Below are 226276 nucleotides of genomic sequence, written 5' to 3' on the forward strand. Positions count from 1 at the left end.
TTTGGAACACACATAATTTATCTAGACTTCATCTACCATGTGTTGTTTCATACTTCTTGTTTCCTCTAAAATATATAATTTTGTTTTTTATGCCTACATACTTAGTTTTGTGCTACGAGAAACATTTCATATTGCTTAAGTTTCATATTTCATTAATATTTGGAGCATAAAAACTCCAAAATTAAATATATCTGATTTATCATTATACTTACCTATAAAAATAAAAAAATATATATAATTAATTTTTATTTAATAATAATAAACAAATATTTAATAAATAAAAATAAGTCCCTTTACTCTCAACTGGTGGATTATGTGAATGTGAAGTAGTGATTAATATATCTTTTTCCAGCTTTATCGCCCCTCCAAGTCTATTATTTTCAATTGATTTTTCTGAAATTTACATATTAGTATACTTGATATATCTTAATGTGTAAGAAAATATTATCATTTTCAAATATCAGGCTTTAGATCACATACCACAATTCTTGAATTAACAATACTCTCCAATCCTATATTTTTGACTATTAGAATTTTGTCACACTATGTTGTATCTCTATTATACATGAGAAACTAATATATATGGATGAAGACTTTATTAGTTGCTTATGTATGATAAAATCCTAGTATCCATGTTTTAGTTTGGACGCAATAATCTAACTCTACCAATATATGCATTGCAATGTCAAACATCTTTAACTTAGTTAATATACCAAATCAAATCAACCCAAACCGAAACTGATTCTCAACTAGATGTAAATGATTGAACTAACCGAATTCTTATATATTCCTTTATATTTATATAGTTTATTTTAATATTTACTAGGTTATTATTAATTATTTTATTTTATAATTATTTATTTCAATATCCACACACCCAAAACAGAAACAAATATAATGTTTTAAATATTCCTTCATTGCAGATTTTAGGTTTCGTCTTCCTCCTGTTGTAGTGTGAGAGTGTTCTCATTCCTGTTTGATAGAAGGTTTAGAGTGATCTGAATGTATGTGTTAGTTCGAAGATCAACTTCTAATTTACATTTCTATACATTTTCTTCTATCAATTCGGTCTACTTTTACACAAGATCTGATGTTCATCATCTTTGTAGATGTTCTACATTTGAGTTCTACTTTTGATTTTTGATTTCTTTAGTTAGATTTGATTGTAATTGCATTGCGTGCAAGTTTTAGAAAATTTTAAACAAGATCTGATGTTCATCATCTTTGTAGATGTTCTACATTTGAGTTCTACTTTTGATTTTTGATTTCTTTAGTTAGATTTGATTGTAATTGCATTGCGTGCGAGTTTTAGAAAATTTTAAACAAGATCTGATGTTCATCATCTTTGTAGATGTTCTACATTTGAGTTCTATTTTTGATTTCTTTAGTTAGATTTGATTGTATACTTGAATTGCATTGGTTAAACTAATTAATTAATCTATTTTCATTAGTTCTACATTTGATTTGCACCCTGTCGCACGTTCTGTTCTACGAACATGTCTTCATTTAGATTTTAGTTCATTTATGAGATATGTTCTGTTGATAGAAGGTTTTATTTACTGTTTTCTGTTCTTCGACTTGACTCTTAGATCTGTTCAATTCATCTCTTATCACTAATTATTAATTTTTAGGTTTTCTGTTCTTCTCTGTCTTTTCAGTTTCATCTCCCTGTCTTTTCGGTTTCAACTTGACTTCACGCAGGTACGATCTCTTACCTTTAGGTAGATTTGATCCATGTTTTGGCTTCTTCAAGTTGATCCATGTTTTGGCTTCTTCAAGTATTAGGTTTAAGTTTCTCGTACAAATGTGTTTTAATTATGTTTTCTTCTTACTGTTCACAATGTTTTTGGCTTCTTCAAGTATTAGGTTTAAGATTCCCGCACAAATGTGTTTTAATTATGTTACTTCTTACTGTTCACCATGTTTTTGGCTTCTTCAATTATTAGGTTTAAGTTACCCGTACAAATGTGTTCCGATTATGTTTTCTTCTTACTGTTCACCATGTTTTTGGCTTCTTCATGTATTAGGTTTAAGATTCCCGTACAAATGTGTTTTAATTATGCTGTTCAGAGAATTCGATCGTAGTTTTCTTCTTCAATCCACTTCTAATACACATTATCTTGATATTTTTATGTATAGATTTAGAATTATAAACAGAATTAGTTACTTGACTATACAAGGAAATGAAACTTCCAAATCATATATAATGATATAATAACCAATCATTTATTTTGACATATTTTTTCCTCTCATTTAGAGATGAAGTGTTAAGTGACCAGCCTAAAATTTATATCTCACTTTTGGATTTACATTTATCATTAGCAAATGAGATTTAAAGTTGAATGTAATCACCATTGACTTTTATTAAATATTTATATATATCAATAATTTTATTGGTATTAATTATTTTAAATTATTATACTATATTATTTATATATATATATATATATATATATATATATATATATATATATATATATATATCGACTATTTTTTAAAATTATATTATATATAAATCTATTTAAAACTTAATTTGAGATATATTTAAATAAAATAAATTATTATTTTTAATTATTTGTCAACCATTTATATTGAGGGGTAACTAATATTTTCTAACTAAAAAATAGTTAAAAATAAATTAATATTTTTAATTATTTATTTATATTTTATATTTAACAAAAAAAAAATGATAAATAATAGTTTTATATTGAAAAAATTGTTTTAACTAATTAATAAAAATGTTCTAGTGTTAGTGTTGTTTGTGAATTTTATTTAAAAAAACAAAAAATCAAAATTTTATATGTATAAAAACAAAAAATGCATATACAAAATTATAAATAAACACATAAATCATAAGTGGTCTGATAATTAAAATGACATATTTCACAGTTGAGACAAGAGTTCGGATCTTTACAAATACAAATTTAAGTAAATTATATGTGTGGATAAGAGACCGGTAATAAATAAACGGTGGTTGATTTAACGCGGGATAAGAGAGTAACATTGGATTGTGAGGTCGATTGAGATTGATGTTTGGTTTGTCGAGAGATAAAATATCAGTAATAAATGATTGAGATTGATGTTTGGTTTGTCGAGAGATAAAATATCAGTAACAAATGATTGAGATTGGTGGTTGGATTGCTTTATATTATCGTATTATATATATTCATTTTTTAAAATTATATAATGTATAACCATCTATTTAATTTTTTTTTTAAAATTTGCACTAACTTGTATTATGTTCGCAACTATAATAACTTTTGAGCTATTGATATTCTCTTTAAGAACTCTCCCTACATCCATACTCTAGCTAAGTCATTATAGTGAAAACGATTTAAGTTGGTTGAGTTTCTAAGATGTGAGAAACAAAGTTGGAATTTCTTTGTCTTCTATGAAGAGATATAGAAGGATGTGATGTGTTTTTTTACTTCTTGTTGAGAATATAATATATTTTGATTGTTTGCCTTTTTATTTATTTATTAATATAGTGTGATTCTTAACTCTCTATCAAAATATAAAATATATTAGAATAATATCTTATAGCATAATCTAATATATAATATCTTATACTATAATATTAATATATATATATATATATATATATATATAATTAAAAAAGAATAATATTTGATCTATTTAATAATTATTATAATATTAAAAAAAAAAAAAGATAATTAGTATGGTTTGTAAATAATCTCAAACTAAGATACCGAATTAATTATAAAAAAAATGCATAACTAATTTATTGAAATTAAAGTATAAAATTAAATAATACATAGTTTTAGTTATTAAAAATAAATAATTTTTTTTTTATTATTTCTGGCTGAGCCCAGCCCAAGAGATTAGGCCAATACTGATTTCAACCCAGCTAGAGTTTGAGGGAAAAGAAAAAGGGTCAAATTATAACAAGGGAAAGAGATGGAAGAGTCCTCGGTAAAAATAAAATAGAAGGTTAAACTGTGTTGTTTCACAAAACGTTTTGGAAAATGTATCTCTCTAAAAGGTCGCAGCTTTTCCTCTCCCTCCACGCAACAACTCTACATCTTCTTCCCCTTCTACTACCGAATTGATTCATTCAAGGGCTCAACTTTTTTTTTCTCTCTCTCTGTATCCCCAATTGATCTGAGACGTTGATGAATACAAAGATCGGTGGATTGGGTGATGCAGATTCTAGGGTTCAGCTTTTTCCCTTTCTATATGCTCGTATCCCCATTTGATCTAATAATACTTTGATGAATACAAAGATCGGTGGATTGGGTGATGCAGATTCTAGGGATTCGATCTAATAAGACTCGTAAGTTCTTTAAGTTTTGTTTGTACCTTACTTAGTTCAAATATTTGTCAGATTCAATACCTTCTTTCCTGACCAAACCAAAATTATTGAATTGATACCCAACCTAACCTAATCTAAGCATGAATCTTATTAGTTTAGTTAGACCCACTTTTATACCTGGATAGAAACCCATTTAAAGCAGAAATTGTTTTTGAATATTAAGGAAAGTTTGTTTCTCATCATTCATTCAGATGTTTGCTCCATTCTTTTTTCAGCCAAATCAGTGCTACCTAATTAATTAAACTTCTTTTCCACACAAATCTTAAGTTTACAATATGTTTTGATTTACAAGTTCCTTCAAAACATTTGTTTTTAGTCCTGTCACAGTTCTTTGCCTCCAAAACTTAAAGGGCTTACACACTACTTTTTCATACAAATCTTGAGTTTTGAAAAGAATGTTTTGATTTACAAGTTGAAGTTCCTTCAAAACAGTTGTTGAAATTCATCTGAGTTGGAATCTTCATTCAATATATAATATCTAGCTATTTTTAATGTTTTTTTTTGTCAACCATGGTTTATTCTCTATACGAGGTTAGTAGTGCGTGGGGATTGAATTGGAGACAATAATGTTTTTAATTGTTTTAATATGCTAGATTTTAATATGTATTGGATATTGGTTTTGCTAATTGGGTGAAACCAACATCTTTGGCTGGCTCATGTAAGCTCTAATTCAAGATTGTTTTTTTTTTTTTATATATATCTTAATGCAACTGCTTTCTAGATTCATATGTAACCACACTGCCAATGGAAAGTCGTTATCTTTTTTCAATACAAACATTTTATTTTTCATGTGAACAGTTCTAAAATCGTGAATCACTCATGTTCCATAGTTACTGCAGGCTCAAACTTGGACTAATCCAATCCTGATTCGATCATCACGGTGTTATTCTCTATTTCAGGTACATGATTCTTGAAAGTATCCATTCCGTAAGTATTTAATTCAAGGATAATTGTTTTGAAACTTTCAGATCAAAATGGGGACCAGGGTTCGGGCCAATCGATTGAAGTCTCAACCATGGTAAATAATAAGGCGGTCATCTATGAGGAAATCATACACAATTGATCTGATCGGGTAATTCACTTACTAAGAGTATTTTTTATTATTAGGATAGTTCCTGAAATTTCATTAGTTTTTTGTTTATGAAATTCGATTATAAACTAGAATTTGCTTAAAAGAAATGTTGATCAAGTGTCTTGGAGTGCCTGCCTACTCTTGATAGTGTTTGCCTCCCTGCACCTCGAGGTTAATTTATTTGTTATAAAAACTAAATCCTAAATTTTGATTGATTCATCCATCCATCCTGTTTCTTTTGCTGAAAAATATAGTTGGAAAGTATTATACCGCCATACAAACATCCATCTATTATACAGGGGGAAAATTATGATTTTGACATGTTATGGAAGCCAATGCTACCTATATATGATTTTGACATATAAATATTTTATAAATACTGAAATTTTAGAGAAATAAAAAAAAAATGAACAAAAATTATAAAAATCCAAACTTTTAGGTTGATAATGACATTTTTTTTTTTTTATAAATTTTACCTAATGGTTGATATGTTTATTTTGTAATCTTGAAATTTATTAATTAAAATAAAAAATGAATTTAAAATTAAATTTTTATTTATATATAAAATATTATAATAATTAAAATTATTAAAAACTTAAATAATTTGGTCAAAGAAATAATTAAACCTAAAATGTTGCATTTTGAATTATCTTTTATCTATCAACATTAAATGGCTGTACATCTTTATTAATATTTAATTTTCCAATATGAACCTCGATTAGATTACAATTATGTAAGTGCTGTACAACTGGATATATATTTTATTTTATTTTTGCAATGCATTATCTCGGGCTCTATTATTATTATTATATAAAAAGCAGTTTATGATATATGGTGGTCAAACTCAAACTGCTCTTTTCTCTCTCTCTCTCTCTCTCTCTCTCTCTCTCTCTGATATTCATCTCTCATAACCCTAGATGGTTCTCTCCCAAAGTTCAAACCTTTTCTTTGAGGATTCATATATCCTATAGCCTGGATAATCTTATGTGTAAGTTTACTTCTTTCCTTCTTTCTTTTCTTTGAAGCTTCATACATATAATCATCATCAGATCTATTTCTTTAAGGATTCATTCATGTACTCGGATCTATATCTCCAATAGCCCGGAGAATAGTATGTGTAAGTTTCTTTCTTTCTTTCTTTGAAGCTTCATACATATAATCATCATCAGATCTATTTCTTTCAGGATTCACTCATGTACTCGGATCTATATATCTCCTATAGCCCAGAGAAACATATTTGTAAGTTTCTTTCTTTCTTTCTTTGAACCTTTATACATATAATCAGATCAATTAGCCAAGATAATATTGATCAATTAGCCAAGATAATATTGGTTGTAAGTTTCGTTCTTTGAACCTTTATACATATAATCAGATCTATTTCTTTCAGATCTATTTCTCCTATAGGCAAGATAATATTAGTTGAAAGTTTCGTTCTTTGAACCTTTATACATATAATCAGATCTATTTCTTTGAAAGTTTCGTTCTTTGAACCTTTATACATATAATCAGATCTATTAGCCAAGATAATATTGGTTGTAAGTTTTGTTTCTTTGAACCTTTAAACACATAATCAGATCTATTTCTCCTATAGCCAAGATTATATTAGTTGTAAGTTTCGTTCTTTGAACCATTATATATATATATATATATATATATATATATATATAATCAGATCTATTTCTCCTATAGCCAAGATTATATTAGTTGTAAGTTTCTTTCTTTGAACCATTATATCTATTTCTCCCATAATAGCCTAGTGAATCTTAGTTTAAAGTTTTGATCTTTCAACCTTTATTCATATATCAGATCTATTTCTCCTATAGCCCAGAGGATCTCAGTTGTGAGTTTCTTTCTTTGAACCTTTACACATATCCCCAGATCTATATCTACAATAGCAAGATCTATATCTACAATAGCAGATAAACATTGTTTCAACAGTAGTTTTTTTATATGAACTAGTATTTATGGAAAGTAGTATGTTTCTAAACATTACATTTCTTTGAATTCATTCAAAATCTCCATTATAGTCGGCCTGAATTTTACTATCGGATTCACACATCGTTTTGCAAGAATTGATATTTTTTTCGCTGCTTCTGTAGAACATCCATTATCCATCCATGCCTTGTTTACCACATGTTTTGTCGAATTTCTTGCTTCCACTGAAATGTGTTGATTTGATTTTTTGCTTACATGCTTAGTTGAGCTTTGTGGTGCGATACCGATTTCTTCGGTGTCGAACTTCATTAGAATTTGGAGCATCATTACTCCAAAGCTATATATGTCGGATTTATCTGTGGATTTTGCTGTAAAAATAATAAAATATATCATCAATTTCTATTTATTAAAAATAAATCAATATTTAATAAATGAAAGTAATTCAAACATACCTTCCCCTGGGCGATACTGGGACTTCCACTGGGCGATACTGGGACTTCCACTGGGCGATACTGGGATGTTGTTGTTCCTATTGGGTCTCCCATCTTGATAGCTCCTCTAAAGTCAATTAGTTTTACTTCATTTTTCTGCAATTTAGGTGTTAATATATATTTACTATATATCTTAATGTTTTAAAAAATCAAACTTTATCAAACATAACATTGTCAACATTGTCAGGCTTCAGATCACACATAACAAATCTCCAATTAACAAGGCATTGCAAACTTCTGCAATTCCTGTTAAAATTTCTTCTAATCTGTCCCATCCTTCATTATATAAATCTATAAATGAAAAATTATCATATTAATTTTCTATATTATTAATAAATCTGAAAATATAATTATATTTACTTTTTTATTTTTTAGATTTTCTCCTAAGCTTGAATTCAGCAATTCAAGAACTAAAACGTTATGGTTTTCGCCTCTGTAGAAACTTTCATAGACAAAACAATAACGTTCTAGTTATGATATTGTTAACTTTAAGCTTGGGAGAAAAGGTAAAAAAGTAATATAATTATATTTTTCAATTTATTAATAATATAGAAAATTAATATGATAATTTTTCATTTTTGTAGATTTACATAATGAAGGATGGGACAGATTAGTAGAAATTTTAACAGGGGAGTTTGCAATGCCTTATTAATTTGGGATTTGTTATGTGTGATCTGAAGCCTGAAAATGTTATGTTAGATTTTTTAAAACATTAAGATATTGTAAATATCCTAAATTTTAGACAAATCAAGTAAAATTGATAAATTTTGGAGGGGCCATCGTGATGGGAGACGACATAGTAAAAACTACTTCTTAGTATCGCCCAGTGGAAAAGTCCGACTTATTTTCATTTATTAAATGTTAATTTATTTTTAATAAATAAAAATTGATAATATATTTTATTATTCTTACAAGAAAGTCTACGGATAAGTCAGACATATACAATTTTTGAGTTCTAATGCTTCAAATTTTAATAAATTACGCACTGAAGAAATTGGAAACGCACATAAGAGCTAAGTATGTAGTTTAAAAATCAATTCAACACATATCAGAGGAAGCCATAAAATAAAATAAAAAAACATGGCGTAGACAAGGTATGGATGAATAATGGATGTTCAACTGAAGTTACGAAAATAATTTGTGTGAATTAAGCAAAAAATCTAAGACCCACAATTATGAAGATTTTGAATGAACTAAAAGAAATGTAAATTTGGATTTTTATACAATCTTAAAACATAACTAGTTCTATATTTTTTTTTTAAATGTTTAGTTCAATATTACTTGCTATAAAAAACTAATGTGGAAGTAATGTTTCTTGATTACGAGTATTTTGAAAGGGATGGTAGTGTATAATGATGATGATTAAAGATATTGAAAAATGTTGATACATAATGGTAAGGTGGTAAGGTGGACAAGTAAGGTAGAATAGAAAAATAAAAAAAATATATGTATAATATAAAACATGTTGGGGATAAACAGATCGGTAAACTTTGTCTATGAAAAAATATAAGATTGAAAAAAGTAGAAATTTAGCAATTTACCAAATTAAAAGAGAACTGGTATAGTAGATATAGATTTGGGGATACGATTAAAAGTTCAAAGAACGAAACTTACAACTAATATTCTCTTGGCTATGGGAGAAATAAATCTGAAAGAATTACATATGATTATGTTCTTTGAACCTTTATACATATAATCAGATCTATTTATTTCAGGATTCATTCATATTCCCATATCTATATTTATAGATATTTGAATTATTTCAGATATAAATTATTTCATGTAAGCAGTGGTAAATTAATTGTTTTGTGTTGGTGTTTTCATAAATCAGTTTTTGAATATAGAAATTTTTGGATCAATAGCTTTTGAGATTTGTGTACCTATACTTCACCAACTAGCGGAAAGTCCTAGTTAAACAACTGAAAATTGACATATAAACAAACTGTCCAGCTTCTTGATTCATAATTCAGCATTATGTTTGAATTATATTCATACAAGGAGAATTGCGGTAAAAAAACATTGAAATGATAGCTCTCAAGCAAAAGTAAAACGAAAAGTTAAAAAAACAATAGGAAGATGATTAGATTAGAAGAGATCCATTCAGCCGTGCGAAGAAGCAACCACTGCAGAATTCAAATATTCCGGAAGAAAAAGAAGAATAAAGAGAGATGAGTTTATTTTTAAGCGGCGCCGGAGGCAGTTTAAATAATGTTGTCGCTGTCGTTGTATCATTGGAATCAGTCTGATTCTCCATATCCACCGTCACTACAGCCATAACCGTCTGTTCCCTCGCTTGCGTATTACGTTTCAGTTGTTGAAGCAACAGTCGTGGATTTTAAAATCGGTTGACGTCAAAAACCTCCAACACCAGGCATTACTATAAATTGCCCTTTCTGTATATTAAATTAAAGAATATTTGGAATGATATATGAATTAGTGAAAGATCAAGTTTTTCACTGATAAAAATGATAGAGGTTAGGATTTTGAGATGATGATAGAACAATAAGATTTAAAACCGTTAGTAAGAGAATATTACGAAACAAACCTCCAACAAATCTGGTATCCCGTCGTTCTTCTTTTCCATAGTTTTGGAATCGAGAAGACAGACGATGGTTCCTTGACAACTAAAATAAACCCTCTGGAGTTACAAGAGAATACAAGAGATAGAATGAAACCTAAAATACTACTGTTCATAGACTTTACCTTGAAACCCTAAAGTATGGCGGCCAACCTTGAACTTAACTTAAGTGAATGAAAAACATAAGGGAAATGAAACATTAGAAGAGAGACAAATACAAGAGAGAAAACTAAGGGGTGCCGCGATTGGTATAAAAACCAATGGCTATTATTAAGGTAATAACTATTGGTTTTCAAACTAAAATAGCTATTGGTCTTTAACCCAATGGGTAAAACTCTTTTTTACTAGTGAGAGAAGTATGTTTATATGAAGTATATGTTAAAGTATATGTTAAACATAACTATAACTAGTGTTATATGGCTTCCGTTTATGATATGAGTATTAATAGATCTTATTGTTTGAGTTTGAGCAGTATGTTTACTCGTTTGAGTAGTACTTAAAATATATTAATAGGGATATGAAAATTGAAATACAATGTTTCTTTTATTGATGTTTCTTTTAAGGGATTAAACTTACATTTTTTACAAATTAGTTTCATATTTAAATTAAATTTTATTTGAAATTGAAATTTAATTCTTAAAACAATTAGTTAAATTCTCGTAACTCATTTTTGTCAATCAGAAAACAATTATTAATAATTTCTTTTAATTAAATTCGATTCCAATCGAATTTTGGAAAGTAAAAATTAATGAAATGTAATGAAATATACTGAAAAAAAACTCATAGTAAATGAATTACTGGATCAATTGTTTATATTGTTTCTAATATCTGAATGACCGCCTTATGATTTACCATCGCCTTACCATGGTTGAGACTTGGATTGATTGACCTATTCCGAACCCTAGTCCACATTTTGATATAAAAGTTTCAAATCAATCCTCCTTAAAATTAATGTTGAGATTTATAATAAAAGAACTTCCAATAAGGAATTCACTATTTCAAAGAATTTTAGAAAGAAGTGTACATGTGGAGGGCTACTGCCCAAGGGTCCATTCTTAATATTGTAAGTTAGGAATAACTTTAAGAAAGAAAAAAAAGAAAAAGTATTTTTCCGAGGAGTTATTAGAAGAGGGAATAAAGAGGTTATCACGTCCCTTGTTGAAAAAAATGATAAAGGTGAGGAGAGATAGAAGAGTAAAAAAATTGGTTGTTTTTAAAAAAATGTAGATTATTCAAGTCATTCACTACCTAATCAATTTTTTTTTTATTTATTTATAGCAGTTTTGTGGAGTGGAGAGTATTACTTAATTAATTTATTTTTCTAAACTTTTATAAAAGATAATCAACTAGAAGTAAATTAAAAACAATTCGGGTTCTTCTCTCTCTACTTTTGATCATTTGAGTTATTTCTTTCTAACTTCAAAAGACTAAGAACTTTGATATATGTGAAAAATAAAAATATATTAGTTAATTAAGTAATAAACACAATCTATACCAAATATAAAAAAAATTATGAAAAATTTGGTATGATTTAAAAATAATTATATTAAAATTTTACAAGAATTTATATATATATTAAAAAAAAATATTTACACAAATAATTAAATTTGTAATTATAACTTCTCTTAGTCTTAGGTCATGTTATGGAGTGAGTTTTTATAAAAAAATTTATAAAAAAAATGAATGATGTGTAATGATTTTGAAAAGATAATAATTATTTTTAATAAAATATCTTAAAGTATATATATATATATATTTAAAATATAAGGTATTTTAATATTTTAAGTAATTAATTTAATAATTTGATTTATAACATGGTGTGAGTTTTTTTTATAGAGTTTTTTAAAAACTCATACCGAATAAGATTTTTGTGTTTTTTTTTATTATTAATTTTATATTTAATCAAATATATATATATATATAGAGGAGTAATAGAGAGAGGGAATTTGATGAAGGAATGACTTGGCATCACCTTTATTGTTTTGAAAATGTAAAAGTGGGAGGAAAGAGAGAAAATAGAGAAATTATTTGATTTTTTCCGCGAAGATTATGCTAGTAATTCTTTAACCAAATTCTCTCACATAATCATTTCTTATATATATATAATAAAAATAATAATATAACAAATATTTTTTTAAATAATTTTCAAATAAAAAATAATAAAATATTTATTTCAAATTTTTAGTTAAACTAGAATGTAACCCGTGGAAATGCACGAGTAATGATATAGAAACTGTGAAAAAATATTACGGTAAAAATGTGATAGTATTTTTAATTTTATTTTTAACCGTTTTAAATTTATGGACGGGTTAACCAACAGTCCGACCTAAATACCCATTTAATCTCACATATATATCTAAATTAAATTAAGCACAACTCTCGACCCAGTAATCCGGTAAACTTATATTGTTAAGAATGTCCCGCGCTTATCAAATTTGGTGTTAAATTTAAAATATAAAGTCTTATTAGCCTAGTTATTTAAAGAGTTGTACTTATTTTTGTTAGGGTGTAAGTTCAAAACATACCTATAGAATTTTTAATTTTATTTTTAACTGTTTTAGACTAGACCGGATATGTGCTTTACTAGAGCCACTTTTATATTCAAAATTGGAACACGAACTCTATTCTTTCCCATCTTTTACTATTAACTTTTTCGCCAATATTTTATGCTTCCTTGGTGTTGTACAATCCTCTAATAGGGGCAAGGAACATAACAACAAATTAATTGAAATGTAAACTTTGATATATTAAATATATTACAACTACCACTACAAACATGCGAAAGATCTTCACATTCCAGTGAGGCAGGGCCCTTGGGCCTGCCTTCCGCATTGAGCAGACTTTGGGCCGGCTTCCGCATGGGCGGTTGTAAGGACCGCCAATAGTCACACGCCACAGACCAATTTTATGTTAACATTTGTTTAATCCAGCAAAAACAAATAAAAATAAGATTAATTATTTATTTTTTTCATCTAGTCTATTTAATTGTTTATTTATGTTATAATATAAAAATAATATATTTGTAATTATATCATATTAGTTTTCTTTATAAATCTAATTTAATATCTATATATATTAAACTTAACTTATATAACTCTATATAATATTCCATATATATTTACAAATTTTATCTTTATATTATAATAATTTATGTATACATTTAAGTTTATTTAAAAATAATTCGAAATTTAATTATTTTAAAATCCAATTTATACGACATTGTTTTCAAACTAATATTTATTTATGAGCAATGAGTCTGTATATCAAAATTTCTGTGTCTCCACTAAGTTATATATAATTATGATTTTAATGTTATAAGAATGTTTTAATTAAAAAATGATAATAATTATGGATGAACATTTAAATCGATTTGAAATGTCCAACTAAGGATCCAATTTTAATTGAAAAACATTTGATCCGTTTCTTATAAAACAAGATGGTAGATCATGAATATAATTATGTAATTGAGTAAATATTATTATATATATAATTAAATATAAAATTAATAATAAATAAATAATATTTAGAAAAAATATAATTACAATATTAATCTTCTGTATAAATAATATTTTCTTAATATGTAAATATAAATTCAGTTTATTGTGTGCAATTTTTTGTTAATATTATTTATTAAGAAAATAATTTATAAACTCCTAAATTTTCTGATAAAAAAATTAAAATCATAAAATGTATAAGTTAAAAGTTTATTTTATTTATTTAATTGTTTTTTTTTTTTTTTTTTTGTATGATTGTGCTCTTGTGAAGGCAAATTGTTGTGGGCTTGTGCCTACTGACTTAGAGTAGACAATTAATACTTATTATTGACCGAGTTTTTAGAGTAATGATAGGGGAGCGAAAAATTTATAGCGATTGGGGCAGCGAACGACGTGGAGTACTGATTAGACATGCTGACTCATTATTTATTTATTTCTCTTTTATATTTATTAATAATATTCTCTTTTTTCTTATTAATTACATTTTATTCCCCCTCTCTTAAATAAAACGCATTCAATAAAAATATTAATTTTTTATTATTAAAAAACACTTAATAATTTATCTCTTTAATTTTTATTATTATAAATATTCTTTTTTTAAAATTATTATAAATGTCACTATAAACACGCATTTTAATTATTTTTCTCTCTCAATAATTTGTTTTCTTTTATTTAATGAAAAATATAAATTTTATTTTCAATAATAAAAATGACTCAAATTAAAATAAATAATAATTAATTGTGTTAATTAAAATTTATATATAAGAGAATAAAAAAAAATATATTTTTTAATTCAATTAATTAATTCTATCATCTATCCATTTAATAATATATATTAATAATAAAAACAAAAATTATTAATCATTTAACTCAACGGATTGATTCTCTTTTTTAAACTCTTAAGTGTTATTTCTCTCTCTTTTCTCTCCTTAAAAATCTCTTTCTTTTCATGTCGGTTCATCTTCGGGATTTATTAGAAACTCAATCAACTATTGAAGCTCAATCAACTACATAAAGGTCAATCAACTACAAATGCTCAATCAACAACATTCAACTTGCACACCATGTTAGTTATTCTCTCTTAGTGGTATTTTATCTATGTTGAATATTAGTTGTTAGTGATTTGAGTTGTATTTATCTTGAATATTAGTAGTTTGTGGTTTAAGCTGAATCATGTTAGTAGTTAAGGGTTTGTCTCCTAGTGGTCCAATTTCAAATGAAGTGAAAGATAACAAAAATGATGCGCATCATGACCCATTTTCATATAGTTCAAATGAGATTAAACTTCCTGAGATTGGAATGATTTTTTCATCTGAAGACGAAGTTCGTAATTTTTATAAATCTAAATATTTTTTTTTTATTCTCTTATATATAAATTTTAATTAACACAATTAATTATCATTTATTTTAATTTGAGTCATTTTTATTATTGAAAATAAAATTTATATTTTTCATTAAATAAAAGAAAACAAATTATTGAGAGAGAAAAATAATTAAAATGCGTGTTTATAGTGACATTTACAATAATTTTAAAAAAAGAATATTTATAATAATAAAAATTAAAGAGATAAATTATTAAGTGTTTTTTAATAATAAAAAATTAATATTTTTATTGAATGCGTCTTATTTAAGAGAGGGGGGAGAAAATGTAATTAATAAGAAGAGAGAAAATATTATTAATAAATATAAAAGAGAAATAAATAAATAATGAGTCGTCTAATCAGCATTCCAAGTCGTTCGCTGCTCCATTCGCTACAAAATTTTCGCTCCCCCTGTCATTACTCTTATTGACCGATAACCGTTTGAATGCACACAAAAAAGAACAAACACAATTAATATATAGTCTTCAGTTTAACTTAAAATTTACTTTTGGTTATTTTAGGCTTTAATTTATTTATTTAATTCATTTCTTTTATATTTAGACTTTAATTTATTTTAAATAAATCCAAATTACAGTTTATAATATAGTTGGATTTTACAATTTATAGCAATTAAAAAAAATAGAGTGAATTTATGTTTATATATTAAAAAAAATACTAATTATGCAAATAAATAACTCATATAATTGATTTTGAAATTATAATTTTTTTTAATGTTATTTACTTACAATTGTTTTTTAATTAATTTTATATTTAATTATATATATAATAATAATAATATAACAAATAACTTTTTAAATCTCCAACAATTTTAAGTAAATTTTGATTTTAGTCTAATATTTTTTTATTTAAGTGGGACTCTATACTAATCTTGTATAGAGAATAAATTATGGTTGAAAAAAAAAACATTAATTCTTATTATATATATTAAAAACAAAAGTATTAAAAAAAAATCAACATTATATATATATATATATATATATATATATATATATATATATGATATTTATTTTTTAAAATATTTAATAAATATTTATTATTTTAATATATTTTAATTAAAATTTTATTTTAAAATTTATTAATTATTGTGATCGATTATACAAATAAGTTATTTTTATATTATTAATGATTATTTTGTAATATTTTATTTTAAATGAATTTTTAAATATTAATTTAATATATTTATATTTACTTTTAAGATTATTATAAATTTAATTTATTAGATAGAGACAAAGGAGAGAAAAATAAAAAAAATCTATCATTTTCTCATTCAAGGACTCTAATAATTTCCACTCAAGCCTTAACCCTCTTAGCTTTTCAAATTTTAAACTCTTCAAGAATCTCAACATCTATTAATTCACTCATCACTCATGAACAATATTTAAAAAAAAAATCTTATTTTATTATATTTATAAAATAATATATTTTTATAATATTATAATATATTATTATTATTTCATTGGAATAATATAATATTATACACATTGAAAAAAAAATATAGCTTCATCAATCCCAACCACTATTCACTCACGAATAATCTTTTTCAAAAAAAATAAATAAGATTCTTATTTTATTATATTTATAAAATAATATATTTATATAATATTATTATTATTTCATTGGGATAATATAATATTATACCTAGTGAAACAAAATATATTTAGCTTCATCAATCTCAACCACTATTTACTCATTGATTAATTCAACCAAAATTAAGATAGGTATGATGACAATGAACAAATGCCTCAAAGAGGAGGATCGAATCAGCAAGCTTCCAGACCACATCATCCATGACATTCTCAGTTTAGTACCCATTAGATCTGCTGCTCAAACTCTTATTCTTTCACACCGTTGGAAGAACGTTTATTCCTCCATCCCTTACCTCGATTTCACGACCATCGCCGCCGCTATGAAGATTCCACCTCATTTAGTGAGGGAACTTATCCCAATGGAACCACCATCCGATGTTAGAGACATCAATTTCCTCGACAAAACTTTCTCTCTATGCGACACCAACTTTACCATTAAAACCCTAAAATTGAAATACTCTCAATTAAGTCATAGGGCCTTCAATTTCTTAATGAAATACCCCAAAATCAACTATGTCCAAGAGCTATACGTGAAGGTGAAGAATCAACCTTACTTCGATATCCCGTAGAGCATCATCAATTGTGGGCGTTTGAGAGTTTTAAAATTAAATATCTTGTTCTATGGCTTTGATGACCCTATTAAATCATCATTGATGAAGAGACAATTCAAATTCCTCCATTAGATTAGATGACCCTAGATAAGCTATCTATCCACCTTGTTTTCAATGATAAGCACATATTCACCGATTCATCGTTTCTATGTTTAAAGAAGTTGATATTGAAACGGTGTTACAAAGTGAAAGAACTTATCTTGAGATGTAGTGGGCTCGAAGATTTGGTCATAGATTGTTGTCATGAACTTAATAAATTGGATATTTATGGACTAAAGTTAGAGAGATTGAAAGATTTGGTCATAGATTTGGTATTCATCCATTTCATACTCCTATTTTATTGGAAAAATCACATCTCTTGGAGAAGGCTGTCATTAGTTTAGTTTCAGACTACCACTTCTATGATAACATTTTAGAACCACAATATATACACAGAATGTCCAATATGTTGACTGCTTTATCTCATGCCAAATTTGTAAAGTTTAAAGGTGAATTTATTGAGGTAAATATACTATTTTAGAATTTTCTTAGTTGATGAATTTTAAAGGTATGTGTGACTTTTGAATTACTACTAATATATTTTATATTTTGAATGTTATTATTTTTGGTTGTTTGTTTTGACAGATTTTCTCAAAAACTGAAGTTGAAAGTATTTTAATAAATAAATTTGAAAATTTAAGAATTCTCGAAATTTCTCTTAAGTATATCATGTTCTCGAACATACCACAACTTTTCAGCGATTGCTACACTTTTCAAAAACTCTTCCAGCCTCGATACATTTGTCATCACAAGTTTTAAGAAAACTTATGAGGAATATAAGATGCTAGTAAGTATTGCTCTCACCCACTCAATTATCTATTTATTAACCTAAAATAGTGAAATGCTATTTATTTATTTATTTTTATTTTTTGAATGTGTGTTGCAATTAATTAGTTGAAATTATATCAACAGATTAAAGACTCAAGTGACGATAAATACTGGGAAGATCAAGTTCCGGAAATGGATTCTTTCCTTAATCATATAAGGGTGGTTAAGTTGGGCGGAATTTTAGAATATTACAAAAGTATTAGTCTGACAAAGTTCTTAATCAAGCACGGAAAAGTTCTTGAAGAAATGATTTTGTCCATCGGACTCGATACCAAAACATCTAATCGAAAAATTATCAAGTCTGCGTTAATGAAATGTTCTCGAGCATCTTCTAAAGCTAAAATTTTAATTCAATAAATTACAACTCATGTCGATTCTTTTTTTTTTACATCTTTAACATTTATATATACATAATAATACTTAATATGATATTTTCAAGGTTTACTACAGGCTCAACCATGATTATTTCTACTGTTACAAATTAGTAATTTCTAGTTTAATAATATTTAATATGAGATTTTAAGTTATTCATAATCTTTTCATATTATAATTATTAATTGATCTCTTTTATTATAATTATTATTTCTACTCTCCTAATTAATTTTTTTATTTTATTTTTCATATATATTTCTTTATTAATTTTATATAAATATATTTTTCTACAAAAATTCTATAAAATATATATTATCTCATTAATAATTTTATATTTATATATATAATATTACATATTTATTTATTTATTTTATATATAAATATTTATAATATACATAATAATAATAATAATTAACAGATTCTCTCACAATAATTCCTAATTTTTCTTTCTTATCATAATTTTTTTTTTCTAATTAGTTTTTATTTTATTATATATATATTTATATATAAATATATATTATTTTTTAATTTTAAATAAATATATTCTTTCTACATAAATTATATAAAATGTATATTATCTTATTAATAATTTTATACTTATATATTTTATATTATATATTTATTTAGTTTTATATAAAAATATTTATAATAATAATAATGACTAGCATGGATAGCATGTGTCCATGCGTTAAAGATTAATTTATTTTATAATTTTAAAAGAAATAGTTTTGATTTAAAATTAATGATAAAAAATATATATTTATAAAATTATTTAATAAATATTCAAGTAAATTAATAAATATTATATGATCAAATAAATTAATAAAATAAATAAAAAAACTAATTATTTATATAATATATATAATATATATATAACATATAAAAATTATATTAATTATATATAACTTTTTTTTTTTCTTCTTCTTTTTCTATCCCCTTTAATACTATCTAGTTGTTGTTGCTATGAATGGTGTTTATGTGAATGTTGTGGACAGAGTGAGGGGAGTAATTTCAGACTAGACTGCTCTCATGTAATCAAATTAAGGGTATATTATTCTTTTATAACATATTTTTCTTTAATAAAGGAAGAAAAAAAATATAAAACTTAATTTTGATTGTATTTTTTTCATAAGATAATTTAGTACACCGTTTGTTTCTCTATTATTGAAACAGATAATACTTTGATGTAGATCTAGATTGTACAACACACTCAAATCCTATGAGTCCGTTCTTATTTAACTTTTATTTATTTATTTATTAGACTAAAAATATAAATATTTTATAAATACTGAAATTTTAGAGAAATAAAAAAAATTAACAAAAATTATAAAATCCAAACTTTAGGTTGATATTGATTTTTTTATTTTATTTTTATAAATTTTACCTCATAGTTGATATGTTTATTTTATTGACAATAGCACGGATTTGAAGATAAAGAGCACCGATTTGTGCACATGGAATACCCGGAGTTCAATAAAAATAAATATTTAAAATATATTTATTATTTGAAAATATTTTAATTAATAAATTAAAAAAATAAGAATATCTGATACTGTCTATTATTTTTATTTAAATTTTCTGAAATTTACATGTTAGTATACTTAATAAATTATAACCTTTTAGCTTAAGATCACATATCACTAATCTTGAATTAATAATACTCCAATCCTTCAGCAATTCCTTTTAAGCTTAAGACAGGTTAGTTTGAATTTAAGAATTTCATAATTAGGAAGAACCAAATTGGATGGAGTGGGCTTAAAAAAAATTATAGTTTACTTAAATAAATAAGATTTTTTTTATTAATAAAACCAGTAAATAAATTTAAATTTTACCATTTTTTAAATAAAAAAATAAATAAAATAGTAAAAAAAAAATTATGACATTATCCATAATATATATATATATATATATATATATATATATATATATATATATATATATATATATATATATATATATATATATATATATATATATATATATATATATTAGGGAATACATGAACAACATTAAATGTTATAATTATATTTATTTTTCATAAAATCAGTTATATTTAGTTTTTCAATAAATTATTTCACTTACTACATAGTATTTTTTTTGTTATGACACGATGACACCATCCCCTCCCACGACACAAATTGTTTTTATAAGGTGCATTAACAAAATTTTAAATGTAGATTACAAATATGTATTAATATTACATTTAACTAATTATACAAGATTATTTTTAATAATGATAATATAAAATTATTGTATTTATTCAATATAACCTAAAATATGTATAGTGAAATAAAAAATAATAACACATTTATTTTATTTTTATTTAATATACTTATAGCTATCTTGACAACAAGAAATATATTTCTATGGAAATCGATCATCATTTGGTGCATCCTTAGGTTGAAAAGAAACATTTTTTTTTTTAAAATATGTGCAGATTAAATAGAATTGGTGATCGGGAGTTTTGCTCAGAGAAAAATTTTAAAAGCTTCTTGTTTATAGGGCCTGGCAAGCCCTAGGGCAACCCACTAGCCTATTTAATAAATAAAACATAAATGTTTTTAGTTATTAATTTTTTAACTTAAAAAGTGTGTAGTTGACTGATTTATGATAAAAAAAATTATAATTTTATTTGATTATAGGTTCTAATCTCTCTAAAAACAGTTTCTTTAACAAAATAAAAAACAATTAAAATTAGGGAAGACAAATATTTCTTAACACTTTCAGAATAAAATTTGGTTCTTAGTGTTTTCAAATGAAGCAAACATTTAACAATGTTAAATATTTGGTTGTTTATAAAATTTACATCTATTTAAAAACAGATCCATTAATTTTCCCCATCAAAATTCATGATCAGCCTTTTTTAGAAACAAACAGGCCCTTGTCATTATCTACCGACACATCACATCTTGATTCTTGAATCTTGATCCAGGATCTTTTTACTTATCTATATATATATAATGATGCTTAATTTTTAAAGTGTCCGGATTGCCGGGTCGAGAGCTGTGGTTAATAATGATGATGCTTAATTTTTAAAGTGTCCGGATTGCCGGGTCGAGAGCTGTGGTTAATTTGGATACTTGGGTCGGATTGTGGGTTGACCCGTTTTAAAATTTAAAACGGTTAAAAATAAAATTAAAAATGCTAGAGGTATGTTTCGAACTTGCAACCTAACAAAACAAGTACAACTCTTTAACCAACTAAGCTACAAAGACTTTATATTTTAAATTCAACACCAAATTTGATAAACGCGGGACGTTTTAATATTAATATAAGTTCAACTTTTTAACTAACTAATCTATATATATATAATGATGCTTAATTTTTAAAGTGTCCGGATTGCCGGGTCGAGAGCTGTGGTTAATTTGGATACTTGGGTCGAATTGTGGGTTGACCCGTTTTAAAATTTAAAACGGTTAAAAATAAAATTAAAAATGCTAGAGGTATGTTTCGAACTTGCAACCTAACAAAACAAGTACAACTCTTTAACCAACTAAACTACAAAGACTTTATATTTTAAATTCAACACCAAATTTGATAAACGCGGGACGTTTTAATATTAATATAAGTTCAACTTTTTAACTAACTAAAATATAATGATCTTGAGTAAATGGATACTTGGGTCGGATTGTGGGTAGACCCACCCATAAACTTAAAACGGTTAAAAATAAAATTAAAAATGTTATCCGTAATTTTTTCACGGTTTTTATATTATTACTCGTGCAAATGCACGGGCTAAATGCTAGTAATAAATAATAATACTATAAATCATCTTATAGGTCCATAAGTAATTAATATGATATACAAAATATATAAATTTTTATTAAAACTAATTTTCAATTAAAAAAATATTTTAAGAAGCTAGCCAATAATAGTCTCTCATTTCAATTTAGAGACTTTTAATCTTAATCTAATTTTATTTATTTATTTGAACTATCCTAATCACTTAAAATAACTTATATTTATTGTAAGTAAAAAGTCATGCATTAATTTAACACAATTTATAAACAAATTAAAAAATAACATAAAAATGTAAATAACTAAATAAAAATTAGTTATTAAATAATAAGGAGAATATATAAGAGTTCATTAAAAATTTAATAAAAGTACAATTTTACCCCCTTGGAGCAGATAAAAAAATGGGAAACAATTAATTAAACTTTTGAGGCATGGTTAGTTTATAAAATAAAATTTATTAGATTAAATATATATATATATATATATATATATAAATAAATGAGTTTCACATTTTTTTTATTTGATTTAACATTAGTTCTTTGTCTCGGTTATATTTTGATGAATCATTTTGCTCAAAAATAAATATAATACTGATTGAGATAAAAAAAAAAAAAAAAAAAAAGTCAATTACTCAATGTTAATCTGTTTGACCTATTGCATACTAGATCTCTTAAAAAATATTCTCTCTGGGGACAGCCACCGTGAAACCGGTCTATGAATTTATTGATTTTATTTTGAATATTTGAATTAGTAATTTTATTTTTATTTTATTGTATCATATATTTGAATTTTTTTAATCAATTATAATCAAAATTAATTATAATTCAGTCACGAAAATATTTTAATAAAACACTTGAGATTTATAATGCTATAGAGAGTTAACTAATATTAATTTTGACAAATAGTTGAAATTTCCGATACTATTTATACGTGAATCATACTTTATACTCGGCTCAATTATTTGTATAAGATTATTGACTGCTTACTGAACCAAAATAATATTGCATCAAACCCAAGTTTTCATTGAAATTTACTACTCTTTTAATATATTCTTAAGATACCAAAAACTCGACAAAGAATGTCATAACTACATATTATTGAGATTATTGAGTAGACTTATAACATGAGGATTTTGAGTATATACATTCTTGTTTTTGTTATAAGACTTCTAACTCTTATATTGGTAACTCACACTAACACACTCTCTCTATATATGCTATAACTTATATTAAATTATATAATTCACAATAATTTTTTTATCACCTTAAGTTTAAAGATAATTCATCATAGTCGTTACGAGACGTACATCGACACAAAATTATTAATTATCATGAAAGTTTTCGTGCGGGACACTTCAGTGTGTCGTTAACTCATTGATAGTCACTCACGTTTATTTAGATTATTAACTATAATATAGAGTTGTACGAAACATCCTTTAACATAACATATATGTACTAAATTTATAGGCTTATTGATATCATGTTTCATTGAACCTATTATTATGAATTATTTTCATATAAACGATATAAGCAACCAATTTTTATGATCACTACCATAAGCACTTTTATACTAATAAGATATAATGAACTCTGAATTATTTGGAGTATTTTCACAATTTATCTTAAAAAAAATATTATAAACAAAAAAAATCTTTTTTAATTTAAATAATAATATTCCATTATAATTAGTTGTGAAAATGAAATTCATTCAACACATTTATCTACAAATTTATGCAATATAAAAATCACTCAAACATAATATATACTTGTTAAGGATAATTTGGACTTCAGTTGCATTTTATTTCATGATCTATCTAATAATATAGTAAATGAACTAATAAAAACATAAATTCCAATGAAAATGATTTTAGGGAGACAACTAGATATATGGTGGTTATCATGTCCACTAGAACGAGCAAGACTCACCATCAACCCTTAAATGCTATAACTTATATAGTCTCCATTCGTTTCATGATTAATTGTTTGAAAGACATAATAATTTATGATTATGAAAATAAATACCTAAGTAAATTACATGAACTTGTTGCCAAAACATAAATGTTTAGGGAGCTTTTTTTAATTAAAAATGGGAAAACTGATTAAGTATTTAGTTCGCAAATACACTTAACTTTTAAACTAGACTTAGAACTTGTCGTCTGACGAGTTTAAATTCAGAACTTTAGGGTGAGGATCCACCTCTTACTGCCGTTAGGTTAGAAGAAGGGAGGTTTATGTAGCTTTTTACTTTGAATTGGACGATTTTATTTTTAATTTACTTAAAAATTATAATATTTTATTTAGGTGTTGATTTAGATGAAATAATGTTATGAAATATACTTTAATTATGTATATATTAATAAATTTAATAATATTTATTCGTTCAGTTCGATGTGTTTTCAAACAGGGTCATTATTATTATTTTTATTTTATTTAATTTTTTAAAAAATGTCCATGTATATTAAAAATAAAAAAGAGCCGTTTAAGCACAACGAAAAAACATGACATGAAAATAACAAATAAAAAAATAAAAAATAAGAAAAACAATACTTAAAAAATTGTCGAACTTGTAATCCTCGAGAAGAACGATTAACTCTCCAACAAACTCTACTGGTTTTCCTAGACAAATCGCAGAAAACATTATAATAATAATATTAAGAATGATACATATCAGACGACTACGATTATTGAAATTTCGACGATTTCTCTCAAATTAGATAATCCACCAAAGGATAATTGGGATGATAACTCAATTATGTAGGTATGTCGACTACGATCATTCAAAGTTCGACGATTTCTCTTAAACCAGATAATTCACCAAAAAATAATTGGGATGGTAACCCAATTATGTAGGCTTGTCATATCAGTCACATCAATTCAAACTTCACAACAACTATTTAAAGACTCGGGCATCACCTAAAACAAGGTTATTATTATTCAAGTAAGTTAGCACGATATCTCAAAGTCATAATTTTCATTTCAATTTAAAACGTTTTAAATCAAACTAAACATGTAATATTTGTGACGAAAATTGCTAATTGGACATACTTTAAAGTCGGTTATAATTCATTTTGAAATTTCTCTATATTTTTATCGCATCTTTATGAAAGAATCTTACTTTACTTTTTTTTTTTTTATAAAAAGAAATACAAGTTATAAGAGTAGGCCACATTACATGGTTATTGCTTGGGGGGAAAGGGTTATTATTCTATTAAAGAAAGCTCAACTAATTCAAAAGTAGGTTGGGACACTTGCTTCCAAAGAGATATAAGGATTTTGACTATCTTGACTAGGTTGTTTTGGAAATTTAGGTAATGTGGGTGGGCTAGATTTGCATTAGGTGAGTTAGAGTCCTTTTTTGCTTAATGAAAAATCAAGAAAGATTTAATTTTCTTTGTAGTAGACAAGTTAGAGAAGGGACTGACAAAACTCAAGGAGAGCTCTTAGCAAGATAGTGCAAATTGTGAAAATAAATATTCATACGGTCATCTAAGAAAAAAAATGTTCATAAAAGAATTGTGTGCCCTCTACTTCCACTCCATTTTTGTAATATGATGTTGATATATATATATATTTATAGTTGTTAAAGAATATATTTTAAAATAACTCGTTACTCAAACTTAAGTGATAAAAGATGGTGTTTAAACGATTAAAGTTTATGATTCAATTCTCATTTAAAACGTAACGGTTTGGATAACATTTTAAATTTTAAAAAATATACATATAGATTTCAAAGATTTGTTTTAGTTATAACATGATATCTTTAAAATAAATAATTGTATTAATATATTTTTTTTATAAACAAAAATTAATTTTTGATTATATCTATATAAATCTTCATCTGATGCACATATAAACACAAATTAAAATAAAATTTATAAAACAAAATTAAAATTGTTATATATATTTTTAATTGATATAGTTATATAATAAAATATAAAATGTGGTGCCTTTACAAAAAGCATATTAAAAGAATATTGTGATTTAAATTTACATTCTCCTATAGAAGAAATGGACCTAAGGCAATAGATTAGACAGCCAATAGATTAATCACAATAATTTGAGAATAATCTCTAATTATCCTTATCATTTTAATAAGTTGTTTGATAATCAAATCATAACCAACAAAAACAAGACCAATATCCATCATCAAACCATTGTTTTTTTCTAGGGATTTCTATCATACATCTTTTTCTTTCTTTTATTTCGATCAACACTTGAATACTTTGATTTATAAAATATATTTTAAAGAATAACACTATTTCATTCATTAACATATTTTTTAATATCATTAATTTATGGTGAAATTATAAAACAAAAGTGTTAGCACTCATTCACATATAATTAAAGTTGTAAAAAATACATAACCAAATTAAAACAAAAACAACCTATATTTAACATTTTATAATGGATTTATGTAGGGTTTATACTTAATCTCGACCTAACATTTTTTATAACTGGCCAAACTTTTGTATATTCTAATATTTCAATATTGTATTAGTAGACAAGGTGATTTATGAGTAATTAAGAGATGATAGTGTCAGGCTAAAAATATCATACAAATTTGGTAGAATTAAACCCAAATCTTATTAGAATAAATGAAATTCAATTCTATTTCTTCATATAATAATTCTATTATTTTATTAATCAATAAAAGACAAGAAAGAAAGTTGCTTACAGTCAACAAATATATATAATATTATGCAGGCCTTAAAGAAAATGGTTTGGTCTCATCTGAATGCGGATATTTAGGCGGATGAAATGCTGAAAAAGAAGATTAATAAAAAAAATAAAAAATAAAGTCTTACTTAGAAGATGAAAGAATGGAATTCACTTTATTAAAAGACCAATCTTTGATGAACCAAATAATATTCCAAAAAATCAGTATACAGTATCCAGGAAACATCAACCCGTAAATTAATCAATAAATTAATTGAGAAATTTAGGCATCAGCTGACACTACTCCATACCATACGCCCCAGCTTCTATTTAATCTTCCTCTGAATTATTCAAGATAGATAAGCTTTAATGGCGGCATGTTAGGTGAACCCTTTTCTTCAATTTGGTTATTAGTTTCCTCTAAAAACATATCAATCTCATTGCTATAAAAAGCTTCTATGCTCTGTACTTTACGTTTACTGATCTGGGTTATTGTTGTTTTCGTCTAAAGCGACTCCAATCTCCTGATCTAGAATCTGAATCTGAGAGTCGAATTTGTCGGTTCATCTTATGACGGCGCGTACAAGAGGAAATGGACTGGTTTACCCAGTTCTTGGATTTGTGTCAGTGATAGCATTCATCTACATGTCATTCGGTGAATTCATGATCAATGTCCAAAAGGGTACAACAAATCAGTGGAGTTTTGTGCAGAGAAATGGAACTCATCTGACGGAGAATGGTAAAGTGTTCTACATAAACGGATGGAATTCGTACTGGTTAATGGAACACGCGGTTGAGGATTACAGTAGACATAGAGTAAAAGAGATGTTACAAGTGGGTGCTAAGATGGGTTTAACTGTTTGTAGAACATGGGCTTTTAATGATGGCGGTGGTTACAACGCACTTCAGATCTCACCAGGTCGATTCGATGAACGTGTTTTCAAGGTGGGTTTTTCTGGATTTTGATTTTTATGTCTTTTTGTTTTCGAAATTTGACTCACTTGGAGATTTGGAAAAGGGATTGGATCATGTAATTGCAGAAGCGAGACAACAAGGAATCAGACTTCTACTTTCTTTGGTTAATAATTTGCCTGCTTATGGAGGAAAAACACAGTATGTGAAATGGGCATGGGAAGAAGGTGTCGGTTTGAGCTCTTCAAACGATTCATTCTTCTTCGATCCTTCTATACGCCATTATTTCAAAAACTATGTTAAGGTCAAAATAGCATCAATCAAAATTTTCATTTCAGTTTAGAGAATGAAATTGGTTTAGAGAATGAATTTGGTTTTGCTGCAGACTATACTCACTAGGAAGAACACTATAACTGGAATTGAATACAGGAATGATCCAACTATCTTTGCTTGGGAGTTGATTAATGAGCCACGCTGCTCAACTGATCCATCTGGAAACACTCTTCAGGTAATTGTTCAATTTTTTCTTCTCTTTTTCAACAAATCCAAAGTAAAAGTGTTGTTTTCTCTGCAATTTTCAGGATTGGATAGAGGAAATGTCGAAATTTGTGAAGTCAATTGACAAGAATCATCTGTTAACAGTAGGGCTCGAAGGATTCTACGGTCCTAAAAGCCCCAAAGCATCATCTTTCAATCCGGCTGATTGGGCAGGAAACCTAGGTTCGGATTTCATCAGAAACTCGGAGATCCCAACTATTGATTTCGCCTCTGTTCATATCTATCCAGACCAATGGTAAATTAACAACCTTTATAATATCTGAAAACATAAAACTTCTCAAAAGGAACAAAAAATGATGATTCCATTCATTTGATTTTGTTTTGGTAGGTTTCATTTTGGACAAGACATGGAAGAGAAACTTGAATATGTGTCAAAATGGATGATGTCTCATATAGAAGACGGCGACAAAGAGCTAAAGAAGCCAGTGATGTTCACTGAATTCGGTTTGTCAAATCTGAACCACGGGTACGACCCTTCTCAACGAGACAGGTTCTACAAGACTGTTCTCGATATCATGTACAGATCAGCGAGAAAGAAGGAATCGGGGGCAGGGACTTTCTTCTGGCAGTTCTTGGTTAAGGGAATAGACGAGTATAATGATGATTTCGGTATTGTTCCTTGGGAAAGGCCATTTACACATCAACTTATTACCAAACATTCATGTAGATTAGCAGCAGTAGTACAAGGAGCAATGCCTTCACAGATCAACAACATTAAACAACTGTGCTCTGTCTAAAGGTAATTGTTTCTGTTTTCACTACTAAAATTGGGAAATTCTTGTTTTTTTTTTTGTTTTTTTTGGGCCTGGGATGATAAAATTGCTTTTGGGGAAGGAGTTTAGATAGAACGAGTGTTACACAATATATATAATATATATAATAAGAAGAATAAGCTAAAGGAATTATTGTATAAATTTGATATTTGCAATGGAATGCAACTTCAGTTTTTTTATTCTTCTTGCTTGCTCTAACCAACATGTATTAATTAGGTTGGAATAACAGAACAACAGAAAAAAGGATATTTAGTGATTTAACCTAAATAATAATCCTTTTATCATAAAACAAGATTTATTTATTTATTTTCAAATAACTCTACATGGAACAAGCTCTAAGTTAGGATATTGTCGAACCATTTGAGGAAGGCGAGGGCGGCGTCTCTAGCCTTATCTGGGTGAGGAGTGGCTAGTGTAAGTGGTTCATATTCAGCCTTCCATTTAGCCATGCATTTCTCATTCTCATCACCTTCTATAGGAGTGAAAGAGAATGTGACCCTGTATGGATCATACATCTCCTTCAGCTCCCCTCCGATTACACTGTAAGTTACAGTTCGACGCCCCATCTCAACCTCCTCTATCTTCTGAATTGATTCTTTCACATAGCCGCTCACCTCTGCATCATCGCGATTCACATAAATAAAATGAATGAAAATTGCAATCTTATTCAAATGAACGAGAGAATAATAGAGACAAACCAGGTCCGAGCTTGAAGAGCCTGAGACTCCCGGGACTACCATCTCCCTCGAGATACTTGGCAGAGGCGAGCATTTCAGGATTGACAGTGTTGATAATCTCATCATCCCTGTATATCTGCCAAGCTCTCTCTGCTGGAATGTTCAGCACAATCTCTCCAGACAGGCTTCTCATCCCTAATGTTCTGGGCTAGTGTTCCTTAAAAAAAACATAAGGAAAACGGCTATAAATAGATGGCGAGCAAGAGAGAACCCTCTCCCCCCTCCATTATTATATAATTAGAAGATGCAAATCTGCTCCATATCTTCTGTAAAATAAAAAAGAGACTCAAAAGCAGATACGATCACATCATAGGCTGTGTACAAGGTCGGAGAAATCAATGGATAACTTTATATTTATGTAATGTAAAAAGAGAACAAATTTGATTCCCCATCCATGAAGAGACCAAAACACTAGCAATTTGAGCTAGAAAAACAATAAAATTGACTAATTAAAGATTGTGAAATAAAGATCCGATCCAGAAGAAGTATATATATATATATACACACACAGTAAACGCATCAACTTTCTACAGCAATTCTTTATCTCCTCTGTAAGTTGGATACCTGCAAACCAAGATTTAAGATTTATCAATAATTAAGAATTGCAGCTTTCAATAGTAAAGAAAGAAACCATTGAAGGCTTTACCACCTTCCATTTCTCTTGCCCGTGACAATCTGGAATATCTTAAGACCTTTCATTGAATAGAATCCTTGTCTAAATCCCAAGAAGAAGAACAATAATCAAGATTTAAGATTTACAAATAATTAAGAACTGCAACTTTCAATAGTAAAGAAAGAAAGAGTTGTGGAATTACCAGCTTTTCACAGATCGATTTTCGATTTCTTGCCTGTGACAATCTGGAATATTTGAAGACCTCTACTGAATGCTTCGTTGAATAGAATCCTCGTCTGCATTGACTGAAACCCGGGAGCCCATGATAATAAAGCCACGGGTGCCATTACAATTACTCCGAACATTATATCATAAAGTCTTGCAACAGAAACCACAATCTCCCAGACAATTGTATTATATATAAACGGGCGTAGCACTTGCGCAATCAAGATGATACCCCATCCGGTAGGAAGAAACGCCAACAAACTCGTGAAGAGATCACCGATTTTGAAATGGGTGAACTCCCACAAGGCGATGATAGCAAGAACACCAGAGATAATAAGAAGGAATTGCACCATCCGATAATAAACGTGATCTTTTGCTGCGTATTTGTCGCGGGCATATGCTATCACCAAAAAGAGAAAGACAGCAACAACAACGTAAATCCACGAGAGGAGATACACAACAACGCTTTTACTCTGAGCAGCAATGCCTAGCTGGTATACAATTCCATACTGGAAGAAGAAAAACCGAAGGTCTAATATGATTTCCAGCACCTTTCCCCATAGACCTGTTGTCCTAAGATGGTCTTGCTCTTCAAGCCACCATTTTTCCCAACTTTGCTCGGATTTCACAAATATACCTCCACTGTACCATATCCAGCCCATGAAATCCTCGAAGTCGTAAACAGTCTTCAGCCAATCGAACCCGGAAGGATTGAACACAAAAGGAGCCATTATCCACGATACAACCAAGAACCAACTCGAGATTGTCAAAACTATGTAGACAAAAGTTCCCTTGGCTATCGGGCTGTAAGAGGCATAAACAACAAGTATCAGTCCCAATTCAATCGCCTTCACAAAGTGACTTCGAGCATAAAGTCTATAATTCTCGGCAAAACATTTATGCTGCACCACGAACCCGCGTCCAGTTGCTCTGTATTTCGCACCGCCGTGAAGAATCGTCCTGCCAAAGTAATGAGCGCGAGTTCCCATTGAGAACGTATAGAAAACCGACGAGAGTTGAAGCATCATCGTCATGAAATCCCATATGGATCCAAGGAAACCGTGCTCGAGAGAATTTTCAACAATCATTGGCAAGGCTGTGAAGAAGCCGAGTTGAATGATGAACTGCTGGTTCAGGATAGCAGCGAGCGCTTTGTTGTTGTTGGCAATATCGCTCGCCGTAGAAGAATCTTCGACCCCGCTTAGAGACAAATAGAGTCTACCCCAAAGGAAAGCATAAACGGTCAGAATAACCATCTGGGTGTTTAAAAAGAATCCAACTGTTGTGTAGAAAAACGACAACATTCGGAAGAAGTCCAGCCTGTGTCCCAACCGATATACATCCCGGCTTAGCACTTGCTCACCATTTCCACTAGCAACCTTCGCCTCAAACATGGATATCTGATTCAATCCCACGTCCCTTCCCTTGCCAACTTGGATGTACTCGTGATGAGTAACGTTACCACCTCTTAACGTGCAGTTGAAGCCAGCAAAAATGTCCTCGCTTATATTGATCACTCTCGAAGCTTTACTAATCCCACCACGGGTAAGAAACCAGAACCGATCAAAGACATCAGGGTGGCCATAGTGCATACGAACCTTCAAAGGGTTAGCCAATACGCGCTGTCCTAAGGTGACGAAACTCATTTCCTGAGCAGACATAAACCATGCAAGCGATGAGACCGAACCGGTAAAAATGTGCTCACGAACACCCAAGAGAGTTGGCTTTCTGATACCATAAGAGATTTTGAACTCCTCCAACAAATTCCGCATCTTCAGAGCTTCCTCGAAATAGTTGTCTTGGTTCATATCGATAGTCTGAACTGCATCACCTCGAGTGAAGATAATAGCATGGTTTTGATTCTCGGGTTTACCCTCCCCAAGCTTCAACAGACCAGGCAACCTCACCCGGTAAATCTCCACCTCTTTTTGAACTTTTTGATCGTATTTGACAAGAACAGAGTAGTACTCTTTTTCATCTCGACCAGACAAGACCTCGTCAACATAGGCCACTCGAAGAGCTTCATTGGTCTTCATCAAGTATAAGATTTCGTCTGCACGCGGATCTTTTTTAGCCTTTTGATTCCCATATATCTGGCAGGCAACCACGTAAGTGTATTTCATTAGTACAGTCCCATACTCGTGGCCTTTAAACAACAAATTAACCGCACTGTCTTGTTTACTTGAACTCCTTGTCGATGGATGTCTAATGTCCATCTCCGATGCAGAATCGAGAAAAGCCAACATCTTGAGTGCCCTGTAGTAGTACATCATTCCCCTAACCGTACGAGACAGAGTCTGGCCTCTATACGATGCCCAAAGCCGAAGATCTCTCTGCTTTTCAGACCATATTTCCTTATCGTTTGTCATTCCCTCTCGACGCATTCGCTCCATAAAGTTCTGCCATTCGTCGGCATAGATTGTCTGAAGATAATATAACGTGGAAATCCCATCTTCGTTCTCGGTTCGAAGCTGTTCCTTGCTGTACAATACTTCTTCGTTGTAATAAGGAGTCAAGACACTAAATGCCATCATTTTCTCTACGTGAGGAGCATGCGGCATGTTCATGAAAAGAGAGTTACTGAAAAATGCAATCCTTCGCCTAGCCTCAAGATTTATTGGGATATTTCGCATTGAGTCATGAGACAACAGAACCGTGTGCAAACGTCTGACCTGGCGATAAAAAGCCTCGTCGTAACTATCGGGCAATTCGACTGCATTTTCGAAAAGCAGCCCGGTGCCCGAATCTCGCAGACGAGGGGCCAACCCTTCCTCCCTCAGCCGATCGATGTTTCCTTCGCCTTTATAAAAATCTCTTACGGCCACCTCATAGAGTGCTTGTAAGATATTTATGACCTTCCCCGCATCTTTCTGAGGCTTCATGAGGAGGTCAAGAAGAGTTTTCAACTTCCCATGAATTTGTGGTAGCTCCTTCATATTAAACATCTTGGTGAACTTCTCAATCTCAATTGCGCTTTCGATTGTTTGGAAAAAGACAGTGATAATCGAGTGCTCCTCTGTATCCCGTTTGACAATCGCAAGCAGCAAGTGTCTGATGCTGTCATAAGCTTCTATTACAGCGCAACGCCTGTACTCATTTTTGCATATCTTATACCAAATCCACTTGTCTGGTGCATCTATCAACTCTTTAGCTTGACCAAGAGCAAGTAATAGCTCATTGCAGAGAAGAGCACAAGGCCAACGGATTACTCTCACATTCCAAGTATTGGGAGGAAGTTCTAAAAGCTCAAGCTCGCGGTCACTAACAATGTCTTCCTCTCGGAATATCGTAATTATCTCATTCCATATCAAAGCAAACTTGTTAGCTTCTACTTGATTAGATTCAAGCTTCTTAAACGGGCTGCCCATCCCGTATCTCAACTTCAGTCTGTTGATAGCATCACTAAACTTACTCTTCAGAGTCCCCATTGTATTCAGTAGCTGTTCCTCAGGCATCAAATTAAACTGGATTGCACTTGCAAAGAACTGAAATCTCAATCTCAACTGTTGCATGTTTCGTATTTCGCCTATATGGTCAAACAATCCGATTGCTGCTCCAAGAAACGATGAATAAATTGAGTACCAAATCTGCAAATCCAATAGGTATATTAAAACAACAGGAATCCACAGTAGCACAACCGCAAACCTGTTGCTGCTACTGAAGAATTCGTGCCACTCGTACGTTACATTCTTAAGATTAAGAAGTGTTATTGTCGGAGTAATCATGGGCTTAATCTGTAAAAAATAACTGAATGCAAATTTGGTGATGAGAACCAAAATCCAAAACAGAGTGTATTTGATATTGTCTACGAGACCTTCTCTAAGACCACGGCCCACGAATATTCGAGTTTGAAACCACCACGACAACATATAAAAGATCCTCCAGTTCTTGTTCTCGACGAAATTCCTTATCCAGGGTGTAAGGAAGAGAGCAAGCGCGAGGAGTTCGGGTGCGAGGAAAACTAGCGCAACTTCGAGAAAGTTCAGAATACACTTTTTTGCCTCACCAGACCAACCTCTGTCAAGATTCTTTTGGTTCCAAATTCTGATATAGAAAACAATGAAAACCACAATCCAGCCTGCAGCAACAACGATCTTCAATACCAGCCTGACTCCACTTAAGAAAGACTGTCTTGAAACAAGACTGTACTGCAACCCAACATCAAGAAGGGATTGAAGAAATCTTAATCCACTCCAAGTTAAGAAGACAGTAAGAATTTGAACTTGAACATCAATTCTACGCAATGCCTGCCAAGGATACTCATCCCGGTCCCAGGCAACAATGATTGATGCTTGAAGAAACAAAATCAACATAATCCAAAGCTTATCAAAACTACGAAATAAGTTCCAGAACGACCTCTGTTCGACAAACCCCGTTTTACCAACTCGATTACCTTTTCTCGTGGTAACAAAGAAGTTACTACCCAAATCAAGTGGCCAATTCAACTTCTTAAAACAACTTCTACTCCAGAAGTACTCGTTTATATCATCATAGTTTCGCCATGCTGAATGAGGAGCAGTACCATTCCTACTGTTCTCTACCTCGGCTTTAATAGTATCGTAAATTGGCTTCACAACCATGTTAAGAAAAGCATTATCACCAGAAATAGATGGCTCAGCAGGCCGACCTGTATTCTGATCTATGTAATCCTCTAGAATTCTATTCAGTTCCATAGCCATATTATGAAATATATAGCAAATACATTCAGGAACAAAACGCAGATTAGCAGACTCACCCCAAATCAAAAGATACAAAGATACATAAAGCAATTCCCGACGTGAGTCCGAATCGCGTCGCGCGTTGTCGGAGATCCAGACATTGGATTTCCGTCCGAGGTATGAACACCAGGAAGTGTAATTCTTGAGTAACTTGCGGCGAAACCGTCGGAGAACACTGGCGTCAAGACAATCTATGTTCTCAGGCGGAGGTTGTAACCGCATCTGAGAGTTGGCTAAGTGAAGGACCAGATGCTCCCTCTGATTCCTAACGTTGTCGCGCTGAAAACCAAAGAAGGCGCCGAGCCAGTCAAGCAGATCCATGTCTTCGCGCCATTGCACGAAAAGCGGCTTCCTCAGTTCTCCAACGGCGCGTAGAGCGGCGGCGGCGGCACGTACCTCGGGATATCTGAGGGAAGGGTGATCAGCGAGTAGGTTATGAATGGGGATGATATTGTAGGTCTCTGAAGACTTATTGGTTTGAGAACGCTTAGGAGTCCGTGGCCTGTTGGATCCATAGGGAGGCGGACCGGCGCCCGGAGGCTGCACCGGACGCTGACGGAGACTCATGGAGTGATAGATCTGAAGTTGGTGAATGTGTTGATTAAGGAAATGGAAGTGGGAAGAGTAGGAGAACCACCATGTCAGTTATCAACCTAGCTAGCTAGTATCATCATCTTTTTTTTCTATTTTTTTTATTTTTTATTTAGAAATTGTTCTATGTTAAAGAGACTTTTGTTTTTTTTTTTTACGAGAAATAAGATATTGGTTCTATATATTAATTAAGAATACTAGTAATCAGGTAAAAGTAAAGTTCAATTAAAGATTATTATATAATATATAGACAATATTATTTTGCTTTTAACTCACTACTATTACTTTGACTTTTCTCTTTATTTAATTTCAATATTATAATTTATTAAAAAAAACGTACCTTCTAAGACTGTCTGTCCTACAGAGATTCTTTCTCTCTGAAAATATTATTCTTAACATCCAAAAATATGTTTTTTTATATAGTTCAGTCTTCTAGTTTCACTTGTGCGTTTGATTTTTGTTTTTTTTTTTTATTCTATCAGGGTTCTGTAATAAAAAAAAAAAAAAAAAAAAAAAAACAGTTCTTGATTGTTTATTGACGAAAATACCCTCATTTTTTTTTTCTCCTACGTATTAGTTTTTTTTATGTAGTTCAGTCTTTTAGTTTCACTTGTGCGTATTTATTTGATTTTTTGTTTTTTTTTTGGATGCTATCAAAAAAAATTGTTTGATAATTTTTTAAAAAAAAATCAGTTCTTTAGTGTTTATTGACAAAAAAATACCCTTAATTTTTATCCTCTACATTATAGTTTTGGGTAATTTTGGTATTTGAATATATAAAAAGGGTAATTAGATGGATAGAGTTATTGTTGTTTTAGACCCTTAAAAAAAAACCTAAATATCAAACAAGGCCTAATTCCTTTTACTTTGTACAGCTTTATAAAAAAAAATAGTCTTTAAACAATCAAAATTTAGTAAGAAGTAAAAAAGGTAGATAAATATTTTTTAAAACAGTCTTTTATTGAAATATGCATGTAATCTGAATGATGATTTAGATTATATAATATTTTAAAGTATAATTTAATTAAACATATTTTAATAAATTTATTTGTGTTTTTGTGTTTATACAATAATCTGAAATGGTCATAAATAAAGCTAGGTGAAAATATCTGAAAAACTTCATTTACCGGTCAAAGCTATTAATTTGGTCAATTTCATCCAAGTTTTAGATCCTTTTTTTGGTTGCTAAAAGTTACACTTTAAACTTTAACGTGACAGAATTTATTTTACAAATACAAATAGAGTAATTTTATAATTGCAAGTATCTCAATAAACATATCTCAAAATTGCCCATAAAATATAACCCCCTGCCCATATTTTACTATCAACTTTTATTCTGAAACTTATCACCTCGATATTTACTCATTTTGGACAGAAGTAATGTGTTAGATTTGCCTCTAAGAGAGATGAAAATCAGTATAGTCTCATATTCCACATTTTTTTCTGGTATTTTTTCTTTCAAATTAAGCATTGAATTTATTTATTTCATACAAAAGAAATGCGAAAAAACTTAATCACGAAAATAAAACAATGCATGGAAGATAATAAATAGTTAAATACTACCTTGATATGAAAACCAATGAAAGATACACTTTATAAATGAAAACTTACTCTAGTCTTAACAATATTTCAATAAACTATATATACAGGGCGGAGCCAGGATTTGAAACCTACCCGGGCTAATTTTTTATTAAAAAAATCTATTCGGGCTAGTTTTATAGTTTGCTGTCACCAATGCCTTTTAGCGACAAAAAATAACCAATAACGACGGTTATTTACCGTCGTTATTGATAAAATACATACATGTTGTTTGTTGTTTAAGGCTACTCGGGCTACACCTGGACCGGCTTTTACCTGGCTCCGTCCCTGTATGTATAGAAGTCTATGTCTTGTAATGATTAAGATGTGTGAAAATGACATGGATAACATTGAAGGACATAACCACCAATTTGACTTCATTCATTAAATGAAGATCAACCATGATGAAAATGAAGTTTATATTTAATTTTATATTTTGACTTCTTTTTTTTTTGGGTTGATTGTTTAATCTCATGTGGGAGGGTCACTCTTGTAATTTTGATTTTATACTTTTGTGGTCTTCTTTTATCTTGTTAATACATTTTTTCTTGCGGAAATTTGTTGAATTGGCCCTACTAATAGCCTTAATTTCAAAAAAAGGCCCGCGCCCGATAATGTTTGCAAAACGGACATTTTTGTCTTGCGAAAAAGTCTGTAATACCATTTGCGCGCCTGTTTTACCGCTCAATTACGAGAAATGTCATTCATGCATTTTTATCTAAAAAGCGTGAGTTGATTAATGTGTTTTAGATGAAAATGCGTGAATGATATATTTCTCGCATTTGATACATTTCTCGCATTTGATGTATTTCTCGAATTTAGTATATTTCTCGCAAATGCATATTAGAAATCTCGATCCCACCACCGTTAGCATCTCCTCCGGCATCCTGAAAATGAAAGATCCGGCTTCTGTTCCACACAAGCTGAAGATCGCCCGTGTTAACATGAAATTGCCTATCACCATATCTGACAGAGAGATGATTTCCTGTTTCATAAGTGTTTTATAACTCTCTCCTTCATATTTCAAGTAATGTGTTAAATAAGTTTCGTCCAAATCATTCAAATTCGTATTTATAACATTTCGATCGTAGATCAGGGTCAGATTCGCCAGTAACGTCGTCGTGTCTCCGCTGGATCTACAAAACCAAGCCCATGATTTCATGAACAATGTCGTGGTTTTGTCGTCGATCACGGCGTGATTTGAGGTGTAATCTATGCAGAAACCGTTGTTCGGAAACAGGGTGATCTGTAGGGACATCACGGCAGCCCGTTCGAGAGATACAAACAAGGTGGGAGGAAGGAGAAAAGGTTGTCTACTTGGCAGAGGTTCTCTTTGCTTGAGATGCGTTGGAAATCGACGGCGGTGGTGGCTTCGACAATGGTGACGGAGATTGCATCGCCAGGGAAAAAGTGAAGAGTTGGGATTTTTTCATCTTTGACCCAAGTGACGTTTCCGGCGAGGTGCGGATATGGGTTTAGGGCGGCGGAAAGAGATTGTTTGAGTGGAAGGACAATTTGAGAGAAGCAGTGGAGTGAATATGGGTATTGGAAGAAGAAAAGGCGACAGCTTGGAGGATTTTTGAGCCATAAGAGATAAAAACGTAAGAGGAAGAGAATCTTTATGAATTGAATTTGGATCTCGTGGTGGTATCTTACAAATCTCAAGCACCTTCAATGATTGGGTACGTTCATTCATTGACGCTTGAACAAATAAATATAAAAAAAGGAGGCTTATTAAGACCAAAAATCTCAAATGCGAGAATATCACATGCGAGAAATATATTATTCACGCATTTTCATCTAAAACGCGTTAATCAACTCACGCTTTTTAGATAAAAATACGTGAATGACATTTCTCGTAATTGAGTAGTAAAACAGGCGCGCAAGAGGTATTACAGACTTTTCGCGGGGCAAAAATGCCCATTTTGTAAACATTATTAAGCGCGGGCCTTTTTTGAAATTAAGACTATTAATAAAGCCATTTCGTCAAATTTCCCTTTTCTTGTGCTTTTTGTTTTGTGTGTTAAATGTTTTTTGTTTTTTTTATTTGCTTCAACTACTAATTTGATTAAAATAAAATTATTAAAAGAATATATATATTTTTTAATTTCTCACCACTCATCTAGAGTCTAGACCGTGCTATTTGTTCCCACTCCATCATACTTTCCCAAGTCGAAGATTAGTACTCCATAATTCCTATTGTCGTCAAACCAATAAATACTTCCTCGAGCCTCAACGCATTGTTATTGTCTATGTACATAAAGAATTCCAATAGAGAAGATGAAGCATAAGTCTTAAGTATAAGTAATGTTAAAGTCCGGTCTGATGTAAATGCACGAAATAAATAAGGTCATAATTATAAATTGAGACTTCTTATTGAATGTCAATTACAATTTCGGACCTCATATTTAAAACCTCATATATTGGGGCTTCGTATTATTAATTTGTACAAAATAAGGCCTCTACGAACATGGACGTCCGTCAAAAAATTAATTGTGACATTTATATTTAAAAATAAACAAATACACGTGATTATTTTTTTTTTAATAAATATTAAATGTCATTCATTAAAACAAAAAACACTAAATTCACTTTTCATTTAAGTATAGCCGTCTGACTCTTCATTCTTCCCTTCTTTCTCTACCTTCTTAAATATGCACGCAACGTCGGACTATTCTTCTTTCTTCCAGCATCCGCAAAAGTAAACTCTGGTCTCTTTATGTACTTCCTTTTTTCTATCTTATAATCGTGAAGAACATTGACGAATTCATGTTTAAACCCTAAATTGTGTACTAACATCTAGTATAATTCCTTATTGTTTAACTTCATAACTTTCTGAATACATATGAGTTTAATGACTTCATCTTAGATGATGTAAACATTATTAGCATCCTCCTTCTAATTTAAGCACACCATATTATATATAAAAAAAAAATGAGAGATCCATGAAGCACACCATATTTATTAAATATTAGCTAAACTGTCTAAAAGTTTAGATGAACCTAATTCTGTTTTGATAAGTTCTCTTCCAATTCTATGATTCAATTGTCTGTTATTTTTCAGATTTACAATGTCTTCTTTCCAAGGTTTTTTTCAAAGTTGTATATCGAATGTTTATTGTTATTGTGGCCTACAATGTCCGATTTGGACAACTACGAGAGAAACTTCAAACCTTGGAAAAAGATTTGTAAGATGTCCAGATCACAAGGTAATTTTTTATTATTTCAGTTATTCCTTTTTCATTTCAATCATTGCTACATTTTTGTCATTTATTTATAAAATGGATGTTCCCGCTTACTTGATTTTGTGGAACTTCAATTAAGTGGAAAGACTCTTAAATTTTTCAAGGATTTAAAAGATTTATAAAAGATAAATAAAATCTTCTTGCTTCTTTTAATGAAAAGTCTATCAAGATTCAACAATTGAAAAAAGAGATTGAAATAATGAGATCCAAATAAAGAAAAGAGAATAATTGGATCTCTCATTTCTCTTAAATAGTATTTTTAGCAAATATAATTTAATTTAAAAATACTTATATATTTTTTTATGTACTGCCTCACAAAATTAAAGTCCATGTTAGTTTAAATTTGCAGATAAAATACCATAATATAAAATAATGATACTTTGTGTTGTCAAAATTTACTAGCAAATCAAACCAATTTTTTTTAAGACATGATAAGATAGAGTTCATTCGTGAGTCAAAAACAAAATATGGTAACTGTCTCAAATGTGAAGATTTATTGTTCTACATTACAATTTTCTTAATCATTCAAATTTTATTAAGAGAAATGATTAGGTGAGGGAATTTGGTGAGAGAATTTGGTGAGGGAATGACGTGGCATAATCTTATTCGCTGAAAAAATCAAATAATTTCTCTCTTTTCTCTCTTTCCTCCCACTTTTACCTTTTCTAACCAATGAAGGTGATGCCACGTCATTCCCTCACCAAATTCCCTCACCAAATTCCCTCACTCTATCACTCCTCTTTTATTAATTATAAATAGTTTAATTTTAGTATAGTTTGTTTATTTGATGAATCATAACTTTTTATAAGTCTGTGTTCCGTTGTTTGGAAAATGAAGTTCGATAGAAAAATCGACGAATCCGGTTAGATATTTTGAAAGATTTTTGTATTCATTACTTTTTAATATATTTGATTGATTTTCCTTACAATTGTTAGGTTTTTGTTGGTGTGCTCACACGACTATCTATTTCATAATATTATTGGATTAATTATTTAATAATATATATATATATATATATATATATTTATTTATTTATTGTATATAGTATATATATACATATTATATATAACATTTGTAAGTTAAGTAAAGAAAAAGTGTTATGAGAATTTAAAAAAAATTAATTCATAAATTATGTTATATTGTATGTTCTTACTCAATAAAATTATATATAACAATCAAAAACAGAAGAAAAGCCCATTTAATTTTGTTTTATCTTTTCAACCCATTTAATTTCCACAGCTCATTCCCTAATTAAAAAACCTAAGTCTTAGATGATTATTTTACAATTTTATTTTAAATAAATAAAAAGTTTATGATTTTAAATTTACAGATTATAAAATTTTATAATTTTAATAATTACTTAAATATGACAATTGAGTGTGGGTGGACAAAATAAAGAAGTTAATGATAGTTAGATTTTTATATAAATGAATTTGTATGACAATCCATTACACAAATTACATATATATGATGATTTTATTGACCATAACTAAAAACTTTATTAATGAAATAATCACACTATAAATCTAAACATCTAACAAAAAAAAATAAAACAAAAAGAAAATGAGAGTAGTTCAAAACAAATAAATGTGTACATTATTATTTTTTTTTCAAAATAAAATTTTCTATTACATCATTTATTTTGAGTTTATAGAAAGATATAGTATACTTTTATAAACTTAAAATTATATGATTAATAATATAATTTTATTTTATAATTTATTTAAATTTTATAAATATATATATATTTTAAATATTTATAAACAATTTAATAAAAAATAATTTATAAAACATAAATAATTTTATATTTTTTTTATAAAAAATAATTTATAAAACATAAATAATTTTATATAAATAAATTGTTTTTTTATAAAAAATAATAATTATATATAATTAGATTATTAAAAAAATTATAAAAAAATTATTTTTTATGGTTATTTTAACTCTATAAAATAAATAGTTTAAAATTAATTTATTTTTTAATTATCTAAAATTAATATTTATAAATAAATAATTTTTTTTTTTAAAAGTCTCTTCTTTTATATTAGAAATATATGAGAGTGAAATTATGAAAAATTATGAAAAATTATTTAAACAATGATAAAAAAAAAAAAAAAGAAATCTATAAATTTCATTAATTATTACAAAAAAAATTAATCTAATTTTATTTTATAATTTATTTAAAATTTATAAATATAATAAATTAAATATTTATAAATAATTTAATTTTACTAATTATAAAAAATAATCAATTTATTAAATAAATTATAAAAAAGAAAAAAAAACATTATTATTATTATTATTATTACTCTATCTAAAAATAACTTTATCAATGTTTTAAAATTTTATAACAAAAGTTATAAAACAAATATTTATAAATAGTTGAAAATAAAATAATATTAATATTAATTAATATTAAATATATAACAATTTTAAATTTTATTTATTTTTTAATTATGTAAAATTAAATATATATATATATATATTAAATATTTATAAACAATTTAATAAAAAAATAATTATAAAAAATGATAATAAAAAATAATTAATTTATTAAATAAATTATAAAAATGAAAATAATATGTTATTTTATTACTTTATTTATATTAACTTTATCATGTTTCAAATCTTATATAGAAATTAAAAATATATATATATATATATATATATATATAAATAATTGAAAATAAAATAATATTAATATTAATTATATAAAAAATTTTAATTTTAATTATTTTTTAATTAGGTAAAATTAAATATATTATTTTATTAAATATTTATTAAAATAAATCAATAAAAAAATAATAATAATAAATAATTAGCTTATTAATAAATTATAAAAATAAAAAGTATTATTATTATACATTTATTATGTTTTAAATTTTGTATCAAAATTTATATATATATATATATATATTTATAATTGAAAATAAAATAATATTAATATTAACTGTATACAATTTTTATATTTTATTTATTTTTTAATTATGTAAAATTAATTTTGTTAATAAATATAAAAAAAAATTAATTTTAAAGAAGATAGTTAGTTATTTATTTATTTTTTATAATTGTGTTTTTTTTATGAAAATACTATTTTTTAATTAAATCTCATGTATTTTGAATGCATATTTTTAATTAGTTTATTAACCTTTTATCATAATAATAAAATGATTGTTGTTCTTACAAACAAATCGATAAATGTAGATTTTAATTAGGAGTTTTTTAAGGCAATTTCTTTGTTGCTGTTAATTTTGCATTGATTGGAAGATGAGGAATAATTATAAAATAATTATAAAAATCAAAAAAATATATTATTTTATTATTTTATCTATACTCACTTTATCATTTTTCAAATCTTGTTTAATTAAATATTAAAATTAATATTTTTTTAAATATATTAAACATTTATTTTTAAAAGTTTATAAACTTTTTAAAACATTTTTATATTAAAGTTTTATAATAAAATTTTTAAAAATAAAATAATTGAAACTAAAATATTAATTAAAATTTTTACTAAATAAATAAGTAAAAAAACAAATATTTTAATTTTTTTACTAATTATAATAATTTATTTCTAATAAAAAAATAATTAAAAACAAATATTATAAAAAATATTAAAGTAAAAAGAAAATGATCTAATATTATTAATACATAGTTTATATTTTCTATATTATTATATTATTAGTATTTCAAAGTTAATATTTAAATTTTATATATTATTTAAATTCTTAAAAATTTAATTTTTGTACATAATATATTTATTTAATATTTAGTAAATTTTCATATTTATTTTAATTAAATAAATTAATTAATTTGTTTTCTTATAATAATAAATTTATTAATATTTATTATATTAATATATATATTTTAATTATAATAAATATAAATATTTTATCTAATATATTATCTAAAAAATAACTAAATTTATTTTAGATGTTGAAATAATAAATAATTATTTTAAAAAATTATTTAATATTAATATTTATTTTATTTATTTTTATAAAAATTATTATAAATATTTATAAGTTTGTATATATATTGTATGAATATAGTTTAAAATATTTTTTATAAAATAAATAATTGATTTTTATAAGAAAATTAAAATAATTGTGTAATTAATATTTTTACAAATTTTATAATATAATATTATTTTTTTCATGTCTATCCTAAATAAAATTTAAATCCACCCCATTATAATTTTTTATTACTTACATAAATATTTACCCATATTTTTAATTATTATTATTATTTTTTTTATGTGAAATCATTTTTTTTTGTTAAGTTAGTTATTTAGGTAAGACTTATCAAAATACTTAACAATTCTCTAATTTCTTTTAACTATATCTCTTTAGATTTACATATAGTTATACACCATTTATTAAAAATGATAGGAATACTTTAAGCACAACGAAAAAATAAATGATAAGAATTGTTTAACGGTTTAACATTACTTAATATGTTATCGAGCTCGTACGTCTTAAAAAACAACGATTAACTCCCTCGACCGACTATTCAGAACAAATTCAAAAAAAATCACAATAATAACATTATGAATGATACGTAATAGACGACTACGATCATTGAAAGTTTAATGAACCAATCTAAAAATTATTAATTTAAATCATAACTAGATAGAGTGTACTAATGTTCTAAAAGTGATAAATTCAAGATTTACATGGATCATTTAAAAAAAAAATGAAATTGATCTAATTTGATTCAATTTATTTGTTAAACAAGTAATTAGGTTTAATAATTAAGATCTAAATGATTAACTATCATTTATGTGTTAAAATTAATATTATTATATTGGTTTATTAGCGCTATTATTACAATAAAATGAAAACAAAATTTAGTTTTAGAAACTCAAAAAAGGTATTATAGTTGAATGTTCCATTCAAAATTATTTTTTTTAAAACTTATTTTTTGAAACGGTTAAATCCATTTCATTAAAAATCTCAAAAGTGGGAATGGATTTTTAATGGAATGGATTTAACCGTTTCAAAAAATAAGTTTTAAAAAAAATAATTTTGAATAGAACATTCAACTATAATACCGTTTATTTGAGTTTCTAAAACTAAATTTTGTTTTCATTTTATTGTAATAATAGCGCTAATTCATCATCTTCTTCAATTCAAATCTCTAGACCATCTTTCTAACTTAATGTAGTTAGATCCAATATATGTATGTTCATTTTCTGAATTTCATCAATATTTGATTCCTTCTTGAATTTTAAAAAATAGATATCATGTATATTTGCTGAAATTTTCTCTAGTCCTTTTTCTCTCATTGCTTCATAAGTGCATCTTTAGTGACTAGGAAGAAAACTATATTCTTACTTATATAGTTTTTCACCACTATATTTTCCTATTTCTTAACACAATTTTCTTCTACTACAACAGTTATTTAAATTCAAAATGATAATTTAGTACCTCTACTTTTGTTTGTACATTGTCTAAGTATATTTTTCCTTTGTATAAATGATTTTCAGCATTTTTCCAATGTTGTTCTTCTAGACTTTATTGATTTTCCATGTAGAATTATTTCTAATAGTATAAGTCTTCGATTTAAGAGTCTTCATTAGCTCGCTCATTGTTGCAACATACAATTTTACTATCACTTCATATTCATTATTCTTGAGTAAATTCCAGTTGTGGAGATAGTGAATGTTAAGTTGGACGGTTGTGTTTTTTATTTTCTCATTGCTAAGTACAATCTCTCATTTCTTAGTATGTATCAAATATTTGGTGATTTTGTTTTTTAGTCCAAATAAATTGACCATTTCATTATACCCTATCTTTCAAACTCCTTCTTTCTTCATCTTGATCCCTACATTAATTTTAAAAAAAACTTTTGAGTATAAATTGAGTCTTTGCTATGCACTTTTTCATCAATTATTTTTTCAACTATTTTGTTAATTTCTTTCTCAGCAGTGTTTTTGATTCATTTAAGAACAAAGTCCTACACTTTTTTGCCTTGTTGTTTTTTCTTTTACCCATGTTTTAATAAGACTTCAGAACAAGGGATTAAAGTCAGAGAAACAATCTTAAACGATGACCTTGTTCAAACCCTAGCCAGTGTTTTTGATTTCGTAACTTATAATCCTATACGATTTTCCCGATGTGTCGAACGTGTTAGACGTATCGGTCGTGTCGTTCGTTCCAAACGTGTCAGACGTGCCAATGATCATAACTTCGACCACGTTTCTCGAATTCCGACTACCAAATCAACTGAATCACGCGACCGTGCTAACCATGTCAATTCTGCCGAACGTGCCAGACGTGCCGACAATCTTGATTTTGACTCGATTCTTATCGTATCTACTAGCATTAAAATATTATATTGTAATATACTACCATTGGTTTTACTTTTTAAATTAAAATATTCACATGATTAATAACGTGAAATATACTTTTTGTTTAAAAGTTTAATTCTCATTTAAAATTAAAAAAAAAATTATAAATTGGATTCTAACTTATTATATATTTACTTTCATATTAGAATTCAGTCAAGTAACTTATTGGATATTTTGGGAAATTTGATGAAATGGCCCTCATAGGAGGTCTAATTTCAAAAAAGGCCAACGGTTGATAAAGTTGGCAAAAAAGACCTTTTTGCCATGTGAAAAGTCTGTAATATCCCTCGCACGTCTGTTTTACCGCTCAATTACGAGAAATGTATTTCTCGCATTTAGTATTTCTCGCATTTGATATATTTCTCGCATTTGGTATATCTGAGTATATGTTGAGATTCAGACATTTGTAAAATATATAAAAACGGTTAGGGTTTCATATCGATCTACAATAGACTACGAAAGAAGACGATTGAATAATCTACTACGATTCTACAAAGAGTAGAAAGAGAGAAATGAAACTCATGGTGGGAATGGTGGTTTCAAACAAGATGCAAAATTCAGTAATTATGGTTGTCGACGGGCTCTTTCATCACAAACTCTACAATAGTTACATCAAGCGCAACTCCAAATTCATGGCTCACGACGAGAAGAATCAGTGTAACATATATGTTCTTCAGTTAAGAACTATATATTTATTCTTTTCTTTTATAGTTTTCCAAACTTGAAAATGCCAAGGCGGCTGTAACTTTGAATGGGCAGTGTTGATCCACTATGTTTAGGTTTAGGTTTAGGAAACTTTGGTAAATTTATTGTTTGACTTAAAACTGCAGAAATCTGAAAAATCTTTGTCTTAATGGAACACTTGCACCTGAGTTAGGAAAGCTAACTTACCTTAAATCCATGTGAGAATCCAAATATGCAATCTATATCTGATTGGATTTCATGTTTGCTGTTGAATATCCTTTTTCATATTTATGTGCTTTAACTTCCTGAAGCAATTTACGTAATAACTCTTTGTGGGGAAGAGTTTCAGAAGAGATTGGAAAACTTAAAGAGTTTGAAGTGTTGGATCTAGGCTACAATAATTTCAGTGGATCTTTGCCAATTAATCTTGGCAACAATTTGTATTTCTTTCACGGGTCCCAGTTGCACTAGTAGTTCTAGTTCATGGTAAATCTCGTCGATATAGAACTACAGCAAAAACCCGATACTTTTTTTCTCTCTTTTTATATGATCTGACTCTGATGAGTTGGTTTTCTTGTAGGATCTCAAAACGGAAACTACTGCAGACAAATGCTGACCACCATAAGAGGAAGCCCAAATTATCACCATCACCTTCACCATCTTTGCATTCGGCTTCACCCTCACCGTCTCCAATCCAATCACATATGTCTTTGTCACCAAGCCCATCACCATCACCATTATCGTCTTCTCCATCTAAATCATTTGTTCCATCACCTTCTCATGTATTAACACCAATTTCACGACTAGAAACTCATTTACCTCCACTAAGCCATCCTTCTTTGCCACCTTCCCCAAATATGATTCCCCACAATCACTCCAAACACATTTACCGTGCAATGATCTGGTTTGGAGTAGGAGGGTCTTTTTTCTTTGTGGCTTCCGCTCTTGGCATTTTCTTTTGTCGACGAAATAAGGTGGTAATGGTGGGACCTTGGGCTACTGGGTTGAGTGGTCAGCTAAGAAAAACATTTGTCATTAGTTAGTAATTCAAGATTTTATATCTTCTTGATACGTAAATTTAGCAATATTTTATCCCTTTCAATTACCGGACCTGCATTTCAGGTGTTCCAAAGCTGTAGAGATCGAAACTGGTAACTGCTTGCGAAGATTTCAGTAATATAATCGGTTCATTATCAGACGGAACAGTTTATAAAGGGACTCTTTCTAGTGGAGTAGAGATAGCAGTTATTTCTACAGCAATGAAGTCTGTTGAAGATTGGTCTAAATCATTAGAGGGTCAATTCAGAAAGAAGGTATGGAGAATAAGTTAAGGTCTTTCCTATTTTAGTGACTTTTTCATCATTGTGTTTACTTTTGATGTCGTCCAGATTGCGACACTTTCGCGGGTAAACCATAAGAACTTTGTGAATCTGATCGGTTTTTGGGAAGAAGAGCAGCCTTTCACAAGAATGATGGTCTTTGAATATGCTCCAAATGGAACACTTTTTGAGCACCTGCACAGTAAGTTTCATCAGTTACTAATGGTCTTCGAATAGGCAATGAATTATCTAAATATATATTCTGTTGTTTTCTGAACTAACATATCAGTATTTAGTCCAGGTTTCATCAGTTACTGATCATGTTAGGGTGCAAGACTCAGGTGCCAAAGCAGCTGATTTTGATGATGACGATGGTGGTGGTCTGGTGAGTTATGAAAGTGGTGGTAATTTATAAAAAAATTGATGTTACTATTACCAATAATTGTGTACAACTAGTGTTTTCATCTTGTTTAAGTAAACCGTTTTTTATACATGGGTTTTCCTTTTCACAAAAGAAAATGTAAACAATCATTTTAAAGTTTCTTCCTACCTTTTTGACTTTGGTGTAATTCACTACTCTCGTAAAAAGATGGGCTTAATGAAATGCTTAAGTTGCTTGGAATCATGTGTAGATAATGTAGAGGTTATAAGGGTGTTTGAAGCATGCACACTTGAATTTATTACGATGGTGTCTCTTTAATGTATAACTTTTAAAATCTCAGCCATTGAATGCACAATTAAGAGCATTGCTCATGCAGAAGCTTGATAGGAGTGACACCGCAACAAATTTGTCTCTGTTTTTGTTGTATTCTGAAACATATTGGACTGTCTTGTTAAAAGAAGTTAATGTTGATTTCTATTGTGAAAATCTACATTTGTTATGTTTGCAAAAAATTATAATGATCTTGAAAATATTATGATCACAATCTCTTCCAATTTTTTAATTAGATTATGGTTGTGATAGATGTTGCAAAATACTAATTTCTAAATAGGCTAATATTTTCATAGCATTAATGTATGATGTTTTTGTAGTATTACGGGGTCTTTTGGAGTACCAGCGCTAAATGGGGTAGCTTCAGGTCAACAGGTTGTTACCTTACCCTTACCCATGAATGGACAAGCTGCCATTCCTGCTGCACTTCTTCCAACAATTGTGGTGTCGGAGCCTATTGGAATCCCCAGTGAATGTCTCATCTTGAAGAATATGTTTGATCCGACCATGGAGGTATTTTTTTCTTTTTTTTTTCCAAATCACTTTTTTGTTTTGTTTTGAGATTTTTACAACTATGTTGCAGATGGACCCAGAGTATGATTTGGAAATAAAAGATGATGTTGAGTCAGAATGTTCCAAATATGGTCCAATTCTACATATCCATTTCAGGGCTGCTGCTTCCCAAAGGCCTGGTTTCTTTGTTTTTGTTGTATGTTTCTAGAAGACCTATGTGAAAACACTACTTGTTAGTTGTATTGTAAATTTCATACTTATCATTTAAGTCTTTCAGTGCCCTAAGTTGTTATCCAGTAATACTAAAAATGCATTGAAATTGTTCTAAGATATTATTTTTATTCTTGGCAAGTAGTGGGTTTTGCTTACAAACTTATTTTATTATTTCCAAAATCATACTAGTAAAGAAAACATATTGAATAGACAAATAGATTAAATGTAAAAAATACACAAAAATGCCTCTTAAATTCCATGTGGAAGTATTTATCAAATAATGAATGAAAATTTCTTTAAACGCCCTTTCTATGTTGGTCGGGGATGTTCTTAGTTATCTCCAAAGATAAATTAAAATTTATCATTAGTAAGCAAAATGAACAAAATTATTGTAAAATGTCCCAATATAGAAGAACAAAGTTAATGTAAAATGTCCCAATAGTTAAAATGTTTTGTTGTGATAGTCTTGAATATAAAAATTTGTAGGCATTCTATTTTTCTGCCAATGTTTGGTTGTGATATTCCATGAGTTAAAATTTGTGATAGGCTTGAATATTTGGTTGTGATACCCCATGAGACACATATGTCAAAATGCAGATGAGTTGAAAACATATGGCCAAAATTTGGTATATTCACTTTCTACAAAATGCGAGAAATACATCAAATGCGAGAAATATATCAAATGCGAGAAAATACCAAATGCGAGAAATACATTTCTCGTAATTGAGCACCAAATGCGAGAAATACTAAATACGAGAAATGCATTTTTCGTACTTGAGCGGTAAAACAGGTGCGCGATGGATGGGTATTACAGACTTTTCTCAAGGCAAAAAGGCCCTTTTTGCTAATTTTATCAACCGTGGGCCTTTTTTGTAATTAGACCTCTTACGAGGGATATTTCATCAAAAAAAAATTTATAATTTAGTTATAGTTGCTAATAAGATTTTTTTATTTAATTTTTGTTTTTTTATGTTTTTTTGAAAAGATTTAAAATGGTCTCAAATTTATATTATTTATAAACTTTTATTACTTGTTTTAGACTCCAACCTTATGAGATCCTAAATTTGAACTCATTAGACGTCTATTAACTTAATTAAGTATAATTTATGGTAATTTATTTTCCATTCAACTATACTTTTCTACCACAAATTTAATTATCTCATCATTAAATTATTGTATCCATTGTGATTGTTAAGTTGATTTTTTTTATCAAAACTTTTATCATTTCTAAAATATTATTATTTATATTAGCATATAAATGTAAAATAAATTATTTAAAAAATTATATTTCATTTTATGATTATGAAGGTGTAATATTAGTTTATTATAAAATACTTTTATGAAAATGAATGTGTTCAATAAATTTATAAATATATATTTCAATTTTAGGGAATTAAATGTCTATCTTTTTCTCCACATGAAGGGTTGGAAATACTTAACAAATAGTATTATTATATTTTTGGTTGAAATAGTATTTTTAAATGAAAGAGTTAATGATTTTCCATTTTATTTTTATGTATAATGATTTTTATTGCCATTTCTTCGATCTCCTTCTTCTCTAATATATATAGTGCATGGTTTTTATATTATTCTTAGTTGCTCTTAATATCGAAACCCTCCTGTCTGTCTCCTGTCGTTCTTCTTCTTCTACTCCTCTCAGTTGGACCGTTGAATCTCTATAAGCTTGTAGACGTGCCAATTGAAGAAGATCGAACAATTTCAGGTAATCTCTCTCAGATTTATCATGCTTTCATCTATTCTATTGTATGATATCGGATTCTGTTTATCAATCAACAAAGGTTTAATTGATTCCCGATAAGCTTAGTTCGATTAATATTATTTTCGAATAGATTTAATTGATTATCAGATATTCCTGCCGGTTTATTTGGCTTTTCCCTTTGATGGTTTTGGTACCTGCTTTTTTAATTTTTGTACTGAATGGATGGATGGATGGATTCTTTTCTTCATTCGAGATTATCGATTCTTCTTTACTTGTTGGAGAGTTAAGAATCTGATTTTTCAAGCTTAGGTATCATATCATACATACTGCGGTGTTGTTTGTGTGTTTCCATCTGTTTATAAATCATTTACGCCCGCAGTTTGTCTTCACCAGGCAGGGCCCCTTGTTTTTTACTTATTATTGAATATCCCAACTTATGATGATGATGATGATGATTGATGTGCTGATTTCTCCTTCTTTCTTCTCTGCCAATCTGATTGCATCTAGTTTCGTGACCTGGTTTTGAGTTTTTGTGCCCACAGAATCTGGATTTTGGCTGTTTTGATTTCAATTTGTTTCCTGCTGATTTGATTTTGATATCTTCTAGGAATTAAAACCTGAAATCTTTTGCATCTGATTTCCAGAAACTACACACTAGGGGCCATGGATCAATACTTTCAACAACCAGAGTATGGTGGTACTTCAATTGAGAAGTGCATATCAAATTACCCAGATGAAAATGAAGGAAATAATTGTTCATCTGGTGGATTTGAATGCAACATCTGTTTAGATCCTGTACATGATCCAGTGGTGACATTATGCGGTCACCTCTACTGCTGGCCATGTATCTACAAATGGATCCATTTCAAAACATCCAATTCAGAAGTAGAAGAAGAAGAAGAAGAAAAGGAGAAAATGAAACCACAATGCCCAGTATGCAAAACCAACATTTCAGAAAGAAAACTTATCCCTCTTTATGCCAAAGGCCAAACTTGTTCTAAACCCTCATCATCCTCCTCCAATGACAAAATCATAATCCCTAGAAGACCTTCAAGTCCTCCCTCTTCATCCTCCTGTGTATCTCCAAACTGTCAGCAACAACAATTTCATCACCACCAAACATTGTTACAGCCTGCGGCGGCGTTGGCTGGCCGAATGGTTTATGAGAGGATATTTGGGAATTTGTATAATGGAGAGTACTCTTATAGGCTAGCAGGAAGCAGTAGTCCTAGAATGAGAAGGCACTTGGTGGAAACAGACAGATCATTGGGAAGATTATGTTTCTTTCTCTTCTGTTGTTTAATGTTCTGTCTCCTGCTCTTCTGAGCCCTCCATTGCTCTTAGGTTAGTACTTAGTACAATACAAAAACTTTTTATATGTAAAAGTTATGATCTGGGCTATAGACCATTGGTTACTACAAGGTTGAATTGGGTTCTTTTTTATATACATTCAAGACTAGATCTTGTTCTTCTTTATTTCATTTAATGTATGTATGTAAATAAGTTAAATCAAACAAGACCCAATTCAATTTGGGTCAGGATGAGAATGGTCCATTCATGAAATGGACTTATTATTCATGTCATTATCAATACTTTCGTTTGCTTCCTTGCAAATTTCTTCCTGATAGAGTATTCTTGAATCTTTTAGGGAAAATTCCAAAATTGATAGGTTCACCCATTTTGCCCATAATATTGTCAATAATTTATATTTATAGCAACTTTTAAAAAATATAACAATCAATTTATTTATAGAAAAAAATTAGGTAATGATCTAGAAGACATGTAAATAGTGTTAAATCTTCAAATAAAAAAAAATTATAATACATTTAAGATCATTTGAATAAATAAGTGATTATTATTAAATCAATTGGTGAAGTCTTTCATTTTCATTGAATGAGATCGGTTATTCACAAAATTTATAACAAAAGTAGATAGTAAAGAAACAATCTTTTTTGTTTATAATCTTATTCTAAATATATGCAATCTTTTGATTCTAGATATTATGTAAGAAATTGAAAAAAATAAAATGGGTCTATGAACTCTGAGTACAAAAATATTATATAAATTTCAGTAAGTAAATTTCCATAAGAAACATTGAAGATTAAAACGAATAGAAGAAGAATAAGATGTAGAGGTAATTAAACATCAGAATCAATCCTTTTACTATGAAAATCAAAATCAAAATACTCTTTCTTAATCAACTTTTGATATTCTTGACCTTCTTCCATCCCTTCTTGCAAGAATTTCCCACAATCTTCACTCCTTTCTGGAACAGATTCTTCAGCTCCTTTGCTCTGTCCTTCACCTGTTCTTCAAACTTCCCCATTTTCTCTTTCTTTCTTTCTTTCTTTCAAGTTCTCGAAAAACTGCCCTACCTGATAATGAATAATGAAGAAGAAGAAGAAAACGAAATGGGTTTGGTTCAATTAATAATAAGAGGGTTTATATAAACTATAAAGTCAAGTTACATTATGCGGTCCAACTCATCAACCGACACGTGGAGGTGACAGGTTGGATCTCTTCTGTTTTTTTTTTGGTTTTTTTTAAAGATGAGCATCAAACTACGTGCCACATCTAACGGTAAATAAACATCTTATCTCTCTAGGGACCATAAAGTTGGATATTTTCTTAGCAACCGAAATATTCAAACTAGTCCTTTTAGTTTTGTTATATTTACAAAAACTTGCCCATATTCTTTAAAACATTTAAATTAAGCACCAAATTCACCAAATTATATCATTACTTTTGTAATTGACAGTTGGAATGAGAGCTGGATGTTTTAAAAACAAAGAAGATGCTTTTTTTCATAACAATAATGTTAATGATAATAAACTTTCCAGAAGAAACAGTTGTATATAAAGTAAACAAGTCCATGTGGAGAGAACAAAACTTAAGATTGATTCTTTCTTTCTCTCATCAAACAAGGGTTAAGTTTTAAGCAAGACAACTGTTGTTCTTGATGATGAAGATTTCAGAATTATAAGTATTGCTTCACAGTACAGTTAGATTGATAGCCCTTTTAAATTAAAAATAAATAAATAAAATTTCCAACACTTCTACTACCCATCTAACCAAATCCAACACTTAGGCAACAACAAAAACAAAATTTGGTGTATATTTATAAAAAAAAAAACTTTATGCTAAGAATGTATTGTACAAAAAGTGAACGAGAGGAGAACTCAATTTTCTCACCAACAATATAAGAACATCCAAGAATGCAACCAATTATAAATAGAGAAATGATAAAGCCAACGAATGACTAGCGAAAGCAAGGCCACGAATCCTACGTGGCCTTGCCAGCTAGGAGAGAGAAAGAAAAAAAAAATAAAAAAAAAATAAAACGTTTCTGCATATCCTCTTTCACCCAATAGGGTTTCATATTTCTGCATTTCTTTCTCTCTCTGAAACGCTTCATTTATTTCTCTTCTCCAGCTCCGGCAGCATTTATTTCTCTTCTCCGGCTGCATTTATTTTTTTCCACGGCTGCATTTACTTCTCAATGGTATCCTTTTAAGGATCTTTATTATTTTTTTAATAGATCCAGAGTTTAGATTTTATAGATCTAGGGTTTAGATTTTACAGATCTAGGGTTTTACATTTTACAGATGTATATATGGATTTAAACGGTTTGAATTTTCAGGATACAGAAGCACCAAACTTGAACAACCCAGTAGATGAAGAACTTAACCTGAACAGTTCCACCCCCGTTGAACCCCAAAGGTACCCTGAACAGATCTAGTGGTTTCGGGACAAGAAAGGGTCCTTCCTTGTCCCGAAATGGTTGGTTTCGGGACAAGAAATGGTCCTTCCTTGTCCCGAAATGTGTGGTGTCTTGTAAGAAAATGTTGTGTTTCGGGTAAAAAAATTTTGTGTTTCGGGACCCGAAATGAGTCGTTTCGGGACAAGAAAGGGTCAAAACCAACCATTTCGGGACAAACATTGTTTTGTTTCGGGACCCGAAATAGGTGGTTTCGGGACCTGAAAGGTGGTTTCGGGACCCGAAACGGGTGGTTTCGGGACCCGAAACTTGTTGTTTCGGGACCCGAAAGGTTGTTTGGTGACCCGAAAGGTGGTTTCGGGACTCGAAACGGGTTGTTTCGGGACCCGAAACTGGTTGTTTCGGGACCCGAAAGGTGGTTTCGGGACTCGAAACGGGTTGTTTCGGGACCCGAAACTGGTTGTTTCGGGACCCGAAAGGTGGTTTCGGGACTCGAAACGGGTTGTTTCGGGACCCGAAATGGTTGGATTCGGGACCCGAAATGGGTGTTTTATGGACTTTTTCTTACGGTTTCACATAATTTTTGCAGTCACATTCCTAGTGTTGGAATGACATTTTCCTCCGAAGAACAACTTCTTGAATTCTACACATCATATGCCCACTTAACGGGATTCGGCATTACCAAATTAGGGAGCAAAAATGTAGGTGGTAAGAGGAAATATTTCAGCGTTGGTTGTGCCAAGAGTTTTATGAAAGAATCGAAAGCAAAAAATAAGTTTCATCAGCCTAGACCAATAACGAAGACAGATTGTAAAGCAAAGATTAATGTTGTTGTTCGAAATGAAGGGGAATATGTGATAACAAGTATTTCTCTTGAGCACAACCATACATTAAGCCCAAAGAGAATACGTCATGTTAGATCCTACAAAGTGATTGACGGAAATGTAAAAGAAGATTGGATACAAACGATGAAGCTGGAATAACTGTGGCCAAAACATTTCAATCACTTGTAGTTGAAGCTGGAGGGTATGAAAACATGTCTTTCGATGAGAGGACATGTAGAAATTACGTTACAGAAGCACGACGGTTGAGGTTAGGGATTGGGGATGCTGAAGCACTCACTAATTATTTCTTAAGAATGCAAACCAGGAACTCAAACTTCTTCTACCTTATTGATTTGGACGAGGAATCCCGAATTAAAAACGTGTTTTGGGCAGATGGTAGGTGCAGGGCTGCCTTTGAAGATTTTCATGATGTTATCTCTTTCGATACAACCTATTTGACAAATCGCTATGACATGCCTTTCGCTCCGTTTGTTGGTGTTAATCATCATGGTCAATCCATTTTGCTTGGATGTGGATTATTGTCAAGTGAGGATTCAAATTCTTTCACTTGGTTGTTTAGAACTTGGTTGGAATGTATGCATGATAGACCTCCAAATGCCATAATCACAGACCAATGTCGATCCATGGCGATTGCAATTGAGAAGGTATTTCCTAAAACTCATCATCGATTTTGTTTGTGGCATATAATGAAGAAACTTCCTATAAAACTTGGAAGCCATACTGAATATCATCTAATAAAGAAGAGGCTGAAAAACATAGTATACAATTCCATAAATATTCAACAATGTGAAGATGATTGGAATAGATTAATTGAAGATTATCAGTTGGAAGATAATGTTTGGTTGAAATCTTTGTATTTGGAAAGATCTAAATGGATACCTGTTTATGTCAAAGGACAATTTTTGGGCCGGCATGTCAACATCTCAACGGAGTGAAAGTATGAACGCATTCTTGATGACTACGTGTAGTCCAAAACATCTCTCAAACAATTCGTCGAGCAATATGATAGGGCTCTGTTGCGAAATATCGAGAGAGAAAAGAAATTGGATTTCAAACCTTTTAATTCTTTGATACCAACTGTAAGTGGATTTGCCTTTGAAAGACAATACCAAACCTTCTACACTCCAGATATATTTAGATTGGTTCAAGAAGAAGTTAGAGGTTTGATGTTGTGCGACATCTCAGTCATTGAAGAGGAAGGGTCAGTTAGTATATTTAGAGTTGAGGAAATCATTCTGGGGGTTAATGGAGAACATGTAAGAGATGTTTCTTACAAAGTACATTACACAGAAAATGATTGCAATGTGAAATGTCAATGTCGATTGTTTGAGTTCAGAGGTGTTTTGTGTAGGCATATCATGGCTGTATTGAAAAAAATGAGGGTGAATGAGGTACCAATGCATTATATAATGGACCGGTGGCGTAAAGATATTAAGCGTGGGTATCAAAATATCACCAACATTTATGATTCAGATATGTCTGTTGAAGAAAAAAAACGTCACAATAGTCTAACTCGATTGATGCAAGAGGTTCAACAAGTTGGAGTAAAATCTGAAGTCAGCTGTTCTTTTTGGATGAACGGAATAAAAGGCTTGATGGAACAGTTTATGTCACTTAATCATGGAAGCCATACTGAAGCATCTAAAGACCAAAGCACAGAAGCATCTCCATCTCCATCTCCATTTCAATCTCCCGCTACATCCATTTTGATACACTCTCCTAACAAAGTTAGAAGTCGAGGACGACCACCAACAAAGAGGAAACAATCCTTAATTGAAAAAATCCCCAAGACTTCGAGATCAAAAAAGAAGAGAGATACGGCCACAACATCTACAGTTTTGGATTCAACACAACAACAACAGCAATGGAATGATCCACTTTCAACTCAATTTTCCTTTACATCACTTTTGTCCTCTCAAGTATATGTCGAAGATAATGCGTGTGGGGATAACATTCAACGAAGATAGTATTTATTTGATAATGAAGAGAGTACTTATTTGATAATGTTGTTGTCACTTTGAATATTTTTACTTTTTTATCATATCTTTAACGAAGATAGTATTTATTTGATATTGAAGAGAGTACTTATTTGATAATGTTGTTGTCACTTTGAATATTTTTACTTTTTTATCATATCTTTAACGAAGATAGTACTTATTTGATAATGTTCTTGTCCCGAAACCATCCAATTCGGGTCCCGAAACAACTTTTCGGGTCCCGAAACCACACGTTTCTTGTCCCGAAACAACTTTTCGGGTCCCGAAACCATCCATTTCGGGTCCCGAAACAACTTTTCGGGTCCCTAAACCATCCATTTCGGGTCCCGAAACCATCCATTTCGGGTCCCGAAACCATCCATTTCGGGTCCCGAAACCACACGTTTCTTGTCCCGAAACAACTTCTCGGGTCCCGAAACCACACGTTTCTTGTCCAGAAACAACTTCTCGGGTCCCGAAACCACACGTTTCTTGTCCCGAAACAACTTCTCGGGTCCCGAAACCACACGTTTCTTATCCCGAAACAACTTTTCGGGTCCCGAAACCATTCATTTCTTGTCCCGAAACCACACGTTTCTTGTCCCTAAACCAAACGTTTCTTGTCCCTAAACTACTTTGTTTTTGTCCCGAAATGGTATTTTCAACTCATATTATACTTGTTTTCTTGTCACGAAATGGCATTTTCAACTCATATTATACTTGTTTCTTGTTTTTTAACTCATACTATAATTGAAGACTAGAAAATAATTGAAGACAAAAAATTTATATACTTGGATTATTATACAGGTTAAATGTTTCAGGACAATCTTCTTTCAAAATTTCCAGATACTTCAATAGATGTTCCTTAGATTTCGGTTCAAACTTGAACGGATGATCATTGCGGTGTATTTGGCTCGCAAAGCTTCAATCATTCCCTTTGCCTAAGAAAATGATAATTCACCGGTTATTTATTAAAGATTTGTGAAACAAATAAAATGTGAAAATATTTAACTTACATTTTTTTGGCTTATAGCACATTCCCAATCTGCATTGCCATAGTAAGTATGAATATGTCTCATGCAGTATATTCCGCAATCCGTTTTATTTGAACTGTCTTGCCAATGTAAATTTAAAACATTGACCGGGAATTGGGCAATTTGGGTTGACATCTCTTGGTCGATAGTATTGAAGTACTCCACAACGTTTTCAACCTGTTTTACAAAAGAAGTTAATAAACATAAACACTTTAACATACATTATGTGTAAAAAACACTTCAACAATACCAGTTTCCGAATTGTAACATATTTATGTTCCCATTCTATATCTGGGTCCAGTGGTAGATTGTCGAGGACTTCAATTACTTTCTTCGCAATGTTGATGACAACAACATAATAATGACTTTCGTATAAATTGGGAAAAATATCTGCAAAATTATGACCATGAATCAGATGACATATATGAGCAAGAATAAGTATTTAATATAAGCATATTGAACTTACCAGATTAGTAGTTTTCATGTCTTCGGGTGTTATTTGGAAAATTCTCATTTCTTCAATCAGTCTTTCGATAAAAAGCTCTTTCGTTCTCCAAAAGTCCTGCAAATTAAGTCAACATGACAATAAGACAATTGGTTTATACAATAATGAAAGATATAGAGAATGGTTTATACAACATATTTGAGGATTATTTAACAATACAAATTTGTTGTCATGCAATTGAAAATACTAGAAATGAGATATACCTGGATAGGTTACCTAGGTGATCACACCAGAGAAAGCAACTGACAACAAATAATACGAAGTCTATCTTGAAATTGTTGTCAGCAGCTTTGTTCTCAATGATTTTGATCGGCATAGCAGTAGCTAAAGGAGCGCCATTAACGGGGTTACCCCATCGAGTCCTAAATGCCTTCAACTTGTCATCAATCTCGTTATTCTGATATTCTAAAATATCCAGCTCCCCTCTGGGAGACCCAATACCATATGAACGTCCTCTTCTTCGATTTTCACTTCCTCGCCATTCTCTAGGGTGAATGAACATTTATTGCAGTCAAACTTTCTGACTAGATAACGAGAGATCTCACCGGGGCATTTTGAAAGCGATAATGAAAGTAGAGCGCCAAAGCCTATTGACTTCACAGCATCTTTTTGTTCCTTAGACAGCATTTGAAGAAGATTGAAAAGGCCACTAGACGATTGTCCTAGTTAAAAATAAGTTGTGGGGGGCTGCTTTGGGAGCTGTGGCTCTAGGGGATTTTGGAACTGATTTGGGAGCTGCATTTGGAGCTGTTGCTCTAGGGGATTTGGGAAATGGTTTGGAAGCTGCTTTGGGAGCTGGATTGGGAGCTGATTCTTGGACAATACTTTTACGTTTATTTGCCCTACAACAACAAATGATAAACATTTAAAAGCCATGAAGCAAATAATCACTAAAATGAAGCAATTCGGGTCCCGAAACCATCCATTTCGGGTCCCGAAACCACCATTTCGGGTCCCGAAAACCATCCATTTCGGGTCCCGAAACCACCATTTCGGGTCCCGAACCATCTATTTCGGGTCCCGAAACCATCCATTTCGGGTCCCAAAACCATCCATTTCGGGTCCCGAAACACACTTTCGGGACCCTAAATTCAGCCAAACATTAAGTAATCCAACTTTCGGGTCCTGAAACCATCCATTTCGGGTCCCGAAACACACTTTCGGGACCCTAAATTCACCCAAACATTAAGTAATCCAACTTTCGGGTCCCGAAACCATCCATTTCGGGTCCCGAAACACACTTTCGGGACCCTAAATTCAGCCAAACATTAAGTAATCCAACTTTCGGGTCCCGAAACAGCCTATTTCGGGTCCCGAAACTACACTTTCGGGACCCTAAATTCAGCCAAACATGAAGTTATCCCACTTTCGGGACCCATAACAGCCTATTTCGGGTCCCGAAATCACACTTTCGGGACCCTAAATTCAGCCAAACATTAATTTTCCCACTTTCGGGCCCCATAACAGCCTATTTCGGGTCCCGAAATCACACTTTCGGGACCCTAAATTCAGCCAACATTAATTTTCCCACTTTCGGGACCATAACAGCCTATTTCGGGTCCCTAAATTCAGCAAATACCCAATAAATTTAGTTTTGGCTAACAATAATTCAACCATACACAATTAAATCAGACTTTCGGGTAACGCAAACTTTGTTTCGATAACCATAATGCAGTAATACCCTAACCATAACTCTGAAACCTAACCCTAACCGCAAAACGCTAACCCTACGATTCTAAATAGAAGATGTCTTATTTACCTTGTCCTTGGAGATCTTGGGGCCTTGCATGGAGATTTACCTGAAACACCAGCCTGAAAAGAAAATATTACGAAAATGAACACGAAGGCGGACGATTCTGAAACTGAAATATTAAAGAATGAGAAGTGTCTTACCATTTCGAGCGAAAGAAGAAAGTAGAAGTCGGGATGCCGGAGTGATAAATCGCCAGAGAAGACGCCGGTTCGTTCGCCGGATGTGATAATCGTCAGAGAAGAAAGAGAGGGAAGAAGAAAGACGAAAGAGGAAGCTGAAACGTTTTATTTTTTTTTTATTTATTTTTATTTTTTTTTCTTTCTCTCTCCTAGCTGGCAAGGCCACGTAGGATTCGTGGCCTTGCTTTCGCTAGTCATTCGTTGGTTTTATCATTTCTCTTATAAATAATATATAGAATCATAAACAGGGCTGGCCCAGAATAAGCCTACGTCCCTATCTATTATATTTTTAAATATACAATGGTGTAATTTATTATATTTTAAATATAAAAGGGTGTAATTGAGTGGAATAAGATAAAATTTATTGTTTTTGGACCGGCAAAACCCGGTGAACCGACAGTCAAATATGGTTGGGTTAATGAAAAAATCAGAATGGCAATAAACTCAAATAAATTCGGCTAATCCGTCGGTTGGGACCGAAATCCGATAACCCGGTTAAACCCAACGGGCTTATCCTTATTTTTATTAAAAAAAACACTTCTTTTCTTTCTCCCTTCTTACTCACTCATCTCCCTCCCCGTATATTTTGTTCCGGGTTTTATCTATTTCTAATTCTAATTGTAGTAGTTTATATTATTTTAATTGTTAATCTATAACTTAAGAGTTGCTTGTTAAAATTATTTTAATTGTGTTGTACTTATTCTCTACTAGAGGCAATTAATATATTGTAATTGTAAAATAATACTTTGAATTTTGATTTTACTTTGACTATTGTATAATAATTTTATATTATTTATTATTACGTGAAACTCATTAATTAGTTTGACCAGTTGACTCACCGATTGAACTAGTAACCCAATGACCTAGTCCCTTCACCAGATTGATGACCGGAGCGGGTTTCAAAACTATGGTAAAAAAACAAATATAATTTTGATTTGATTATAAATTCAAATCTCTTCAAAAAAACCATTTTTTCTATTAAATTTTTAATTTAGACTTAATTAACAAAAAAAAACAAATATTGAACTTTTTCCTATCAGGAGGACTGGCAGCCCATAACTAGGGCCAACTCTAATCCTAACCGATAAATGAGCAAAAACTAAATACAACCGAATTTACCTTGTGAGATAACCGATAATATATTTTACTGTCACCATGAATGAAGAGATATCCAGTAAAAGCTTAGCTTGAATAAAGAAAATCAAATTACAACCAAACTTGAAGGGACTGAAAAGAAAACGGATAATAGTAAGAACAAATTAAAAACTAAACAACATCATGTTTTGTTTTTTTTCAAGGACTTGCATCTGTCAGCATAGTTAATATTATTTATTATTTTTACATTATAATTCAATTAAAATTTGGTTCATTTCAATATGATAGCCTCTAGAATATTTCTAACTAGGTCCTTTTGGAGTCGAATTTGTTGATTCTCGTATAAGAAGATATCAAATTAATGGGCTACATCAAAATGGCGTGTAACTTGTTGTATATATGAAAACTTCTTATTACATGATATTCCAAAATTTCTAGGCAAAGAATATTTATTTGTTCAAGTTTTACTAATTATAGTGTTTAAGCTGAAAAAGACCTCTGAATATTCGAAGTTGTAGAAAACGAAAACTTAAAGTGGCAGAAGTGTGTAGAACAAATGTTCCGGGACAAATGTGTCCATAACTATTTTATTATCAATATTATATAATTATATCATTTATCTTGATAATACGTGACAAAATTAAAAGACATATTTCTCTACTATTTATTTTATTTTTTATTTTTTAAGTAATAAGGTCACGTGACATCATTTTCTCATTTAAATTCCTTCCCCAACGTTTCTCTTTTGATTACCTGAAAAAATCAAATAATTTTTCCCTTTTCTTTTTTCTCAAATTTTTATTTTTTTACCATCAATGATGTGATGTCACATTATTCTCGTTCCCTCTCCTCAAAATTACTTATAAGATAAATTATAATATTCAAATTCATGTGTCAAAGTTTTATTTAAATAACAGTATTAAGTTGAAGTGTGTTGTGGGGAGTTGAAATTGATAACATAATAAGTTAATAATTGTGGGATGTACTCAATTTGGAATTGAAACCGAAATGGATTATTATTTATTTTATTTTATAATTATTTTCTTTTAAAAATTGTGATTGTTTGATTTATTTAATTAGGTCTTGTGGCATAGTTTAAAAGAAAACAGTGTAAAAAATGATTGGGTCTCGATCCAGTCTTAATATATAAAAAAATAGAATGATTCCCAAATTTACAGAAAAACATAAATGGGCCTTAGTCCAGTTTATAACATTTCTTTTTAATTTGTATCATGAATTAAGTTTTCAAAAACCTAATCAGGTATAAGTAACATCAATAATTAGTCTCACAAGGCAATACATATGATCAATTCATTTAAAGCCTAAATCACAATCTTTATAACTATAAGGCTTCATTAATTAACTTTAACATAAATAATTCATTTTATAATGTTTTCTTGATCAAAACCTCATCCAGTTAAAAAGAAAAATAAGATTGAGATTAAGATTGTTTAGAGAATAAAATTATTCTTTTTTTTTCTCAAAAAAGAAAAATAATACAATACCTTGACATTTTTAATGATTTTGAACAAATTTGAAACTAGTTGTAATTGAATTTTTTGCACAAGATGATTAAATCTTAATTTAATAGGTAAAATAATAAAGAACCATTCAACCCATTTTATGAAAATGTTTTCTCTTTTCAATATTTTAAATAGCCAAGAGTGTTTTGTGGGTGGGTTTTGTTGGTGCATTCTAAATATTAAATGTGATTAATGTTGACACAAGTCAGACAAATTATATTGACTAAGTTAAAAACAGTTTCCACTAAACCCTACTAAATTAGTTTTTAAACCAATTATTTAGTTTTTAATTTATTGATTTTATTCTAATTAATCAATAATAAAATAACTTAATTCAAATAAATATTCAATATCTTAAAATTAAATAATAAGTTACATTATTAAATAATAACTTAAATTTATTGTTTCTTTTCCAAAAATAATTAAATATATGTCCTATAGTATATATAAACAGTCCTATGTATGTAATATATATATATTATATATATATATATATATATATATATATATATATATATATATATATATATATATATATATATATATATATATATATATATATATATATATATATTAAGTATATAAAAATCTTATTATTATTGAGGAAAAATAGTCAAGGAACAAATAAATGTGTAGGAAACAGTGAAGAATAAAAGAAACAATGACTGGAAAGTTTCAAGAAAATTAGAGTTGGTTTATTTGTGGTCTCCAATTTCAAATAACAGAAAAAAGAATTTACATGCTTAATTAAGAACTGATGAGAAAAAAATGTAGTTATATATATTTTTTTTTGAAAAAAACAAAGGCTATTATTAATAAGTTGAAAGAGTTAATATCAATCTGCCTATCAATCAATATAAACGGTATAATATACATTGAAATCTAAACTTTAAGCCCTAAATTCACCTGAATATATTGAAGAGACGGTGAAAAGTCGATAATATTGGACGAGGAACGATAATGTTGAACGAGGTTGATCGATGATGTTGAACGAAGTTGGAATGGAAAGTCGACAGTTGTGAAGACGTAGTTTTGAAAGTCGGGGTGGGAGGAAGAATCGGGGAGGTTTTGTTTTAAATTAGGGCCAAAAGTTTATATATACGATGAAATGACGAGAATCACTATTCACGCGTTTCATCTAAATGCGTGAGTTGATTAACGCGTTTTAGATGAAAAGTGTGAATGGTAATTCTCGTTAATTGAAAAACGAGAACTGTCATTCACGCGTTTTCATCTAAAACGCGTGAGTTGATTAACGCGTTTTAGATGAAAAGCGTGAATGACAGTTCTCGTAAATGAGCGTAAAATCAGGCGCCCAAGAAATATTTCTAACATTTCGCAGGGCAAAAGGGCTTCCTTTAAAAGGGGCTTTTTTTTAATTTCGCTATCAAATTTCCCTTTATAATATACTGAAATGCGATCACATCAAAAACATGGGAATCTTTTTCTTTATTTTTTTACTTATTTTATCAATATTTACGCCGTTAATATAGAAAATTAAAAACTTAAATAAATAAAAAGCTAGAATAAGATAACTGACAAATTTTATACATTATTTATTATCAAATACAATTCAATCTTATTACTTTGACAATAACTAGATCCCCAAATACAATATTAATCTTATTAAAATTATTACTTCAATTTTCTTATAAATCTTATTCTTCTTTATCTGTATTAATAAATTATAAGTAAAAAGTACACTTAAATAGTTTCTTACAAAGACATACAAAAAAAAAACTAATGAAAAATTACAAACTTATTTTTTACAATTTAAAAAACTAATCTTTTAAGCCTCATAATCATGTACTAACATCAATTGTAATTTAAAAATCATCTATAATTTGAAATATGTTTTTTTTGTACAACTATCAGCTGCAATTTAGACTTATGTTTTCTAAATAGAACATTTCTAATTTTCATTAAATTTTCATATAAAATTTATACAAAATTAATAAGTAAAAGATAATATATAAAATTCATACATGTTTCTTATCTCATTTACTTTTTGAAATTGAAACTTTATTAATATTTCTAAAATAAAGATTTCATTCTTCACTTTAGAGTTACTAAAAAATAACCATTTCTAAAATAAAGATTGCATTCTTTACTTTAGAGTTACTAAAAAATAACATTTTAAAAACTTTAATGTTATAATTTTATTTAGTATTTAATTTATCTTGTAAAGTTTTTAAGTTTATTTTTGAGTAATTTAAAAGTAAAGAATGAAATTCTTTATTTTAGAAATATTCATACAAATTTTAGAAATAAATGAGATAGGATAGTATGTATGAATTTTACCTATTTTTAATAAAAAATATATTATATTATATATATTAATTTTATATAAATTTTACATTCAAATAATTTAATGAAAAATTGGATATATTCCGCTTATAAAAAAGAATTTTTTTTAAAGAAAAACATAAGTCTAATTTAGTTTATAATTGTCAAATGAAAAACAATTTCAAATTGTAGATGATTTAAGTATATAATACACAAAGAATAAACTTTTTAAAAGATGTAAAAAAAACTGAAAATTAAGATGTTATGATAGAAATAGTATAGAAGAGAATGAAGAAAGTGAGTGAAAAATTAATTTAATTTTTCATTAGTTTTGTAAAAATAATATTTTAAATTGAAGTGAATAACAGTCACCAAAACAATATGAATTTAATTAACATGTTATTTTTATGTTCAAAATAATTTTATTATTATTTTTTCAGAAAAGTTGTATCATTCATATATAGAGTTTTTCAGAAAAGATTATCAAATTAATTTATCTGATACAGTTCAATAAAGGAAAGCATCTGTCAAATTTCCTAACAAGTAGTTCACAAATCAGATATTCATCATTAATAAAAAAAAAATCAGCAGCCTAGATAATAACTTTAATGCATTTTAACAACAATAAAAAAAAATTGGGATCAATATGTGACTTTCAATTTTAAAAACTAAATTATTAATTTCTTTTATTTTTTTATAAGAAAGTTTTATTTTTCAAGAGAAAAACCCGAAGAATTAGAACATCCTAATAAGATTAAAATACACTAAATTGCTGTTAATAAATAAAACATTATCAGGTCTAATATCAATGAAGAATAAAGATGACAAGAAATTGCAATAATTTAAACCAAATCTGGTGACAAGAAAACAAAGAATTTATAAATTGTATTTATTTGAATTTTTGTATTAATCAAAACTTATTAACCACACTAACTTCATTATTTGTTTAGCAATTTATCTTTACTCCACATTTTAAATTTTAAACACTATTTAGCAAAGTTTAAAATGAATTTTAATAATTTACTTCTTATACTAGTTTATTGCAAAAAATAAAACAATGCAATCAAATGAAAGATTGAAAAAAATAATAACTTCGAAAACTCACCAAAGAAAAAAGAAAATAACATATTAACAAATTTATTATTTTATTTTAAAAAGTTAACTTCAAAATTTTTTATTAACAATTTAATATTTATTTGTAAGATTATATAATATAGATGATGAAAAATGAATTCAAATATAACCAAAAAAATATTACATGGTCAATATCAGCATGAAGAATATGCACTTAAATATATAAAAAAAAGAAGAAGCTATAACTGATTTGAAAACTATACTTTCAGACCCTAATGAAATAATACTATGTGAATATCCATTTTAAAATACTTTTGTGTCGTGTTTGTTATGCAGTAATAAACTGTAGATATAAGATTTTTAGTAAATTTAGTTAGTTGTTTGATTTATTATTTTGTATAAACAGTATTTAAAAGTGATATAATTTATACTTTAAACTAGGTCCTATCGTGTACCAATTATAAACATATATAAAAAATATATTTACATATTTACCCTTAAATTTGATTATATATTTTTTTTCTTTAAAAGTCATATTTCCGTATTTATCTTTCTATTTTGATTATTTTTTCCTTAAACATTCATATTTGAGATGTTATCTTAATTATAATTTTGGTAATTATATTTGTCAGAATCTATATAATTATATTATTATTTTATTACTTATGTGAGCAGTGTAAATAGTTTGGTTTTGAATTATTTTCTTTAACAACTTGTATATTTTTAAATGAGGTAAAAAAATTACTTATTTTTAAAGTTATAATTTAATACCGTGATAAGAAATTTGTTTTCTAAATGAGATAAAAGAGTATAAAATTTCTCAATGAATATAGAAATACAAAAACTGGAAGTGAGAATCAAAGTCTTATTATTTAATATGAACAAATATCCTCTTTTGTTAACAACATTTTATAACATAAAAAAAATGTGTACAAATTACAAGTAATAATAAAAAAATACATGAATAAAGAGAAATAATAATAAAAAAAAAATATATATATTAATTTAATAATTAAATTAAATTTATATAAATATAAAGGGCAAAATCATCTTTTACATTTTATACAACATATACTACCCACCAAACACAAAATCATTAAATCCATACAATTTATAACTCTCTTATACTTTCAACCAAATGCAAATAACATATATAACTTATACCTCTTAATACCCTTTACAACTTATATCCTTACAATTAATACATATATAACTAATACAACATAACAAACGCTACCTTGGATTATCATATTCATAATTATATTTGTTATAATAATCTCTATCGATCATCATTTATTAATGTTAACTTTATTAGTTAACTTTAATTCTTTATTTATTAAATTATTTTGTTTATATGCTAAAACTAAAAATACAATGTCTAAATTAAAACATGCATTTAGATACTGAGAAAATGAGAAATTTGTGTGTGAACTTAGATAAAAAGTAAACAAAAAATATAAATAAAAATAAAAATACAAAATTGTGGTAAATGAATAGACACTCAAAATTACGATTATAAAATATTAATGCATATAAATCATTTTAGAATAATAAATAATATATCAATTTATTTATTTAAATACTGAACCAAATCAACTTAACTTTTCTTATTTATTATATTAATTAATATTTTTTTATAAATTTTTGAAATAGTTTAAAATTGAGAAATATAAAAAATTATTTTAACCTTATATTTATATAAATTATTATTTTAATCTTTATATTTTACCCTTTTTAAATCATTTCTATTATTAATTATATTCAAATTAATAAAATAATAAAATATAATTATTATATAAATGTAGTTTTATAAATACTATTATTACATTATTTACATATATAAAGGGTTTGATCACCTGATTTTGTGTAATAATTATTTTAATAAAATCATCTTTGAAATTATAATAAAATTATAATAGAATTAAAAAAAAGGTGAGACCATTTAGCTGAAAAGCCAATTGGACAAGGCTATGTATGTTAAATATATATATATATATATATAATATTTTAAAAGATTTACACTGGGCTACGACCCAACGCAGCCCGCAACGTAGCTCCGCCGTTGGTTTTGAGGTAAGTTCTCCACATCAATGAGTCTCCTTATCTTCCCAAAAAATTGACTGATATCAAGGAAATGACAATCATCAATACAAAGAGTAATGACTTTAGTTCAAATGTCTTCAAGTGTTTTTTTTTTCATACATTTATCATATTTGGATGGATTGTTTTGTCAGAATTCTAGGCTCTTATAATTATTTATTTTTTATCGTCTTTTTATTTAATAATATTATGTTGTTTTCTAAAAAAAATATAAAAATATATAAAGAGCATATAACAACATTAATGTGAAGCATGCTTCACATTAAAACGTTTCACTTATGCATCTTAGCACGCTACACGCTCTCAAAGCTTCACATGAGAGTGTTTCCCTCCGAATCTATAATAATAATAATAATTTTGTTTTTATTTTGTAAATAATAATAATAAATATTTTATAAACAATAAAAACATTTAACATAATATTTTATATAAAAAATTAATAAATTACTATAATTAATCATTTTCAAATAACAATGCTATAATAATTTACTTATTGTAGGCAATCTCTTGTTGGGTAACTTGAACAGCGGCGTAAGACTGAGCGCTTCATTTTGTTGGGTTCAATAGTTAATTCAAACTTTGCATTACTATGTCAAAACAAGTAATATGCATTCAAAAGAAAATTACTAAAACAAAAGAGAAAAATCACAAGATGGAATTTTTTTTTATTTTTGTTACCAAAGTGGATTCATGACCGCAGTATATGCTTGTCTCATCTGGAAGAGCCATTATCTTTTTGAGTTAAGAAAGCATCTGAACGCGTTTAGATATTTTGTCGATGATCTTTTCGAGTTTCCTCTTCAGGGCGTTGAACTCCTCGGATATTTGAATTCTTTAATGTTTCAAGCTCTCATCTTGTCTCCATTTATTAATTGAAATATTCAAATCTCTTTATTTTACTTTTATAAAATTTACTAGAATTTGTATTGTTATTACAAATATCAAACGAAAACATTCAACTAGTTCATTATAGAATCAAATCATCATGTTCAACTGGAAATTATTTTAAAATCTTTTATGCCCAGATACAGAAATTGCATTTAAAAATCTGTTATGGCCAGATACAGAAATTAGGGCAATTTGAGCCTCATGTCATGATGAATTCAAATGGATTTTCTCAAGAACATGAAAGTTATAATTTTTTAAAAGTTATTTTAATACTTTTATTATAAAAAAATAAAATAAATAATCACATCATAGTCAATTAATAAACTATAATTTTATTCTAACTTATTAAGTTAGTTCGAGTGGAAAAAAAAAATTGTCTTATAAGAGATCAAAGTTCACGATTTCTAATTTAAATTAAAATAAATTACATCTTTATTAAAAGTTTTTCCAAAATCAAACAAGCTCTTGAATTGTTCTTCCTTAATTACTTTTTCTTCTTCTTTGATTTATATTATAAAATGATTAGCGATTTAAACATGATAAAACTAATAAAAGTTGTTTAAGCTTTCTAGTTCTACATTCTGACAATATTTGCCTTAATGAACATTTGGATCAATAGTTTTTAACAATTGTGATAGATTATCAGATTAATGTTTTATTTACTTTAATGCATGAATCAATAATAATTGTGAAGACACTTTTGATGGATAATTGAAGTTGTGTAAACAAGTTAATTAGATGAAAATAATAGTATTTTATAATATTCTTTTAATATAAAGGGAAAAAATTTATGATTACTAATAATTTTGATTAGGTGAATTTTTTTTTTATAAAGACTTAAAATGTATTGATATATATAAATAAAATAAAAAATAGTAATTTTAAATAAAAAATATTTTAATATTTTGATTCATTAATTTAGTGATTTTTCGTGCCTATTTTCTAGTACATGGTCTTGTTGCAACCTACAAAACTAACAATATCTAGTCTAACACATTCATGATTTTATTGTCCATAAAAAACTAACATATTTAATCTAACACATTCATTTTCATTTGTTGTTTTATTTGTTTACTTTGTCACAAATACAACAAAAAGAAAATATATTTTAATAAATACACTTTATAAAAATAGTCCTTTCTTTTATAGACTTGTTTAGACATGAAAAAAAAACTAATAAAAAAATAGTTTTTTACAAACTTGTTTAGACATTAAAACAACTAATAAAAAACAATCTTCAAATAAAAAGTTAACTTCTTAATATATTTGAGAAGAAGGGTTTATATGCACTATAATATAAAAAGAAAATGCAATTTATTAACAGTTTAGAAATAATATTTCGCCTCTTGGTTGTCTCCGGCAATTTTGCATTCTTCATTATCATCTGAAGTATAATAACCCTAAGTTGAACTCTTGGTTGTCTCCGGCAATTTTGCATTCTTCATTATCATCTGAAGTATAATAACCCTAAGTTGAAGATATTAGATTATTGTCTTATAAATTTATATAAAAATAATAAATAAAATATATATTTTTATTAAATATTTATTCACACATAAACACAGAATACTATGAATATATACGAGTACAAACTTTCTAATCTCAATTATTCCTCCAAAATCAATTAGTTTAACATTATCATCCTTATTAATTATTTAAAAAAGATAATAATGTGAAACTAATTGACTTCAGAAGGGTAATTGAGATTGAAATATTTATACCTGTATATATTTCATCTCATTCTCCACCTGAATTCCATGTAAGTATTTATATGCTGATAAATATTTAATAAAATATATGATTTATTTATTATTTTTTATTATTTAATTATATATACGGGTACAAATTTTCTAATCTCAATTATTCCTCTGAAATCAATTAATTTAACATTATCCTCCTTATTAATTATTTGAAAAAGATAACAATGTGAAATTAATTGACTTTGGAGAAGTAACTGAGATTAAAATATTTATACCTGTAAATATTTTTCATACCATTCTTCACCTGAATTCCATGTAAGTATTTATGTGTTGAGAAGTATTTAATAAAATATATAATTTATTTATTACTTTTTATTATTAAATTTATCTATATTTTACGGACAAATTTAATGAAAAACTTGATAAATTTAAGAGTAATAATATTTCAGTAAGCTTGACCTCTATCCAAACAAAAATCCCAATCCCACAAAACCAAAATAAAGAAAAACATGTTTAAAATTGTATTTAATGTCAAATTGTCTCAATCCCTCAAAAACGAAAAAGAAAAACATGTTTAAAATTGCATTTAATGTCAAGTGGAAAATTAATTTCTAAACTTACAATAAATTACATTTCTATTTCTTTTTTATGTTTAGTAATATATAGGAGATATTTAAAAGTCTAGAAACTCTTCTTCTCAAAGACAATTAAGAAGTGAGTGTATTAACTTTTCATTAGTTTTTTTATATGTCTAAACAAGTTTGCAATAATATTATTTTTTACATTAATTTTTTTTAATGTCTAAACAAGTTTATAAGAGATTATTTTTTTCATTAGTTTCTTTTTAATGTTTAAACAAATTTATAAAAATACTATTTTTATAGTTTCTTTTTCATGTCTACAAGTTTATAAGAAATAGTATTATAGAGTATATTTTACTAAAAATATTATTTCATTCGGGTTGTACTTGTGTCAAATAAACAAATAAAAAAACCCTCAACAAATGAAAATAAATGTGCTTACATTAATTTTTTAGGTTGACAACAAAAACATGTATTAGAATTATGTAGGGTTTACTAAAAAAATCACCAAAACAAGAAACAAAAATGTTATAAACTGAAGAATGTCATACTTTCGAGTTCAATTCCAATTTTAGAAAAGTTGTACCATTTATACACCTATAGTTTTAAAGAAAAAGATGATGAAAACAGTTTACCTGAGTTGAGTTCAATAAGATATGCATCATTAACCAAAAGAATTCAGCAACCTAATAATAACCTTAATGCAAATATGTTTGAAGAAACATTGGAACATCCCAATAAAATTAAATAAACAGAAAATCATTAGGGGTGTGTTTGATAGCCTTGGAATTGGCATTGGAATTGGAATTGGAGGGTCCAATTCTAATTCTTATGTTTGTTAGACACTTTAATATTAAGAATTGGAATTGGAATTAGAATTCCAATGGAATTCAATATAGGGTGTGTTTGATGATGGGGAATTGGAATTGGAATTGGCATTGGAATTCTAATTCCAATTCCATGAGAATTGGCATTGAATTACAATTCAATTCCTATGTTTGGAAAATGATAGAATTGTAATTCAATTCCAATTCATATGTTTGGGAAAATGATAGAATTGTAATTCAATTCTAATCCAATGTTTGTAAAATAAAATATCGGTTCAAATGTTAACTTTTAAAATATGTTTTGACGTTTTGGAACGTTTAATACGTTTTGACATTTTTTCACATTTTCACACATTTTTCACGTTTTTCACACGTTTTTCAAGTTTTTCACACGTTTTTCACGTTTTTCAAACGTTTTTCACATGTTTTCACGTTTTTCACGTTTTCACACGGTTTTTACACGTTTTCAAGTTTTTTACTCGTTTAATACGTTTTCACGTTTTTCACACATTACAACACGTTTTTCACGTTTTTCACACGTTTTTCACGTTTTCACACATTTTAACACGTTTTTCACGTTTTTCACGTTTTACCACGTTTTTCACGTTTTACCACGTTTTTCACGTTTTCAAACGTTTTCACGTTTAACACGTTTTTCACGTTTTCAAACGTTTTCACGTTTTAACACGTTTTTCACACGTTTACACACGTTTTTCACATATTTTCCACACGTTTTTTATACGTTTTTCACGTTTTCACGTTTTCACACGTTTATTCACGTTTTTCACGTTTTTCACGTTTTTCACGTTTTTAAACGTTTTTCACGTTTTTCACATGTTTTTCACGTTTTTCACACGTTTCACACATTTTTTACACATTTTCACGTTTTTTACACGTTTTAATACATTTTCACGTTTTCACACATTACAACACGTTTTTCACACGTTTTTCACGTTTTTCACACGTTTTTCACGTTTTTCACACATTATTCACATGTTTTTCACGTTTTCACGTTTTCACGTTTTTCACACGTTTTAACACGTTTTACACGTTTTTCACGTCTTCACGTTTTTCACGTTTTTCACGTCTTCACGTTTTTCACGTTTTTCACACGTTTTCAAACGTTTTCACGTTTTCTACACGTTTTAACATGTTTTCACACGTTTTTCACACGTTTTTTCACACGTTTTTCACGTTTTTCACGTGTTAAACGTGTTAAATGTGTTAAAAATGTGTCAAACGTGTCAAAAACGTAAAAAACATGTGAAACGTGTCAATGTGTTAAAAACGTTTTAAACGTGTTAAAAACATGAAAACGTGTCAAAAACGTGTTAAACGTTCCAAACATGTGAAAATGTGTTAAACATGCCAAAACGTGAAAAACGTGTTAAACGTGTCAAAAACGTAAAAAAAAGTGTTAAATGTGTTAAAAACGTGAAAACATGTTAAACGTGTCAAAAACGTAAAAAAATGTGTTAAATGTGTCAAAACGTGAAAACGTGTTAAACGTGTCAAAAACGTGTTAAACATGTGAAAAACTTGTTAAACGTGCCAAAACGTGTCAAAAACGTAAAAAAATGTGTTAAATGTGTCAAAAACGTGAAAACATGTTAAACGTGTCAAAAACGTGTTAAATATGTGAAAAACTTGTTAAACGTGCCAAAACGTGTAAAACGTGTCAAAATTGTGGTAAACGTGTCAAAAACGTAAAAAAACGTGTTAAATGTGTCAAAAACGTGAAAACGCGTTAAACATGTCAAAACGTAAAAAAAAAGTGTTACATGTGTCAAAAATGTGAAAACGTGTTAAACGCGTCAAAAACGTGTTAAATATGTGAAAAACTTGTTAAACGTGCCAAAACGTGTAAAACGTGTCAAAATTGTGGTAAACGTGTGAAAAACGTAAAAAAAAAACGTGTTAAATGTGTCAAAAACGTGAAAACGCGTTAAACATGTCAAAAACGTAAAAAACGTGTTATATGTGTCAAAAACGTGAAAACGTGTTAAACGCATCAAAAACGTGTTAAATATGTTAAAAATTTGTTAAACGTGCCAAAACATGCAAAATATGCCAAAACATAAAAAACATGTCAAACGTGTCAAAAACGTGAAAATCATGTTAAACGTGTCAAGGACGTGAAAAACGTGTTAAATGTGTCAAAAACGTGTTAAACATGTCAAGGACGTGAAAAACGTGTTAAATGTGTCAAAACGTGTTAAACGTGACAAAAACGTGTTAAACGTGCCAAAAACGTGTTAAACGTGTTAAAAACGTGAAAACCATGTTAAACGTGTCAGAAACGTGTTAGACGTGTCAAGAACGTGAAAAACGTGTTAAATGTGTCGAAAACGTGTTAAACGTGCCAAAACGTATTAAACGTGCCAAAAACGTGTTAAACGTGCCAAAATATGAAAATATGTTAAACGTGTAAAAAACGTGTAAAACGTGTTTAATGTGAAAAACGTGTTAAACATGTCAAAAACATGAAAAACGTGTTAATTTGGAATTACAATTCCGACCTAAAAAGATAGGAATTGAGAACTATCAAATTACACTATATTGAATTCCATTGGAATTCTAATTCCAATTCCAATTCTTAATATTAAAGTGTCTAACAAACATAAGAATTAGAATTGGACCCTCCAATTCCAATTCCAATGCCAATTCCAAGGCTATCAAACACACCCATAGTGTAATTTGATAGTTCTCAATTCCTATCTTTTTAGGTCGGAATTGTAATTCCAAATTAACACGTTTTTCATGTTTTTGACATGTTTAACACGTTTTTCACATTAAACACGTTTTACACGTTTTTTACACGTTTAACATATTTTCATATTTTGGCACGTTTAACACGTTTTTGGCACGTTTAATACGTTTTGGCACGTTTAACACGTTTTCGACACATTTAACACGTTTTTCACGTTCTTGACACGTCTAACACGTTTCTGACACGTTTAACATGGTTTTCACGTTTTAACACGTTTAACACGTTTTTGGCACGTTTAACACGTTTTGTCACGTTTAACACGTTTTGACACATTTAACACGTTTTTCACGTCCTTGACATGTTTAACACGTTTTTGACACATTTAACACGTTTTTCACGTCCTTGACACGTTTAACATGATTTTCACGTTTTTGACACGTTTGACATGTTTTTTATGTTTTGGCATATTTTGCATGTTTTGGCACGTTTAACAAATTTTTAACATATTTAACACGTTTTTGATGCGTTTAACACGTTTTCACGTTTTTGACACATGTAACACGTTTTTTTACGTTTTTGACATGTTTAACGCGTTTTCACGTTTTTGACACATTTAACACGTTTTTTTTTTACGTTTTTGACACGTTTACCACAATTTTGACACGTTTTACACGTTTTGGCACGTTTAACAAGTTTTTCACATATTTAACACGTTTTTGACGCGTTTAACACGTTTTCACATTTTTGACACATGTAACACTTTTTTTTTACGTTTTTGACATGTTTAACGCGTTTTCACGTTTTTGACACATTTAACACGTTTTTTTTACGTTTTTGACACGTTTACCACAATTTTGACACGTTTTACACGTTTTGGCACGTTTAACAAGTTTTTCACATATTTAACACGTTTTTGACACGTTTAACATGTTTTCATGTTTTTGACACATTTAACACATTTTTTTACGTTTTTGACACGTTTTGGCACGTTTAACAAGTTTTTCACATGTTTAACATGTTTTTGACACGTTTAACACGTTTTCACGTTTTTGATACATTTAACACATTTTTTTACGTTTTTGACACGTTTAACATGTTTTCACGTTTTTAACACATTTAACACTTTTTTTACGTTTTTGACACGTTTAACACGTTTTTCACGTTTTGGCATGTTTAACACATTTTCACATGTTTGGAACGTTTAACACGTTTTTGACACGTTTTCATGTTTTTAACACGTTTAAAACGTTTTTAACACATTGACACGTTTCACATGTTTTTTACGTTTTTGACACGTTTGACACATTTTTAACACATTTAACACGTTTAACACGTGAAAAACGTGAAAAACGTGTGAAAAACGTGTGAAAAACGTGTGAAAACATGTTAAAACGTGTAGAAAACGTGAAACGTTTGAAAACGTGTGAAAAACGTGAAAAAACGTGAAGACGTGAAAAACGTGAAAAACGTGAAGACGTGAAAAACGTGTAAAACGTGTTAAAACGTGTGAAAAAACGTGAAAACGTGAAAACGTGAAAAACATGTGAATAATGTGTGAAAAACGTGAAAAACGTGTGAAAAACGTGAAAAACGTGTGAAAAACGTGTTGTAATGTGGTGAAAAACGTGAAAATGTATTAAAACGTGTAAAAAACGTGAAAATGTGTAAAAAATGTGTGAAAACGTGTGAAAAACGTGAAAAACATGTGAAAAACGTGAAAAACGTTTAAAAAACGTGAAAAACGTGAAAAACGTGAAAAACGTGAATAAACGTGTGAAAACGTGAAAACGTGAAAAACGTATAAAAAACGTGTGAAAATATGTGAAAAACGTGTGTAAACGTGTGAAAAAACGTGTTAAAACGTGAAAACGTTTGAAAACGTGAAAAACGTGTTAAAACGTGAAAACGTTTGAAAACGTGAAAAACGTGGTAAAACGTGAAAAACGTGGTAAAACGTGAAAAAACGTGAAAAACGTGTTAAAATGTGTGAAAACGTGAAAAACGTGTGAAAAACGTGAAAAACGTGTTGTAATGTGTGAAAAACGTGAAAACGTATTAAAACGAGTAAAAAACTTGAAAACGTGTAAAAACCGTGTGAAAACGTGAAAAACGTGAAAAACATGTGAAAAACGTTTGAAAAACGTGAAAAACGTGTGAAAAACTTGAAAAACGTGTGAAAAACGTGAAAAATGTGTGAAAATGTGAAAAAATGTCAAAAACGTATTAAACGTTCCAAAACGTCAAAACATATTTTAAAAGTTAACATTTTGAACCGATATTTTATTTTACAAACATTGGATTAGAATTGAATTACAATTCTATCATTTTCCCAAACATATGAATTGGAATTGAATTACAATTCTATCATTTTCCAAACATAGGAATTGAATTGTAATTCAATGCCAATTCTCATGGAATTGGAATTAGAATTCCAATGCCAATTCCAATTCCAATTCCCCATCATCAAACACACCCTATATTGAATTCCATTGGAATTCTAATTCCAATTCCAATTCTTAATATTAAAGTGTCTAACAAACATAAGAATTAGAATTGGACCCTCCAATTCCAATTCCAATGCCAATTCCAAGGCTATCAAACACACCCCTAATGATTTTCTGTTTATTTTAATTTTATTGGGATGTTCCAATGTTTCTTCAAACATATTTGCATTAAGGTTATTATTAGGTTGCTGAATTCTTTTGGTTAATGATGCATATCTTATTGAACTCAACTCAGGTAAACTGTTTTCATCATCTTTTTCTTTAAAACTATAGGTGTATAAATGGTACAACTTTTCTAAAATTGGAATTGAACTCGAAAGTATGACATTCTTCAGTTTATAACATTTTTGTTTCTTGTTTTGGTGATTTTTTTAGTAAACCCTACATAATTCTAATACATGTTTTTGTTGTCAACCTAAAAAATTAATGTAAGCACATTTATTTTCATTTGTTGAGGGTTTTTTTATTTGTTTATTTGACACAAGTACAACCCGAATGAAATAATATTTTTAGTAAAATATACTCTATAATACTATTTCTTATAAACTTGTAGACATGAAAAAGAAACTATAAAAATAGTATTTTATAAATTTGTTTAAACATTAAAAAGAAACTAATGAAAAAATAATCTCTTATAAACTTGTTTAGACATTAAAAAAATTAATGTAAAAAATAATATTATTGCAAACTTGTTTAGACATATAAAAAAACTAATGAAAAGTTAATACACTCACTTCTTAATTGTCTTTGAGAAGAAGAGTTTCTAGACTTTTAAATATCTCCTATATATTACTAAACATAAAAAAGAAATAGAAATGTAATTTATTGTAAGTTTAGAAATTAATTTTCCACTTGACATTAAATGCAATTTTAAACATGTTTTTCTTTTTCGTTTTTGAGGGATTGAGACAATTTGACATTAAATACAATTTTAAACATGTTTTTCTTTATTTTGGTTTTGTGGGATTGGGATTTTGTTTGGATAGAGGTCAAGCTTACTGAAATATTATTACTCTTAAATTTATCAAGTTTTTCATTAAATTTGTCCGTAAAATATAGATAAATTTAATAATAAAAAGTAATAAATAAATTATATATTTTATTAAATACTTCTCAACACATAAATACTTACATGGAATTCAGGTGAAGAATGGTATGAAAAATATTTACAGGTATAAATATTTTAATCTCAGTTACTTCTCCAAAGTCAATTAATTTCACATTGTTATCTTTTCAAATAATTAATAAGGAGGATAATGTTAAATTAATTGATTTCAGAGGAATAATTGAGATTAGAAAATTTGTACCCGTATATATAATTAAATAATAAAAATAATAAATAAAATATATATTTTATTAAATATTTATCAGCATATAAATACTTACATGGAATTCAGGTGGAGAATGAGATGAAATATATACAGGTATAAATATTTCAATCTCAATTACCCTTCTGAAGTCAATTAGTTTCACATTATTATCTTTTTTAAATAATTAATAAGGATGATAATGTTAAACTAATTGATTTTGGAGGAATAATTGAGATTAGAAAGTTTGTACTCGTATATATTCATAGTATTCTGTGTTTATGTGTGAATAAATATTTAATAAAAATATATATTTTATTTATTATTTTTATATAAATTTATAAGACAATAATCTAATATCTTCAACTTAGGGTTATTATACTTCAGATGATAATGAAGAATGCAAAATTGCCGGAGACAACCAAGAGTTCAACTTAGGGTTATTATACTTCAGATGATAATGAAGAATGCAAAATTGCCGGAGACAACCAAGAGGCGAAATATTATTTCTAAACTGTTAATAAATTGCATTTTCTTTTTTATATTATAGTGCATATAAACCCTTCTTCTCAAATATAATTAAGAAGTTAACTTTTTATTTGAAGATTGTTTTTTATTAGTTGTTTTAATGTCTAAACAAGTTTGTAAAAAACTATTTTTTTATTAGTTTTTTTTCATGTCTAAACAAGTCTATAAAAGAAAGGACTATTTTTATAAAGTGTATTTATTAAAATATATTTTCTTTTTGTTGTATTTGTGACAAAGTAAACAAATAAAACAACAAATGAAAATGAATGTGTTAGATTAAATATGTTAGTTTTTTATGGACAATAAAATCATGAATGTGTTAGACTAGATATTGTTAGTTTTGTAGGTTGCAACAAGACCATGTACTAGAAAATAGGCACGAAAAATCACTAAATTAATGAATCAAAATATTAAAATATTTTTTATTTAAAATTACTATTTTTTATTTATTTATATATATCAATACATTTTAAGTCTTTATAAAAAAAAATTCACCTAATCAAAATTATTAGTAATCATAAATTTTTTCCCTTTATATTAAAAGAATATTATAAAATACTATTATTTTCATCTAATTAACTTGTTTACACAACTTCAATTATCCATCAAAAGTGTCTTCACAATTATTATTGATTCATGCATTAAAGTAAATAAAACATTAATCTGATAATCTATCACAATTGTTAAAAACTATTGATCCAAATGTTCATTAAGGCAAATATTGTCAGAATGTAGAACTAGAAAGCTTAAACAACTTTTATTAGTTTTATCATGTTTAAATCGCTAATCATTTTATAATATAAATCAAAGAAGAAGAAAAAGTAATTAAGGAAGAACAATTCAAGAGCTTGTTTGATTTTGGAAAAACTTTTAATAAAGATGTAATTTATTTTAATTTAAATTAGAAATCGTGAACTTTGATCTCTTATAAGACAATTTTTTTTTTCCACTCGAACTAACTTAATAAGTTAGAATAAAATTATAGTTTATTAATTGACTATGATGTGATTATTTATTTTATTTTTTATAATAAAAGTATTAAAATAACTTTTAAAAAATTATAACTTTCATGTTCTTGAGAAAATCCATTTGAATTCATCATGACATGAGGCTCAAATTGCCCTAATTTCTGTATCTGGCCATAACAGATTTTTAAAATGCAATTTCTGTATCTGGGCATAAAAGATTTTAAAAATAATTTCCAGTTGAACATGATGATTTGATTCTATAATGAACTAGTTGAATGTTTTCGTTTGATATTTGTAATAACAATACAAATTCTAGTAAATTTTATAAAAGTAAAATAAAGAGATTTGAATATTTCAATTAATAAATGGAGACAAGATGAGAGCTTGAAACATTAAAGAATTCAAATATCCGAGGAGTTCAACGCCCTGAAGAGGAAACTCGAAAAGATCATCGACAAAATATCTAAACGCGTTCAGATGCTTTCTTAACTCAAAAAGATAATGGCTCTTCCAGATGAGACAAGCATATACTGCGGTCATGAATCCACTTTGGTAACAAAATAAAAAAAAATTCCATCTTGTGATTTTTCTCTTTTGTTTTAGTAATTTCTTTTGAATGCATATTACTTGTTTTGACATAGTAATGCAAAGTTTGAATTAACTATTGAACCCAACAAAATGAAGCGCTCAGTCTTACGCCGCTGTTCAAGTTACCCAACAAGAGATTGCCTACAATAAGTAAATTATTATAGCATTGTTATTTGAAAATGATTAATTATAGTAATTTATTAATTTTTTATATAAAATATTATGTTAAATGTTTTTATTGTTTATAAAATATTTATTATTATTATTTACAAAAATAAAAACAAAATTATTATTATTATTATAGATTCGGAGGGAAACACTCTCATGTGAAGCTTTGAGAGCGTGTAGCGTGCTAAGATGCATAAGTGAAACGTTTTAATGTGAAGCATGCTTCACATTAATGTTGTTATATGCTCTTTATATATTTTTATATTTTTTTTAGAAAACAACATAATATTATTAAATAAAAAGACGATAAAAAATAAATAATTATAAGAGCCTAGAATTCTGACAAAACAATCCATCCAAATATGATAAATGTATGAAAAAAAAACACTTGAAGACATTTGAACTAAAGTCATTACTCTTTGTATTGATGATTGTCATTTCCTTGATATCAGTCAATTTTTTGGGAAGATAAGGAGACTCATTGATGTGGAGAACTTACCTCAAAACCAACGGCGGAGCTACGTTGCGGGCTGCGTTGGGTCGTAGCCCAGTGTAAATCTTTTAAAATATTATATATATATATATATATATTTAACATACATAGCCTTGTCCAATTGGCTTTTCAGCTAAATGGTCTCACCTTTTTTTTAATTCTATTATAATTTTATTATAATTTCAAAGATGATTTTATTAAAATAATTATTACACAAAATCAGGTGATCAAACCCTTTATATATGTAAATAATGTAATAATAGTATTTATAAAACTACATTTATATAATAATTATATTTTATTATTTTTATTAATTTGAATATAATTAATAATAGAAATGATTTAAAAAGGGTAAAATATAAAGATTAAAATAATAATTTATATAAATATAAGGTTAAAATAATTTTTTATATTTCTCAATTTTAAACTATTTCAAAAATTTATAAAAAAATATTAATTAATATAATAAATAAGAAAGTTAAGTTGATTTGGTTCAGTATTTAAATAAATAAATTGATATATTATTTATTATTCTAAAATGATTTATATGCATTAATATTTTATAATCGTAATTTTGAGTGTCTATTCATTTACCACAATTTTGTATTTTTATTTTTATTTATATTTTTTGTTTACTTTTTATCTAAGTTCACACACAAATTTCTCATTTTCTCAGTATCTAAATGCATGTTTTAATTTAGACATTGTATTTTTAGTTTTAGCATATAAACAAAATAATTTAATAAATAAAGAATTAAAGTTAACTAATAAAGTTAACATTAATAAATGATGATCGATAGAGATTATTATAACAAATATAATTATGAATATGATAATCCAAGGTAGCGTTTGTTATGTTGTATTAGTTATATATGTATTAATTGTAAGGATATAAGTTGTAAAGGGTATTAAGAGGTATAAGTTATATATGTTATTTGCATTTGGTTGAAAGTATAAGAGAGTTATAAATTGTATGGATTTAATGATTTTGTGTTTGGTGGGTAGTATATGTTGTATAAAATGTAAAAGATGATTTTGCCCTTTATATTTATATAAATTTAATTTAATTATTAAATTAATATATATATTTTTTTTTTATTATTATTTCTCTTTATTCATGTATTTTTTTATTATTACTTGTAATTTGTACACATTTTTTTTATGTTATAAAATGTTGTTAACAAAAGAGGATATTTGTTCATATTAAATAATAAGACTTTGATTCTCACTTCCAGTTTTGTATTTCTATATTCATTGAGAAATTTTATACTCTTTTATCTCATTTAGAAAACAATTTCTTATCACGGTATTAAATTATAACTTAAAATAAGTAATTTTTTTACCTCATTTAAAAATATACAAGTTGTTAAAGAAAATAATTCAAAACCAAACTATTTACACTGCTCACATAAGTAATAAAATAATAATATAATTATATAGATTCTGACAAATATAATTACCAAAATTATAATTAAGATAACATCTCAAATATGAATGTTTAAGGAAAAAAATAATCAAAATAGAAAGATAAATACGGAATATGACTTTTAAAGAAAAAAAATATATAATCAAATTTAAGGGTAAATATGTAAATATATTTTTTATATATGTTTATAATTGGTACACGATAGGACCTAGTTTAAAGTATAAATTATATCACTTTTAAATACTGTTTATACAAAATAATAAATCAAACAACTAACTAAATTTACTAAAAATCTTATATCTACAGTTTATTACTGCATAACAAACACGACACAAAAGTATTTTAAAATGGATATTCACATAGTATTATTTCATTAGGGTCTGAAAGTATAGTTTTCAAATCAGTTATAGCTTCTTCTTTTTTTTATATATTTAAGTGCATATTCTTCATGCTGATATTGACCATGTAATATTTTTTTGGTTATATTTGAATTCATTTTTCATCATCTATATTATATAATCTTACAAATAAATATTAAATTGTTAATAAAAAATTTTGAAGTTAACTTTTTAAAATAAAATAATAAATTTGTTAATATGTTATTTTCTTTTTTCTTTGGTGAGTTTTCGAAGTTATTATTTTTTTCAATCTTTCATTTGATTGCATTGTTTTATTTTTTGCAATAAACTAGTATAAGAAGTAAATTATTAAAATTCATTTTAAACTTTGCTAAATAGTGTTTAAAATTTAAAATGTGGAGTAAAGATAAATTGCTAACAATAATGAAGTTAGTGTGGTTAATAAGTTTTGATTAATACAAAAATTCAATAAATACAATTTATAAATTCTTTGTTTTCTTGTCACCAGATTTGGTTTAAATTATTGCAATTTCTTGTCATCTTTATTCTTCATTGATATTAGACCTGATAATGTTTTATTTATTAACAGCAATTTAGTGTATTTTAATCTTATTAGGATGTTCTAATTCTTCGGGTTTTTCTCTTGAAAAATAAACTTTCTTATAAAAAAATAAAAGAAATTAATAATTTAGTTTTTAAAATTGAAAGTCACATATTGATCCCAATTTTTTTTTATTGTTGTTAAAATGCATTAAAGTTATTATCTAGGCTGCTGATTTTTTTTTTATTAATGATGAATATCTGATTTGTGAACTACTTGTTAGGAAATTTGACAGATGCTTTCCTTTATTGAACTGTATCAGATAAATTAATTTGATAATCTTTTCTGAAAAACTCTATATATGAATGATACAACTTTTCTGAAAAAATAATAATAAAATTATTTTGAACATAAAAATAACATGTTAATTAAATTCATATTGTTTTGGTGACTGTTATTCACTTCAATTTAAAATATTATTTTTACAAAACTAATGAAAAATTAAATTAATTTTTCACTCACTTTCTTCATTCTCTTCTATACTATTTCTATCATAACATCTTAATTTTCAGTTTTTTTTACATCTTTTAAAAAGTTTATTCTTTGTGTATTATATACTTAAATCATCTACAATTTGAAATATGTTTTTCATTTGACAATTATAAACTAAAATTAGACTTATGTTTTTCTTTAAAAAAAATTCTTTTTTATAAGCGGAATATATCCAATTTTTCATTAAATTATTTGAATGTAAAATTTATATAAAATTAATATATATAATATAATATATTTTTTATTAAAAATAGGTAAAATTCATACATACTATCCTATCTCATTTATTTCTAAAATTTGTATGAATATTTCTAAAATAAAGAATTTCATTCTTTACTTTTAAATTACTCAAAAATAAACTTAAAAACTTTACAAGATAAATTAAATACTAAATAAAATTATAACATTAAAGTTTTTAAAATGTTATTTTTTAGTAACTCTAAAGTAAAGAATGCAATCTTTATTTTAGAAATGGTTATTTTTTAGTAACTCTAAAGTGAAGAATGAAATCTTTATTTTAGAAATATTAATAAAGTTTCAATTTCAAAAAGTAAATGAGATAAGAAACATGTATGAATTTTATATATTATCTTTTACTTATTAATTTTGTATAAATTTTATATGAAAATTTAATGAAAATTAGAAATGTTCTATTTAGAAAACATAAGTCTAAATTGCAGCTGATAGTTGTACAAAAAAAACATATTTCAAATTATAGATGATTTTTAAATTACAATTGATGTTAGTACATGATTATGAGGCTTAAAAGATTTAGTTTTTAAATTGTAAAAAATAAGTTTGTAATTTTTCATTAGTTTTTTTTTGTATGTCTTTGTAAGAAACTATTTTAAGTGTACTTTTTACTTATAATTTATTAATACAGATAAAGAAGAATAAGATTTATAAGAAAATTGAAGTAATAATTTTAATAAGATTAATATTGTATTTGGGGATCTAGTTATTGTCAAAGTAATAAGATTGAATTGTATTTGATAATAAATAAATGTATAAAATTTGTCAGTTATCTTATTCTAGCTTTTTATTTATTTAAGTTTTTAATTTTCTATATTAACGGCGTAAATATTGATAAAATAAGTAAAAAAATAAAGAAAAAGATTCCCATGTTTTTGATGTGATCGCATTTCAGTATATTATAAAGGGAAATTTGATAGCGAAATTAAAAAAAAGCCCCTTTTAAAGGAAGCCCTTTTGCCCTGCGAAATGTTAGAAATATTTCTTGGGCGCCTGATTTTACGCTCATTTACGAGAATTGTCATTCACGCGTTTTCATCTAAAACGCGTGAGTTGATTAACGCGTTTTAGATGAAAAGCGTGAATGACAGTTCTCGTTTTTCAATTAACGAGAATTACCATTCACACTTTTCATCTAAAACGCGTTAATCAACTCACGCATTTAGATGAAACGCGTGAATAGTGATTCTCGTCATTTCATCGTATATATAAACTTTTGGCCCTAATTTAAAACAAAACCTCCCCGATTCTTCCTCCCACCCCGACTTTCAAAACTACGTCTTCACAACTGTCGACTTTCCATTCCAACTTCGTTCAACATCATCGATCAACCTCGTTCAACATTATCGTTCCTCGTCCAATATTATCGACTTTTCACCGTCTCTTCAATATATTCAGGTGAATTTAGGGCTTAAAGTTTAGATTTCAATGTATATTATACCGTTTATATTGATTGATAGGCAGATTGATATTAACTCTTTCAACTTATTAATAATAGCCTTTGTTTTTTCAAAAAAAAATATATATAACTACATTTTTTTCTCATCAGTTCTTAATTAAGCATGTAAATTCTTTTTTCTGTTATTTGAAATTGGAGACCACAAATAAACCAACTCTAATTTTCTTGAAACTTTCCAGTCATTGTTTCTTTTATTCTTCACTGTTTTCCTACACATTTATTTGTTCCTTGACTATTTTCCTCAATAATAATAAGATTTTTATATACTTAATATATATATATATATATATATATATATATATATATATATATATATATATATATATATATATATATATATATATATATATTACATACATAGGACTGTTTTATATATACTATAGGACATATATTTAATTATTTTTGGAAAAGAAACAATAAATTTAAGTTATTATTTAATAATGTAACTTATTATTTAATTTTAAGATATTGAATATTTATTTGAATTAAGTTATTTTATTATTGATTAATTAGAATAAAATCAATAAATTAAAAACTAAATAATTGGTTAAAAACTAATTTAGTAGGGTTTAGTGGAAACTGTTTTTAACTTAGTCAATATAATTTGTCTGACTTGTGTCAACATTAATCACATTTAATATTTAGAATGCACCAAACAAAACCCACCCACAAAACACTCTTGGCTATTTAAAATATTGAAAAGAGAAAACATTTTCATAAAATGGGTTGAATGGTTCTTTATTATTTTACCTATTAAATTAAGATTTAATCATCTTGTGCAAAAAATTCAATTACAACTAGTTTCAAATTTGTTCAAAATCATTAAAAATGTCAAGGTATTGTATTATTTTTCTTTTTTGAGAAAAAAAAAGAATAATTTTATTCTCTAAACAATCTTAATCTCAATCTTATTTTTCTTTTTAACTGGATGAGGTTTTGATCAAGAAAACATTATAAAATGAATTATTTATGTTAAAGTTAATTAATGAAGCTTATAGTTATAAAAGATTGTGATTTAGGCTTTAAATGAATTGATCATATGTATTGCCTTGTGAGACTAATTATTGATGTTACTTATACCTGATTTAGGTTTTTGAAAACTTAATTCATGATACAAATTAAAAAGAAATGTTATAAACTGGACTAAGGCCCATTTATGTTTTTCTGTAAATTTGGGAATCATTCTATTTTTTTATATATTAAGACTGGATCGAGACCCAATCATTTTTTACACTGTTTTCTTTTAAACTATGCCACAAGACCTAATTAAATAAATCAAACAATCACAATTTTTAAAAAGAAAATAATTATAAAATAAAATAAATAATAATCCATTTCGGTTTCAATTCCAAATTGAGTACATCCCACAATTATTAACTTATTATGTTATCAATTTCAACTCCCCACAACACACTTCAACTTAATACTGTTATTTAAATAAAACTTTGACACATGAATTTGAATATTATAATTTATCTTATAAGTAATTTTGAGGAGAGGGAACGAGAATAATGTGACATCACATCATTGATGGTAAAAAATAAAAATTTGAGAAAAAAGAAAAGGGAAAAATTATTTGATTTTTTCAGGTAATCAAAAGAGAAACGTTGGGGAAGGAATTTAAATGAGAAAATGATGTCACGTGACCTTATTACTTAAAAAATAAAAAATAAAATAAATAGTAGAGAAATATGTCTTTTAATTTTGTCACGTATTATCAAGATAAATGATATAATTATATAATATTGATAATAAAATAGTTATGGACACATTTGTCCCGGAACATTTGTTCTACACACTTCTGCCACTTTAAGTTTTCGTTTCTACAACTTCGAATATTCAGAGGTCTTTTTTCAGCTTAAACACTATAATTAGTAAAACTTGAACAAATAAATATTCTTTGCCTAGAAATTTTGGAATATCATGTAATAAGAAGTTTTCATATATAAACAAGTTTACACGCCATTTTGATGTAGCCCATTAATTTGATATCTTCTTATAACGAGAATCAACAAATTCGACTCCAAAAGGACCTATTTAGAAATATTCTAGAGGCTATCATATTGAAATGAACCAAATTTTAATTGAATTTATAATGTAAAAATAATAAATAATATTTAACTATGCTGACAGATGCAAGTCCTTGAAAAAAACAAAACATGATGTTGTTTAGTTTTTAATTTGTTCTTACTATTATCCGTTTTCTTTTCAGTCCCTTCAAGTTTGGTTGTAATTTGATTTTCTTTATTCAAGCTAAGCTTTTACTGGATATCTCTTCATTCATGGTGACAGTAAAATATATTATCGGTTATCTCACAAGGTAAATTCGGTTGTATTTAGTTTTTGCTCATTTATCGGTTAGGATTAGAGTTGGCCCTAGTTATGGGCTGCCCAGTCCTCCTGATAGGAAAAAGTTCAATATTTGTTTTTTTTGTTAATTAAGTCTAAATTAAAAATTTAATAGAAAAAATGGTTTTTTTGAAGAGATTTGAATTTATAATCAAATCAAAATTATATTTGTTTTTTTACCATAGTTTTGAAACCCGCTCCGGTCATCAATCTGGTGAAGGGACTAGGTCATTGGGTTACTAGTTCAATCGGTGAGTCAACTGGTCAAACTAATTAATGAGTTTCACGTAATAATAAAATAATATAAAATTATTTATACAATAGTCAAAGTAAAATCAAAATTCAAAGTATTATTTTACAATTACAATATATTAATTGCCTCTAGTAGAGAATAAGTACAACACAATTAAAATAATTTTAACAGCAACTCTTAAGTTATAGATTAAACAATTAAAATAAATATAAACTACTACAATTAGAATTAGAAATAGATAAACCCGGAACAAAATATACGGGGAGGGAGATGAGTGAGTAATAAGGGAGAAAGAAAAGAAGTGTTTTTTTTTAATAAAAATAGGATAAGCCCGTTGGGTTAACCGGGTTATCGGATTTCGGTCCAACCGACGGATTAGCCGAATTTATTTGAGTTTATTGCATTTCTGATTTTTTCATTAACCCAACCATATTTGACTGTCGGTTCACCGGGTTTGCCGGTCCAAAAACAATAAATTTTATCTTATTCCACTCAATTACACCCTTTTATATTTAAAATATAATAAATTACACCATTTTATATTTAAAAATATAATAGATAGGGACGTAGGCTTATTCTGGGCCAGCCCTGTTTATGATTCTATATATTATTTATAAGAGAAATGATAAAACCAACGAATGACTAGCGAAAGCAAGGCCACGAATCCTACGTGGCCTTGCCAGCTAGGAGAGAGAAAGAAAAAAAAATAAAAAATAAATAAAAAAAAAATAAAACGTTTCAGCTCCTCTTTCTTCTTTCTTCTTCCCTCTCTTTCTTCTCTGACGATTTATCACATCCGGCGAACGAACCGGCGTCTTCTCTGGCGATTTATCACTCCGGCATCCCGACTTCTACTTTCTTCTTTCGCTCGAAAATGGTAAGACACTTCTCATTCTTTAATATTTCAGTTTCAGAATCGTCCGCCTTCGTGTTCATTTCGTAATATTTTCTTTTCAGGCTGGTGTTTCAGGTAAATCTCCATGCAAGGCCCCAAGATCTCCAAGGACAAGGTAAATAAGACATCTTCTATTTTAGAATCGTAGGGTTAGCGTTTTGCGGTTAGGGTTAGGGTTTCAGAGTTATGGTTAGGGTATTACTGCATTATGGTTATCGAAACAAAGTTTTCGTTACCCGAAAGTCTGATTTAATTGTGTATGGTTGAATTATTGTTAGCCAAAACTAAATTTATTGGGTATTTGCTGAATTTAGGGACCCGAAATAGGCTGTTATGGGTCCCGAAAGTGGGAAAATTAATGTTTGGCTGAATTTAGGGTCCCGAAAGTGTGATTTCGGGACCCGAAATAGGCTGTTATGGGTCCCGAAAGTGGGAAAATTAATGTTTGGCTGAATTTAGGGTCCCGAAAGTGTGATTTCGGGACCCGAAATAGGCTGTTATGGGTCCCGAAAGTGGGATAACTTCATGTTTGGCTGAATTTAGGGTCCCGAAAGTGTAGTTTCGGGACCCGAAATAGGCTGTTTCGGGACCCGAAAGTTGGATTACTTAATGTTTGGCTGAATTTAGGGTCCCGAAAGTGTGTTTCGGGACCCGAAATGGATGGTTTCGGGACCCGAAAGTTGGATTACTTAATGTTTGGGTGAATTTAGGGTCCCGAAAGTGTGTTTCGGGACCCGAAATGGATGGTTTCAGGACCCGAAAGTTGGATTACTTAATGTTTGGCTGAATTTAGGGTCCCGAAAGTGTGTTTCGGGACCCGAAATGGATGGTTTTGGGACCCGAAATGGATGGTTTCGGGACCCGAAATAGATGGTTTCGGGACCCGAAATGGTGGTTTCGGGACCCGAAATGGATGGTTTCGGGACCCGAAATGGTGGTTTCGGGACCCGAAATGGATGGTTTCGGGACCCGAATTGCTTCATTTTAGTGATTATTTGCTTCATGGCTTTTAAATGTTTATCATTTGTTGTTGTAGGGCAAATAAACGTAAAAGTATTGTCCAAGAATCAGCTCCCAATCCAGCTCCCAAAGCAGCTTCCAAACCATTTCCCAAATCCCCTAGAGCAACAGCTCCAAATGCAGCTCCCAAATCAGTTCCAAAATCCCCTAGAGCCACAGCTCCCAAAGCAGCCCCCCACAACTTATTTTTAACTAGGACATCGTCTAGTGGCCTTTTCAATCTTCTTCAAATGCTGTCTAAGGAACAAAAAGATGCTGTGAAGTCAATAGGCTTTGGCGCTCTACTTTCATTATCGCTTTCAAAATGCCCCGGTGAGATCTCTCGTTATCTAGTCAGAAAGTTTGACTGCAATAAATGTTCATTCACCCTAGAGAATGGCGAGGAAGTGAAAATCGAAGAAGAGGACGTTCATATGGTATTGGGTCTCCCCAGAGGGGAGCTGGATATTTTAGAATATCAGAATAACGAGATTGATGACAAGTTGAAGGCATTTAGGACTCGATGGGGTAACCCCGTTAATGGCGCTCCTTTAGCTACTGCTATGCCGATCAAAATCATTGAGAACAAAGCTGCTGACAACAATTTCAAGATAGACTTCGTATTATTTGTTGTCAGTTGCTTTCTCTGGTGTGATCACCTAGGTAACCTATCCAGGTATATCTCATTTCTAGTATTTTCAATTGCATGACAACAAATTTGTATTGTTAAATAATCCTCAAATATGTTGTATAAACCATTCTCTATATCTTTCATTATTGTATAAACCAATTGTCTTATTGTCATGTTGACTTAATTTGCAGGACTTTTGGAGAACGAAAGAGCTTTTTATCGAAAGACTGATTGAAGAAATGAGAATTTTCCAAATAACACCCGAAGACATGAAAACTACTAATCTGGTAAGTTCAATATGCTTATATTAAATACTTATTCTTGCTCATATATGTCATCTGATTCATGGTCATAATTTTGCAGATATTTTTCCCAATTTTATACGAAAGTCATTATTATGTTGTTGTCATCAACATTGCGAAGAAAGTAATTGAAGTCCTCGACAATCTACCACTGGACCCAGATATAGAATGGGAACATAAATATGTTACAATTCGGAAACTGGTATTGTTGAAGTGTTTTTTACACATAATGTATGTTAAAGTGTTTATGTTTATTAACTTCTTTGTAAAACAGGTTGAAAACGTTGTGGAGTACTTCAATACTATCGACCAAGAGATGTCAACCCAAATTGCCCAATTCCCGGTCAATGTTTTAAATTTACATTGGCAAGACAGTTCAAATAAAACGGATTGCGGAATATACTGCATGAGACATATTCATACTTACTATGGCAATGCAGATTGGGAATGTGCTATAAGCCAAAAAAATGTAAGTTAAATATTTTCACATTTTATTTGTTTCACAAATCTTTAATAAATAACCGGTGAATTATCATTTTCTTAGGCAAAGGGAATGATTGAAGCTTTGCGAGCCAAATACACCGCAATGATCATCCGTTCAAGTTTGAACCGAAATCTAAGGAACATCTTATTGAAGTATCTGGAAATTTTGAAAGAAGATTGTCCTGAAACATTTAACCTGTATAATAATCCAAGTATATAAATTTTTTGTCTTCAATTATTTTCTAGTCTTCAATTATAGTATGAGTTAAAAAACAAGAAACAAGTATAATATGAGTTGAAAATGCCATTTCGTGACAAGAAAACAAGTATAATATGAGTTGAAAATACCATTTCGGGACAAAAACAAAGTAGTTTAGGGACAAGAAACGTTTGGTTTAGGGACAAGAAACGTGTGGTTTCGGGACAAGAAATGAATGGTTTCGGGACCCGAAAAGTTGTTTCGGGATAAGAAACGTGTGGTTTCGGGACCCGAGAAGTTGTTTCGGGACAAGAAACGTGTGGTTTCGGGACCCGAGAAGTTGTTTCTGGACAAGAAACGTGTGGTTTCGGGACCCGAGAAGTTGTTTCGGGACAAGAAACGTGTGGTTTCGGGACCCGAAATGGATGGTTTCGGGACCCGAAATGGATGGTTTCGGGACCCGAAATGGATGGTTTAGGGACCCGAAAAGTTGTTTCGGGACCCGAAATGGATGGTTTCGGGACCCGAAAAGTTGTTTCGGGACAAGAAACGTGTGGTTTCGGGACCCGAAAAGTTGTTTCGGGACCCGAATTGGATGGTTTCGGGACAAGAACATTATCAAATAAGTACTATCTTCGTTAAAGATATGATAAAAAAGTAAAAATATTCAAAGTGACAACAACATTATCAAATAAGTACTCTCTTCAATATCAAATAAATACTATCTTCGTTAAAGATATGATAAAAAAGTAAAAATATTCAAAGTGACAACAACATTATCAAATAAGTACTCTCTTCATTATCAAATAAATACTATCTTCGTTGAATGTTATCCCCACACGCATTATCTTCGACATATACTTGAGAGGACAAAAGTGATGTAAAGGAAAATTGAGTTGAAAGTGGATCATTCCATTGCTGTTGTTGTTGTGTTGAATCCAAAACTGTAGATGTTGTGGCCGTATCTCTCTTCTTTTTTGATCTCGAAGTCTTGGGGATTTTTTCAATTAAGGATTGTTTCCTCTTTGTTGGTGGTCGTCCTCGACTTCTAACTTTGTTAGGAGAGTGTATCAAAATGGATGTAGCGGGAGATTGAAATGGAGATGGAGATGGAGATGCTTCTGTGCTTTGGTCTTTAGATGCTTCAGTATGGCTTCCATGATTAAGTGACATAAACTGTTCCATCAAGCCTTTTATTCCGTTCATCCAAAAAGAACAGCTGACTTCAGATTTTACTCCAACTTGTTGAACCTCTTGCATCAATCGAGTTAGACTATTGTGACGTTTTTTTTCTTCAACAGACATATCTGAATCATAAATGTTGGTGATATTTTGATACCCACGCTTAATATCTTTACGCCACCGGTCCATTATATAATGCATTGGTACCTCATTCACCCTCATTTTTTTCAATACAGCCATGATATGCCTACACAAAACACCTCTGAACTCAAACAATCGACATTGACATTTCACATTGCAATCATTTTCTGTGTAATGTACTTTGTAAGAAACATCTCTTACATGTTCTCCATTAACCCCCAGAATGATTTCCTCAACTCTAAATATACTAACTGACCCTTCCTCTTCAATGACTGAGATGTCGCACAACATCAAACCTCTAACTTCTTCTTGAACCAATCTAAATATATCTGGAGTGTAGAAGGTTTGGTATTGTCTTTCAAAGGCAAATCCACTTACAGTTGGTATCAAAGAATTAAAAGGTTTGAAATCCAATTTCTTTTCTCTCTCGATATTTCGCAACAGAGCCCTATCATATTGCTCGACGAATTGTTTGAGAGATGTTTTGGACTACACGTAGTCATCAAAGAATGCGTTCATACTTTCACTCCGTTGAGATGTTGACATGCCGGCCCAAAATTGTCCTTTGACATAAACAGGTATCCATTTAGATCTTTCCAAATACAAAGATTTCAACCAAACATTATCTTCCAACTGATAATCTTCAATTAATCTATTCCAATCATCTTCACATTGTTGAATATTTATGGAATTGTATACTATGTTTTTCAGCCTCTTCTTTATTAGATGATATTCAGTATGGCTTCCAAGTTTTATAGGAAGTTTCTTCATTATATGCCACAAACAAAATCGATGATGAGTTTTAGGAAATACCTTCTCAATTGCAATCGCCATGGATCGACATTGGTCTGTGATTATGGCATTTGGAGGTCTATCATGCATACATTCCAACCAAGTTCTAAACAACCAAGTGAAAGAATTTGAATCCTCACTTGACAATAATCCACATCCAAGCAAAATGGATTGACCATGATGATTAACACCAACAAACGGAGCGAAAGGCATGTCATAGCGATTTGTCAAATAGGTTGTATCGAAAGAGATAACATCATGAAAATCTTCAAAGGCAGCCCTGCACCTACCATCTGCCCAAAACACGTTTTTAATTCGGGATTCCTCGTCCAAATCAATAAGGTAGAAGAAGTTTGAGTTCCTGGTTTGCATTCTTAAGAAATAATTAGTGAGTGCTTCAGCATCCCCAATCCCTAACCTCAACCGTCGTGCTTCTGTAACGTAATTTCTACATGTCCTCTCATCGAAAGACATGTTTTCATACCCTCCAGCTTCAACTACAAGTGATTGAAATGTTTTGGCCACAGTTATTCCAGCTTCATCGTTTGTATCCAATCTTCTTTTTACATTTCCGTCAATCACTTTGTAGGATCTAACATGACGTATTCTCTTTGGGCTTAATGTATGGTTGTGCTCAAGAGAAATACTTGTTATCACATATTCCCCTTCATTTCGAACAACAACATTAATCTTTGCTTTACAATCTGTCTTCGTTATTGGTCTAGGCTGATGAAACTTATTTTTTGCTTTCGATTCTTTCATAAAACTCTTGGCACAACCAACGCTGAAATATTTCCTCTTACCACCTACATTTTTGCTCCCTAATTTGGTAATGCCGAATCCCGTTAAGTGGGCATATGATGTGTAGAATTCAAGAAGTTGTTCTTCGGAGGAAAATGTCATTCCAACACTAGGAATGTGACTGCAAAAATTATGTGAAACCGTAAGAAAAAAGTCCATAAAACACCCATTTCGGGTCCCGAATCCAACCATTTCGGGTCCCGAAACAACCCGTTTCGAGTCCCGAAACCACCTTTCGGGTCCCGAAACAACCAGTTTCGGGTCCCGAAACAACCCGTTTCGAGTCCCGAAACCACCTTTCGGGTCCCGAAACAACCAGTTTCGGGTCCCGAAACAACCCGTTTCGAGTCCCGAAACCACCTTTCGGGTCACCAAACAACCTTTCGGGTCCCGAAACAACAAGTTTCGGGTCCCGAAACCACCCGTTTCGGGTCCCGAAACCACCTTTCAGGTCCCGAAACCACCTATTTCGGGTCCCGAAACAAAACAATGTTTGTCCCGAAATGGTTGGTTTTGACCCTTTCTTGTCCCGAAACGACTCATTTCGGGTCCCGAAACACAAAATTTTTTTACCCGAAACACAACATTTTCTTACAAGACACCACACATTTCGGGACAAGGAAGGACCATTTCTTGTCCCGAAACCAACCATTTCGGGACAAGGAAGGACCCTTTCTTGTCCCGAAACCACTAGATCTGTTCAGGGTACCTTTGGGGTTCAACGGGGGTGGAACTGTTCAGGTTAAGTTCTTCATCTACTGGGTTGTTCAAGTTTGGTGCTTCTGTATCCTGAAAATTCAAACCGTTTAAATCCATATATACATCTGTAAAATGTAAAACCCTAGATCTGTAAAATCTAAACCCTAGATCTATAAAATCTAAACTCTGGATCTATTAAAAAAATAATAAAGATCCTTAAAAAGGATACCATTGAGAAGTAAATGCAGCCGTGGAAAAAAATAAATGCAGCCGGAGAAGAGAAATAAATGCTGCCGGAGCTGGAGAAGAGAAATAAATGAAGCGTTTCAGAGAGAGAAAGAAATGCAGAAATATGAAACCCTATTGGGTGAAAGAGGATATGCAGAAACGTTTTATTTTTTTTTATTTTTTTTTTCTTTCTCTCTCCTAGCTGGCAAGGCCACGTAGGATTCGTGGCCTTGCTTTCGCTAGTCATTCGTTGGCTTTATCATTTCTCTATTTATAATTGGTTGCATTCTTGGATGTTCTTATATTGTTGGTGAGAAAATTGAGTTCTCCTCTCGTTCACTTTTTGTACAATACATTCTTAGCATAAAGTTTTTTTTTTTATAAATATACACCAAATTTTGTTTTTGTTGTTGCCTAAGTGTTGGATTTGGTTAGATGGGTAGTAGAAGTGTTGGAAATTTTATTTATTTATTTTTAATTTAAAAGGGCTATCAATCTAACTGTACTGTGAAGCAATACTTATAATTCTGAAATCTTCATCATCAAGAACAACAGTTGTCTTGCTTAAAACTTAACCCTTGTTTGATGAGAGAAAGAAAGAATCAATCTTAAGTTTTGTTCTCTCCACATGGACTTGTTTACTTTATATACAACTGTTTCTTCTGGAAAGTTTATTATCATTAACATTATTGTTATGAAAAAAAGCATCTTCTTTGTTTTTAAAACATCCAGCTCTCATTCCAACTGTCAATTACAAAAGTAATGATATAATTTGGTGAATTTGGTGCTTAATTTAAATGTTTTAAAGAATATGGGCAAGTTTTTGTAAATATAACAAAACTAAAAGGACTAGTTTGAATATTTCGGTTGCTAAGAAAATATCCAACTTTATGGTCCCTAGAGAGATAAGATGTTTATTTACCGTTAGATGTGGCACGTAGTTTGATGCTCATCTTTAAAAAAAACCAAAAAAAAAAACAGAAGAGATCCAACCTGTCACCTCCACGTGTCGGTTGATGAGTTGGACCGCATAATGTAACTTGACTTTATAGTTTATATAAACCCTCTTATTATTAATTGAACCAAACCCATTTCGTTTTCTTCTTCTTCTTCATTATTCATTATCAGGTAGGGCAGTTTTTCGAGAACTTGAAAGAAAGAAAGAAAGAAAGAGAAAATGGGGAAGTTTGAAGAACAGGTGAAGGACAGAGCAAAGGAGCTGAAGAATCTGTTCCAGAAAGGAGTGAAGATTGTGGGAAATTCTTGCAAGAAGGGATGGAAGAAGGTCAAGAATATCAAAAGTTGATTAAGAAAGAGTATTTTGATTTTGATTTTCATAGTAAAAGGATTGATTCTGATGTTTAATTACCTCTACATCTTATTCTTCTTCTATTCGTTTTAATCTTCAATGTTTCTTATGGAAATTTACTTACTGAAATTTATATAATATTTTTGTACTCAGAGTTCATAGACCCATTTTATTTTTTTCAATTTCTTACATAATATCTAGAATCAAAAGATTGCATATATTTAGAATAAGATTATAAACAAAAAAGATTGTTTCTTTACTATCTACTTTTGTTATAAATTTTGTGAATAACCGATCTCATTCAATGAAAATGAAAGACTTCACCAATTGATTTAATAATAATCACTTATTTATTCAAATGATCTTAAATGTATTATAATTTTTTTTTATTTGAAGATTTAACACTATTTACATGTCTTCTAGATCATTACCTAATTTTTTTCTATAAATAAATTGATTGTTATATTTTTTAAAAGTTGCTATAAATATAAATTATTGACAATATTATGGGCAAAATGGGTGAACCTATCAATTTTGGAATTTTCCCTAAAAGATTCAAGAATACTCTATCAGGAAGAAATTTGCAAGGAAGCAAACGAAAGTATTGATAATGACATGAATAATAAGTCCATTTCATGAATGGACCATTCTCATCCTGACCCAAATTGAATTGGGTCTTGTTTGATTTAACTTATTTACATACATACATTAAATGAAATAAAGAAGAACAAGATCTAGTCTTGAATGTATATAAAAAAGAACCCAATTCAACCTTGTAGTAACCAATGGTCTATAGCCCAGATCATAACTTTTACATATAAAAAGTTTTTGTATTGTACTAAGTACTAACCTAAGAGCAATGGAGGGCTCAGAAGAGCAGGAGACAGAACATTAAACAACAGAAGAGAAAGAAACATAATCTTCCCAATGATCTGTCTGTTTCCACCAAGTGCCTTCTCATTCTAGGACTACTGCTTCCTGCTAGCCTATAAGAGTACTCTCCATTATACAAATTCCCAAATATCCTCTCATAAACCATTCGGCCAGCCAACGCCGCCGCAGGCTGTAACAATGTTTGGTGGTGATGAAATTGTTGTTGCTGACAGTTTGGAGATACACAGGAGGATGAAGAGGGAGGACTTGAAGGTCTTCTAGGGATTATGATTTTGTCATTGGAGGAGGATGATGAGGGTTTAGAACAAGTTTGGCCTTTGGCATAAAGAGGGATAAGTTTTCTTTCTGAAATGTTGGTTTTGCATACTGGGCATTGTGGTTTCATTTTCTCCTTTTCTTCTTCTTCTTCTTCTACTTCTGAATTGGATGTTTTGAAATGGATCCATTTGTAGATACATGGCCAGCAGTAGAGGTGACCGCATAATGTCACCACTGGATCATGTACAGGATCTAAACAGATGTTGCATTCAAATCCACCAGATGAACAATTATTTCCTTCATTTTCATCTGGGTAATTTGATATGCACTTCTCAATTGAAGTACCACCATACTCTGGTTGTTGAAAGTATTGATCCATGGCCCCTAGTGTGTAGTTTCTGGAAATCAGATGCAAAAGATTTCAGGTTTTAATTCCTAGAAGATATCAAAATCAAATCAGCAGGAAACAAATTGAAATCAAAACAGCCAAAATCCAGATTCTGTGGGCACAAAAACTCAAAACCAGGTCACGAAACTAGATGCAATCAGATTGGCAGAGAAGAAAGAAGGAGAAATCAGCACATCAATCAGCACAAATTACACTATGGGTGTGTTTGATAGCCTTGGAATTGGCATTGGAATTGGAATTGGAGGGTCCAATTCTAATTCTTATGTTTGTTAGACACTTTAATATTAAGAATTGGAATTGGAATTAGAATTCCAATGGAATTCAATATAGTGTAATTTGATAGTTCTCAATTCCTATCTTTTTAGGTCGGAATTGTAATTCCAAATTAACACGTTTTTCATGTTTTTGACATGTTTAACACGTTTTTCACATTAAACACGTTTTACACGTTTTTTACACGTTTAACATATTTTCATATTTTGGCACGTTTAACACGTTTTTGGCACGTTTAATACGTTTTGGCACGTTTAACACGTTTTCGACACATTTAACACGTTTTTCACGTTCTTGACACGTCTAACACGTTTCTGACACGTTTAACATGGTTTTCACGTTTTTAACACGTTTAACACGTTTTTGGCACGTTTAACACGTTTTTGTCACGTTTAACACGTTTTGACACATTTAACACGTTTTTCACGTCCTTGACATGTTTAACACGTTTTTGACACATTTAACACGTTTTTCACGTCCTTGACACGTTTAACATGATTTTCACGTTTTTGACACGTTTGACATGTTTTTTATGTTTTGGCATATTTTGCATGTTTTGGCACGTTTAACAAATTTTTAACATATTTAACACGTTTTTGATGCGTTTAACACGTTTTCACGTTTTTGACACATGTAACACGTTTTTTTACGTTTTTGACATGTTTAACGCGTTTTCACGTTTTTGACACATTTAACACGTTTTTTTTTACGTTTTTGACACGTTTACCACAATTTTGACACGTTTTACACGTTTTGGCACGTTTAACAAGTTTTTCACATATTTAACACGTTTTTGACGCGTTTAACACGTTTTCACATTTTTGACACATGTAACACTTTTTTTTTACGTTTTTGACATGTTTAACGCGTTTTCACGTTTTTGACACATTTAACACGTTTTTTTACGTTTTTGACACGTTTACCACAATTTTGACACGTTTTACACGTTTTGGCACGTTTAACAAGTTTTTCACATATTTAACACGTTTTTGACACGTTTAACATGTTTTCATGTTTTTGACACATTTAACACATTTTTTTACGTTTTTGACACGTTTTGGCACGTTTAACAAGTTTTTCACATGTTTAACATGTTTTTGACACGTTTAACACGTTTTCACGTTTTTGATACATTTAACACATTTTTTTACGTTTTTGACACGTTTAACATGTTTTCACGTTTTTAACACATTTAACACTTTTTTTTACGTTTTTGACACGTTTAACACGTTTTTCACGTTTTGGCATGTTTAACACATTTTCACATGTTTGGAACGTTTAACACGTTTTTGACACGTTTTCATGTTTTTAACACGTTTAAAACGTTTTTAACACATTGACACGTTTCACATGTTTTTTACGTTTTTGACACGTTTGACACATTTTTAACACATTTAACACGTTTAACACGTGAAAAACGTGAAAAACGTGTGAAAAACGTGTGAAAAACGTGTGAAAACATGTTAAAACGTGTAGAAAACGTGAAAACGTTTGAAAACGTGTGAAAAACGTGAAAAACGTGAAGACGTGAAAAACGTGAAAAACGTGAAGACGTGAAAAACGTGTAAAACGTGTTAAAACGTGTGAAAAACGTGAAAACGTGAAAACGTGAAAAACATGTGAATAATGTGTGAAAAACGTGAAAAACGTGTGAAAAACGTGAAAAACGTGTGAAAAACGTGTTGTAATGTGTGAAAAACGTGAAAATGTATTAAAACGTGTAAAAAACGTGAAAATGTGTAAAAAATGTGTGAAAACGTGTGAAAAACGTGAAAAACATGTGAAAAACGTGAAAAACGTTTAAAAAACGTGAAAAACGTGAAAAACGTGAAAAACGTGAATAAACGTGTGAAAACGTGAAAACGTGAAAAACGTATAAAAAACGTGTGAAAATATGTGAAAAACGTGTGTAAACGTGTGAAAAACGTGTTAAAACGTGAAAACGTTTGAAAACGTGAAAAACGTGTTAAAACGTGAAAACGTTTGAAAACGTGAAAAACGTGGTAAAACGTGAAAAACGTGGTAAAACGTGAAAAACGTGAAAAACGTGTTAAAATGTGTGAAAACGTGAAAAACGTGTGAAAAACGTGAAAAACGTGTTGTAATGTGTGAAAAACGTGAAAACGTATTAAAACGAGTAAAAAACTTGAAAACGTGTAAAAACCGTGTGAAAACGTGAAAAACGTGAAAAACATGTGAAAAACGTTTGAAAAACGTGAAAAACGTGTGAAAAACTTGAAAAACGTGTGAAAAACGTGAAAAATGTGTGAAAATGTGAAAAAATGTCAAAAACGTATTAAACGTTCCAAAACGTCAAAACATATTTTAAAAGTTAACATTTTGAACCGATATTTTATTTTACAAACATTGGATTAGAATTGAATTACAATTCTATCATTTTCCCAAACATATGAATTGGAATTGAATTACAATTCTATCATTTTCCAAACATAGGAATTGAATTGTAATTCAATGCCAATTCTCATGGAATTGGAATTAGAATTCCAATGCCAATTCCAATTCCAATTCCCCATCATCAAACACACCCTAGGTCTAATTAGAAAATCTTATTTAAGAGAGTTAAAACTCTAGAGAGAGAGAGAGGTTAAAAGTAAAAAGTAAAAAAGAAAGATGAAAAGATACTGTTAAAAGGTGGAGAGCAGTATAAATAATGTGATCGTCTGCTATGACCAGTTTCATCCTTAGACCCGTAAAATATATTTCCATGATATTTTACTTTACTTCGTTTATTTTTTTTTATATATTTCATCCCAGCATTTATTGCCAATAGGATTGAATTTTTCTAACACAATGTCATCACGTCTGAGTTTATAAAATTTAAATATTATAACATTAACATTTCACGGTTTTATTTTCAACGTCAAGTTATTTAAGTTTTTTCATCTTTAGTTTGAAAAAAAAAATTATAATATTTTTATACTATATTTATAAAAATATTATCACAATATTTATATTAATTTTCATATATACTTAAATAAAACATAATATATGTATCTATATAACAATTCAATACAAATATTATGATATTACCCAGTACCATATCAGCATTAATTTCTTTTTAAGATAATTCATTGGAAAAATAAATAAATATTTATTAATTAATAAAAAAAAGTACAGCATGCATTTAAGGTTGTTCAATTCAAGTTCGTTTAAAAGATTTTCTGTTTTTTTAATTAATACAACAATTTAAAACAGATTAAATTCTTCTAAAGTCTTACAAGTGGATGTGTAAAATGTGACATTCTTAATGCATTTTAACATCAATAATAATAATAAAAAAACTTTGATCAAATCGTGACTTTCAATTTTAAAAGCTAAATTCAGTTGTTTGTTTAAAAAGAGAGTTTTATCTTTCAAAAGAAAACACGAAGGATTAAAACATTTAGGGATGAAAAAAATTACTGATATTATATTTATATCGAAAACACCGTACTGTAATATATTGAAAATGTCAATTTTTAAGGTATACCGAAAAAAATATAAGGTATGATACCGATATCGAAATTATTGTTACGGTGAAAGTATGAGATTTTTAAAATTTTGGTATAATATTTATAAATTAAAATATATATAATATATATATATATATAATACTAATATTTATTATTAATATTATTATATAACCTGAATTATATTATTAATTTATAAAACAAATTTGCAAATACAAATAAGATTAAAAATCGTTCTAAATTTACTCTTTCGCCTTCACTTTAGTCTAACTTGAAGACTATACTTGTATTTATATTTGTTAACTTCAATTTCTTAACTAACTTTAATTTTTAATATTTGCTAAGTTTTTACAAATATTGGATTTTGAAACGAATATTTTAATTTATGATATTGTTTTGTGTAACATTTATGTCGTAATTATATTAAATTGATTTTTTTTAAGTTAATATATTTTTAGGTATCAAAGGTATAACACCGATACCATACTGAAATTAAGGTATACCGAAATTAAGGTAAAATAAATGTATAAATTTTTTGTATACCGAAATTAAGTTATATCGAAATCAATGTAAGGTAAATGTATAAATTTTTTGTATACCAAATTTTTATAAGTATAAAAGTATGGATAAAACATTAAGATATAACGTACCAATCCATCCTTAAAAATATCTCAATAATATTAAAATACACCAAATTTGGTTAATAAATAGAACATTTTTAAAGAAAAAAACATCATAATTGAACACTTTAAAAATAGAAAAGGTTTATACCAACAAGAGGATTTTTCTCGTCCATTCTCAAGGAATTAATATTAAATAAAAGGATTAAAAATTAAAATTTAAAGAGAGAGAAGTGAGAGTACAAAAGATGTGAAAAGAAGATATGGACCACTTTGACCGAATATATTGATGATTGAAAAAATAAAATAAAATAAAATTATTGATCACGGTTTTTTTGTTTTTGTGTGTTTTTGTTGGATGATTTGTTAATTTTGGGGAAATGATTTTCTATCTCTATTTGGAATTTTGTGACCTAAACTAAAAACAAATGAATTACTCACGAAAAGGAGATGAATTTGTTGAACATATTGTGTGATATTGTGTGATGGTGTTGTTCGTTTAAAGAGGACTTAACCTTGAACAACTTATTTAAATTATCATTTAATATTTTATTATTAATATCGAGATTCACTTTATATATAAAATGTATGATAAAAAATAATCAACCAAATGAAGTGAATTTTTCTTTTATTATTTGTCTCAAAATGAAATTTTTCCGTGTTTTTACAAATAAAGTGTTTTTCTTTATAGAATAACTATTGAGATTCGCGGACCTAAAATTAAAGATGGCAAACATGGTTATGTTTCATCTAAAATTTCTTCAACTTCATTTCTCTATTTTATTCCTTCACATGGATTGTCACACCATCTCAAACTAATGTTACTAAATACTAATTTAAAAAATGTCTTATCATAAAGATTACAGTGCACAAAAGTTTGCTGGGGAAGATGCAACATATGACGATGATGATGAACTAGAAATTACAAGAGTTTTTAAGCAATGTGTGCATAGTAATGTTGCTTGTCGGCCTATCATGTTCGAAGTTGTAGAGGCTTTCGAGAAGCTTAAAGTGGCGGAGAGTCACTCAGAGGTCATGGGCATAGAACAAATGTTTAGGGACAGGTGTTCAATGAAGCCTAAGAATCCTTATGATAATATGCCTAAAAGACATTTTCTAACCAAGCCTAGTTAAGGATTTAATTTTGATCAATATTATGTAATTATTTCAAACACCACCACTATTTATCTCTAGAGGGCACATTTTAAGCTGCTATCTAACAGTCTAGTGAAGGCTTTAAAATGTCATTTTATAATATTACCAAGTTAGCATTTGTACGACTTGAATTGATATACCCATTTTAATAATCACTTGAATTACATAATTTTATTATTTGATCTCACTTTTCATCTAATCAAATCCAACACTTAGACAACAAAAAAAAGTGTATACTTATCAAAATTTTCCAAACAAGGAAACATCTTTTAGGCTAAGAATGTAACTATTAGAATGAATGAATTATACAATGAGTGAATGAGAAGAGGAGAGCTCAACTTTCCTGACCAACAATAAGAACATCCAAGAATGCAACCAATTATAAACAACTGTATAGTATACAATTATTTAAAATATTTTGTTTTAACAAAATGGAATATATATATTTATGTTAGGACCAGTTTGACTTGTTTTCTTTATTTTTCAATTTTCTTGTGTGCATAATTTATTTTTAAAATTCAAAAATATATGAATTTTTTTATTGATGCTTCTTAAATAAAATATAATAATTTAATGTGCTAATCTTGAATATTGGAATTATTTCAGGTTTTTGTCAATTTTGTTCTCTCGCCCTGCATGTTCGACCATTAACTTAGACACATGATTAGGAATAGATGGACTTGGAACTATGCTAGAAATATGTTCATACCTTACACATACTCTATATATTTTAACTTAATGACTTTTATTTAAATATATCTCAAATTAAGTTTTAAATAAATTATTATATATATAATATAAATAATTAATAAAAATAGAATTATATATAAATTAAAGTTACAGTTTTATAGTTAATTACACATCCATTATTTTTTTAATTCATTACTTTAATTTGTATTAAATGAAAAAGAAATAGTTAAAAAAAAAAATTGTATAACTTATACCCATATTCGTTAATTAACATTCGGATTTATGATGAATACATGACCCAAGTAACTATTTTGTCTCACATCAGAATCTTCAACTAATTAGTTAATCGGTTTACTGATTAAATTGTCCCGGTTAAGTTCGATTTTACCTCTTATTTTACAAACCGGTTAACCAATCAGTACTGGTATCGGTTTTATCGATTTTGGTTCTATTGGTTCCGGTTGATTAATCGGTTTAACCGTGAACCGATAATTTTTTAAGTTAAATATTAAACTTATTAAATGATATTTTTTAAAATCCTTATTTGTACTATATTTTAATAATATAATATATCTATGTTATAATATATTATATTATTGTTATAATATAATATATTATAATAATATTTCATAGATATATTTTAAAATAAGTTATAATATATTATATGATTATTCATGACTATATGGACTAAAGCTACGTGTGGAGTAACTTCCATCCTTAAGTTTCTCTATGATACAGACATGTATCCTTCTCAGGTATAGTTAGATGATATCAATTTTTTACATTGCTTTTTTCGGAGAATTTTTTTAATTTCAAATAATATATGATTAATTATTTTGGTTATGCAGCAACCCAATCCAAAACTGATTGATTTTTGGCATGATAACTGGGGGAATTTTTCCAAATCAGCAAAAGGATGACATAAGTGGTAATGCTATACCTTGTTTTTGAATAATCTAGTGATTTTTTTGTTATGCATTAGTGAATGTATAAATTATGTTAATTCTTTGATATAGTTAAGATTTTCCTTTTTGATTATGTGGCAATCTACAAGATTAAATGTTATGTGGTCGTAAGTTATATAGTGTGAATTTATTTAGGGAAATCTTAGTAATGCTGGATTTGCTAACTTGACTTGTGTGTTTCTTTTAGGAAGTTTTAATGGATTTACCAATTATTTGGTTCTTGTTGTTGACTGACTGACTGACGATTCTGTGTTCTTTGGTAGACATTTGGACTACAAGGAGCGACGTCTGTTCTTTTGGATTTCTTCTTCTCTCTTTGATATCTAAAAGAAATATAGAGGAGCCAATTAGGTTGTCCAATGAGCCACTGGTTTACAATGATGGATGGTTGACTACTTCAAATGACAGTGTAAAAATTACAGTACACAAAAGTTTGTAGGAAGATCCAACATATGACAAAGATGATGGACAAGTGATTACAAGACTTGTTGAGCAATGTGTTCAGAGTAATGTTGTTTGTCGTCCTACAATGTTCGAAGTTGTAGAGGCTTTCGAGAAGCTTAAAGTGGCGGAGAGCCACTCAGAGGTCATGGGCATAGAACAAATGTTTAGGGACAGGTGTTCAATGAAGCCTAAGAATCCTTATGATAATATGCCTAAAAGACATTTTCTAACCAAGCCTCGTTAAGGATTTAATTTTGATCAATATTATGTAACTATTTCAAACACCACCACTATTTATCTGGGCACATTTTAAACTGCTATCTATGTAATCTATGAGTCTAGTGAAGGCTTTAAAATGTCATTTTATAATATTACCCATTTGTACGACTTGAATTGATATACCCATTTTAATAATGACTTGAATTACATAATTTTATTATTTGAGAAGTCTTCTTCCATCTCACTTTTCATCTAATCAAATCCAACACTTAGACAACAAAAAAAGTGTATACTTATCAAAATTTTCCAAACAAGGAAACATCTTTTAGGCTAAGAATGTAACTATTAGAATGAATGAATTATACAATGAGTGAATGAGAAGAGGAGAGCTCAACTTTCCTGACCAACAATAAGAACATCCAAGAATGCAACCAATTATAAACAACTGTAATGAATCCTCAACCGAGAAATGAGCCAAACTAAACACGACCGAACTTACCACAACTGCTCCACGCCAACCAATTGCTGAAACCAGTGATCTCAATAGAAACCCTCTGTAAACAATTTCTTCCAGCAGAGGGGTGATGATGCAATAAACAAGAACGCAGGCGCCTTTAGATATGAAACCACTCGAAACGATCTCCTTTAGTATGTGATTGTTTACTTCCTGCATGTTCTTTTTTAGTTCAGACAACTTCAAAGTTCATGAAAATACCCTAAACAATCTATCTATATATCTATCTATGTACCTTTGAACTAGTCAATTGGTCTGCAAGGAATGATGTTGAGAACACAATTAACAATAGAAACCCAAATCCTACAATTGATGCAAATACCCAGTTCCTTTCTCCTGATAGATTGCTGTTGTTGTTGGGTTGGAAGATTCTAAGAAGGTCAAACAGTGGAGTCTTGTTCTTCATAAAGTAAGTCGAACCCCACAAGACAGCTTGCAGCTCTAATATCTGAATTCCAAGCAGACAAACAGCCTGCACTGATGATATTATCAAATAATGGGATGGCAATTGGCAAGAAAGAAGTATAATTACCTACCTCGGTTTGTGGGTCAAGACTGGATTGACCAAGAATGGAAGCGACCACAGATAGACCTCCAAAACTAAGAGGAATGTGCAGACTGAACATATACAAGGCCATGGTGCTCCAAAGGTTGCCATTGTCTATTCCGTTATCTGGTTTCAGAACAGAGAATTCCTACATACCCATAATACCATATATGGTCGATTGAATGAATCACCTAGTTAGGGTTTCTTATGAACAGTGAGAAAAGGATAGAGAGTGTTTGCACCTCAAGTGATGTAGTGGCAGTGTTTTCGTCCTTATTGTTGATGCAGCAGCGATGGGCAGATATAGTAGTAATAGGGAGAGAGACAGAGGATGAAGATTGAAGAATGGATACATTTTGCAGCCAAGAAGAACGATTAATTGAATTAGCGGCTGGAGGAGTACAGAGAAGAGGCCAATTGGCAAGTATCATCGTCATCTTCTTCACCCAATTGGCAATTCGTCTCCTTTGCTCTGTTTTGTAGTTCAAGAACCCTAAATCTCTTCTTCGAATTTAAAGCGTTTTAATTGAAAATCGAAAAAAAAATATAATTTCAAATGACCAGTGATTTAGTGGCTTATTTCTTAAGATAATTAATTTAAATTTTAAAAAAATGACAATTCTTTTCACTTTACAACTCAATTTGACATGAAAAACATAATTATTGATGATCATTCTTTATTTAAATGGTCAATTAGGTGTAAAGTACAAGTTTTTATTTATTTATAAATAACAATGTTTCAATATTTCACAATTTATGTGAAGATAATGTTTTTAATCATTATTCTATTTTCTATACATTTTTTTCAGAGAATATTAGCTTCTTGTTGATCTATAAAAAAATGAAATAATTTATGTATAAAAAATTGTTTAATTGAATCATATAGATAAAAATGAAACAATTGTTATATTATTTTATATTTCAATAAATAATAAAGTAATGAGAATTTTATATTTTATTTAATCACATTAAAATATTATGCTTAATAAATTAATATATATTTTTTAAATCTCAAATAAATGCATTTGGAGTTGGATACTTGTTTGATATGAATTATTTCAAAATGAACTCGATTAATATTATCAACTTTATTATATCTCTTAAATTAAAATATATATATTATTTTAAGTTGTGTATATAAAATCTTGTATAGATGATTACAAATCTGGTTGAGATTATAAAATACAAATAAAAATCAGCTCATAATATTTCTTTGTAAGTAAAGATAGAGTATTTTGAAATTAATGTAAAATTTAATGAAGAAGCTTCTCTTCTCAAGAGAAAGCGTAAAACAAACAGGTTGGATAAAGGGAAGAAGACGACGACCGAAGAACGAAACAGTAAATGTGACATTTTAAAGCGTGGCGGGCAGCTAAATTTCCGCTATTCCTTCCTTCTTTCCTTCACGGGATAAAGAGAACATTTTGAAATCGCGTGTACTGTTGCCCCTATTTTCATTTTTCTTTAGGGTTAGGGCATTCAACTCTGTAATCCAGATCAATAATACCAGTAGGGAACTCATCTGGGCCTGAATGGAACCTTCGGTGTCGGGAATGGCGAGGAGCTGCATACAGTCCCTTTTGAAGCTGGTGAATTCGTTGATTGGTATGGTGGGTATTGCGATGATTCTCTATGGGATATGGATGATTAGAGATTGGCAGAGGCATACGCATGGCGATCCATCTCCCTTTATCGGCCCCGATTCTCCACCTCCTTGGTTAATTCATCTATCTTTTCAAATTCTGCTTTTTTCTGTTTTTACTTTTTTGGGTAAAAATGCATTCTTTTCAGATATCTTTGACTTACCTTTTCTGGGCATCTTTTAATTTGGCTTCTGATAAAGGGAGTTTAATGGTTTTTATTGAAGTTTATGGCTTTTGCTTGATGAATCCAGAGGGGTTGCGTCTTGGCTCATTATACTTGTTCATAATCAATTGCAGGTTCATGTACACCTTTCTTGCCCTTGGGGTAACTTTATGTTTTATCACATGCTCAGGACATATTGCAGCTGAGACTGTTAATGGATGCTGCCTGTATTCTGTATCCTTTTTCTTTTATATTGGGCAGCTGATGTAGTGGTTTTGTGCTTTCTCGTGTTTATATTATTGTATGTTCCTTAACGCCTTTTAGTACATGTTGTTTATCTTTCTACTTTTTGTGCTTGAAGCGGCTGTAACAGCGGATGTGTTTCTAAATCATGACTGGGAGGAAGTATGTCTTGATTCAACATTTCAACCCAATATTCTTTTGGGATTTCACACATACATGATGTTAAGTTCTTTCTATTAGTCTATTGATGGTGGAGAATCTGAACCTTTTTTTTGTTGTGTTTGACATAATCAGGACTTCCCTGTGGACCCAACTGGTTATTTTATGGATTTCAAGAAATTTATCAAGAAAAACTTTGATATGTGCAAATTGATTGGCCTGTCTGTGGTCTCCGTGCAGGTGCTCTCATCCTCCTCCTCATTTGTTCATAGAAGCACTGCTATTGTATAGTTCAATACAAATATATGTCTATTTGTGAGGTTGTTGGGCTAAATTAGACTGATAAAATGCATCATACATATATAGCCCCATCAGAAAACACTTATGTTTTTGGAAGTCAGAGACATATTCAAGAATTTATGCAGATTGTTCTTTGGTCTTGTTCATAGTATGTTGAATGGGGCTGCTTGGTTTTGAAGTGCAGGGTCTGACTTTGTTGTTAGCCATGATATTGAAGGCTTTGGGCCCACATGTGGAAAGACACTACGATAGTGATGATGACTATTCTCCAGACAGGGTTCCCTTGCTGAGGAATTATGCTCCTCCACCTTCTTATTCTGTCGGCGATCCTAAATACAAATCCAGGAACGATTCGTGGAATTTAAGGATCAATGATAAGGTGATAATTCCATTTATCATTAAATATGATCTCACCTTCAACTCATAGACATGTGTTTTTGATTGTTTTTGTTCAATGGTATGTGTGATCTCTGGAATTGGATTATTCTCTCATTTTCATGTCTTTTATTTTGTTCCCAGATAAACAGGTGAATACTTTGATGATGAAGGGATGATGGATACGATGTTTGGGGAATACGTGCAACTACTTATGTTAATAGTTCCTAAGATCTGAAATATGGGCACAAAGTAGTACAGATTATTGATTGATTTTGTTATAATTGTGTGAAAAAAGAAAACCTGTCCAAATGTATGTGTACCCCAACTGAATGTTGTTATGGATTTACTACTATTTTCAATTTGATTCTCAATTCACATATGGCTTGGTTTGATTTGGTTTGTTCTGGTCTTTAACCGAAAAGACAAGTTATATCAAGCATGAATAACTGGAACAATCAGGGAACCTTTGTTTCGGTAGAGAACATAAGTTTCAGATGAACATATATATATATAATGATTGAAGCAAAATCCATGAAGCTTTCATTAAATATTGATTTTGACTGCAATTGAACAACAACAACAAATCATACATTCCTGTTCCTATTACAGCTCAAAGAGATAGAACAATTGGAAACTTTTCATAAAGAATTCCAGTAGACAGAATCATGTTCTATCCAAAGAACTATCGAATTTACACATAGTACAACAACAAATAATCGTAGGATTGTATCTTAACACTTAACAAACTCATAATGGTTTATGCATTAGATGTTCAACATCTCCAAGCTCAACCTGACTTTCTTTCCACATATTATCATTCTGAAAAAGAAGTTCAATTTCCTCCAAAGACTTCCCTTTTGTTTCAGGCACGCATGTATAAACAAACACCACCGAAATTGCAGACACCACTGAGAAAATAAAGAAAGTTCCCGCCACTGAAATAGCTCGAGCAAGAGACAAAAATGACATCGCGATCAATCCACTGCAAACCCGATTGCCAACTGCCCCAATCGCAGCTGCCTGTGCACGCACCCTCAAAGGGAAGATCTCCGAAGTTAAAACCCAACAAACCGGACCAATCCCAATTGAGAAGAAAGCCACATTTGTGCAAACAATCATCACTATCAATCCTACTCCCATTGATGTACCTTTCAAGAAAGCTAAACTAAGTCCCAAACTAAACAAACATACAGTCATCCCCATTGTACTGATATACAACAGAGGCTTTCTCCCCAGTTTGTCTATTAGAAGAATGGCAACTAAGATAAACACAGTTTTCGAAACTCCAACAGCTACGGTAGCTGCTAGAAGCTTCGATTCATCTTCAATTCCAGCATCTTTGAATATCGTTGGACTATAGTAAACCGTGGCATCAATCCCAGTGATCTGTTGGAAACACTGAATTCCAATCCCAGTAATCAGCATTCTAAGGAGTGAAGGAGAAGGACTTAGAAGCTCCTGCCAAACGGCTTTCTCCTCGACAACTTTACCGGTGTCAGAAAATCCTGCAGCTAATTTAATCTCGTCAAGCCTTTCCTCAACTTCCGGTTCACTAGCAATCGTCTTCAACAGAACAGATCTCGCTTCTTCAACTCGATTCTGCATTACTAACCATCTCGGCGATTCGGGTATTATTAAAAGCGCGAAACCGATGAAGACAGAAGGGATAATTCCGACGGCGAGCATTACCCTCCAATTGATATGAGGAGAAAGGCCGGAAAATACATAATTGGAGACATAGCCTAGAAGGATGCCCAGATTTATGAAGATTTCTGGGAATGAAGTAAGGGAGCCACGGGAAACTGTAGGTGAGATTTCGGCGATGTAAATTGGGGCAACCATTACTCCGAAGCCGATACCAACGCCGGCTAAGAGACGACCGATCATGAGTACATTAAAGGAAGGTGCGAGAGTCATGGTGACTGCACCGGTTTGGAAAACTATAGCGGCTAATGCCATAGTCCATTTTCTACCAATCGCATCTGATGTTTTCCCACCTCCTAAACTACCCAATAGGGATACTACACTAAGAATACCCACAAGAACTTCTTGTTGTACTTCTGTTATGTTCAAATCTTGTTTAATGAATAGGATTGCACCACTCATAACACCCACATCTGAAAATGGTAAATCAAATATGATCAAGTTCTGATTTTGGAGAATGAATGATTGAGAAGATGATAGATAGAGACTAACCATAACCAAGGAGGACGGAATTGAGAGATGCAAATATGGCACAAGCGAATACGTATCTTCTAGTAGTTTGATTTCTTTGGAGTTGGTGTTGATAGTTGAAATCGTCAATATCATCGCCAAACCCATCTTCTTCTTCGTCAAGCTGATCGTTCATCCTTGTGTATTTGTTATTGGTTCGCAGAGGAATTCCCTGAAAACCCATTTCTTCATGCCCAATTTCTTGGACGCCGTTCAAACCCATCTCTCTGTTTCTCTCCCTGATCTATCTTTGGATTGTTTCTTCTTAAACCCAGGAAAGAATGAAGAAATCGTAATGTAATGCGCTTGAAGGTCAAAGGGAGGAGGGGGAGAGGAATTGAATTGAATTGTTTTCTAGTCTTAGATCTATAAAATAGATGAATAATAGAATATTACAACTATTCAACTTGTGGACCGGTTTTTTATATTTTATTTTTTAATTGAGTTTAGTCAGTTTTTGTTTTAATACAATAATTTTTTTTTTTTTATATTACATTTTGTTTTCTTTGCTCCCTTTAATTACTTTTTAAGATACAAAATAACTTAATTTTAAATTATTATTTTTTAAACAGTGTAAGTTCATCTCCTGACTAAATATATACCTTCCTCGCCCATTCCCTTCCTATTCAGTATTGAGCCCCGGATATTATACTACATATCCTAGCCCAAAATCTCTCATTCCGGACGGGACTACTTGTTCACTTCCTCTACAATGGCAGAGGTTCCGAGAATCTAGTCTGAATTGACCGGACATCAGGGACATCACTTTTTTTAATGAAAATCAAGCTTTCAATAGTAAAGAAGGGGGGAGTCAAGGAAGAAATCCAATAGTTCCATTTTCCTTCTTGTTCCAAAATAGGAAATCAAGACAAACCGGGCACTACGGTGAGACGTGAAAACACCCGATCCCATTCCGACCTCGATATGTGGAATCGTCTTGCGCCATATGTACTGAGATTGTTCGGGAGACATGGTAAAAGCCCTCTTTGTCTTCCTATCCTTTTCAATGATTCGGGTTTGCATTGACTTCAGAGACCCGAATCATTCCCTAAGGACGAATTTCCTCTGCCGATCACGGAAATCATGATAAAAAATACCCGCGGATATGAACATCTTTCTTTCTTATAGAATTTATTTTAGCTTCAATTATAAAATGACAAATAAAAGAACATCAAAATAGTTTATTATTCTTTCTAACTTTCAAATATGATAGCAATGGTTATGTTGGATCCAAATATGTTCAACTTATTAATAGTTTTGATTGCTGATTATTATTCTCTATTTAATAAACTTTTTCTTATTATTTGTTGAACTGTATTTTTCTCTCTTAAAATTTCCTTTGTTGACCACTTTATAAAATTTTATCTTAATGATCATTGTAATATTACAATATGTATAATTATGTTACTATTTTATGAAAATAAAATATTTACATTTAAACGTCCCTAATTAAATTTCCACTATGTCTCAATTGATCTAGTTTAAGTATGTTAATTCTATTTATTTTATAAATAAAAATAAAATTATGTAATTTGAATTTTGTACACCACTTAAAAAAGAAAGCAATAATATTTGAGACCCTTGGAAATGTACTGAACTAATCAGAATAGATTAGATATCAATTAATTTGAGTGATTATTGTCATCCTAAATAATATGAATAATTAATGGTTTGTTAAATTAAATACCAAAAATAATAATTAAATTATATTATATTATTGGACATTGAATAGTTTTTTAAATATATTATTATTTTATTTAATTAGAAAATATGGAATATAGAATAAATAAATGAATAGTTAATTATTTACTAGTAAAATAAATATTTTGAATTGAGTATCTCATTATTTAATTTCTAAAATCAACATATTAGAACGGAAGACAATTTTATGACTATTATATTTTTATAAATATAATTAAAAATTATAATGTATTTAAGTAAAGTATTAAAAAAAAGACGTAAATATTACAATTAACACCAAAACGCGAGTTTGGATGTATTTGATCGCAGCTGCGATTTTGGGTCGTCGGTCAAGGCCTACCGCCAAATCGCCAAGCACCGCATAAACCTAATTGTAATGCTTGAGACGGCAGCGTAAAAACGAAGATGAGTTTTTGAGCTCAATCGGAGCATTTCTCTTCCTAGTTGATCGATTCACACTATCAGGTAACTTTTTGTGTTTTCAATTTTTCCAAATCATGGTTTTCCTCAAATCACCAGACAACAAAACCCTAGCCCTAGATTTAGACCCCAGAAAAACTTCCTTGAGCACGTTGAGGCTCGAAATCGAGTGTAAATTGGGTCTGCCGGCGTGTTTCCAGCGATTGTATATCTCTTCGAGGCGACTGTTCGATTCTGATGAAAGTATATCAATTTCCGCCCTCGGTGTCGGCCGTGATTCGACCTTAACTCTACATATTCCGTTATTTGGAGGGATGCAGGCTCCAGTTGCGCCTAAGAACAGGTTAGATTTCCTCAGTACTAAGCCTCCTCCTAACTATGTGGCGGGTCTGGGTCGTGGTGCGACGGGATTCACCACACGTTCGGATATTGGTCCTGCCCGTGCTGCTCCTGACCTTCCTGATCGATCAGCTGCGACGATTGGAGGAGGTACTGGAGCGCCTGGAGTTGGACGTGGGAGAGGGAAAGGGCCTGGCGAAGAGGAAGAAGAAGAAGAGGCTGATGAAAAGGGATACGATGAGAATCAGAAATTCGATGAGTTTGAGGGAAATGATGTTGGGTTGTTTGCTTCTTCTGAGTATGATGAAGATGATAAGGAGGCTGATGCAGTTTGGGAGGCAATTGATAAGAGAATGGATTCAAGAAGGAAAGATCGGAGGGAGGCCAGATTGAAGCAAGAGATTGAGAAGTACAGGGCTTCTAATCCCAAAATCACAGAGCAATTTGCTGATCTTAAGAGAAAGCTCCATACTATGTCAACTGATGAATGGGACAGTATCCCAGAAATTGGTGACTATTCGTTGAGGAATAAGAAGAAAAGATTTGAGAGTTTTGTTCCTGTCCCTGATACCCTTCTCGAGAAAGCTAGGCAAGAGAAGGAACATGTGACCGCTCTAGATCCAAAGAGTAGGGCGGCTGGTGGAACCGAAACACCTTGGGGTCAGACTCCAGTCACAGATTTGACAGCTGTTGGTGAGGGAAGAGGAACAGTTCTGTCTCTCAAGTTGGATAGACTTTCCGATTCTGTTTCAGGTTTGACTGTTGTTGATCCAAAGGGTTACTTAACTGATCTAAAGAGCATGAAGATTACCAGTGATGCTGAAATATCTGATATCAAGAAGGCTAGGTTGTTGTTAAAGTCAGTTATTCAAACAAATCCAAAGCACCCGCCTGGCTGGATTGCTGCTGCCAGATTGGAGGAAGTTGCAGGTAAGATTCAAGCTGCGAGGCAGTTGATAACAAAGGGCTGTGAGGAGTGCCCTAAGAACGAAGATGTCTGGGTCGAGGCATGTAGATTGGCAAATCCTGACGAAGCCAAGGCTGTAATTGCCAGGGGAGTGAAAGCTAACCCTACTTCAGTAAAGTTATGGATGCAGGCTGCGAAATTGGAGCACGATGATGCTAATAAAAGTAGGGTTTTGAGGAAAGGACTCGAAAACATTCCCGATTCCGTTAGAATCTGGAAGGCGGTTGTGGAGCTTGCTAACGAAGAAGATGCCAGGCTGTTGCTGCAGAGGGCAGTTGAATGTTGCCCACTTCATGTTGAATTATGGCTTGCTCTAGCGAGGCTGGAAACCTATGATAATGCTAAGAAAGTTCTTAATAAGGCAAGGGAAAAGCTTTCGAAGGAGCCGGCTATCTGGATTACTGCTGCAAAGTTGGAAGAAGCAAATGGGAATACCGCCATGGTTGGAAAGATCATAGAAAGGGGTATCAGAGTTCTGCAGAGGGAAAATGTGGTGATTGATAGAGAAGTTTGGATGAAAGAGGCTGAAGCTGCTGAAAGAGCAGGATCTGTTGCCACCTGTCAAGCGATTATTAACCATACGGTTGGGATTGGAGTTGAAGAGGAGGATCGGAAAAGGACTTGGGTTGCTGATGCTGAAGAGTGCAAGAAACGCGGTTCCATCGAAACAGCTAGGGCTATATATGCACACGCGCTTACGGTTTTCCTTACGAAGAAGAGTATCTGGCTCAAAGCGGCACAGCTCGAGAAGAGTCATGGGACTAGGGAAACTCTCGATATGCTTCTTCGTAGAGCGGTTAAGTATAGGCCAGACGCAGAAGTTTTATGGCTGATGGGCGCGAAAGAGAAATGGCTTGCAGGTGATGTGCCTTCTGCTAGAGCTATTCTCCAAGAGGCTTATTTAGCTATTCCGAATTCTGAAGAAATCTGGCTTGCCGCGTTCAAGCTTGAATTTGAGAACCACGAGCCTGAGAGAGCGCGAATGCTGCTTGCTAGAGCTCGAGAAAAGGAAGGAAGCACAGAAAGAGTCTGGATGAAATCAGCTATTGTGGAAAGAGAATTAGGCAATATGGAGGAGGAGAGGAGGATTTTGAAAGAAGGACTGAAACTTTTCCCTTCGTTTTACAAGCTTTGGCTTATGCTTGGCCAGCTTGAGGAACGTCTTGGCAATTTAGACAAGGCCAAGGATGTTTACGAGTCAGGTCTCAAACATTGCCCTAACTTTATTCCTCTTTGGCTTTCACTTGCTAAACTGGAGGAAACCACAAATGGTTTGAGCAAGGCTCGAGCTGTTCTCACCATGGGTAGGAAGAGGAATCCTCAGAATCCAGAGCTTTGGCTTGCTGCCATAAGGGCTGAATCCAGGCATGGGTTCAAGAAGGATTCAGACTCGTTGATGGCAAAGGCATTGCAGGAGTGTCCCACTAGTGGCATTCTGTGGGCAGCTTCAATTGAGATGGTTCCACGTCCTCAAAGGAAAGTTAAGAGTATGGACGCTCTGAAGAAGTGTGACCATGATCCTCACGTTATTGCTGCTGTTGCTAAATTGTTTTGGCACGATAGGAAGGTTGATAAAGCTAGATCTTGGCTGAACAGATCTGTGACTCTCGCTCCTGATATTGGAGATTTCTGGGCTTTGTACTACAAATTTGAACTCCAGCACGGGAATGAGGATAACCAGAAGGATGTTTTGAAAAGATGCATTGCAGCTGAACCCAAGCATGGAGAGAAATGGCAAGCGATATCAAAAGCTGTGGAGAACTCACACCAGCCAGTTGAAGCCATTTTGAAGAAAGCTGCAATTGCACTAGGGAAGGAAGAGAATAATCTTGCAGAGAATAACAAAAATATTAATTAGCTTGAGAATCGTGTGGACGTCACAATTAATCAGTTTTTTTGTCTCGTGTCTTTGCAATGAGCTTTGATGTTATCTCATGTCATGGTATGTCGTGTATGGCCAATTACAGAACGGATGGATAGGTACGCACTTCTATCTCAAACTCGTTTGTAGTTGCAAAAGAAATATGTTTGTGAACTTTTGCCAGGATTATGATCCAACTGCATTACACTAGATAGCTTAATTTGATGGCCTTTTGCCCTTTTCGATTTTGCAGCTAACTGGTCATAATTCGGAAGCTTCGATAGGGATTGATGAACTGATGAATGGATCTACATATGGGTAGAGAATCTTTTCCAAACACTGTCTTTAAACCTGAAAGGTGCACTCTTCTTTATTTACTTATACATTTTTGCTTGTTTATTTGTTGCTATTTGATCCATACTGTAGACAAGTTGTTGGATAAGTACTTGTTTTAGCTGGCTGACATTCCATGGGAAAATATTCTATATGTTCTGTTATTTCATCAACATTCCCCTTAGTTTCTATAAAAGATATTTGAGTTTGTTTTAAATATTCACCCACCCAGAGTTAAAGAAGTGGATTATTTGAGTCAATTGACTAAAATACCCTTTACATTGAAAATGTTATATAAAGTATGGGTATTTTGGACAGGGGGTTAGAACCAAGAGTGCTCTCTCTCTGTGAATACACAAAGAAGCTTCTTGTAAGTGGTTATTAAAAGTCTATATCATGTAATTCTATTCTGAAACAACAACCTCCTCTTGTAAAACTAAAATAAAATCAACTATTGGCCATGAAACTTGGATGGGTGAGTTAGTGGGATGATGAAAGATCATGGAGACAATGATATGGGGGGAGACAAAGACTTGTCTTACTAGTTAACATCATGGTTTGTCACATGCTCTTTACTTAATGGGACATCTGTCTCAATGCTTACACTCTTAGATAACCCACCAAAAAAACTACTCTTCTTTTATCTTTCATAATATTATTTAAATCAATCATTAATTATTTCCCATCATCTTAAAAGTTTTAATAAGGTAATGTTTAGCTTGGTTAATAATGACAATTTCATGCATATTTGCAATTTCATTAGTGGGTATTGTGGTCCAATTGATTATTGTTGAAGATGAAAAGTGATTTACTTGGAAGTAGTGGGAAAAGGGTTTACAAAAATGTCAATAAAAACATGCTATATGGTCGGGACCGGTGGGAAGTGTTTGTTTTGCATTATCCGGGGCCTCATTTAATGTATCTAACATCCATAATATCAATAAATGACCACAATATATTGTCAGTTTGTTATTATTAAGAATGACCTTTTTTCTCTATGGATTAGTCAGCGCAAAACTCGAAAATTAAAGTCATGAATCCATTTCAACTTAAGCGTTTTTCAGTAAACTTTTATATTTTTGTTGTAAATAAGTTTTTTAAATTAAAATATACTACATGGGAGTTGGAGAGTTTTAACTAATCGCATCAAATGGCCTTACCTTAATAAAATAAATAAATTGTTTGGAATGAAACAACCCCACACGGTTTGACCATTACATGTGACAATCACACAACCACTTTTTTCTTTATTTCATTATTTATTTATATTTAAGTGTGGGATAATATGAAATAAATAAAAATAATATCTTAAAGTGTATGAAATATATATAAGTTAAATATTGTAGCTTAAAATGTATGAAATATATATAAGTTAAATATTGTAGAAAGAATCTTAGGAAACCCTTGATTAATAATATTTTATTAATCAGTGGGTTACCTGCAGGACTGTACGGCTTTGAAATGGTTTTAAAATTAATTAATGCTATAATTTGGAAGTTGTTAGTTAAGTAAACAATTAATGAACCGGTCTCCCTTATATAACTGATTGCCAAACAAAATAATATGACTTCAAAATAGCACATCAAAAAGATTGATTATCAATAGATAAAAAAATCCTCTTTAATTTGTTTTCCTATTTCTGAACCAAAATCTAAAAAAATATAGAAAAAATCAATTCCCCAAGTAGTAATTGTAGTCATGGTGGTGCACCTTGAGCTGCTTTAGCCACGAATCAGCAACACTCCAATAAGAAAACAACCTTTCTCGATCCATCCTACCACTCACCCAAACCTCTCCATTCATCTTGTAACTCGCAACCCCAAATGCATCCAATCGAATCTCGCCTGTTATTGTCTCTTTCACTTCTTCTTTTTCTTCTTCAAACGATGATGAAAGCGTATGGTACGTAAGGAAATTTGTCGATAAATCCTTTATCGGTCTAATTCCCCTCGGAATATGGTAAAGTGGGTACCTGAAATTGTAATCAAAACCAAAATTGTTAACTATACTCATAACTCCTTACTTTGCATAGAATGTGATAAAAATTGATTCTTTACAAAAGGAAAGTCACTACAAAGATCATATTAATCATTCCATAAATAAACTAGGGTTTTTGAAAGATTACCAAGAAATAGCAATCCAACTAGCTGGAGAAAGATCAACACTTCTCAAGTTCATCAATTCAGGGTAATTTTCACTCAAATCAAGTATCTGAAAAACAGAACAAAAAACCGTCGCTAAAGTACAATATAATCCATTGCTAATAATTAAAAAGAGATAGATACCTTATCCATGAGAGGGATTCTTATAGAAGGAGAATCTATTTCAAAGAACTGTAAATAGAGAGATCCCAATATGTCATTTTCAATCTCATCCTGTTGTTGTTGATGTTGATGATGGTGATGATGATGATGATCAATTACTTCTTCAGATGAACAGCATTCAGATCTTGATACATTCTCGCTATAATTATCACTCAAATCACTCATTGAATCGCTGCTTATTAATGAATCCCCTTTTACCCACCGATCAATCTCATCATCTCGTCCTTCTTCTTCTCTGTTTTTATTATTGGTGAAGATCTGGATTGCAGAAAGATGAGGTACATAATACTGTACAAAAGATTCTCCAGTAATGTCCATTTTGATTGGAACTCCAACGCCATAAGCACTCCATTCATCAAAGCTTTTCCAAAGATCAGACAGATTAAAGAACTCAACTTCTTCTCTTTCAATTGGATACCAAAGCTTGTTAAGTTTACCCTTCTCATTCTGAAAATCAAATCAAATCAAATCAAATCAAATCAATGGTTAATTAATTACCTTTGCATGGCATGGATTGGATCGATTATAGAATGTACGTGATTCAAATAAAAGTTTAACCTTTGGAAGGAGATGGGTTGGGACAACAGGCGTGGTGTGATGAAGGAAACGCTGAAAGTTTGACGGCGCCGTCTCTTTTCCGGCGACCATGTTTATTAGGAACGAAGGGCGGCTGTTGCTTGACTTTGGGTGGAGAAAAGATAAGAAATTTGAGAAAACAGAGGACTGCGCCGCCGTTTCCGCCGTCGCCGGAGAAGGATCCAGAAGCAAAGGAGGAAGATGATGGAAGGGAAACGAAAGAAGGTCTTTTCTCTCTCTCTCATATCTTTATATTTATAGCTTTTTTAGGGCTGATTTGATCTTCACCTTTTTTTTAGGAAATAATAATAAAAAGTAGATTCATCAAGATAGTTTTTTTTTTTTATCTTAGATTTGTTTGATTTTTTGGAAAAAAAAATCTTGTTTAGGAAGGAGTGTGAATTATTGGGATTTATTTAAGATAAATTAATAAAAAAGAATTATATTTTAAATTTGAGTTTAAATATAATATAGTAAAATAAAATATTTTTAACTTTTTAACAATAGCTTAGACTCTATCAAACTTATTTGTATGTATTCCTTAATATTTTTATCTTCAATTTTTTTTTTAAATATTAAATCTTTAGTATTTTATATTTTCAAATTTTATTTTCTTAAATATTTATCTTCAATTTTTATTTATTAAAAATTATTAAATTTTTAATATTTCAATTTTTAATTTATTAAAAGTTATTAAAATTCAAAAATTATATGAGAATATTTAAAAATTATAAATAAAACAAGTGGATAAAAAAATAATTTGGATTATTTCTATAAAAAAAAATAACAGTTGGATGAATTATTCAAAATGTTTTTTATATTTTAAATTTAAATTTATCTTGTTTGATCTGAATTTTTTAAAATTTATATGAATTTGTAAAAAAAAATATGGGTTTATTTGAGATTTGTTTTAGATAGATTAATAAAATAGTTTTTATATTTAAAATTTTAATTTTTTTGTTAAAAATAATATAAATTGTATATATTAATTAATGATTTAATTGTTAAAAAACCAAAAAAACTCAAGATGAAAAAAAACTTATTGTATTTTAAAATATTTAATATTTATATATTCGAATTTTATTTATTTTTTTACAAATATTAAATGTTTAATATTTTTTATTTTAAATTTTTATTTATTTTGATTAAGAATATATATAATATGATATAATGATACTTACAACTTAAACTTTCAGTAAGTTAAATTTTCTTTTTAATAATTATTTTATCTTTTTTAATATATATATATATAATTTTTAAAAATAATAAATAATAATAACTAATTTCTCTTATTCTAATATTTACTCTATCATTTAATTAATTATATAATAAGAAATTATATATTTATATATGATAGAAAAATTTAGAAAAAAAACTAATTTTTTTTCTTAATTATTTACTCTCGTAATTAATTATATAATAAAAAATTATATATAATATATATTTATACATAATGATAGAGAAATTAAAAAACATATAAAAAATTTTTATCTTATATATTTTTTTCTCAAATTATTCATATAAAATATATTGTTGTATCAATAATTGTAAATATAATAACACATTAATATATATATATATATTAATAATAATAACTATTTTTTTAATTATTTTTTCTCTCATTAATTATATATATTCTCACTAATCATATAAAATAAATATTTTTTATCAATAATTTATATAGGTATAATATATATATAATATATTATTTTTCATCATTAATTTTATATTAACATATTCTTTTATTAATTTTTCATCTATGGTATAAGTTGTTAAAGTATAATCAATTGTAAAAAAAAATTTATTTTTACAGTCATTTAATATATACCTTAAATGGTGTAATATCTTATGTTGTAAAATGATTCAAGGGTTACAAAATGTTGAATTTTTCTTCTTACCACCCAATACAATTTAAAAAATCCAGCCATGTGATGTAGGAATTATAAGAGCATTTAAGATGCATTATCGTCGTAGACTTTATCGTTCTATTTTAGAGAATTTTAAGGCTAGAGAAACAAATTCAAAGAAGATCAATATTCTAGACGCAATCAACATTGCTATCTCAGCTTGGATGAACGATATTAAGAATACCACAATTGTAAAATTGTTTTCAACATTGCAAACTTTGTTCGATAGAAAATGTGGTTTCACAGCCTTTAGAAGAAGAATGCATTAGAGAATTACGGTCAACAATAAAAGAGTTACACTATCATAACGCAATGAATGTGGATCAACACTTACATTATTCGGGTGAAAACGACACAATCAAGATTTTAACTGATGAAAAAATCATTGAGAGTCTTAGAGAAAACAATCAAGATGAAGACAATGAGGATGATAGTCGTGATTTGGAGTCTGTTTCTCGCAAAGAAGCAATTAGAGCAACAATGAAACTTACTAATTTTCTTCTACAATATGATACAAGCACTCCACAACTTCATAAAGCTTTGCAGAAAGTGAAGGATGAGATTCAAATGAATATAAATTTTCATACAAAATAGACAGCGGTGAATTAATATTTCACTAAGGCACTCTGAATTATTTAAAAAACTAGTAAAAATATATTGTTAGAACGTCTCGCGATCATCAAATTTGGTGTTAAATTTAAGATATAAAGTGTTATTAGCATAGTTGGTTAAAGAGTTTTACTTGTTTTGTTAGGTTGCGAGTTCGAAACATACTTATATCATTTTTAATTTTATTTTTAACCGTTTTAAATTTATGGGCGGGTCAACCCAGAATCCAAACCAAATATTCATTTACTCTCACATATATATCCAAATTAACAACAGCTCTCGACCTGACAATCCGGACACTTTCAAAATTAAGCATCATTTTATATATATATATATATATATTAGTTAGTTAAAAATGTCTTGCGTTCATCAAATTTGGTGTTCAATTTAAAATGTAATGTGTTATTAGCCTAGTTGGTTAAAGAGTTGTACTTGTTTTGTTAGGTTGCGAGTTTAAAACATATCTATGCATTTTTAATTTTATTTTTAACCGTTTTAAGTTTATGGGCGGGTCAACCCAGAATCCGACCCAAATATTCATTTACTCTCACATATATATCCAAATTAACCACAACTCTCGACCTGGCAATTCGGACACTTTCAAAATTAAGCATCATTATATAGAGAGAGAGAGATTAGTTAGTTAAAAAATGTTCGCGTTCATTAAATTTGGTGTTGAATTTAAAATATAAAGTGTTATTAGCCTAGTTGGTTAAAGAATTGCACTTGTTTTTGTTAGGTTGCGAGTTTGAAACATACCTATAACATTTTAAATTTTATTTTTAACCGTTTTAAGTTTATGGGTGGGTCAACCCAGAATCCGACCCAAGTATCCATTTATTCTCACATATATATCCAAATTAACCACAGTTCTTGACCCGGCAATCCGGACACTTTCAAAATTAAACATCATATTATATATATATATATATATAGATTAGTTAATTAAAAATGTCTCGTGTTTATCAAATTTCGTGTTAAATTTAAAATATAAAATGTTATTAGTTTAGTTGGTTAAAGAGTTGTATTTGTTTTGTTAGGTTGCGAGTTCGAAACATACTTATAACATTTTTATTTTTAATCGTTTTAAGTTTATGGGCGGGTCAACTCAGAATCCGACCCAAGTATCAATTACTTTCACATATATATCCAAATTAATCACAGTTCTCGACCCGGCAATACGAACACTTTCAAAATTAAGCATCATTATATATATAGTATATTATTACTTTATATATCGGTTGAGACTTATATGCACCAAAAAAATATATTGTTTAATAAATTTATCGAAATTATTACTTTAACTATTCGGTCCGAGTCGGAACTGTAAAAATTTATTACTTTATCGATGTTATAATTTTATCGAATTTTATTTTATCAAGAGTGTACTATATATATATAATATTTTCTTTAGGAATATACATATTTTTTTATTAATATAAAAATTAACTAATAGATAATAAATATTAAATACAAAATATATACATACAAAAAACAATAAAATTATTTTAACAATCTCAAATGATTTAGCGGTTAAAGTGTTCACATATCATGCTTAAGAGCAGATTTGAATCCAAAAACATGCAAATTTAGATTTTCAAGAAGTCATTCTTAACTATAATATATAGTGGCATAACTTTTAAACAAAGGATACGAGACATTTAAAAGTGTGAGGTCGGAATTAGTTGTTGGTTTGACGAGCATTTAAAAGTGTAATGTCACGAGATGAAGGTCAGGTGATTTGTCGAGTGTGAAGTCAGAATTAGTGGTTGGTTTGACGATCATTTGAAAATATGAGGTCACGAGATGGAGGTCGGATGGTCAAAAGATGAGGATCAATTGGGGTTAATGGTTGGTTTGACATTAGATAAGAGGTCAGTGATCAATTAGGATTAATTGTTGATTTGTTGAAGTGAGAGTAGAAGAGAGGTCGACTAAGATTGATGAGTGCTTTGTCGAGTAATAAAGAGACATATGAAAAAGTGTGAGTCACAAGATGAAGGTTAATTGAGGGTTAGTGGTTGAGTTTGACGAAAGATAAATGGTGTGTCTTCAATTGAGGTCGATTAATATTGGTGTGTGATTTGCCGAGTGGATAAAAAAGACATATAAAAAAGTGTGAGTCACAAGATTAAGGGTTAAGTGAGTGCCGAGAAAATACAAGTATATATTAACATTAAGTTTATATTAAACTTAATTTTTATCAATATTACCATTTTATCCATCATTTCATTTGTAATAGATATTTCATCAAGTTTATAGAGACTGAAAGCCGCCTAAACTGGATCAATAGAATAGAACAGAGGTAAGGACGAATGCGAGAGAATGAGACTCTCCAGTAGGATGTGTTACTATCACCGGCCGCAATAATAAGGCAAATGTAAGTCTAGCGACTTCCTCTTTGCACTAGTAAAATAGCTTAATTAAAGAGATTAGCCATAACCATTTCTTTAGCTCTTTACATTCTGCCATTTAGACAGAATGATAATATTTAAAAATAAAAAATTACTATTTTACTTCTCTATGAAAAAGAACAGGGCACGCTCTACTCCAATGAGTAAAAAGTAATTTGAAGTCAATTATATAAAATTTTGAATCCATGCTATTTACCAACCTTGTTTTATAGGTAACTAAATATTGAGTTTATTTATCTGAAAATGTGTATTACCAATAATCACCACATGAACAAACACCATCTTTAAAGTGATGAAAACGATTAGTATCTCTAACAAAGATTTCCCTATTTTCAAATTTAGACACAAATTTGATAACTTGATGACAATCCCCACAAATTCTTAGGTTCTTTATCACTCGAAGTGAACATCCCTTTTCAGTCTTCAACAAACCAATAACCACAGCCAATTTCTCACTATGCCCACACAATGCATCCTCCTTCTCTTGTTCTTCAACATCTTGAAGCACAAATTCAACTATAGGCGAATAACCCGACCTCTTCATCTCCGCCCCGATTTCTTCCATCTTCTTCTTCACCGAATCCATCTCCGAATACGATTTATCACCCGCCAATAACATATACACCTTCCTCTGTATCTCAATCCAACTACATCCCGGTTTTTTTCTAATCCCAATACTTCTCATCATATCTCGAATTCTATCAACTTCATCGAACTTCCCTTTCGATGCGTATATGTTCGATAAGAGAACATAATTACCCGGGTTAGTCGGCTCCAATTCAAATAATCGCTTGGCAGCAATCTCACCCAAACTAACGTTCTTGTGAACTCTACACGAGCTGAGTAACGCTCCCCATACGCAAGAATCGGGGGTAAATGGCATTTTCTTTATCAAATCGAAGGCTTGGTCGAGCTTTCCAACTCGACCGAGAAGATTCACCATGCAAGCGTAATGCTCCATTCTCGGTTCAACCCCGTGCTCTAACATGCTATCGAAATACTTCTTCCCTTCTTCTGTCAGCCCGTTTTGGCTACAAGCCGATAGAATACAAGTGAAGGTGATGAAATCGGGATTTTGCATTTTTTCGAAGATTTCCATCGCTTCTTTAGCTTTTCCGTGCATTGCGTAGCCGTTTATCATTGCGTTCCAACATACGATGTTTCGAGTAGGCATTTTGTTGAAAATCGAGAGTGAGGATTCAATTTTTCCGCATTTCGCGTACATATCGATCAACGAGCTGCCTATGTAAACGTCGATTGGTATACCCTTTCTAAGAGTGAATCCGTGAGCTGATTTTCCATGCATTAACGCTGCAATATTACCACAAGCGGGTAACAAACAAGGTATCGTTATCGAATTAGGTTTCAACATGGCAAGCTGCTGCATTTCTCTGAAGAGATCCAAAGCTTCCATGTCTTTTCCATGCTGCGTGCAGCAAGAAATCATAGTTGTCCATGAAACAACGTTTAAATCCATCCTTTCTCTATTTAATCGTCTAAATATCGTTAATGCCTCGTCTGCAAGACCGTTTCTCGATAGCCCTGCAATAAGGGCATTGCAAGAACCTACGTCTGGTTTATCCAATTCATCGAATACCCTCGATATCTCGCTTGTTTGACCAGATTTTCCATACATGTCGATCAGAGCACTCACGACACAAACACTCGATACCAAACCGATCTTGAACGAAAAAGCGTGGATTTGAATACCCATATTAAGATCTAACAAATCTCCAAGTGAAGAAAGAACACTTGATATGCTAGTTCCATCAGCCATATAACCCAAACTATGCATCTTATGAAACATTAAAACAGATTCAAAGCAATGACCACTCTGGTTAAAACCTGAGATCATTCCATTCCATGTAACTGTATTAATTTCACTCATTTCATCAAACATCTCTTTCGCATCATTTACAAATCCTTCCCTAGCATAACCCGCAATCAAGGCACTCAACGATAACGAATCTGGCTCAGGCATTTCGTCGAGCACCTTGCGGGCATTCTGTAAGTTTCCAAAACTTATATACATATGTAAAAGAGATGATTGCACGAAATCATTATACGCAGACCCAACATGAAATGCAATCCCATGAATCATTTCCCCTGCTTTGATGTTTGATAATCCAACGCAAGCTTTAACGGCGGTGGGGAGAACATGAGCATCGGGTAGAATTCCTCGATTTAGCATTCGGGAGAATAGTTGGAGGACTTGTGATAAGTGATTGAGTTTGGAACAAGCGTAAATGAGGGAGGAGAAAGAGAAGAGTGAACAGGATTGAGGGGTTGAGTCGAGAATGGATTCTGCATCGGAGAAAGAGCGGTGGTTGGAGTAGCAAGATACGAGCTTGGTTATGAGATGGGTTTCGGAAGATAGACCGGTTTTGAGAATGTGGGCGTGAGCTGTTCGGGCTTGTATTAGAGAAGATGAAGAACTGAGGAAGGTGAGAATGGCGGGACGATAAACACTGTCAAAGCGAAGCAAAGCTTGACTAGACATGGGTTTGTTGTTGTGATAGGCAAATGATAATTTGCTAGTTAATAACTTTAGAAATGTCCGAATATTTTGTGTTCGAATTTGAGTAGATTTTACATATTTATACTTAATTTGAAATTTGTTAGGAAACATGTGACAATTTGAAGTTTTTTCTATTTTTATTTATTTAATTAATTTGATACATTTATAAATTAAATAATATGTATAAACGATTCTGAACGTATTACATTTAAATTTAAATAAAGTATAAATTTGTTATTTATATTTTACAGAATTTCGAAACATCATAATTATGTGTTTCATTTATCAATTGTGATGTATTTTTTTTTTTACAAATAACATAGATTTGTAAAAATGAATTATTATGTTAAAGTATGATTACAGACAATTTTTATTTCTTTGTTTGGAATTAGCCAATTCTGTTAGATTTAAAATGGAAGAGATTGGTAGAATACAATTAGGTGGAACTCACTTTAAACAGGAGATCGAATAAAATAAGCAAGACAGCAAAAGCCAAGGCGATATAGGTAGGTATAGTATAGTATAGGCGGAGAGGGCAGGTGACGACAATAAGCTTTAATCCACCATATTCTAAGACATGATACATGAAGAAATCGAAGATTCTGCTCTTGAAACCGAAGCGATGATTCTCATCGACTCTCTCTCAATACAAAATGTGGAAAAACCAAGACAATCTCTAATTGGGAAAAGGTTCTCAAATGACTAGTTAGAAACTTAAGGCCTAACTACCAATTTTAAAATTCAAGCTTAAATTGATAAAAACTAACTACTTCAAAAAAGAAATTGTAATTGAGTAATTATTAATTCAGTGTTTATTTTGGTTAACATGACTGTCATATAACTAAGTGCCCAACTTAATTAAACATTTAAAATTTAAATGACCAACTAAACAAACATATTTTTTATTATTATTATACAAGTAAAAAAAAATTGTGACTTTTCATCTCCTAGCTACAATTCTTATATTTTGAATAACTGTGAAATATAAAATAAATGATAGAAAAAATATTTAAAAAAGTCATATCCAAATTCATGAGTATTTTGTAGGAAAGAGTTCAAAATGATATGAACTTTATATCTCATAAAAGTAAAATAGACTCATACACCAAGGAATATGAAATTCCCGAATATGGTAAGTTACAATATTACAAAATTACTACTAAAGAGTCCAATTTGCAGAAATAGGAATGAAAATAATGTAATATTTTTTGGAGTGGCTAATTGAAAAACAAATTCTTTATTTCTTTCTTTATCTTCCCCTGAGCAGAGATTTCTCAGCAGTATCCATCTCTTCCAATATCCTAACTTTCCTCTTCGCAGGAATTGGTGCAGTGGGTCCAAAACTTATGTAATGTCCAGAAATGGCATTAAGGGCAGAATACATATCTCTAAAAGACGGTTTCCCAAGCAAAGACTTCTCTTTTCTGTATTTCGCCACCCAAAAATTAGAAGCCTCCCTTAATCCTAAGACGGCAGAGGCCACATTAGGGTCAGTCTTCTCCATACTGATGGTTGATCGAACCTTCTCGATCACTTCCTTAGTTTCCTTCACGTAATCTTCGTCTGAGGCAGCTCGGGCAGGGGCGGCGGGAAGAGAGATAACTCCGGCAGCTGCTATGAGGGTAAAGGAAAGGAAATCACGGCGGTTGAAGGGTTTTTGTGGGGTGGAAATGGGATTGTGGTTTTGTGTGGAGGCGATTGGAAGAATGGGTTTGGAAATTTTGATTGGGGTTAGGGTTTTTGTTGCCGGGGGAGAGATTAGAGTCGTTGGAGAAGCCATTGTTGAGAGAGATGAAGAGAAATGGATTGGGATTGGGTAGAGTAGGGATGAGAGAAGTGAAGAATGATCTTGGGAGGGATCTAGGCTATTGGGTTTTTGACACGTGGACTTATCATCTTATCATAATATCCTTTGATTCTTATGGATAAGGAGAGGCCCCAAATAGGGTTTGCTACTCCAATTATAAGTGGCAATGAAGGTTTTATATGCTTTTGTGGGGTCCTATTTGAACCTCCTTCTCACTTCCTTCTTAAATTTAATAAAAAAAACTCATTTCTCCCTAAGCAAAAGGGTGTGCATCTTGATTTAATTTAGATGAGCTCGATGAAGGGTTATTTTCATACTAACACTACATGCAGTGCATGTATAATTAAGAAAAAGTGATGCTTCATTTTTGTGAGTATGTGTCACTTCATTCATACTTGAGATACAAGTAGTGCAATACTGGTAATATTGAATTATCCAGCGATAAATGAGTGAATTTGGGAAAGAGAATGAGTGAATTTGGGAAAGGGAATGACATGTCATGATTTTGATTAGTTTGACAAAAATTAAGAGAAAAGAGATAAATTATTTTATTTTTTCAATTTGTTTCTTCTCTCATTCTCTTTTTCAAATTTCCTCCCAAATATTTTACTTACCTTTAATATTTTCTTTTGATTAAAAAAAATGAAAGAAATGTTGAATACTAAGAAAATTGGTAATAATTTGATATTCACAATTCAAATTTGGTTTGAAGTGTTTTGATTGAATTTGATATTTTGGACCCATTTGGACCGGGTGAGCATACCTCCACTTGTTATGATATGGGTTGCCTTTGTGGGCCTTTATAGTATGCTTGTTATATAAAGGTCCAAGAAGGCCCAAAGTCCACATAATAATAATAAGCATGAGCTTACTAACATTTATTTAATAATAATAGGTAACGACGTCGTTTCTGGGATGGGGACAAACAAACAAACAAACAAAGGCATGCAATTGTCAAGGACAGAAGGGGTGAATGGGGGGTTTAGGAAAAGGGACAAGCCCAATATTTCATATTTTGGGAAGAGACAAAAACTGATGAAATTATATCAAGTGCTTCTTCCATTCCTTGTTTTTTTGTATATATTATTATTATTTATTACACTTTTCTTTTATTGCTCCTCTACTAACATTTCCTCCTTTCAATTTAGGAAATAACCTCCCTTCTCATCTTAGGTTATATCAAAATAAATGGAGTTCTAAATAGTTTATTTTAAAATGTTATAGTCTATCATTTTTGTAAAACAATAATTTATTCTCTCAAACAAGTTATGTTATAGTTTTAAATCATTACTTTTTTTTTGTTTTAACTTGGAGTATGGATAATAAATAATAAGAAGAAACTTCACTTTTCATACAATGAGACAAAATATGGATGCTAAAATGTCAAAGAAAGACAACTTGTCTATAAATATATAATGCTGTACTGTTTATCTTTCTTTATTTTAATTAAGATGAAAAATCTTTAAGTTTGTTTGGGTTTTCCTAACAAAAATTAAAACTTCATCTAAAACTTTTTAGTAGAGGTTATTTGAATTTTGTATTTGTTGAAATATTATAAGGATATGTTTGGATGAGTGAAATTAATATTGACATTGATATTAGAATTTTAATTCTAATTTATTGGAATTGAGAATTCAATTTCTATATTTAGGAAAATTATAAAATTATAATTCAATCTCAATTTCTATGGTTGAAAAAAAATAATATAATAAAAACAATTTTAATATATATTATCTATTTTATTAAAATATTTGTATAATTTATTTTTCTTTTAAATAATATTTGTTCCACACTAATTTCCTAAATTCAAAAATTAGATATCGGTTCAAAATATTAACTTCTTAAATTAAAAATATATATTAGTTCAAAATGTTAATTTATTAAATTAAAAAAAAAATCATCGGTTTAATATTTTAAAATCATAAATTAAATTAAAAAAAATTATGAATTTAAAATTTTAATCGTATTTTAAATGATAAAATAATAAGTTATTTTATTTAAAAAAACATAAAAAAAATAAATTTTAAAATTATAATTTCGACATAAAATGAGTGAAATTAAGAACTATAAAATTACAATATATTGAATTTTATTAAAATTTTAATTTCAAATCTAATTTAATATTAGAGTGTTTACCCAACTTAAGAATTAAAATTACACCTTTCAATTCTAATTTTATTATGAATTCTAAAGTTACCAAATACATAATGTATTTTTTTATTTAAAATTATTTTTAGTAATCTCCAAATAAATTAAGATAAAAAAGAGTTCTTAATGCGTTCCTTCTATATTTTAGCGGCACGGTAAAAAGATAGTAATATGCCCGTCCTCTCCCTGAGGTTCTAGGTTCCGTTTAATGTGTTTAGTCAGCAAAAATTAATCTAACTTTGAATTAGAAGCGAAATCCAAAGTTATAAATAAACAACAAGCGAAACCCAAAGTTCTAATTTTTTATTTTTATTTTTTTATTTTAGCTACTGTCTCATTTAGATTTTTCAAATAAAAAAAAAGTTATAAAAATGAAAGCCAATATCTATATATATAATGATGCTTAATTTTTAAAGTATCCGGATTGTCGGGTCGAGAGCTGTGGTTAATTTGGATACTTGGGTAGGATTGTGGGTTGACCCGTTTTTAAATTTAAAACGGTTAAAAATAAAATAAAAAATATTAGAGGTATGTTTCGAACTTGCAACCTAACCAAACAAATACAACTCTTTAACCAACTAGGCTACAAAGACTTTATATTTTAAATTCAACACCAAATTTGATAAACGCGGGATGTTTTAATATTAATATAAGTTCAACTTTTTAACTAATTAATATATAATGATGTTAAGTAAATAGATATTTGGGTCGGATTATGAGTTGACCCACCCATAAATTTAAAACGATTAAAAATAAAATAAAAAATGTTATACGTAAATTTTTCATAGTTTTTTATATTATTACTCGTGCAAATACACGTGCTAAATGCTAGTTTATATGAAATCTCCATTGTCTAACACTCTAACCTCAGGCAATCTCTTTCTCTTTCTCTTTCTTTTTTTTTTCTTTTCTCTCTCTCTATTTTCTATATATCTGAGTTTGAGGAGTGAAGACCGGCTGTTTAAATGGGCAATAATCACCATTTCTGGTAATACGTAAAAGGAAGGAAGATAATTAAGAACGATATACAGATTCAATTTCTTGATTCTCTCTCCATTTCTCGTCAAATTCCTTTCCTTTAATTCATTGGTACGCTATTAGAACCAAATAAGCTCTCGCAATGCTGTGAAAACGAAGACCAATCTCCACCCATCCTCTTTCACTTTCTTCTTCAGCTCTATATAAGTTCGGTGAACTGATGAGAGACAGAGGAACGGACACAAAAGTGAACAATGCTGCTCTCTCCGACCATGGCTCCGGCGAGTACCGTTTCGGATAGAGGCGCCGGCGCCGGCGAGCACTGGAGAAATTTCGATAATACTGTTAATGCAGTTTCATTTGGGTTCGTCGCAACCGCCATCCTAGTCTCTATGTTCCTTGCAATGGCTATCTTCGAGAGATTCCTCCGGCCAACAACCGCCGCCGCCGACGGTGGTGGTCTGAATCATGGAGATATCGAGGCCCAAACGACGTCGTTCAATGGAAAGCTCAATTACCCTTTTCCCAAAGTCAGTTTTCTCTCTCACTCTCACAATCACACATAGTATCTCTTTTTTTTTTTTATGATTTCCACCATTCAAGGAGAGGGGTATTTAAGGAATTTCATAATAACTAAATAATTACACCTTAACAAAATATTATTATTATTATTTCTTACTTTTGGTTACATCAAGAATTTTGGATTAGTCTACAAATGTAATGAGTAGGTTGGGTAATAATAATCTAAAACCAAACATGGCCTAATTAATTAGTAGAGCAAAACAAAAATAAATAAATAAATAAATTTTGTTTGAATAAACGAAAGGGCTGCTGCAATATGTGAGCATGGGGGCCAACACTTAGTTGGCATTTAGCATGCCCATAATCAGTCTGACAATAAATAAATTAATTAATTAAAAAGATATATATATTTTATTATTATGTATTTCCAACTATATATATATATATAATTAGAGAGGTTAATATTCTATATTCCACTTAATACGATGAAACCACTTAATAATAATATAAATAAATATTTAGTGGTGATAAAAATGAAATGAGATGCGGATGCCCTCAAATAATTTGGCTTTTAGTGATATTTATAAAATTAAATTTGTTGTTCCAAGAGAAGAAGAAGTAATTAGTCACAAGTGGATGGGTGGGTGGGTTGCTTTTCGAGTTGCAATAATTATAATAATATAGTGGGAGAAAACCTAGTTATAATATTATTATTATTATATTAATTAATCATATAATTTATTAATTAATGCACTCAAACGTAACATTCAAACGTAACATTACAGCTTGTTTGATGTTTGATAAAAATATAAATTAAAAATTAAAAATTAAAATAAAAAACCCAATATCAAATGAGGTCTTGATTAACATTTTTGTATATATATATATAGTCTAAATTATGTATATTATTATAAGAAGTGTAGGATAATTATGATATGTCGGCTTTGAGGGAGGCTAAAATGGTCCAAGGGTTTGTCAGTAGCAGCATGTGATGTAGTGTTAGATATAATTAAACCAACATGACCTTCATATCACCTTTCTTTCTAATTACCAACCTCTTATCTCATCTTATGCACTCTATCATTAACCCTAACATCATTTACTAATTTATTCTAGTTGAGTACCATCTTTAGCCTAACGTGAATAAGAGCGGGATATTTCTAGTCTCCCTGAGGTCATGGGTTCAAGTTTGTCCGTCGTCAAGTTTGAACTATGTGTTTTAACCCGCTCGTATTGGTCGCAGTTCAAAGGTGAAACGCGTGTTATAAAAAAAAATGTTCTTATTTAGAAGAAAAAAAGAAACTAGATTGTTATTACCTATTAGGTATTGGAAAAATAAATAAACCGAATCCCTTAATTGATGGAAAATGTTGTGGATTCTAAGACCATTTTTCTTTCTTTGTGGATTATTTAAGGTGGTAAAAACTAGGTCAAACCATATTTATTTATAACTAAGTAAGTACTAGTAGTGGTTAATTTAACTTGGACATTCTATAAAACATTTTCTGGCAGAATCCATCTTATGGCGGTGACTTGTCGGTGTTGATGCCCGGAGAAGAAGTTCCGACCTTCATTGCTCATCCTGTTCAATTCCAAACTCAAACTCAAACTCACATACTTAATTAATTCATTCAAATATCAGTTTTTCTTAATTAATGTAACTTAATTGCACTCAATTCAGAATTATTATTAATCATTATTGTTGTTACACAAAAACAAAAATGTTATCATCATTACTATCGTAAATATATATTTCTAATATTTTATTTTGATTTTAATCATACATATATATATTTAATAGTTATAACATTTTATTAGCATTATTGATTATTGATGATATGATGCTCGTACGTGTGAGTTATTTTTTTAAATTAATAATCACTTTTATTGAAAATCAGGTCATTCTAGATGATGATATATGTTATTAGGGTAGAATGAAAACTACATATATATATATATATATATATAGCTTCCAAATTAAGCAATATTTAAGGAATTTTATATTTAATTTTGATCTTTAGTTCATATAAATTTGTTGATATTTAATTTTGGAGAATTTATAATATCACATTGAAAAAGTTATTTTAACATGTCCATTAGGGATTCGAATCTCATCCTCTTGCAAATAAATAAATATAAATCCATTTAATTATAATTGGATTACTCATAATGAAAACTTATGGGTTGTCCATCCTTTGGATCCTAAGCTCACTGGTTGCTTTAATCTAGAACATCAAGCACAATTTGTGAGTTCCAGTAAATATGAAAAAATATATATATAATTACAAAGCTTTTTTTTTTTTTTGCGAGGTTCACTAAATGGAGTTTGACGATGATTTTCATGACAATGGAGTTGAATTTAAGAAATTTTATTAGCTTTTAGAATGTCACGTGTTACCGCTACAACTGGTCTAACCTCTATTCTTTATATTCGGGCTCAAGGAAGCTGCAAGAATGCTTGTGAGTTGTGAGATAGGTGTATTAAATATTTGACAACGAAGATGATGAATTTTGACGGAAACTTGGTTTAGACCTTGTTTTTTGGTGGTGCTTAAGAAAAAAACAATTTTAAAAATACAAGATAGAGAAATCAAGATAATGTGATGTGATGATTTGTATGGACTTAAACTTTATTTCTCATGCGGTTTGACAAATGATAAATAATCAACCTTACTAAAGTTAGGTATCATGGATTCGATTGTGATAAATTATGCACTTTTAACCCACTTCATTGTTTATTGGATCATCTTAAATGAAAAAATTAAAGGTAATTTGATAAATTATGACCTTCTAAGATTTAGAAACGGAATCTTCTTTCTACTCTTGTTTAATTAAACAAGAGACCGCTTTAGTTTATTTATTATTTCGCTGATGATCTTTTGAACCTTTATAATATGTTTAATCAATAATAAATATATAAGTTAGTTACTTTCTTAATTAAAAAATCTTCATTTGTTTTTAGATTTTTTTTTATCTATGAATATGATTTTATTTTAAAATAAAATTACAATTAATTTTTTTTTTAAACGGTTTAATGTCATCTAATTAAATAAACCCAAAAGTGAGGTAAAATTCAAAATAAGTCATAATTAAAATTGAACCCTAACTTTGATTCAACCATGAATAAAAAACAAAAAGAAATACCAAACTTATAAAATTAACAGTCAAATTTAAATGAAAAAATCATATTTGATTAAACTCTATTACTTTCCCATAGTTGTTATTCTTTTTCTTTGATGTAATTTATATTTTTTAATTAATTATTACTCTCGGTTAAAATATAAATAAGATATTATCATAATATTATATATATTATGATAATATCATTAATATATTATATTATATTAATATTATATTATTAGTTTTATATTATTAGTTTTTTTATAAGTTTAATGGAATGTCTATAATTTATGTAATTAGTATATTCTAACATGATATCAAAGTCAAACTTTTATCTTAAGTTACAAATTTAGTTTTTCGCTGGTCTCCATTAATGATTACATTGGATGACTCTAATCCTTCTTCTTCTTATTGTTTTATTGTAATTTTTAATAATATTTTATTTCATTTAAATAACTATGTTGATCTTTATTTTATTTTGAAAGATTTTACTCAAAAACCTAACCATCATTTCATATATATCTTTTCATTCTTCTTGTTTATAAAATTTCAAAACTATTATTTATTTAATTATTTTCTTATTAATTCAAGATATATATAGAGAAAATTAGGAATATATTATCCTTCATCAATTAAAAAAATGTTTCTTTTTAATTTAATCAAATTAGGATTTTACTAGTGAAAACCCAGTAAAAAAAAATCAAACGAGCTGAACATGAAGTAAAAAAAAAAAAGTCAATTCTTTGGAAGAGATCGATCATAATTTCAACCAATGAATCATGATTCCTCATTAATATGCATTGTGTAAATCTAGGCTACTTTTAAGTTTGGACAGTGTTGGATTCTTGAAAAAAATTAATTTTTTTAAAGTTTATTTTAGTACTTTTAAAAATAAAAATTTACAAATATATAACATGTTTATAATTAAAAAATAAAAATAAAATATTTAATCGTTTAATTATCTTTTTAATAAAATTAACCCTATAAGTATCATGCATAAATGCTATCATCTAATATTCTTGAATATATAATGTGTCTAGAAACTAGGAAAGAGGATGACAATGGAATGGAGCCATTTAAAATTTTTGAATTTTTTTACTACAATATCAGTTCCATTCAATTTGGGAAATTCCCACATGCACTATCTATGTAATATATTAAAATTTACATTATTAAAAAAAAACTTTTATAAAATATAATTAATAAATAAATATATATTAATAATTTTATATATTTAATTGTGTTTATAATGTTTATGGTGAGATCGGGTGGAGTCAGAGGACACAAATATCATCTTTAGTTAATTATAGGTCAAACTGAAAGAAAAAAAAACTCTAAGCAATTCAAATTGGTTACGGTTTTAAATTGTTATCCTTAAAAAAAACATATTAAGTTTGAAGGATAAATGTTACTTAATTTGTAAATATATATCTAATTAAATATATTAAATATAATTGTTTAATTTAAATTAATATTAAAATAACATATTTTAAAAAATAATTTAAAATAATTTAAAATAATGTTTTTACCTAACCTCAAATCCAGTTCGTTTTCAAATTTGACCCAAAAAAACAAATCTTCAAAATGACAATTGACTCAGTCCAACTATATCAAGTTTCTATTTATAAAGACAATTAAGCACAATATTATCTTTTATTTTTAAATTGTCATTTAATGAAGTAGTAAGTTGCTAGTCTAATAAGTCAAGTAGAAAAAAAAAGTAGAATCATAATAACATACAAAAGGACATAAAAAAGAAAAAAAAAATATTCCAAACAAATTTAACAAAGATTTAGCTTTTAAGAATGTCAATTACCAACTAATCCAAGAGAAATTCTACAATCTTATCGTAATGAAATTCTTTAAAGATTCTTTTCAATATTTATAAGGTAGATCGAAATTGTTCTATTAAAACATTTTTTAAAATTCTAAACTAGTTTGATTTTTTATTTGTCAAGATCTCATTGTATGCATAAAATTCACTTATAATTTAAAAGTATGATTCTCTCTCTCTATATACATATATATTATTTGAGTTTATTAAAGTATTTGTTTATCTTTAATATTTAAATATTAAAATAAAGATAAATTTGATATTTTGATAGTAATTCATAAAATTACCCCTTATCAAATAAGCTGAGTTATTTATAACATTTAGATTAGAGAATGAAACTAAAATATAGTATCGAGTTATAATTCAAACATATATTAAAAAAAGACAATAGAATTGTAATTTTTAATTTTATATAATTGTCTTTGTATTTTATTCTCCTTAATATTAATACATGTCAATAAAAAATATCTTAAGACTTGTATCGAAATAGTAGTATATAGAATTTCAATTTGATTCCTATAAATAGTATTTTTTATTTCTTCATTAGTTGTTAACACTACTTAAGAGTTAAGAGTCAAAGCGAAAATTAGTTTTGAGTTTAGTCAAATATTTAAGATTAGAATCAAATTAAAGCGAAAAATAGTTTTGAGTTTAGTCAAATATTTAGGATTAGAATAATATTATTTTTTAATAAAATATGTTCGTTAAATGGCCAGAGGATAAAATGGTCCATGGTGTGATCTGTCCTTATCTATCTCTCTTAATCAATTAGATTCCCCGCTGGCTCCTGCTACTAAAAGTGAAGGTTATTTTAGTCCAATAATAATCAAACTAAATAGACCTTTTAATTTTAATCAAAATAAAATTATATGTTTTGTTTAATTTAATATTATCCAACTAAAAAAGTAATGTAAATGCACCTCTTTTTCATCCTCCTTACACCTTAAGCTTTCACAAAAGTAACTTTTTTATGCAAAAAGGAACCATTACAATAAGGGACTATATCTCAATTACCTTTTTAATTAATTTACCCATATTAGTTGACTCTTTATTGTTACCTTTGAAATTTACCATTACCCATTTCCATATAAATACATAAATAAATAAATAAATAAATGAACTTCTTACAAAAGTAAATACTTGCAAAAACAAAAATTAATTACTCTGTAAGAGGAACTCAATCATATAAATATTCTAATTTAATTTTGACTAAGGATTATAACCATAAAAAAAATTGTGTCAATGTGTTAGGTTCTTCAAATAAATATTCTACCAATAATGCTAGTCTATATAAATATTATATTATATTTATATTAAAATCCAATTTTCAAAAGCACACATTAATTTCAACACCAGAATTGACAATCTGTTGGCTTCTATATTGTGTAGTGTGTGGTATTGTTTGTTAGGTATGTATGTATGTATGATTATTAATTTTAATTTATTATAACTGTATAATATTTAAATTTGAATATATTATTATTATTATTATTTATCATGCCTCAACACAAATTCAACGCAAAGCACTTTCAAACAAAACTTGTTGAATTATTTTATTTTATTTTTCATTATAAAAGTAATTAAATTATTTGTTTTAAATGTTTTAATAATTTAATTAACCTCAACGTGACAAACCGTTTGGTTTCCACGCAGGTCCTACGAGCGTGGTTTGCGGAATCACATGTTCATCTTCATCATCATCTTCTTCATTTCCAATTTCAACTCAACCACTGTAAGTCGTTTCTTTTCGTTTTTACTTTTGGAAATTTAGCATCAATGGAGGGATAAAAACTGGAGAGAGATACGGTAAGAACATGGAACTGATTCGCTTTCATCTTCTGATTGGCTCTGCGACTTCTACGTCTCTCGCTTTTTGGCAATCTTCTCTTTCTCCAGCTCATTGCTTTCCGTTTTCTCTTTACATACCAGCAGCTGGTGGTGAAGCATCTGAATAACTATGGTGGTATCACCTTAGCTTTCTCTCTCTATATATCTCGTCTAGTTCGTAAATTCTGCTGAATCTTAGCGTCTAAGCATATTTTTGTACGGAACGGAGCGGTTTTACTTCAATAGTTCATCACTGTAAAGAAGGATTTGCTCTAGATTTGGTATAATTCCGTGCTCATTTCAATTTTCTTTCCTAATTCGTAAGAGTCGTGTTTATATGAACATGTTACTTGTTAGGATTTGATGATTTATTTTCTCTTCCGCAAGGCTACTGACATTTGCTTGTACAGTATGTTTTCGATTCCAGATTGAGCTGTGCGTTGGAGCAGGACCAATGAGGGTGAATAAATCTACTGTTAATCGCCTCAATATGGAGATCCAATCAATGGTGTTTCTTGTGTTCGTTCTGATCTGCACTCTGCAGAACACTCTCGGATTGACAACTCCAACAGATGGTGAGACTGAATTTCCGATTGGTTAGCTTGTTGTTGGAAAACTTTGAATTTAAAAAAAAAAAATTAACATGAACAACCTTCAGATCTCTAAGGTGAACTTTTAAATGATTTTTGGTTCATAAGAATCTAACTGTAGGTTGCATTTATGTTCTTTAGGCTTTCAGAATTGCCCATTCATTGAGTTATTGGCTAACCTTTTTAGTTTTTTGATCAGTTTCTGCTATGAACAAGTTATATGCTGCATTTGGATCACCTGTGCTTCCTGGGTGGGTTACTACTGCTGGAGACCCGTGTGATGAGGCTTGGCAAGGAGTTCAATGCAACAATAGTTTTGTAATTTCAATGTATGTAGTTTTTCCCTTTTATCATACACTCTTCTCAGTCATGATATGTTTAGAAATTGCAGAAGTCCAGCTACTTAAGGTCTTACCTTTTTTGCAGAAATCTTAATGGTGCCAATATAGGTGGAGTGCTGAGTGATAGCTTGGGTTCTTTTTCTTCTATCAAATCAATGTATGTGATAATACACAATCCCATTATAACATGCGTGATCTTCCTCATCTGCTGATACTTTTTGTTTTTATAGTGTCTCTTCATTCTAGTCTTGATAAATAGGTTTTCTGCTATCCTGCCTTTGTAACAGAGGTTTTTTTTTGTGAGTGAGAAGTAATAGAGATATATTGTTCTTATATCCTACTATTTGGGTCCACTACGGTTATAGATTTATGCAGAGTTTCAGTTTCTTCTAGTTTTCTGGTATTGCAAAGAGGCAGATACTCTTCTTTAGAGTAACTGCAGTTTCAACTAATATGGATGTTGTACTGTTGCTGTTCTTTCCAGTGATTTGGGCAACAACCACATCGGGGGAAGCATTCCAACCACTCTTCCAATTACCTTGGAGAGCTTGTATGTTTTGTCAGCATTTTCCGTTGTAGTTTTATTGATTTTATAAATGAATTTCACCTAAGACTCTCTTACACTTGGCAGTTCTCTTTCATCCAATCAGCTCAATGGCAGTATTCCGAGTTCATTATCCTCTCTCGTTCAGCTGTCAGCATTGTAAACTACTAATTCTCTCTTGTTTCAGTATTCCACAATTCTTGTGTGAAAGAATTTAATTTCTCTAGCGAGCAGTTGTTCTTTCGTTTCAGGTCTCTAAATGACAACCAACTAAGTGGGGAGTTACCTGATGCTTTTGAAGGACTTGCAGTACTAGCCAATCTGTAAGACTTGTTTACAGTAAGGTGTTAATTAAACCATAAAATTTTGAACAATGGAACTGACCATGAATTATGTTATTAGAGATTTCTCCAGCAATAATTTGAGTGGTCCTCTGCCACCATCAATGCAGAGCTTATCATCTTTAACGAAACTGTGAGTGTATTGAAAAAATGGATGGATTACCATATGTTATATGAAGCTAACTTTGATATCTACAGTAATTTACAGAACAACCAGCTTTCTGGACCTCTGGATGTTCTACAAGATCTTCCTCTCCTTACACTGTATGTCTTGTCTCTAGGATCTCTCATTTGGAGATGGTGTTAGATGTTTGAATAGCTTATGGTATTAAGGGATAATGTAGATACTTTTATGGTTGCAAATAAGATACTCCTTCTTACTCTATATTGTCTAACACTTGAGTTGTTCTTATTTTAAACAGGAATGTAGAGAATAACCTATTCAGTGGACCAATACCTGACAAATTGTCCAGTATTCCCAATTTCAAGTAAGGGCAACAATATCTAGACCATCTGGTTTACTTTGTGTTACTTGTTGACATTAAGTGCATCCCATTTTAGAAGTTGTAAGACTATGGCTTGTTAACTGAAATGATAACCTAAAGAAAAAGTTCTTACATGCAGCATTGAGTCTTCCACAGAAATAAAATGCATTGGGAGACTTAAAAATCATCTTCCATGGCCATATCTTAGAATAAGATTGACTAAAGTTATGAAGATCGAGTAATACCTTTTAATTGATGTTCGGTGGCTATCTTGCCAAAAGTCAATTGAATTATGGTAATCTTGCTTAGATTCGGTTGGAAGATCTTATCATTAAAAGTAATTTTATTGGAACGAACATATTGAGAATCAATCTAGGCAGGATTGATTAGATGTTATCTATTATTAATTATGTTGATTACCATAATTGGATAGGCTAATTATATGTGATTGAACTTGTAATCATCTCTAAATTAAGGGATCCTCTCCATATTATATGTGTTATGATAATTGAATGATTACTCACTCTAAGACTGTTTGGATGGACATAATTGGAATTGGAATTGAATTACAATTCAATTAACATGTTTGGAAAATCATGTCAATGCAATGACTATGTAGGAAGATTGAAATTGAATCTTAAAATTGCAGTATATCACTGGTAGTCTATCGTGAGTGCGGCACGCACCTTTTAAAGAGAAAAATCACTCACATAAGTGTTTGGGTTGAAAAAACACTTATTGAATACAAAGACCCAAATGCATTTCGACCCGGCTCCATTCTAAATCATTTTGTGGATTAAATTACAAATAAAATTATATGTTTGGAGAAATAATTGAATTGAAATTCGGAAGTAGGTTGGGTGAAATTAAACTTCAAAAATCTTATATACACTTCAATTCCATTGGAATTAGAAATTCTTATAATAAATCATCAAACAAACATTGGATTTGGAATTGGACCCCAATTCCAATTCCACCATATACAAACATACCATATTTTTTTCTCGGGAACCTTAAATAAAAAAGTTTTCCAAGTTTTAACTAGTCGCATGAAATGTAATTGTCAAACATGTATGTGCTACAACATTTCTTGGGGTTTTAGCTTGTGAAGAAAATGTATAATACTATTAATCGTTTGACGTGTTCCTATTCTTGGTCTCTTCTCATGTAGAAAAGATGGTAATCTATTCAATACCACTGTACCATCATCTTCACCAACATCCTCGACAAAACCTCCAACAGTAGGACCTTCACCACCATTCTGGGGGTCACCATCTGATCGGACTCCTGGTAAACAATCCCCCCCTGGAAAACAAGTCCCAGCAAAACAACCCCCTCCAAAACAGGCTGAGGGTCCAACTACATCAAAGGGATCAAATTCCAATAGCACCAAGAAAAGCGTAACTACCAAAAGGATAGTTTGGATAGCAATTGGTAGTGCGTTGTCATTTGTAATTTTGGTAATGGCAATTTTACTTTTTGCACCAAGGTGTCGAAAGAGAAGACGCAACGATGAGAGATTCAAGCAACACGAAATTGCTCCTTGTGTAGGAAGAAGAGACAATCCTAGAGATAACGGAACTGCCGTCCAAGAAATCCAGCATTCAGAGAAAGGTAAAACCCCATCTTGTTTCTTTTAAGCTTATGTTGTTTCCCTCCAACAATCAATCACTCTGTTAAATTTCCTGATCAGTTCCAACTCCAAAAGTTGAAGCGATAAAGCCAAAAGAGGAAGACCAAACGGGCACAAGAAGAATGAATTGGATCTCAAAAACGAGGAATGAGGCAGAAACAAATACACAAAGAATGAGTGCAGTGCAAAAGTCTAATCATCACGAAAATGACATGAGCAGATTTGATATTGATTTATTGGTTCCTCCACCCCCGCCGGTGCCACCTCCAATTGAGAAGGTTGATGAAAAGGGAAGGCTTGCCAAATCTCTGAAACCCCCCATGTTTAGTGTGAAGTCCTATAGTATTGCATCTCTTCAGCTATACACAAGCAGCTTTTCTCAGGACAATCTTATTGGAAGTGGTATGCTAGGAAGTGTTTACAGGGGTGAGCTTCCAAGTGGAAAGGTTGATTTCTGCCAAACTTAAAAAACTTTAATTGGTTTTCATTAAAAAATAATATTAAGGTCACACTCACATCTAACATCTTTTATATAGTTGCTTGCTATCAAGAAGCTGGATAAAAGGGCATTCAGTCTACAGAAGGATTATGAATTTCTTGATTTGGTCAACAATATTGATAAAATCCGTCACGCCAATGTTGTTGAGCTCATGGGGTACTGTGCGGAGCATGGAGAGAGGTTACTCATCTATGAATATTGTGAGAGTGGGGCCCTACAAGATGTTTTACACTCTGACGATGATGAATTAAAGAAGGAACTATCATGGAATGCCCGAATCAGGATGGCTTTGGGTGCTGCAAGAGCATTAGAGTAAGTGAAGACTTAAAATCTAAATTCCTTTTCAATTTTTTCAGATTAATATTAGCAGGACTAATGAAATTTATGAAAATCTGGTCTAGTAAAAATATAAAATATATTGAACTGTTGGTTATATAGATTTTTTTATGAGACACTATTCTATGCAATGAAGGTATCTGCATGAGGTCTGCGAGCCTCCTATTATTCACAGGAACTTCAAGTCTTCCAATATTCTTCTTGATGATGAGTTTGCCGTTCATGTCTCTGATTGTGGTTTAGCTCCTCTGATAACTGCAGGTGCTGTGAGACAGGTAAGCAACTACGATTTTCTATTTTCCAATCTATGTTCATGATTTGCAGTTTATTTCTAAACCAAGACATTATAGAGTCTAAAAATGGAGAAATGGAGATTAGGGTTTTGAAGGGACAATCACACAACGACACATTTGCTTTATAATCCCTTCTAACAAAATCAATGAATAATAATGGGTGTCTTATGCTGTTGTATATCAGTTGTCAGGACAACTTCTTTCAGCTTATGGCTACGGTGCCCCGGAATTTGAGACAGGGGTGTATACAATGAAGAGTGATGTCTATAGTTTTGGTGTTGTGATGTTAGAGCTTCTAACTGGCAGAAAGTCATATGACAGGTAAACATGAAATAATGCTTTATACAATTTACTACACATATACACTACAGCTAAAAAATTATTCTCTTTGGTGTTTCATCTTTAGGACTAGAAATAGAGGGGAACAATTCTTGGTGAGATGGGCATCCCATCAGCTTCATGATATCGACGCATTGTCCAGAATGGTTGATCCTGCTTTAAATGGAGTCTATCCTGCTAAATCACTTTCTCGATTTGCTGATATTATTTCTAGATGTATCCAAGTAAGTTTTTCTTTCTCTAACATAAAATAAAATGTTGTAACAGCAATGCTGCTAGTTTTTACTAGTAAGAATGATATTTTTTTTTTTTGGCAGAGGGAGCCTGAGTTTCGACCGTTGATGTCGGAAGTTGTTCAGGACATCATTCAAATGATAAGGAGGGAGTCTCCCAATCGTGTTGGCGGCGAAGAGTAAGTAACCGAAGAAGAAAGGGAATTCAGACGGGACAAACTGAGCTTTTTATAAGTGAAAGTAATAATAAAGATGCAAAATTTGTTTATGTGCAAAGAGATTTTTAAAAAAGAAAAAAAAAGATTGTCCTGTTGAAAGGTATCAACTGCGGGATGGTCTTTAGGGTAGTTAGTCCTCCCCGATTCTTCTGGTTCATAGCATTGTTATTATTTTACTTGTGTTTAATTCATGGCTGCAAAACAGAAATCCCAATAGTTCTGTTCTTTAAGATTTCATTTTTATTATTTAATGGTAAATTTATCTCCCTATGTGTTTGTTTTATCTTTTATTTATTTATTTAATTTTGTAATGTTCACGCCTACTAGAAGAAAGTCTTTTGAATAAAATGTTGTTACAAATTAATATTGGAGTAAAAAAGGAAATGGAGTCTGAGTCACCCCCAATTGGTTGAAAAGTCTTTTTTTTTTTTGTACAAACTTTCTTTCTACATATGCGATGACTATAATTAATTATATATTTTAGTTTAATTAATGATGTTAATGTTAATATAATTTGGTTATTTTAGTTTAATTAATGATTTTGAGGAAATTTTGATCAGTTAAAAGAAAAATAACATCAAACATATAAATTGGTTTAAGCTTAAAATATTTATTCTTTACCTTTTAAAATATTTATGGTTTGGGTAGGTTTAAGTGTTTAACGGTTGGATGAGTGCGGTCAAATTTGGTTGGAATTGACTATTGGATTCCTTAAACCCTTGGTACATTGTTTGTTTTGATTTCATATTTAAAACAAGTATTAATTTTTATTTAGTAATCTAATTACTGAAATTTGAAATATTATTAATATTATTATTAGTATGCATACACTTCTAAAATATTTAATTAATTAACTATTTTTTTGAAATGGAAATATTTAATTAATTATTTGATTGTCTTCATTCGCGCGCGCTCTTTCTCTTTCACACACAAACACACACGGACATTGTTTTGAATCCCCTAACTAATAATAGTAATATGAATTAGTTTTCAATTCTCCCACATTTCGTTTTCTTTTCTTTTCTTTCTTTTTCCCGATTCTTCAGATCTCTGAGATTTTCTTTCGTTTAATTCCGATTCATGGCCGGTCGTTACGATTCCAATCCTTTTGATGAAGAAGAAGTCAATCCATTTGCTGTTGTAAGTTCCTAATTTTTCTCATAATTACTAACAACAATGCCTTCATATCTTGCATGATTCAATCCCGGATCCTCTTATTTTTATTTATTTTTTGTTTATCAATTGGAATCTCTAATCCTAGATTCATGCTTTTACATGTTCGAATCTAATAGTTTCCTTTTACAAACAACATCCATTATTTTTTTTTGTATTTTCTCTTGCTAGGTATAAAAATGTTTGCATGCTATTGATGATGATGATGATTAAGATGATCTGATGTCCCCCTAAGTTTGATTTCTTACAGGTTATTAGAATTGTGTTAGAATGACATTGGGGTAGTAGTGTTCATACAAACTCATCATGTAAATATATCTTCAGTCCATGTATCTAAGTAAAGAAAATCATGTAACAAAGGGGATTCTTGTAGAAATAGTATCTAAGTACGATATGAGGCTCCCATTAGAAGTCTAGATAGTTATTATATGTAAATGGGATGTCATTTTCAGTATTACTTTCAGAATTCTAAATATGTGTTAATGTAGTTCATGCTTCTTCTTACGAGAAATCAATTCTTTATGTTACCATTTTGTTTCATGATATATTTTGATTTTAGGACCAATCTGGTGGTGGGAAAACGTCACGTCAACCAAGCTATGGAAATGGTGCATTTTATATGGTGGTTTGCTTTCACCTCAAACTTTTAGTTTTTTATTGGCATATCATATGCATGCTAAACTTGCCAACATGTAGGATAAGAGAAAGAAAAGAAAATGTGAAATAAAAGATACATCAATGTGAAATAAAAGATAAACAGAAATCATCATGAACCAAAAGAACAAACAAAAAATAGACAAAACCTACACAAAAACTAATTATTAAGAACAAAGGTTCACTTTTGCATGTTTGAATTGCAAAGTGCATCTGTTTTCTTTCCAGTGTTTATTTACTTTTTAATAGTTATTTACTTGTTACATACATGATGAGGTACTCAGAATCCTACTAGTGCTCCTTCTGCATCCTCAAAGCTTTCACCTCTTCCACCTGAACCTGCTGATTATGATCGTGGTGCCACGGTTGATATCCCGCTTGACACTGCAAATGTAAACACAAGAAACTTTTGTACAGATTGATTCGCTATATGTTCCCATACATATATATATGTATATTTGATGTGCTTTCTTTAAGTCTAGGATTTGCGGAAGAAAGAGAAGGAACTCCAAGCTAAGGAGGCTGAGCTGAAAAAAAGAGAACAGGTAATTAATTCTACATATTTACTTACATCCCACATAATGCTTACAACATCTCCAAATAATCAAAGGCTTGTTTGGTGTGGTATCACATCAACAATCACTTCTTCCATTTCATCAAATGATCAACTAAACAATCCCTAAATATGCTTCAATAATAATAAGTAGTTTGTGAATGATCATAGTTCATGTATTGATACTAAACTAGCTATCTAGTTCGTGGCGCTTTTGCTGTTACTTTGCATGTTGAGCGTCTTTATTGATATCATTCTGTAAAGGATATGGATCATACTGTTGGTTTTGATGATTCTGGTGAATTTGATCATGTTTATAGTCTGTTCTAAGAACTTTGATGATATATGCAGGAACTAAAAAGGAGGGAAGATGCAGCTGCACGAGGTTCCTCTCTTGTACATCGTTTAAAATTCCATTAGTCATATAGATTGATGAATTTGCTATTCTAAACATAACATAATCATTATGTTTGTTTGACAGCTGGAATTCTTTTAGAAGAGAAAAATTGGCCACCTTTTTTCCCAATAATTCACCAAGATATTGCCAATGAAATTCCCGTTCATTTGCAGAGATTACAATACGTTGCATTCACAACATTGTTGGGTAAGTCTCCAGGACTTTTCCCATTTTGAAGTTTTTTGTTGCGTATCAGCCTACATATTCATTCTCCCAAATAATACACTCTTACTATTTATCGTTACATCATGATTTTTAATAGCATTAGTCTCAGTGCTCTTAAAAAATTTAGTGTACAAATTTTCTCTTATACACACGGTTGTTTGTTTAAGTATTCTAGTATATGGTTTTCCAATTACCAAATACATCCACTTTTCAAGGATCAGATGAGTTTAATTCAATCATTTAAATGACGTTGATTAGTAGTTTAATATATTATTTTTAAGAAATGAACCAACTTTGATTTGGCTATGATTGAGTGATATACTGAGCAAGATATACTACGTTTAACACGAACATATAAGGTGTTTGCGATAAGCTACTTTGTTCCTGAAGTATGTTTTTTGTTTATTGAAACTGCAATTCATGCGACAGGCTTGGTTGGTTGCCTACTGTGGAATTTCATTGCAGTTACATTAGCCTGGATTAAGGGGGAAGGTTAGTCTGAAATTCCCTAAAAAATCTAAATCTTGTGTGGGTGTACTTGTTCTAAGTGGTTACCCATTTTCTTGTTTTGTAGGTCCAACTATTTGGTTTCTCGCTGTTATCTACTTTATATCAGGAGTTCCAGGGGCATATGTCCTGTGGTATCGTCCTCTTTACCGTGCAATGAGGTATTACTTGGTTCTTTATCCTTTGGGTTGGGTGTGATTTGTATGGTTAAGGACGTACTGAGCTGAGGTTTCCACACATTTTAGAGCCAGGAAATTCCTGCCCTGAGAATATCTGATCCATTAAAACCAAAAATTTGCTTATGTAAAAACAATAACTGTTTCATTGGTCAAATGAATGAGTTGTCTTACAACTTTGATACTGTTTAGGCCTCTTGGTCAAATGAAGATTGGGTTGCGTGTTCTTGTTTGATGGTTGTTGCTATGTTTTAGAATTTGATATTATCTATTTCTCTGAATTGTTCTCACAGGACAGATAGTGCTCTAAAGTTTGGATGGTTTTTCATTGTCTACTCGGTAAGTGTCTATCTATATGTGATATTATTAGAGTCTTGTCTTGAAGATGTGGTGGGCGCCTCAATTGTCGCTGATTGATTTATGCAGATACACATCTCATTTTGTGTCTTTGCCTCAGTTGCTCCTCCAATCATATTCAAGGGGAAATCTCTAACGTATGTTTTTTTTCTTCCTGTTACAACATTGATGAGTGATTTTGTTGCTTACAATATATAATTTGTTAACAGAGGAATCCTGCCTGCAATAGATGTTCTTGGTGATAGTGGTATTGTTGGGGTAAGTTAGTAGTATAATGTTGGGTCGGTCTCTTTACAGTATATTTCATTTGGTTAATAATCCTGTGCAGATATTCTACTTCATTGGATTCGGATTATTTGCAGTGGAATCTCTCATTAGCATCTGGTTGTTTCAGGTTCAACATTTTGATGATTTGAAGTGTTATCTTATATATAAATCACGGTTTGCATACATCATAATAATGCACAGTTTTCTGTTGTTGTTGTTGCAGCAAGTTTACATGTATTTCAGAGGCAGCGGGAAAGAAGCAGAGATGAAGCGAGAAGCTGCAAGAAGAACCATGATGTCGGCACTCTGAATATCCTATGCAGAATGAGAATTGTATGTACCCTCCTCCTCCTGAGAATTGTTAGAGGAAGATTTAAGAGAAACTTGTACTACAAAAAATGAGTTTTTTTTCAATCATGTTCAAATTTGTCCAATGATTTTGTGGAATATGTTGTAGGGGAGGAAGTTTAGGTTTAAGGTGTTAGGACATTATAGAGCTAGAGACAGACATACAGAAACAGAGACATGTAATTAAATTTCTTCTTAATTGATTAAGAACAAACAAAACAAATTAGGGTCACTAATCAATTTGGAGATTTGCTCCACTATAATACATACATACATATAATATAGCCTTGAGATGTGACCATGTAAAACAGTTAATGTCCATTTATTTGATTTATACTAATGGAAATGTAAACAATTAATGTCCATTTGTTTAATTTATACTAAATTCTTCCTTTCAAAATATTTTATTTGGTTTGATTATTTAAATAACTCGCTTAATCAAATATCTTTTATTTAAATTGTTATTATTACATATTAAAATATTTTAAATCATCCTTAGTTTTATATAACTTATATAAGTCAGGCATGTAAGTAAACCGAACAAATCGCCTGAAACCGAAGTGAAAACAAGCCGAACTGATCAACTAAAAAACGACGGTCTGAAATAGCTTAAACCGAAGTCTTTCGGTTTGTCGGTTTGTCGGTTTATTATTTGTCAAACTAAACCACCGAACCGATAAGTTATATTTCTGAATTTGGGGTAAATTTTTGTGTGAACAAGAGAGAAAAAGTTAAGTTAATAATAGCTAATAATTTTTTATTTTGTTATCTTTCTTTTCTAGTTTGGTAGAGAGGTTTTACGTTTCAAAATTTTACATTATAAAAAATAGTTTTGAGATTTAGAATTAATGCCCAAGTAACATTGTTTTATACCGTATATCTAAGATAACTTCTTTAAAAAATTTACAAATTATAAAAAATTCTAACTAATAGTTTATTTTTTTAAACCGAGCAAACTGAATAAACCGACCGAACCGATCAATAAACCGAAACCGACGGTTTATGATTTAGGCAAACCAACCCCAACGATTTGGTTATACATTTTGATCTATAAACCGACTGAACCGAACCGTTTACTTGTCTTAACTTATAACCATTCCAATAAGATAGTTGGTAAAAATAAGTTTAAAAGACCCAAATGTCATGGGTTTGAATCCAATTGGAAGCACTTTGAGTTGAAACAAAAGTCCTTGCGATGAGTTATCATACTTGTTTTTTAAGGAAAAACAAAGTTTATAACCATCAACTCGAATTTATAAGAAAAGCCCTAAAGAATGGTGTGCTAAAAATGGTGTGATATTAAATTGGTAGTGGATGAAAATGAATGATGTCGGTAAAAGAAGAAGAAGTCAACTCTGAAATAGTAATGTAGGTTGAATTGAATAAGAACACGTGGGTTGAGGTGGAGTGTTTGTATGGGTTCACATTTATTTTTGTTGAATGTTTTATTTAAAATGATGTGTGTCGGACGGACGGACGGGACGGACCACACTCCATAAATGTTATGCTAGCCGCCGCCGGCCGCTCACTAATGAATGCAAACAACGGTTGTTGAATTATAATTATATATAATGGACTTTGTTTTAAAAAGTCAAACACACAAGTCTTGTGATTCTTCACTTCACTTCACTTGCAATCATGTCATTTTGTCTCAATAGTTGACTATATTAATTTTATCATTTTTTTATTTTAAAAAATTAAAAATAATAAGGTTTCGTGTTTGGCTGCGCTAAATAAATGTTGCAACGAATGACAGACAACCGTTTCTAGTATAAAAAAAAAATCAAAGATGTGATGTCTTTTAAATTAAAAAGTGAAAAAAGAATACTCAACTTGTTACTATTTAGGTGATTCATATCAAGTCTTATCATTATTTATAATATTTAATATAAAAATATTTTTCGTACCACTCAAGTGTAAAAATCTTGAAAGTCAAAGTAAAATCAAATGTATGTCAGTGTCATAATTAAATTTGTTTTTTTATCAATATTTTTTTATATTTTATTAAATTATTTTATCAATATTTTACTAAAAAAAATAACATCCTCAACATTTTTTAATTAAATTTATTTAAATAAATCTTTACCAAACAAATGGTCTTCATATTTTGATTTTTTTAATTGTAATAAATAAATAATTTATTATTAAAAATTATGCTCAATAACTTGTTTGATGAATGAGTTATTTGGGTTTTAGGTTACTTATAAATAATAAATTTTTAAATAATTAAAATATTAAATTAATTCACCATAATATTACTTTATTTTTTACAAAATTTAAATTATAAATAAATAAATACTTTTTTTATAAAGTGAAGTTATTTTAGATTTAAATATGAAATAATTCATTTCATCAAATAAATAAAGAAATACAATATATATAATAATTTGTCTTTCCCAATAAGCATTAGCAATCGCATGTGTATAGATCTGAGCTTCCCCTGTAGTTATGTCTGTCATTCCTTCCATAAACAATTAATTAACATAACAGAGAAGAGAAGAAAGATGGTCAAAACTTGGAGCTTGTTTGATTTTATATATGTTATTTCGAACCTTTTAAATCATTAAAATATTTTTAATTAATCAACCCTAATATCACATTATTTTTTACAAACTATATATATATATATATATATATGGTTTCTTCAGATTGAGATATAACATGGACAAGAGAAAAAATTAATAATAGGAATGATTTTTTTTTATTACTTTTATTGTTTTTTATTTTTTATTTTTTATAAAAAAGAGTTATAAAATGTATTAATATATAGTGATTTGATACTGTGAAAATAGAGTAAAATGATATCTTAAGAGATTTGAGACTAGTTTGACCGTTTATTCCAGGTACGTTTGGATATGTTACATCCAGTACGTTTAGTTTATTTATTTTTTATATTTATATATTATTTAATAATTAATATTATATATATATTGATTTTATTTTAAATATTAATAAATATTTAAATTAAAAAGAATATATTTGAAAATAAATTATATTAATTTTTGTAAAATTTGATTAATATATAATTTTAAATATTAATAAATGATTTAAATTAAAAAATAATATATTTTAAAATAATGATATGAATATATTAATTTTATAAATATATAATATGATATAAAATATATATATATATATATATAAATGTTTAATAATATTTTAAAATAAAAAATTAAGATAAAATAATTAAATAATAATAAATTATTAAAATGAGAAATAAAACACGAATTTCTTGCGCCTAATTACTTTATAAAAGTTATATATTATCAAATATTATTATAAATAATTTGTTTACTTTGTGGACGGACAATATGTTATGTATAATATTATAGAAATAATTAAATTATATTTTATAAAATGTTGGAACTTAAAAGTGGTAGATTGAAAAAAAAAAATGGCTGAAATTATAATTATAAGCTTAAATGAGAGTGGAGATACGAGAAAATTGAGTTTAAATGAAAGATGTATTTGATTAAAAAAATGTTGAGTGAACTGTATAATCACTGTAGCCGTTTATAACGCAATTTATCGCAGCGCGTATATTCGCTGAATCAAACAAGACCTTGGTAAGACTGAACAGAGCTATATTAAAAAATATTATTTTTCTTTCCATTGCATGTGTGCTTCTTCTATTTATAGAGAGGTTCCCATGAGGTTAAAATTCATTCTATGAACAATTAATTTATTAGTAGAAGAAAGAGAAAGATGGTTGTGATGTGCTTTTTGGTGGACGAGAAGAGGAAGGTGAGGAAGAGCAAGCCGGCGGCGGGACTGTGTTCAAGGTGCGGCGGAGGTGCACACGTGGCCGATATCAAGTCGGCAACTAGGTTCTGCTACGTCCCTCTCTACTGGAAGTCATGGAGAGCCATCATCTGCACCTTCTGTGGTTCCATTCTCAAATCTTACAGATAGAACAACAACAAGAAGAAGAAGAACCCTAAATCCATCCAAATCTACTAACCCTAAACCCATTTGGATATACTTTTGTTGTTAATTATTTATTTAGCTAATCTACTAATTAAATAATTATAGATCTTTAATTTATTATAAGATCAATATCTATCATCAAGGATGGAATGTAATGTCCCATTAATGTCAAAACCCCAGCATGTTATTTGCAACTCTAAAACAACACCTAGATCTTGTTGTTGTTTCATTTGTCTTGTATTAAAGATTTTGCAACAGAGGATAGTTGTTCCAAACTTTAAGAAAAATTCTCATGGGATGGAACCCACAAGTCTCCCAAATCAGTACCATCCAATAATTTGTTGTTTAAGTACCTTGGATGCTTAATTGGCTCACTACTAGTAGATGTGTTTTTGAAAGGCTTACAATTTATTTAATGACAGTTTCTTTGGTTTGGTAGTGATTATGAGTTTATCAGTATCCACCAAATTACTTAAGAGAAATGATTAGGTGAAGGAATTTGTTAAGCGAATTTGGTGAGGGTTCCCTCACTAAATTCCCTCTCTCTATCACTCATCATTACTTAAATTCATTTTCTTTTTTACTTATACAATACACAAGACAATAAGAGAGATCCAAATTTGGTTTTCATGATTCAAATTCAACAAAATCTACATAAATCAGTAATATGATGAACAATCAGATGAGATGAAAATGAGACCCAACTGCAAAGAAATAAAAAAAATGGGACCGCATGATTCATTCAATGGGCGTCTTTCTGAAATAGCCATAACAATGAAACCATCAATGCATTGTCATTTAATATCCATTCTTTCATATCTACCTACTGTTCTCAACCCAATATATCATCACCCTTGTTCCTGTATGCCATCTGTCTAATTAGACCTAATAATACATACAATCTATTAGAATGTTTCAAAAGTATCACGGTTCAAAAGCTAGAGATTACTTTTTAGTTTTTAAATCTGAGCTAGGAAAATATTTAAAATATTGGTTAACAATCTCAGAAATTACAAGTTATGGTTTGGTTAATATTGGAGAATGAATTAAAATAATAGCTATGTAAAAAGTTATTATTATCTAATTTAAATGGAAAAATACCTTGAGGTGAAAATAAATATTTTCTTTTATACTACACTTCAATCATTTTTTGAAGTATGACGGAGAAGAAGGATGTGAAAGAAAGCAATTTGGCCTGGGCGAACAAACATGAAAATAACAATAAATATTAAGAGCGTTAATTATAATATTTTATTGTAATGTTGTTTGATTGTTACCGTTTATAAAATTTATGGTTGTTTGTTTTTTATTTTATAATTAAAGTAATAGTTCCTCTAGTTTTAATTCACTTTTTTGAGTTTTTAATAAGATGTTAAATCGTTTTCTAAAAATAATTGTTTTCTTTTATTTTGTTTCTAATAGAAGAAGCTCCTTTGATCTTTATTTTTTATAAATATTTTTATTAGTTTTTATTAATTTTCTATTATAACATCTTAATTTTTTCTCTGACATATTTTATAAAAAATATTCAAATTTCTTGATTTGAATATACTTCATATAACAGTTATTTTATTGATATACATGTAACCTTTTATTTAATTCATGAGAAATTAAAGGGTACTCACCTCTCAGCATGAAACCTTCAATTAAAAGTGCTTCTTGATTTATTTTATATTTTCAGTTAAAAGAAAATACATTTTTAAATCAATATAAATTTGCAATATTTTAATGGATTAAAGTAAAAATTTGTTCTACAAACAAAGAATTTATGAAAGATGGTTGTATTAAGTAAATAAATTACATGAAAGCCAAAATAATTAATATTTAAAAAGTGCCTTCACTAAAATATTTAACTTTTATTGGGTGGGGTGCGCCAGGCCCAAGCAGTAGTGCAGCGCTTGAGCGACACTTGAGAAACCCCAATAGCAAGCTACTGTAGTGGGCTCTCCCCCTAAAAAAAATAATTTAATATCATGTGGACCGATGACCCACGTATCAGATATTAAACTGATAAGAACAGATACTACACTTGATCTTAGCCAAAAGGCCGAGAAAGGTATGAGTTTATTGTCAGAGGGCTGCTCCATTTTATAAGTACATTCCTTTCCATTTCCAGTCTCATCTTTCGATGTGGGACAATTTTAACTAGCCAGATACAACTCAGTGAACTAACATCTCTAACCAAATGCTTGTTTTTTTTTCTTCTTCTATCTCCAGTATGCAACCAAATTTTGTTGATCAATTCTTTGAAAAATAATATAACAAATAAAATATTAACTAAGGTTTGTCAAATCAAAATAATATAACAAATATAATTAATAATATAACATGTAATGTGATGTCTACATGATTTGTATAGTTTTTTCTTCCTTTGTCAAATCTTCAATTCATTTTGAGTGACAAATTGTCATATCCATTATTAACAGGGTAGTTACATTGTTATTTCTTCGACACTTTGTACAAAATGTTATCATATTAATTGAAAACATTATTTGAGTGTGTTCTTTCATTTTGTAATGTGAATTAAATAGACTTTGATTCATTTTGCTATTTGCTCTCATACTTCACTAGATTTGCCTTTCTTGAATCATGTCACATACAAAAAGAAATGATATTTTCAACTAACAACAATGTTTTAATGCTCTAAACACATTTTCAGTGGCACTCTAACTCTGATAATGCAATATTTACTCGACAAGTTACATTTTGTATAATGTGTGATAAGAGATGTATTTTTGCAATTTAATTTTTGTTTCTCAACATATTTTACAATATTTAATTTTATTTATTTATCACGATACTAAGCATGAAGTATGCTTTAGTATAAAATGTGTACACTTTGTCTAGTAATGAATATACATTATAGAATGCAAGTAACAAGTACAAGCATCAACAATGTTATACACATGTCTAGAGGTGAGCAAATTAGTAAAATCAATCCGTTTTGTCCGATCCGTATTAAATCCAAACTAAGTTTATCCAATCTGTAATCCAAACCATTTTACTAATTAATACGGATCGGATACGGATTGGATTGAAAATGGTTTGGATAATCCAAACTAAAAAATATTTATATATATCAGCTTGAAATTAGTCAACAATTTTTTTTTTAATTTTTTAAAAAAAAAATCAATTTTTTTTATTATTATTAAATTTGAATCTGAAAAAAATAATAAAAATAATAATAAAAAATAAAATAAAAATAAAAATAAATATAGTTGTCAAGTGATAATAATTAAAATATATATTATATTGAGATAAAATTTAATTTAAAGAAAATTAATTAAAAAAAATATTTTTATTTAGATAGTTTGGATAATTTGGATAATCCTAATCCAATCCGATTTAATTCAATCCGATCTCAATCCGATTCGATCTAAGTCCAATCCGAAATATCAATCCGATTTAGTATTTAGGATTCGGATTGGATTGGATTTCGGATTAAATCACTCAATGCTTTCTCGTTTATCCCGAGCTAGGAGCTCTGGTTTCTTTCGAACCAAAAGACTCTGAAGTCGCAGGCAAGAGGTCCTAGATAAAACAAATCCGCATCAACAGACGCATAAGCTTGATTACGAAGGTGTAGGAAGAAAATAAGTTCTTCTGATACCAGGGATGTGCTTTTGCTTTAGCTCTAAAATCTCCTTGCCTCAGAAAAAAGAATACTTTCTTTCAGACAGAAGTGAGGAAATCTCACCATCTTCAAGTTCGGTAGCTATTTCTTTCTATATACGTCATTTCGTTCGCCTAGGTAGTGTAAGCTGCCTTTAGCGGGAGCCGGTAGTCAAGGAAGAGAATACCCCGTTTTTCAGGGCTTCTTCGACGAAAAAAAACTTCTCTCTTTATTTTTGCAAAAAAAGGACAAGGTCGGATCGGATAGGGCTGCCTAGTATGACTAAGCCAGAGCTCCCGCTCGCTGCCAGACCAGAGCAGGAGCTACCTACCAAAATAGAGTGCTGGGCAGCTATCCTTCAACGCAAGCGAAAGGGACTTTCCACTTCCTTACAGGTTCTATTTCTTCAACCAAACCAGACCACTTCCATTGATTGATTTCCCGCTTCGGTTCGGAAAGATTAGTCAGTATTTTCTTATGATGACTTGGTCGAGAGAGTACGATACATCGGTGTAAAAGTCAAAGATTGAGTTTCATCTGTGAGGTTGGTTATAGTAAGGGCTCGCTTTTCGCACGTACTCACCTTTTTCAGCTCCCTTGCCTTTCTAATCGGCATCTTTAGCTCGTTTCACTGTCATAATGGGATAGATTCACTACACTGGCCCGGGATTTCAAATCATCTCACAGCCTCTTCAATTTTTTTTAAATTTCATAGATCATTTGTGTTTTTTTTATTAACCTCTCTTTGAATTTGAAAAATAAAATAAAAAATGAGCAATTATTCTCTTTGTACCTTCTCTGATTTATTTTCACAACTTTTTGGCGATTCTCACGTTGTGAATTTGGTATTTCTTTTTAATTTGGATTCAAAATTCAAGAACTAAAACCTGCATACAATCTATAATTGAATCCCAATTTGAGTTTTGCATATAGACATTTGGATGTAATATATGTCAGCTCAAGTAATTTTCAGGTGAATTGTTTGTAATCAAGATCATTCCCCAACAGTTTCAATTTTGCACGTGGAGATGATATTTATTATAATTTTTTGGTGGTGCTTAATCTTGCTATTGTATTGAATTTCAATAGTGCACATATTATGTATCGGGCTTGAACAAATGAAAGCAAAGGACAGGATTCTCGTAAACAGATTTATTAATAATCAATTAAAAGTAAAAGATAAAGATTATATAAAATATTTAATTGCTATTTCAAATTATACAATGTACAAAGGTTAATAAACATTGGACTCAAATTGGTGGGGTGCGCCAGGCCCAAGCAGCAGTGTAACACTTGGACGACACATGAATAACCCCAGTAGCAAGCTACTGTAATGGGCCACTCCCCCTAAAAAAATTAATTTAATATTAGAGGCCCACGTATCAGATATTAAACTGATAAGAACAGATACTACACTTGATCTTAGCCAAAAGGCCGAGAAAGGTATGAGTTTAACATTAGAGGCTGCTCCAATTTATAATCATTCTCCTTCTCATCTCCAGTCTAAACTTCCAATGTGGGACGTGCTTAACTAGCAAGATGCAAATCAAGTTTATTACCCGTTCTCTTAATAATACATAATTAACACCGTTTTCAAATAAGATATCGTGAATAATAAAACAATTCTTCTATGGTAATTACATTTGATGAAGATATCAGATTTGTCCATTAAATATAAAGAAAAAAAACCCACAACAAGAACAACAAGCAACATGCATCTTCAAGATTCTCTTGAAGAAGATATAAAAACTAGTGGCTCTAAACAAAAGCACTTGTCGAAAGCTTGGACATTCTTCTTGGGGAAATAGACAGATCAATGGGAGTACTCACTACAGTTTGATGATCATAAGATTAACCAAAATAGGGAAAAGGATTAGTAAAATCAAACAAATTCCCAGAATAACCGCAATACAAGTCCATTTCCTCGAGCTTTTCTGATACTCCCTGGCCTCAACCAGCTGCTCTGTCCCTCTTCTAACGAACGAGCTTGCGTGTTGCACATGGCTCTCGATATCGTTAAGCTGTTGGCCTTGTGCCTCCACAAGAGCCGCCATATCAAGAAAAACCTGATGTAACTCAATCAAATTCTTCTCTATATCCTTAACCGCATCATGCCTTTCCTGAATCTCAGAAATTGTATCCAAAATCTGCCCTCTCCCTTGTTCCTGAATCGCCTTCTGAAGAAAACTCTCGCTCTCACCATTCGATATCAAGTCATCCACTAGATCATCGCTCGGCTTTTCACCCGTTATGGTAAAATATCTCCTCTCTATCGTTTCCTTGTACTCTGCCTGCATTTTGCTTCTCAGGGCCTGAAACTCGTCCATCATTACCTTCAGCTTTTTTCCTAGCCCACTCACAACCGATATCCTGGTACGGTCCGCCGACGAACCTGGTCCGCACCCTGGTAGGCTGCGATGTGCGACGTTGGATTTCTCCAGGGCCTCAAGTTTGCCTTTAATGAGTTTGACTCGTTTAAGGACTTGGGAAACGTTGGCGTCCATTTGGGACCGGAGCTGTTTGACGGTTTTGGCATTGTGGGCTGTTTTTGTTTCTTCGTTTGATTCTTGAAGTTTCTTGTAGAGAGTCTCGACCTCTTTCATGTCATCTTGGACTTTGTCTACATCTTCAAAGAATTTGTCGAGGTTGATTGTTTCGTTTTCGGTACCCGCACCACCTGCCTCGATATCATCGACATGGACCTGTTTCTTGAGGTCCTGGTATTTCTTGAAGGAACCCGAGAAGAGATCGTTCATCTTTGCTTTGTTTGATCTCAGCCGGGTTTTGGCTGTTTAGGAGAGGTTTTGCTTTACTTGCAGGGATTTGGTATGGGAGAAGGAGAAGGAGAGAAAATGGAGAAATTGAAGGATTGATGAAAAAGATATTACTTAGTGGGATGTCATGTTTTTAAATTTTAGAGGGTTTGTGGTTATTATTATTTGATTATAGCCAATCATAATCAGATTAATCAATTTGAGGCAACTCGCTAAAGCAGGGGAGAATTAGAAGATTTAGACATTCCATGAATAAATTAGATCTTGCTAGCTTGGAGGAGAGAGATTTTCTGATGATAAAGAAAGAGAATAAGATTTGAGTTATTCAGTAACTTGCGGGATCTCTTATTCTTTCAGGAGACGTGGTTCCAATCAAGTTCATGATCATGTCTGTCAGATTAAGAACATGTTCAACACTTGTTTTATTTTATGGGATATTCTAAACAAGTTGGTCTCTCTATATCCGAAGAAACCCCAAAATAGTATTTGAGTACTATTTTTGGGAGAAACGATTTAGGTTTCTTCAGATAATGGCTGTCTTTTGACTTTACTACATCTAATTAGTTATGTATTCTTATAATAGGTTAATAGGGACAACTCTCATTTAAAAAAAAAAAAAAAAATTATGCCACCAAGATGGTTTGATTATTGCAATATATATATTTGAAAAATGTAACTTTTATTAAAAAGAGCGTAATATACGTTTAAACGTTACAAAATAGAAAGAAAAAACAAAACAATAAATAAAAAAGCAACGTAAAATTTTTAAATGCCGATAAAATCGAAAAATTCTCATCCCGTATAGGCTTTTTTTTTCTTCCGGATTGAAGCGAACGCGTGTAACATAAATTCTTTGAGACGCTCGTATCCATAATTTTTTTTTTCGAAATTTTTATATTTCTTTTTTTCAGATTGTCCACCACATGATGAGGGGAATAGTTTTCCAATCGTCCGCGATTTTGTTGCAAGAACTCCATTAAATTAATGACTCAGAAGTCGGCGACTTGTGTTGTGTATCCCATTTAAATTGACGAAGGTTCTGCAAAAAAGTCCACATGTTTTTGACAATGTCACGATGAAGAAAAATATGATCAATGAAATTTTTACTCTTTAAACAAATGTTACATCTGCTAGCAAGATGAAATCATTTTATTTTCCAGTTTGTTAGATGTCAAACTCCTTCATTGATAACTTTTCAACTAAATAACGAGATTTTTTATTTAATTATTTCCACACCTCTTTCCAAGGAAACATGGATGGTGTTATTTAGAGAGACGCATGATAAATATAACTAGTTTTAAAATCGGAAGAGCCGGATAGAGAAACTTATCGTTAGTCTCTTGATCAATCGAAACATTAGTAAGAGCATCTATGAGGAGATCATGTCTCCCCTCCTCTTCGATGAAAAGTCGTCTATTTAAAGGAATTCTCCAAACAATTTGATTAGATGTGAGACAAAAACAGTCTGTCACTTTAACCTCTTTTTTACTAAAGATATCAAAAAATACCGACAAGCGTCTGACAATTTTCCGTTGGGTTGCTACGGATCATTCCATAAATCGATTTTTTACCATTACTGAAATTAATATGATCAATTGAAACTGTTAGGTTTTCTGAGAACAAGAGATGAATTTAGAGAATCAGAATGTATACACGATAATGGAAAATTAGAATAATGTTCCCTATTTATATAATCATAATTTATACAATGATCATTCAATTGTACAAGAATATATGAAATTATACTAAACTTTTTAATTTAACCTATTACAACTCAATGACTAGGCATTACATAAATTATATATAATTCTTACATTCCCTTCTCAAGATGAATATCTTTAAGATTCATCTTGCTTCTAAGATTGAAAAAAGCTTTGAACTCTAAATCCCAAGTTAAGTTGTTTTTAAATGCTTTCAATTCTTCATCCATTGCATTTTGCCAATGTTTGAATTGAGAAGCCTCTTTGTATGTTTGAGGTTATTTAATGGTAAAAATATTACCCAAAAATTCAAGATGTTCATTGTCCTTATAATTAGTGAAGTAAGGAAATGTATTGGATTATAAATTGTTTTCATCTAGTTCATCATGAAAAATATTTGAATCACCATTAGGGCTAGTCAAATGATCATCATGATTGTCTACCATTGATGTATCATTAGACTCCAATATTTATGATTCTTAATCTGAATTAGAAAAAATAAAATCTTCTTTTAAAGAAATTTTGTTTCATTTTTCAGCCCTTTTTTTTATATGGAAAAATATTTTCATGAAAAACTATCTCTCTCGAAACAAAAATGACTTCATTTGCGATATCAAAAACTCTAAACTCTTTTTGTCCTGAAGAATACCCAATAAAAATGCATTTTCTTACTCTCGGTTCAAATTTTGATTTTTGAGGAATATTATTTTTGGCGAAACATAAACAACCAAAAACTCATATTATTTAAATCTGGTTTTATTTTGTACAATTTATCAAATGAACTTTCCCAGTTTAAAACATGTGAAGGTGTTCTATTTATTATATGTGTTGCCATCAGAATTGAAAAAGACCAAAAAATTAAAGGAGCTTTGGTTTGAAACATAAAAGATCGTGCAACTTGTAATAAATGTTGGTATTTACCCTCAACAACCCCATCTTATTGTGGGTATAATGGTAAGACCTTTGATGCAAAATATCATTGTTTTTAAAAATTGTTTGACATTAATGACTTTAAAATTCACTACCATCGTTATTGGAAGGTCTAACGACGCATTCATTCTCAAGGATCCATATTCTAAACATTTTAATTGTTGACTGAAATTATGTTTTAATCATAGCATGAAAATAAATGAATATTTGATAAATATAACTTTTGATTTAATCATGCATGTCCAAGTAAATTTACTAAAATCATCAACAATAATAAGCATATATGGGCAATCAATAAGTGATACTTCTTTATAAGGTTTCCAAATATCCATATGAATTAAATCAAAATATTTATTAGCTTTAGATGAACTAAAATTAAAAGGTAGTCATTTCTGTTTTGAAACTGGATATATATCACAATGAAAGTTTTCTTCTTTATTCAAACCAAAAGCATGCTTAAGTGCAACATCATAAATATGTCAAGGTCTTCTATGTAATAACATGAAATCAGTAGATGTATTATTGACTAAATTTGTATATAGTATGTAGAGGTTATGTCTAAAATATTCTTTGCTTATGATGGTGGAATTTTTAACTTCCTACAATAAATAACCAGTCGAAGAAAATTGGCAAGTAATATTATTTATTTTTGCAAATCTAGACACTGAAATCAGATTATATGTAAAATCTTTTACAAACATAATATCATACAATTTCAGTTTATCTGACAGTCTAACATTTCATAAAAATCTGACATTTTTAGTTGTTCCATCAGGTAAAAATAAAGGAATGCTAGTATTTTTTTTTTAATTTCAGTCATGCAGTTTAAGTTTGTGCAAATGTGGCAACTAGCGTCACTATCTATAATCTAAACATATTTATCTTTATAGATATTATGTACATTTAAACTACATGCATTAGTGAAATTACAAGTGGGATACATACCTTCATAGTAGTTCTCCTTTCCTTTGTCTTTTCTTTTTCCATCTTCAATAAGTCCTTTCATGATTTCTTTAACGACTATAGCAATTTCAGAACTACTGAATTTATCAGAAGATGAGCTCTCTAGTTGTTTTTTACCAAAACAGAATAGAGTATTGGTTGCATTAACAAAAGCTTTAGCTTGTAAGTCATGATTTCCTCTCCACCAATTAGGGTATCTTATTAGTTTAAATCATCCTTCTTGAATGTGGCCTTCAATTTTGCAGTGTGTGCAATATAGTGTTGATGACCCTTTTTCTTTGACATTTTTCTCTTTGTTGTATCCTCCCTTTCTTTTTGTATATCTATCACTGTTTTGTCGCTTTTATCGTTCAAAATAATCTTTTACTGATATAGAAAAACTTTTTGTTTGATCATTCATCAATGATTGAACCTCTTTTTGTCTTTCAATACTTTGTATCATTACATAAGCCCAGTTTAGACTAGGTTTAAGATCCATCAAAAGGATTTGTTGTCTTACATTATCATAGTATTCATTCAATCCCATTAAAAACCATGTTAACTTGTTAGTAGAATATAACTGAATTACAAATTTCGTCATCCTACAACAACATAGTGTTCTTGGATCGCAATCACAGCATGGTAAAGGTTTCAATACTAAAAGTTCATCCCACAGTTTTTTAATTTTCGAATAGTACTTCTCAATAGAAAGTGTACCTTGTCGGAGATTGCTTGTAACTTTCTGAAGATATAAAGCTTGTGGGCCATTACTTTCTTGGTACCTTTCTTTGATATCAATCCATAAATCTCTTGCTGTGGTTGTGGAAGAATAATTTGTTTTGATTTCTTCTGAAATTGTATTCAAGATCCACGATCTTACCAAGCAATCAACATTTCTCCATCTATCGTAGTCGTCTGCTTTTTTTGGCATGCCAAGTGAATCGTCAATAAACCCTAGCTTTGACTTGGCTTCAAGGGCTAACCGAAGACCACTCACTAATAAAAAAAGAGGATAATAGCTAGCTTTATCAGCGATTGATTTGAAAACCAATAGTTATTACCTTGATAATTTCTGGTAATAGCGACTGGTCTTTAAATCAATCGTTATTATATCATATATAATGCCTAAAAACGCGAATATAAGGCGCCAAGTTTTTTCCGCTTTATTTAGTCATAGTACCGATTGGTTTTTATATCAATCGACACCCCATATAATTAACAATCTCTGGTAAGTTTTTCTTATCATTATTTTTATCTCTCTTTTAGTGTTTCATTCCATTTAGGGTTTTATTCATAAACTACTCAAGAGGGTTTCAGAGAATCGATATGAAATGATTTGTCCAAAGACCTCTTTATTGTTTGGAACGGCTTACAACGCTTCATATATCTTTATTTGCTCTTTTTCTATTAGATCAGTACATTTCTCTATTACCTACAAGTTTTTTTTTCAAGAATCTGGTATTTCTTTATTCGTTTCGTAGATGTTCTCTCTTCTTTATCGTTATATATATATCGATTCGACCTATTTGTTATAGATTTGTGTTCATCGAATGTGTTTTTCACTTGAATCGTTCTAGATCTGGGATTCTATTATGTGTTTGTCACTCGAATCCTTGTCTGCGATGGTTAATATTACGCAAATATGTTTTTTATAATTAATCGTTATAGATATGGGAATTCTGATTAAAAATGTTAAGTCTTGGATTGTTTTGAATATGTTTTGACATATATATATGAACATGAGATCTAGATCCTGAAATAAAATCGTATTTGAATATGTAAAGTATGTGTAGTTGTAATATACGATCTGATCTGGTAGATCTTTTATAGGGTTAGTCTTGCATGATAAAGTCACTGTTTGTTGATGTTGACTCTGATGATATAGTTAAAGATATAATTTCGATCCAATGTAGTTTGATCCGTTGAACACTATTGTGCAGATAATTGCTCATGTGTTGTACGAGTTATGAATCGCAAATAGATCATTATCGTGTCTCTTCTTTCCGGACATCTTTATATCTAGTGAATCGGGCGAAAAGTATTTGTTGGATTTTGTTGATGATGAATCCGACAATGAGGATGAAACACTAGATGCATCTACTGCTTGAATATTTTCTTGATCTTCAAGAAGATCCCGCTCTGACACCATAAAATCTGATCAATTGAAACGGTTAGGTTTTTGAGAATAAGAGATGAGTTGAGAAAATCAGAATGTATTCACGATAATGAAAAATTAGAATAATGTTCCTTATTTATATAACCCTAATTTATACAATGATCTTTAAACTGTATAAGAATATATAAAATTATACTAAACTTTTTAATTTAACCTATTACAACTCAATAACCAGGCATTCCTAGCATTACATAAATTATATATAATTCTTACAATTACCAACCGTAAAAATAAAAAGGGGTAGAGTTTCTCTCTTTTTTAGAGATACGGCCCCATAGGCTTTTACCCTTAAATTTTCTCTTATAAAAAAACATTAATTCGTTATCTCGAAATCCGTACTTGACGATGATTACTTTTTCCAAAGACTTGTGTTTCGTTGAGAAATCTCTACCATCATTTACAGATGATCGAAGTGTTGAAAATAGTGAAGTCCTTGATTATGAGTCCGTTATCAACAACATCAAACTTCATTATGTCCCGTCTTACAAAGTGAGTGATTTTAGATTAGTTGGAATTGTACAAAAATAAATTTCTAATGATTGTGTCAATTATGCTGACCATCAATATAGAGATAAGAAAAAAGTAACACAATAAATATTGGAATGGTGGTGAGAGAGTTTTTAATGATTATTGCAATATATATAATATATATTGACTTTTGTTATGTATAATTTTTTTTATAGAATAATTAATAGTGGCATGCATTCTTCTCAAAGTGTGAAATGTTGTAGTCTATATTAGATTTTCCAAAGTAAAAATCATTTGTGTCAACTCACTATTATTGATATATGATTAATTAACTTTTGTGGGGTAATGAAATTTGTGCACCAATTCATTCCCTCTTGTTTCCTTTTATTCCCAGATTATCGTTGATTTTTTTACTAAAATTGTCATAAATTGAAATAGGACATGCTTATATGGGTTCATAGTCATATTAAACTTCCGTCATTTAAAATAAATACAAAGCATTCTTAGGGTCAGTTGAGAATCTCTGTTCTCTTCTAGTACATTATAGCAATGAAAGTCATTGAAGAATAATTTGATTTAGTTTAGTCATGTAAAAGGCTTATTAATTTGAGAAGAACTATAAGATATTGTGAATATTTAGAGATAAAACTAAACTTTTGGGTTTTCACTTTTCACATTGCCTAAACTTTGCATATATATATATATGGAGGTGCTTTTCCACTCCGATCTTACTCCTCACTTATTTCCAAAATTACTTATTTATTCTTACCACATTTATATATTATTTTTCTTCTTTTATATATATATATATATATATATATATATATATATATATATATTAATTCATGAAATTATTTTATTGAAATAAAAGTGATAAAAAATTTAATTAGTGTCTAAATTGGTAAGCACATATTTATCATTTTTAACGTACAAAAACAAAAAATGTGAACAACTCTTTTCAGAATTGATATTTTTTAGCCAATAGATTGTGATCAGATCCTCAAGAAATGGACAGTGCATGCGTCATTCTTATTCTTTCCTTCTGGTTTGAATTGTTATTATAATGTTACATGTTAATTAGGCTGTTATTGTTTTAAATCGCACATTTTTTAGCATTACGATTTTTTACGAGCTATATATATATATAATTTCTCTAATGTGTTAATATTATTAGGAAAAAACATATATAACAGTCATGAATGTCATTAATAAATAATATTATTGTAATATATATTTAATTAATAAATTTAAATTATTATGTTATTTATAATAAAATATATATAATAATTTAATGCACAACAATATATATTGAATTAATAATAATTTAAAATTATTATATTATTTCTTATATATAATTCCTCTTTTGAATTCTCAACAATATATTATATTCAATTTCTATGACATGAAGTAGCATAAAAATGTTATACATACATTCTTATTAATTTGTTCAATATTTTCTTCCCTCAAACACTTTATTGGACAAGATGATTTTATTTTTGTTTTTTTAAGAAAGAAGTCAAATATCTTTAAATATAATAAGTTATATTTTCGAAAGTTATTTAATTTGTCATTAAATATATTATACTTTAATATACTTTATATTATTTTATTTAAAATATCATTAAATACATAGAATATTAAAATAATTTAATGTATAGATTTATATTTATATAAATAATTAATACTTAATTTTTTTTATTTTTTCTATCAAGTTGGATCTAACATTCTATCTTCCTTCCACGTTTTCTTATAATGAATTTCTAATTCATATTCAAGCTATTTTGGTAATCTAATTTCTTTATGTTAGAAAAATAAAATAAATTCATTTTGTTGTTAACTATTTTTTTTTTGTAAATAATAATAATATTTAAAATTTTCACATAATAATAATTTTTTATAAAATTATTCCACTTTTCAACTTTTTACATTATTAAAAGTGGTTGGATGATAATCTGATAGTATTATAAAATAACTTTAAAAAAAGTTTCTTATCTTTTAGATCATGGCATGTTTTCATTGCTTTCATTTTTTATAATAGCAAAAAGAAAATATAAATTATAAAGTATGACAAGTTGAACTTTTTTTTTTTTTTTTTAATTTGATCAAAGTATTTAAATTTTTACTAAAATAGGAAGATATATATTTGATGTCAAAAGAACGCGAACAGGACACGTGATGAATTCTGAAACATGAGCATGCAAATAAAATGGGAAGGAACGGAGCCATTCATTTCTTCATCGTCACCCCCATAATACTCGCATCTCTTACAACCCTAGTTTCTCTCTCTACTGGCTCGTAGAAGTTACAACTTCTCTTTCAATTGACGAAGGAAGATCGTAACTAGGGTTGCAGAAATGAACGGATTTAAGTTTTTCTGGCGGACTTCTAAAGTCATACAAGACCATCCAACTGCATGCATTGCTCTACTTCTCACTACAGCCAGGTTTGGATATCAGATTGCATTACTTAATAAGGATTTGTTTCATTTTCTACTGTTTATGTTTTCTGTGACAGTGGGGGAAGTCTGCTGGCTATATCAGAACATAGACCATTCCAAGTGGCTCATGCTGATGTGGGTCAAGCCGATTCCAAGAAAAAGAAGGTGGTTATACTTGGCACTGGTTGGGGTGGAACGAGTTTCTTGAAAAATTTGAATCATCCTTCTTATGAGGTTCAAGTTATATCCCCTCGAAATTATTTTGCATTTACTCCTTTGTTACCCAGTGTTACTAATGGCACTGTAGAAGCTCGAAGCGTTGTTGAACCTATTCGCAACATTGCCAAAAAGGTAATATATGGTTGTTATTATATGAATCAAAATCGCTGTCTTTTGTTTTTCTTTTGTCATTGATACAGTTTTTTGCATGTCTTTTTGGAAGAAACGATTTGATACACAATTTAGAGAAGCTGAATGCTTGAGGATCGATGCTGCGAACAAAAAGGTTCTTTGTCGATCCAGTCAAGATACTAATTTGGGTGGAGAAGAGAATTTCTCGGTAGATTATGACTACTTGATCATTGCTGTGGGTGCTCGTTCAAATACATTCAACACGCCGGGAGTTGAAGAGAATTGTCACTTTTTAAAGGTAACTTTGATGCTTATGGTGGAGATTTTTAATGGAGTTTATATGAATCTGAAATAGAGAAGAGTTCTTAAGTGCAGGAGGTTGAAGATGCTCAGAGAATCCGCAGGACTGTAATTGATTGTTTCGAGAGGGCATGCATCCCAAGTATTAGTGAAGAAGAGAGGAAGAGACTTCTGCATTTTGTAATTGTTGGTGGGGGACCAACTGGAGTAGAGTTTGCAGCCGAACTTCATGACTTTGTCACTGATGATTTAGCCAGTTTATATCCATCCCTTAAAGATCATGTGAAGATAACACTTCTCGAGGCAGCTGATCACATTCTCAACATGTAAGGATAATGCAATTACCTTTTAGAGGACAACCATTGATAATTGATTATGTGATTTTCACTTGTGTTTTTGGCTTGTGCAGGTTTGACAAACGAATCACAGTTTTTGCTGAACAGAAGTTTCGCAGAGATGGCATTAATCTTAGAACAGGTTCAATGGTTACAAAAGTAACAAACAAGGAAATCACTACAAAAGAAAGAGCAACAGGTGAAATTAACTCTACAAAGTATGGAATGATTGTTTGGTCAACTGGTATTGGAACCCGACCTGTCATTACAAACTTTATGAAGGAAATTGGTCAGGTTTGGTTCTGCTTCTCACCTCTTGTTTCATCAACAGTGATCAGTGAGTAATATTTTCTTTCTTTTCCTTTTATTGAAGGGGAACAGACGTGTTTTAGCAACTGACGAATGGTTGAGGGTGGAAGGAATGGAAAATGTATATGCAGTAGGTGATTGCGCCACTATAAATCAACGCAGCGTAATGGTATGCCTCGATTGTATTTTCCCTCCATAAACTATGATTTGCTGAAGTTTTTAATTCTAATTTGTTATACCAATCATTTTCATTTGTTATCAGGAAGATATTACAGCCATTTTCAGTAAGGCTGACAAGAACAAAACTGGCAAGCTAGCACTTAATGATTTCAAAGATGTCATCAAAGACATCTGTGAGAGGTATCCTCAAGTGGAGATCCATATGAAAGAGAAGCAGCTGAAAGGCTTTACTGCTCTTCTGCAGAACTCTCAATCAAATAGTAAAAATGAAGTTATTGATATTGAATTGTTCAAGAATGCTCTTTCAGAAGTGGATACACAAATGAAAAATCTTCCAGCTACAGCACAGGTCAAATTAATTAACCTCTATGTGAACAATCTTGTTATATGCTGATCAAACACTTCCTTTATGGTTTCCAGGTAGCTTCTCAGCAAGGTGTATATCTTTCCAAGTGCTTCAATCGCATGGAAGAATGTGAAGCGAATCCAGAGGGTCCGTTGAGGTTCAGAGGAACAGGGCGCCATCGGTTCCATCCCTTCAGGTATTAAAAATTGAAGTTAATTAACTGTTATAATAGTCAATCCATGCTAGCTCAAGTGGAAAAGGGTTGATGTTACATTGTTCTGTTCTTTATAAATCATGATTCTAAGATTTGTTTTTTGTTTTGAGAAGTTAATTAACTGTTTCTAATAATCAATCCATAGTAGCTCAAGTGGAAAAGGGTTTGGATTTTAACAGTAAATCTTCTAAAAGTTGATTAACAATAAGATTTTTACAGGTATAAGCATTTGGGACAGTTTGCTCCTTTGGGTGGAGAACAAACTGCAGCACAACTTCCAGGTGATTGGGTTTCAATTGGCTATAGCAGTCAATGGCTCTGGTATTCGGTATATGCAAGGTAAATAAGTTTGATTTTTTTTTTAAATCTCATTGGTAAAATACATTAGTATAATTTATGAATATGAGCAATTTGAATCCAGCAAACAAGTCAGTTGGCGAACTAGGACACTGGTGGTGTCGGACTGGGCAAGACGATTCATCTTTGGAAGAGATTCGAGTCGTATATGATTTGGTCGGACCAAATCAAAGGACCAACTATTTCAGTTCAAGATATGATCCCTTTCATGATTATGGATTTTAAGGACAGAAAATTGTGTGTTTTGGAGATTTAACTAGTTTTTCCTTCTATTCTTGTTTTCATACATACATACAAACATGAAACATCTATGATTCCTTGATCCTTATATATTTATACCATCTCCTTTTCATCTTTTCTAACTTCCTTTCTTTTTGTGTGTGTATCTTTAAATAAATAATCATTTTTCCCTTTATAAATATCTGTGAAGTCAGTCTAATAAACTATGAAGAAATTGTGTTTCTATTATGTAACTCTAAAAATAGATTTATTTTGTTATTAGTTTTTTAATGTGTTTGGTATATAAAATAGGAACCTTTCTATATTGTATTAATATTGAATATATTTGTATATTTTTGTGTACTAATGATATGCAGTAACTAATGATGACTTTTAGTTGTTTTAAATTTATGAGAATTTTGTTTTCATTATATATATTTGATGAAATACGAAGTACCTGTCTGTCTCTTCTATCACTCAAATTCGACTTGCTCAAATTCGACTTGCTCAAATTCGAGTTGCTCAAATTCGAGTTGATATTATAATTTGTTTATAATTGCTTGAGTTAATGTTGATAATTATTTTCTTCTGAGTATATATCAGTTCTAAAAATGTTTTTTCAATAAAAAGTTATTATAATTAATTCCATATAATTCATTTACAGATATTCTCACTTTGAACAAATTTCTCAATATTTTAGATATATACATTGATATTTTCAACGTTGCTTATAAACCGCCACTAACGATAAAGATTATTCAGACCGTTTAATTAGAGTAGAACCCTCGTTATTTATGAATTTAAACGAATTCGTCTTTGATTGTCTCTCAACAAATTTTATTATCGTTGGATATTTTTTATTGAATTTTATTTTTATAAATTATTTATACAATATAATATTTAGATCATCAATTGTTTAATTTTGTGGATGTTATTTTGTATTATTATTTATTAATTATTTTTTTAAAACATAATTTATAGAATTTAATGAGAATTAATTTAAAAAATACATACCATTGATGATCATTCTATCATTTCTATTTTATTTTTACAAGTAAATTATTTAAATGATTTAATTAACCGAACTTGATTTGTAAATTTTAAGTATATAGAAAAAACTAAAAAATAATAAGTAAGAATATATATTTTTTAAATTATAGTTTTAATTTAAGAAAACTTACTGTATATACATATGATTTTTTTTTTAAATAGACTCTTATTGAAATGAAGGATACTATTTAATGACAATTTTTGTAGATTTATAGATAAAACACGTTTGGGCTGATTTGTAACTGTGAAACTAGTTAGTAGCCACAAAATCTGGTAAAAAAGAGTATGAGCCCCTTTTCGTAAAAAAAGATATTTTTTTTGTCCAAATGAATTATGCAATCAGTCACCAGAGATGATGAGTCATCACCGCAAGGGTCGAAGTCGCGTTCATTCTCCACTTAGTCTCGTTCCGACCCGGCTTCAACCGTTGTCGTCGGTCTAGAAACAACGACGACGAAGTCACGAAGCAGATGTGGAGTGAGGCAAATGGCTAACAATATCATTACCTCATTTTAGCTCGAGATCAATCCAGCTAACAATCAAACTCAGATCAAACTAGCTGTCGTCTAACAGTCACAGTCTCACAGAGTCGCTGCAGCAAGGTAGGCTGCTTACGGTCCTTAGTATTCTCTTTATCTCCTTCGTTTTAGTACTTGTGCTTTTCCAAATTAAAATCTGTAGTAAATTGATGATCAAACTGGCTATACTATACTGAATTTCCTGCAAGGCTCATAATCATTGAGTACGAAATAGTGAAATTACAAATAACAATTTTTTTTCTTCTTCTTTTTGCGTATGCTAGATCGCAACTGTTTGATTTGGTGTGTGAGTTGATATGACGGTACATTGTTTTTTTGTTGTTGCCATTTTCTTCACCTTCTTATTATTGGTCTATTTTGCACCATTCATTAGAGATTATTGTAAGAGAATGGTATGGCCATTGCTCTGTTCATGCTACTTTTCCTCCTTTTTATGTGTGAGCCAATAAAATTTTAACGTGCTGGAACGTGGATGAGCGTGCTTTTCTGTTTTCTTTTCCTTGTTCTAGCTTTGGTCCATCATTTGGTCCTTATGCTGAATCATAGTCTAGATTTGGTTAATCTCAGCTGGCTATATGTAGAAATGTGAAGATTTTGTTGGCAGTTCTTTTGCTGAATGGTCCTTTTAGTTTTAGAGGCTTTCCTTTATTCTTCTCCTCTTGTTTTCTTCATCCCTCAACTTCTTATTCATTAGGATAAGCAAAAATGATGGTTTCTACATGTGAAGGTTAATAGCTCCGGTAATCTATGGAAGTTGGGAAGCCAGTTTTCTCTGTAGATCTCTTGGAGAGATATGCAGCGAAGGGGCGGGGAGTGATAACATGTATGGCTGCTGGGAATGATGTTATTGTACTTGGAACCAGTAAGGGATGGGTGATCAAACATGATTTTGGAGCTGGAGACTCTAACGGTATGTATTCTCGTTTTCTTTTGTTCCCTTAATTACTCTTAGTTAGAGTCATTTGTGCTTGAGTTTCTAAACTTTTACATGTTTCTTCAAGTTTTCTTAGACTAGATAATCAATTATCAACTTTAACAATGTTTAGTCCATGTCCTGTTTAGAGATAGCAAGATAGTGATTTTTTCTAAAATATAGTACCAGAGTTCTATGACTTACCAGATGACACCATATTGTGTGGATCTTTCATACATTTATTTTATCTGGAATGTCAATAGAAATTATACAATATGCATTGCGGTATGAAATCAAATTAACTTCTCAAGTATGAACATATGTTAGTGCTTCGTTCCTTTGTGCTTTTAATCTTAGAACATTATTAAACTATATCCTTCTCTAAGTATTGCCTATCTGGATAGCATAATTTGTCTAGATTTACATATTTTTGTTTGTTCTAAGAGTAGATATTGACCTATCTGCTGGCCGTGGGGGGGAGCAATCCATCCATAGAGTTTTTGTGGATCCAGGAGGTAGTCACTGCATTGCTACTATTATTGGCAATGGAGGACCTGATACATTCTATACACATGCAAAATGGAGTAAACCACGTGTCTTGGCCAAACTGAAAGGTCTTACTGTTAATGCCGTTGCTTGGAATAAACAACAGATAACAGAAGGTTAGCCTAGAATTTTTTCTTGCATCTACTTCATCATGATACAATTATATAACTTATGAAAGAATTCTTAGTACTGCTAACTTTCATGTACCATAAATAATGTCTTCTTACAGCTTCTACAAGTGAAGTGATTCTTTGTACTGACAATGGCCAGCTTCATGAAATTTGTGTTGATGAGAAGGATAAGAAAGAGAAGTACACAAATTTTTTATTTGAGCTCAAAGAACTTCCAGACAGTTTCATGGGCCTGCAGGTAATGCACTCCCTTGTCATGCTATCTAATCATTTATTCTTTTGTGCTACTTACTTTGTCAAGAACTCTTTTTGTGATCAAGCATGGAAACTGGTCATGCAAAATAAATCTTACAAATGCTAAATCACTGAGACATCTTAAAGTGGTTCATGGGGATACAGTTTTTAATAATATGTTTTTGCACCTTCGTCTAGAGTCGCACATTATTTATATAATGATAGTTTAATTCTAATGTGTGCAGAAGTACACATTTTATTTGGATATGATGCTGTCTGCTAAACTAATTTTGCTCGTCTTTTTCTTTTCTCCAGATGGAAACAGCTAGTGTAAGCAATGGAACTAGATTTTATGTAATGGCAGTTACTGCTACACGCCTTTATTCTTTCACTGGCATTGGATCACTGGAGGTAAGTGTGACGAGCTTCATGATTTTTCTTTCATTCTCCTGTATGCACCACCTGGTGATATCACGTTGCATCTGTACGCCTAAAGTTCTTGTTCACTTTTTCCACTAATATCAATATTTCAAATAAAAATAAAAATGGGACAACGGATTAAGCATGTAGCACGTAAACACACTTAACCATTTAACCAGGTGCAGAATTTGCCGCCTGACGGGCTTAAACCCAGGACCTTAGGGTGAGAATATCCACCTCTTGTTGCCGCAGAAGAGGTGGATTTTCTCACCCTAAGGTCCTGGGTTTGAGCCTGTCAGGCGGCAAGTTCTGCGTCTGGTTAAATGGTTAAGTGTGTTTACGGCCTACATGCTTAATCCGTTGTCCCATTTTTAATATCAATATTTCATAATCACACATGATTTTGTTTTATTGTTAGTGCTATTCTGTTGTAGGATTCAACATCTCCTTTCAGTTGATTTGTATTAATTGGTCTCCACATGTTATTGTAGACTGTTTTTATGACCTACGCTGATCGCCCTGTGCGTTTTATGGAACTTCCTGGTGAAATTCCCAACAGGCAAGTGCCTTCCTCGTATTGTGTTTCTATCATATTGGGTCAAGAGAGTGAACCCTAAGCACAACAATGTTTCAGCCAAATCTTAAAATTCCTTTGGTGGCAATTACATTTGGTTTTATTTACTTTCCCACTTCTTGTGTTTGAGGTTCAAAATCAAGGAAGATAAGCAGCGTCTGAAAAAAGAGAAAAAGATATTGTTATGTAATCACCATATCATATACCATCAAGTATTTTAGACTAAAGGGACTGGAACAAAATATTTTCTTCCCTTGAAACACTTGGAGCACATAGTGTTTTGTTTGTTTATAGGTCTACATCTCATACTGAGGCTTGCAAGATTTTCTTTTGCTTAGTTAACAAGCAGAACTGACTTTTTTGTTTAACTAGTGGATGACATGTTCTGGGTAGTGGGCGTAATCTGCTATCCATTTTGCAGTGAGCTGCATTTCTTTATCAAGCAAAGAAGAGCTGTACACTTTGCATGGCTATCAGGAGCTGGTATCTATCACGGAGGCCTTAATTTTGGTGCTTCACATAGGTGGGAAATTCTAATGTGTTGCTTTCTGTTGGACAAATCATTCTTAGCAGTGTGCTATGCTATTGGATTTATAATTGTGCAACTCGCTAAATATTTCTCAACTTGTTTTATATGTTGAGAGGACTTAAAGTAGTTCTATTATGAAGTTCCTTGTTTGCCTTATTATATATATTTTTGGATTCTATTATAGCTCTTCAGTTGGTGATGAGAACTTTGTTGAAAGCAAGGCTCTTCTGGACTTCTCAAAATTATCCGATGGAGCTGATACTGTTAAACCTAATTCTCTGGCATTATCTGAATATCATTTTCTTCTCCTTATGGGAAGCAAGGTTAAGGTGTGTCATTCTCTTTCTATCCTTGTTGTAATGCATTATATTATCTCTTGTTTCTTGATTCAATGTATAAGAGCTCGATAATGATTTTCTGCTACAGTTATAATTCATCCTACTTTATTGTTATTGTTTCCGCAGGTTGTAAATAGAATAAGTGAACAGATCATAGAGGAACTTCAGTTTGATCAAACATCAGAATCACTTTCAAAGGGTATAATTGGTCTATGCAGTGATGCTTCTGCCGGATTGTTCTATGCGTATGACCAGCACTCCATCTTCCAGGTATAAGATTGATTCATTGTCATTTTTTGGCACTGGAGATTTCTGTTGCATATTCTCATTGTATTCATATCTCCTTTATACCATCAATGGCTATCTTTTCCTCTCACAATATCCTGTAGCGCTGAACTTGAGATGTAATCAGGTGTCCGTAAATGATGAAGGTCGAGATATGTGGAAAGTGTATCTTGATTTGAAGGAATATGCAGGAGCTTTGGAAAATTGTCGTGATCCGTTACAGAGAGACCAAGTCTATCTCGCCCAGGTGATGGTTAATTGATTTCATTTCAACTAAGATGTTAGTTCAGATGTATTTTAGTTCTCTTTCAGTTATGACTACCTTGAGACAGTAATATATTTCTAATTATTTCAATCTTATCATTTATAAACGTTTGACGCAGGCTGAAACTGCATTTTTAGCCAAGGAGTTTAACAGAGCTGCGTCTTTCTATGCGAAGGTGAGTAATCAAGGCCTTGTTTGATCTGATCTAAATAACCCAATATCCGATCACCAATAACATCATTTTCATCATCAAATTACCCTTAGAGACTATATTTAAAGGTCAATTTGGTAACAGAACCCCAAATGACACGGTACATTGAATGTGCACAAAACAAGGTTATTCAAATAGCCTACCGGTTTTTTAAATAACCTAAGATCGAACAAGGCCTAAGGCCCAATTGCTGTTAGCTTTATGCTGCTGTTACAGTTGAGTGCAATAATTTGGCTTTGTTGGACTGATTATAGGAGAGAGAATTTGGCTATATATTTACTATGTATGCTGTATTGATAGTTTGCTCGTATGCTTAAACAATGTGCTTCTAAGAGCAGAATGGTAGGAATAGCTTGCCTAGGTCTACAGTTAGGTCTCTTAAGTCACTTGGAAAGTCTGTCTGAGTAAGATCACCCAATCTAATAATCTGATTTACTGAAGTGGTATCTTATTCAATGTGTGCAAGTTGTCAAGCTTTAGGACAACTCAATCCCTTCTCTTATGTGCTAGTTATATTTCCTTTTTTCTCTTCTCTCTCATTTCTTGGAGATATCCACCATATTACACATTTAACATGAATGATTGTTCTTTTTTGTAATGGTTTCTACAAGAAGCACTTATATGTACTAATATTCATAAAAGTATTTGTCTTATCCTAGATCCTTTGTTTTTGCAGATTAACTACATGTTATCATTTGAAGATATAACCTTGAAGTTCATTAGTGTGAATGAACAGGTATTATATTGTTCTTTTCGCTTCATTGTACATGCTACTTCTGGTTTGACCTTGTGCTAATAATGAAGGAGCAGTACTTGCTACCTTTTGTCTGCTACACTGATATTTATAGATCTCTTCAGTTATAAAAGCATCTAGTTTGCAGTGACAGGAATTTCTAGGTTACATATGGAATTTCTTATATCTACTTGGCTAATGAAAACTAATTCATCTTTTACTGCATTAGTTTCTCTAGACATGTTAGATAACCTGTTTAAATATATGCTTATAGTATTTTTTTTTGTTTGAAAAAAGGTCAACTTTTCATTAAAAATCAAAAGTAGAATGCAAGAAACGTTCCTGAACAGATTGCAGAATACATAAGGGAGCGAAGAAAGCCAAATAAATTAAATAAAATGAAATACAAGAATGATAGATTCCGATAAGCTCGAAGTAGTCCCATCCGATGCACATCCTCTTCTTAATTGACGCGAAAGTTTGAAGAAGAGAGCCTGCCGGCCGAAACTCTTTCCTTGAAAAGTTCTCCTATTTCATTCTTTCCATAAAATCCACCACATAATAAGCGGGATGTACTCCGATTCACCACTAATTACCCCTCCCGAGCATCTCGAGATCCATTGTTCCCAAAATTCCCTAAAATATAAGCTTATAGTCATATTGCAAAACATGTTTATTCATACACGTGGTCTTGATCTGCGAAACACAGATGCCTCATGTGTTTTAACTTGCAAGAATTTTATGGAGATTATATGCAAAATGCATTTAAATGTCAAGTATTTGTTCTTTTTCATGGTAGATAAGGTATATTCCATGCCTGTCCTGATTGGTCTAGATACTCTGCATGCCAGTCATACATTATGAGCTTTCTCATAATCTTCTAGAATGAATTCTTCAACTTAGCTTAATGCAGAGATTTATTTGTTTCATATATTGGTATATAATACAAGTGTTGTATCTGTTTGAAACATGTTAGCACTATTTTGTGGAGTTCTTTACAAGGAAAAGAAATTTGGATCTACATACTTGTCATAAGAAAAAAGAATACAGGGTAATTTGTCAATGCCATGCAGCATGTGCTTGGTTTATAATCTGTAGACTGCAAAAGTTGTCGTTAAAGTACCTTAAATATGTAGATGGGCTTTAGGGTACATGAAATTGTTCATTTTTCTCAGATCTGATCACATCGACACTTCATTTGCATCAAATGCGGAACTAAGATCATTTAGATACTTCCATTATAGAAAATCAAAGAGAAATTGTACTATTGGGAATGTGTTAGCATACATAATATAGATAGTCTATTTATGGGATGTCACAAAGTAACATTTCACAAAAAATCTATCTCCATCCATAGCATAATTTATTATATTTTGAGATATTATTCTAATGAATCTAATCTTATAAATTATAATCCAGATATATTCATATCTCATATTCCAACTCCTTTAAAATCCAAGTTAATAAATTCTACAATCAACTTGGATTTGCAACATAATATTAGGCTTCAATAGTAGTAGTGGCTCTCTCCCCTGCTCTTAGTCCTCATCTCTTGCTCTCTAGGTTTTGTTTATGGCTTGTAAGAATTTGTCTTTAGCTTTACTGCTTGTTGCGCAAACTGATTCTTCTATAGCTTGCCTCGTCTCTAGAGGTTTATGTTTTATTCGCTTTGTCTCATCTAGGCTGAAGTTTTAGCCTAGTTTGGGGGATTGTGGAAATATCAAACTAGGCATATATTCCTAAAGTCTCTTTGTCTTCCCAATAAATCATTTATTCCAAGTGGTTGGAGGGTGATTTGCCTTTTCAAAAATGACTTATTAATGTTTATATAGGAAGTTGTTTCGTCATTTATTTTTCTTGTGCTAGTATTGCCTATAAATTGATCTCCCTTGTAACAATTTAAGCATCAAAAAAATATCAATCTATTTTCTCTTTATTATTCTACATTGTTGAATTGGTTTGTATGGAAGCGTAAACTCTTTAAACTTACATGTGACGATGTGTGGAATTCCTTGGATAAATATGCTAATTATAATAGTCAAACATGGCATAGGGGGAAAATAGGGGATTATTGGTACATTTTATACAAGTTTTTTAACACTTCAAAAAAACAAAAGAAAAGCGATTATTGGTACAAGTATTGGAAAACATTAATGGTTGGTAGAAATAATGAAGTAGTCAACATAGTGGCTTCTTGATTAAACCCTAAACACTATGTTCACTCAAATTAGTGAATTCCCGCCTTTCAGAGTCAACATGTTTTTTCTTATATCATATCATCCGTAGCATATCTTTAACTCCTGAAAGTCTACGCGGTAATATTTTCATGCTACACTTTGGTTTCTTGCAGGATGCTTTAAGAACCTTCTTGTTGAGGAAACTTGATAATCTGACAAAGGATGATAAATGCCAAATTACTATGATTTCCACATGGGCAACAGAGCTGTATCTGGATAAGGTCTTGTTTCTTATTTTCTGTACCTTTGTGTATGCTATTTACTTATCCGTTTGCTTCCTTTTACCTTGATTTGTTTTGCATGTCTACTCATCATTTATGGATGGGTTTCTTTTACATATACATGTGACATCCATAATGGGGCAGTGTGGGAGATGAGACATGAAGTAAAGTTATTGAGTTTTTTTACGAGAACAACTTTCTAGTTCTTCATACATTTAAAATTTGTGCTAAGAGTATCTGTGGTATATGTATGGTATCTTCCTTCTATGTCATAGATAGTTGATATTTCAGTATTAGTTTCTTATATATCTTGTTACTTTCAAGTAATTCCATTCTGTATTCTATATCATTTAAGCTCAAGATTGTTGTTGAATGGAGGACAATTCCCTTAGGTGGCATGAAAAATGTTTGCTGCCAGGTTGTTGATATATGCACAGCTTTTTTACTTATCAGCGCATAAATTTGATGTCTTGCTGTATTTCTTAGAATTTGGTTCACATAGGGGGTAAGTAATTTCTCCACTTGCTGTTTCTCAACACTTCCAATTTTAGGGTTCTTGGTCATTTTTCCTCCAATTAATCTAAAACTATCTACTTGGGTACTTGCCTAAGACTAAAAAATAGGCACTATTCCTCATAACTTCTTACTTTGTTTACACCCTATTCAAGATGTTCAAGGACCTTTAATTAGAATTTATTGTATTCTAGCTGAAATCGAAATCTCTACCTAGAAGCCAACTTAGCTTCGTATTTTTTGGTATCCTTGGTATCCTCATTTCAGAAATCTTTCATCTACAATTGCTATATGAAGGTTTTCTGTCTTGTTCCAACTCTTGATCTTACGCATCAAATTATTTCTCACCAGTCACCATCATGGTTGTATATGGATAACGTTTTTTTAGAAATTTGCTTCATTCCTGGAGTTGCTTCTTCTGTTATAAATGCCTGTAATTTCTGTGATGCTCACAATGTCTTAAGAACTTATCATAAGACCAGCTCATACATTTCCAGTTGATGGCATATTTTTCTTTTGTGTGGTTTTCCAGATCAATAGACTACTTTTGGAAGACGAAACTGCTGCTGAAAATCGTAGCTCGGAGTACCATCTGATCATAAGGGAGTTTCGCGCTTTTCTCAGCGACTCCAAGGATGTATTGGATGAGGCAACAACGATGAAGCTCTTAGAAAGGTAGATTTTTGTCTCACTAAGAAGATGAGTTTTTGTTCGATTAGTATCTGTGTTTTTCCCTGTTCTGCATCAGCATCATTATGTCAACGAAAATGGGTTTATGCTGGAAGTACTACTATTGCTGTGTAAATCTTTGGCAAGTATCAATCTAATATTAACAACTGTCCGGAACTCTGTTGTCTGGAGACATCCAGTTACTTAGTCAATGTTGAAATCTTAAGCATGCTGCAGCTTGTTAAGCAATTATACATTTTATCATTGTATCATCTTCATGTTCTCCTTAATCCTTCCTTGTCCCTTCCCTTCTCTTTCTCCTCATTCACCAGACATTACTTTCTCAGGAAGTTTCTTTTGCTTTATGTGAGACATTTATTTGGTGGTTCCTGCTACTGAGAGGACATATTGGTATGAATTGGCTTTTAAGCTGGCATAAAAGTTTTTCAGGATGAGACCTGCATCCAGTCCATGGAAGTGCTAAATTGGAAAAAAGTATCGCTTCTACACAATCTACTAATCCTATAATTAATAAGCGAGACTAAGCCATCATTCTAGTATTTGATGGTGCTTTTCCACATTCTTTGCTTCTACAGCCTACAACGTTTGTTTGAGGATTGACTTTATTTATGTACACTTATTTTCAACTTTTTTCTTTTCTCAATATTTTCATTTTCCGCTCTTATCTGGATTTTATTCTGCTTTCTTGCAGTTATGGGAGAGTGGATGAGTTGGTATTTTTTGCCAATTTGAAGGAGCAATATGAGATTGTTGTTCACCATTATATCCAGGTCCTTAACTCTTTATAATACATATATTCTTCCAGTCTTAAGAACACTATGAGATAGTTGTCATGGTTGTTTTAAAAAGGCCTCTACTCATTACATATCTATGAATATACATCAAATGAGTGAATATGTATACAATAATTTACATTTTCATCAAATCATAGGTATAGAATTTCCATAATTTTCTTGAGACGGAATTCTTTCCTTTTTTTTTTTTTTTTACTTTAGCAAGGAGAAGCAAGGAAAGCGTTGGAAGTGCTTCGAAAACCTTCTATGCCAGTTGATCTCCAGGTACTGGATTTTAGTTTGCTTCAGATTATGTTGGATAATTTCTTCAGAACATTCACTATAAGAAGCATATCTGTTTCGATCTTATTGGCATTTAAAATTCTTACGTTGTTTTCTTATTTATTGTTTTAATTTTTTTTCCTTCCCTTTTGTAACGTTTGAACTCATCTTGCGCTCTTTATAATAAAAGTTTACCTTTTTCAAAAAAAGAAGAAGCATATCTGTTTGCTGGTGTGTTCTTTTCCCATCTTTTTGTGGAAACAGTTCTTGTTAAGCAGCTTTCCTATTGTACATATTTGTCAGTCAGCAGTTGTACTCGTTCTTCATTCATGAGTCCTTATGAACAGACCCTTCTTCATTCTTTATCTCCATCCATTTTCACTAAACATTTGTCCCATTTCCTGACTTTCTCATGTGTGGAACATTAAAAAAATGCTTCTATTTGTAACCATGTCTCATTAATTCATTGCTAATTTGGTGGTTACTTCGCAGTACAAATTTGCCCCTGATCTCATTATGCTTGATGCCTATGAAACTGTGGAGTCATGGATGACAGCAAAAGACTTGAATCCAAGGAAGCTAATTCCTGCAATGATGCGTTATTCAAGTGAACCCCATGCAAAGTAAAGTGCTTTCTCTCAACTAGAATAAATTTTCAGTTGGGTGTGATCATAGAACTCCGCAGTTAAGCGTGCTTGGGCGAGAGTAGTACTAGGATGGGTGAACTCCTGGGAAGTCCTCGTGTCACACTCCTATTTGATTAAACTTAAAAAAAAAGAAAGAATAAATTTTCAGTTAAGCTGGAAGTATGAGTTTTCTTGATTTTATTTTACCAAACTTTTTCAAACGAACATATCTATTCTTGATTAATACTGAAGACTACATTTCTACAACATAAAGCAGCAACAAATATGGTACTGATGTTCAATTATCATAATCATTTGGGAATGCACACGGCTTATCCTTAGATATGTCCATGGATACTGAAAGGAACAATTTAATTTTCTATGTATAATCAAAATTACTGAAGCCTGGGAATAGTTAGTTTATTTTTTTTTTTATCTGAATCTGTAGTCTGTTTTAGCTTATATTTGAAAATAGTATTTATCTATTCCCTGCAGGCTTTAGGAATTGAAAGGTACTTATCATGAGAATATATGGATGAGTCTATGTGATCAGTAATAGAATGGGAAGATAGTAGTTGTTGTTAATCAATGAGAAACCTTAGAGGAGACCATTTCATTTACTCATGTTAGTTGCTTTAAGGATATTAGTTAAATAATAAGTCACACCGCATGGCTTCATTTTTCTACATGCCTCAATCAGGAACGAAACCCATGAAGTTATCAAGTACTTGGAGTTTTGTGTTCATCGCTTGCAGAATGAGGATCCTGGCATCCACAACTTGTTGATTTCTTTGTATGCCAAGCAGGTATTTGGGAACTTTGTTTGTTCTGCAGCTCTTTGTTAGTCATAAATATTACTCAGTCAAGTGTTCGTTACTTAACTTTCTTTGGGTGATTATTCTTTGTGGTGACGGTGACTTGAATTAAGAAATCACAGTCCTTTTATGCTTAAAACCATCTCATCATCTCAACATTGAATTTTATAATAAAACACACCTTTTCATAAACGTTCATTACAAATTATTTTACTGTTATTGATTATTTCTTGGCCCAGAATTACTTTACATTTTCTTCACATGATTATACTTTAAATTTACTGCAGACTCAATAATGCTTGCTTAGAAGTCCTTACTCTTCTTGATTATGATACGAAATAGGGCTAGGATATGAAATCCTAGACAGTAAGGGCTGAGATGCAATCAAGAAGGAAAGTATTGGGAGAACAATGCAACGACAAGAAGACATCCAGCTCATAAGTAGTCTACGACATGCACACAAGTAGATAAAAACAAATATAAAATAAATAGTTTTTAGGATTTAATACCTGATTGTTTAGAATATAATATTAACCTATCAATAATCATGACCTTTCTAATCAAGTTAGTTTTTTTAATAAGAAGAATGATAGTTTCTCTAGAAATTCTCTAATCTTCCCTAATGTTCTACAAACTCATTTAGGGTTTGCATTATTAGATTACTGGATGATAGTGTTGTATGGATCTAAGATAAGTTCTTACACATCATGATTAGGAGGATGATAGTTCTGTATGGATCTAAGATAAGTTCTTAAAAACATCATGATTAGGAGGATGATAGTGCTCTCCTGCGTTTCCTGCAATACAAGTTTGGTAAAGGGCGAACAAATGGGCCTGAGTTCTTCTACGATCCCAAGTATGCGCTTCGTCTATGCCTTAAAGAGAAGAGGATGCGAGCTTGTGTGCATATCTACAGCATGATGTCTATGCATGAAGAAGCTGTCGCTCTAGCTCTACAGGTAATGTCATAGTTATTATTTCATTTTCACTTATATATATGGAAATTCCTAATTCTTCATAATGTTAATCTTCTAAGTATCTGTTATGTTTTTATTTAAAGAATTTAGCATTTGCCTACTGAATTGCTTGATTTAAGCAACTTCTTGATATTGGCTTATACCTCTGGTGTAATTAGTATGCAATTTGTTTTGCGAAAGAACAACTAAATTTTGCTTGCTATGAAAAACCTTTTGGTGTCCAGATTGACCCAGAGCTTGCAAAGGCTGAAGCTGACAAGGTTGAAGATGACGAAGATTTGAGGAAGAAGCTTTGGTTAATGGTCGCCAAGCATGTTGTTCAACAAGAAAAAGGAACTAAGAGGGAAAACATCAGACAAGCGATAGCATTTCTGAAGGAAACAGATGGCTTATTAAAGATTGAAGACATTTTACCATTCTTTCCTGATTTTGCATTAATCGATGACTTTAAGGTAACATAAAATAGTCTGGATTTATAAAAAGAATATGTTATTTTTTCTTTGAGAGCAAGATAATGATAAGGAATCTAGAACTTGTGTAGGATTTGTTCTGTACCCAATCATTTATATTTGGTTCATCATGCCCCTTAAAATTTAGTTGTATTTCCTATTGTTTCCAATCGGCCAAAGCATCTCAACCTTTTTTTTTTATTTTGTTGGCTAAGGAAAAACTTCTAAAGGATTGTATCCTATTAGATACATAAGTCTATTAGGGGAGGAGTTATTTTTTAATAATATTTAGTTTGCTAATGCCAGTTTGATCTATTTACAGGAGGCAATTTGCTCCTCTTTGGAGGACTACAACAAGCAAATAGAACAGCTAAAACAGGAGATGAATGATGCCACGCATGGTGCAGACAATATTAGAAATGACATTAACGCCCTTGCTCAGAGATATGCTGTCATTGATCCTGAAGAGGAATGCGGGGTAATGATACTCATAAATGATTATCAGTTAAATGAACTTCTATTTATGTTTTCTTTCGCATTTTCACATCATCTCAGTGCTCAATTGGATGACCTAACATAAGCACAATACACTATTTAGCAATATTATGGTCACATAACTTCATCCGCATCCAACTGTCACTGGTTATTAAGAATTTCAGCTGGATTAGAGCCAGTTTGATGTAGTCTATAGTAAGAGTGTTTTAATTGATGATTTTAATGATGATGGATAAGGGATTATTCTTCATCAAACAAGGCCTTAATCTTTTCAAGCTTCCTGGTTTTCCATTATCTGTACATATATATATATGTACATTATTTGTAATTTCCGAGGTCTCAGGTTTGTCGGAAGAGGATCATAAGCGCAGGCTGGGACCAGCGACTTGCTAGGGTTGGTTATTCATCTGTAGGTCATATGGCACCTTTCTATATATTTCCATGTAGACATGCTTTTCACGCCCAATGCCTCATTACCCACGTGACAAGTCGTACTAACCGTGCTCAAGTAAGTCTTTAGAGATCATTAAAATCGTAACATCAATTAAAATGTTTGTATGTATGTAATTATTAGAGATCTTGGGATTGAATTTTGCAGGCAGAATATATTCTGGACCTTCAAAAACAACTTACCTTAGTAGGAGGTGATGATATTAAGGAATCAAATGGTGGAATAAGAGAGGGGGAAGTGGTAACAGCTAGCTTGTCCCCTGTTGATAAGGTATGTTCTTGTAAGAATTTTGTCAACTCATCATATCTTATATCAATGAAATTGTATCCTAAAAAGATTAGCAATTCTTCTTTGATGCATGACACAGACAAGATCACAGTTAGATGATGCAATAGCTAGTGAATGCCCCTTTTGCGGCGATCTGATGATTCGTGAGATATCTTTGCCCTTCATCCTCCCCGATGAGGAGGCTAATGAGGCTTCTACCTGGGAGATAAAACCGCTCAATGTCGTTGGGCCTCAGAGAAGCCTTTCTTTATCTGCATGAGTTTTATATCTGCCCATTTTCTTTCTTTAAGGTAAGTTTTCACAATAACAAAGCCCCTATTTGATTTGATTTATAAGCAGATTGACTTTACATATTGATGTTTTTTAACATGCTTGAATAAATTGTAGGGATGGTGTATTATAATGGTCTGCTGAATGAATGAAACTTGGAAGAGATGTATTATTATGATTGTAATTTTGGTGTGTTGTTGTATCTTAAATTTGCATGTACTTTCTTTTGATGAGAGTTTCCCAGTCAAGGTTTTATTCAATTGGTTTTTTTTGTTCAGAAAACATGTGTGAAGAATAATAATCAAGGAAGGAGCAAATCAATAATATAATTATTGGTTTTGATTGTAAAATTTCAGTGATTTGTTTTATTGCCATCTTGATTTGATTGAAGTGCTTTCAAATCGTTGTACTTATATTCCAAAGCTCAATACTATCAAGATCTTACTTTCTTTGCAGCTAAAAATCCAGTTCCATCTTAACACAATATAGAATAATTGATCAGACTAAAGATTTTCGGTAACCCTTCTTCTCAATTTAACATAATTTTGAGTTTCATTGAGTAAAAATGATTTAAATTACTATCACGGAAATGTTGATTTGAAATAACAAATTTTCTCTAATTCAAAGATGGAATTCAATTAATTAAAGAAACATTTTATCATTATTAAACTAGGAGGTGTTTATTCTATTTACAATTTACATACATAAATTTCTCATCCATTCATCCACTCCATTCCAATTCCATTGTTGAATTCAATATAGTAACTAAACCCATTTCGTAGGAACAGAGAATGATTCGCAGCCAAGAACAAGAGTGAAATGTATAATAAATCCATGGAGGATCGATCAATGGAGCTGATCAGTTGGGTCCCCAGACCCAGAAGCTCAAGTACATAACTTTTTTTTAGTGATTCTTCTGATTGCTTCATTCTCTCCTCCTCCTCTGCTTTCTCTCTAAGCCGTAGACTTGGAAGGAAGCTTGTTCTTGGCCTGAGAAATGGACCGGAAATTACTCTTGGCTTGTTGTTGAACAGATCTAATTGCGTAATTCCATCGGCAGAATCCCATCTGGTCTTTCAGAGCTTCCACCACTCACTCCGACGCCTGTTGCCACCATCCAAGCTTTCTTTCTTCCTTTAACTTGAACCCATATTTGATTTCTTCTTTCTTTCTCTCTCTATCTCTTTTCCTGAATGCTTGAGTTTCTTCTTCTTCCAGTCTGAACTTGAAGAAACCCAGAAGCCAAACTTTTTGGCAATGAAACGTATAATAGATCAGTAACCAAGAACTGACCTAAAGACAATAATGGCGATTTGGCCGAAGAAAACGGACGACGACTCCTTCCGATATATTCTTATTCTTCTCTGCATCTTGTTTTTGGGTTCAACTTGTCTCTGCGATGCTGCGATTGCCCAAACCACTTTTTCTTCTTCTTCTTCTTCGGCCACCACGAAGCACACCAATAACTGGGCCGTCTTGGTCTGCACTTCTCGATTCTGGTGAGTTCAATTCATTTACGTTGCTTTCTCCTTTCTTTCTTTCTTTCTACCTCTTTTGAGCTATTATTATGTTAGTAGTAGTAGTAGTAGTAGCTCTGTAGAGAAGTGGAAACTTACTTACATTTTTGTTGATTCTACTCCTCCTTCTCTTCAGGTTTAACTACAGACACATGGCAAACACTCTGTCATTATACAGGTCAGTCAGTAGCCATGCCTTTGTTCATTTTCTGACAAAAGATCTCTCAAGTTTTTTTGATTATTTTTACACGTTTTCTCCTGAATCAGGACAGTTAAGAGGCTTGGCATACCTGATGAGAGAATTATACTCATGTTGGCTGATGATATGGCTTGCAATGCAAGAAACAAGTACCCTGCTCAGGTCTTTAATAACAAAAACCACAAACTTAACTTGTATGGAGATAATGTTGAGGTAACTCTTGCTGGAGAGTTTTGCATGCTTTTTTTTGAGTAACTTATTTTTGTTTTGTGTTCTAAAACTACTTCTCCAATATGACCAGGTAGACTATAGAGGTTATGAAGTGACTGTTGAAAACTTTTTGCGAGTACTGACAGGGCGCCATGAAACTTCTGTTCCAAGGTCCAAACGGCTTCTTAGTGATGAAGGTAGCCATATACTCCTATACATGACTGGACATGGAGGTGACGAATTCCTAAAATTTCAGGATTCAGAGGAACTTCAAAGTCATGATTTAGCTGATGCAGTCAGACAAATGAAAGAGAAACTCAGGTAACCATGGCTTGATGAATAAACTTGATTAATGAACAATGTGCAGGTCAAACATTTGCGACACCTAGGAGCTTGTTTGATGTTGTTCTTTTGGGAAAAGGAAAACCTTGATTGATGAAAAAGTGGATTATTTGGGTTAATCCTTTCTATTTAATATTTAAAATGTTACAAAAAAAACAAAGGTAGGATATTTTAGTTAATCCAAATAATCCTTCATCAAACAAGGACTAGGTTAACCATAAATGATGACACTGAATTCAACTATTTCTATACCTTTTAGGTTCAAGGAGCTGCTGATAATGGTAGATACCTGTCAAGCTGCTACTCTATTTAATCAGGTTTGTGGCTGATCCCTTTCGTTTCAATATTTTGCTAGTTCATTACATAGAGTAAACTTGGCGATAACTGTAGTATCACTTTATTTGCAGCTTGTCTCGCCTGGGGTTTTGTCTATTGGGAGTAGCATGAAAGGAGAGAACTCTTACTCGCATCACTTAGACTCTGATGTAACTAGTTCTCCTCCTCTAGTTTCATTTTTTCTTTTCTCAATGCAATCTGTTCAAAAGAAAATATATTTATATAGGTTGGAGTCTCGGTTGTGGATCGGTTCACATACTATACTCTGGCTTTCTTTGAAAGATTAAACATATATGACAATGCTTCATTAAATAGGTGATTAATCAATTGTGTTGAGCTTGTTTATATATTTGATCAAATCATAATTTTATTTTATTTCAATTTGCATCCTGTTGTTTTGCAGTCTGTTTACCTCGTATAATCCACATTCGTTAATGTCAACTGCATATTACCGAACAGATCTATATCAACAAAGACTAGGGGAGGTAATTGTTCTAGATCTTCTTCGTTCTTTTATCCTTTATCTGCTAAAAGTGATGCCTATGTGGAAACAATATGTTTCTGGATCTTGATGAGAAACCACCTATAATTTTTTTATTGTGGGACTGAGTACTACTTCCTTGTTCAGGTGCCCGTGACAAACTTCTTCGGTTCTGTCATGGAAACAATTCACACAGAGTCATCATACGGTGCCTTCTCAGGCAAAGAATCGAAAGCTTTTGAAGCCAAAATTTCACAAGATCTATTTGTTAACAACAACTATGAAGAGATATCGGCATCTATTGGTTCACATGAGAAACATGACATCTCAAACTTATGGGACAATTTTTACGACAAGATTGCAGAAATTGGGGTTGTCGATAATAATATGTTGGTCTATTATGGGTTGATTACAATGTTGCCACTCCTAGCAGTTTCAACTTGGATGTCCCCAATTTGAGTATTTGAAATGTAAAGATGGTTTGATGCTGCAGTTAATCATCTATTGGTCTTTAGATGCCAAACAGAAACAACAGAAACGCGCACAATCACGTTATTTTCTTAAAGGGTGAATCGAGCAATGTATGGATTGAATCGATCATGTTCTTATCTCATCTGTTTAGAGATATTGGACAAATCTGTAACCCTTTTCCTTTTTTAATCGATTTTTACCTTTGTAGATAAAAAGATGGTTTTAGGTGTAAGGATTGGTGTTTACTTTACCACTCCAACTATGATAAACAAGTGAAAAAAAAAAGTTTTCCTTAATTTAATGTGAAACTAATATTTCGGAAAAATTTGAGGAAATGACCTAAAAAGCATCTTAAATGCAACCCAAATGACCACTTTAAAATATTGTGACGAAACTATCCCGTCGCGAACGCGAAGAGCATGATCGTCACACGAAGGAAAAGCCTGTGAAATTACTCCCGTCGTGTAACATGAAGGGCACGATCGTCACGCGAAAGGCAACGATCAATCGGGACTTTTCACAAACTTTTCTTTCGAGAGACGATCTTGCCCTTCGCGTTACGCAACGAGGATAATTTCGTCAGAATATTTTGAAGTGATCATTTGTGCAATTAAATTTATGCGCCGGTCACAAATGACTTTCTTAGAGTCATTTCGTCAAATTTTCCAATATTTCACTGCACTATTTGTCTAAATATTTAATTTTACAAATTAACTTAATATTTTATAAATATTTTTATCACTGAAATTTCAAATTTTCATTCTGATTTAGACCGGATTTGTTTATAACTTATTTAAGTAAAAAATATTATAGATATAATAATAATATATATGTAAAATTTCAGTGATTTGTTTTATTGCCATCTTGATCTGATTTAAGTGCTTTCAAAAGGAAATTTGATGAAATGACCTTCAAAACCGGGTTATTTGACCGGGTGGAAATTTATAATTTTTTTTGCGCTCGTGGTGTTTTATTTTTTTTTATACGATTTTGCCCTTGTCGCGAAACGCTAAGTCACTTAGCGTTTCGCAAAGTGGATCAGGGGTTTGTATAAATACTCAAATAATTTCATTTTCCTAAATTTCTTTCTCTCTCTTCTCCAATTCTCTCCTTCACTCACGGTGACCGGCGACGACGGCGGCCGGCGGCGACGACGGCTCCGTTTCCTCCAATATCCATACAAATCTATACCGATCAGAGCTCTTCTAACCTAACTAATTCATTTATGTTTATCTATTGCCGATTTCTAACCCTAAATCTATTTTGCATGCAGGTTTCTTATTCTAGAGTTTATGTGAGGTCTCCGATTCTAACTATTTGAAGGTCGTCGAGGTAGATCTTCATTTCAGATGTCATAAACAATTATGTTCTTGTTTACATTTTCTTCATTTCAAAAACCTTTTCATATTTCCTTTATGTCCATCATTTTCTCCGTTTTGTTGATTCTTATTTCTTATATGGTTCATATTGGTTCATGTTTGAGAATTTCGTTAGGTTATTATTTGTTATTCGTTCATATTTGCAGAAAATCTTTGTCTGATAAGAGCGTATGTGTTTCCGTTTCAGATCTGCTTACCGTTTCGCTACGGACTTACCGTTTCGCTACGGACTTACCGTTTCGCTACGGACTTACCGTTTCGCTAAGTAGTACCTCGCGATTCGCTACGTGTCAAGATTTTTTGTTCTTTATAGTTAATCATGAACTTCATTTGACAAGGTATCTACATCACTTCATGGTTATGAAGAGAACTTGTTTTAGTAAAATAAACCTTATAATTTTACATTAATGGAAACATTTAGATTCTTCAGAAAATGCCTTTGAAGAATCTATCATTAATGGAGATCAATGATAGCATCTTCAAAGGCTTTTTCTGAAGAATCTAAATGTTTCCATGTATAATTATAAGGTTTATTTTACTAACACAGGTTCTCTTCAAAACCATGACTTTGTTGTTGATACCTTGTCAAACGAGATAGATTACCTATGAAAACCAATAAAAAATTTTGTACTTGACGATTCGCTAAGTACTACGAGCTCCAGCTAGGAGAATGGTTTAAATTCGATTTCGTTATTAAACAAATATAGTAGCGAAAACGTATTCAAACCATCTTCTCTTAGCTGGAGCTCGTTGACCTTGCGATTCGCTAAGTCCCTCCCGATTCGCCAAGTCCCTCCCGATTCGCTAAGTCCCTCCCGATTCGCTAAGTCCCTCCCGATTCGCTAAGTGCCTCCCGATTCGCTAAGTCCCTCCCGATTCGCTAAGTCCCTCCCGATTCGCTAAGTGCCTCCCGATTCGCTAAGTGCCTCCCGACTCGCTACGGAAGTTGAAGAGACGCGCGTACTCACACGCGCTAGACCTTATATATTCAAAAATTTCAGAACATTTCATTTCAACCGCCCGACTCTCTCTCTCTAACCCATTTTCTCTTCACTGAATCTTGTCAAGCCCGATCATTTCTGCTTTCTTCTCGTTCGTCATTAAGGTTTGTCCATTATCATTTTCTGCTTTTTTGTTCATGGGTGGTTTTTGCATGTTAGTGTAATGTTAAGTGTTTCTGTTCAGTATATATTTTTTTCCATTAGGGTTTCTGTTCAGTATATTTTTTTTTGCCATTAGGGTTTCGCTAGGTACCTTCCGATTCGGTAAGTACCTAGCGATTCGCTAAATACCTAGTGGTGGCCGATCATTTTCTGGTTTTTTGTTTATGGATTTTGGTCTTTGCATGTTAAGTTTAAGTGTTTGTTTCAGATTTTTTGTTTAGGGTTTTTGCATGTTAAGTTTATTGTTTGTTTCTGATTAGTTTCGTATGGTTAATGCTGTCTTATGTTCAGTTAACGGTTTCGCTCGGTACCTCTCGATTCGCTAAGTGCCTCCCGATTCGCTAAGTTCTTACGTTGTATGTGTTTGTTCTAACATTTTTGATGACGTTGTTTCCTTTTATAGATGGCAGAAACAACTGTTACTGAGTTTCCCGGTCGGATTTCGTGGAAAAGTGCCCTCACCCTGAAGAAGATTGTTAATAAGTTCGAGGAAATGGATCTTCTGGAGAGTGTGTACAATACCCAGTTCATATCATTATTCACAGCCCCCCTCTTGCAGTTCTCAGGAACTATTGTACATCATATGTTGATGAGGAGGTTAAGCTCAAACTCCAAGGAGATAACTTTCATGGTGAATGAGCAAAAGCTTGTATTTGGTATGAAGGAGTATGCGTTGGTTACCGGCCTATGTTTCGGCGTTTATCCTGAGTTGGACCAAGAAAAATTGCGCTGTTGTCCACCTCTCTCGGTGAAATACTTTAAAGGGAGCATGAGTGTGAAAATGTGCGACTTCGAGAAGGCTTTTTTCAAATGCAAAGACAAGGAAGATGCATTCAAGATGGGGCTGATATGCCTGATTTGCCAGTACCTATTCACATTTGACCCAAAAAGAGTTATATTTCCAAAAATACTCAACATGGTGGAAGACAAGGACACTTTCCTCCAATATCCATGGGGGAAGGTCACCTTTAGAGCCACCCTCAAGGGTTTAAACAAGAACATGAAACATCTCTGTACCTCATTTTTTGACAAGAAGGAGAAGGCTGAAGATCCTTATGCTCCTTTTGCATATAACATCTATGGGTTCGCATTGGCACTTCAAGTGTGGACGTATGAGGTCATCGAAAACTTTATCCCTAAATTCGCCAGAAGGAATCAGATTAATGACCCTCTACGCCCAAGGTTGTTACTCTATCATTCCAACAGGAAAAACACATCGATGGAGGTAAAGACTGCCCTAAAGACTGCCCATCGCAAACTATCCAGTCGCCGAATTCAAAGACTATTATATGGGCGCACCACATAGATATATACCCGAATGGTCAACAATTGACGATGTCTACATGCCTGTGAACATTAACCAGAAACACTGGATTTTGTGTGTAGCACATCTTCAAAAGTACCGCATTGACGTGTACGACTGTGATGCCTATCTTTATAAGAATCTGGATCCTTATTTGAAACCCTTCTGCGACATGATTCCATTTATATTCGCAAATACAATCACTCCTGGTGAGAGGGTAAGGTATCCTAATTTCAACTTCGAAGGCCCATCCAACCAATGACTTACAAACGGTTACCACACCCCAAAGTGAAAACCGCTGCTGCTAAGGTTGGAGAAGTCCCACGGGCAACAGAGAGCGGGGACTGTGGGGTCTTCACGCTAATGTATATGGAACACTTGACCGCTAATCAACCCGTGCACAATGTGACCTCAGAAAACATGGGGTTTTTTAGGCAGAAGATGGCGGTTCGATTATTCCATCAGATTATGGAACCTTAAACATTATTTTGTGTAAATTGAATAACTTATTTTGATGTATTGTAAACCTTGATGAATATTTTGGAAGTTGGATGATGTATTGTAAATTATTTTGTGTAAATTGATGTATTGTAAATTGACCCTTCAACCTACAAAAAAGATAAGTTAGTAGCCTTCGTTTCGCCAAGTACTATTCGTTTCGCCAAGTACTCTTCGTTTCGCTAAGTTAACACTCTTCGATTCGCTAAGTACCTCCCGTTTCGCTAAGTACCTCCCGTTTCGCTAAGTGCCTCCCGTTTTGCTAAGTTAATACTCATCGTTTCGCTAAGTTAATACTCATCGTTTCGCTAAGTTAATACTCATCGTTTCCCTACTCATATACTACTACTACTAGAACATACAACATAAACATTAAACCTGAAGTAACAACATACCAGTACCATAGTTCAATTAACAATATATATTACAACATAGTATCTATCAAGCTAAAGGTTCATATTGTTGAGATGATGAGTCATGCTGCTTAGATGATGAAGCTCGTGCAGTAGATGGTGCAGGCATCACTGCTTTGCACATGAGCTGCATCGTCTCGGGACCTTACGGACCTCACCCTGGGATGACCTACGCTTTGTTTGTGGCCTGCCTTTCTTAACCTTCATATTTGGTTTAAGACACGAACGTTGCTTGATATGTTCGGGAACATCCCAATTTTCTTCATCACCAGGAGGATAACATGTCTCGGCATATGAATTTATCCAACACTCAGTTGTGTAATACCTGTGTGTAGGGAAAATATAACGAATTATTAATTGGTTAAACAGAATGAACACGTGAGCTAGATATTAATACCTTGAACAAAAGTCATAAGAAACCAAATTCCGACTACGGGCAGCAACCATTGCATGCGTACAAGGAAGACCCGAAACTTCGAATACTCTACAAGTGCAGTTCATGTCTTTCAAATTGACTTTGAAATGGGACTGATTGTCATGCACATAAAACTCGAATCGGTTAAGCGATTGGACTGTATAGAATCTGGCCTTCTCGAATTCCTCACGTAACACCTTCTCATAATTTGGAGATAAAACTTCTTCGTGATTAGACGCTCTTTCTCTTCTATCGTGAAACCATTGTTGTATTGTGAATCTTAAATACTCAGCCATTTCTGAAATGGGATACTTTCTGGCTTCCCTGCTCTGACTATTGAAACTCTCATCATAATTGCTTGTTAGTTGATTGTATCGCTTACCGGGAAAATATGCTCTACTCCATCTTTGGAACCCAATTTCTTCCAAATAGGCAGCAATCCTGTGATCTTTAACCTTAATCTTCTCAAACCACTAATTAAATTCGTGGACAGTGTACGCCCTTGAAGCCGAATCAAACTCCGCATGACACTTATCACTTTTGAATTTGGCCACAATATTCGTCTTTATGTGATATGTGCACGCACCGTGGTCTGCTTCTAGGAAAACAGCAGACAAGGCATTAGCGATGCTTGGGTGTCTGTCGGATACGAAGACGAGATCATCAACTAATCCAATTGCGTCTCTCAGTTTTTGCATGAAATAAGTCCAGGAGTTATTATTCTCTGAATCAACAACGCCGAATGCGACAGGATATAGTTGCTCATTCGCATCCAATGCAATAGCCACCAATAATTGACCACCCACCTTTGTGTTTAAGAAAACTAGCATCAACACATAATACAGGACGGCAAAAGGATTTGAAACCCCTAATTGAGAGGCCTAGGGACATGAACATATACTTGAAGTGGCCGAGCTCGTCTGTCTGTATGTCGGTTATGGTACCAGGATTACACTTCTCCAACATGTAAAGGTATGATGGCAGTATTCCATATGAATCCTCTACCGTTCTTCGCACCGCTATTAAAGCATTTTCCCTTGCCCTCCATGCCTTATTATAAGTCAAAAATATCTCATAAGTTGTGTGCATGTCTTCAATTATTTTCTTAGGCAAGTGGTTATGATGATGGTCCATGTATTTGCTCTTCACGCACTGCCCAATAACCCATGCTGGTGTTTGCATTTTTTTCTTGGGCCTCGACAAAACTGAGCATGAGTGTTGATGCTCAAATGTCCGGATCTCAAACATCTCAGAAAACTTACTTTTCACAGCCCGCAAGCTCCACTTGCATGTCTCATCCAAACATTTGAGTTCCCAAATATTTTTTCTTGACTTCTCCACTTTGAATTCAAAATGATTGGCCATCGCATATTTATATAGAGCAAGTTGAAGTTCTTTTTTATTTTCAAACAACGAACCGACTTCCAATACGGTTTCACTAGTTAATGCCATCGCAAATGTGGGGTCTGGCGGTGATGTGTCTGTCGGGTCTGTCGATGGTGTACCCATTGAAGATCGTCTTGCACTAGATGGTGTACCCATTGATGATCTTCTTGCACTTGTTGGTGTACCATTTGATGCCTTTCTTGCACTAGTTGGTGTACCCAATGATGATCTTCTTGCACTTGGTTGTATAGGTATTGATGCTTTTTCACCACTATTAACATGCAAGTCCTGAGTAAGTGGGATGTGAGGCAAAGAGGTTTCTCCGGCTTCATTTTGACTTTCAACAAAGAATTCCAAGGGTAAAACAGGTGGAACAAATTTCTGAGTAAGTTGTGGTGGTAGTATACTTTTTGAGTTGGGTATGTAAGTAGTGGTATCTTTTCTTTAGTAAACGCTGACTTCTCCACTACAGATACACACAATGGTGACACTGTTCGACCCAAAATCAAGCGTGATAGATATTTGTTCAAATCCCCATCATTATCAATAAAAACAGGTTTTGGATTTCTGATATTCGGAATATCATACTTCACTTGGAGCACTAAATCGTATGTTGATATCTGGAGATTAAGTCTATCGTAGAGTATATCAAGTAATTCAGCATAACGAGTACTTTGGGGTAGATCAAATGTTTTGATTGAAGATGCATCAAAATACAGTATTCCATCAGCATCAAGTTTCCACTCTCCATTATAGAAAACGAAAACTTCAGCTGCAATATAAAAACATGATTTGATTTAGAGACGGATAATTAATACTTCGCGAATCGCTAGGAACTTAGCGAAACGGGAAGGCCTTCGCGAATCGTAAGGCACTTAGCGAAACGAGAAGTCTTTCGCGAATCGCTGGGCACTTAGCGAAACGGGAAGTAAACCCTAATCAATCTCAGAAACTGAACATCAATAAAACATGCTTCAAATAGACATACCTATTGGAACAGTGCTCGTGCACGTCGTCGAGCTCATAGTGGATTTCGAACGAACTTCGCCGCCGAGGTCTCCGACGAGTTCGCCGCCGCCGCCGGAGTTTAGAGAGAAGGAGGAGAAGAGCGGGAAGAGAGAGAAGGAGAAGAAAAGAAATGAAAAAAAAGTACGGAGGTTATATTAAATAGTAAGGGTAATCTGGACATTTCACATATCGTCACTTCGCGAAACGCTAAGTGACTTAGCGTTTCGCGACAAGGGCAAAATCGTCCAAAAAAAAATAAAATCACCACGAGCGCAATTAAATTATCAAATTTCCACCAGGTCAAATAACCCGGTTTTTAAGGTCATTTCTTCAAATTTCCCGCTTTCAAATGGTTGTATCAATTTGGGTTATTTATCTAAAAAAAACATCATCTCACTTCTTGTATGCTTCATAACTTTCTCAAAATTCTCTTGGAAAATCCCAATTTGAACGAGACCTAATTGATATATACTCAGTAAAGATTTTCGGAAAAGTTCAACTTGGTACAACACAAGGTAAGGTGAATTGAGGAATAATAATGAGAAAATCAATTATTAGTAACCCTTCTCCTCATTTTGTCATAATTTTGAACTTCAACGAGTAAAAATGATTTACAGATTTAAATGAGTAGGAGTGACAGGAAATGTTGATTTGAAATAACAAAATTTCTCTAATTCAAAGATGGAATTCAATTAAAGAAGCATTTTATCATTATAAAACTAGGTGTTTATTTTATTTACATTTTAGTGATTTACATACATAAGTTTCTCATCCATCCATCCACTCCATTCCAATTCCATTGATGAATTCAATATAATAACAAAACCCATTTCGTTGGAGCAGAGAATGATTCGAAGCCAAGAACAAGAGTGAAATGTATAATAAATCCATGGAGGATCGATCAATGGAAATGATCAGTTGGGCCCCCAGCAGGTCAAGTACATAACTTTTCTCAGAGATTCTTCTGATTGCTTCATTCTCTCCATCTCCTCCTCTGCTTTCTCTCTAATCATAACAGCCGTAGACTGGGAAGGAAGCTTGTTCTTGGCCTGAGAAATGGACCGGAGATTACTCTTGGCTTGTTGTTGAACAGATCTAATTGCGTAATTCCATCGGCAGAATCCCATCTGGTCTTTCAGAGCTTCCACCACTCCAACGCCTGTTGCCACCATCCAAGCTTTGTTCATTGAACTTGAACCCATATTTGTTTTCTTTTTTCTTTCTCTCTAGTTTCAAGGATTTTGTAAGTTAAAGTGATGAATATTGATTAAGGCCAAACAGAAATATATATATATATATATAATTGGGAGAGAAAACAGGAGGTGCCAAATACCGGCAGCTAGGGAAAGAGAAGCAAATGGTTTTTACATTACATGTGTGGAGACAAATGACCGTTATGCCCTTTGGGATTAAACTATGAAACAAATCAATACTAGGACAGGTCTGGTTTTATCTTTAACATGCTCATGGTTTTATATTTTGGCCTGACCTGATTCTGTGAGATGGTTTTGTTCCTAAGGGAATGAATCACCTAAATAAAAATTATTGAATTTTTTATACAGATTGTTTTAGATTCAAGATTAAAATAATCAGTTTTTTAATGGCATGAATACTGGATAGACGTCTCTTCATTAAACAAATTCATTGTGCAAAAACTATGTAAAAAACTACCAAAAAGAACATACAGAAGTATTACATCGATCGGGAGTCAAACTCGGGTCTATTGCATTAAAGGTAATTTTTCTAACCATTTGATTACAAACACGGATGAATTACACAGTATTTCTTTAAACCTATAAAATCATTTAATTGGTATACTAGCCTAACCTAAGTTGGTGACAAATTAGACTATATAATTCATTGTGCCAAAAATTATTTTAAATACGAGCCAAAATAACATACGGTAGTATTGCGTCTGCAGTGAGTCGAACCCGGGTTCATTGCTTGGAAGGCAATTATCCTAACCGTTGGACTACAAACGCAAATGAATTACACAATATTTCTTCAAACCTATAAAATCATTTAATTGGTATACTAACCTAACCTAAGTTTGTGACAAATTAGACTATCTAATTCATTGTGCCAAAAATTATGTAAAAAACGAGCCAAAAGAACATACGGTAGTATTGCGTCTGCCGGGAGTCGAATCCGGGTCTATTGCTTGGAAGGCAATTATCCTAACTGTTGGACTACAAACGCAAATGAATTACACAATATTTCTTCAAACCTATAAAATCATTTAATTGGTATACTAACCTAACCTAAGTTTGTGACAAATTAGACTATCTAATTCATTGTGCCAAAAACTATGTAAAAAACGAGCCAAACGAACATGCGGTAGTATTGCGTCTGTCAGGAGTCGAACCCGGTCTATTGCTTGGAAGGCAATTATCCTAACCGTTGAACTACAAATGCGGATGAATTACACAATATTTCTTCAAACCTATAAAATCATTTAATTGGTATACTAACCTAACCTAAGTTTGTGACAAATTAGACTATCTAATTCATTGTGCCAAAAACTATGTAAAAAACGAGCCAAACGAACATGCGGTAGTATTGCGTCTGTCAGGAGTCGAACCCGGTCTATTGCTTGGAAGGCAATTATCCTAACCGTTGAACTACAAATGCGGATGAATTACACAATATTTCTTCAAACCTATAAAATCATTTAATTGGTATACTAACCTAACCTAAGTTTGTGACAAATTAGACTATCTAATTCATTGTGCCAAAAACTATGTAAAAAACGAGCCAAAAGAACATACGGTAGTATTGCATCTGCCGGGAGTCGAACCCGGGTCTATTGCTTGGAAGGCAATTATCCTAACCGTTGGACTACAAACGCGGATGAATTACACAATATTTCTTCAAACCTATAAAATCATTTAATTGGTGTACTAACCTAACCTCAGTTTGTGACAAATTAGACTATCTAATTCATTGTGCCAAAAACTATGTAAAAAACGAGCCAAAAGAACATATGGTAGTATTGCGTCTGCCAGGAGTCGAACCCGGGTCTATTGCTTGGAAGGCAATTATCCTAACCGTTGGACTACAAACGCGGGTGAATTACACAATATTTCTTCAAACCTATAAAATCATTTAATTGGTATACTAACATAACCTAAGTTTGTGACAAATTAGACTATCTAATTCATTGTGCCAAAAACTATGTAAAAAACGAGCCAAAAGAACATACAGTAGTATTGCGTCTGCCGGGAGTCGAACTCGGGTCTATTGCTTGGAAGGCAATTATCCTAACCGTTGGACTACAAACGCGGATGAATTACACAATATTTCTTCAAACCTATAAAATAATTTAATTGGTATACTAACATAACCTAAGTTTGTGACAAATTAGACTATCTAATTCATTGTGCCAAAAACTATGTAAAAAACGAGCCAAAAGAACATATGGTAGTATTGCGTCTGCCGGGAGTCGAACCCGGGTCTATTGCTTGGAAGGCAATTATCCTAACCGTTGGACTACAAACGCGGATGAATTACACAATATTTCTTCAAACCTATAAAATCATTTAATTGGTATACTAACATAACCTAAGTTTGTGACAAATTAGACTATCTAACTCATTGTGCCAAAAACTATGTAAAAAACGAGCCAAAAGAACATACAGTAGTATTGCGTCTGCCGGGAGTCGAACCCGGGTCTATTGCTTGGAAGGCAATTATCCTAACCGTTGGACTACAAACGCGGATGAATTACACAATATTTCTTCAAACCTATAAAATCATTTAATTGGTATACTAACCTAACCTAAGTTTGTGACAAATTAGACTATCTAATTCATTGTGCCAAAAACTATGTAAAAAACGAGCCAAAAGAACATACAGTAGTATTGCGTCTGCCGGGAGTCGAACCCGGGTCTATTGCTTGGAAGGCAATTATCCTAACCGTTGGACTACAAACGCGGATGAATTACACAATTTTCTTCAAACCTATAAAATCATTTAATTGGTATACTAACATAACCTAAGTTTGTGACAAATTAGACTATCTAATTCATTGTGCCAAAAACTATGTAAAAAACGAGCCAAAAGAACATACAGTAGTATTGCGTCTGCCGGGAGTCGAACCCAGGTCTATTGCTTGAAGGCAATTATCCTAACCGTTGGACTACAAACGCAGATGAATTACACAATATTTCTTCAAACCTATAAAATAATTTAATTGGTATACTAACCTAACCTAAGTTTGTGACAAATTAGACTATCTAATTCATTGTGTCAAAAACTATGTAAAAAATGAGTCAAAAGAACATACGGTAGTATTGCCGGGAGTCAAACTCGGGTCTATTGCTTGGAAGGTAATTATCATAACCGTTGGACTACAAACACGGATGAATTATATAATATTTCTTCAAACCTATAAAATCATTTAATTGGTATACTAACCTAACCTAAGTTAACAAAATAGACTATCTAATTCATTGTGCCAAAAACTATGTAAAAAACGAGCCAAAAGAATATATAGTAGTATTGAGCCAAAAGAATATATAGTAGAATTGCGTTTGTCGGGAGTCATTATCCTAACCGTTGAACTAGGAACGCGGATGAATTACACAATATTTCTTCAGAATCATTTAATTGGTATACTAACCTAACCTAAGTTTGAGACAAATTATACTGACAAAAGAACCTAAGTAAGTATTGCTTGAAAGACTATTATCCTAACCACGTGGGATTCAGCTTAAGTCCATCAAAAATTACAATTTGATTTCAATAAAATCTATATCTCAATTTTACATTTACTGAAACTAAAATGAAAGAGAATTTTAATGTAGTGATGATGTATAAGTGAAATTGGCAATGTCTTGATTGAGATGACAAAGTTATAAATTACCCAATTTATTATGATATCATATTTACAACTAAATCTGTTCATTCAACTCCGGAGACTCTAATAATTTCAAATGCAGTTTCCTAATTTGAGATCAATTGGGTCCCCAACAGCTGAGGTACATCACTTTTCTAAGAGATTCCTCCGACAGCTTTGCCCTCGCCTGATCTTCTGCCCTCATGACGGCCATCGCCGCCGGAGAAGAAAGCTTATTCGCTTGAGAGAGCGTACCGAGATTGCTCTTGGCGTACTGGTGAATGGATCTGATGGCGTAATTCCACCGACAGAAACCCATCTGATCTTTTAGGGCCTCAACTACTCCAACGCCGGCCGCCGCAATCCAAGCTCTTTTCAATGAACTCATCCTTTAATTTGATTTGATTTGATTTCTCTTCTTAGGGGGTTTTGCTGGCTGAATTTGAACTGGGTTGTTGAAATCTTGCTTGTTTAATGAAGAAACCGATGATGATGATGTGTTGTTATATATAGATTATATATTTATAATGAAGATAGACCGGCAAGAATTCTTTTTATTTTTTTATTTCAACTTAACTCTGTTTGCTACGAAACATGAGGCTGCCAGTGGTTTTTTAGAGTGGATTTTAAGAAAACAATACATGAGAATTACCTTTTTGCCCATATGGCATCAAAATATTTGATGAAGTATAAGGGTTGAATTGGGTATTTACTCTGTAACCCATGGTTTGAGGTTTCTTCCTGTTTTGAAGGTATAATAATCCAAAATTTGCCCAATGAATGGGATTGTGAGACAAGTGGTTTCTTGAAAAATTTGTGAATTATTATTATTATTATAATATTTTTTACTTGTTTGATAAATGAGAGAGGCATGAAAAACAAAATAGTTGACACTAATGATTTAGTGAAAGGTGTTTGAATGATTTAATCATTAAATCTACAATTTGAAACAATGTTACATTTATTATTTTAAAAAAAATCATAATTATGTAGAAAATGATTTTTAACTTCCTCCTTTCCTTTAATATTCACACATGTTCATGATTTTTCTAATAAAGGTTGAATTGTTCCAACAATGATAACAAATTTATAATTTTTGACATTAATTAATTATTTTTTTTAGATAAGTTGTTTAAATAGTTATTATATAAAAAATATCAAATCACATTTTAACCTAAATGATGTAACTAGTAGTGGTTAATAGATTAAGATGTCATACTTTTTTTATAATAAATTTGTATCATATTTAACAAAAAGTAACAAAATTTATTTGACTAATGTTTTGTTAATATATCTAGTGACCTAGAAATCAAATTTGGTTAGTGTTTTAATTTTTCTCATTTTTGGTGCTTCTTGTGGGAGGGGTCATAAGCTACTGTTTGGTAATAATTTTTTCACATCAACTTAAATGTGTTTCATTTCAAATTAAAAAAAATGGTACAAAAATTAATTATGTAGCCGACACATGACACATAATCCAGGATCACCGCCTAACGGATTCGAATCCAAGAAGTTAGAATTCATTTTAAATTATATGTTTACCCTACTAGAGAGTCCTAATATTTAACCGAAATGAAAAAAGTATATTAATTTTTTGCTGTTGATAAATATAATAGATATAAAAATTTAAAGATCTCATTTTATTAGATGATATTTACAACTAAATCATAGATCTAGCATAAACTGGTATATAATAATTTAAAATCTAATCTAATTACAAATTATAAGATGAACCCATATTGAAAAGGATGGCATTTTCCTAATTTGAGATCAATTGGGTCCCCAACAGCTGAGGTACATCACTTTTCTAAGAGATTCCTCCGATTGCTTTGCCCTCTCCTGATCTTCTGTTCTCATGACGGCCGGAGAAGAAAGCTTATTGGCTTGAGAGAACATACCGAGATTGTTCTTGGCGTGTTGATGATTAATAGATCTGATGGCGTAGTTCCACCGGCAGAAACCCATCTGGTCTTTTAGGGCTTCAACAACTCCAACGCCGGCCGCTGCAGTCCAAGCTCTTTTCACTGAACTCATTCTATGATTTGATACAATTTGATTTTGGACACTGAATTCGAACTGGGTTGTTGAAATCTTGCTTGTTTGATGAAGAAACCGATGATGATGATGTGTTGTTAATTGTTATATATATATTGATGAAGAGAGGCAAGAACACTGTTTTGCTAAAAAAAACAAGAGGCTGCCAATGGTTTCTTTTAGTGGGTTAAGGAGAAGACAGGAAGGAATGACTTTTTTTACCCATATGGTATCAGTATTTGATTAGGTATGATGGGGGTAGAATTGGACATCTGCTATTGTGACTCATGGTTTGAAGTTTCTCTCCCATTTTCAAGGCTCGTAAATCAGAATAATCCAAACAATGGGGAGAGAGAGACGGTTTCTTGGCAAATTCTCAAAGTTTTTTCTTTTATTTATTTTTACTTGTTGATAAAAGATAAGTACGCAAAACAAAATAATTGATGTTGACACATTTTTTTTGTTTTGGATGATGTTCAAATTTAATTGTGAATTGATTTTGATGAATAGGAGCTCTATTTCTTTTTATGAGTAATTAATTCTAATTAAATTTAAATAAAAATTATATATATATATATATAATTAATTAGTAAATGATACAATAATAACTAATGATCTAAATAATAAATTATACAAATAATTTATAAAAATAAAACTTTCAACAACAAAAATCAAGTGATTATTCAATTTGTTGAGGGTTATTCTAAATACGAACTCAATCGATTTATCATTCTCTAAACCTAATTTTCAGATATTTGGTAGACTTATTTATGGTATTTGAACATAATCTTTAGGAACAAGAAGAATCAAAAGATTTCGAGTCAACATCTTCTTCAGATATTGATTCTTCTTCGCCTTCTTCGAAATCTTCTTGTTCTTCTCGACAAGTATTTCGAGTAAAGAGGAGATTCAAGAAACTATCATAATGGTGAGAAAGAAAAAACGTGACAAAGATATAATGACTATTCATAACTCGGATAATTTAAGGAATTATCTGCACCACAATCTTCAACAATTCAAACTACATAGGCTGTAGTGGTGGAATTCGACTGGCCCTTGAAGCAAAATCGAAGCTAGAGCTTATTGATGTATCATGTATTGCTTCCAACTGAGCTAGAAGAATTTGATAAGTGGAGGAAGACCGACTGATTGGTCCTCTCATGGATCCTTAATACAGTTACAAATAAAATTAAAAGCAATTACTTTTCTACTACAACTACATTAGATCGTTGTCTACTAAAAAAGCAATGGATAAAAAAAACATGAAACCATATTCTCTTTTAAAATTGTTATATGGATGTTTGGGGTCCATATAAAGAAAGTTCACTTTTATAGTCCTTTTATATTAACAATTGTTAATGATTATAGTAGATTCACATGAATTATTAAATGCAAAAATCTTTTATCCAAACATTAATTGAATTATATGTAAGGACAAATAATGGCAGTGAGTTTATATATAACGAATGTTAATTTTTTTAAAAGAAAAATAAAATTTTACATCAAAAATGTGTGTCTACACTCTTAAAAAAATGGGGTGGTAAAAAGAAAAAAATACATCATCTTCTTCAAATAGCTCGGTCATGCATGTTTCAGGTCAAAATGCCTAAAATATTCTGGCCATTTTTAATATTAATGGCAACACATGTTATTAAAAGAATTCTTTCAAAAATTTTAGAATGAAACAGTCTATATCACATTTTTTTAAACAAAAACCAGATTATTCTATTTGAATATTTGAGTTTTTAGATGTTTATGTTATATAATAACAATTTTTCAAATAAAACAAAATTTGAATCAAGGGGGTAAAAGTGTCTCTTCTTAGGTTATCATTCGGGACAAAAATGATTCAGGGTTTTTGATTTAAAACAAGAAGCTATTATTGTTTCAAGAGATGTTGTTTTCATGAAAGAATCTCCCCTTTCCACAAAACTAAAGTTAAAGAAAAAAAAGTCTTATAAGCATGATGCTAATATTAACCAAATTGTATTTTATTTGTATGATTCTGAAACTGATCACTAATAGTAACATAGAGAACACTCTAGAAGAGTCAAACAGAAAAAACAAAATATTTTTGAACCCCCAAAACAAAATATTTTTGAACCCCAAAGTGAAATCACACATTCACAAAGAACAATTTGAGAATTTTCAAACTTTTTTTCATAAGATGAAAATTTATTTTCACAAGATAAAACTTTTTTTCACAAGATGAACAACTAAAAGTAGGAAGACAAAGAAAACCACCAATATGGTGTAATGACTATATAATGAGTTTAAATATTGATTCATCTACAAAGAATAAAAAATCATACACTCCTACTTTTTCTTACACATTCAAATGAAAAAAAAAGAATATTATTTAAACTTTTTAGATAATATTTATATTATTAAAAAAACTTGAATTTTAACTTTTTTTTCCAAAGAGAAAAAAGTCAATTGAATGCAGATGGGTATTCAAAATTAAATTGGAACCAGATGGGTCAGTAGCAAAGTATAAAACTCGATTAATGATGAAAGGATACAACCAAAATAATGTAGTTGATTTTTACGATAGTTTCTATCTGGTAGCCAAAATGGTAGTTGTTCGTTTATCTCTTACTTTAACTGTTGTTTACAAATGGTTTTTACAACAATTTGATGTAAATAACATATTTCTCCGAATTTTAGAAGATTCCTCCATAATGTTATATCAAAACTAAAATAGGTTATGTAAACTTAAAAGAGTCTCTATGATTTAAAATAAATATCTATTCAGTGAAATTTAAAATTTACAAATTGTCTTAAAATTTATGATTTCTTAATAATTGCTTGTTCATAATGAAAACCAATGATTTATTTTTAGTTTTATTAGTTTTTAGTTTTATTAGTTTATGTTGACAATATTATAATTGCAGGAGACAATTTATATCAAATTAATTGTGTGACAATTAAACTTAAATTTATGAAATGTTAAGTATTTCTTAGAATTAGAAATATATTATATTGATGCTGGAATATATGTTAATCAACAAAAATATATATTCTTGTCGACACAGGATTAAGAGGTTGTAAACCTGCTGTAATTCCTATGACAAAAGTGATTATGAATGAGAAAAATAGGATTGTGATATCTGACCCAATAGGTTCAGACGGCTAGTTCCCAACAACTAAGTCAATACATGAATCAACCCTTACAAATTTACCTTCAATGCAGTCTTTCAGGTTGTGCTATACCTGAAAGGGGTCGACTTCTTAAGCTCCACCTTGTGATATACACTTCACTTGTTATGATGATAAATGATTTATGAGAATCAAAACAATTCCGTCTTTTTCCTTCCTAAGTCTCTAATTACAATTAAACATGAGGAAATTGAAAACCTTTATATACTTCGATTAAATTGTTTTTTTCTTAATCACTAGAATCCTTTCCTAAATTGTCCATTCTCCCTAGTATTTTGCCCAACCAAGGCAACATATTACTGCAGAGGAGTGCATATTAATTAGGATCTTGTTAAAATAATCTAACAATATCACATCAAAATCATATTATTAAATAATCGCAAATTAGTATTTTTAAGAATGGATGAAATTGACATATTAATCAACTAGAGAGTTCAAGGTCAAGTGAAAAGTTTTGAGCTATTGCTAGTTGAACCTTTCTATGATGAAATCGACCGGTAAATAAAAAGAAGATATCTATCTTAATATGATCAAATTTAAGACCCATTTTATTAGATCATGTATTTACAACTCCAAACCCGATCACAGTTAATTGGTATGAAAAGGGTGACCCTATGTGTCCTAATTTGAGATCAATTGGGTCCCCAACAGCTGAGGTACATCACTTTTCTAAGTGATTCCTCCGATTGCTTGGCCCTCTCCTGATCTCCTGTCCTCATGACGGCCGTCGCCGGAGAAGAAAGCTTCTTCGCTTGAGAGAACGTACCTAAATTGTTCTTGGCGTGCTGGTGAATGGATCTAATGGCATAATTCCACCGGCAGAAACCCATCTGATCTTTTAGGGCCTCAACTACTCCAACGCCGGCCGCCGCAATCCAAGCTCTTTTCAATGAACTCATCCTTTGATTTGATTCGATTTCTACTCTCTGGGGGGGTTTGCTGACTGAATTCGAACTGGGTTGTTGAAATCTTGATAGTTTGATGAAGAAACCGATGATGGGTTGTATTGTATTTATACATATGTTAATAGAAGAAAGAGGCAAGAACACTGTTTTCTACAAAAACAAGAGTCTGCCAATGGTTTTTTAGTGGGTTTAGAGGTGAAAGAAAAGGAATGACTTTTTTGCCCTATTGTGGCATTAATATTTGATGGTAGAATTGGGAATTACCAAGTGGGCTCATCATTTTGAGGTTTCTCTCCCATTTTGAAATCTGGAAATCATAATAATCCAAAACTATGGGAAGAAAGAACATACTAGTGGTTTCTTGTAAATTTATTTGTTTAATGAATTATTTTTAAATAATTTTATTCATACATAAAAAGGTGAATTATTTGAATAAATTATTCAATTTATATATTTTTTTTATTAAAAGTTAATGTTATGTTATAATTATAATCAATTAAAAAATTGTCAAAATAAAAATATAAAGCAATTCAAAGTTTGGATGATAATAAGAGAGTTGGAGAGGTTTTCGAGATTTGGTTTAAAATAAATTATTAAAATATTTTTTATATTTAAACTTATAATTTAATAAAATTAAAATATAAAATTAATTATTAGAATTAGAGTGAATTGTCATATAAAACTATATTGATTAGACTAAAGTGATAAAATCACACGTTATAATATGAGATAGTAACTGTTTAAAAATTGGAATATGGTTGAATTAAATATTTGTTTTATTAAACTAAAATTATTATATTATTTTTTATTTTGAGATATCTTTAATGAAAGAACTGTATATCTCTTTTTTAAAATAAAAATAAAAATAAAAAATTCTTAAAATGTTAGTTTTGATTTATTAAAAATCAAATGAATGGGATAAAAATGTATTAAATATATTAAAAAATATAAACATAATTTAGATAATGTTTTGACTACTATAGATATATAAATCAAAGATTCTATATTAATTATAATTGAATTTTATAATACAAAATATATTCTTCAGAACATAACCTATTTTCTTAATTGATTGAGGATAAGATATAAGTCAAACAAAATAAATTGAAACGAGAATTGAAGACAAGTTTTAGCGTAAAAAAATTTCTTCAAATTGAGAGTAAAAATCACGGGCTATAATCAACACGATTACAAGTAATTGTTCACTTTAAATATAACTAAATTAGAGTCAAATCAATTGCATCAAAATCACACAATAATGTTAGTAAATAACAACAAAGATAAAAAAGAACAAGATCAACTAACCATATTAATTCTGTAATTCAGTTTTTTTTTGTCAGATTGACTTAAAAGTTTTAGAATACATATCTTCACCGTTCAGAACATATCCCTATAAATAAACAATAAGCTTTTAAAATTTGAAGTCGATCAAACGATGCAAACTCTGACAATACCAGTTACTACCTCAAACTCTTAAATATGTTTTTTCTCTTATTATTTTATAAAATTCATTAAAAACTTAAACAAAAAAATATTCTTCCACATTATATACTGTGAACCTTAATAAAACTCACACACAATTGAGTCTCTCAATTAAAAGGATAAAACCCAACATTTTGTTTAACAAAAAGAAAAATGTGAATTAGATAGAATTTATAAGACAGTATGAACAAAGAGTAAACTTGTTATACCTCAAAATAATACATTTTGAAATTAATTCTTTATAATGCAAAAGAAACTAAGTCATATCATAATCAATCAATCCAGATAATAATCCGTTACTTTATAGAACAAAATTATTTGAAAATAAACAGATTATTTTCAAATAACCCATTATCAAACACAGCTTAGTCAATTTGAGATGATAAGGTTGTAGGGAAGAAATGGATAAGGTGTGATTTTGTAGGGACCCAATAATCATTACTATTAATAGTCAGCCCCTTTAGAAGAAAAAAACAAAATAGTTAGCCCCTTCTAAACTCATTGCCATTACTTTCAAAATTTACCCCCTTCACCTCAACTACTTTCACTTAAAAATAAAATAAAAAATTAATACTTTCTTATCTTCAATTTGGTCTATTTTGAACATAAGGAAAAACAAATTTATTTCAATTTAAAACATTTTAATGATAACCATAGTTTTAAGTAATTACCTGCTTCTAATGAAAATTAAACCCGTAATTTTATTTTATATCTTAGGTTGTTGGGTAGATAAGATTATTACCGAAAAAAAGAAAAAAATTCTTATCCTTCCAATTGTTTTTTTCTTCTTCTTTTAATATTTTTTTAATCAAACCCGTAACTTTATTTTATATCTTAGGTTGTTGGCTAGACAAGATTATTATCGAAAAAAAGAAAAAAATTATTATCCTTCCAATTGTTTTTTTTCTTCTTCTTTTAATATTTTTTTATTACTTGATCCACTTTTATGATGGTTTGATCTTCATGACTATACACAGTAAAAACTAAGATTATGTTAAGAAGTATTAGTTAAACAAATGTCAAATCAATATCACATTTTGTGAAGTCAAAACATTGATCACACATCCTCTTCAATCTCTCAAATTCTTAATTAGTCTATATAAATAAAATGTTTGTTTGAATTATATAACAAATTAATAAATACACAAGTAAAGAAGAAGAATTCATCCCATATATATTTTTACAAAAGGATTTATTCTCTGAAATATACTAGCACCAAAACAGTTTTACTTGATATGACTTATAAGAATCAATTTCTGTAAAACATAGACAAACTTACTAGATAGAATTCAAGCATATGTACAATTAGAAAATTAAGTACTATGAAATAAAAACATATATATCATAAGATCAATTGGGACCCCAGCAGCTCAAGTACATAACCATTCGAAGAGATTCTTCAGCCTGTTTTATTTTAAGTTTCTCGTCTTGCATCTTGGAAGAACAACTAGACATCTCCGCTAATTTGTTATCGCCTGATGGATTTCTTCTGCAATGTTCCGACAACAATTTGCACTTACGACCCGACTCATGATCTTTGACGCTGTCCATCATGAACTCGATCCAACGTTGATCATGGTCTGAAGAAGAAAGAAGAAGAAGAAGAAGGGATGATATTAATGGCTTCAACACCAAGATTGGTCCTTCTGTTATTATATACTAATTCTATCGCATTCCCATCTACATGGGTAATTTTTTCTTTCTTTTTATAATTCTAATTTTCCATTCTTTCTTTTGCTCTTAATTTGTATTGGATAGATTTTCCATTTGTGGGGATTCCATGACAAAATTAGTACTGTTCCCAATCTTATATGTTAATTAATTCACATTGGCAACTTGTCACACTTTTGTCCACCCGATAAAGGTATAGTAAATAATTACAATTAATTAAAGTAACACCACCAAGAAACCCTAGATCATTAATTAAAGGAATCGATCAGTCAAACAAAAGAATAACCTTTGAAATCAACAATACAGACCAAAAATGTTTTAAATTCGATTTTCACGACTATAAGATCATCATGATAATTTTGGTGATCACATTGATATGATTTATGTGTTTTCATTCAATTTTAAATTTTGTTTCTCATATAATTTTAATTAAAATTTAAATGGGTTTCCTTTTTAAAAGAAAAAAACAATAAGACAAGTTTTATTTTGTAATTTGGAAATATAAAAGAAAGCATGTGAGGGTGAAAATATTTAATGTACACGTTGGCTCCATATAGTTTTAGGAAATCAGGATTAATAGAAGCCCCCATGTTTCTTTCCAAAAAATAGCTAGCCCCATGTGACAACTAGCTAGTTAGCTAGCCAAGGGAAAATAAATAAGTTGATTAATAAACTTTAGTTTAAAAAAAAGAAGATAATTATTAATATTCCATGTCCTAGCTTTAGTTAAGTTAAAAGGAGTACCGGATAAGATCAAGTAATTATTAAAATGTGAGTTTTTCTTATTAAGATTCTGATTAAAAAAAAATAAATTTAAATTTGTGTTGAAAATACTTATATCTAAGGTAAGACTTTGTTACGAGTCTTTGACACCCACCAAATTAGGGATATTTCATCCCCGGCTATTTGGCATAAATCATAATGCAACCATTTTGAAAATATAATTTCTGTTTTTTTTATACGGTATAATCACGTGAAAATTAGTTGATGAAGATTTTTACCTATTAGCAGTATGCATGTTATACTATTTTTTTTAAAAGAATTAATATGACACCTCATATGTATGGATGACATTTTAAAATCATCCCACAGTAATTAAACCGAATTGTCCCGTTTGAGGCGATTTTCCCCCAAAATCGAACAAGGATGAGGTGTGGATGGTATTTGTGTCTAGGGATCACAATGGGGCGGTTTGGAGCGGAGAATGCATTTACCATCTCCGCCCCGTTTTAATTTATGGGATTTTTTTAATACCATCCCTGCCCCGTTCAGTTTTTTTCGGTTTCGGAGAATCCTGCGAGACATCTAGGGGTGTTCATCGGTTCGGTTTTCGGGTTCTTCGAGTTTTCGGTTCGAGTTCTTCGAATTTTTATTTTTTTTAAGCAAATTCAAAAACCGAACCGATTTGAATAAATTCGAATTCGGTTTATTCGAATTCGGTAAATTCGAATTCGGTTTATTCGAATTCGGTAAATTCGAATTCGGTTCGAATTCGGTCGGATATTCGGTTTAAACCAAATATAGAACATCACCTACCCATAAGATAATTTTTTTAAAAAGAGTTAACAAAATAAATAAGTTGTTAAAAAGATATTATCTACTTAAATTATAAAAAAAATATAAAACACGCAAACTTAGCTTAACGCTAATGTATATTCGACAATTAAACGACGAAAGTAAAATAGTGTCGCCGACGACAATATATGACAGTTGAGACGTGTTGACAACTAGAGAAATGGGAAAATGAATTAGGGATTATGGATTTAATGTAGGGATCTAGTAGGAGGTCCATGATAATTTAATATAAATATGTAATAAGTTATATAATATATAATAAAAATAAATAATAAAAATGAATTCGGTTTTCGGTTTGGTTTTCGAGTTGAAACCTAAACTTGAAAACCAAACCGAAAACCGTATTTGAATTCGAATCGGTTTAAAATTCGATTCGAAAACCGAAAATGTATTTCGAATTCGGTTTATTCGAATTCGGTGAATTCGAATTCGGTCGGATATTCGGTTCAGACCAAATATTGAACACCCCTAGAGACATCGTTAATAAAAAAAATTTAAAAATTTAAAAATAAAAATTATAAAAATAAAATTATATAAACGAATTTTTTAATATAATATATATTGTAATATATTAAAATTTTATATTATTATAAAAAATAACCTTACCACTCTTATAAAAGATAGTGAATAAATAAATATATATGTAATTTAATATATTTAATTATGTTTATGGTGTTCGGGGCAAAATTATGGTGAAATCGGGTCGGGGCTGGGGACACAAATACCATCCCCGCCCCATCCCCATTCAGTTTCGGAGAAAAACCGTCCCAAACGGGACGGTTCGGTTTTCGCGGGTCGGTTTCAAATTGCCATCCTTATTTGTGTCCCTGTTCCGATCTCACCCTGAACACTATAGACACAATTAAATATATAAAAAATCACAAATATATTTATTAATTATATTTTATGAGGGTTATAAGTTTATTTCTGTATAATAATATAAAATTTTAATATATTATATTAAAAAATTCGTTTATATAATTTTATTATATAATTTCTTATTTTTTTAAAAATATTTTATAAGCGGTGACTCGCGGGAATTTCTCAAAATCGAACGAGGCGATGATGATATTAAAAAAATCTCCAAAATCAAAACGGGACGGGTTTTGAACCTTTTCATTGCCATCTTTACCTATACGACACATTAATGTTCCCGTTTCAACTCAAAACGTTTTTAATTAGAATCGTGACCGAAAATTCTTAGTTCGTTGTCTCTCATTTCACTTGATTGTTATGTTATATGATTTATTTTATTTTTATTTTTATTTTTTACATTTAAAAAAAATAAAAACATGTCACCAAAGTCCACGTGGATATGTCCTACGTGTTAGTTCTTAAGGTTAAGGACATAGAGAGAGAGTTCAGTTCAGCGGATAAGCTAGCTTCATTCCAAACCTCATGCCTCCTTTACCCAGAAGAGAAAAAATGCTCTTTTACTTTCTTCTTCTTCCGTAGTCTCCTCTGCTTCAGAATCCACTTCCGATGTTGAGATTTCTCTCGCCAAAATATTCCTTTACCTTCTTCTAGCATCCCGTAGCTCCCAAAATGGCGGCTGTCGGCTCCCTCTCGCTTCCTTCAATTGGACAATCTTCCAACGGGAGGAGGGTCTCTGTTCCATCACCGATTCCTTCATTTTCTACCAATCATCTCGCCTTTCGGATTCGCACCAACTTTTCCAATCATACCTTTGGAATTCGAACCTCAAACTCGACTACCCACTTTGCGATTCATTGCATGGCTTCTGCATCAGGTAAAAACTCTAGCTTTACTATGATCTATTGTTAGGCAAATCATTCCTTTCAGATTCTATTGTCCACATTTCACCACTATGTTCGAATTCATCTTGAAACGCCGAAAATGTTTTTCAGTAGGATACAGAATACAGTCCCATGATGTTTTTTTCTTGATTTTTCAGATGTGCCCACTGTTTCTGAAACGAAGTTGAATTTCTTGAAAGCCTATAAACGACCGATCCCAAGCATATATAACACAGTACTGCAGGAGCTAATAGTTTTGCAGCACCTGATGAGATATAAGAGAACATACAGTTATGATGCTGTCTTTGCCCTTGGATTTGTGACTGTTTATGACCAACTTATGGAAGGCTATCCAAGAGATGAGGACCGGGTGGAAATTTTTGAAGCATATATCAAGGCTCTAAATGAGGACCCTGATCAATATAGGTCTGATTCTTTGGATAATCATTACTACTTTGACAACATAAGCTGTTTTGCTCATGAACCCTATGTATTTGAATGTGCTCAATCTCACCGACAAGGCCCGTTTAAAATTCAAGTGATCTTGTAAAATGCAACTGATATATCCTTGTGTTTCTTACAGAAATGATGCAAAAAAGCTGGAGGAATGGGCTCGTGCTCAAAATGCAAGTTCGTTGATTGACTTTACTTCGAGAGAAGGAGAAGTTGAAGGCATACTAAAAGACATTGCAGAGAGAGCAGGGGGTAAAGGGAGCTTTAGCTATAGTCGTTTCATTGCTGTTGGGTTGTTTCGCCTCCTCGAGCTGGCAAATGCAAGTGAACCAACCATTCTAGAGAAAGTATGTGGAAATCCCCTTTCATTTTTCTATACTCAAATAGGATTTGCTATTATCCAAGTTTGTAGTAGTATTTAGTTTCACAAGCTCTACCAGATTACGAAAAATATGATCCCTAATTATTGATAGAATTTGATTTAATTTTATTGATATGATTGGAAATGTACTTTCAGCTATGTGCGGCATTAAACATAGACAAGAAAAGTGTGGATCGTGATCTTGACGTGTACCGCAATCTATTATCTAAGCTGGTTCAAGCAAAAGAGCTTCTCAAGGAATATGTAGACAGGTAAAAGCTTTGCCTTCCTTTGTACTCCAATTCAGTCTTATTCTTTGATATATATATAATATAGATTATAAACAAATCCCTGCTTTGCTCAGGGAGAAGAAGAAAATGGAAGAGAGGGCGGCAGAATCACAAAAGGCCAACGAGGCAATTACAAAATGCGTTGGGGAATACCAACAAGTGGAAAGGTAAAAACCGAGGGTACCCTCCAACAATTGTTTTTTTGTTGTTGTCTACTTGTTCTATTGTGATTGAGTTTATGATCTTCGAATAATCGAAACTCACCTTTTACCATCTTCAGCCTGGTGTTAGTATTTTATGCCATTCCCATGCTTCCTAAACATTCTATGCTGTATTCTGGTGTATAATATATAAACCAACAATTTCCTTGAAATGAAATGCAGGAAACTTGATAATATTATCATTTACGCGATTTCATTATTCACAGTGTGCCTGAAAGTAGTCTAGCATATTTATACTGTACCTTTGTTTTCTTATGATCAAATGAGACAAAATACAAGTGAGAATAATAATTCAAAGAATTATCCAGAAGGGACGGATCCTCGACTGGTCATGGATCTGAAGCACTTTAGTTTCCTAGGCAAGTTCATCCTCCAATGGTCCTCCTTTGGCTTAATCTGCCAAAAGAAGTTCCATATATAACTTGTGGAGAAGAGAAAAGGAGTTTGCTGAAAGGACTGGTAAAAAAAACTAGCAGTTCATATAAGGAAAACACCAATGTATAATTTTCTGGCCTAAATGAAATGAGAAATGTCAACCTCATTTGGGATCTTAAATGTGTCAGCTGCTCCAAATTTTCTCCATTGTTCTTCAACTTCTTCCACTTCATAATAATAATCATCATCAGCTTCTTCCTGAAGACTTGGTGGTGATGATGGGTCATTGATACTTCTAGATATGCATTGGGGGGTAGCAAGCATTTTCACTTGACCAAGATGAGAGATCTCGACTACAACTATGTTGTCATCAACTGGGAGCGGTTGTTTCCAAGGCTCACCGTCCATCCTCATAAATGTATGGCCTGCTGCACCTTTGTGAAATTCAAATCTGATCCTGTGAGCCTGCAATCAAATAATAAATATAGCTATATTATTTGAAAACACTTTTTTCAGTCAGATATCTCATCTTCAGTGGATTCAGATGATGTCACATAGACATTGCTCATCCAGATTTAGATCCAAATCCAGAAATGAAAAATGATTTCAAATCAATGTTGTGGTGGTGACCTGTGCAAGACGAATCCCATGGCCCTTTGGAGCATACAAAACAAGGCCATGCCAAGCATCTCTGAAACCAACAACTTCAATAAGACCATCATCTACATATGGCGGAGTGAAGTCTCTCTGCAGGAATCATTTCAGGAGTCAAACATATTATATATAGTCAGTAAGAAAGATAATGATAACATTTGGATCTAATTTTACTAACATCCCGATTTTTCTTCTGGTTTGGTGTTCCCCAAGGATTCAGACCACCTGAGAAGCTTGGCAAGTTGAGACAGACGATAGATCTTATACTGCAACAAGTTTGATGGAAACTTTTAATGGAACACTTAAAAAAACGATGATATAATGGAAAATCCAACTTGTATATAGGATGTTCACCTTGACGGTATAGAGATTTCTTTCCATTCTGATTTTCGGTTCAGCATGATCTTAATTTTCGCAAGCTGACCTATATTCCTAGTTCATAATAAGTACAGATTTAAAGGACAGCACAAAATAGAAAGAGTAAGCCAAAGTCACACAAAAGTTTCTATTTTCTTACTTTGAAGAAGGATGGCAAAGAGGAGCACAAAACCATCCTTGTGTACAACCAAGCTTTGCATAAGTACCCTGGTAACCAAACAATAAGAAGCTTCTGAGATTTAATCATATGTTCCTATTAAGGAAATAAATTATACCTGATTAATCAACTGGTTCTTGAATTTTTCGGGGTGAAGCTTACGCTCGGAATGAAAAGCGTATGACACTTGAGCATCCATTCCTAAAGCATCGAAATAGGAAGTAGATGTTGAAGTGTTTTGCATCCATAATGAGAAAAGAGACAAATGAAACATACCCATGCTGAAATAATTCCAGAACCCTCCTCGAAATGTATGGAAATCGTCCTGCACAAGAATGAATGTACAATCAATCATGGTTTTCTTTCTTCTGCATGCAATTAGTTGCAGAAATGGGTGGAGAAAAATGTGGTGTCTTACGCTATTTTGAGTGTCTGATGAAGAAGTCCTAGAGAATTTATGCATGGAAGGTGGTAGCTGAAGAGGATCAGAAGAAGAAGCAGCCCTCATTTTCAGGAGAATATGCCAACTGTCTATACTAATTTCTTTGGCATTCATCACTTGTTCTAAGAATGCCACCACTGACTTAGCATCAGTTCCCGGATTCCTCTTCCCCTGCAAGTTTTATTATAATTACAAGAATGCTCACCATCTTTAATAGGTAACAACTTATCTTACCCAACCAAATGCAAAAGGGAGGTTATTTCCAGTTCCAAGGGGCACAGAAGCAATTGGTGGCGGTTTAGACAATTTAAGATCTGAAACAACACCGAGAACCCACCCAGCTGTTCCATCGCCACCAGCAACCTATACATGTTACACGTACATTCAAAATATGTACATTTATATATCACAATGCAATCATATGTAAATGAAACTTACAATGATTTTCAATTTGTCAAAAACTTCTGAAGCACATTTATCACCATTGTTCTTCAGCTTCTCTAAGTTTAGATAAACTCTCCTCAATACACTGTCAGGAGTTTCTTCATGCAAATCAATAACCTAAACATTGGAGCCATATAATTAATAGAATTCTATAGCTAGATGTTATTGTTTCATGGTGTGATCAATATCACCTGATTTTTGTTTAGAAGAGAACGATATGTGAGGAGTAGATCCCCGCCCAACTGACCCCCACTTTTGGAGTTAATGAATACGAGAACAGGGCACGATGGTGCAACTGTTTGTTCCTCTGAGTGAGGAACAAGATTAAGGAAATGATCAGGGATGTAGAAGTTGTTCAAGAAATCATGTAATTCATGAGTGCCCATGAATGATCTTGTTTAATAAATCTTGAAACTTGTGCAACAGAAAATGAAGAGAAGGCTGCTGGCGAGATTTTAATTAGAAAGGAAAAAACAATGCAGCCATGAGAAGAGAGTCCAAGATGGTGGTCTAAGGAAGAAGAAGAATCTTGGAAGGTTTAGAGACTGGTGCAAGATGGAAAGGATATCTGAGATTGAAGATTTGTTTTGGTTCCGTTGATTGGAAGAATAATAATATTCACATTTGTAAAGATAGGCTGCTCAAATGGAGTGGAGTCGTGGGCCAGGTCAACGGATTGATTTGTCAATAATAAATTCAAATATTTGGTTCTCTCTACCATGCAGGCAGGTCAAGAATCTTATTTAGATGATGATGATGATTATTGATTACATTTATGAAGGGCGGGGAGAATTGTAATACCCATCAAATATTTTGATTATTTTGTTAGTATATAAATGAGAATAGTTTAAATCTAACGAAATTATGCGTGATATAAAAAAATAAAAAAATTAACAAGTATGAGATCCTCAATAAACAGGATAATCTCTTCAAATCTCATAATTTCAACAGTCAAGAGGGTTATTAATTTGAATTGATTTTTCATTGAAAAGGTCTATGTCTAATTAGATGCTATTTTAGAGGAGTCCATTTCTCTTTTTAAGAAAATGAACTTTGGTTTGAATTTTACTAATTACAAAGCTTCTCTTCCCTTAGAACCTTCCACAATGGTTCCTTGTAAGGGAGGGTCATGATCCAGGTTTAAAAAAAAACAAATTTAGGCCAAGAAAGGTGAAAAAGAATCTAAAAAAACTGTTTCTACTTGTCAGAGAGAGAAAAAAAAAATACTTCACTCTATAATCTATATACTCCTTACCATAGGGCTAAATATGATATTTTTTTTAAGTTATTTATTATGTCTCAAAAATTTAATAGTCGGATCCTCTTCTACAAAATTGTCCATGTGTTTCCTCTGTGAGGGGTCAAATCCTTAAAGATAGCCTTATTTGACTTTTGACCGGCGCATAAAATTAAATTCGCTGGTGACATTTTTTTGGACGATTTTGTCCCTGTCGCGAGACGAAAAAAAAATTGAAAAAAAATAAAATTCATCTCGCGATTGTCGGTGATGTCTTGCAACGAGGCATTTTCGTCCAAAAAAAATAAAGGAGTCACCGGCGCATTTCAAAAAGTCAAATATGAACATCTTTAGTGTCATTCAGTCAAATTTCCCTTGTGAGACTGGGTTGATTTTGGAAACATACAAAAAAAAACTTTATTAATAGAGTATTTAAGCAATTTAATCGTTTATTATAATATCGTTTAAAGTTCTAAAATATATCTCAATTTTTTTATTGAATTGCTTGGAAAAACTAGCATAAACACAAAGAAATTGGTGGAATAGTTTTCAAGAATTTTGAATTTCAAAATGAAGCTTTATTGGCAAAATATGCTTTAGAATACTTTTTTCCAACTATTTTTAAAGGTGCATTTTTAGAAAGGTCCCAAACTATCTTTGAATTTCAAATATGACCTTAAACTCATTAAAAGTTAAAATAAATATCAAAACTTATTTCAACATAAGGTTCAATTTGAACGAAAACAAATTGATTTGATTCTATATAGTTGTTAATAGCGTCTTAATTAGCAAGATAAGGATGATTTATAACTGATTCATGAAAATCAATTAATTTCACTAAATTTATTTATGGGCAAAGCTAAATTAGGAAAAAATCAAATTTCCTTTACATAAGCTACTGTGATATATTTGCATATTTTTTTATCCCCCACGCCTTTACAAATTTAATTAATTACTGATTGCATGCCTTGAGAATATATCTTTGTTTATATATAGGAATTTCCTTCAAGAAAATTGAAAGCCTTGTCATTTTCATCGCAAAATTTATGCATATTTAGTATATATATATATATTATATTTGCTTATAAATTCATTATTCATATATCTTTTTTAATTTTTGGGTATTAATTTTAACCTGGAAAATTAATTAGAAAATGCATGCATATTAAGAATATGCTTACAGAATTGGGTAGATAAATGTAACAAGTTAACTTTATAATATGGAGCATAAAATATCCCT

General features: G+C 30.8%; 26 protein-coding genes, 1 long non-coding RNA gene, 9 other non-coding genes and 1 pseudogene across 38 annotated transcripts; 14 read left to right on the forward strand and 23 right to left on the reverse strand.

Annotated features, from left to right (window-relative positions):
- The first annotated feature begins 6284 nt into the window (after positions 1-6284).
- Positions 6285-6995, forward strand: LOC124940352. Its single transcript, XR_007099456.1, has 2 exons — positions 6285-6393; positions 6590-6995. It is a non-coding gene; the product is annotated as an uncharacterized LOC124940352 (long non-coding RNA).
- Positions 6996-27332: 20337 nt separating this feature from the next.
- On the forward strand, positions 27333-29536 carry LOC124939762 (mannan endo-1,4-beta-mannosidase 2). The gene is made up of 6 exons (XM_047480203.1): positions 27333-27498; positions 27626-28059; positions 28133-28330; positions 28412-28534; positions 28608-28819; positions 28913-29536. Exons 2-6 carry the CDS (start codon positions 27685-27687, stop codon positions 29319-29321), a joined length of 1317 nt encoding a protein of 438 aa, XP_047336159.1. The 5' UTR covers positions 27333-27498; positions 27626-27684; the 3' UTR covers positions 29322-29536.
- On the reverse strand, positions 29387-30379 carry LOC124939764 (MLP-like protein 423). The gene is made up of 2 exons (XM_047480204.1): positions 30056-30379; positions 29387-29973 (listed from the first exon to the last, which is right to left on the reverse strand). Exons 1-2 carry the CDS (start codon positions 30225-30227, stop codon positions 29693-29695), a joined length of 453 nt encoding a protein of 150 aa, XP_047336160.1. The 5' UTR covers positions 30228-30379; the 3' UTR covers positions 29387-29692.
- Positions 30380-30736: 357 nt separating this feature from the next.
- Positions 30737-36266, reverse strand: LOC124938098 (callose synthase 12-like). Its single transcript, XM_047478471.1, has 2 exons — positions 30910-36266; positions 30737-30809 (listed from the first exon to the last, which is right to left on the reverse strand). Exon 1 carries the CDS (start codon positions 36215-36217, stop codon positions 30917-30919), a length of 5301 nt encoding a protein of 1766 aa, XP_047334427.1. The 5' UTR covers positions 36218-36266; the 3' UTR covers positions 30737-30809; positions 30910-30916.
- Positions 33138-33216, reverse strand: LOC124940796. Its single transcript, XR_007099531.1, has one exon. It is a non-coding gene; the product is annotated as a small nucleolar RNA J33 (small nucleolar RNA).
- Positions 36267-47936: 11670 nt separating the features above from the next.
- LOC124939501 lies at positions 47937-50059 on the forward strand (annotated as a pseudogene).
- Positions 50060-52959: 2900 nt separating this feature from the next.
- On the forward strand, positions 52960-54016 carry LOC124940721 (E3 ubiquitin-protein ligase RMA1H1-like). Its single transcript, XM_047481257.1, has one exon. It carries the CDS (start codon positions 53240-53242, stop codon positions 53900-53902), a length of 663 nt encoding a protein of 220 aa, XP_047337213.1. The 5' UTR covers positions 52960-53239; the 3' UTR covers positions 53903-54016.
- Positions 54017-100532: 46516 nt separating this feature from the next.
- LOC124940722 (E3 ubiquitin-protein ligase RMA1H1-like) lies at positions 100533-101501 on the reverse strand. Its single transcript, XM_047481258.1, has one exon. The coding sequence runs from the start codon at positions 101307-101309 to the stop codon at positions 100647-100649; it is 663 nt and encodes a 220-aa protein (XP_047337214.1). The 5' UTR covers positions 101310-101501; the 3' UTR covers positions 100533-100646.
- A 7945-nt stretch (positions 101502-109446) lies between these two features.
- Positions 109447-110713, reverse strand: LOC124940719. The gene is made up of 4 exons (XM_047481254.1): positions 110479-110713; positions 110226-110384; positions 109925-110161; positions 109447-109842 (listed from the first exon to the last, which is right to left on the reverse strand). Exons 1-4 carry the CDS (start codon positions 110671-110673, stop codon positions 109501-109503), a joined length of 933 nt encoding a protein of 310 aa, XP_047337210.1. The 5' UTR covers positions 110674-110713; the 3' UTR covers positions 109447-109500.
- Positions 110714-111570: 857 nt separating this feature from the next.
- On the forward strand, positions 111571-113501 carry LOC124940720 (tetraspanin-19). Its single transcript, XM_047481255.1, has 6 exons — positions 111571-111953; positions 112177-112276; positions 112367-112447; positions 112580-112684; positions 112929-113123; positions 113264-113501. Exons 1-6 carry the CDS (start codon positions 111769-111771, stop codon positions 113273-113275), a joined length of 678 nt encoding a protein of 225 aa, XP_047337211.1. The 5' UTR covers positions 111571-111768; the 3' UTR covers positions 113276-113501.
- Positions 113502-113697: 196 nt separating this feature from the next.
- On the reverse strand, positions 113698-115671 carry LOC124940716 (probable polyol transporter 4). The gene is made up of 2 exons (XM_047481252.1): positions 115319-115671; positions 113698-115239 (listed from the first exon to the last, which is right to left on the reverse strand). Exons 1-2 carry the CDS (start codon positions 115557-115559, stop codon positions 113870-113872), a joined length of 1611 nt encoding a protein of 536 aa, XP_047337208.1. The 5' UTR covers positions 115560-115671; the 3' UTR covers positions 113698-113869.
- A 1717-nt stretch (positions 115672-117388) lies between these two features.
- LOC124940713 (protein STABILIZED1) lies at positions 117389-121115 on the forward strand. Its single transcript, XM_047481248.1, has one exon. The coding sequence runs from the start codon at positions 117535-117537 to the stop codon at positions 120619-120621; it is 3087 nt and encodes a 1028-aa protein (XP_047337204.1). The 5' UTR covers positions 117389-117534; the 3' UTR covers positions 120622-121115.
- A 1448-nt stretch (positions 121116-122563) lies between these two features.
- LOC124940718 lies at positions 122564-124055 on the reverse strand. Its single transcript, XM_047481253.1, has 4 exons — positions 123840-124055; positions 123243-123728; positions 123083-123168; positions 122564-122929 (listed from the first exon to the last, which is right to left on the reverse strand). Exons 1-4 carry the CDS (start codon positions 123927-123929, stop codon positions 122629-122631), a joined length of 963 nt encoding a protein of 320 aa, XP_047337209.1. The 5' UTR covers positions 123930-124055; the 3' UTR covers positions 122564-122628.
- Positions 124056-129024: 4969 nt separating this feature from the next.
- On the reverse strand, positions 129025-131299 carry LOC124940715 (pentatricopeptide repeat-containing protein At1g20230). The gene has a single exon (XM_047481251.1). It carries the CDS (start codon positions 131285-131287, stop codon positions 129038-129040), a length of 2250 nt encoding a protein of 749 aa, XP_047337207.1. The 5' UTR covers positions 131288-131299; the 3' UTR covers positions 129025-129037.
- Positions 131300-132350: 1051 nt separating this feature from the next.
- On the reverse strand, positions 132351-133146 carry LOC124940723 (photosystem II repair protein PSB27-H1, chloroplastic-like). The gene has a single exon (XM_047481259.1). The coding sequence runs from the start codon at positions 133083-133085 to the stop codon at positions 132555-132557; it is 531 nt and encodes a 176-aa protein (XP_047337215.1). The 5' UTR covers positions 133086-133146; the 3' UTR covers positions 132351-132554.
- A 3032-nt stretch (positions 133147-136178) lies between these two features.
- LOC124940724 lies at positions 136179-138453 on the forward strand. The gene is made up of 2 exons (XM_047481260.1): positions 136179-136768; positions 138273-138453. The coding sequence occupies exons 1-2, from the start codon at positions 136493-136495 to the stop codon at positions 138384-138386; spliced, it is 390 nt and encodes a 129-aa protein (XP_047337216.1). The 5' UTR covers positions 136179-136492; the 3' UTR covers positions 138387-138453.
- A 4984-nt stretch (positions 138454-143437) lies between these two features.
- Positions 143438-149663, forward strand: LOC124940714 (protein STRUBBELIG-RECEPTOR FAMILY 3-like). 2 transcript variants are annotated; one of them, XM_047481250.1, is made up of 18 exons: positions 143438-143520; positions 143644-143822; positions 143952-144116; positions 144331-144460; positions 144558-144629; positions 144957-145022; positions 145104-145175; positions 145268-145339; positions 145419-145490; positions 145556-145621; positions 145780-145845; positions 147014-147456; positions 147536-147921; positions 148012-148286; positions 148447-148585; positions 148788-148924; positions 149010-149166; positions 149260-149663. In XM_047481250.1, the coding sequence occupies exons 3-18, from the start codon at positions 143996-143998 to the stop codon at positions 149356-149358; spliced, it is 2373 nt and encodes a 790-aa protein (XP_047337206.1). In that variant the 5' UTR covers positions 143438-143520; positions 143644-143822; positions 143952-143995; the 3' UTR covers positions 149359-149663. The 2 variants fall into 2 exon arrangements, with proteins under 2 accessions (XP_047337206.1, XP_047337205.1); XM_047481249.1 differs by having other exon boundaries at positions 143492-143822.
- An 810-nt stretch (positions 149664-150473) lies between these two features.
- Positions 150474-154012, forward strand: LOC124939502 (secretory carrier-associated membrane protein 1-like). Its single transcript, XM_047479972.1, has 13 exons — positions 150474-150533; positions 151126-151191; positions 151505-151612; positions 151703-151765; positions 152125-152158; positions 152255-152377; positions 152825-152887; positions 152970-153063; positions 153372-153417; positions 153505-153572; positions 153645-153693; positions 153764-153829; positions 153926-154012. Exons 1-13 carry the CDS (start codon positions 150474-150476, stop codon positions 154010-154012), a joined length of 927 nt encoding a protein of 308 aa, XP_047335928.1.
- A 3694-nt stretch (positions 154013-157706) lies between these two features.
- On the forward strand, positions 157707-158206 carry LOC124938718. The gene has a single exon (XM_047479215.1). It carries the CDS (start codon positions 157756-157758, stop codon positions 157960-157962), a length of 207 nt encoding a protein of 68 aa, XP_047335171.1. The 5' UTR covers positions 157707-157755; the 3' UTR covers positions 157963-158206.
- A 1634-nt stretch (positions 158207-159840) lies between these two features.
- LOC124940866 lies at positions 159841-160037 on the reverse strand. The gene has a single exon (XR_007099590.1). It is a non-coding gene; the product is annotated as a U2 spliceosomal RNA (small nuclear RNA).
- Positions 160038-162848: 2811 nt separating this feature from the next.
- LOC124940868 lies at positions 162849-163037 on the reverse strand. The gene has a single exon (XR_007099591.1). It is a non-coding gene; the product is annotated as a U2 spliceosomal RNA (small nuclear RNA).
- Positions 163038-163375: 338 nt separating this feature from the next.
- LOC124940425 (syntaxin-124-like) lies at positions 163376-164346 on the reverse strand. The gene has a single exon (XM_047480942.1). It carries the CDS (start codon positions 164344-164346, stop codon positions 163420-163422), a length of 927 nt encoding a protein of 308 aa, XP_047336898.1. The 3' UTR covers positions 163376-163419.
- An 8543-nt stretch (positions 164347-172889) lies between these two features.
- On the forward strand, positions 172890-175599 carry LOC124939997 (external alternative NAD(P)H-ubiquinone oxidoreductase B2, mitochondrial-like). Its single transcript, XM_047480472.1, has 10 exons — positions 172890-173023; positions 173095-173368; positions 173460-173666; positions 173744-173994; positions 174078-174297; positions 174377-174481; positions 174575-174841; positions 174913-175034; positions 175272-175391; positions 175474-175599. The coding sequence occupies exons 1-10, from the start codon at positions 172935-172937 to the stop codon at positions 175559-175561; spliced, it is 1743 nt and encodes a 580-aa protein (XP_047336428.1). The 5' UTR covers positions 172890-172934; the 3' UTR covers positions 175562-175599.
- Positions 175600-177006: 1407 nt separating this feature from the next.
- LOC124940234 (vacuolar sorting protein 18-like) lies at positions 177007-191873 on the forward strand. Of its 2 annotated transcripts, none has more exons than XM_047480726.1 (24): positions 177007-177280; positions 177945-178127; positions 178577-178792; positions 178906-179045; positions 179357-179452; positions 179953-180020; positions 180457-180558; positions 180749-180893; positions 181029-181172; positions 181315-181434; positions 181571-181627; positions 182340-182399; positions 184747-184854; positions 185900-186042; positions 186749-186827; positions 187053-187115; positions 187605-187735; positions 188439-188544; positions 189324-189512; positions 189755-189982; positions 190302-190457; positions 190818-190982; positions 191073-191195; positions 191293-191873. In XM_047480726.1, the coding sequence occupies exons 2-24, from the start codon at positions 177965-177967 to the stop codon at positions 191470-191472; spliced, it is 2982 nt and encodes a 993-aa protein (XP_047336682.1). In that variant the 5' UTR covers positions 177007-177280; positions 177945-177964; the 3' UTR covers positions 191473-191873. The 2 variants fall into 2 exon arrangements, with proteins under 2 accessions (XP_047336682.1, XP_047336683.1); XM_047480727.1 differs by having other exon boundaries at positions 177008-177280; positions 178580-178792.
- Positions 191874-192277: 404 nt separating this feature from the next.
- On the forward strand, positions 192278-195357 carry LOC124940235 (putative GPI-anchor transamidase). Its single transcript, XM_047480728.1, has 9 exons — positions 192278-192982; positions 193137-193178; positions 193268-193412; positions 193501-193730; positions 194011-194068; positions 194159-194236; positions 194314-194402; positions 194491-194572; positions 194716-195357. Exons 1-9 carry the CDS (start codon positions 192789-192791, stop codon positions 195025-195027), a joined length of 1230 nt encoding a protein of 409 aa, XP_047336684.1. The 5' UTR covers positions 192278-192788; the 3' UTR covers positions 195028-195357.
- Positions 195358-203467: 8110 nt separating this feature from the next.
- Positions 203468-203856, reverse strand: LOC124940576. Its single transcript, XM_047481103.1, has one exon. It carries the CDS (start codon positions 203804-203806, stop codon positions 203519-203521), a length of 288 nt encoding a protein of 95 aa, XP_047337059.1. The 5' UTR covers positions 203807-203856; the 3' UTR covers positions 203468-203518.
- Positions 203857-205380: 1524 nt separating this feature from the next.
- Positions 205381-205452, reverse strand: TRNAG-UCC. The gene has a single exon. It is a non-coding gene; the product is annotated as a tRNA-Gly (tRNA).
- Positions 205453-205597: 145 nt separating this feature from the next.
- TRNAG-UCC lies at positions 205598-205669 on the reverse strand. Its single transcript has one exon. It is a non-coding gene; the product is annotated as a tRNA-Gly (tRNA).
- Positions 205670-205814: 145 nt separating this feature from the next.
- Positions 205815-205886, reverse strand: TRNAG-UCC. The gene has a single exon. It is a non-coding gene; the product is annotated as a tRNA-Gly (tRNA).
- Positions 205887-206031: 145 nt separating this feature from the next.
- Positions 206032-206103, reverse strand: TRNAG-UCC. Its single transcript has one exon. It is a non-coding gene; the product is annotated as a tRNA-Gly (tRNA).
- A 145-nt stretch (positions 206104-206248) lies between these two features.
- On the reverse strand, positions 206249-206320 carry TRNAG-UCC. The gene has a single exon. It is a non-coding gene; the product is annotated as a tRNA-Gly (tRNA).
- A 145-nt stretch (positions 206321-206465) lies between these two features.
- Positions 206466-206537, reverse strand: TRNAG-UCC. Its single transcript has one exon. It is a non-coding gene; the product is annotated as a tRNA-Gly (tRNA).
- A 981-nt stretch (positions 206538-207518) lies between these two features.
- Positions 207519-207882, reverse strand: LOC124940222. The gene has a single exon (XM_047480712.1). It carries the CDS (start codon positions 207827-207829, stop codon positions 207560-207562), a length of 270 nt encoding a protein of 89 aa, XP_047336668.1. The 5' UTR covers positions 207830-207882; the 3' UTR covers positions 207519-207559.
- Positions 207883-209209: 1327 nt separating this feature from the next.
- Positions 209210-209605, reverse strand: LOC124940433. The gene has a single exon (XM_047480951.1). It carries the CDS (start codon positions 209473-209475, stop codon positions 209212-209214), a length of 264 nt encoding a protein of 87 aa, XP_047336907.1. The 5' UTR covers positions 209476-209605; the 3' UTR covers positions 209210-209211.
- A 3581-nt stretch (positions 209606-213186) lies between these two features.
- Positions 213187-213644, reverse strand: LOC124940536. Its single transcript, XM_047481062.1, has one exon. It carries the CDS (start codon positions 213531-213533, stop codon positions 213267-213269), a length of 267 nt encoding a protein of 88 aa, XP_047337018.1. The 5' UTR covers positions 213534-213644; the 3' UTR covers positions 213187-213266.
- A 5996-nt stretch (positions 213645-219640) lies between these two features.
- LOC124937992 (protein THYLAKOID FORMATION1, chloroplastic-like) lies at positions 219641-221528 on the forward strand. Its single transcript, XM_047478340.1, has 5 exons — positions 219641-220017; positions 220183-220450; positions 220608-220824; positions 220995-221110; positions 221203-221528. Exons 1-5 carry the CDS (start codon positions 219813-219815, stop codon positions 221297-221299), a joined length of 903 nt encoding a protein of 300 aa, XP_047334296.1. The 5' UTR covers positions 219641-219812; the 3' UTR covers positions 221300-221528.
- A 325-nt stretch (positions 221529-221853) lies between these two features.
- Positions 221854-224223, reverse strand: LOC124937993 (diacylglycerol kinase 5-like). The gene is made up of 11 exons (XM_047478341.1): positions 223991-224223; positions 223794-223916; positions 223590-223718; positions 223332-223526; positions 223190-223238; positions 223032-223114; positions 222896-222963; positions 222733-222810; positions 222557-222644; positions 222355-222471; positions 221854-222189 (listed from the first exon to the last, which is right to left on the reverse strand). Exons 1-11 carry the CDS (start codon positions 224183-224185, stop codon positions 221863-221865), a joined length of 1452 nt encoding a protein of 483 aa, XP_047334297.1. The 5' UTR covers positions 224186-224223; the 3' UTR covers positions 221854-221862.
- Between the last annotated feature and the right edge of the window lie 2053 nt (positions 224224-226276).

Source organism: Impatiens glandulifera, chromosome 5 (genome assembly GCF_907164915.1).
Source record: "Impatiens glandulifera chromosome 5, dImpGla2.1, whole genome shotgun sequence".
NCBI classification, from domain to species: domain Eukaryota; kingdom Viridiplantae; phylum Streptophyta; class Magnoliopsida; order Ericales; family Balsaminaceae; genus Impatiens; species Impatiens glandulifera.

Bases quoted from the DNA above. Each gene is read 5' to 3' on its own strand.
- LOC124939762 (XM_047480203.1), top strand. From the start codon at position 27,685: ATGACGGCGCGTACAAGAGGAAATGGACTGGTTTACCCAGTTCTTGGA. The intron at 28,331-28,411 runs GTCAAAATAGCA...GTTTTGCTGCAG, and splicing joins ATTTCAAAAACTATGTTAAG to ACTATACTCACTAGGAAGAA. The intron at 28,820-28,912 runs GTAAATTAACAA...TTGTTTTGGTAG, and splicing joins CATATCTATCCAGACCAATG to GTTTCATTTTGGACAAGACA.
- LOC124939764 (XM_047480204.1), bottom strand. From the start codon at position 30,227: ATGAGAAGCCTGTCTGGAGAGATTGTGCTGAACATTCCAGCAGAGAGA. The intron at 29,974-30,055 runs GTTTGTCTCTAT...GCGATGATGCAG, and splicing joins GCTCTTCAAGCTCGGACCTG to AGGTGAGCGGCTATGTGAAA.
- LOC124938098 (XM_047478471.1), bottom strand. From the start codon at position 36,217: ATGAGTCTCCGTCAGCGTCCGGTGCAGCCTCCGGGCGCCGGTCCGCCT.
- LOC124940721 (XM_047481257.1), top strand. From the start codon at position 53,240: ATGGATCAATACTTTCAACAACCAGAGTATGGTGGTACTTCAATTGAG.
- LOC124940722 (XM_047481258.1), bottom strand. From the start codon at position 101,309: ATGGATCAATACTTTCAACAACCAGAGTATGGTGGTACTTCAATTGAG.
- LOC124940719 (XM_047481254.1), bottom strand. From the start codon at position 110,673: ATGACGATGATACTTGCCAATTGGCCTCTTCTCTGTACTCCTCCAGCC. The intron at 110,385-110,478 runs GTGCAAACACTC...ATGGGTATGTAG, and splicing joins CTGCCACTACATCACTTGAG to GAATTCTCTGTTCTGAAACC. The intron at 109,843-109,924 runs GTACATAGATAG...AAGAACATGCAG, and splicing joins ACCAATTGACTAGTTCAAAG to GAAGTAAACAATCACATACT.
- LOC124940720 (XM_047481255.1), top strand. From the start codon at position 111,769: ATGGAACCTTCGGTGTCGGGAATGGCGAGGAGCTGCATACAGTCCCTT. The intron at 111,954-112,176 runs GTTAATTCATCT...AATCAATTGCAG, and splicing joins CCCGATTCTCCACCTCCTTG to GTTCATGTACACCTTTCTTG. The intron at 112,277-112,366 runs GTATCCTTTTTC...AACGCCTTTTAG, and splicing joins ATGGATGCTGCCTGTATTCT to TACATGTTGTTTATCTTTCT.
- LOC124940716 (XM_047481252.1), bottom strand. From the start codon at position 115,559: ATGGGTTTGAACGGCGTCCAAGAAATTGGGCATGAAGAAATGGGTTTT. The intron at 115,240-115,318 runs GTTAGTCTCTAT...TACCATTTTCAG, and splicing joins TTCCGTCCTCCTTGGTTATG to ATGTGGGTGTTATGAGTGGT.
- LOC124940713 (XM_047481248.1), top strand. From the start codon at position 117,535: ATGGTTTTCCTCAAATCACCAGACAACAAAACCCTAGCCCTAGATTTA.
- LOC124940718 (XM_047481253.1), bottom strand. From the start codon at position 123,929: ATGGTCGCCGGAAAAGAGACGGCGCCGTCAAACTTTCAGCGTTTCCTT. The intron at 123,169-123,242 runs GTATCTATCTCT...TCTGTTTTTCAG, and splicing joins GAATCCCTCTCATGGATAAG to ATACTTGATTTGAGTGAAAA. The intron at 122,930-123,082 runs GTAATCTTTCAA...TTACAATTTCAG, and splicing joins AGTTGGATTGCTATTTCTTG to GTACCCACTTTACCATATTC.
- LOC124940715 (XM_047481251.1), bottom strand. From the start codon at position 131,287: ATGTCTAGTCAAGCTTTGCTTCGCTTTGACAGTGTTTATCGTCCCGCC.
- LOC124940723 (XM_047481259.1), bottom strand. From the start codon at position 133,085: ATGGCTTCTCCAACGACTCTAATCTCTCCCCCGGCAACAAAAACCCTA.
- LOC124940724 (XM_047481260.1), top strand. From the start codon at position 136,493: ATGCTGCTCTCTCCGACCATGGCTCCGGCGAGTACCGTTTCGGATAGA. The intron at 136,769-138,272 runs GTCAGTTTTCTC...ATTTTCTGGCAG, and splicing joins TCAATTACCCTTTTCCCAAA to AATCCATCTTATGGCGGTGA.
- LOC124940714 (XM_047481250.1), top strand. From the start codon at position 143,996: ATGAGGGTGAATAAATCTACTGTTAATCGCCTCAATATGGAGATCCAA. The intron at 145,491-145,555 runs GTGAGTGTATTG...TGATATCTACAG, and splicing joins TTATCATCTTTAACGAAACT to TAATTTACAGAACAACCAGC. The intron at 147,922-148,011 runs GTTGATTTCTGC...TCTTTTATATAG, and splicing joins GTGAGCTTCCAAGTGGAAAG to TTGCTTGCTATCAAGAAGCT.
- LOC124939502 (XM_047479972.1), top strand. From the start codon at position 150,474: ATGGCCGGTCGTTACGATTCCAATCCTTTTGATGAAGAAGAAGTCAAT. The intron at 151,766-152,124 runs GTAATTAATTCT...TGATATATGCAG, and splicing joins AGCTGAAAAAAAGAGAACAG to GAACTAAAAAGGAGGGAAGA. The intron at 153,418-153,504 runs GTAAGTGTCTAT...TGATTTATGCAG, and splicing joins GGTTTTTCATTGTCTACTCG to ATACACATCTCATTTTGTGT.
- LOC124938718 (XM_047479215.1), top strand. From the start codon at position 157,756: ATGGTTGTGATGTGCTTTTTGGTGGACGAGAAGAGGAAGGTGAGGAAG.
- LOC124940425 (XM_047480942.1), bottom strand. From the start codon at position 164,346: ATGAACGATCTCTTCTCGGGTTCCTTCAAGAAATACCAGGACCTCAAG.
- LOC124939997 (XM_047480472.1), top strand. From the start codon at position 172,935: ATGAACGGATTTAAGTTTTTCTGGCGGACTTCTAAAGTCATACAAGAC. The intron at 173,995-174,077 runs GTAAGGATAATG...TGGCTTGTGCAG, and splicing joins GCTGATCACATTCTCAACAT to GTTTGACAAACGAATCACAG. The intron at 175,392-175,473 runs GTAAATAAGTTT...ATTTGAATCCAG, and splicing joins TGGTATTCGGTATATGCAAG to CAAACAAGTCAGTTGGCGAA.
- LOC124940234 (XM_047480726.1), top strand. From the start codon at position 177,965: ATGGAAGTTGGGAAGCCAGTTTTCTCTGTAGATCTCTTGGAGAGATAT. The intron at 187,116-187,604 runs GTACTGGATTTT...GTTACTTCGCAG, and splicing joins CTATGCCAGTTGATCTCCAG to TACAAATTTGCCCCTGATCT. The intron at 190,458-190,817 runs GTAATGATACTC...CCGAGGTCTCAG, and splicing joins ATCCTGAAGAGGAATGCGGG to GTTTGTCGGAAGAGGATCAT.
- LOC124940235 (XM_047480728.1), top strand. From the start codon at position 192,789: ATGGCGATTTGGCCGAAGAAAACGGACGACGACTCCTTCCGATATATT. The intron at 193,179-193,267 runs GTCAGTCAGTAG...CTCCTGAATCAG, and splicing joins AACACTCTGTCATTATACAG to GACAGTTAAGAGGCTTGGCA. The intron at 193,731-194,010 runs GTAACCATGGCT...TATACCTTTTAG, and splicing joins CAAATGAAAGAGAAACTCAG to GTTCAAGGAGCTGCTGATAA.
- LOC124940576 (XM_047481103.1), bottom strand. From the start codon at position 203,806: ATGGGTTCAAGTTCAATGAACAAAGCTTGGATGGTGGCAACAGGCGTT.
- LOC124940222 (XM_047480712.1), bottom strand. From the start codon at position 207,829: ATGAGTTCATTGAAAAGAGCTTGGATTGCGGCGGCCGGCGTTGGAGTA.
- LOC124940433 (XM_047480951.1), bottom strand. From the start codon at position 209,475: ATGAGTTCAGTGAAAAGAGCTTGGACTGCAGCGGCCGGCGTTGGAGTT.
- LOC124940536 (XM_047481062.1), bottom strand. From the start codon at position 213,533: ATGAGTTCATTGAAAAGAGCTTGGATTGCGGCGGCCGGCGTTGGAGTA.
- LOC124937992 (XM_047478340.1), top strand. From the start codon at position 219,813: ATGGCGGCTGTCGGCTCCCTCTCGCTTCCTTCAATTGGACAATCTTCC. The intron at 220,451-220,607 runs GTCTGATTCTTT...TGTTTCTTACAG, and splicing joins GAGGACCCTGATCAATATAG to AAATGATGCAAAAAAGCTGG. The intron at 221,111-221,202 runs GTAAAAGCTTTG...TGCTTTGCTCAG, and splicing joins CTCAAGGAATATGTAGACAG to GGAGAAGAAGAAAATGGAAG.
- LOC124937993 (XM_047478341.1), bottom strand. From the start codon at position 224,185: ATGGGCACTCATGAATTACATGATTTCTTGAACAACTTCTACATCCCT. The intron at 222,964-223,031 runs GTATAATTTATT...TTTGGTTACCAG, and splicing joins AGAACCAGTTGATTAATCAG to GGTACTTATGCAAAGCTTGG. The intron at 222,645-222,732 runs GTGAACATCCTA...AACTTGTTGCAG, and splicing joins GAAATCTCTATACCGTCAAG to TATAAGATCTATCGTCTGTC.